The following is a 234,830-nucleotide window of genomic DNA, read 5'->3' on the forward strand; positions in this document are numbered from 1 at the left end:
AAAAACACTTGAAAATGAAACTTCCACGAATGTAACGAAATCAAGAGTGACAGAAAAGAAACGACGACGCCAGCTTGAAGATAGCTAGATGAAATGGAACACAGTTCAAGCACCTAACGTGTAATCGAGAGTTTTGGATGAGGACATATAATAGATACAATTGTATTCTTCGCTCTATTGGGATTGCTCTCTAGGATAGACACCTAGCACAATTGTATCTATATATACCATGTATTTATCACACACTGTTCACTTTTTCTATTAAGTGCAAGATATTAGGCAAAATTTTCCCCATGAAAGATCATGCAAAATATTAGGCATGATTTTCCCCATGCAAGATCATTCAAAATATGAGGCAAAATTTTACTCATGCAAGATCTTGCAAAATATTGAGGCAAAATTTTACTCATTCAACATCTTGCAATGTGTTCGGCAAGATTTTATTCATGCAAGATCTTGACAAGATCTAGCGTAATATTTTCAAAAATCTTGCATGAGTACAATCTAGCAAGATGTTGACATAATCTTCCATAATATATTGCAAGTACTTGCATGGAAAAAATCTCTGCAAGATGTTGACAAGATCTTGCCTGATATATTGCAAGATTATGCATGGGTAAAACAATTGTAAGATTTTCACAATATTTAGATTAATTTAGAATGATTTTATGGTGTTGCATGTGCTTGGGACTTAGGAAAAAGAGGGCTCACTTTAGTTCTCAAATTAACTTTTTATTACATACATTGTTTAAATAGACGGTCAAAAATTGCTTGCCGGCATTCCTTTACCGTTGAAGACCTTCGTATAATTTCACTGCCTGTTACCCTCCTAAGCCCACAGATGCATAAAATGTTGTTAGCTACGTAGATGCAAGCACAAAAGCTCTTCGCGCATTGGAAATATTATGCACCAATGAGGTTAGCGTTGTGATCGCGCTTTAAAATTTTACGATAGTGTAATTGCCAAAAGTCATTTTTTATATACACCCTGTCGAAAGCTAATTAAAAGAAATCAAGGCTAGACTGCAGTTTAGCAGACACGAGAAGCGCTTGTATGCGGAGAGCTGGCTCGTTTTTAGTTTGGATTATAGCGTTTGGATTTAGGATTATATATTAATACTTTAGGATTTAAAATTATATATTGGATCAGCATCCAATGTGTCCGCTAAACTGCAAAATCAAAGTGTTAACGTTGGTTAATAAATACAGTAAGAAAATGATGTGTAATGGACAACCTAGAGGGTTTATCAAATCATTTTTGATCTGGGTCAACATTTAGAATTTGCATGGTTCAGCTGTGGTTGTTCCCCAAGGAAACGTAAATGTTTTGGATTTGCTGTTTGCTGTGCTGAAATATACGTATTTATTTAAATTGTATACAATTGTATCTACCGCTCTATGGGGATTAATTACTTCTAAGTGATGAATCATGCAAATTCTAAATTCAGCTGATTTCAAAGATGAGCAGTTTTTTGAGGCACTTTGTATGGCCACAATGCACAATTGAAGACACACGTAGTAACTGACCAATCAAAACGCAACACGTTTACGACACACCTAGTCACTGACCAATCAGGACACAACACGTTTGTGAAACTCGAGCCATATTCTAAGACAACGTAAGAACATGACATTTGAACGTGAACGTGAAAGTCGGTAGACGTACGAAGAATAGTTGGCTGAAGTCGAAATTAGTCGTCGCTGAAATATCTCTTGGAGTGCCTTGAAACCATGTTAAGGTAAATGTGTTGTTTCTTGTTCTGAGTACAAGTGTACCACAAGAGTACGAATTGAATTGAGACGCGCATGTGATGTTTGTTTAGGCAAAAGTTTTCGTCTTTGTAACTTTTGTTTCTTCTCACTTAGTTTTAGACATGAACATTCTTCTGTTTAACGACAAATGATCATGAATAGAGATTAAGAAACAACAAGCAAATGTTGGTGTATTCACTCCGCAATTAAAGAAAATGACTATTGTTCACAGCGGTTGAAGAGAATTGTGGCTGTTGTTGACCATTTTCTCGAGAATGTACAATATACTTTGATGAAGTCCTCTGAACAATGATCAAGAATGTACGATATACTTCAGCGAAGTCCTCTGAACAATGATCGAGAATGAACGATATACTTAAATGAAGTCCTGAACAATGATCAAGAATGAACGATATACTTAAATGAAGTCCTGAACAATGATCAAGAATGAACGATATCCTTCAGCGAAGTCGTCTGAGCAATGATCAAGAATGAATGATATACTTACTTAAATGAAGTCCTGAACAATGATCAAGAATGAATGATATCCTTCAGCGAAGTCGTCTGAACAATGATCAAGAATGAACGATATCCTTCAGCGAAGTCGTCTGAGCAATGATCAAGAATGAATGATATACTTAAATGAAGTCCTGAACAATGATCAAGAATGAACGATATCCTTCAGCGAAGTTGTCTGAGCAATGATCAAGAATGAATGATATACTTACTTAAATGAAGTCCTGAACAATGATCAAGAATGAATGATATCCTTCAGCGACGTCCTCTGAACAATGATCAAGAATGAACGATATATTTCAGCGACGTCCTCTGAACAATGATCAAGAATGAACGATATACTTCAGCGAAGTCCTCTGAACAATGATCAAGAATGAACGATATACTTCAGCGAAGTCCTCTGAACAATGATCAAGAATGAACGATATACTTCAGCGAAGTCCTCTGAACAATGATCAAGAATGAACGATATATTTCAGCGAAGTCCTCTGAACAATGATCAAGAATGAACGATATACTTCAGCGAAGTCCTCTGAACAATGATCAAGAATGAACGATATACTTCAGCGAAGTCCTCTGAACAATGATCAAGAATGAACAATATATTTCAGCGACGTCCTCTGAACAATGATCAAGAATGAACGATATACTTCAGCGAAGTCCTCTGAACAATGATCAAGAATGAACGATATCCTTCAGCGAAGTCCTCTGAACAATGATCAAGAATGAACGATATACTTTGATGAAGTCCTGAACAATGATCAAGAATGAACGATATACTTTGATGAAGTCCTGAACAATGATCAAGAATGAACGATATACTTCAGCGAAGTCCCTCTGAATAATGATCAAGAATGAACGATATCCTTCAGCGAAGTCCTCTGAACAATGATCAAGAATGAACAACATACTTTAATGAGATTGAAAAACACGTGACTTCTATTGTCCTAAAGGCCATCTCTACAAAGAATGCAAACGCTAAACACTATTCTTGAGCAATGCATCCATCAACCTAAAGCCTATTTCCATGGACAAGTCAATATTATGACCTTTTCAAAAACATTTTTCGTGGGCATTATCCTGCTAAGATCACGACTGGTCGATCAATCGCAATGATGAATAAAACCACGCCACTATCGAACGCCCAAATTTCAACATTATTTAATTGAAAATTTTTCGTAATAAAAACATGGAATTTCTTTGAGATGAAAATACAAAACCTAAAAATCCTAATTTTCCGACTGACTGTCGATATTTCCGATTTACTGCCGTAGACGACATGCACAATTGCAAGAAATGGCCAATCTTGCTTCTGTGCTTGCCGTCGTCGACATAAAAGCGGGGATGTTTGTCAGTTAGCCTGAGAATTGGATACGATGGTTTACCATCAATGTTCTGAATTTTTTTAAAAAATTATTTTGGGCTTTTTATGTGGCTGTCCGTGCTCAGCATCCGATCACTTCATCTTCATACTTGGCAAGGGATTCGTCGTTAGTCGTAGTCTGTCGTCAAACTGCCGAGGATTCGTCGAAAACCGTGAGTGTAATAATAATAAACCTTTTACTTAGTTAGGCCTGTTAACAGGTCAAATCTCTGATATAATTCGGGCAGTAGCCACAACAAATCCTGGTGTTCAGTATATTCCACATAAGGCTATTTTTTAATGCAGGTAGGCAAATAAACATATTTAAAGAAATTCACATCTGCATTTTCAAAAATAGTCTTGATTAAGAGGTGATAAAAGTGTTCTTTCGGTTGAAATAATACAATTGTGTTTTTCGGTTATGCTTTAATTACATTCAAAATTTGTATATCAGTAAGCGTGAAGTTGTATTTTAAGTCTGTGGCATGCAATTGTGTTTGTTCTTTATAATTTACCTTCGAAAAACCTCTGTGTGAATATACTGATTTAAGGAGCTACGCATGATCGCAGCGGCTGTTTCCTCGCAGAAGGATAGACAGGACTATAGCTTAGAATCGGAAATGCAAGTGAAGTTTGGCCAAAGGAAGGCAACTTCAACTTGGGGTTAGTGGGTACAAATGGTACCTTAGCGTAGAGGATGCAAATTGCATCTGTAAGAAGACCTTTGAAGACTGGATCAAGCGAGCAAGGCGTATTGAAGACCAAGGGAAGATGATGGTTTTGGTGGAAAGAAAAATATCTCTCCCCTAGTACGGTAAAAGCATGCAGTCGTTGTAGATGGCCGATTTCATGAACGGCTTTCTACAGTGACTATTAAGGCACTCCTGGATCCCCTATAATGCATACGTAGTTCAACCCACCCCTGTTGGACGTCACCCGTAGGTGCAACATGCACTAGGTTAGGTTAAGTTAAGGGCATGATGGGTTATTTCCTTCAAGGGGCATTCTTTTTCAGGGCGGAATTCCGGTGCCATGCGCAGGTAGGAAGTTTAGATAGCATAGACATGCGCTGTAGCTGCGGCGAGCAGTTGCTACGCTCAAATAACAGCGTGGGGTTTGTACCTTTAAAGAATGAACCCCACTGTCAAGAGAAATGAGTGAATTTTAAATGCTTGAAAGAAATCTTTCAATCTTGTCACTCATTCCTAAATCGACAAATAGATACTCAAAAAAGTATTTAATTTGTTAAGACATTTACAGTTTAGGGGCGGCGTGGCGATGACTGTAAATGTGTTAAGGGACATGTTGTTTTCTGTCAAGGAAAACTTCATTCCTGGGAATTTCAATGCTGCAAGCCACAGCGAAAGTGAGCATAAAAATAAATTAGTACACCAGGTCTAAGTATGCGGAATGCCTTCATAATAACGTAAAAGAAAACACGGTTTTAATTAAAGTACATTGTTTTGCTTTTTTTTATAATGGTTACTATGAAGACAAACCGCAGACGTTGTCACATATTTAACTAAAAAGTTACACGAAGGTTTCCATGTTCACCAGTCGCGTTTCTATGAAAGTCATGTATGTGATAATTGTCAAACTTTAAAACATAATTTAAATAAAGCGCTGCCGGTTGTTTGGTTAAACTATCACCACTTCATTGGTAACCAAACTTAACGTGTGCTTCTTCAAGAGGTTTAAAAAAAACATTGAATTTCGTTTGACCGTACAAACTATCTTGAAGTACAGTAGTCTAATCCATGTCATACAGCCATCGCTTGCTCCAATTTTAGGCGTTAGTGGCACCGGGCGCGCAAAGCACTGAATTAAACGGTGCAAAATAGGGGCGCTTAAGTGGCGCTAGGTGCGACTGATTTGGTCATGGATTAGATAAGAAAAACACACGTTTTAAGAAATTCCCATCAAATACACAATTTTCTCGTGCAAAGAAGAAAATTGTCCACTTCGGTGATCGGTTTAATTTGGCTTTGTATACGTATATGTCGGTTAAAATGGCGACTTTCTTCCGAAACTATAGTGCACGTTAAAAAATACTATAAAATATGGGACTTGAAGGTGCGCTTTGAAAAAAATGGACGGTCTCTTCTATTTTTTTGGCTTTTTGCTTCGTTTCAAAGGTACGTAAACATTATTAATTATATACATGGGTCCCCAGGTTGCGGAACTTCGGCTAAAACCCCTAGTGGTTTTTTCCTGTTCAGTATTCTCCAAGTTCTTGTGCCTTTGTGTTCGGTCTTGGTTTATACCGTTCAGGTTTTTCCATTAGGGATTTTTTATTTCGGTTAAGTCTTCAAAAAAACAGTGAGTTTGGTGTCGGACTAAACTTGTACTACTTCATGTCATATACAATAAATGCACCTAAAGAAATACAATTTGAAATTATGAACGCTTAGCTAAGCGAAACAAAGATCTTCCAGCTAAAATTTACGGCCATCTTCATGTTTAAGCTAATTCGCTTTTCAAACAGTTTTTGTGATTTTAGTTGAACTATTTTCATATTTATTTACATATCACATGATGTAAATGTGAAAGTTTTATTACCGTTTAATTGGGGGGCTCGAAGTTGCACATTTTAGCATTTCGACATTGAAACGGCAGTATAAAAAGGCTGGTAATTGTTGTTTGTTTGGGACGTTAAATAATAAAGTGTAATGCAAGGAAAGCATCCATGCTTAAAACGACATCATGAAACTATTGACCTTTGTTTTACTATTTCGCTCAAGCAATAACTTACCAGCTTTGAGCTTCAAAAATTCTACAAAGATCAAATTTTGGAACTATAAAATATCCATAATGTGTTCATTGACAAAATTTTCTGCACTATCTAAAAGAAACAGCCAAATTCGAGTATTTTCAAAAAGCGGTACAATTTAGTCTTTGGGTTCGATTCCCAATGCACTGTTATTATACAACAAGGAGTATATGCATAACAATTAGCAATTTCCCATCATAAATGAGGTTGAAAAGTTTTTTTTGTGGAAATAATTACATCTGTATTCTTTTCTATGTTAAAGAGTTGAACGCTCAATATGCACACCAGCGTAATATAGGAAAGCGTATTTAGGGCAATATATATAAAATAATTTCATTTTAAAGATGTAATGTTCTTGACAAATGCACGTGGTCTGATGGGAACACTGATATCTTCGACATTCGTTTACTCAGAAATCTTTCACAAAAAGAAAAATTTGTATTCTTGGCAAATGTCTCATGAATTCTTTACAAATACGATGAAAGTGGCTTTAGTGTATGAAAAGAATTATATCCTATATATTTTTTGTAAATATGACACTAAAAATGCTTCGTTAAACATTTTGCTTTTCAAAGAATCTATAGATATGACTATTGATGCTTGCCTTTAATTTTTGATTATGTTCAAGATACCTATTTGCAGTCCCTTTTTGGATATATACAATCCAGGTTTAGAGCTTCATCAACCCAAGTTGTAATGTACTTCACGTGACGTAAGTATTGACGTCACGTGACGTAAGTATTGCCTTTGAAAACTTACGTATATTAATGTATACTTTTATGTAATTGCTTCCATAAGAAATACATATCCTGAAAATGCCCGTCCTTAACCTTTTTCAATTTCTAATTTTCGTTGAGTTTTGACGCGTTTCTTTGGTGTGGAATTAGCATTAGTGTTCGTACTAATTATTCCAATGTGAACTGCAAATTTTCTTGTTTCAACATGACCAATGTGAAAAATATATCAAATGTCATCAGACAATATAAATCACATAATTTTTGGTAGGATGAATGTCATTCTTTATTGATTTCAGCAAATCTGTACGTATACAGCTGATAGCTTCGTCTCATAAGGTCTTTCCTATTCATATTGTCCTGGTTGTGAATAAAATTGACCAGTTTGCTTTGGTGCGTCGCAACTGATGTAGAAAATTTTAAACTCTTTGCTGATTTGAGAATGTTCAAAAACGCTACTTGATTGAATAGCAAAATATCGAATTTTGATTACAAATTGTGATTGACTACCTTTCAAGCCAAACCGTGATTTGATTAGCAACGGTCTGCTTTACATCTTGAACAGTTTGAATAGGGTGTACTTCACATTGGAATAGGGTTTGGGGTTAGCAATAAGGTTATCAAACTAAAGAGTTGAGTTATTAAATAGTCAGAATAGTGGTTGTGCTCGTGTTAGTGTTAGCATAAGTAATGTGCGTCTTTGTCTCAGTGTTCGTGCTAGTTTTAGTCTTATGATAATGTCTTCATAGTGAAGATGTCTTCATGCTGGTGTTGGTCTAAGTGATAGTAGCAGTTTTAATGCTCATTATTGTTGTTAGTCTTTGTGTATGATGCTCGTGTTAGTTTTTTTCTTGGTGCTGGTATTTCTGTTAGTCTTGGTGAATTTGTCACCGTTTATTAATTTTACAGTTTATTTTGACGACAGTGAATAGAGAAGAGTATGGTGATGATTTTACTGTTTTGTTACAATGACGGGGTGGAGAATATTATATCCAATCCTATCCTTGCCTCTCTTTTCCTTACTTCTGTTGTTGTTGCCTCTTCTCTTCTCGATGTTTGTCAATTTTTATGAACTGTTGTGCATGCCTACCCTCTACTCTGCCTTTTTCTCCTTGATTGTCCTTTATTCTTTTTTCCTCTTGTTTCCTCTCCCCTTTTCTCTATCGTCTCCTCTTCACTCTTCGATAGGTCTTGTTGTATCAAGAAATTTTTGTTCTTATGTTGGAAAACCAGTGTAGCACTGTTTCTTTTATGTAGTAAAATGTAGTTTGATGTGCAAGGATCGTCCTTTGTCGTAGATAAAAAAAATTTATGCATTTGGAGCAAAAAAGTGAAAACATTTGAGCTTGGTTTGGAAGAAAAGAAATGGACTAGAAATTAATTTAAATGGTTAAAAAGAAGCTATCAAAAGTTTATGTATTTATTTAAAAAATGAAAGGGAGGATGAGAGGAGATAAGGAATTTCTAAAAAAACGTAATTTTGCTGCATATATTAACACCGCTTAAGTAGGATATCCATCAATCATTTTTTGATCTTTAGAACTGTAATTAAGAAAAAATATAGATTGTTCGATTTATAGAATTAAGTAAGAAAATAATATATTCTTTATTCTTGTCTATCTTTATGTCCACATCTTTATCCTAACTTTCTGTGAACCTTCAAGTTCACTTGCGTACCTTCAAGCTCACTTGTGTACCCTTCATATTCACCTATGTGTCTACCTCTGTGACTACGTAACTAGTTTGCCTCTATCTGCGTACACCTATTTGTACTTTAGTGCTTTTTACGTCTTTCTTTATGTTTACCTTTGACTTTGGGTATACCTTTTGGTGTACGCTTGTGTCTACCTTTATGTCTACTTTGTGTCAATCTTTATGCCCGCCTATATTTATGTCTACCTTAATTTACGAATGTTCTTGTTGTTGCAAGACATAACACGATATAATGAAATCAGACCATACCTATAGGACCTATAAGACCATACATACGTCGAAGTCACGTGAGAACAATTAGACCATACATACGTAGAAGTCACGTGAGACCTATAAGACTATAAATACGTAGAAGTCACGTGAAACCTATAATACCATACATACGTTGAAGGCATGTAAGACCTATAAGACCATACATACGTCGAAGTAATGTGACAACTATAAGACCATACATACGTGGAAGTCACGTGAGACCTATATAACCATACATACGTAGAAGTCACGTGAGACCTATGACACCATACATACGTTGAAGTTAGGGGAGACCTATAAGACCATACATACGTGGAAGTCACGTGAGATCGTGTGAGTGACAAACATTGCACATGAATCAAGGAATGTATTTAGTATATACATATATAAAATGGGTTCATAAAAAAAACCTAAACAGGTTTCTGGGCTGCTTATAGTATAAGTTTGTTTTCGAAGGAAATGATCAACGAAGGTTAAGGTACAGAAATTTGAGGATTAAACAGAAGGTAGAAAAATTGGTTCATGATTGATGTATAAAGTGGAAGATGAGAGCTAGGAGCAGATGAGATTTGTAAAAATGTAATTGTGCTGTAAATATTAATTTCGTATGAGAAAGAATAATTTCATATGAGAAAAAATTAAAGATCCTTAGTTGATGTTTAGGAAGAACAAGTTAGGGGCAATAGTGATTGCTCAATCAATTTGGTTGATGTGTAAAGAATAAATTTACTTTTTCATTTAATGTAAAGAATGACTATTTTGATATTTTAGACAGAAAAGATAAGGTTAGATTATAGAATGGAAAGATTTAATTATTTGTGTCGTTACAGTTGGATGCAGTGGCTGTTGGAATTGTTAAAAAAGGAGAATGGAATGCAAAGGAAAAAGTTCGCGTTTGTTGAAAGTTTTAAATAGCGTTAAATATTGTAAGAAATGCGAGAAATATAGTCTTTGACATGAAAATTCGTGACATATAGTCTTTGACATAAAAATTGCTTGAGCTACAGGTCTTTGCCGTTAAAATTCGCATCCTATAGCTACTCTTTTGCGTAAAAATGTGTGAACATACACTTTTGCATGAAATTGCATGCAATTGCATGAAATATTGTCTTGCCCATGGAAATGCGTGAACTATATTCCTTTGCATGAAAGTTTGTGAAGTATAGTCTTTGCCACAAATAGGCATAAAATATAGCTGGTCTCTAAAGTGAAAATGCGTGAACTATAGTCATTTACTTGAAAACCAGTAAGCTATAGTCTTTTGCGAAAATATGCGTGAAATATCGTCATTGGCGTAAAAATGAGTAAACTATACTCTTGCGTAAAAATGATTGAATTATATAGTCTTTGTCATGAAATAGCTATAGCTAGTCTTTCGCATAAAAATGCGTGAAATGTAGTCTTTTACTTGAAAATCCTAAGAAGGTTATATACAATGAGAAATTATAGGCGTTCAACTGCTCTTGAGTGGTCAAGTGGTCTAGTATGCAATCTATCAACATGGTGATGCCTGGTTCAAACCCGGGTTGAGTCAGCTAAGGTTTGTAGCGTGAATTTTAACAGGAAGCTATTGGGAAGGAAGCTTTCGTATGCGTCAAATTTTTTCGAGTTTTTTATCACTCGCGACGTTCGGCAAATATTGAACATGTTGAATGATTTTGCCAAAAATAAGAATCTCCGAGCTGAAAATAATAGAGCAAGTTTGGATAACAAAGTAAAGTGCATGAACGTGAGCAATGAAGAGCAAAAACAAAAGTTTTATGGCAGGTCAAAGTGACTTACCAAGCGATGTAATTTTGAAGGACAAGATTCCCGACCTATGGCCCGACTACACCAGCTGGATTACTGTACCTGCTTGAAGGTTCTTGCAAAATTCTTCTCTAATAGTATAAGACAGTGCGAACAGGGAAAACATAAAAGAAAACAGCACTGTTGCGAAACAGATAAATTTAAAACAAACGTTAGCTACGTATAGCTACGTTTCCTATATTCCTTCCGTATATTTATTACTAAACTATGAAATAACAATACACACAATATTTTTACTACACACACTGTTTTATGGATTGCAGTTGCCTTCCTCATAGCTATTCTCTAGATTAAAGGCTGCAAAAGGGAAAATCTTTAACTGTGCAATACTAAATCTGAAATTTTCTGTATTACATGTCTTTCAGCAAAGCGTCTTGTTTGTCGAATTTCCTGAAACTCCGGTGGGTTTCCTTCGTTAAAACGTCGCTATAGTTAACCACAATTTTTCTCTATGTTTCTTTCGCTTTCTGACCATTTAAAGCATTGATTTCATTTAGGCACAGTTTTCCGTCGATGTATGCACTGTGAAAATGCGACCAATTAGTCGACTGTCTTTTCTTAGTTAACTGCTGAAAAAAATTAAAAAATTCCCGTCGAAGTTTTTTATTTGGTTTACAACAATTCCATTAAAGGTTTCTCTCGTACCTGATGATTTGGCATCAATAAAATATTGACTAAAATTTAAATATTATTCCCCGTCGATGCACTGACACGGTGACAATGCGCGCCTTCAGTGTATTGCGAACGTTTGTCCTTTTTTCGAAAGATAATCACTGAAAAAAAATTCAAAAATTGCCGTCGAAGTTTTTTATTCGTTGCGTTATACACAACCACGTTGAAAAAACTGTTTAAGTATCCCAAAACCAGGGATCCAAAATCCACAGCGCGTGGAACATGCGCATTGGAGAACACTTGGATCAACATTATGATCGCAAAAGGGGACCAGCAAATGCCAAAGACGACAATTAACACTATTACTGTTCTTGTCAAACGATTTTTTCTTGACCCCTGTACTTTGTCCATCATTTCAAGAGTTTGTAACGAAGGGCTGTTAGAACGTACCGCCATTTGGCGAACATCTCTGCCACTATCTTCGTGATAACGAAGTATTCTAACATAACAGTAAGTCATTATAGACAACAGACCACATGAACAAGTTGCAATCATAAAGATCGTGTACGATTTACTTGCTGTCCATTCAACAAAACAATAACTCTGTCCTGGATCATAGTCGAATTTCGCCCAACCAAAAAACGGAGGTATAGATAATACTATTGCAATAAACCAGGTAATACAAACATAAAAAGCACATTTACGGCGAGTGTACTTGCTCTCATAACATGTCCAATAAACTATAGCATGGTAGCGATTTATGCTGATCATGGATAAAGCCATACACGATGCTACGAACGTGAGCAATGTTAAAAATCCAGATATTTGACAAAGCGTCTTACCAAGCACCCAATCTTGGGCAATAACAGTTATTATAGTCACAGGGAGATTAATGACCGCGACAAGAAGATCTGCGACAGCCAGGTTTAAGATAAATACATTCGCTTTTGTTTGAAGGTTTCTAGTCGTACCAACGATGTAGAACAGGCTAAGATTGGCACAAAGTGCTGCTATGAATACAATGACCAAAACAATTGTTTCAAGAATCGTCCACGTATTCGCCGCCATTAAAACTAGCGTAACTGCTTTGGTCACTTTTAAAATCGATGCTGTTCTAACAATATGAACACGAGAGGTAGCAGGAGCTGTACATTAAATGAAAATTTCAAATTTGTATAATCGCACAACGTTTATCCTCTTTTAATTTGCGGCTGTTTATTCATCACAACACACGATGATATAATTAAAGTTACCATGAAATACTTACATGCACTTGTCAACTATTAATGAATAATAATGAAATTTCAACATAGTACGAGCTTGCTGATTCGTGCAGGATAATTTAGCAAATACAGCTCATCCAATCAACACCGCCAAGTCATTGTATGAAACATGAATCCAATATGTTAAAGTGCTACTGAAGTGAAATTTTCATATTTCGTTTTTCGATACAAACGTTTTCTCTGTATTTTACTGATCATTTTGAGCTATCGCCCACTGAATTTAGTCGATGGGAACGCATCGAACTTTGCGTTCAAACATGGCATATTTGCTTGTTTTGATGCAAATTTGACTTTGAGTGCGTGACGTCATTTAAAGGACGGAAGTTCAATTTTAAAGCTCTTAGTATATAAAAATTATATACGAACAAGCATATTTCCAACTGGAATTTTACATATTTTATAACTTCTCTTCGCAAAAATTGCGTATATTTAGTGACAAATGAGCAACACGCATAGGTAAGCAACATTTACAATCGATTAGAGTTTTATAAACTTCTTGAATTAACTTATATTTCTCAATAAACTGGGTGTCGCATCCTTGACGTAGTCTGTGGTTTTAAAACCCATGCAATATTATCACAACGCACATAATATAAGGAGAATAATTTTTTATTAAGTTAGTCAAACGTAACGATACACCGCAAGTTTAAATATGGCGAGTAGGCAAAATTCTGCAAAAAATCGTCGAGGAGGACAATATTGTGTTGCTGGTTGGCCCAACGGAAAAAGTTGTACAAACAGTCAACACACAGAGGGTGTCTCAGTACATCGTTTCCCCATGAATGACAAGGAGAGGCTGGGTAAATGGACAAAATTTGTTAGGAGACATAGGCCAAAATTCGTTCCTCAGCAGTACTCTGTGCTATGTTCAATGCATTTCGCAGATTCTGCATTCACCGTTAACGCAACAGTTGCAAAATCGCTAAACATGAGACGACAATTGCGCTCTGACGCTGTTCCAACCATAGACTCTGTAAAAGGCATTTCAATCCAAGGTGATAAGAGCAATCGCGACCACAGAGTTGTAAGTACAAAATTATACAAGTTAAATTACACAAGTTTGTATGCACAACCTGGAAATGCATGTAAATGTGTCTTATTATCTTCAACAGGTGTTGCGTGAAGTAACACGAAGTGTAAAAGATGTTGAACCCGCTTTTAAACATACTGATGATGAAGGGAATTCTGACGAGTGTAACACGACAGAAAGCGTTGATAGTGAACCAGTTAGAGAAAAAGTCCCAGAAGCCTTAAACAAAACGTTCTCGGATCGAATTTCCAAAACTGAGGCAATCCAACGGCAATTGGATAGGAAACAACTATCTTCAACACCATTGTTTCCCACATGTAAGTTGTTCATGCTACCATGTATAATAGGTATGGCCAGTGCATTCTAAAAGTAAACACATTAAATTGTTATTTATAGATCAACAGCAAGATGTACTGCAAGCAAAAGGTTTAGACAAAGAAAAACAAGCTGCTTCAACAGGTCCTTCAGATCCAAAAAAAAAAACGCGCTTATGCAAAAATTGTGGACAGCCAATGAAAGGACATCCAAAAAGTCATTGTCCACAAGAATTACTTGACAAATATTCTTAGCAGGCCAACTTTAAAGTTAGTTATAAAATAATATACGATACTACAAAAAATGTTTCCTACTTCTATCAGTTTCTTTCCTGTGCTGACTTGTAGCCAGCATGTTCTTGGCCTAGGGGATTTCGTAATGGAAATTGTTTTCGGATGTCTGTGTAGATACATGCAGGTAATGGTCTAGAATTTTCCCAACCAAGGCATCCACACAGCCATCGAATGACCCAACGGTATGCAACTGCTCTCAAGTATCTATGAGAAATTCAAAATAGTAATTTCTATTTGATTATTTATTTTGACTTCACATAACAAAATTGTGAAGCATCACAGCACAATAATGAACCACATAAAGGTAAAAAGTAGAGATACATGGCAAGATATTAATCATTCGTTACAAAACAAAATTAGAAATCAAAAATGTACTAACTCATTTTCATGTATTCTACGACCCTTGTATGACCTTCCATCTTGGTCTCTTAGAAGTGAGCCAACATTCTTCAAGACTGTAGCATGTGTCATAATCGTGTATTCTTCGTGAAGAGTAACACAGCTAATTTTTTCAATGCTACCATCGAATACCAGTTTATGTAAAGTAGGCCCAACCTCTTGACAACAACGGTATTCAATGGCATCTGTCAGCAGTTGAGTACGACACAAGCTACATGCACACCTATAAAAAAGTGGTTTGTTATCATATTTATGCACCACGACATAAGGACAAAATAACATGTTTAATTCATGGTTTAATTTCTTCGACCGACACAAAATTCTCTCCGACTGCGTTCGGAAGAGGTTCATTTTCGTAAGGATTTACAACTGAATTAGCCACAACTGTATCCTCATCGCCGGAATTCGAAAGTAAATTTTCATTTGCCATATCTGAGTTTTCAGTATCCGAACTGCGTTCGCTTTCACTGCTTGAAGAACTCATATTTTATTGTGTATATGTGTTAAAAATCTAACAAAATACTAGTAAATCAATGCTCATACTTCGACTTCCGTCCTTTTAATTACGTCACATCCGTATAATATTTCAGTAGTAAAAATTCGCACGCGTAACCCAACTTTGAGCAAAAATTTATTGATGATGCCGTGCTTCAATATGCATAAAAATTATACCAAAGTGATCAGGAAAGATAGAACTATTTGATTATAGAAAAAAATCGATACCCAAAATTTCACTTCAGTAGCACTTTAACAATTAATTACTTTGCTGACATATTCAGTCATGCATTCAATATTGACAATAACATATCCGTACTTACGCAATTGTTCCTTATTTCATCTGGCGCACTGGAAATGCCAAAGTCGACGATATTTGACTAGTCTTCTCTGAATTAACGAACAATAAACTATATCCATATGTACAACGAGACATGAAGTGCGAGAAAATCTTATAGAAATGGATACGTGAAACCTACTAGACCATACATACGTAGAAGTCACGTGAGACCTATAAGACCATACATACGTCGAAATAATGTGAGACCTATAAGACCATACATACGTGGAAGTCACGTGAGACCTATATATAACCATACATATGTAGAAGTCACGTGAGACCTATAAGACCATAAATACGTGGAAGTCACGTGAGACTTATATAACCATAAATACGTGGAAGTCACGTGAAACCTACAAGACCATACATACGTAGAAGTCACGTGAGACCTATAAGACCATACATACGTCGAAAAAATGTGAGAGCTATAAGACCATACATACGTGGAAGTCACGTGAGACCTATATGACCATACATATGTAGAAGTCACGTGAGACCTATAAAACCATACATACGTGAAGTCACGTGAGACCTATATAACCATACAAACGTAGAAGTCACGTGAGACCCAAAGACCATACATACGTGGAAGTCGCGTGAGACCTATATAACATACATACGTCCAAGTCATGTGAGACCTATAAGACCATACATACGTCGAAGTCATGTGAGACTTATAAGACCATACATACGTAGAAGTCACGTGAGACCTATATAACCATACATACGTAGAAGTCACGTGAGACCTATAAGACCATAAATACGTGGAAGTCACGTGAAACCTATAAGACCATACATACGTCGAAGTCATGTGAGACCTATAAGACCATACATACTTGGAAGTCACGTGAGACCTATATAACCATACAAACGTAGAAGTCACGTGAGACCCATAAAACCATACATACGGAAAGTCACGTAAGACCTATAAGACCATACATACGTCGAAGTCATATGAGACCTATAAGACAATACATACGTGGAAGTCATGTGAGACCTATAAGACCATACATACGTGGAAGTCACGTGAGACCTATAAGACCATACATAAGTAGAAGTCACGTGAGACCTATATAACCGCACAAACGTAGAAGTCATGTGAGACCTATAAGACAATACATACGTGGAAGTCACGTGAGACCTATAAGACCATACATACGTAGAAGTCACGTGAGACCTATATAACCGTACAAACGTAGAAGTCCCGTGAGACCTATAAGACCATACATACGTCGAAGTCACGTGAGATCGTGCGAGTGACAAAGATTGCACATGAATCAAGGAATGTATTTAGTATATACATATGTAAAATGGGTTCATAAAAAAAACCTAAACAGGTTTCTGGGCTGCTTATAGTTTAAGTTTGTTTTCGAAGGAAATGATCAACGAAGGTTAAGGTACAGAAATTTGAGGATTAAACAGAAGGTAGGAAAATTGGTTCATGATTGATGATTAAAGTGGAAGATGAGAGCTAGGAGCAGATGAGATTTGTAAAAATGTAATTGTGCTGTAAATATTAATTTCGTATGAGAAAGAATAATTTCATATGAGAAAAAATTAAAGATCCTTGGTTGATGTTTAGAAAGAACAAGTTAGAGGCAACAGGGATTGCTCAATCAATTTGGTTGATGCATGTGTAAAGAATAAATTTACTTTTTCATTTAATGTAAAGAATGACTATTTTGATATTTTAGACAGAAAAGATAAGGTTAGATTATAGAATGGAAAGATTTAATTATTTGTGTCGTTACAGTTGGATGCAGTGGCTGTTGGAATTGTTAAAAAAGGAGAAAGGAATGCAAAGGAAAAGTTCGCGTTTGTTGAAAGTTTTAAATAGCGTTAAATATTGTAAGAAATGCAAGATATATAGTCTTTGACATGAAAATGCGTGACATATAATCTTTGACATGAAAATTGTTTGAGCTACAGGTCTTTTGCATGAAATTGCGTGAAAAATAGTCTTTGCCGTAAAAATGCGTATCCTATAGCTACTCTTTTGCGTAAAAATGTGTGAACATACACTTTTGCATGAAATTGCATGAAATATTGTCTTTCCCATGAAAATGCGTGAACTATAGTCCTTTGCATGAAAGTTTGTGAAGTATAGTCTTTGCCACAAAAAGGCATAACATATAGCTGGTCTTTAAAGTGAAAATGCGTGAACTATAGTCATTTACTTGAAAACCAGTAAGCTATAGTCTTTTGCGAATATATGCGTGAAATATAGTCATTGGCGTAAAAATGAGTAAACTATACTCTTGCGTAAAAATGATTGAATTATATAGTCTTTGTCATGAAATAGCTATAGCTAGTCTTTCGCATGAAAATGCGTGAAATGTAGTCTTTTATTGAAAATCCTAAGAAGGTTATATACAATGAGAAATTGTAGGCGTTCAACTGCTCTTGAGTGGTCAAGTGGTCAAGTATGCAATCTATCAACATGGTGATGCCTGGTTCAAACCCGGGTTGAGTCAGCTAAGGTTTGCAGCGTGAATTTTAACAGTGGATAGTGCGGACTCATTAATTAGGAAAATGACTAAGTACGATTGTAGTTTACTTATTTTCGTAGGAAAGACTTATAGTTCGCGTATTTTCACGCATTTTCATGCGAAAAATATAGCTAAGTTACACATTTTTTTAATATTTTCAACAAAAGGCTACAATTTAGGCATTTTTACATATTTCCACATATAAAATATAAAGTACACATTTTTTGCAAATTTTCACTAGAAGACTATCATTCACGCATTTTTACATATTTTCACAAAAAGACAATATTTCACACATTTTCAAATACTTTCAATCTTTTTCACATAAAGACTATAACTCATGCATTTTCACACTTTTCACATAAAGACTATAACACACATATTTTCACATAAAGACTGTAATTCATGCATTTTCACACTTTTCACATAAAGACTATAACTCATATATTTTCACACAAAGACTATAATTCAAAATTGTAGCGAGAGACTTGCCGAGCGGAAATCGAATTCGTGTGATAAAAATTAATGCCCAATATAAAGTTCTGATTAGAGCCATAGAAATAGACCAAAAAAAAAACGAATTGTAAAGTTAAATTTATTGTGACGTTTCGTCTTTACTCAAGACATCTTCAGACAAATAATTAATAGGATGTTAAGACAAGATATTATATTTACAAAAAGGTGTTAAATTACTACTAAAGGAAGCGGTGTCGAATGGATACATGATAAGGAAGTTAGGAAGTAAAATAAAGAGAAATTAAAAGAGGTTAAGTGGAATGGAGTTTCCTTGCACATTAAGTGAAGGCTTGTATTTATTGATTAGAAGGCTTTCATGAATGGAGAGTTCATAAGTATCGTTGGAAGGTGAGATTATTTTTAAGTCGTCCAGTTGCGTTAATGTGAGCAAGAATGCTTGTTGATGCAGGGTGGGAAACTTGGTTGCCTGTAAGGGGGGATATTCCCAAGTGCTCCGAAAATCTGGTGTGTAGATGACGTGTGGTTTGACCCACATACGAGGCGTTGCAGCTTCGACACTTGAATAAATAGACTACACCAGATCTCAGAGGTTTGGGAATTTTGTCCTTAAAGGGGAAGAAAGAAGAGATACGTTGAGAAGGGCGGAAAACAAATTTAATGGATATATGTGGGAAGGCTGCAGCACAAAGGCTACTGATTTGTGTGCAAATTTGAAGGGAGTGTATGCCGGTGAAAGGAAGACAGAAATAGATGGGCATTTTGTGAGCAGTCAAGACAGGTGGTTTAGGGGCAAAGGTGTTGTTAAGGAAGCCACGTGTGATTTGGTCAATTATGCGTGAAGGAAAACCGTTTTTGGTGAGTGACTTTCTGGTAAATTCGAGTTGTGTATGAAAATTTTCGTAAGTAATTTTCTCCAAAATTGACTTTATACACCTTAAGAATGTCTCCGATCGTGAAAATTCAAGAAAACTAACGCAACATCAACATATCCAAGATCGCAAACTTTTCCGTCTCACATCCAAACATGACAACAACATCCCAATCGACCCTGATAAAGTGGTGTTCAATTTCTCAAACCGCCTCATTACTGACAGAGAGAAAGAAATCCTTTCAAAAGGCTTAAACTTTTCCATCCCACCGAAAAAGTTAAACATTTGCACCTTCTTAACACCCTTTGAAAAACTCTACAACCGTCTCAAACGAGAATCTGTTAATGAATCATCAGGATTTTTTCCAGACTCGATCAAATGCAAATTAAAAGACATTGCCCACTCAGGTTTCCGAAGTTACAGCCCACCACCTTTTCTATATTCACAAGAAGACTTGAACATTTTAAATAATTTAAAAAACGACAGAACTATCCTCATCACTAAACCTGACAAAGGAAATGGCATCGTAATACTTAACAAAGACGACTACACAAAGAAAATGGACACACTCTTATCTGACACTACAAAGTTTCAACCTCTGAATGGAGATCCAGTCAAAGTCACTTTACAACGAGAAAATCAAGTGAAGTCTTTATTAAAAAAGTTGAAAGATGCCAAATCTATCGGCCAAGAAACTTACAAAGAACTTTACCCTACTGGTTCACGAATAGGTATATTATATGGCCTTCCTAAAATACATAAATGTAACATCCCTCTCAGACCCATTCTTTCCTCCATTAATCACTATTCGTATAAACTAGCAAAGTTTTTCATCCCACTCCTAAAACCCTTCACTATAAGCAACCTCATCATCAAAGACTCTTTTTCGTTTGTTGAAGAAATCCTAAACTGCGATATCAACTCCAGTAATGTTGTCCTTGCTAGTTTTGATGTCCTATCCCTATTTACTAACATACCTGTTGACGAAACCATCCACATAATATCCAAAAGCATTTTTAACAACCACCAGTACTTCAACGGACTCACTGCAACAGAATTTGAAAAACTACTCTCTCTAGCTGTTAAGAACTGTCACTTTATCTTTAACGGGAAAATGTATCAGCAAATTGATGGTGTGGCTATGGGCAGTCCATTGGGCCCTCTCTTTGCTGATATATTAATGTCCTTTCACGAAAAAATCCTGGCTCAATAAATGTCCTTCTTCATTCAAACCACTACTTTACCGACGCTACGTTGACAACTGTTTTTTACTTTTTCATTCCTCCGATCACGTCCCTCTCTTTCTTGACTATCTGAACCGACAACAACCTAACATCACATTCACAGCTGAAGTCAAACAAAACAGAAAGCTCTCATTTCTTGACATTGATATCTCTCGTACTAATGGAAAATTCACCACTTCCGTCTACCGCAAACCTACTTTCACTGGCCTTTTCACTAACTTCCACAGCTTCATCCCACTTATCTACAAACTTTCATTAGTCTCCTGCTTACTTCACCGCATCTTCAATCTTTGCTCTACTTACGAAAATTTTCATACACAACTCGAATTTACCAGAAAGTCACTCACCAAAAACGGTTTTCCTTCACGCATAATTGACCAAATCACACGTGGCTTCCTTAACAACACCTTTGCCCCTAAACCACCTGTCTTGACTGCTCACAAAATGCCCATCTATTTCTGTCTTCCTTTCACCGGCATACACTCCCTTCAAATTCGCACACAAATCAGTAGCCTTTGTGCTGCAGCCTTCCCACATATATCCATTAAATTTGATTTCCGCCCTTCTCAACGTATCTCTTCTTTCTTCCCCTTTAAGGACAAAATTCCCAAACCTCTGAGATCTGGTGTAGTCTATTTATTCAAGTGTCGAAGCTGCAACGCCTCGTATGTGGGTCAAACCACACGTCATCTACACACCAGATTTTCGGAGCACTTGGGAATATCCCCCCTTACAGGCAACCAAGTTTCCCACCCTGCATCATCAAGCATTCTTGCTCACATTAACGCAACTGGACGACTTAAAAATAATCTCACCTTCCAACGATACTTATGAACTCTCCATTCATGAAAGCCTTCTAATCAATAAATACAAGCCTTCACTTAATGTGCAAGGAAACTCCATTCCACTTAACCTCTTTTAATTTCTCTTTATTTTACTTCCTAACTTCCTTATCATGTATCCATTCGACACCGCTTCCTTTAGTAGTAATTTAACACCTTTTTGTAAATATAATATCTTGTCTTAACATCCTATTTATTATTTGTCTGAAGATGTCTTGAGTAAAGACGAAACGTCACAATAAATTTAACTTTACAATTCGTTTTTTTTTTGGTCTATTTCTATGGCTCTAATCAGAACTTTATGTTGGACTATAATTCATGCATTTTCACGCTTTTCACATAAAGATTATAATTCACGAGTTTTCGCACATTTTCACAAAAAGACTATAATTCACGAATTTTTACACATTTTCACAAAAAGTCCATTTTTCACGAATTTTTGCGCATTTTCACAAAAAGACTATAATAAAAGACTACGATTTGCTGCCCTCATTTGTGAGCAGCATCGTTGTCGCTACAAGCACAGTATTAATTCTTCGCCGTTTATCAATTCTTTCAAGATGTTCAATTATCAGCCATTTTGTTATGCTAGTTGTGCGCATGCGTAATTTTGTCGTCTAAAGTGTACTTGTTGTTGGCTCAACGCACACAAGAATTTTTTGTCATTCATGACAAAAAATATCAAACACGTTTTGATATTTAGCTCATCCGTCACGAATGACAAATTTTGTTCAAAACTTTCCTGCATTTTTGTCGATCCAACTTGTCGCGAATAAAAAGTACGCTCAACAAGTTTGCCAGTGTGCGGCGGGCTTTATGCTTGCGCTTATATAAAGGACTATTTCACATGCTTCGTTGATTGCCTTTGTTTCATTTTTTTGTCATAGAGTTTGTTTATATTTAGATACTGTTACGCATGTGTGCAAGTTTTTGAGCTTGTCAAGTCTGAGTGTAATGTAGTTTAGAGCATATTGAAGCTAAGGAGTTAAAATACTCCATTGAGCAATGAAAAGGAAGCTATTGGGAAGGAAGCTTTAGTATGCGTTAAATTTTTTCGAGTTTTTTATCACTCGCGACGTTCGGCAAATATTGAACATGTTGAATGATTTTGCCAAAAATAAGAATCTCCGAGCTGAAAATAATAGAGCAAGTTTGGATAACAAAGTAAAGTGCATGAATGTGAGCAATGAAGAGCAAAAACAAAAGTTTTATGGCAGGTCAAAGTGACTTACCAAGCGATGTAATTTTGAAGGACAAGATTCCCGACCTATGGCCCGACTACACCAGCTGGATTACTGCACCTGCTTGAAGGTTCTTGCAAAATTCTTCTCTATTAGTATAAGACAGCGCGAACAGGGAAAACATAAAAGAAAACAGCACTGTTGCGAAACAGATAAATTTAAAACAAACGTTAGCTACGTATAGCTACGTTTCCTATATTCCTTCCGTATATTTATTACTAAACTATGAAATAACAATACACACAACGTTTTTACTACACACATTATTATATGGATTTCAGTTGCCTTCCTAATAGCTATTCTCTAGATTTAAGGCTGCAAAAGGGAAAATCTTTAACTGTGCAATACTAAATCTGAAATTTTCTGTATTACATGTCTTTCAGCAAAGCGTCTTGTTTGTCGAATTTCCTGAAACTCCGGTGGGTTTCCTTCGTTGAAACGTCGCTATAGTTAACCACAATTTTTCTCTATGTTTCTTTCGCTTTTTGATCATTTAAAGCAGGGGTCTCCAAACTACGGCCCGCGGGCCAGATGCGGCCCGTTGGGCCTCTCAATCCGGCCCGCAGAGACACTTAAGAAAGCCAATTTCACCACTCACATTGAAAAAACTGAACAGACTAATTGTGATTTTGTTATGATATTACTCTTCATTGAAATTTAACCTTTAAATTTTGAATAAATATTTTCTTAACTAATGAAGCTTGTGTAATGTACTTCGTTTTATTAAAATATTTGTTCTTTGACCAGCGGTATACGGTTCGTCGGCCCTCAACATGCTTGATAAAGTTCATGTGGCCCTCTGGCTGTAAAATTTGGAGACCCCTGATTTAAAGTATTGATTTATTTTAGGCACAGTTTTCCGTCGATATATGCACTGTGAAAATGCGACCAATTAGTCTACCGTCTTTTCTTAGTTAACTGCTGAAAAAAATTCAAAAATTCACGTCGAAGTTTTTTATTTGGTTTACCACAATTTCATTAAAGGTTTCTCTCGTACCTGATGATTTGGCATCAATAAAATATTGACTAAAATTTAAATATTATTCCCCGTCGATGCACTGACACTGTGACAATGCGCGCCTTCAGTGTATTGCGAACGTTTGTCCTTTTTTCGAAAGATAATCACTGAAAAGAAATTCAAAAATTGCCGTCGAAGTTTTTTATTCGTTGCGTTATACACAACCACGTTGAAAAAACTGTTTAAGTATCCCAAAACCAGGGATCCAAAATCCACAGCGCGTGGAACATGCGCATTGGAGAATACTTGGATCAATATTATGATCGCAAAAGGGGACCAGCAAATGCCAAAGACGACAATTAACACTGTTACTGTTCTTGTCAAACGATTTTTTCTTGACCCCTGTGCTTTGTCCATCATTTCAAGAGTTTGTAACGAAGGGCTGTTAGAACGTAGCGCCATTTGGCGGACATCTCTGCCACTATCTTCGTGATAACGAAGTATTCTAACATAACAGTAAGTCATTATAGATAACGGACCACATGAACAAGCTGCGCTCATAAAGATCGTGTACGATTTACTTGCTGTCCATTCAACAAAACAATAACTCTGTCCTGGATCATACTCGAATTTCGCCCAACCAAAAAACGGAGGTATAGATAATACGATTGTTATAAACCAGGTAATACAAACATAAAAAGCACATTTACGGCGAGTGTACTTGCTCTCATAAGATGTCCAATTAACTATAGCATGGTAGCGATTTATGCTGATCATGGATAAAGCCATACACGATGCTACGAACGTCAGCTGATGAGACGAACTGTCTCATGATCTCTTCATTCAAACCGTTTTTCAAAATAATATCATATAGTTGTTTAATTTAGAATATGCTTAGGGGCTGTTTACATGATCCCGGCTAACCGGGATTCAGTGTGGCGTTAAATGATTTTGAGTGATTGAAAGGGGGCAAAACTTCAAGCGAAAAAATTACTACCGTTTGTTAAGCGCCACGAGTGATTTATGTTGTTATTCTCAAATTAGGCCAAATTTGTTGTTCGATTTTGAATGTTATGCGTATAGTTGTTAAATCAGAATATTGTGAAAGTGCTGAAGAAGATTCATCTGATGGTAAGTATTAAATCTTTTCCATTTGCCAAAATTATTTAACGCTTGGCTGAAACCCTGTAAGGGATCATGTAAGCAGCCCCTTAATCGAGAAAATAATTCTTTTATGACCTCGCCATTTTTTCGTTCAACATAATGCTGACGAGTCTCAACACAAAATTAACTATCGTTAACACAAACAGTGTAATAAATCGTAAATATCTCATATGTAAATGGCAAACACGAAAAACAAATACATCTCATTAATCACGAATAATTTCACTATATTTTTGCAGTTTTTTTTAACATTAAATTGTATTTCTATGCATTTGAAAAACGCGAATGTTTTTAGGGTTTGTGGCAAATATTTTTCAAAACCTATGCTGGGGATACTTATCTAAACATTCGTCATAATTTTGAATGCTCAAACGCAATGCAGATTGGTTAAAATTGTTTTTTCGTACATTCAGATTGGCTACAATTTTTTTGATTGTTTTCAAAAAAATTCCGCCAGTTATTGTTATTTTATAAAAGAAATAAAAGATGATTTTCGTATTTTCACTGGCTTATGCAAACCTCGGAGACGTTTGTGAGAACTCTCGAGCATGTGCAACCCTTCTCCTTCGTGTTTAACGCAATAAACATTTTTTATTTCTTAATGGATACTTCATTTAAGAAGTATCAGATACCAGTGTTTTCAAGGAAAAGAGTTGAAAAACTATATAAGTGTTTTAGTAAATTTTAGTAAATTACCCTGATGTCCTTTCAAGTGTATGTAAGGTGTTAATGCTATCTTAAATGTTCTGTAGATTAGTACTCTCCATTACTTTAGTTGCTTTAGTTGCTCAATGACTTAATCTTTGCAAAATTTCCAACTGGTCACAGCTGCTTATCATCCCCAAACTAATGGCCAAGATGAACATACATATGGTAATATTAAAACGGCATTTGTCTTAGGTTGGCATTTTAATAATTCTATATTAGTATAACTCGACTAGAACTGCATTAACCTTTTGCCCTTTTTTCACATAGGCGGTAAATGAGCAGCAGAACGACTGGGACTTGTATATAGAGCAAGCCAGCTGGGGGTATCCGCTCCTCTTATGAGATAATGCATATTAGGAAGCCAAGATTTCCTTTTGAGGTAGCTGATCACAACAATGATTTATATTCATTATGAATAATGAATATGAATCGAAAATAAAAAAAAATTTTAGAAATGCAACGTTGTGCCACAAAAAATATGCCAATATCCTGAGACTTATATACAAGCAGAGTTTAAGGGTCGTTATTGGCTTAGAGAAAAAATCCAGCACTGTATATCTCGCGGCAAAAGCCTAAGAATATGAATCGCATTCACTGCCAACATATTCTGAACCAAATGTAGTGGCAGAATATGTTTTGGCTAAACAAGAACAACTTCATGAAATAGAATCAAAAGGAAAATCTGTGAAGTATTGCTTGCAAAAGAAAAAAAGACAGGTATACGATGCTGGGTTTTTTTCTCTAAGCCAATAATGGCCCTTAAACTCTACTTGGATATTAGTCTCAGGATATTGGCACAATGTTGCATTTCTAAAATTTTATTTCATTTTTTATTTGTGATCTTATTTGCACATGTGATAATTGTAAAAAATACTCAATTCTTCAGTTAATTGTGTTGTGCTGTTTTTGCAGTTAATAGAGAATAATCTGGCTGCCAAAGAAAAGCAGAAAAAATATTATAAACCTTTTGCCATTTTCGCATCACATAGCGATGAATCACATATACACAGTTTGGGAGCTCATTGACTCACAAGGTATATAGTACCTTCTGAAGATATGTAAAAATAACTACCAGCGTCTTCCCTTTAGGACGAGGAATCTGATTGCGAAAGGGAAGAGGAAGCAATCATCACAAGAGACTTGCAAGAAGATTGTAATTGCACTCTACAAACTTTGTATATACAGATGGAGCATTTTGTGAAGAGTACTCTAAGAAATGTTATTGACGAGGGATATTACATGGACCAACAGAGAATGTGGCCGCTTCTCGGTGAGATTGTAGAAGGATTAGTTCACGTTCATTCACATATAGAAACTTTCAATTATTGTATGTACTAACTGTGTGCTGGTGTTACTAAACATGAAAAAAATGTGAACAATTTTTGTTTAGCTCAATAAACATATATAAAGACTTGTTATTTGCCATTTTTGGATGAATTGAAAAGCTCGTTTTGGACTTCCAAGCTCCTTTTCATTGAATCGCATTGTCATAAAGAAATTTATCCTTGTTGGAATATGTATTTGTCAATATAATTATAGCCATGCTTGAAAAATTCACTCTAAGCTTCAACTTGAAAAAATGAAGATCATGAAGAAAAACAAGCATTACAGTAAGGAAGAATTTATAGCTACTGCCTTTTAATGTCATATACTTTGTATACATGTCTATATCCGGAAAACGGTAACCAATACTTAGCACAGTAGCTTCTTGGACATTCTTTTATCTCTCCAAATCGCATATCTCACGGTTTAAGCAAATGACATCACTTCAGATAAGCTTGATGCTGAAAAATATCAAGGGATAAATCAAAATGGCTGTGATGGTGAACATGAGTATCCTGATTTGATTCCTCTTCCATTTGGCTACGCTACGAGAAAATCAAGAGTTCGGAATGAAATTGAGGTTTTGCAAATGCTTGAAAGGAGGGCTTGCTTCAGTTGTCAAGGTAACTTTTTATTACATACATCGTTTAAATAGACAGTAATTTGGTCGTGTGAAGGAAATTTTGTACGTGAGTTGGAAATGCTTTATATACGCTTAGGTACGTAATAAATTAGACGGCTGTCTCTATGCGTATATGCTGTTTTTCTTCTTAAGCTTGTTTTGACAAATGTATATCACACTCATCAACACTTTGTTACCCCACTCGTCGCATCCGTGACAATGTTAGAGATGTTTTTTTTTTCTCCATATCTTTGTATCTGAATATTTTTTGCGTAAACAATGCTCTAATATTGATGACACATGTTATAAAAAAAAATGTCATATGACACATGTAGAAAAAACACTTGAAAATGAAACTTCCACGAATGTAACGAAATCAAGAGTGACAGAAAAGAAACGACGACGCCAGCTTGAAGACAGCTAGATGAAATGGAACACAGTTCAAGCACCTAACGTGTAATCGAGAGTTTTGGATGAGGACATATAATAGATACAATTGTATTCTTCGCTCTATGGGGATTGCTCTCTAGGATAGACACCTAGCACAATTGTATCTATATATACCATGTATTTATCACACACTATTTACTTTTCCTATTACGTGCAAGATAGTAGGCAAGATTTTCCTCATGCAAGATCATGCAAAATACGAGGCAAAATTTTACTCTAGCAAGATTTTGAAAGATGTAAGGCAAGTTTTTACTCATGCAAGATCTTGCAAGATATTAGGCAAGATTTAATCTGCATGCATGGCATGAAAATGTGTGAAAATGCAAAAACTATAGTCTTTGGCATGAAAATATGTGAAATTGCGAAGACTATAGTCATATACTTTTACATAAAGACTATAACTCATATATTTTCACATAAACACGATACTTCATACATTTTCAGACTTTTCACATAAAGACTATAACTCATATATTTTCACATAAAGACTATAATTCATGCATTTTCACACTTTTTATATAAAGACTATAACTCATATATCTTCACATAAAGACTATAATTCATGCATTTTCGCACTTTTTGCATAAAGACTATAACTCATATATTTTCACATAAAGACGATAATTCATGCATTTCCACACATTTTCACAAAAAGTCTATAATTCACGAGTTTTCGCACATTTTCACAAAAAGACTATAATTCACGAATTTTTACACAATTTTAGAAAAAGTCCACTATTCACGAATTTTCGCACATTTTCACAAGAAGTTTATAATAAAAGACTACGATTTGCTGCCCTCATTTGTGTGCAGCATCGTTGTCGCTACAAGCACAGTAGCAATTCTTCATCGTTTATCAATTCGTTCAAGATGTTCAATATATCAGCCATTTTGTTATGCTAGTTGTGCGCATGCGCATTTTTGTCGTCTAAATTGTACTTGTTGTTGGCTCAACGCACACAAGGATTTTTTGTCATTCATGACAAAAAATATCAAACACGTTTGATATTTAGCTGATACGTCACGAATGACAAATGTTCTTTAAAACTTTCCTGCATTTTTGTCGATCCAACTTGTTGCGAATAACAAGTACGCTTAAGAAGTTCGGCAGTGTGCGGCGGGCTTTATGCTTGCGCTTCTATAAAGGACTATTTCACATGCTTCGTTGGTTGCCTTTGTTTCATTTTTTTGTCATAAAGTTTGTCTTATTTAAATACTGTTACCCATGTGTGCAAGTTTTTGAGCTTGTCAAGTCTGAGTGTAATGTAGTTTAGAGCATATTGAAGCTAAGGAGTTAAAATACTCCATTGCGCAATGAAAAGGAACCTATTGGGAAGGAAGCTTTCGTATGCGTCAAACTTTTTCGAGTTTTTCATCACTCGCGACGTTCGGAAAATATTGAACATGTTGAATGATTTTGCCAAAAATAACAATCTCCGAGCTGAAAATAATAGAGCAAGTTTGGATAACTAAGTAAAGTGCATGAACGTGAGCAATGAAGAGCAAAAAACAAAAGTTTAATGGCAGGTCAAAGTGACTTACCAAGTGATGTAATTTTGAAGGACAATTTTCCCGACCTATGGCCCGACTACTCCAGCTAGACTACTGTACCTGCTTCAAGGTTCTTGCAAAATTCTTCTCTATTAGTATAAGACAGCACGAACGGGGAAAACATAAAAGAAAACAGCACTGTTGCGAAACAGATAAATTTAAAACAAACTTTTAGCACATAGCCATTGCTTCCTATATTCCTTCCGTATATTTTATTACTTAACTATGAAATAACAATACACACAAGTTTTTACTACAAACATTATTATATGGATTGAAGTTGCCTCCTAATAGCCATTCTCTAGATTTAAGGCTGCAAAAGGCAAATCTTTAACTGTGCAATACTAAATCTGTGAGTTCGTATTACATGTCTTTCAGCAAAGCTGTCTTGTTTGTCGAATTTCCTAAAAACATGCGGGTTTCCTTTGTTGAAACGTCGCTATAGAGTTAACCACAATTTTGGCTCTATGTTTCTTTCTGCTTTTTTGATCATTTAAAGCAGGCTCCAAACTACGGCCCGCGGCCAGATATGACCCGTTGGGCCTCTCAATCCGGCCCGCAGAGACACTTAAGAAAGCCAATTTCACTAAATTATTGACAAACTGAACAGACTAATTGTGATTTTGTTATGATATTACTCTTCATTAAAATTTAACCTTTAAATTTTGAATAAATATTTTCAACTAATGAAAGTTGTGTAATGTACTTCGTTTTATTAAAAATATTTGTTCTTTGACCAGCGGTATACGGTCTGTCTGGCCCTTGGGGCTCATGCTTGATGAAAGTTCATGTGGCCCTCTGGCTGTAAAGTTTGGAGACCCCATCATTTAAAGTATTGATTTATTTTGGGCACAGTTTTCCGTCAATATATGCACTGTGAAAATGCGACCAATTAGTCTTCTGTCTTTCTTACTTAACTGCTGAAAAAATTCAAAAATTCCCGTCGAAGTTTTTTATTTGGTTTACTACAATTTCATTAAAGGTTTCTCTCGTACCTGATGATTTGGCATCAATAAAATATTGACTAAAATTTAAATATAATTCTCGTCGATGCACTGACACTGTGACAATGCGCGCCTTCAGTGTATTGCGAACGTTTGTCCTTTTTTCGAAAGATAATCACTGAAAAAAAATTCAAAAATTGCCGTCGAAGTTTTTTATTCGTTGCGTTATACACAACCACGTTGAAAAAACTGTTTAAGTATCCCAAAACCAGGGATCCAAAATCCACAGCGCGTGGAACATGCGTATTGGAGAACACTTGGATCAATATTATGATCGCAAAAGGGGACCAGCAAATGCCAAAGACGACAATTAACACTATTACTGTTCTTGTCAAACGATGTTTTCTTGACCCCTGTGCTTTGTCCATCATTTCAAGAGTTTGTATCGAAGGGCTGTTAGAACGTAGCACCATTTGGCGGAAATCTCTGCCAATATCTTCGTGATAACGAAGTACTCTAACATAACAGTAAGACATTATACACAACGGACCACATAAACAAGTTGCAATCATAAAGATCGTGTACGATTTACTTGCTTTCCATTCAGCAAAACAATAACTCTGTCTTGGATCAAAGTCAAATCTCGCCCAACCAAAAAACGGAGGTATAGATAACATGATTGTTATAAGCCATGTTATGCAAACATAAAGAGCACATTTACGGTGAGTGTACTTGCTCTTGTAAGATGTCCAATAAACTATAGCATGGTAGCGATTTATGCTGATCATAGATAAAGCCATACACGATGCTACGAATGTGAACAATGTTAAAAATCCAGATATTTGACAAAGCGTCTTACCAAGCACCCAATCTTGGGAAATAACAGTGATTATAGTCACAGGTAGATTAATGACGGCGACAAGCGAATCTGCAACAGCCAGGTTTAAGATAAATACATTTGCTTTTGTTTGAAGGTTTCTTGTCGTACCAACAATATAAAACAAGCCAACATTTGCACAAAGTGCTGCTATGAATACAATCACCAATACTACCGTTTCAAGAATCGTCCACGCTGTCGCCGCCATATAGTTGTTTAGAGCAACTGTAGGAAGGAAACTGTAGGTTTTGTCCACTTTAAGACACTACACTGTTAAAACAATGAAGAAACGATTGATATTGGGAGCTGTATACATAATGAGATATTGGATTGGTAAGATTTCCAAACAAATTTTATTCTCCTTTGACTACATGTCGATCCCAACAAAAAGTTCACTATGAAGTACCTATATATACACTATACTGGTGAACTTTATTAAAAAAGTGCACCATGAAGTACCTATATATACACTACACTGGTGAACTATATTAAAAAAGTTCACCATGAAGTACCTATATATTCACTACACTGGTGAACTATATCAAAAAAGTTCACCATAAAGTACCTATATATACACTATACTGGTGAACTATATTAAAAAAGTTCACCATGAAGCTAAGTACCTATATATACACTACACTGGTGAACTACATTAAAAAAGTGCACCATGAAGTATCCATATAAACACTACACTGGGGAACTACATTAAAAAAGTGCACCATGAAGTACCTATGTATACACTACACTGGTGAACTATATTAGTTAACCATATAGCAAAATTTTAACATATTACGATCTTGATAGTCGCGTGTCATTCATACAGGATAATTTGGCTTGATAGATTATGAAATAGACGTATTTTCATTATTAACGCGGTGCATGCGCAGTAGATTGTGATCTAAGTAATCATGCCACTGTAAACATTACAACCTCGTCGTTTTTTAGATGCAGTAAATAAAATTCCGTAAATTCAAAGACCTAAATTCTTTGCCAAGGCTTTCTTATATACAACTCCTAATGTCACTTATTACTTTATTGCTTTAACAGTGTGGTGTATAAGAGTGGGCAAAACCAATTACAACCAATTATAAACGCTGGTTTTCATTCCTTAGAGTTGTTCAATGCAACTATGGCGACAGCAGCGTGGACGATTTTTGAAACAATTGTTTTGGTCATTGTATTCAAGGCAGCAATTTGTGCCAATGTTATAGCCTGTTCTATATTGTTGGCAGCTACGATTGGGAACCATGCTCATCTTAAACCCGACTGTTGCAGATTTACTTGTCGTCACGCCACCTTTAATCTCCCTGTGACTATATAGTCACTGTTTTTGCCCAAGACTGCGTGCTTGGTAAGTCAAAAGAGGTAAAATTTGTTTTTTGAATTATACGAACGCAATATTCGAAAGGACTTAGTCGAACTTATTATAGCAATGAAATTATCATTAGCCATGAAATAAGCACAAACTCAAAGTAATATAACAATAGAAGCGACATACAAAAACTGGCACCTGCTTAATGACAGAAAAGTCTAAACTCTACTGACCTGTTAACTCGTTTTTCACTTTGAAAAACCGTCTGACACAAACAACGTTATCGTCTGACGCAAAAACTTTAAAATGTTTTATGGAAAAAGTCAAAAGTATTCCCAAGATAGTTAAAGTTAATGTCACAACGCATATTGGCCGGCAATTATAATCGACTAACGCCTCATCTTGCAGCCGAGCATTTCATCACGTGACACAAAACTGATTGGTTTCTTGGCATGCATCGCGTGGACTTTTTCTGAAAAGTCCTATATTGCACTCGGCATGAACATAAAACAGTTTTTTTATAATAACTATGCAAAAAAGGACATCAAAGTGTAATCATATTCTCTGACAAAATTTATCAGTTCGGACTTTATCATCGCAGCAATCGTTTGTCTGTCAATCAAAATCATATAATCACACTATTATTATCAGGTGTGCGAAAAGTAGACAATAAGGTTATCCCTGTATAAATTATCTCCCAAAAATAAAGTTGATAAAGTTTTCAACCTAAGTTCGTACTTTTCACTTTATAAAGAGAAATATACAATATTATTTACATGAGCAGCATTTAAAAGTTTAAAATGAAAAAAAAATTGAGTTTTGTGTGAATGAAGATGGTTAGGCTTTTAATTCAGCACCATGTCTAGGAGATCATACCAAAGTTCAAAGGAATCAACATTTTAAATTATATAGCAGCGATTTGTTCTTAGACTACGTTCAAAGAATACCGATACTAAACTCTACCGGTAGATTTTCATAACGTTTTGGACTGTTCACACAATGCCGTTAGAGTGTTGTTCCGTTTTGATGTTGTGTTCACACTGCACCGGATCGACGCCGGCTTTCAATTTATTTGAGTTGTATTTATTTGAAGTCTACCTATAATTGCTTACCATATCAACACGTCATTTTTACCAGAGAAAAAACGTTTCGCTGAACTGTAATGAAACTCTTACGGTTAGGTGTTCACACGTAACGGAAACGGCATAGTTTTATACCGTTTTCAAACTATTACGGTTAGTTTTAGGGTTTCATACTTTTTCATACTGACGTCAGGTGAACATTACCCCAAACCGTAAGTGTTTTCCATCGTTTTCAAACTATTACGGTTAGTTTTAGGGTTTCATACTTTCTCATACCGACGTCGGGTGAACATTACCCCAAACCGTAAGTGTTTTCCATCGTTTTCTAACTATTACGGTTAGTTTTAAGGTTTCATACTTTTTCATACCGACGTCGGGTGAACATTACCCCAAACCGTAAGTGTTTTCCATCGTTTTCAAACTATTACGGTTAGTTTTAGGGTTTCTTACTTTTTCTTACCGACGTCGGGTGAACATTACCCCAAACCGTAAGTGTTTTCCGTCGTTTTCAAAGTCTACCGGTATCGTCTAAACGGGGTCTTAAAAGCCTAAAATGAGTTGCAAATTTGAAAAATGTTGATAGTAATGACTCTAAGCCAATTCTTAAATTGTGCATTGTTTAGTAGCACTCTATTAAAGATAGCACACGTGATAAGTCGTTTTTTCTCCATGCAGTGAGGGCCATTACAGCAAACTTAAACGCCCGTATTTTGTTTAAAGCTCTCACTCGTTCACGCTCATTGAGTAGGGCAGGTACGATTATTCGAAAACGGTATTCTCACACAACTGTAATAGCTTGATTTGAAGTAGTTCAGTGAAAATTTTGCCATTGATGGTGAAATGACTTTGCCATTGACTAGAGAGGAGCTTTTAGGTCATTTTTAGAATACGTGCGTTAATTTTTCGGCATGTGTAGTTCATTGCGTTTTCTTAGGGAATATTTAGAAGCCGTTCTTTGTAGTTTTTCTAATGCAAGAGTACCTTTCTTTAGATGGGGAGACTAAACTGGAGCAAAATATTCAAAAAGAAAACGACAAAACAGCACCTTCTGGCCATCCTGACACTCGCCCATTTCCAAATGGTTCCCTGGTAACCACATGCTGTAATCTCTTCGTCAGAAAATGTTTCAGCCAATTGTCATAAGCAAATTGCGTTCAACATTGCAAAAGCTTTAGACGGGTCCATAAATAAAACATCCAACCTTTTCTATTCCAATTCTCTTTTGCCCAACCGTGAAATGCATTGCAATTGAAAAAGGCAAGACCTTTCTTTCATAAATGAAAGTAGAAAAAATAAAGCCTTTATCAAACGCTGTCTCTTGATCTTTTCAGCGAAGAAATAGCACTCGAACCATTCTTCAAAATAATATTATACAGTTATTTCTTTTCGAGTTTGCGTCTTCCGTTGACTATAGAATGACTTCAACTTTATTCTCAAACTGAAACTTCTTCCGTTGACTATAGAATGACTTCATTTTCCTACTTTATTCTCAAACTGAAATGTTTGCTTCTTCCATTGACTATAGAATGACTTTATTTTCCTACTTTATTCTCAAACTGAAATGTTTGCTTCTTCCGTTGACTATAGAATGACTTCATTTTCCCTACTTTATTCTCAAACTGAAACGTTTGTTTCTTCCATTGACTATAGAATGACTTCATTTTCCTACTTTATTCTCAAAATTGAAACGTTTGCTTCTTCCATTGACTATAGATTGACTTAATTCTCCCTACTTTATTCTCAAACTGAACGTTTGCTTCTTCCATTGACTATAGGATGACTTCATTTTCTACTTCTGAAATTTCCATTGACTATAGAATGACTTCATTTTCCTACTTTATTCTCAAACTGAAATGTTTGTTTCTTCCATTGACTATAGGATGACTTCATTTTCCCTACTTTACTCAAACTGAAATGTTTGTTTTTCCATTGACTATAGAATGACTTCATTTTCCCTACTTTATTCTCAAAACTGAAATTTCCATTGACTATAGGATGACTTCATTTTCCATTTTATTCTCAAACTGAAATGTTTGCTTCTTCCATTGACTATAGAATGACTTCATTTTCCCTACTTTATTCTCAAAACTGAAATGTTTGCTTCTTCCGTTGACTATAGAATGACTTCATTTTCCCTACTTTATTCTCAAAACTGAAACGTTTGCTTCATCCATTGACTATAGATTGACTTCATTTTCCCTACTTTATTCTCAAAACTGAAATGTTTGCTTCATCCATTGACTATAGGATGACTTCATTTTCCCTACTTTATTCTCAAAACTGAAATGTTTGCTTCTTCCATTGACTATAGAATGACTTCATTTTCCCTACTTTATTCTCAAAACTGAAATGTTTGCTTCTTCCATTGACTATAGGATGACTTCATTTTCCTACTTTATTCTCAAAACTGAAATGTTTGCTTCTTCCATTGACTATAGAATGACTTCATTTTCCCTACTTTATTCTCAAAACTGAAATGTTTGCTTCTTCCGTTGACTATAGAATGACTTCATTTTCCTACTTTATTCTCAAAACTGAAACGTTTGCTTCATCCATTGACTATAGATTGACTTCATTTTCCCTACTTTATTCTCAAAACTGAAACGTTTGCTTCTTCCATTGACTATAGAATGACTTAATTTTCCCTACTTTATTCTCAAAACTGAAACGTTTGCTTCTTCCATTGACTATAGAATGACTTCATTTTCCATACTTTAGTCTCAAAACTGAAAATCAACGCTTATGAGGATATGAATACAATACAATGCAAAACGTATCGTTTGTTCTTCTCAGGGAAGACAAAACAATAAAATGAAGATTTTGAAGTCGTGACGCGAAAGTCACGAACTTTTTAATGTTTGGATCAATTCAATAACACAACATCATTTGTTCTAGAAACTTTGTAGTAAATCATTTGTTCTAGAAACTTTGTAGTAAATCATTTGTTCTAGAAACTTTGTAGTAAATCATTTGTTCTAGAAACTTTGTAGTAAATCATTTGTTCTAGAAACTTTGTAGTAAATCATTTGTTCTAGAAACTTTGTAGTAAATCATTTGTTCTAGAAACTTTGTAGTAAATCATTTGTTCTAGAAACTTTGTAGTAAATCATTTGTTCTAGAAACTTTGTAGTAAAAGTTTTTTTTACCTTTTACAGTATTTATAACCGAGCACGAACTAAACAAAGCTTTTTCGTGTTCTTCCAAATTTTTCTTCCATAAAAGTTTTATTAAAATTCATCTTATGCGACCATCTACAGTATAATATTTCTCATACATTATTACGACAACCACGACATATTTCAGTATTAATGTTAGTGTCGTAATTTTTTATAACATAAAACTGAAACTAAAGCACTAAAACCTCAGGTTCTAGCTACTTTGTTTTGAAACAAATTGAATTATATATCTCCTCACAATTTACAGTTCACATTATCGTTTTGTATTTTCTTTAAAGTTTCCAGAACTCTCCCAATTCCTGTAACAGATTAAACAAAGCTCGTTTTAACGAACGGTCTACATTTAACATTACTTTGACCAAGCAATAAACACACATTTAAATCGTGCATAGGATAAAAACCTCCAAAGCGTTATGCTCTGCGTTTTATATGCACTAGTGCAGCCATCCAGCAGGAAAGTTTTGTTGGGTTTTTGTAAATTTCACAATAGCATGATTTATATTTCTTTAAAAATCTACTGTTTCTACATTGAGTGTTGAGTAACAACGAAAAATTTTTATAAAATAAAATAAGCAAAACGCGAGCCCTGATTGGTCGGTGAAAATCCAACTAATAGCTATACTGGCCGAAAATTTTCACATCTTATATGAAATTCAATAGAAAATACTTAATGAAGCTGCAGGAAATTTTAAGATCTTGAATCAAAAAATATAAAAATTCATTTAAAATCCTATCAAGAATAGCTATCTTAAAATAATAATAATCCCACAATAACGCAAAAGAAAATTCAAGATTTGTAAAAATAAGGCCTTATTGAAAGTGCTCTACATACATACGTATGGTCAGTGTCGTCGCCAGCTCGATAAGCGAAGGCGATTTTATTCATATTTGCATAATTTTCTGCACTACGTAATTTTTATGTCACTTGTTTTTTAGAGACTTAAACATGCATATATGAATATTGTCCACCTACATATCAAGCCGGCGACGCCACTGAGTATAGTATCCACTGAGTATAGTATTTTCATGTCACTTGTTTTTTTAGAGACTTAAACATGCATATATGAATATTGTCCACCTACATATCAAGCTGGCGACGCCACTGAGTATAGTATCCTACATGCGAACAACGTATTTCTAATTTAAGATCTTTGCACGCCAAACATAGAAACACTTTTTCATTTCCTTTCTCGAGGTAAATCATGGATACTTAAGTTCAACGTGCGAGTCAAAGTGTTAAACATGTTGCCAGATTGACACGAGTAAATCATGGATACTTAAGTTCAACGTGCGAGTCAAAGTGTTAAACATGTTGCTAGATTGACACGAGTAAATCATGGATACTTAAGTTCAACGTGCGAGTCAAAGTGTTAAACATGTTGCTAGATTGACACGAGTAAATCATGGATACTTAAGTTCAACGTGCGAGTCAAAGTGTTAAACATGTTGCTAGATTGACACACGTATAATTAAACGTGTGTATTTGAGAGTGAAACATTATGTATGATTTAAAAAAAAAACATTTAAATATACTCCACCACTGAAATGAATCGCAAGAGAAGAGATGCATTTAATCTGACCGAGAATGAGTAAAGTGGCGTGTAAGTCTTATTTGCGTTGCTCTTTTGATTATACGCATTATAACACGTACCTTTCCTGATCACGCATTATAACACGTACCCTTCCTGATCACGCATTATAACACGTACCCTTCCTGATCACGAATTATAACACGTACCCCTCCTGATCACGCATTATAACACGGACCTTTCCTGATCACGCATTATAACACGTACCCTTCCTGATCACGCATTATAACACGTACCCTTCCTGATCACGCATTATAACACGCACCTTTCCTGATCACGCATTATAACACGCACCTTTCCTGATCACGCATTATAACACGTACCTTCCTGATCACGCATTATAACACGTACCCTTCCTGATCACGCATTATAACACGTACCTTCCTGATCACGCATTATAACACGTACCTTTCCTGATCACGCATTATAACACGTACCTTTCCTGATCACGCATTATAACACGTACCCTTCCTGATCACGCATTATAACACGTACCTTCCTGATCACGCATTATAACACGTACCTTTCCTGATCACGCATTATAACACGTACCTTTCCTGATCATGCCAAGATCACTAGCAAAACTACCCGAAACCAACCAGGTTCCACATTTGAACAAACTGCCCGCATTTATGTAAACACCATTCTCCATCATCAATTCGGCAACGTATTTCTCCCTTTCGAAAGTCAATGGTTTTAGATATTCACGTAGATCAATCCATATATAGAGACCAGAGCAGCTAGGCAACATAGGTATATTTAGCGTTTTCAACGCCGTTGTGACGACAGCGTGGCATTGTCGAAGTCGCTTTATATTTGTTGGAATTAAGACATTATCCAGCCAATCTAGTTTACGGTAACAAAAACACATGATAGTGAATTACAGAGTCAATTGAACTTAAGTGAGAATAGGATAGCACGAGCATAGAATTACGTTATTTTAAGTTGTTTGGGGGAACATGAGACAACACAACTTAGAAACGAATTACATGAAATTATGATGACAGGAGCTCAGAATAAGGTGAACTTAGGATTATAGCCGAGCTTAGATGAAATTAGGATAATACATGCTAAGAATAAGGTGAACTTAGGATTATAGAGAGTTAGATGGAATTAGGATAATACATGCTAAGAATAAGGTGAACTTAGAATTATAGAGAGTTAGATGGAATTAGGATAATACATGCTAAGAATAAGGTGAACTTAGGATTATAGAGAGTTAGATGGAATTAGGATAATACATGCTAAGAAAAGGTGAACTTAGGATTATAGAGAGTTAGGTGGAATTAGGATAATACATGCTAAGAATAAGGTGAACTTAGAATTATAGCCGAGCTTAGATGAAATTAGGATAATACATGCTAAGAATAAGGTGAACTTTGGATTACAAGAGCTTAGAATTTCATAAACTTAGGACAACACGAGCTTAAAATTATGCGAACTTAGAATTGCACGAGCTCAGAATTAGGTGCACTTAGGATTACACCAGCTTAACATTATGTGAATCTAAGTATACGATTTCACGAGCTTAGAATCGAGCTCAAGATTTAAAGCAGCTTAGGATTAAAGAAGCTTAGAGTTAGGTGAACTTAGAGACTGCAAAACCGTCAAGGACAGTTATTTTGAAGAAAGTACGTAGCTACGTATGTGCAAATGAAGGTGCAAGAAGAATTAAACAGTTACTCACCATAATCTGATATCATATGATTGAGCATTTCCTATCGGAAAAGAATGGGAATAACACGTGAGATCCTTATTAAAATGAAGGATCGTTATTACTACATGGTATCCTAACCTAACACCGATTACCACGTAAAAAACCTGTTCTCAATCATTTTGTATTGGACAATGTGGGTGATTTGTTGACTAATTTTCAAAGTGACAAATATTTTTTTAGTTTGTTGTCAAGAGTACCACGTTAAGAAGAGGTACGCAATGCGTACGTGTGGGTGTACATTTTCAAAAAGTGCAACGGTACAAAACATAAGTACTGTACGTACCTGAATGTAAAGGGGAGTAGAATAAAATATTGCGATATTTGTTAATGATGCCAAAATGTCTTTATTCCGAGAATACATGACAGCAACTCGGATTCCCGAGAGACCAAAGTCCTGAAAACAGAAATACACTCAACATGTTCATATTCAAAAAGTTCATTTGCCTTTCCAGGCTGCATAGCGGATGTACAAAAAAACTTAACTGTTAGGAAAACGTTGCTAAATTCATCAGCGCGCAAGAATTGAAAAATGATTCGTGGGAAAAGGTAAAACGACTTCTAGCGGTCCAGTTTGAGCTTAAATTTATAGCTTAAATTAATGCAAAAATGATTGATTTACGTATAAAAGTTTTAAAGAGTGACATTTAAAAGAAAAAGAAAAAATAATCTGAAATTTGGATGCCAAGCATTCTGCCTTTTCGACTTACGCAATATTCGAGTTAAGCTAACACATGTTTACAGGGGGGACAGAAGGAGCATAAAAGTGGGGAGGGAGCATATTTTAAAAATTATGAGTACCAATCCACAACATGTTCCTAAGTAAACGCCATTTTGAATTTAGCAACGCCCGTCGCCCAATCGTAAATGTAATCAACTAATGAAATGGAAGAATTACAAAAGGTTCCTGCGTGATTCCGTAGAAGTCCGCTCTGCTACATTGTAGAGACATACGTTTTATAGTCAAAACAGAATATCAGCAAACATTCTCTTTCTTTAACATTCTCATTCCCTTTAAAATATTTCTATTTTAGTGCAAAGTGGGTGCACCACCCCCTTCTAAGAAATGTGTGGGGCTTAGCCCATTCCCCCGCTTCCAATACAAAACGTTGTACCTTACTAAATCCCCAAATGATATGCAAACGATGAGGATCAAGAGATCTATAACAAAAATAGCAATAGCAGTTTTATATCAAATAGCACAGTTTTAGAAAAAAATTGAAACTTGTTTTACCGCATAGACGAAATGCAAGTCGAATCGCACCTTAAATACGAGGGAATTTAAGAAAAAAAGGCAATTCGTACTTCGCCGAATACAATAAAAAAGTCTTCCCTCACAAATGCAAAAAATATCGGTCACGTACGTATGAATATTGCATAAAAGCCCGTGATAGCGTTTACAGTAGTTGCTTGTAGTATGATGAACAATGAAAAAATATTTTAATTATGAGTTATTTAGCTCTTCAAGTATTTAGACAGCATGAGTGTTGGTAACCAATATTTTCAGTGTGAGGCATAACATAATACCGAAGTGGTAAATCGTAACTCAATAAATCTTGATAAAAATCAGCTCAAGCATCGAAAAAGTTGATAATTCACAAGGCAATGAATGGCCTACCCTTTTACAGAAACTGCAGACGTCATATTAACACCTTCTTCGAAAATCGACAAACAGTAAAGTTCATCCGAAATAAGATGCAAGGAGTGACTACATAACAAATATAAAATGGTGTTAACATACGTACAGTAAACGAATCACGAAATGGATTGATTCTAAGTTACACAAGACCAAGTACGTACCACATACATTACATTAGCGAGTTTTAGCAGAGCCTACGAGTACGACTACGAGTACGATTTACGTCATTTTGGCGCGAAAACATTGTTGCGACAACAAAAACACGTAGCCGTCATCAATCTGAGTACGATGTTTTGTAAAAAATTCGTAGTCGCGACTACGATGTCTTTTTAAGCAAAGAAAGTAGGTATATTTCTTCATTATGTAAGAAATTATTTTACAGTACTATTTTCGAGCATCCAGGCTTTAATTTAGAACCCTTTTTGAGCGCAGATGTACATTAAAAAGGAAAATATGACCTACAAAACTTTCATGTATTTCGCACGCAAAGTGAAAGGTAAACAAACAATAAAATAGTACAAATATATCGTACATAAAACTTAAAATAGTGAAGATTTTTCAGTCTAAAGAGTCCTATATTCTTGCAACACCAGTATTATCGATTCTTTGATATCATTGTTGACAAATAGAGCCGTAGCTGCTTCGCAAACGTCGGTGTTTTACACAATAAAAAGGCTCGTTCTGTTTTTTACAACTAAAGCAAAATTTTGACGAAGCGACAACGACAACAAACTTCCTCGTGCCATTCCCTTACACGGTCGAATTTCGTACTCGTTCTCGTAGTCGTACTCTTGCTAAAACTCCCTAGTATCACATCGCAGAAACTAAATGCAAGTTACTTAAAAGAATATAGCACTGGGACCGAGTCCATTTAAAACAAGACCACATACATTACATTATCACATTGCAGAAACTAAATGCAAATTACTTAAAAGAACACAGCACTGGGACAGAGTCCATTTAAAACAAGACGACATAAGTAGCTATCACAGACAATAAGACCACAGAATAATGATTATACAGAAGGGTCACTCAGGTGTACAACGTGTCCTCATGTCGGCCATTATTCCAGCCGGATGATTAGGATTTCTCACTTGTTTCCAACCATTAAAATTACACCACGTCGATACTTAATAATGAATTCAAGTATATTTTGAGTTAAGAAATGACTTCGGATCATTTTAAAGGCTTGGAAAAAGTCAAAACCCCTAATCATCTGGCTGGAATAATGGCGGCCACCATGCGCGGGCACGACATGCGCGAGGATAAAAACATCAAAGGTTCCGACACGAGTGACCCTTCTGTATGTTCTTATTCTGTGCTAAGACATGCAAAACTAGAAAATATATCATAAGGACTTAGTCCACGCAAAACAAGAAAAAAAATCAATACAAAAGGAGAAAACAATACAACGTATAAAATAACAATACAATACAACAACAGAGCAATACAAAAAACAATACATGAATAATAATACAACAATAATACAACAAAAACAATAACAATACAACAATAATACAACAAAAACAATAACAATACGACAATAAAACAATAACAATACAGCAATACACAACAACAATACAAATAACAATTCAAAAACACGAAATGAGAAAACATATTACAGTGACTGGGTCCATACAAAACAAGAAAACATATCTTAAAGCTAAGGGAGACGAAGTTTTTGTAGAGTGCCGTTTGTTTTACATTGGGTTGCACGATAGGCTTGAGTTACTCAATACACTACTAATTTCTGTGCACCATTGAAAATCAATAAGAATTTTCTTTACCGCTGTGTAAATTCGAGACAAGCTAGAACTTGTTTTTCTGTGTACACAGTACCCAAAGGATTGTTGGGATTGCAAATGAGAAGTCCACGAACGGTGAGACCCTAAAATCAAAGCAAACGCTTGGTGATCGGTGAAATAATTGCCCCAAAACAATATCTCTTGTCATGATAAACTGACAATAGCATTAACTTTTCAAAAGTAATATGTAGTTTTTAAGTTACTCGTAGTATAAGACTAACTTTTCAAAAGTAGTATGTAGTTTTTAAGTTACTCGTAGTATAAGACTAACTTTTCGAAAGTAATATGTAGTTTTTAAGTTACTCGTAGTATAAGACCAGACCTCTTTACAATATGCACGGCACAGGATGGCAAATTCTTTCATTACGTAAGTTGAACAATTACCTGCTTCTTTGCCTTAGCAAGAGCATTTTCCAAGTCATCCATTGTAAGTTCAAATGGCATTTTAGTCTCAGGATCAGGCTGCAGAAGATAATTGCAAAGATGATTCAAAAACTTTACGTCATAATCATTTCCCCAATATTTGAAGGGCCATGTACATACGAAGTGCATTTCTAAAAGGCCTTTGGGGCACATTGACTACTTTCAAATTCTACAAACTTGAACTGCTACCTTCAATATCCGTAGATGTTCTTAGCTAGAATCTTCATGAAAATTTAATGGAGTGCAATACGATGGGCGTACGGGCCAACATTTTTTTAAGGGCGGTTCGTACATTTTGAATCTTAAATGACCTAATTTACACAACTTTTCTGCAAATAATGCCTGACTGCCTTTGTCTGCGTAAGATTTTGAGGGTGCTGTGACCACCCGCCCCACTCCGCCTCCCCACCTAATACGCCTATGTCCAATAAGTAGGAAGGTTAGGGGTGTTTAGTGACATTTTCAACAAAAAGAGATGAAATAAGATTGAAACAGAAATTGAAATGCAGAAAAACGAATATATATTTGATTTAAATATGTAAGTGAACAAGAAATTCCTGTATTTGACCTCAGTTTTGTCGTTAGGAAACCATAGGCAGTAACATAAGAAGACTTAACAAGGTGTTTATTATACGTATAAATTTGTTACCTCACTTGACAAATAAACAGGAAATAGTACAATTTCATTTTCAAGGCAAACATCTTCATCAAATCCTCCATAGTAAGGCGTAGGAATAAGAATCGCCTCTAAAATGAACAATTATAATACTTTACGTATAACACTGTAATAACTGAAATTCTGTTAGTCACAAACAATACACACTGACAGACTTTATATGACAAATATAAACAAACTAAAGTATTTGCTACGTAATGCCAACCTTTTCGATCGCAAATGGAAGCACAAACAGTTTTAACCAAAGAAGCAGCACCGTTAAAAACAGTTATCTACATAAAGAATACGAAAAATGAATTTCCACAACTCTGTACTTTGCACAGTATGTTAAATGACTGTTTCTTAAAATGGAAGCACAAACAGTTTTAACCAAAGAAGCAGCACCGTTAAAAACTGTTATCTACATAAAGAATACGAAAAATGAATTTCCACAACTCTGTACTTTGCACAGTATGTTAAATGACTGTTTCTTAGAATGGAAGCACAGACAGTTTTAACCAAAGAAGCAGCACCGTTAAAAACTGTTATCTACATAAAGAATACGAAAAATGAATTTCCGCAACTCTGTCCTTTGCACAATATGTTAAATGACTGTTTTTAAAATGGAAGCACAGACAGTTTTAACCAAAGAAGCACAAGAAGCACTTGCTTTTAAAGGACTAGAATCAGTCCAAGACATGAAAAATCAAAGATATTCATCAACAAAACAATAACAGTTAATAGTAATATGCCTACAGGAATTACAGTATAAATTAGCGGGGATACTTTATTAAATGCTAGTTGCAAACCCATACAACAAGTAGCTCAAACAAATTCATAAATTACATGTTTTCCGATGCATGCATAGACGTCAGAAAGCTTGAGGTAACTTTTTAAACATTAAACATTACTGCACATACATAAGCATGACTGCATGAGTATGTCCAGAGGCGACCATCCTCGAAAAAACTGAATGACTTTACATTACGAGACCGACTTTCGTCGTGTCTCTATTTCATAAAGAATCCTAAAATTTTAACACGACCGACTTTCTTCGTGCCCCATCAATTCATTTATGGATCATATTTTGTACATGATTCACAAAAGCTGAGGGTGTCAATAACTCCCATCATGTGCTCCCTGTGCAACCGACCTAAATAGCTATACAGTCATAGCTACAGACATAAGTTTTATTGAACAAAAGTATGGAAAGATTAGGAACACTTTGCAAAAATGCATGTGCATGAAGTCATTCCTGCACGAAAACGGACATGCAAGCTTTGATTTAAAATAGAAAATAACCCAAGTTTACGCATCTAAGTGGCGGATTTTTTCTGGAATTTTTATATTTTGTAAACCAAGACCCAAAAGTTCACCCGATCAAAACAAAATTGAATTTTATTGCTTCATTCCTGCTTGTACGTACAAGCCGTTCAAAATGTGGTTTCTTACTCATGTGATACGAAAACGATACGCGTATGATACGAGAAAGATACGCGTATGATACGAGAACGATATGCGTATGATACGAGAACGATACGCGTATGATACGCGAACGATACGTGTATGATACGAGAACGATACGCGTATGATACGAGAACGATACGCGTATGATACGAGAACGATATGCGTATGATACGAGAACGATACGCGTATGATACGAGAATGATACGCGTATGATACGAGAACGATACGTGTATGATACGAGAACGATACGCGTATGATACGAGAACGATACGCGTATGATACGAGAACGACACGTGTATGATACGAGAACGATACGTGTATGATACGAGAACGATACGCGTATGATACGAGAACGATACGCGTATGATACGAGAACGATACGTGTATGATACGAGAACGATACGCGTATGATAGGAGAACGATACGCGTATGATACGAGAACGATAAGCGTATGATATGAGAACGATACGCTTATGATACGAGAACGATATGCGTATGATACGAGAACGATACGCGTATGATACGCGTATCATACGCAAAATTATGTTAACAAATACGCGAGCGGTACTGTAGCTTCAATTTCTCAACTGTGGCAATTTTCAAAAGTCAGCATGCACTCGCTATACATACATGATTAGGATCAATTTCTCAACTGTGGCAACTTTAAAAAGTCTGCATGCACTCGCTATACATACATGATTAGGATCAATTTCTCAACTGTTGAAATTTTAAAAAGTCTGCATGCACTCGCTATACATACATGATTAGGATCAATTTCTCAACTGTAGCAACTTTAAAAAGTCTGCACGCACTCGCTATACATACATGATTAGGATCAATTTCTCAACTGTGGCAATTTTCAAAAGTCAGCATGCACTCGCTATACATACATGATTAGGATCAATTTCTCAACTGTGGCAACTTTAAAAAGTCGGCTTGCACTCGCTATACATACATGATTAGGATCAATTTCTCAACTGTGATAACTTTAAAAAGTCTGCATGCACTCGCTATACATACATGATTAGGATCAATTTCTCAACTGTTGAAATTTTAAAAGTCTGCATGCACTCGCTATACATACATGATTAGGATCAATTTCTCAACTGTAGCAACTTTAAAAAGTCTGCACGCACTCGCTATACATACATGATTAGGATCAATTTCTCAACTGTAGCAACTTTAAAAAGTCTGCAAGCACTCGCTATACATACATGATTAGGATCAATTTCTCAACTGTGGCATTTTTAAAAAGTCTGCATGCACTCGCTATACATACATGATTAGGATCAATTTCTCAACTGTGGCAACTTTAAAAAGTCTGCATGCACTCGCTATACATACATGATTAGGATCAATTTCTCAACTGTGGCAACTTTATAAGGTCTGCATGCATTCGCTATACATACATGATTAGGATCGATTTCTCAACTGTGGCAACTTTAAAAGGTCTGCATGCATTCGCTATACATACATGATTAGGATCAATTTCTCAACTGTGGCAACTTTAAAGGTCTGCATGCATTCGCTATACATACATGATTAGGATCAATTTCTCAACTGTGGCAACTTTAAAGGTCTGCATGCATTCGCTATACATACATGATTAGGATCAATTTCTCAACTATGGCAACTTTAAAAGTCTGCAGGTACTCGCTATACATACATGATTAGGATCAATTTCTCAACTGTGGCAACTTTAAAAGTCTGCATGCACTCGCTATACATACATGATTAGGATCAATTTCTCAACTGTGGCAACTTTAAAAGGTCTGCATGCATTCGCTATACATACATGATTAGGATCAATTTCTCAACTGTGGCAACTTTAAAAAGTCTGCATGCACTCGCTATACATACATGATTAGGATCAATTTCTCAACTGTGGCATTTTTAAAAAGTCTGCAAGCATTCGCTATACATACATGATTAGGATCAATTTCTCAACTATGGCAACTTTAAAAAGTCTGCAGGTACTCGCTATACATACATGATTAGGATCAATTTCTCAACTGTGGCAACTTTAAAAAGTCTGCATGCACTCGCTATACATACATGATTAGGATCAATTTCTCAACTGTGGCAACTTTAAAAGGTCTGCATGCATTCGCTATACATACATGATTAGGATCAATTTCTCAACTGTGGCAACTTTAAAAAGTCTGCATGCACTCGCTATACATACATGATTAGGATCAATTTCTCAACTGTGGCATTTTTAAAAAGTCTGCAAGCATTCGCTATACATACATGATTAGGATCAATTTCTCAACTGTGGCAACTTTAAAAGTCTGCATGCACTCGCTATACATACATGATTAGGATCAATTTCTCAACTGTGGCAACTTTAAAGGTCTGCAAGCATTCGCTATACATACATGATTAGGATCAATTTCTCAACTGTGGCAACTTTAAAGGTCTGCATGCATTCGCTATACATACATGATTAGGATCAATTTCTCAACTGTGGCAACTTTAAAAGGTCTGCATGCATTCGCTATACATACATGATTAGGATCGATTTCTCAACTGTGGCAACTTTAAAAGGTCTGCATGCATTCGCTATACATACATGATTAGGATCAATTTCTCAACTGTGGCAACTTTAAAAGGTCTGCATGCATTCGCTATACATACATGATTAGGATCAATTTCTCAACTGTGGCAACTTTAAAAGGTCTGCATGCATTCGCTATACATACATGATTAGGATCAATTTCTCAACTATGGCAACTTTAAAAAGTCTGCAGGTACTCGCTATACATACATGATTAGGATCAATTTCTCAACTGTGGCAACTTTAAAAAGTCTGCATGCACTCGCTATACATACATGATTAGGATCAATTTCTCAACTGTGGCAACTTTAAAAGTCTGCATGCACTCGCTATACATACATGATTAGGATCAATTTCTCAACTATGGCAACTTTAAAAGTCTGCATGCACTCGCTATACATACATGATTAGGATCAATTTCTCAACTGTGGCAACTTTAAAAGTCTGCATGCATTCGCTATACATACATGATTAGGATCAATTTCTCAACTGTGGCAATTTTAAAAAGTCTGCATGCACTCGCTATACTTACATGATTAGGATCAATTTCTCAACTGTGGCAACTTTAAAAGTCTGCATGCACTCGCTATACATACATGATTAGGATCAATTTCTCAACTGTGGCAACTTTAAAAAGTCTGCATGCACTCGCTATACATACATGATTAGGATCAATTTCTCAACTATGGCAACTTTAAAAAGTCTGCATGCACTCGCTATACATACATGATTAGGATCAATTTCTCAACTGTGGCAACTTTAAAAAGTCTGCATGCATTCGCTATACATACATGATTAGGATCAATTTCTCAACTGTGGCAATTTTAAAAAGTCTGCATGCATTCGCTATACATACATAATTAGGATCAATTTCTCAACTGTGGCAATTTTAAAAAGTCTGCATGCATTCGCTATACATCCATGATTAGGATCAATTTCTCAACTGTGGCAAAATTTTAAAAGTCTGCATGCATTCGCTATACATACATGATTAGGATCAATTTCTCAACTGTGGCAAAATTTTAAAAGTCTGCATGCATTCGCTATACATACATGATTAGGATCAATTTCTCAACTGTGGCAACTTTATAAGGTCTGCATGCATTCGCTATACATACATGATTAGGATCAATTTCTCAACTGTGGCAACTTTAAAAGGTCTGCATGCACTCGCTATACATACATGATTAAGATCAATTTCTCAACTGTAGCAACTTTAAAAGGTCTGCATGCACTCGCTATACATACATGATTAGGATCAATTTCTCAACTGTGACAACTTTAAAAAGTCTGCATGCACTCGCTATACATACATGATTAGGATCAATTCGTTCCAATGGTTTCATGTAGCGCTCGAAAAATGCCGCCAAACTTGTGCGAAATCTAAAAAAAACATAATTATAATTCTCATAAATTCAAAATTACTTTTACAACAGCATGTCATTGTTATTGCGGCAAATGTTCATGCTTTTGGGTCAACAGGTTTATCTCATTAAATTTAATTTTACTATAATTATGAGCGTGCTGACTAACATTTTTAGGGAGGCAATCTGTGAATTTCCAATCTTAAGTGTGATCTAGCAATAAGTTATTGTACTCAGCAAATAATGCCTGATTAACCTTAGCTGCCGAGCAGTATGGGTGGGGTGTTGGCTATCACACCCCTTGCATACTATGGCGATGATTATAATCAAACATGTACGTATGCCAATGAACATATTTTCAATGAAAAGGCCATTAAACAAAGACATTAAGTTCTTAAGGAGTTCATCAAAAGGAGTTACAACACTTTGCCACACTTTTATATTAACATGAAAGCAAGCCAAACTTGATGGTAGAAAAAGTTTTATGCTTACTGCAGGTTATAAAACAAAGATTAAAATATCTATAGAATAAGTACGTCCTGATGTATTAGGAATCACATTGTCTGACAACTTCCAACCAAATATTAAATAAAGGCAAATACGCGAAGCTCTGCTGAAATCTTCATCATCATTTTAAATGTTTATTCAAGTGCAAACCTTGTGGTGAGAATTTAAATGTACATTCAAGTGCAAACCTTGCGGTGAGAATTTCAATGTTTATTAAAGTGCAAACCTTGTGGTGAGAATTTAAATGTTTATTCAAATGCAAAACTTGTGGTGAGAATTTAAATGTTTATTCAAGTGCAAAACTTGTGGTGGGAATTTAAATGTACATTCAAGTGCAAACCTTGTGGTGAGAATTTCAATGTTTATTCAAGTGCAAACCTTGTGGTGAGAATTTAAATGTTTATTCAAGTGCAAAACTTGTGGTGAGAATTTAAATGTTTATTCAAGTGCAAACCTTGTGGTGAGAATTTAAATGTTTATTCAAGTGCAAACCTTGTGGTGAGAATTTAAATGTTTATTCAAGTGCAAAACTTGTGGTGAGAATTTAAATGTTTATTCAAGTGCAAACCTTGTGGTGAGAATTTAAATGTTTATTCAAGTGCAAACCTTGTGGTGAGAATTTAAATGTTGATTCAAGTGCAAAACTTGTGGTGAGAATTTAAATGTTGATTCAAGTGCAAAACTTGTGGTGAGAATTTAAATGTTTATTCAACTGTAAAACTTGTGGTGAGAATTTAAATGTTGATTCAAGTGCAAAACTTGTGGTGAGAATTTAAATGTTTATTCAAGTGCAAAACTTGTGGTGAGTATTTAAATGTTGATTCAAGTGCAAAACTTGTGGTGAGAAAAGCAATTCAATTTTTTATATAATATGTGAAATTTGATTTAGGATAGAATAGGCCATAAATATATATTCTCTCACTAACTACGCATAAAATTTCCTATCCAAAGTCACCTTTTCATCCCCTTAAAATCACCATAATGTGAATGTTCTTCTTTAAATGTGTTACATTCATTAAGCTAAATTATAAAATAAACACAATTAAATGCATGCACTGATTGGTCAAGAGCTGTGTTTGCAATAGCCTGTGCAAAAGGATCTGAGCTCAACCAATCAAATCAATCAATCAATCAAAGAGAATTTGCATATTAATCATGAATACATTTTAGAAGAATATTAAAACATTTTGTTTGTTTTGCATTATTGATGTTTTATAAAAAGAAATAAAAGATGTTTTTTGTGTTTGCACTGGCTCATGCAAACCTTGGAGACGTTTGTGAGAACTCTCAAGCTGGTGTAGCCCTCAACCTTCGGTCTCGGGCTTGCACTGATCTGCTCTCGAGTTCTTCCAAAGGTCTCCTCGGTTTGCATAAGCCTGTGCAAACACAGTGAACATCTTTTATTTCTAAATAAAGAGAGATATAATTTTATAATTGCATTCAAACAAAAAGAAAAATTAAGATGACATTTTGCTAATTGGCTGTTAGTGCAATGTTTTATTGTAAACAATTTTTAAAGAATTTTATCAAGCAATTCCAAAGCCATCAGCAAACAATCGGAATTCATATTCATGAAGCAATCGCTTTAACTTTCTGAAACATCTTCCTTTCTCATTAAAACATCCCATTAAAACTAATACATTTTTATGTAAGGAATTTGAAATCCAAAATCAAATATAAAAGAACATAATCTAAATTTCACTCTCTATTAGGGCAATGTATGACATGGCTTATACACTTCTGTCAAGGGAAGCCAAACCTGTAGCTCTTAGAACTGCATATAGTGTCTCGTGGAAATCAAAATGATTTAAGAATATGGTTGCTTTTGTGCATATAGATGTAAAACAAACCATTATTGTAGAAATGTGGCACACAAGCTTACTATGTACATATGAGATAGCAAGATATAAAAATTAAATGAAGATATGATCTTCACACTTTAATGGACAATTTAAGCAATTGTCTCATGAATTGACTCAACAGGAAGTCACCAGAATTTTTCAGGTTCATGAGACAATTGCTTCAATTGTCCATTAAAGTGCGAAGATCATATCTTCATTTAATTTCAAACACCGCACTGCATATAACAATCTTTCATAAGGTATAAAAATGTTGATAAATGATCCGATCATGAATACCTTTGCAGATACCAAGTCAGCTATTATCTTGTTTTCACTTGTACCCATGTTGATAATGCCCTGAAATAAACATCATACTTTATTAAAACAAGCACTAGGGAACTTGAACACTTTGAGCAATCTTAAAATAAAAACCATTTTATTAATCTAAGTTTGTGATTTCCACCTTCTATAGTCTGAAAAATTCATATCATACGTACTTCATAACGTACATTGTTCAAATTTGTTCACATACACAGCGTTCAAGCATGGGTTTCATGGAAATCAGCTTTGATTGACAAGGTGTGTACATTTCAAAATAAAAGTAACTTATGTATTCAAAATACACCTCTTGAGAGATGGGTTTTTTCATGTTCTACAACTATAGCAACATAGCATTGTCTTGACCAATGACTGTGCTATGCGGTTATAGGTTTGCAAGCCACGTGCAGTTAAGACCAACTTATACAGCTGGCTTTTTCTTGAAAATGCACTTTTAACTGAGTCAAGCATTTACATTTAGCCATTTCATTTGATTGAAATACCACGAATTGCATTGGTTTCAATCAGACAGAACCATTTTACGTAGATGCAAAATTTGTGTCAAATCACCAACAGAGTACAATGTCGATCAATTAAAAGAGTAATTGGTCAATTGAATACAATTGCATTTTATCTAACAATAACAATAACTTTACTTGAGGATTGTCTTTTTCATCATATTTGTTTCTTATATATCGAATCATGTAATGGAGCAGAAGAAAGTCAACATTTTTGTACGTTAAACATCTTTCAGAGACGTCACATGAAGTGCTCTTACCATCCGCCATTTTGTGAAAGAGCGTTGCTTGTGGCCTTGGTTTGGCACGTGGCCTTGACGGTTTGGCACGTGCCTTAATTTTCTCTCCCTCCCCCATGGAGACTGCAGGCAACGTGGTACCGTGGTACTGGCTTGCACTTGTTGGTAAAATAAAATAGTGACAAATAGATCAAATATAAGAGTGCTTTTATGCCCTGGTTTTATTGATGATTCACCAAAATTATGCAATATTAAAAGTAAAAAAGTCCAAAAAAACCAAGTTAGTAACGACACAAATTTTTTTACGAGGTAAGACGATAAAGGCCGAAGAAATCGACCAAATCAGCCTTGAAAAAGCCAACCTAAAAACAACAACCTTGGTACTGCGGCCAATATATTACATATGACTCCGCCGGGCGTGCATCTTTTTAAAGCATTAAAAGTAGTCAATTAACCCCCCTACAACAATTTGTATAATTATATTTCCTGGACCGTTCAATGATTATGTCTTGGGAAGCGCCAAAAAGAAAATGGGTAATTGGGGCTTTTCACCCGCTTCAAAAGATAGGTAAAGGAAGAATTGGAGTTGCTCTGAAATGGAGGTAAAAATAAAGTAAAGCGTCTTTTAACACATACGTTGCTATTAGCTGTTGCATCAAATAAATACGGTTGTCTGAAGCTATATCAAATATATATAGGGCATAGCTAGTCGGCAAGTTTGTTCATGCTATACAACTATTTTGGTATGTAAAAACTGACTGAAAAAACAATAAATAGTACCAATGTTAAAAATTTTACTTAGCCTCGCCGAACTTGCCTGCAGGCTCCGCCAAAATACGAGTATCCAAAAACAAAAAAAGGTAGCCACAAAGTTTCGGTATGATTTCACAGAAAACTTTAAAAATGTATCATCTGTTTTTATGTGATCGTGAATCAACTCAGTTAATGTTTATGATTAAGTCTCTTAAAATATCCTACCTTCTCGTTGTTATTTCTAGAATACGAATTACTGGAGTATTTCATAAAGAGTTCAACCAAAGCTGAGCCATGATATTTAAATCGCCAACCTCTTTCTGAAAGTGCAGTCAATTTTATTTTTTTGCTTTTAGAGGTCATCGTGAGATATTTTATGAAAGGCAACTATAGCACTACTTATGGCGAACGATATATGTAAAAGAAGGCTATCCACGTTCATTCATTGTGATATAAAAACGTGTGTGTATAGGAACACAAAGAAGGATTAAAATGCAATTTAAACAGCTGTATCTAATCATGTGGAGATATCGCCAAAAATTTGTATTTTTTCTAATTTTTGTTTAATTATACGAGAAGCCTGACTTCATTTCTAAGCTCAAATAGAAAGTAAGAACTTCTTTACAAAAAGCAAACATAATGGAAGCGTTATGAAAAGTGTTAAAACCAGCTGCTTGGCCTGTACCGTTTTCTGTACAATCTTATCAACGATTTGATCAAATCTTGTGGAAATATATGTAAGAAAACAGCACTGAACAGCTATAATACATGGAAGCCTACCTGTAATAGAAAAGCCTGAAAATTTTCTAAAGCCAAATTTGACCGAAATGAAAATTTAAGATACGCTGATATTTATAATGACAAGAAAGATGACGCTCAAAACAGGAATGATAATCATTTAACAGACGTTTACACCTGAGGAGTAGTCTACCGAAATGCGTCGTTTCTTCTAGCAGTAAAATAGTTCTTTTAGTATTGTTGCACTAATGTTCTTGGTATAAACAGTTCTTTTAAGAACTATTAAGAGATCATTTTTGTCATTCATTTGCGATTTTCAAAACAGTTTTTGGAAACATGTGGCTCAATCAAATTTTTGTTTGTGATTTAATTATCCCTCTAGCTTCATAAAATAATATTTGTGTTGACTAGACTACTTTCAATTCGTCAATAACACAAAAGCAAGTATTATAATCTGCACGAGGTTTGTAGCTAATATCCTCATTGATGTGTTCATCCACATGTGTTACAAAGCCCTTAATAACCGAGCGCGAGGTCTTTACGGAGAAATATCGGACCGAAGTTTTTTTGTACAGACCGAGCCCGTAAGGCGAGATTACACAAAATAGGCAAAAAGATCTTCAAAAAAAAAACAGAAGAAGATTGTAGCAGCTGTTCATGCATCTTGACTAGATGCATGATGATTACTGTGTCGAAGATTATATCGATAGTTTTGTATATTATATACAGACCACACACATTACTTTAATTTCCATAGCCACGCGGTGTTGCATAAGTCTATGTGTACAATAGCAAGCAGTCCCTCGAGCATAAAGGAAATAGTATATAATATAAATTACTGAAGTTTGTTCGTAGATTTTCGAATAAAACTTGTCATAATTTTGATTTTCTGAAAAAATTATGAAAGTACGTCGATAGCTACTAACGGCCTGCTGGGCATCATTTTGAAAGCTAAATCGTGTCGCTCGTCTTGAACTGTTCTTCATCTTGAGAGAAATAAAGAATCAAGAACCAATTTTTAGCATCTTCTGAGAACTTGGGATGCAATTAATTCAAATTTAATTAACATACGTTTACACGCAACGATTGGTCTGGCTGACAGTGACGCCATATTGGTTATACGTGTTTGGATTTGGAAAGTTGCCCGACTCGAAAAATCGGATAAAAATTTGTAGAAAATACTTGTCGAAATGTCGTCTGTCGACACGGAAAAAGAAAGTGTCGATGAAAGTGTTGTTGTTTTTATTGAAAAACCAAAAGCTGCAGAGATTCAGAAAAAGAAAAAAGTCAAGAGTATTTTCTGAAAAATAAATAGGGCAAATTTACCTCTATTTGCACTCAACCCACACCGATCTATATTTTATTTTCTTCTTTATTTTTTGAGGCAATAATGCATTGTTTACACACAGCAATTTGTCTTACACGACAAATTTTCCAATCATAGCAAGAATCACGTAGCTAGCTAATATGACGTCAGTGTCGGCCCGATAAAACGTACCTTTAATGACATTTTGTCGGTATAACAGTCGCAATTGAGCAATATCGAGTCAATTGTTTACATTTTTAATCAACCAATATTAATTATTTACATATTAATATTAGTTGGTTCAAAATTTCTGCCATCGTTGTTCTATTATAAGCACCTGCCCAAGAAACTATCGACCGAAAAAAGGCAGTTATTGCATTTACACTTAAACACTTACCCTGTAGACTGACCTAGGACAGTGTCCCAGGGACTATATTCAATGCTAGGCTTGAAAGTTTGATGCCTTGTGGTCCTAGGTCATGAAAACAAGCCCGTTTTGCAAACGTGACCTTAGTGTAAACAGATGGATTTAAATATTTTTTAGAAAAAAATACAATTAACTGAATAACTGTCGGAAGAGACCACTAAATTATTATTTAATTAAATTTAATTAATCAATGTTGTTGATGATCCAATATTTATGATTAAGTATGGGAAAAGCTTTCTTAATTTAAAAATGCCGTCTTGCATTTTAAAAAGCATTACTTGTTATGAAGCTTATTCGTCTTGTTGTCTTTAAACGTAATGGCTATAAAATGAAACTTTTAGTTCTCGAAATCAAAGCAAAACTGCAAAAGAATATTGAAACAGGAATGAACATAACAATATGAGTGATGTATGATCGTTTCTGTGACTAGAAGTTACTCATATTCAATGAAAATTTTGTTCTATTTTTTTGTTACTATGTTTCATGTGAAATGATAAACAGTAAAAAAATGGCTTTCTAAAATGGATTTAATATTAATGCATGCACAGTTTAAAAATTAACGTAAAGAGAGTTTCAAGATATAGTTCACAATTATTAGAAGATTGTCAAGCAACATTTTATACAAGCGACCTTTTTATGGATTTGCAACTGAACTAAAATTAGCCTAAGTTGAAGTCATACTCATATATTCAATAGGGGACAAGGGCACAAGGGTATCTTGTGAACATGTTAGCAGCCAGAAGAGTTGCCATCCTGTAAAGCATAGCCCTGCTATGTAAACTTCAGAACAATAAAATTATTTGCTTCTTTAGAAATCTATCTATTATTTTCACTGAAAGTGAACACAGAAAAATTGACATAGAAGGACTACGTATTCGGCTGGCTATGCCTCCATTGATAGCAGCATCAAGTGGTTTAGTCGTTCTTGTTTCATAATCAATCTGCATGAGGTTAATTTGTTCTTTATTATTAATTTATTGTTTTTAAAGCGATAAATTTTCTCTAGCATTAATTGCGGGCCTCTAATGTCAACGTGACACGCAACGCATGCATGTAGATACAGGTAATTACAATGTGCAACCGAGGAGTTAGGTTGCCCAAAAACAGGCCGTACAAATAATGAGTACATTATTATTATTTTGAAGATCATTGAATGCAAAATTAATTCATCACAGAAAGTAGATAAATTTATGTAAAGTAATTAGAATCATTGACGTACATGTTTTCATAACTGGAATGAAAATATTTAATGAAAATTTTGATCTTTGTGTTTGTAATGTTTCATTGGATGTCACAAACGACAACGTTTCTCACGTGGTCTTATAATTTCAAGGATGTCACAAACGACAACGTTTCTCACGTGGTCTTATAATTTCAAGGATAGTAACAACCGACAACGTTTCTCACGTGGTCTTATAATTTCAAGGATGTCACAAACGACAACGTTTCTCACGTGGTCTTATAATTTCAAGGATGTCACAAACGACAACGTTTCTCACGTGGTCTTATAATTTCAAGGATAGTAACAAACGACAACGTTTCTCACGTGGTCTTATAATTTCAAGGATGTCACAAACGACAACGTTTCTCACGTGGTCTTATAATTTTAAGGATGGTAACAAACGACAACGTTTCTCACGTGGTCTTATAATTTCAAGGATGGTAACTAACGACAACGTTTCTCACGTGGTCTTATAATTTCAAGGATAGTAACTAACGACAACGTTTCTCACGTGGTCTTATAATTTTAAGGATAGTAACTAACGAGAAAGTTTCAAGTTCAAAGAAATCTCTAGTTTTAAACAGATATGAAAAAATTTCAAGCATTGTTTTAAGAAGCAACATTTGCTAAGAGTTTACATAGATTAAAAATTAAACTAAATCAACTTTATTAAATCGCCATGATTAATGTATATTCAAACGTGCGTTGTTCATTTTATATTGAATACATTTATATCAAAATAAACACAGCTGTAGCTACAAGCATAATATATTCTAAGATGCAGTAACTATATTACTGCAGTATTGCAGAATTTCCCAAAGTGCTGTTGTTCTTCATGAAAGATGGTCGCACACCTTTTTGCTTTTTTTCTTACAATTGCTGCCTCCAATGCAACGTATGAGGAATGCAAACGTTCTCAAAGTGTTTTCAGGAAAATAAGAGATAACGGTATGTACACTGTTCAAAAAGAAAATTGATCTTCACGTTCAACGTCGCTACTAAAACCATATGTGCTTAAATTAATGTCTACAAATATTATACTATACATTTGAATGTTTACACGAAAAATGCTTTTCCAAATTGTTTCAAAGCTAGGCTTTAGAGTATCAATTTTTTTGTTTCATACTTGAGAATGTTTATTGTTATTCTGTAATTATATTTTCAAGGTTGTTTTCGAAAGGTTACTTTTAATTGTCTTTCCTACTGTTAATAATGCCAGTACTTGGTATTTTTACTGGTTATTTAAATTTCAAAATACCTCTCTACTGACAAAAAAGTTTCCAGCCCATTTAACCGAAGTACTCAGAGTCTGAGTTTACGTTTATTGTTTATTAGCTAGAGCAAATTAAAATTACAAGAAGATGAAAAAGATGTTGTCGAGAAACTAATTGCAATTTATCTGAATTGAATCACTCATACTGATAATATTTGCGCAGTTGTTTTCTTAACAGTTTGTTTGGAATTTTAATTTAAGTATAGTGTGATCAAAGCAATCAAACTAATTTCATGGCAACATAAATATACAGAGCTTTTATCCAAAACAAAACGCTCTTAAATTGATAAGCTCTTATTAACCAAGCTCAAGTTTCTACCGAGAAATATTAAGCCAGCGAGGTACTTTTGTCCGGTAGGGCAAAGTTTATTTACTAAAAGACAGATGTCCGATATTTCTTGACATTGGTCGTGCAAACTTGGTTGATTAGCTAAAACGTCATTAGCTGTTGGGCATAATTTTGCCTGAAACGAAACATTCTTTATTTTATGTTCATGACTGTCTTGCAAGGGTTGGCATTCATTCCTCTAGTTTATGTAAAAAGACAATGAATCCTTTGAAATTATGTTTTCTGTATATAATAAAACTCACTTCCCGAGTATTTTCCAACTCACATTCGCTAAATATTTTTTTCTTGCGGTGTTGTACAAACCTTTTGCTGTTTGCTTTACAAAATGCGTTTACATTACGTTTCATAGACCACGGCTGGTTACGGAAAATTCCAAATATTTCAGAGTCAGAGTGCACTATTTCACTGAAAGTGACGCTTGCCGTATGTAAATTAGCTACTCTAGTAGCGTTTTGAAGATATTGTGATATGTACTTGCTGAAAACAGCAAAGTTGATATTTTTTGTAAGGTGCTCACAGAATAATATTTTTTTCCAAATATTTTAGCAACATCCTAGACAATTTATGTAACATCACTGTTTATCGAATGAGACAAATTTACAAATCCAAGATCATTTATATGAAAAGGCTGGTCTGTCTCCAGTCTCCATATGTTTTTGTTGAAGCCTGTAAAGGCTGCAGTGCACTCATACCTGAGTAATAATATTTAATGGGTTTGATCGTTTCGATGGGTTTTCTTACTTTTAAAATCAAAGTGTGCTTGCTTGCAAATGCAGTTACAAAATAGACTCATTTTCAATCCTTGTGCATCGCATGATTTCAATGGCTCATTGAGATGTGTTTTTCAGGGATGTATTTTTCTATGTAGTTATATGTACTAACAAAAGGAGCAAACTCGCTGTAAACTGTTAGCTATTATGCGAGAATTATTCATGTAACAAGGGCCATTGGAAAAGGAAGTTTTATTATGGTTATATCCCCTAAATACCATGGTCGACAAATGGAAACTGACAACCAAAAACATGGTGACATCAACAAAGGCATTAAAGCTGCATTATTTACATAAAGATCAATATAAAAATAAAAATAAATTGTAAACCACAGTTATAAAGCCAACCATTTTAAAGATACATACATCTCTATTATTTATTGTAAAGGGGATGTTCTAACACCAAAAGATATGCTTTCAAGTCATGTCGTTCACAGTCGCATCGAGTGTTTATTAAAATGTGTTCAACAAAAGCCATGTGTTGGGTTTAACTATCTTGATGTTGCCAATGAAAATGAGATAAATTGCCAAACTAGTAACACCACATACACCAAAAAAAGTAACACCATGAACACCAAAGGAAAATGGGCATTGTATCACGACCTTCATCCTCCTAAAACGGTAAGAACTTAGCAATTTTGACAATGTTTTTTGATTGCATGCAACTTTCAAAATTCATTTCCACGCTTACTTGCTCGAGACAAGAGTTAGAGAAGAATGAAATCAGCAAAGAAGATGGTTGGAAATTTGATATTTTTCCCAGAACTGAAAAATCTTTACAGTCAAATCTTTATTCTATGCAACTCATTCAACTGAGAGGTACCTTTAATCACTCATGAGGTTTTTTCTTCTGTTTCTGCCCAATAAATTAAGGAAATCTAGTCTTTAAGGTAGTTTTTGTAGTAAACAGATACTTTAATAGTTTAATTTATAGTTATGATTGATAAGAATTGGACAGGTAACAGGAACTATATTTAGGGATGAGAACGAGTGAGATATACATAAAAAAACGATAGCATGTAAGAAGCTTACTATTGATGTTTAGGAGCGAAATTAAAAAGATATGACAGTTTTGCGTGCATTGCTGTTCTGAAACTAAAATTTTTTCCCAAATTTAAAATGGGCATTTCAAAAGTTTCTTTGTTTAAAGAACATAAGACAATGATCTTTAGGTAGAAAAATTATCGAAAAGTTGGACTCTCGTCGCCCGTTTTTCAAACAATGATAGCAAAAAATGGATGCCTGAAAATGGTAAGTTTTGGAATAAAAGACAGAAATCTCGTGGGAAAGTGAACGATCCATCTGACAATTACGATATGATATCTGAAGCATTTTGGAATTTGAAAGGAAACGAATTTAAGATAACAAGAAGCGATGATATTAACAACGTTGCATTACTGCAGACGACATCAAACTGTCTTCAAGGTATCTTAATGTCTATTTAAGTTACATTATTTTTTTTGTTTCAGGCAAAAGTTTTAAATCAAATGTTTTTTTGGCGTTGTAAAGTCAGCAATACATACTTCATCTTGAAAAAAATGTATAGATAAAAACCGCTCGTTTTTGCTAAAAAAATTATTTATAGGCAAGTTAGACTTTTCAAAGGCAAGTTAGACGACTCAAATTTAGATTATTCAAAGTCTAGTTCAACCATTCAAAGGCAAGTTAGATTATTCGTTTTTTGCCAAACAAACTATTGATAGACAAGTTAGACTATTCAAAGGCTAGTTCGACCATTCAAAGACAAGTTATATTATTAGTTTTTTTTCCAAACAAACTGTTGAAAGACAATTTAGATTATTCAAAGGCTCGTTCAACCATTCAAAGGCAAGTTCGATTATTCGTTTTTTTGCCAAACAAACTATTGAAAGACAATTTAGACTATTCAAAGTCAATTACACTATTGAAAGGTTAGTTTAACTATATTCAAAGGCAAGTTGGACTGTCCGCTTTTTTGCCAAACAAACAATCCAAACACAAGTAAAAATCAAAAGCAAGTTAGACCTATCTTTGAAATTCTTTTGAAATTTTGAATTTGGTAACAGTTTGAACTGTTAACTTCAACAATTTTCAATCAACAGCAATTTATTGTAGCTTTTAGTTATAGCATTACCTCCAGTGGTAAAGTCTATACTAGTTTATGTGATCATTATTTAAGAAATAAACAAAGTTTACTGTGTTTTCACGGGCTTATGCAAACCGAGGAGACCTTGGGGAGAACTCGAGAGCTGATCAGTGCAAACCCAAGACCAAAGGTCGAGGGTTGCTCCTGCTCGAGAGCTCTCACAAACGTCTCCGAGGTTTGCATAAGCCAGTACAAACACGAAAAACAACTTTTATTTCTTTTATAAAATAACAAAGATGCAAAAAAGACAAACATTTCAATTTTTCCTCTAAAATGTATTCATGATCGATTTGCAAATTCTCTTTGACTGATTGATTGTTATGATTGATTTGATTGGTTGAGCTCTGATGTGTTTTGCACAGACTAATGCAAATACATCTTTAGACCAATCAGCGCACGCGTTTCATTGCGTTTATTTTATAAATGTTTATGATCTTATAAATTAATTTCTTTTTCAAATAAATCAGTCGGGCACAAAAGAATGCATGAATAAACATCACTCTCCCAATTAACGTTCTAGAGATGACCCTGGCAGTAAAGTTATCTTTAACTCACTTCATGCAGGTCAATCTTTTCCATCGAAAATTTTAAGCTATGGGGATTTGAGAAGTACAACAGTTTGGAACAGAAACAAATGTCTTGGAAGTTGTGCAGTTACTTATGGAGGTCGGTACAAAGATACGGCTGGTTTCGAGATGCACAGCTGTTCAAGTGACCAGACCAATATTCAGAATAGCAGTTATGTAGGATTTTGGTGTGATTGGAGCAGCGGTAAGTACCGTAATGTTGCCGTAATGATGATAGGTGGAGGAGGAGAGAAATGCAATGGAGTGGATCACGGGATTGGGATAGGCAGCAAGACAACAGATGAACAGAAATTTAAAAAAAAATTTGACTTTGGAACGAATGCAAAATCAAAACCTCCTTCAAATTATTCACTCAATTTGTGGGTTCGTTAGTTTATGATTTTTCAATTGCTTTAACAATATAATTAAACACCATTGTATTTGATATATAAAACACATACTGAACGCGGGTAATCATATCTGTGGTAATTTTACTAATTTGTTGCAATGCATTTTTGAACAAGATTGTGCTTTGGAACAATGATGTATAATTTAGTCTTAATGTAAGATTTATATTACATATGCTGACCTTATCAAGCATAATTATAAACTTTTGACATAATATTGTGTTTTCTTTCTCAAATATTCTCAAATTATCTTACAAAATCCTGGAGTTAAGAAGCAACACTGAAAAGTGAGGAGGCAAAAGAAGGTCGCAGAATAAGATTGTTGTTAGCAAAGTTATTTTTTAACAGTTTTGTCAGGAATCGTGCAATATACAAAATTTGGTTGATTTCGTTTGTAAAGTTTATTATAGTGCGTTCAGACTGAGTACCCTGGCACGGTGCTCAGGCACGGGCACCAATATGAACACAACATTTTGATGGTGCCCGTGCATAAGTGCCCAGGTCTGTCACTAGGAAAAGAGGTAGTACGTAAGTACGGTGCTCGGGCAAGGGCACCAATGTGAACGACGACACCTGAGTAACGTGTACAGAGAGGCACGTATTTTGCCAGCACATGGTTTCAAAACTTGTTTACAAAGCAAAACATGAATTATAAATTGACGAAGTTAGTGGATACTACGTAGTGTGAAGGGCCTGGAGATTCCTTCCGAACCAGGATATCGTACTCCAGCAATCAGTCTAAACGTGCTATAATTGATCAATGTAACATCAACTAAAAAATGAATGTGGAACATAAGTGAGACATGAAATACTGTTAAAAATCCATACTTATCAAATGTAAGTATTTGCTAAAGCGGATTTTTATACTTTTACACTTTGCAAAACAAGAGATAAGGAAAAAAGTTGCCCTCCCTTCTCCTCGGCCCCTGTAAGAAAACAAATGCTGTTTGTTGTATTTAATCGCAGTTGCAAAGAACTTATTGTTTGAGGTGAAAATCTTTACGCCAATGCAGCTTGATAATATTCCTTGTTCAAAAGTTATTGGTGTCACATAACTCACATGCTTCGATCGATTGAAAGCCTAAATCTGCATGCGTTGTGCCTTCTCAGTCATAAATTAATACAACTACAACTGCCTGGAAAATATGGACCAGAATAAAATCTGCTAGCGTAGCGGAAGACAATGATATCGCGGGCCCAAAAACACTAATTGGCCAGCGGCAAAAAAATAACTTAATGCTGTCCTGTGAATGATACTCAACTTTACACAAATAGGAAAAATTGCCATTTTGTATGTCAGCGGTTAAAAGATTACACTAACTACTTTGTTGTCATCTCGTAAGCGCAAAGTATAAAAGAATCATACAACGCAGTTATGAAAGACCTTTAGAAACATAAAAGCAGATAATTCAATAAAATGACGTAGTGTTAGCATTGAACAATTCTGTTTTGCAATGAAGATTTTGTCATATATATATGTATTGTTGAATTCAAAAGTCAATAACGACTTTTCGTTGACGAAACAAGCCATGCATTAATTCATTATTTTAATAGTGTACTCTTCTTTGATAAAAAAGCGTGCGACAGCCATGCAGCTGTCATATTAAAATCTTTACTTTTGTGAATGACAAGCATACATTACATTAGTGAGTCAAGTTTTCATAGGGCAATACAATGTTTATTTTAGCTAAAATAAACACAGCTTTATAAAGTGAAAAATGCTGTCCATTACGCCAGCTATATAACACTGAAAACAGACTTTTCTTATATAAAAGATGAATGCACATATTTTTTTCATTTTTTTCGTAATTCCTGCCTGCAATGCATCGACGTTGGCATGTACGCACGCAAAGTGTGTTCAGAAAAATAACTACGAACGGTATGTGCACAATATAAAAGTTTGTGAATTAATGCTGTTGTATTGGTAAAGTAGTCATACGCTTTTTGAAATTTACGACTACGTTCAATGGCGACGTTGAGCTTATAGTTTGCGGTTATTCAAATTAAAATGTCTCGCTCAATTGTCTGTACGCGATTACTTCCATTCTGAACACTTTTTTTGCTTGTGAAATGTTAATTGATCGTTGCTATTCTGAACATTTAAATGTGAAAGTGTTTTTAATGTTAAATTAGCTAGCTACATGAAAAACGTTTACTATAATATAGAAAATATAGAGATTTTTCACAGGGTTTTCGTAATTATACGTCTTCCATTCATTAATCAGAACTCAAACCTTTCCTTGTTGCTTCAACGTTTTCCGGGCTATTAAAAAGTATATATCCAAAACAATTTTATAAGCATGTGGAAACAGATACGTGTGCTCTCACTTAACCGTACGGCCTGGTTTTGGAAGGAAAAATTTCATAGAAATTGACATCTCTTCTGAACACAGCAAACCAGTTGCAAACTGTGTTATTGTTGATTAATATAATAACTGTCGAAAATTAAAGAAGTATAGCTATAGCTATATTTTAATATCGTGACTAAAAATTAGAATTTCCTGTGTTTCCTTTTACATGGAAGGGATAAAAGAGTATCAGAAACAAATAGTTATTTGACGGCTTGGGGTATGAGACTTTTAAAAGCTCTGTTGAATTTGTATGTTTACATTTATATTTTAAATGGTGTGACCTCATGTAAGTTGCCTAAATGATGTCAATTGTGTTTTTTTTCTGTACTTTACTATAAAGGTGATGTTCTAGCAGGTGAGGACGTCATATCAAGTCTTGTCGTTGACAATCGCATCGAATGTTTTATGAAATGCTTTCAACAGTATCCCCAATGTGTTGGCTTTAATTATATGAATGATGCGAAAGAAAATGATATAAATTGCCAAACTAGTAACACAACATTAAATAATGCCTCAAGGAAATTTTCTTCAAAAGGAAATTGGACTTTTTTCCAAACTCTCGCGACGGTAGGAATTAAGATAAACTTACATGACGGTTTTTCATATTGCTCTTATTGCATTTACTACATTCCGCGATTTTCATGTTTGAAAATATCTCTATTCTAACTATTACCGTCGTAGTTTAAACTTAACAAAGAAACTTAACAAACATGTCTTATCATCTCTGACTGATGTAAAAAATGGCTTGATGTTATCATACAGAACAGAAACGAGTCCACGCCATTTCACGCCATTTTATTACAACTTGCACGATATGACGCGTGCGCTAAACTTTTCTGTCATCAATAAACCTGCTACAATGCTACTTGTAACTTTATAATAAAAGTCAGTGACGCGTACGCTAAACTTTTCTGTCATCAATAAACCTACTAAAATGCTACTAGTAACTTTATAATAAAAGTCAGTGACGCGTACGCTAAACTTTTCTGTCATCAATAAACCTGCTACATTGCTACTTGTAACTTTATAATAAAAGTCAGCGACGCGTACGCTAAACTTTTCTGTCATCAATAAACCTGCTACAATGCTACTTGTAACTTTATAATAAAAGTCAGTGACGCGTACGCTAAACTTTTCTGTCATCAATAAACCTGCTACATTGCAACTTGTAACTTTATAATAAAAGTCAGCAACGCGTACGCTAAACTTTTCTGTCATCAATAAACCTGCTACAATGCTACTTGTAACTTTATAATAAAAGTCAGTGACGCGTACGCTAAACTTTTCTGTCATCAATAAACCTACTACAATGCTACTAGTAACTTTATAATAAAAGTCAGTGACGCGTACGCTAAACTTTTCTGTCATCAATAAACCTGCTACAATGCTACTTGTAACTTTATAATAAAAGTCAGCGACGCGTACGCTAAACTTTTCTGTCATCAATAAACCTGCTACATTGCAACTTGTAACTTTAAAATAAAAGTCAGCGACGCGTACGCTAAACTTTTCTGTCATCAATAAACCTGCTACAATGCTACTTGTAACTTTAAAATAAAAGTCAGTGACGCGTACGCTAAACTTTTCTGTCATCAATAAACCTGCTACAATGCTACTTGTAACTTTATAATAAAGTCAGCGACGCGTACGCTAAACTTTTCTGTCATCAATAAACCTGCTACAATGCTACTTGTAACTTTATAATAAAAGTCAGTGACGCGTACGCTAAACTTTTCTGTCATCAATAAACCTGCTACAATGCTACTTGTAACTTTATAATAAAAGTCAGCGACGCGTACGCTAAACTTTTCTGTCATCAATAAACCTGCTACAATGCTACTTGTAACTTTATAATAAAGTCAGCGACGCGTACGCTAAACTTTTCTGTCATCAATAAACCTACTACAATGCTACTAGTAACTTTATAATAAAAGTCAGTGACGCGTACGCTAAACTTTTCTGTCATCAATAAACCTGCTACAATGCTACTTGTAACTTTATAATAAAAGTCAGTGACGCGTACGCTAAACTTTTCTGTCATCAATAAACCTGCTACAATGCTACTTGTAACTTTAAAATAAAAGTCAGTGACGCGTACGCTAAACTTTTCTGTCATCAATAAACCTGCTACAATGCTACTTGTAACTTTATAATAAAAGTCAGTGACGCGTACGCTAAACTTTTCTGTCATCAATAAACCTGCTACAATGCTACTTGTAACTTTATAATAAAGTCAGTGACGCGTACGCTAAACTTTTCTGTCATCAATAAACCTGCTACAATGCTACTTGTAACTTTATAATAAAGTCAGCGACGCGTACGCTAAACTTTTCTGTCATCAATAAACCTGCTACAATGCTACTTGTAACTTTATAATAAAGTCAGTGACGCGTACGCTAAACTTTTCTGTCATCAATAAACCTGCTACAATGCTACTTGTAACTTTATAATAAAAGTCAGCGACGCGTACGCTAAACTTTTCTGTCATCAATAAACCTGCTAGAATGCTACTTGTAACTTTAAAATAAAAGTCAGCGCCGCGTACGCTAAACTTTTCTGTCATCAATAAACCTGCTACAATGCTACTTGTAACTTTATAATAAAAGTCAGCGACGCGTACGCTAAACTTTTCTGTCATCAATAAACCTGCTACAATGCTACTTGTAACTTTAAAATAAAAGTCAGTGACGCGTACGCCAAACTTTTCTGTCATCAATAAACCTGCTACAATGCTACTTGTAACTTTAAAATAAAAGTCAGCGACGCGCACGCTAAACTTTTCTGTCATCAATAAACCTGCTACAATGCTACTTGTAACTTTATAATAAAAGTCAGTGACGCGTACGCTAAACTACGGTGGCCCACAAGTATCACGGCAAATTAAAAACTCGCGGCAAGTTTTATACGTCTTTTAAGTTATACGTCTAACAGTAGATAACGTTTTTTATACGTCTTTTAATTTATACGTCTTTTAAGCTATACGTCTAATAAGTTTTATACGTCTTTTAAGAGTTGCGATGCTCATTTTTACTGAGTGGTTTTTGCTCAATAACTCGATGATTTCGTCGTACTTGAAGCCTTTACTAAAGTATTCTTTGATTAAATTTTCTTCCTCTTGGGCGCCCGCCATTGTGAATTAATACTACTCGTCATTACCACGTGTTTCAACCCACTTTGCCGCGAGTTTTTAATTTGCCGCGAGTTTTTAATTTGCCGTGAGTTTTTAATTTGCCGTGATACTTGTGGGCCACCGTACTAAACTTCTCTGTCATCAATAAACCTGCTACATTGCTACTTGTAACTTTAAAATAAAAGTCAGTGCTTACTAGATAGCAAATGTTGCATTAAAAGCTTCGTTAAAAAAACGAGTATTAGATGAAAGAATGTCGCAATTCTTTTATGGTAATGAAATGGAGTTGTCTATGAGGTATGCCTGTAAATTGAAAGATAGATCAAAAAAGATCAAAAGAAGCATTTTTAAATGTGTCCCCATTCATTCTGCTTGTGCATGCCGACGATCGTCAAAATTATTGAACTAGACCGACTTGCTGTTTTGAGTCTTATATAGAAGAGAGAATTATAGTATTGGTTTTCAAGCATTTTGCTTTGTAAAAGCTTCCGATTGGTTGTTTAATGGATGGATTCAGATAATTGGACGATACAGAATGCACTATGATAATTTATTGTTAACAGGAATTTGGCGTTATTACTATTAGTGGTGTCATTGTAATGATACAGTTTCTTCATCAAACGAATAATCTATTAATATTTTCAAGTAACCATGAAATTTTTATAAGAGAACTACTTTTTGTCTACTAGTTGTAATATCATATTTAAGAAATAAAAGATGTTTACTGAGTTTGCACAGGCTTATGCAAACCGAGGAGACCTTTGGGAGAACTCGAGAGCAGATCAGTGCAAGCCTGAGGCCGAAGGTCGAGGGTTGCCCCTGCCTGTGGTTGAGCTCAGTTGTGTTTTGCACAGGCTAATGCAAACTCAGCTCTACACCAATCAGCGCACGCGTTTCATTGCGTTTATTTTATAGATATAAATGAAAAATGACGATACGAAAACAATATATTTAGTAACATGACCGGCAAATTAGATAATCCTGCTATGTTAATTCAAAACATCATTATGTTCAATTCTTCAGAAATCTACTGTTCTTACAATTGACAAACAAACTAAAATTAACATGGCAGGACAAATAAGGGATACTAGAGCTACGTAACATTAATAGAAAACAGCAAAAAAAATACAATAGTATTTAGCATTGCATGCTGGTAATGTACTAAACTTATTTTTACAATAATTCTAAGTGAAAGCGTAATTCCCTGGAACGAACATGAGAAAAATTTTTTTGATAACAAAACTCAAAGCATTGTTTCGTAAATGCAGGTGGGCAAGTCATTGAAATCCTGGACTCTCGTCGCTCGTTTTTCAAACAACGATTCCAAAAACTGGATGATGAGCAACGGATGGTTTTGGTATGATAAAATGACACCTCAGGGGAAAGTGAACGATCCATCTGACAATTACGATATGATATCTGAAGCATTTTGGAATTTGAAAGGAAACGAATTTAAGATAACAAGAGCGATGATATTAACAACGTTGCATTACTGCAAACAACATCAAACTGCCTTCAAGGTATCTCAATGTCCATTTACAATATACCACTTTTGTTTCTGTAAGGCAAAAATTGGCAATAAAATGTATTGAATTTTTTGTGAGAAATATCAGCAGCGAATTTTCTTTAAGAATAGATTTCAACAAACAGTAAAGTAAGAGCTAGTCAATTAATTAAAACTAGATCAATTATAATTTAAAATTTTGAATAGTTGGTAAAGTTATTATCGTAAGCGAAGTTCTGCCCCCCCCTTGCCAGCAAGAAATTGCTACTTGCTAAAACTACTATTGTGTATTACATGCACATTGGTTGTTTCTACTGGTGTGACTGAAATAATAAGGAATGGAGAAAAACAAAACACAGCGTTTTTTATGTCATCTGCTCATTAACACACGATAAAGGCAATTTTATACTCAGTTATCTAAACGTATGAAAAATCAGAAGCTCATCTATGATTTTTGATATCTGGTTAGACATTGAGTAATGTCAAAAATTCCTCCTAATCCCATGTCCTTCTTTCCATCGTTTGTGTATGTAATCAACAGTAAATTGGTCAGGCTTTGAATACTCATGCTAAAATGTAATGAAAACTAATTAGATTATTTTGCAATCAACACCAGCTTTATTTGTTGGATCTTTTTACTTCGTGATTTTACAGACAACTTCAATAAAGAATGAATTGTCAACAGGCTATTGTTTTTAAAAAAATTTGAATGCCATTTATTGTTGATAGCTCTTAATTATCAGTCCTTTTTACGCCATTTATAATTGGACACAATGACTTGTTATGTGGTGTTGAATCATTACAAAAAATGAAGAGTGTCATGGGCAAGTTTTTACGTTTGCAGTTATAAACATTATTATACGCTCTGCTCACACGTAGGAAAGTCTTTCTTGCTGTTTTTCAACAATTATGACAATTCATGGATACGTTGATTGCAAAAATACAACTCTTAAACATTTTTTGAAATTTATCTGTTTTACATGTGTTGCTTTTTGTATGAGATAACAAATTTTTTTTATTATTTGTCCATTGAGACGTTTTTGAGACTCTTGAGCACGCGCAACTCTCAACTTTCGCTATCGGGCATACACTGATCTGCTCTTGAATTCTCTCAAAGGTTTCCTCGGTTTGCACATGCCTGTACAAACACAGCAACATATTATATTTCTTAGTATGCTAATAAGAACGTTTCTACAAGCAACAATTTGCCACGTATTATTCTTATGAAAAATCACCACTAGTTGCTTTTGAATTGGTTACATCTGCATATAAATTTACATTTAATTCCATTCAGGTCAATCTTTTCGATCTAAAATTACAAGTTACGGTAATTGGAGAAATGGAAAAGTTTGGAACAGTGATGCTTGTCGTGGAAGGTGTCCAGTTGTTTATGGAGGTCAGTACAAAACCACAGCCGGATTTGAACAGAACAGTTGCAGCAGCAACATTCAAAATAGCAGTTATGTTGGATTTTGGTGTGATTGGGATTCAGGTGATGGTGCTGTCTTGATGATTGGTGGTGGAGGTTCAAGCTGTAGCAGAGCTGATCATGGAATTGGGATCACTGAGGAGAATTCAGCAAGATTTGGGGGAACATTACCCTATTATGATTTTGGAAAACATGCAGATTACATTCCTCCTTCAGATTACTCTCTTAATCTGTGGGTACGATAGTGAATACAGCCCGAATTCATCAATTCAGCATTAATTCAACATCGTATCAATCTTTAGCTGACATTTTTCAAAACTTTGTTGAACTAAGAAAATAGTGGGAAATTATTACTTAATTAACAAGATTTGTATTTGCCAAAAAATGCATACTTAAAATTTAGATATATCTCGAACGTTTATACAATAATATAAAGCATGATAAATTATAAAATAAAAACAATAATGTGTAATTCGACGTGTGCTCAAACAAATTAAATCAATTAAAGAGAATCTGCAAAGCAATCATTAAAACATTCTATTTATTTGTTTTGCATTATCGTTATTTCATGAAAGGAATGAAAGATGTTTTTCGTTTTTGCACTGGCTTGCTGACTTAAGCAGGTGCTAACGCTAAACATTTGGTCTCGTCTCGCGCATGCACTAACTGATCTTCTTTCGTGTTCCTTCAAAGATGTCATCTGTTTGCATGTAGGCATGAGCATAAAGTTTCTACCTTTTTGTCGATTCTGTGAACAATGTAGCTTTTGTATTACTTAAAATTTAATAGATTGCCGAAGAAGAGCGTGAAATAGGAAGGTCTAATTTATAGATCTCCTATAATCTTAAAAAGTGGATTGGATCATTGATTATTCCATTCAATCTTTTTGCGAATAAGAGGTTTTTCCAAGTTTTGATCTTCGTCTTCATGATTCCTTGGAAGGAACTATCTTAGGTGGTGTTCGTAGTGTTCGTTCGTGGATGGTTTCTTCAAGTATTAGGTTGTTTTTTTAATCTTTTATTATTTTCTGTTTTAATTTGTCGTTTCATGTTTCTTATTCTTTCTACGCGATTAAGGTTTCCAAATTTTCTTTCTTTTCTCAATCATCCAGGTTGTAGCTGTGTTAAACGTCTTGATGCAAATGATTCAAATTTAAAATTTGAAATAAGTATTGTGTGTTTTCACAATTTTGCGCAAATATGACCTCTTGACCTCGAAGACGTTCTGTTTCTATTTTGGTTGTGATCCCGTATTCTGAAATCTAAATTTTACATGATAATATTAATACTAGCATGTATTATAAACATCAAAGTTGTGAAATACTTAAAAAAATATTTTTCAATTAAAAAAGTAACTGAAAGTTAAAGATGATGTTATGGTTTCAATTGTAATATCTGTAATTAATCCCAATTAGTACCAGCTTGTATCAGACACAAACATTTAAGGGAACAAATCATGAGATAGATAGATATGCGTAAATGAAATATAGATTTCAATGATAATTAGAAGTAAAATGTTAAGAAAACATTCAAAATATTATTATTAATACACATATACCTAATAAAATGAAAAATATAAGTCGCAATGGATTATTATTATCATAGTTTACTATAACATCTGGATTTAATCCAAATTAGGAGCAGATTGTACCCAGCACAAATGCCCAACCACAACAAATATTGAAGTTGAAATTCTAAAGCCACTTATGAGTTATCTTGCTCATTTCATTGTAAATTTATGGTTTTCATGAAGTAAAAGTTCGACATTTTTACATAGTTTGCTCAACTTGGTATTCAACATTATCTAGCTTACCTAAATTTTCAATATAATTTTCGTTGTTGAAATTCGATTATTCTCCAGAGATTTCGTTGTCATTCCAATTTGGATTTGTACTTTGTAGTGGGTGATCAATTCTGTTTTTTCTTTGACTTTTTTAAATGCGTCGTATCTTTTCTGTTTCTAAAATCTTTTAAATGTAATAAAAAATAATAAGAATCCATTGTTGAATCAAAGATCGCTATTTTTTTTGGTTTGTAAAATTCATTGCATGTTGTCAACAATACTATAATTTTTTCCATTTATTTCCATTTATGGTTGTTTATTGTCTATGCTTGATACAACCTGAGACTTTGAGCAAAAAAAACGTTCATTTTTTTGACAAAAAAATTCATTTTTTTAGACGAAAAATTCTTTTTTTTGATAAAAATTCATTTTTTAACAAAAATTCATTTTTTTTTGACAAAAAGTCATTTTTTTTCAAATATGACCTTGAACGTTCATATCTACATCTTGTTTGACGTCATTAAAAATTTGTAATTTCCATTTATGGTAATATATCGCAGCGAGCAGTGAGCAAGGACGACAAAGAACGATGAACAATCATTTGCAGTCCATCCATTACCTATGTACGTAATTTCTTCATGGGTTTTTATTTTACTAAAATAAAGAAACTGCTTTTAACAGAAACTTCTTGCTCAAGTCATTTGATAACAACTTTTTTCCTCGGAAATTTCGACACTCCACAAACTTTTTCAGAGATTTGTGTAAGCAAGCTGCTTGAAACATTTGCTGGACCGGAATGGACTTTATGGTTGGCATAAGTAAGATTGATTTTTTTTATTTCAGAGTTGTTGTGGCAAGTTTTTTTCAGTAAACGATCTGTTTACATTTGATAAAGTTTATTTAAAAAGTTTAACGTCTTTCGTTTGCTTTTGAAATCTCTACTGGCATAATGGCATTAGAGAGCTTTAGCAAAGACTACGAGTACAACTACGAGTACGAATTACGTCATTTTGGCGCGTAATCGTTGCGACAACAAAAACGCGTAGCCGTCATCAATCTGAGTACGATGTTTTTTAAAAAATTCGTAGTCGCGACTACGATGTCTTTTTAAGCAAAGAAAGTAGATATATTTTTTTATTGTGTAAGAAATTAGTTTACAGCACTATTTTTGAGCATACAGACTTTACTTTAGAACCTTTTTTGAGCGCATATGTACATTTAAAAGGAAAATATGACCTTGAAAACTTTCATGTATTTCGTACGCAAAGTGAACGGTAAACAAACAATAAAATAGTATAAATATATCGTACATAATATTTAAAATAGTAAAGATTTTTCACTCTGAAGAGGCCTATGTTCTCGCAAAATCAGTATTACCGATTTGTTGATATCATTATTGACAAATGGAGCCGTAGCTGCTTCGCAAACGTCAGTGTTTTTCACAATAAAAAGGCTCGTTCTGTTGTTTATTGCTAAAAATAAATTTTGACGAAGCGACAACGACAACAAACTTCCTCGTGCCATTCCCTTACACGGTCAAACTTCGTACTCGTTGTCGTAGTCGTACTCTTCAGAGCCCTCTATTAGTAAGAGTTGGGACAAACGGTCTGGGGCGAGCGCGGAGCCGCCATTTTGGTTCCTACTTGCAAAGTGAAACTATAATAATACTATTGGAAATTGGGTTTATATGCAAAAGAAGAAAGCAATTTAAGCTTATTCCATGGTAGTATCAAATATATTAGGAATAATAGCATGTTCTTTGCGTTTTTTTAACGATTTGCGGCAGACCTGATTTAATTTCATTGGTTTGAGCTTCGTGTGCGGTTTACTAGTTCGTGCTTCAAATTGATCGTGACCCGTTGTAAGAAGTATTTTTCGTACGTGAACGTGTTTTCTCGGCTTATGTTCCGACTCTGTAACAAGTTTTCAAGATCTTTAAGCTTGGTGGCAAGCGGCAATGTTATCCTGGCATCAGTGTTATCAAATAGTAGGACAAGACTTTGTTCGAAACTTCGAATCATAGTAATCATGCAGTTTTGGTCAGGAAAGATTTGTGTTCAAGATTTATAACAATTTGATGGCAGTGAGTGGTTTATGCCCCCCAATTTATTCCAAGCATGACATTTTTTATTCTGAAAGATCACAAAATTTTCTTGCTCAGCAGAAAATGACAGACTTTTTTACTTTTTAGTTATTGAATGATTATGCAATGATTTGACCAAGATGCATTTGGCCTTAAACGTTTTATTCCTTTATATGAAGTTATTTCGCCTTTATCACTTTATAAAGTATTAAAGTTTATTTCTAATAAAGTTTGTTAGGGATTCTGCTGAAAATTTTGGTGAAGCATTTCTTTAAAATGAATATATTATTTCTATAATATGAAACATTTCTGTTGTTGAAGAACAGTCTGTTTGCTATAAATGCTACTGTTTGTAGTCTTTTATACAGCATATGAGTCTGATCCAATCTTTAATTTAGCAAAGAGTTAAATTTATTGGTTGAGGAATGACAGAACTTCTGTATGTGTTTATTGATTAAACAGGGGTGTGTTGGAGGGGGCTCAGCCCCGTTTGTTCAAATTCTATGCCTTGTATTGCCAGTGAAATATATATATCAAAAAGCTAGCAGCACCTAAATACATATCAGAAAGCCAGCAATATTTTAATATATATGAGAAAGGTAGCAACAGTTGTAATATACATTAAAAAGCCCAAATAGCTGAAATTATGGAGATATGCCTCTGTGATCTTATAAACCAAAACCTACAATTAAAATATCATTGACAAGTCTAGAAGAGAAGTAATGTTCTACTTTGAGCTACAGAAGTAGGGTACATTTGTACAATTCATTACCAAAAATATATTGTACTCAGCTGTTTCAGTGAATATCCTAATTATAATTACTTCATTTTTAAATTATGAACTAAAAATACAAAATACAACATGGAAAATCATAAGAGTTTCTGTGATTTGGTGTAGTTGTTTGTTTTAGTGTGGAAGTGGCTGAGAATTGAGAGGTTTGTAGATTGACCAATTTCAGAACATAATGATAAATCATCTTCGATTAAAAAACAAGCTTTGGAGTAAGGAAACTATTGAAACTGCATCAGCACGAACTTTGCAATGTTATTTGGCCCAAAAATGTTTCTCTACTTGAGTCAGTTAATTGAACCTTATATCAAAAGCAGTTCAGCACAACAATCACCATACGCAATCAAATTTCGTAAGTTCGACGTAAAGGCATTTCTTTCATTTTTTTCGTAATCCTCGATTCTTGCGATATGTAATGACATTTATTAGCCGTCAACAATCAGTTATTACAAACTTATCCATAAAAAAACGCAATATTATCTCAAAATACTGTATTACTAGCAGCAATTGCTATATAAACACTAGCTCAAATTTGAAAACTAGGAACCAAAATGGCGGAAATTGATCAGGTGATCAATATTGCCCAATCAACGTAAGCTAAACGGATAACAATAGATGTCCCAACTCTTACTAATAGAGGGCTCTGGTACTCTTGCTAAAGCACCCTAATTAATACATGAGAAGGAATTTGGAAAGTGTTACATGATTGGAAACTACCAAGACCAGTAAAAATTGTGTATCAACTGAGATTGTACCTTGTTAGAACTGCTACACATTACGAAGTGCACCCGAAACTAGAAAATCTGTGGAGCTGTCCGTAACTTTGACATAAACAAGGATGGAAGTTATTTTTATTATAATTTGGTTTAGCATATATGAATACATAGTATAGCATAGCTGTGCACTTCTAATTTCATTGCTAATGTATTTTGTACGGGTGTTGTCATCAAGCTAGGCTTTTATCTTGCATTTGGGTTGCAATCCTATTTTTGTTGTAAGCAAACTATAAATTTTAAGCTTAATTGAAGCATATCTTTATTCAATGAATTATATAGTCTATTTTATATTGTTTTGACGGCTAACTTAATCTTGCGCTTGGAATAATTTCCTGGCGCATTGTCTCACAAAGTGGCAATGTGCGCAATTTTTAAAACTGATGCTTTAATTGCGCATTGTGAAACATTTTACTTGGCCAAAAGCGCATTAGTATTTAATAATCTTGATGAAATAGATGAAGCATGGCTTTGGTATATAAGTGCACATATTTTTGAGTCAGAACAATATTCCGTGAGCTGTTTGTAAAGTTACCTGTCTCTGTATTAAGAAATGAGAATTCACCATTTGCTTTCATTGTAGTAACGTGTTGTAATTGTATTTAATCACTTGCCTAGATTACACACTATCTATCCACTTCTATAATATGCCTCGTTCTTTAAACTTCGATCTATATATTGACCACTAAATGAATGATACTAAATAAATAATGATTTAAAGCTAAATAATACTTTAGTTTAACTTTTCTATTATGTTTTACTATGGATGGGGTATCCTCGAATTTGTCAGGGTGCCTTTAAAAATGGACGGGTATTCTATAATCGTTCATTATTTATATGCGTTCAAAAGATTTTCATTTTAAAGCTCAACCAGGTGTGTTTTCCTTAAACCTTCCAACTTGAACGATCAAAATTATAATATCATACCTGGAGCATTATCGCATCTGGCATATATTCTCATTCGCTATTCACGTCAAACTATGGTAGAAGCCGAATATTTTTTAATAAATTTACACTAATGGCTCCTTCACCAGGAGCTTCTGAGAGTCAACGTGAATTAATCACGCTGTTGAAAAATAAAACAGTATCAACATGCCACAAAACTTGATTCTCCTTTAACAATGCTTTATCCAATGCACAAAATTCTCTTTCAAACGAATTTCTTCGGACAACTTAATACTTTAATATTTAAAAATTCGATAAATCTTCCTTTGGAGTTGATCACGCTGTTATCTTTTCTATCGAGCAATGCAGCTACTTTATTCCTCTCCAACGAAGTTCATCAATTGAATATATTCTCGTAGTAGAGGCATGAAATTGGTAGGTTCGATATATAGAACTCATACAATCTTAATGAGTAGATTTGACTATTGATTATTCTACCCAATCTTTTTGCGAAGAAGAGGTTTTCACCATTTGGTGGTATTGTAATTAATGTTGGCCTTTCTTCGTGGATGGATTCTTCAACTTTCAATTATTGGCTGTTTTTTTTTAATCTTTTAATGATTACTGTTCTTATTTGCTCGTTTCTTTGTTTGTTATTCTTTCTACTCGATTTTCAATTCAAAATTTTTTTTCTTTTGACAATTAACCATATTGTAGTTGTAGCTAGCTTATAAAATTTTTTTTCAAATTGAAATAAGTACTGTAGCTATTTTCAAACACAATGTTGCGCAAATATGACCTCTTAACCTTAAAGAAGTTCTGTTTTTATTTTGGCAGTGAACCCATGGCTTTAAACTTAAATTTCGCACAATAATATTAATCGCAAAAAATGTTATGTTCATGGAAGATTTTTTAAATAATATTTTTTAATTGAAAAATTAACAGAAAGTTAAAAATGGTTTCTGGATGTTGTCTATGATATCTCATCGCAACATCTGGAATCAATCCAAATTAATACCATAGCTTGTATCAGACACAAACATTCAAGGGAATTAATCAAGAGATAGACATAAACGAAATATAGATTTCGATGTGAGTTAGTAGCTATTAGAAATAGAATGTAAAGGAAATATTCAAAAATCCAAATTAATACCATAGCTTGTAACAGACACAAACATTCAAGGGAATTAATCAAGAGATAGACATAAACGAAATATAGATTTCGATGTGAGTTAGTAGCTGTTAGAAATAGAATGTAAAGGAAATATTCAAAATACTATTTAATACCCAGAAACGAGTGAATAATAACTGTCGCGGGTCGCGGGTAAAATGTCGCGTGTCGTGGGTAAAACGTCGAGGGTAAAGTTGCGGCCTTCAAAACTAATCTTAACTCCTCTTATTAGCAACGCATCGTTTTGTATATTTGGATAGTTATAACCAACACAAATCTTAAATATCCAAAGCACCGGTGACATATATAAATGTTGACAGCAGAGAACGTTGATTCATAGAGCACATCCAAGTGGGCATACATAGAAATAAGGAATTCCTGAGAATTTAAGATCGACTTCTTTCAAACCTTCCATGCATAAAAAGTGTTTTTTACACCCACGACTTTTTACCCGCGACCCGCGATAGTTAGATAGTCTCCCCAGAAATCTAATCAAATAAAAAATGGGTTGCTAAGGATTATTATTATCATAGTTTACTATAACATCTGGATTTAATTTAAATCAGGAGCAGATTGTGCCCAGCACAAATGCTCGACTGTAATAAACACTAAAGTTGAAATTCTAATGGACTACAGTTATTCATTTCATTGTAAATTGATAGTTTTTTTCGGGGGTTTGAAGTTGACGTCCAACATTTTTCATTGTATAATTTGATAAGTTCAACATAATCTGCTATCTTAATTTTTAACATAAGTTTCGTTGTTGAAATTTGATTATTCTCCCGAGATTCCACTATTTCAACTTGTAGTGCTAGTGGTCGGTAATTCAGCTTCTTTCTTAATATTTTTTTAAATGCATCATGTCTTTTTCTGTTTCTAAATCTTTTGATAATAATAATAATAATAATAATAATGATCCATTATTGAATCCATTTTTTGATAAGAAATTTTCAAAGATCACTGTTTGTATGGTTTGTAAAATTTAATGCATTTTGTAAACCACTTAGTAATTTTTCATTTTCATCTATGGTTCTTGAATGTCTGTTGAAGCAAGCTGGCATTAATTTGAGTTAAATTTAGATAATGTGACCTTGAACGCTCATAGCTACATCTTGTTTGACGTCAATGAACATTTGTTATTTCCATTTATGGTAAATATTTACGACTTAAGAATGTTTGTGCTTGGTACAGTCTGATACTACCTTAAAATATGACAGCTATCAATTTGGAATACATTCAGATGCAGTATGACCTTGAACGCTCATTTCTTTCCAAAAAATATATTTTTGCCATAAAAATGCAAAAAAATAAATAAATTCAGTATTTTTGGTGAAAAATCATCAATTGATGGAGTATAAAAGAGAGTTTGTGTTTATTGTATGCATTAGTTGGTATAAGAATAGAGTCCAACAGATCAAATTCTGAAACTTAAAATTCAAGCAATACAATAATTGAATAAATCAATAAAAATGGAAGAATCGACCTGCAGTAAGAACTGTGAATTATTGACGCCAAGAAGACTGAAAGAACTAGAGATAGGACAGAGAAATTTGCAAGAAGAAAATCAAAATTTAACCAACAAGATGAAAGAATTAGAAGGAAAAACTAATAAACTGATAAAACTAAATTTTCGCATGCATAAAGCTTTACAAGACGAGTACACGTCTGACGAAAGAAAATGTGCTGGCGGCGGCGACAAATAGAACTGAAAATAAGAAATGGAAATGACAAAATTGATAAACATTCATTTAAATGGTTTATCGACATAGATTGACATTGTTAATATATCTATTCAACTCATCAGAATGTAATAGAAAACAACAGACAAGTACAGGAGATTTATTTCTTTAAATAGAATACAAATGCATTCCGCTTCTGACTTTTATATTATACATGTAGACACAGTAGAAAGGTTTATTTCTTCAAGACAGCATCGAAGCGGTCGGTGTCATTAGTGCCGCAGTCAACTTTCAGATTTGCCCCTAAATTTGATTGTAAACAATCCACATATTTCGTATATTATGAAATTCGAGCATGATCCATTTATAAATGTAGTATTTTGCAAGTCTGTTGCAAGCACTGATCTGATAATAGACCTATCTGAAAATAGACTGAACTGATGATAGGTCTATTATCAGATCAGTGGTTGCAAGCCGCTCGACAAGAAGGCCAACGAGAAATCACTCCTGTGGTTTCAGATGATTGCAGATCCTATGTCCTAAATTATTAGAGCTATCAACGGTAATGATGTTTAGCTTCGAAAGAGCTCGACGAGAACTTTAAGATGATCTAAGAATTTTAAAGCTTTCGTCGAGCTCTTTCGAAGCTAAACATCATTACCGCAGATAGCCCTAATAGTTCAAGAAATAGGATGTGCGCACGCACTGTATTTTTTGCGCATTCGCAGATCCTATCTTCTAAAGTATTGGAGCAAAATCATTTATCTTTAGCTCATCTTAAAGCTCTCGTCGAGCTCTTTCGAATGACCTAAAGTTCATTGCCGTAAATAACAACACATTTCATCAATAATCAAAATTTAACAGGAATCAAAAAGAAAATTTTGGCAGCATCAAAAAAAGTGGTTGCAAATTATTGTCAGATTGGGCCCAATCAATTTCCAACCATGTATACTGGTGTGCTGCATCCAGCAATGGTGATGAAGAACTTGTCAAGGTAAAGTGTTTGTCAGTTTTCAACCATATGTGCATAGCGATATATTCCCAAAATGTCAACATGATATGTTAGAGCCTAGAATGCGGATAAAAAAGGTATTGTAAGCGAATAAATTTCAAAGTAACATCAACATTCTTTTTTTTTGTTAACTAACTTTTGATCTTAGGTTCAAAAGCTTATGTTGAGCTGTCTTCGATTGTTGAGTCCAAGTATCTCATGAAAGATATTGGAAAACTCAGTTATCAGAAGACTTCATCCATCGAAGGTTTCCACCGAGTGGTAATTTATTTTGCATCAAAACATATTCATTTTTTCTACAGATCAATGGAAGCAAGGTAATATAATTACGACTTGTGTATGATTACTTAAAAAAGTCATCATTTTAAAAGCAATAAGTTGCAATAGTTGTAAACATAAACTTAACATTCATTTGTAGATTGTTTATTGCCACTGGATTGTTTATTCAGTTCAATGAGAAGAAAAATAAAGCTCAGAAAACGAAGAATGGTGAGCAAACAGAAGAGGAATTGATTTGGAGAGTGGCTTATTCAAAGTCAAAAGAAAGACAAGGGGTTATCAAACCAGTGAAAGTTGACAGCACTTATGGTTAGCACAGAAAAATAAACTTACCTTTTCTCAAAGTGCAATGCAAAGCGAACATAAATAATGATTTGCTTTTCAGGATATGTTTAAGGACTTGAAAGAATTTTTGTACTGCAGACGCATTAATTCAACACTGTCCAAAGCTCTTGATGTCGCTGGAGTGAAAGAAATACCTGTCCCATTCACTCGCCACAAATCAAAAATCAGCAAAGATGAAGCCATTAAGAAACATAAATCTCACTTTTATAAATAAAAAGAAAATAGAAATAACGTTCCACATGAAATAAACATAACTACAAATGAACAGACTTTGTCATACGCCATAAGCCCTACCATTTAGTAGTGTTGAGCATATTCAAATCCTTTGTATTCTCCAGAAGGCGAAGGAAATGCTTTCCGGATTTTGTCCACATAACAAGAAGGTATGGGTAGTCGGTACTTTTTTCCCAACCTGCCATGCACCCAAGCCGTCCACTGTCGGTACGCCGAGTAGCGTAATGTTCTTTGAAAGATACAAAATTTTGTCTAAGATACTTATCGGCATTATACACTTGTCGACATACACGTAATTATGCTTATAAGGTGATATTTACTCGTTTTCTTCACTCTCAGGCATAGGTCCAATGTCATGTGTGTACACGACCATAGCTGTTTTTACGACAGCTTCGTTTGTACACACTGCGGCAAACTCTTCCTCTTGTGTGATGCAAATATGATCGCCATGTATCAGAGGATCAGTATTGTTTACCTCTTGGCAACATATACTTTCCCGTCCTGTACTCATGACCACACAAAAGCCACACTCGCACCTAAAAGATAAAAACAACCTTTTTACTTTGGGAAAACAATGAAGCATCAATAAAATGCAACTAACCATTCAACATTTCCAATTCTGTGAATGCATTCATCTTCGCTTTCCGATGACGAAGAATTGTCATCATTATGACCACCTTGCGCGTCGGCCAAAGGCTCAAACATGTAAGATTGTACCTCATTGTTATTGATGACAATATCATAATCGGCTTCTTCTTGAGAAGAACCATTAATTTTTGATAAATAAAAAACAGTAATAGCAAACTACCGAAAGCCGTGCAAACACTGCGTGCAAGTCGTAGAACGATATAAGAACAATGCTTGTTTCTGTCAACTAATACGTCATTCTTTCCCAGTTCCCAGACTTAAACAATCTCACGGCGATTTAGCAATGGTCATCGAATATCGTGTTTTTACCGATTATAACCCTAAATATCTTTTGAAATATTTTGCGGACGACTTTGAAACTTGGTGCGTTTTATTTTCACGCTATAGGCATTAGAATAAAATAAAGTTGTCTTCTAGCTTGCACGAGTCCTTTAAGGAGATAGAATCTGCGCATGCGCTGTGCGCTGATCCTTTCTCCTTAAGTATTTACCCTACTATCCACAATGGATACTTATTTACCACACTATGCACGTTCGTTGCAGCGCATTTTTATCGCCAAGTCCATAATTTGAATCTCTGCACGAATTATTTTTATTAAGAATAACAAAAAACAAGATTTATAGAAAAGAATGCCATAATATTAAAAACATTTAATAATATACAATGCTGTATATATAAGCACTATTTCTTTAAACAAGCAACTGAGTGGCATAATCTTGACCTTCGTAAGGATAAGTGGCAACTGGAGCAAAAACATCACCTCTTGGTAATCTAAAGAAACAAATATGATCATTGCTAAGGATTTTATATTAGTAGCTAGAATTAGATTTTTCTTTGCAATATTGTCAACAACAATCTCTGTTGCGCGAGGAGTTTATAAATTTGTCAATTTTGTCAACATTCTCAACTATGAAACCATAACATTATAAGGTTACTGCGTGAAGGGTTTATAATTTTCCTAATTTTTTCTAAACAACTGTATAATATTGCAAAGTTACTTTGTGAAGGCTGTTCAACTTGCTCAATTGTTCAAACTATACAACTGTACAATACTACACCACATGCACTTGTTTTGTGAAGGCTGTACAATACTGCACACTTGCTTTGTGAAGGCTGTACAATATTGCACACTTGCTTTGTGAAGGCTGTACAATACTGCACACTTGCTTTGTGAAGGCTGTGCAATACTGCACACTTGTTGTGTGAAGGTTGTACAATACTGCACACTTGCTTTGTGAAGGCTGTACAATACTGCACACTTGTTGTGTGAAGGTTGTACAATACTGCACACTTGCTTTGTGAAGGCTGTACAATACTGCACACTTGCTTTGTGAAGGCTGTACAATACTGCACACTTCTTTTGTGAAGGCTGTACAATACTGCACACTTGTTGTGTGAAGGTTGTACAATACTGCACACTTGTTTTGTGAAGGTTGTACAATACTGCACACTTGTTTTGTGAAGGCTGTACAATATTGCACACTTGTTTTGTGAAGGCTGTACAATATTGCACACTTGTTGTGTGAAGGCTATACAACACTGCACACTTGTTTTGTGAAGGCTGTACAATACTCCACCCTTGTTGTGTGAAGGTTGTACAATACTGCACACTTGTTTTGTAAAGGCTGTACATTATTGCACACTTGTTTTGTGAAGGCTGTACAATACTGCACGCTTGCTTTGTGACGGCTGAAAAACTTGCCCAGTTTCTCTAAACGATACAACTGTACAATACTACAACACATGCACTTGTTTTGTGAAGGCTGTACAGCTTGTCAATTTTGTATAAACCATACAACTGTAACACTGCAAGGCTGCTTTGTGAAGGCTTAACAAACCAGCTCAATTTTGTCTTAATTACACAACTGTAACACTGCAAGCTTGTTCTGTGAAGAGAAAACAACTTGCGCAATTTATCTGTAGCTTTTATGCAAATGCAATGTGGCAAACAAACCAATTAAACACAACTTGAAACGATTAATTCAATTTCATGTTTCTCATTAAAAAACCACTTTCAATGGTCGTATTTTTAACTGTAGCACACAGTTTAATCATTGTAGAATGCTATAATTATTTTACAACAACATACAAGACTTTTGCAACAAATTCGTTGCAAGAACAGCGAAAGAATTTCACGGTTGGTGGAAATATTTATGGACACTAGAGTACGAAAGTATATTCTTACAATCCCATTTACCAAAAATCGTTTTTTGTTAACGTTAGATGGGATAGCTAGCAGTAAAATGAGTACAATCAGTAGACCTGTGAGTAGTAGTGTCTCATCATATCTAGCTTACAAATCACTAAGTTTGTTTGCCACAGATTGAACTAATACTTAACAAAAAACTTTTTGATAGGCAACTCTGTTACATTTTTTATCATACTTGTCATTATCGCCTGCCCCAGAGAAAAGGAACTCTTGCTATAGTGTGGGATATGCAACAGAATTAGTATAACGAACATTATACAGATGTGAACATTAGTATAATATCGAAAACATAGTTCAAAATACCAATAAATGCGGCGTTGTAGAATGCAGGCGCCTTCGAGTTCAACGATTTTAATGGTTTAATTGCCATGTATAATGTGCTAAAGTAAATGGTTTGAACCCAGGAGTATCGTTACATGTTTGTAAATGTAGATCGTCCAGGTTGGTATAGTCCTGAGAAGGACTGTTTTTGTTGTTGTTGACTGACGTTTCGACAACCTTAGCGGTAGTCATCTTCAGAGTGAAATGTATAATGTGCATTGACAAAAGCTTACATGAAGACTTTAACCTGTATAGCCGCAAAGTCACCATGGTGGGTTAATAAATAAAGTGCATAGGTTATGAATAAAAGTTGTTTACAAAGGGTGTTTCGAAGGTTAAAATGTTCTAATCATGGGCGTAGGAAGATCGATAATTGGGGGGAAGGCTCATATTCATATATTCTCATGATATAACTTAACTCCCAGAGCGTAAGGCACTGAAATCCATTGTTTTCAAAGGATTATGACATGAATACATAAATATGAGCCCCCCCCAAATTATCAATTTTCCTACGTCCATGGTTGTAATTAAAACCTACACAAGATCATTTTCGTCCGAGTCGAGTTCGTCCAAAGTAACATTCGAGGAAACGTCCAGTAATGCAGTGATACTTGCACTGTTTCCTAATTTTACTAATCCAGCACAGAAACATCGACCCATTTCCTCGAGTTCTTTCGTTCCAAGATGCATACCCTACCAAAAAAATACACAAGTGTTAAAGTAATCTGATCAAATGAGAGTAATTTTAAGGAGAAAAAGAATCCTTGAGATCGTAATAGGAAAAGTAAATAACGTTCTCAAGAAATTTCACTTTCACTAGTAACACAAAATCAATTTTATAGAAATAGTTGTTTTCAGAGAACAAATATTTTATCATTTGCAAGTTTTTCGTGAAAATCGGTGTCGAAACGTCTGTAGTCTTAAACAACGAATTATCTGAAACTGAAATCGACTTTATTATGAACGTTTGCATGTTTGTTTTTGCTTACTTCTTGTGGTGGTCTGTCGCTCATTTACATGTGTTAAAACCATGTTATAAATTTGCTTGTGCTTCAACTTAAATTTTTAATTATATGTTGAAATATAGCAAGTAAGTTGAACATTTTCAAGAATCAATACAAACAAAGAACACGATTATTAGGAAAGTACAGACCATTAATTCCTCAATTTACATAGAAGCTATAGGTTCTGTAACTCCAGAAATAATACGACGAAACTATATTTGATTACAGTGTTAGATTTTTTTAATGAAAAATTTTTTCACTCTTTTAAGGCACTTTAAGAGCTAAACCTCTGAGAAACGGAACGCAGCCATACCTTGTATGGTCCTTGATCAGCTCCACAGTAAGTACTTTCCATAGTGTAACTTCTAGAAATATCAAACTCACGCCACACGACAACTCTGGCCGTAGTCTCTTTTGAAGTCGCAACATCAAAATTGCAATTTTGATAAGTGAATGATGGTGCAATGGAGTGAAGAATTCTCGGTAACGTCTGAACGCAGAACAAACGTTGATCAACACAGTCAAATAAATTGTTTTGTTATGCAGATCAACGAAATAAACACACAGTCAAACAAATTGTTTTGTTATGCATATCAACGAAATAAACACACAGTCGAACAAATTGTTTTGTTATGCATATCAACGAAATAAACACACAGTCGAACAAATTGTTTTGTTATGCATATCAACGAAATAAACACACAGTCGAACAAATTGTTTTGTTATGCATATCAACGAAATAAACACACAGTCAAACAAATTGTTTTGTTATGCAGATCAACGAAATAAACACACAGTCAAACAAATTGTTTTGTTATGCATATCAACGAAATAAACACACAGTCGAACAAATTATTTTGTCATGCAGATCAACGAAATAAACACACAGTCAAACAAATTGTTTTGTTATGCATATCAACGAAATAAACACACAGTCAAACAAATTGTTTTGTTATGCATATCAACGAAATAAACACACAGTCGAACAAATTGTTTTGTTATGCATATCAACGAAATAAACACACAGTCGAACAAATTGTTTTGTTATGCATATCAACGAAATAAACACACAGTCAAACAAATTGTTTTGTTATGCATATCAACGAAATAAACACACAGTCAAACAAATTGTTTTGTTATGCATATCAACGAAATAAACACACAGTCAAACAAATTATTTTGTCATGCAGATCAACGAAATAAATATGTTTGTCAATATAGTTGTTGCATTTCCATTTTCACGAGAGAAATAAAAAAGATTTGGACTAATTGATAACATTGTTGCTCATAAATAAATACAAATATCTATCACACATGCGCAGTAAGGCTAATGATGACTTTTCGCCAATTGCACTGCCATTTCTTGGAGTGAAATTTCTATTATTTCATTACCAAAAGTAGAAACGCTGATGGATGACTTGACGTAAATGGTAAAAAATAGGTTTGAGTGCTCGAAACCTGTTGTAATAATTGCTTTTTGTATCATATTATAGGTATCTCTATGTATGCATGCATCAATCGAGTACCTCTCTATCACTCTTTACATCTTATATATGATCACTATATTTAAGTATGTATTCATTGACCTAAAGGTATGGCCTAGCTAGCCTTGATAATTTGAGGGTTTTTCATATATGCATGTTATAATCCGCAGGAAACATTTGATTTCAAAACAACTTCACGAATATTTCCCCCCCCCCGACTTATAATTTGAGACAACCGTAAAATATTTATAAATTGATTACATGTCTGCACTAACTGTCATCGCTTTTGATTGATGCATCGCGAGGTAAACATCCATCGACTTCATGGCAGATAAAAACAGTTTCAATAAAACTTATCACAAGCTATAATCAGTATAACGGTTATACTGGGGGTCTCCAAACTACGGCCCGCGGGCCAGATGCGGCCCGTTGTGCCTCTCAATCCGGCCCGCAGAGGCACTTAAGAAAAAATAATATTATTATTAAACAAAATAAACTTTGTGCAGAAAGTTCACGTTATGTCGCAAGCCAACTAGCAAGAGTGGCTTACGTCAATTTTTCTCCCAACTTCCTACTTTCGTTTCAAGCACATTGCGAAATTTAAAAAGCTGAAGGATAACGTGGAAATTTTTTATATTCCTCGGCCCTCAACATGCTGGATGAAAGTTCATGTGGCCCTCTGGCTGTAAAGTTTGGAGACCCCTGGTATAACCAGTTGATGTCTTGTTATCTATGGTTTATGTGTAAGCTATTTTCTTTTTGTCCAGGATGTAATGCCTGTAGTTGAGTTATTGCTTCTTTGCTTTTATGCATGATGGTATAACCAGTTGATGTTTTGTTATCTATGGTTTATGTGTAAGCTATTTTCTTTTTGTCCAGGATGTAATGCCTGTAGTTGAGTTATTGCTTCTTTGCTTTTATGCATGATGGATCACGCCTGGCAGAAAACTGTCATTGAGGTAAAGAGTTTGAAAATGTATGTATGTATAATTGTAAAAATGTATGTATAATTATGCATGATGGATCACGCCTGGCAGAAAACTGTCATTGAGGTAAAGAGTTTGAAAATGTATGTATGTATAATTGTAAAAATGTATGTATAATTATGCATGATGGATCACGCCTGGCAGAAAACTGTCATTGAGGTAAAGAGTTTGAAAATGTATTTCGCATTTGTTGAAACAAGCTGAAGACGGACAACATGCCAATAGTATAAGACTGAACTGATGCGCAGTCCACTTGACCAACTAATGGATGCATACCCATCAACAGGATATGCCTGCACTGCATTGAGAGAACTAATTCGCTCGATCACAACTTATTAGAAAAATGATCTAAGCATGCGCAGTCCACTCGACCAACTAATGGATGCATACCCATCAACAGGATATGCCTACACTGCATTGAGAGAACTAATTCGCTCGATCACAACTTATTAGAAAAATCATCTAAGCATGCGCAGTCCACTCGATCAACTAATGGATGCATACCCATGAACAGGATATGCCTACACTGCATTGAGAGAACTAATTCGCTCGATCACAACTTATTAGAAAAATCATCTAAGCATGCGCAGTCCTCTTGACCAAATGTTACAGTTCATGTTACAGTTCATAGTTGTGGCAGCAACCAGCTGGATCTACTTGTACCAATTTTGGACTTAGTAGCTGGGTCAGAAATAATTAGAGAAATCGTCTAAGCTCATTTGCTATAATAGATAAAATACTTACCCTAAAACTTGCTTCTTGTGTTTTTGCTTCTTCGACATTAGATGAATCGGATTCTGAGCCCGAAGTAACTATAGTAACCGGCAGGTCAGCGGTTGAATTACGACAACCGTACATGAAAATGTTCTTTTTTCGGGAATGACCATGGAAATCACAAAACACCTAAAAGTGTGAGCGAAAAAAACATGAATTTCTCACCTTTTGAAAAACTGACTGGAAGAGCATATTTAATAAACGAAAAATAATTCAATCTACCTTTCCGACGGTAAACACACGTATCAAAAATACGATATCAAAGTACAAAATTCGGACAGCACATAGTGTTGTTTTTGTAGAATAGTGACAATAAAGTAGAAATAAGATGCTCTTGGGGAATCGGACAGTACATAGTGTTGTTTATGTAGAATAGTGACAATAAAGTAGAAAGAAGATGCTCTTGGGGCATTTGTATATCTTCTTTTAGAAATACAGAACGATTTATAAAGGCAAAAGGTGCAAGAGAGAATAAAAACCATTTCCCGTCAAATCAAAGGAGAGCTTGAATATGACATGCAATATGCAGATACGAGAAAGTTATAGAGAAACATAAGAAACATCTCTAACGTTGTCACGGATTTTACGAGTGCCGTAACAAAGTATTGGTGAGTTTCTCAAAACAAGCTTAAGAAGACAAAGAGCATGCCAAAAATATATAATTGAAAACTTGCTCAGCGCATCTACAAGCACCAATTTCAGAGCACGCTCTGTCACAAATGAATTGAGAATGAACATGAGCATGCTGGTCAACTCTACAAACTCTCCAAGTTCATGGTAATGGAAACGACCATAGGGATACACTAGTAGCCATTATGGAGTAAATAGGTCGCTCAGTCACAAATTTTTCGATAAATCATCTGCGCATGCGCGGTTTGCTTGAATATGCGCAGTCAAATTGACCAGCTGCCCAAATTCATTGTCATGTCAACGACTAACTTCATCTACTAGAACCAATTTTGAATTAAACAGCATACTTAGTTGTATGATGATTGCGCAGTCCGCTCGACTAATTGTTCATAGTTATGGCAACGACTAACTATATGTACTTGCTCTACATTTGTGGCAATTAGCTCACATAGTGGCAAATTATCAAAGAAATAAGCTGGGCATGCGCAGTAGTGACATTAATTATACCACAATTTTCGTAAGCCTTTGAATTTTGGTATATAAATATAAAGCCAATACTAGGTATAGTAGATGTCAACTAGCAGTGGAAGCTGGGTGCGATATAGTATGCAGTGGCTTAGGGGCCCACACTTCGGTGGCGACCGCACTCTCCCTGCGTACCCCGAGCAAAGCCTATCGCAGGTGATCTCGGGGTCTGATGGGCGGAAGCTTGCTATTGCATCTCCCAAGTAGGATAGCGTGGAGGGGCCGAAATCTCCTACCGAAACGTTAACATGCGGCGTTCTAGTGCCTTACGCTTAAGAAGGTATCGGGAAGCATGGACCGAAAACGGGGTTTTTTGCTTTCGAATTTTATCTTTTCGTTCTTCTCATAAAGATTTCTTGTCATAGAAGAAACTAGAACATCCAAAGATACAGCAAAGATTCAAACAACTTTTGCCTTTATGACTTGAAATTTAAACCAACTCTAAACATGTTTACACGTTTTTACTTGTTACCTTTTTACAATGTAACTTTTTTATAACTCTTTCGTGATGAACGAGAGCCTCCTTATACAATATCACCCTCTCATCATGAAAGCAATCATCCATGGGCTTCATGAAAAAAAGGTATTATCTACTTTTTTATAATAGTTTTTACAAAGATAACATTTAATAAGCGAAGCCATTTGTATCGTCTAAATTGAACCCTAATGTCATAAAAATTTTAATTCATTTTGGATGATAAATTTCTTTGTATCTTACATTACTTTCATGATTAAATCTAGAAAGTAACTTCACTTTTCGAGAAATTTTGCGATTAAACAGAACACTTTTCGGATTCAAAGGACTTCTTTCTGATCACATAAAGAAAGCCGTCCAATTTATTACGTACATGCATGTAGCATGTATTTTGTTGGCAGAAACTCCCCCTATCAAAGAATATCCAGACCCGATTTTAGCTCGAAGCCAAGCTCGTACAAACGAGCCAACCACGAAGAAATCTTTCTATCATGCGATTATTGAAATTTATAGATTATAGTGAAATTTTCGCCGAAGATATAGAACAATTTCAAACGCTTCAAGACAATCACTTAATTTGCATAAAAATTTCTTACGAAGGAACTAGGTTCGTTGTTTACGTTTTTTTTCCTTTTGAAGGAATTGTAATAAACTTGCTTAGATATTTATTAAGTTGCTTGACGGGAATATTGTCCACGCTTTAAAAGCCATGTTTCGACGATGAACAAAAAATTACCGAAGAAATACAATGTCCTGCTGTTTGTATCATTTTCCTTACATTTATATTGAATTCGCTCGTGGAGAGTGTCTTCATAAATTGCAAAGCCATTGATAAATGAAATAAAAAAAGATTGTTTTTGTTTTCTTTAATTTTCATACTGTTCACAGTTCGTGATAAAACTTGATATGCATTTTGTCACTAGTGAAAAAAAATGATATATCCAATCAGAATGCAGATACGACGTTTTTCACTAGTGAAGAAAATGATATATCCAATCAGAATGCAGATACGACGTTTTTCACTAGTGAAAAAAATGATATATCCAATCAGAATGCAGATACGACGTTTTTCACTAGTGAAGAAAATGATATGTCCAATCAGGTGCTCGGAAATTATAGGCATATGATTTTTAAATCACCGTTTTGTTGCGCATAAATTTCAATACTCGTATGATAAGATTGTATCACAGCCATTGATCACAACTAATGCAATAACTAAATAAATAATAGTTAATTAATCCAACAAATCAACTAGAATCCAATAACCGAAAAGGTGCCGTACCATCCAAAATCATACAACTCGCAAATGGACGGAAGTTTTGCTTCTACGTCACAAGTGATTTAAGGTCAATGCTGTCATCCATTATAAATTCAGGTAAAACAGAATTTGTCCATCATAAAATAGTGAATTTTAAGGGTAATGATGATAATGCTTTGTTAATGTCACACATGCTTCAGGGAAAATCATATAATTATCAATGTGTTGCATAAACATACCAGAGGTTTCCGGTGCATGGTCTGTAAATACAACAATAATCCTTTAGCATGATAGATAGTAGGGTACAAAGTAGGATCAGGGTCCATCCACTGTCTGTTGAGATCAGATCCAGAGAGAGAGCAACGATGGCTACGGAAAAGCGCGATAAACAATACATACAAGCATGACATTCATTATTAAGTTACATATTTATGAGTGACTAGATTAAAGTAAATGGTTTGAACCCGGGAGTATCGTTACATGTTTGTAGATGTAGATCGTCCAGGTTAGTATTGTCCTGAGAAGGACTGTTTTTGTTCATTTTGACACTGAAGATGACTACCGCTAAGGTTGTCGAAATGTCTGTCAACAACAACAAAAACAGTCCTTCTCAGGACTATACCAACCTGGACGATCTACATCTACAAACATGTAGTGACTAGATTGTTTGATCAATTTTTTAGAGAAATTATCTTAGCATTTGCAGTGGAAGCTTGGTGCCTATTCGATCGTCACAGCGACTTAGGAGTGCGTGACTCTAGGCGTACCACCTCAGTGATCTGATGGGTTGAATTTTGTAAGGTGAACATACCCACGCGGATAGTATCTCCCACCAAAACGTAACATGCGACGCTGTAGAGCTCAAATCTCAAATATTTGGAAGCATGGTTCAATTCTCATTTCATCGCAAAAATAAAATACGAATACTGCAAGATTTCAACCAATTTCTGCATTTTTGACTTATAATTTAAGTCAACCATGTTTACAAATATTCCGCGAACTGTAAACATTTTTACAGTTTAACTTTCTCGTTTACTGTTTCGTGTATCACGAGAAGGGCCGCCACAGGCTTTATGGCATGATTTATCTGCATGCTTTCCATGTTTCATTTCATGTTGAAAGGATTGAGTCCAATGGACTTTAAAGTTTTCGCGATGATAACATTTAATAGGCCAAGAAATTGGTAAAATGATTGAGTCAAATAGACTTTAAAGTTTTCACAATGATAACATTTAATAAGCCAAGAAATTGGTAAAATGATTGAGTCCAATAGACTTTAAAGTTTTCACAATGATTACATTTAATAGGCCAAGATATTGGTAAAATGATTGAGTCCAATGGACTTTAAAGTTTTCACAATGATAACATTTAATAAGCCAAGAAATTGGTAAAATGATTGAGTCCAATGGACTTTAAAGTTTTCACAATTATAATATTTAATAGGCCAAGAAATTGGTAAAATGATTGAGTCCAATAGACTTTAAAGTTTTCACAATGATTACATTTAATAGGCCAAGATATTGGTAAAAGGATTGAGTCCAATGGACTTTAAAGTTTTCACAATGATAACATTTAATAAGCCAAGAAATTGGTAAAATGATTGAGTCCAATAGACTTAAAAGTTTTCACAATGATTACATTTAATAGGCTAAGAAATTGATAAATATTATGTTAAGTTTTCAAAGGTTCATATAACTAAACCATCACTTACCAGCCATTGATTACACCATCCGGGTTAAGCATCGGAATGATTTTAAAAATGTACATTTCCCTGAGCATTTTCGCCGTTATTTTGTTACTCAGCAGAAAATCAAACACGCCTACATAACAAGATGCATAAAGGTCTGAGAGAATTATTTAGATCCATTCAGACGAGGTTAAAGTTTCAAAGACCTAAGACCATGTTGGATTCTTTTTACGAACTTTTAATTCCAGATGGAAAATAAAATGAACTCGCAACGTTTTTTGTTACAAGACTCAGAGACTCTAGAACATATAAATCATCCGCGCATGCGCAGTCTCCTTGAGCATGCGCAGACGAATTGACCAGCTGCCCAAATTCATGGCAACGACCATTGAGCTCTATTAAATTACCTGGAGGGGAAAAGGGGTCTGGACACGGGTGTCAAAAACATGGATGCCACAAGGAAATTTTGGGTGAAAAACTTCCACTTAAAAAATTATTTTTATCATTCACTCCCCCCTGTGGCTGAACTTAAATTGAGTACTAGACAACTGACTAAGTATTGTATGTAAACTGTAAGACAATTTTTTTTGGGTTTGGTGATCAAGTTCTTTTTATTTCGAAACGCGGGTGTGAAGTACTTGTTATGTTTAACGAATCTGTGCAAAATTGCGGAGTTGAAGGACGCGTATTCTTACGACGAAAAATGTAATGACTCTTTTGACTTTTGATGATTTTTGACTTGGTTTGCCGAATCCCGATTGCTCATTACATGACAGTCCTGTCATCTACTTTCTTGTTCAGCAATCTAGATTCTATGGTCAACTTTCTTTACTATTGCTGAGAATTGTTGCACCTAAATAATAACTAGCAGGATATTTTCCCATTATATTATTATGCAGTTTTTTACTATACCTGAAGTAAAAGTAGTGGCGATATGTTTATAACTCTTGTGTTATATAAATTGTCGACAAACCATAAAAATTGAAAATAAAGGATTTATTACACGATTCATTGAGTTTTCGTTTTGTAGTTTTTCTTTGATACAGGACTACACATTTTACTAATTTAATCAACCTCAACACAAATTGTGTTGTTTTGATCGTCATGTTAATTTGTTATCAAACAAAATGAGCTTCTGCTACTTTTTAGCCTGCTAAAGAAAGTTTTGAAATAAAGAAGAGAGGATGTGAAAATCATTGACAAAACACCAAGTACAAACCATCGAATATAAGCATCAACTGTAATGATAAAAGATAAATTAAAATGAAAAAAGTATTAAAGAAAATGAAGCGAAAAAAGCGATTGCAAAAAAGCGAAAAAGCAACTGTAAAAAAGCGACGGCATTAAATTGTAAAAGCAATACGTAAATTCGTAAAAATTATATTCTTTCTTTCCTACAGGTGCATTGAAAACTTTTCATTTGCTGTACTATTTTGGCACGCAGGTACCGCACAATATTTTGGCATTTTAGAAAGAAAGTTTTGAAATATAAGACTTGTTGTTACGACGGCGCAGTAAAAATATGAAATTTAAATATATTCCGGGGGAGTGCAAAACTTTTCATTGAAAGAGGCCACGTCATTTCCCCCCAAAATTTCCCATATTTGGTATGACGGCATCCATGTTTTTGATACCCGGCCGCGCGTTAATAAAATATAGTAATTTGGGTGTGGATTTCCCGTCCAAGTAATTACTATACAGGTCAGTGGCAACGACTAACTTCATCTACTAGAATCAATTTTGAAGTCAAAAGCATACTAAGTAGCATGATCTGCGCATGTGCTAGACCGTGTGCAATCCATTCGACTAATGCTTCATAGTCATGGCAACGACTAATTATATAATGATTAATAGATTCTGATGGTGTTGACCATACACTCATTGAAGCAGCAATCACGCATTGACTTTTTCAACCAACCTTTCATTACCCAGCTTGCATTGCTTTCCCCAGGATGGACTCGCGAGGTGAGGAAAATGTATGAACGAGTGTCTGGAAAGTAAAGTAATAAAAGAATTCAATACAAAACACCAAAAGACGAGATTTTCGTAGCGTAGAGTTCAACTCGAACTTCGGTAAGACAAAGAGTTAGATAAATTTCACGCCTATAGGGAACTGGGACAATTTGAATTACGTAATCATATAGTTAATGAATGTTTTTATGCAGTGCGGTAATTGAAATTAAATGAAGATCATATCTTCATATAGTTAATCACGTGTAGATTTGAATTACGTAATCATATAGTTAATCATTCGTAGTGTACAATCACGTGAGTAAGGGGTATTTAGAGACTATATTCGAGAGGGATGGGTAGTAATTTCGAGAGTTTAGTCGAGTACACATATCTGTAGGTAAAAAGGTGATTAATAAAATAAATCAAACTTGTGAGTGTGTTGGCCATCAACTTAGCTTCTATAGCGTTCCCAACAACGCCATTAATAACAACATTTCACATTTGTATTCAAATGAAACAGTTGTAGTGTATACGTATCTTTAGAAGATGGCAAAAAACATAGGTTGTTCATCATAAAATGAGAAGCAGAAACACGTCACATGTCACAGAAACACGTCGCATGTCACAGAAACACGTCACATGTGATATTTAACAATTTGTTTGATTTCTCAATACGTGAAACAAGTCGATTGATTAATAAATGTTTTATCATAAAAAAATCGGAAATTGCTTTTACGCGAATAATAAATTCCGTTTACCTTCCTTTAAGGTTGGAGAAGTAATTGTCACTACGTAACGTTTACCTTCCTTTAAGGTTGGAGAAGTAATTGTCACTACGTAACGTTTACCTTCCTTTAAGGTTGGAGAAGTAATCGTCACTACGTAACGTTTACCTTCCTTTAAGGTTGGAGAAGTAATCGTCACTACGTAACGTTTACCTTCCTTTAAGGTTGGAGAAGTAATTGTCACTACGTAACGTTTACCTTCCTTTAAGGTTGGAGAAGTAATCGTCACTACGTAATGTTTACCTTCCTTTAAGGTTGGAGAAGTAATCGTCACTACGTAACACGGATTTCCGGAAAGCGAATCACATAAAACTTGCCGCTCATAGAAAATTTTTCTGGAATCCAGTCGATTTTCATGTCTTTCCAAGTGGTTCTGAACAAAAAAATTATGTGGTCATCTTCAATCTTTTCACCATTCAATCAACTTAAAGATGGAGAGGGCAGTACTAAACAAAGATTATACTTTTTACTCTTGTCGAATGAAATTTAAAATAAAGAAATTTCAGCCTTCCAAGTGCAGCAAACCATTTAAAAACGAATTTAGATAATTACGTGATACAGCACTGAATAATAAATTTTCCCTACGTAAATTGTACCATAATTTACAACAAAGAAGCGACAGCAAGAAGGGCCTAAAGGGGCCTAAAGAACATTAATTGTCCCAAAAAGTATTCTTAAAACAGATACGCTGCTGTTGTAATCAATATATATCCTGAAAATCACCAAGACCAACAGGCGTGTACACAAATAAGTCAAAGTGCAGAACGAGCTTCCCTTCAGGGTGTATCAAGAAAAGTTAATCAATTTAAAAATGTCTAGAAAACTATTATTTCAGCGGTGAAAGTTTTAACTTTCTGTACCTTAAGTTGAACATAAGGTTTTCTAGAAAACTATTATTTCAGCGGTGAAAGCTTCAACTGTCTATACCTTAAGTTGAACATAAAGTTTACTGTGAAACCTGTCAAAATTGGACGTTTGTGTCTTTCACTCCATTTTCATGTAACTTTTTCTTATTTAACACTGAATACATGCATGAGTGATTGCTTGAATGAACTAACTACCAATGAAAAATTAACTTTGAATAGACAACAAATTTGGCGAGAATGCATGGAGAAACGTCAAAAACGTCCAATTTACGCACGATACGCGTTTAACTTAATGTTTATCAAATTTCCTAAAATTTTAGCACAAACCACAACAGAGTTCAAAATTTCATCTCAATGAATTAAATTAAATTTTAAACATTTCATTTTCTTTGCGCAAGCGGTTAAAATCGAGGCTTTTTACAAACTGCTCCACCGGTTTTCCTGGAGATTAATTTTTTTGATCGTTTTTACTTTTAGATAAACCAGACGATGCCAAAATACATCGGCGTCGACAAATTTTTTGCGAACTTTTGCTGCAATTGTAGTTTCCTGGACATTTTAAAAGTGTCTAACAAATTTTTTGCGAACTTTTGCTGCAATGATAGTTTCCTGGACATTTTAAAAGTGTCTAAATAATAACTTTGATACACCATTTTGTAGCTAGCTAATTGTTAACCCAGCGGTCTTATTTCTTACCTGGAGAAGTGAAAAGGAGTAAGGATAATGGTAAGCAAGGTAACAACTGTCATCAGCATGCGTGAAATTTATAGTAAACGTTAATGTATAGTAGTATCCTTCTTTTTCGGCATTACGACCTGGGCAAGATCGTTTGTAACGATTCTTATAGTAGCAAATATCTGTTCCAGTTCGTATCCATCCTGGATCACCATCTTCTGCATCTTTACATGAATACAGGACAGGTTGCATACCTTAAGATGGTAAAACATGAAGTGGCATTATATAATAAAAATAATAAAGGCCGTGTTCGCATTAGCCAGTGCCACGATTCATAAACTCACCAAAGTTGAATTGGCTATTTACTTTTTCACAGTTGATAATGTTGAACTTGTAAGGTACATCTTTCTCCATATTTCTCACCTAGAATAATAATTCGTAATCCACTGAAGGTATCTTCATTGAAACATAAACACAGTCAACTTTCGTTCAAGCAGACCGTGATGTAGTGTTCGTAATGGCGGGAGATTCCATATAATATCCCAGGTTAGGTTGTAGCTATATTGTTTTAACACTTTGAATCGCACTTCTAAAATATTTAGTTTATTTTAACTTTATAAGTCACATTTACTGTAAAATTATGTTTCTTTCCATTAACTTCACCATTCTTTGACTATAATATAGTGCTCAATGAAAAATAAATCCTGCATGGATGGGTGTCCGTTGTAAAAGAAGAAGAGCAATGAAGTTGTTTGTTCTGTTTTACAGAAGAGCAATGACGATGTTTGTTGTGTTTTAAAGAAGAGCAATGACGATGTTTGTTGTATTTTAAAGAAGAGCAATGAAGATGTTTGTTGTGTTTTAAAGAAGAGCAATGAAGATGTTTGTTGTATTTTAAAGAAGAGCAATGACGATGTTTGTTGTGTTTTAAAGAAGAGCAATGAAGATGTTTGTTGTGTTTTAAAGAAGAGCAATGAAGATGTTAGTTGTGTTTTAAAGAAGAGCAATGACGATGTTAGTTGTGTTTTAAAGAAGAGCAATGAAGATGTTTGTTGTGTTTTAAAGAAGAGCAATGACGATGTTTGTTGTGTTTTAAAGAAGAGCAATGAAGATGTTTGTTGTGTTTTAAAAAAAGCAATGAAGATGTTTGTTGTGTTTTAAAGAAGAGCAATGAAGATGTTTGTTGTGTTTTAAAAAAAGCAATGAAGATGTTTGTTGTGTTTTAAAGAAGAGCAATGAAGATGTTTGTTGTGTTTTAAAGAAGAGCAATGAAGATGTTAGTTGTGTTTTAAAGAAGAGCAATGACGATGTTAGTTGTGTTTTAAAGAAGAGCAATGAAGATGTTTGTTGTGTTTTAAAGAAGAGCAATGACGAAGTTTGTTGTGTTTTAAAAAGAGCAATGACGATGTTTGTTGTGTGTTTAAAAAAAAGCAATGACGATGTTTGTTGCGTTTTAAAGAAGAGCAATGACGAAGTTTGTTGTGTTTTAAAAAAGAGCAATGACGATGTTTGTTGTGTTTTAAAAAAGAGCAATGAAGATGTTTGTTGTGTTTTAAAGAAGAGCAATGACGATGTTTGTTGCGTTTTAAAGAAGAGCAATGAAGATGTTTGTTGTGTTTTAAAGAAGAGCAATGACGAAGTTTGTTGTGTTTTAAAAAAGAGCAATGACGATGTTTGTTGTGTGTTTAAAAAAAAGCAATGACGATGTTTGTTGTGTTTTAAAGAAGAGCAATGAAGATGTTTGTTGTGTTTTAAAAAGAGCAATGACGATGTTTGTTGTGTTTTAAAAAAGAGCAATGAAGATGTTTGTTGTGTTTTAAAGAAGAGCAATGAAGATGTTTGTTGTGTTTTAAAGAAGAGCAATGAAGATGTTTGTTGCGTTTTAAAGAAGAGCAATGACGAAGTTTGTTGTGTTCTAAAGAAGAGCAATGACGATGTTTGTTGTGTTTTAAAGAAGAGCAATGACGATGTTAGTTGTGTTTTAAAAAAGAGTAATGACGATGTTTGTTGTGTTTTAAAAAAAGCAATGAAGATGTTTGTTGTGTTTTAAAGAAGAGCAATGAAGATGTTTGTTGCGTTTTAAAGAAGAGCAATGACGAAGTTTGTTGTGTTTTAAAGAAGAGCAATGACGAAGTTTGTTGTGTTTTAAAGAAGAGCAATGACGAAGTTTGTTGTGTTCTAAAGAAGAGCAATGACGATGTTTGTTGTGTTTTAAAAAAAGCAATGAAGATGTTTGTTGTGTTTTAAAGAAGAGCAATGAAGATGTTTGTTGTGTTTTAAAGAAGAGCAATGACGAAGTTTGTTGTGTTTTAAAGAAGAGCAATGACGAAGTTTGTTGTGTTTTAAAGAAGAGCAATGACGATGTTTGTTGTGTTTTAAAGAAGAGCAATGACGAAGTTTGTTGTGTTCTAAAGAAGAGCAATGACGATGTTTGTTGTGTTTTAAAGAAGAGCAATGACGATGTTAGTTGTGTTTTAAAAAAGAGTAATGACGATGTTTGTTGTGTTTTAAAAAAAGCAATGAAGATGTTTGTTGTGTTTTAAAGAAGAGCAATGAAGATGTTTGTTGTGTTTTAAAGAAGAGCAATGAAGATGTTTGTTGTGTTTTAAAGAAGAGCAATGAAGATGTTTGTTGTGTTTTAAAAAAGAGCAATGACGATGTTTGTTGTGTTTTAAAGAAGAGCAATGAAGATGTTTGTTGTGTTTTAAAGAAGAGCAATGACGATGTTTGTTGTGTTTTAAAAAAGCAATGAAGATGTTTGCTGTGTTTTAAAGAAGAGCAATGAAGATGTTTGTTGTGTTTTATTTTAGTTAGATGTTAGTTAATCACATTCTTACTTCAAAGTAGAACCATTGATGATGAATTTTGCAGTTGATATCTGAATTTAAAATGAGATCGTATTCTCGTTCATTTATCTAAACAAAATATAACCATGCACTCACAGTGATCGATATGTACATAGCATTTACATATAAAGTTATATGGATATTATGATCTAATATGATGATAAGTTCCTTCTATTTAATAATTATCAATGACCTAGAACCCAGTCTACTAGATATATGACTCCGTCAAAATTCTTTGGTTGCAAGTGAGGCAAGCCGCCATATTGAAAGGCGGCAAAACTGAAGACATTTACGACAAAATCTGCTTTTCCTGAGTTGATGTACTGCTGCAAAGTGGGTAGATAGTCTGGGTTCGATTTTTAAAAAGTTTGATAGGATTGGTTTTAAAACTTTCTTTTGACTTATTTTTCATTTCGAGTTTTGCTTTATGCCGCCTCTTAAGATGGCATTTTTGCCTCATCTTCAGACGGTAGCTTTAGACGTGGGTTCCAAATCATTGGTTATTACTGTACACTAGCACACAGTTTTTATAACTTACAACTCGTATTATAGTTTGATTGTAGATTATAAAATAAACACAATGAAACGCGTGCGCTGATTGGTCTAGAGCTGTGTTTGCATTAACCTGTGCAAAACACATCTGAGCTAAACCAACCAACTCAATCAAAACAATCAATCAGTCAAAGAGAATTTACAAATCGATCATGAGTACATTTTAGAGGAAAAATTAAAATGTTTGTCTTTTTTCGCATTATTGTGAACCTCGGAGATGTTTGTGAGAACTCTCGAGCATGTGCAACACTTGACCTTCGGTCTCGGGCTTGCACTGATCTGCTCACGAGTTCTCCCAAAGGTCTCCTCGGTTTGCATAAGCCTGTTCAAACACAGCAAACATCTTTTATTTCTTAATTGAAAGTTACCTGCAGGCGAGAAAATATGAAATATCACCGACATAATGAATATATTACCTGAATGGCCTTGCGCAGATTTCCACATTCAAACCTGGATTCAAAGGATAACACTGGACTTTTATTTTGACATACTTTTGACGAGCATCTACACAAACACGAAAAATGCAACGGGAAGAGATCTGTTTAATTTAGACATTTTGACATACTTTTGACGAGCATCTACACAAAGACGAAAAATGCAACGGGAAGAGATCTGTTTAATTTAGACATTTTGACATACTTTTGACAAGCATCTACACAAAGACGAAAAATGCAACGGGAAGAGATCTGTTTAATTTAGACATTTTGACATACTTTTGACAAGCATCTACACAAAGACGAAAAATGCAACGGGAAGAGATCTGTTTAATTTAGACATTTTGACATACTTTGACAAGCATCTACACAAAGACGAAAAATGCAACGGGAAGAGATCTGTTTAATTTAGACATTTTGACATACTTTGACAAGCATCTACACAAAGACAAAATGCAACGGGAAGAGATCTGTTTAATTTAGACATTTTGACATACTTTTGACAAGCATCTACACAAAGACAAAAATGCAACGGGAAGAGATCTGTTTAATTTAGACATTTTGACATACTTTTGACAAGCATCTACACAAAGACAAAATGCAACGGGAAGAGATCTGTTTAATTTAGACATTTTGACATACTTTTGACAAGCATCTACACAAAGACGAAAAATGCAACGGGAAGAGATCTGTTTAATTTAGACATTTTGACATACTTTTGACAAGAATCTACACAAAGACAAAAATGCAACGGGAAGAGATCTGTTTAATTTAGTGCAACTTTATTTTTTCAAGTATTTCTGTAAAAATAATCTCGTTCCAATTCCGATGGCTATATTGTCTAAATTCCCAATTCTGTCTCACAAAAATTTTAGGTAACTGTGATAAAAATAATGAAATTACGATAGAAACGCGAGATAACCTTATTTTCTGAAGGAAATACATACAGAGCGTAAAAGTTCAAATCAAGTTTCTCAACACAAAACAAGAAAGAAAGTAAACAATTCATAGAACAAACAATGAACTGCTAGGGTCAAGAGCATACTTTGGTATATCTGAGGACTGGCACGAGACATTGAACGATGATACAGACATAAACTGCTAAGGTCAAGAGCATACTTTGGTATATCTGAGGACTGGCACGAGACATTGAACGATGATACAGACATAAACTGCTAAGGTCAAGAGCATACTTTGGTATATCTGAGGACTGGCACGAGACATTGAACAATGATACAGACATAAACTGCTAAGGTCAAGAGCATACTTTGGTATATCTGAGGACTGGCACGAGACATTGAACGATGATACAGACATAAACTGCTAAGGTCAAGAGCATACTTTGGTATATCTGAGGACTGACACGAGACATTGAACGATGATACAGACATAAACTGCTAAGGTCAAGAGCATACTTTGGTATATCTGAGGACTGGCACGAGACATTGAACGATGATACAGACATAAACTGCTAGGGTCAAGAGCATGCTTTGGTATATCTGAGGACTGGCACAAGACATTGAACGATGATACAGACATAAACTGCTAAGGTCAAGAGCATACTTTGGTATATCTGAGGACTGGCACGAGACATTGAACGATGATACAGACATAAACTGCTAAGGTCAAGAGCATACTTTGGTATATCTGAGGACTGGCACGAGACATTGAACGATGATACAGACATAAACTGCTAGGGTCAAGAGCATGCTTTGGTATATCTGAGGACTGGCACGAGACATTGAACGATGATACAGACATAAACTGCTAAGGTCAAGAGCATACTTTTGTATATCTGAGGACTGGCACGAGACATTGAACGATGATACAGACATAAACTGCTAAGGTCAAGAGCATACTTTTGTATATCTGAGGACTGGCACGAGACATTGAACGATGATACAGACATAAACTGCTAAGGTCAAGAGCATGCTTTGGTATATCTGAGGACTGGCACAAAACATTGAACGATAATAAAGACATAAGCTGCTAGGGTCAAGAGCATACTTTGGTATATCTGAGGACTGGCACGAGACATTGAACGATGATACAGACGCACCAGTACAATTCCTTAAACTATCCAAGTCATAAACAACTCTATCTGAAAACGTCGGACGATTAAGCACCCGTTCAAAGTCCTTCAGTAACATCGACCTAGGTGGAAAAGAAAATCACAAATAACTCATATCCGAGGCTGCCTATGATATAGCGGACAGCATAACTGAGGCTATCATATGTACCGGTCAATAGGTCCCAGAAAATTTTTCTTGTCGGCAAGAAAAAAATTCAGTTGTAAAAAGTTAGAATCACTCAAAGAAAAAAACTGGATTGACATAGAAAGGAAAAATAGAAAGAAAGAAGTTATTTTACACAGAAAATACAAAAACAGCTTTCCATTCAGTGTAAACCTTCGCGCGATCGACCTTTTGCGATCACTCTATTTTGAACTGTGTGCTGCAGTGTGGAATTGTTTCGCTCAAGAACTTAGAATCGAAAAGAAAATAATCTCCAAGGGAGTTTTTAAATGATCCCGATAAACCAGTATTCAGCAAGACGAGAAATGATTTCGAGTCATTGGAAGGAGTCAAAACTTCAAGCGTAAACTTACAGCCTTTTCTCAAGCGTCGTATGTCTTTTTAGTGTAATTTTCAAATCAGGCTAAATTATTTGTTTTCCTTTTAAAGATTGTACAAAGTCAGAGCATTGTGAAATTGCTCGAAAACGTTTTTCGGTTATGAAGGATTCAATCTTTTCGATAGGCCAAAACCATTAAAGCTTCGCTGAGTCCCGGCTACCGGGGCTCAAGCAATCACTGAATAGAAATCAGCGATAACAGTTTTAGGAGAACGTTCACTAAAGACAAGAAAAATTTTCTTGTCCTAGGGGCTGTTCACATGAGCCACGTAACCTGGATTCAGCGAGGCGTGAAAAGATTTTGAGTCATTGAAAGAGTCAAAACTTCAAGCGTAAAACTCACAACCTTTTCTTCAGCGTCATAAGTCTTTTTAGTGTAATTTTCTAATGAAGCTAAATTATTCGTTCTCATTTTAAAGATTTTGCAATTGTACAAAAACGGAGCATTGCGAAATTACTCAAAAAAGTTTTTTTGTTCTGAAGGATTCAATCTTTTCCATTTGCCAAAACTATTTAACGCTTCGCTGAATCCAGGCAAACGGGGCTCATGCAATCATCCCCAAAAGTCGATCGCCCGACAATGTGCACTGAATAGAAATCGGCCATAACAGTTCTGAGAGAAATTTCACTAAAGACAAGAAAAAATCTCTTGTCCTAGACAGAGGCGTAACTAGAACGTTAAATGGGGTGTGTATATTCATATATTCAGTTGTGCCCTACTGATTTCTTTTGAAATTCAATTTACTTTCATAGAGACTTGAATAAAAACAATTCATAGGGCAATCATAGACCAACATAATACTGTCACAGAATAAAAATCATACAGAAGGGCCACTCAAGAGTGCACCGCGTCCTCACGTCTGCCATCATTCCAACAAGATACTTAAGGTTTTCCACATGTTTCCATCTACTGCAATTACATGACGTCATTTCTTCACAATGAAATAGAAAATATTTCACTATAAGAAATGACGTCGTCTCATTTCAGTGGTTGGGAACAAGTGAAAATCCCTAAATATCTTGCTTGTATAATGGCTGCCGAAATGCGCGACACAACATGCGCGAGGACTAAACCATCAAAAGCTCCGACAAGAGTGACCCTTCTCTATATTCCATCTTCTGTGATACTATTAACCGAAGTCGCTTTAAGTAAGATGATACCTTGATATTCCAGGTTTTTTGGAGTATAAAGGCTCAGGATTTAGTGGGGGCATATGCCCATAGATGTCTGGAAACGCTTTCTGGACGAAGTCAGCAAAACTTCTACACTTCCAACGGTCAAAATTTTCAGTAACGGTGTCCTCGGCAAGAGTTCTCGACGTTTCAAGTAGCAGAGACGTTGATGAGGAAACTTCTCTTCGTTCGCTAAAAAATAATACAGTAAGTGTACTTACAGCTGTTAAACGAAGCCCTAAACAAAAAACATATTCATGTTTAAAAGTTTAAAGTTTTCGGCAAAACATCCAGTATCGGAGATGTTCAATAAAGAGTGTGGTGATCATGAAGCAATCCAGTGTACGCAAAGTTTTTGAGATCATCTGAATCATTGACCACGTGATTAAAAGTAAAAATACACTTACTGGGAGCTCAGGGAACCTGAATTATAATTTACAAACAATAAAATTTTCAGCGAATTTGACGTCGAAAGGAATGATTTTTACTTCAGTTATGGTAAGAAACTGTTCAAGAGAAATTCTGTTTATAAAATTGTGTTTTCTAAAAAGTTTTATGTCTTATGTCAAAATGATAATCATTGTAGTGTACCATAGATAGCTTTGAAGTTTCCACCTTGCAAGGACGTCATGTAAGTATCGAGTAAAACTTTAGTAACTAAAAACATTCAACGTGCTCACCTTAAATAGCCGGCCGAAATTTCGTCAGAGGTATCACTACATTTATTGTTACAGTATAACTGTGAGAGATCAGTGCTAGCCGTAGGAATGACTATTGAAGGATAGAGCGAAGTGGAAGCATCATCTTCACTTCCATTTTCAGTCGATTTTTCCTGTGAAAATATACGAATTTAGCCTCTTACTGGTAACAATATGAGATAGCGAATCAAAAGAAAATCATAAAGATATTACGTAAAAAATAGTTTATATGTACACCTGACTTCAATTACATCACAACCATAAATTCGGTCTACACAAAACACAACAATCATCAAACATCGTCATGTGACTATAAAGAGTGCAATCCACGATATGAAACGTACAGTAGGAAATGATCAAAACCAAACGCTTATAAAACACGAGTATAAACAAACGGTTACAATGCATGAGCAAAACCGCACGGTTACATTATATGATTCCAGTCACACGGTTACGAAGTCTGAACATACGGTAATCACACGGTTACAATGCATGAACATACGGTAATCACACGGTAACAATGCATGAACATACGGTAATCACGCGGTTACAATGCATGAACATACGTAATCACGCGGTTACAATGCATGAACATACGGTAATCACGCGGTTACAATGCATGAACATACGGCAATCACACGGTTAGAATGCACGAACATACGGTAATCACACGGTTACATTGCATGAACATACGGTAATCACGCGGTTACAATGCATGAACATACGTAATCACGCGGTTACAATGCATGAACATACGGTAATCACGCGGTTACAATGCATGAACATACGGTAATCACGCGGTTACATTGCATGAACATACGGTAATCACGCGGTTACATTGCATGAACATACGGTAATCACACGGTTACAATGCATGAACATACGGTAATCACACGGTTACAATGCATGAACATACGGTAATCACGCGGTTACAATGCATGAACATACGGTAATCACACGGTAACAATGCATGAACATACGGTAATCACACGGTTAGAATGCATGAACATACGGTAATCACACGGTTACAATGCATGAACATACGGTAATCACACGGTTAGAATGCATGAACATACGGTAATCACACGGTTAGAATGCATGAACATACGGTAATCACACGGTTACATTGCATGAACATACGGTAATCACACGGTTACAATGCATGAACATACGGTAATCACACGGTAACAATGCATGAACATACGGTAATCACACGGTTAGAATGCATGAACATACGGTAATCACACGGTAACAATGCATGAACATACGGTAATCACACGGTTAGAATGCATGAACATACGGTAATCACACGGTTACAAAGCAACAACATACGGTAATCACACGGTTGCAAAGCATCAATATGATATCGCATTTTGCGAGATTGATGGTGTAAAAGTGGCGATGACTGTATTTCAATAACCGTTAGTTTTATGGTCACGACATTAAATATCTAAGATAATTTAAAACGCGTTCATCAACTAATTTATTTTTTAGCGAAGAAACAGTTTTTGCTTTCCAAATTAAAATTTCACAATGCAAACAATCAAAAAATAAAATTCACAACAAAAAACGTTCATCATGAACTGGAAATTGAAGAATTATTCTGTCATAGTTGCTAAGTTTGTGCAAAAACCGACATATGAAGATGTCATTATTTTTAAAACCCCAAATCTTAATGGAATTTGAAGTGACTACAACTGCTGATAATTTAGTAAGGCGCAATAACGTCGAACCAAGTTCGACTATTTCAGATGAGCACCCGGGTTTACAAACTAGTTGAGAACAGCTGTTAAAGACATATTTAAAAAACAATTACAAACATCCTGCACTGCTCGAACAGTTTACCTTTAAAAGACCCATTTCTGGAAAGAAATGTTCATACATGGTGATAAGATCGGATCTTGTTCTCTTTGTTGGCGACTCCTTATTAAAAGAAATTTCTTCTTGTTTCACGAGCCCCTCTGAATCGTCTTGACTTTCAGCAAGAGAAAAGTTATCTTCCTCAGAAAACAATGGCGACGAGTCTTCTGTACGAACGAAATCGATATATGAGCAAAAATAAAATAAATACACGTCACATAAATCCATGGTAACAAATATTTTTTCCTGTACTACATCTAAATGACAACATCATGTTTTTAGTAATGAAACACACAAATTATGTTTTTCTTTTCTCAACTTAACAAGCATATCATATAAATCAATATCTGTAAACCTTCCACTCACTGTCCTAATGCAATTCTGTAAACATTTTTTATTTGATATTATATGCACGTGTGTAGGTTTGTGAAAACTTTTCACTTGGTACAGACAAATGATTTACCTTCATCACTACCATTATCAGTCGAGTCTGATACTGGATCCTGGTCGTCGGCAGAAATGGGACGATCGTCTTTTGTAGGAAGATCAAATCTCACCACTAAATTTTTATCCGTCAATGGAAGATTATTGTCCGGCATGCATAGTCGCAGAATCTGGACAATGACACTGTTTAGACCGAATTCTTTTTCTAATAAAATCAAAACGAAATATTAGTGAGAGAGTCTAAATTCTATGACATGCAAGTTTCAAATGATATAAAGAATAATATTTTCAAAAAATGAAGATTTTTTCGAGAGCAAACATGTTTCGACATAAAACAAGGTGATGAGACGAGTGATCATATTATTTTTTGATAAAGCCATCTAAACACTTGAAAAGTATTAAATAATTGTTTTATAAAATAACAACAGGATGGTAGTGTTGTAAGCTTTAACTCCATAAACAAGAACACGACAGATAAATTCTTCCAAATCGCAATGCTAAATTCTCTCAGGCGAACGAAGCGGTGAAATGTACATTAAACAACGAAGTCAAAAACACTACAACCAATTATTTAGTAGAATTTGAACGAGGTTAGTTGTAGATATGTTATTTTACAATATACAATTGAGAATTGCGTCGCGGCAGGAAGTACACTGACCACAAGCTTCTTTTATCCGCCTGAGCGAGTGACTCGCGGCAGGAAGTACACTGAGTACAAGCTTCTTTTATCCGCCTGAGCGAGTGACTCGCGGCAGGAAGTACACTGAGTACAAGCTTCTTTTATCCGCCTGAGCGAGTGACTCGCGGCAGGAAGTACACTGAGCACAAGCTTCTTTTATCCGCATGAGCGAGTGACACGCGGCAGGAAGTACACTGAGTACAAGCTTCTTTTATCCGCCTGAGCGAGTGACACGCGGCAGGAAGTACACTGAGTACAAGCTTTTTTATCCGCATGAGCGAGTGACACGCGGCAGGAAGTACACTGAGTACAAGCTTCTTTATCCGCCTGAGCGAGTGACACGCGGCAGGAAGTACACTGAGCACAAGCTTTTTATCCGCCTGAGCGAGTGACTCGCGGCAGGAAGTACACTGAGTACAAGCTTCTTTATCCGCCTGAGCGAGTGACACGCGGCAGGAAGTACACTGAGTACAAGCTTCTTTATCCGCATGAGCGAGTGACACGCGGCAGGAAGTACACTGAGTACAAGCTTTTTATCCGCCTGAGCGAGTGACTCGCGGCAGGAAGTACACTGAGTACAAGCTTCTTTATCCGCCTGAGCGAGTGACTCGCGGCAGGAAGTACACTGAGTACAAGCTTCTTTATCCGCCTGAGCGAGTGACTCGCGGCAGGAAGTACACTGAGTACAAGCTTCTTTATCCGCATGAGCGAGTGACTCGCGGCAGGAAGTACACTGAGTACAAGCTTCTTTATCCGCCTGAGCGAGTGACACGCGGCAGGAAGTACACTGAGTACAAGCTTCTTTTATCCGCCTGAGCGAGTGACACGCGGCAGGAAGTACACTGAGTACAAGCTTCTTTATCCGCCTGAGCGAGTGACACGCGGCAGGAAGTACACTGAGCACAAGCTTCTTTATCCGCCTGAGCGAGTGACACGCGACAGGAAGTACACTGAGCACAAGCTTCTTTTATCCGCCTGAGCGAGTGACACGCGACAGGAAGTACACTGAGTACAAGCTTTTTATCCGCATGAGCGGGTGACACGCGGCAGGAAGTACACTGAGTACAAGCTTCTTTTATCCGCATGAGCGGGTGACACGCGGCAGGAAGTACACTGAGTACAAGCTTCTTTTATCCGCATGAGCGGGTGACACGCGGCAGGAAGTACACTGAGTACAATAAGAATTGTAACTTACTTTCATTGGTATCAATTGCCGACACATAAAGCGTTTTCATGCCGTCCAATTTTAAAAATGATGATTTTCCGGCCTCTGATAAGAAAATAACAAATTCAACATTATTATTAGCAAATAACACAAAGAAAATTCAAGATTAAAGATTGTAAGCCATTTACTTGAACCAATCTGGTTGAAACATAACGTCATCGAAATTGCTTTAATGTACAAAATAATAGTGAGACATTTGCCGGGCGGGAAACAGACTCGTATTAGAAAGAAAATATGCCCAACATAAAATTCTACAAAATGATCCTCGAATCTTTATTCCCAAAGTAGAACGAAGCAAAACTTTCAGCAAAACTTTCTATTTGCAATATTAAATCTAGATGTGATTTCTGGCACATCAGTGAAAAAAAAAATTAATTTGGACTAATCGTTGCAATCTTACAGTGGTTTATGGTTGCCTTTGAATGGACCTTGTCCGTCGTCGCAGGAAGTCTGGGTCTAGCCAAATTCTGACGTCATCCAAGGTAGTTGGTATGTATATTTTATATTGACGTGTCTCTTGCATGATGTCACAAATAAATCGGTCCAGACTTTTTTGACAAAAGACAAGGTCCGTCAAAAAGTCATTTTTGGCAGCTTTAAAACCACGATAAAAATGGGATGGTTGGACTAAATTAATGACTTTTTTCACCGATGTTTTCAACATCACACCAGGACTTAATATCGCATATAAAATCTTTTGCTAACAGGGGCACTTGAACCAGATTCGACCAAAAGAATTATGTATCAAACAGCTCCACGCAATTGATAACATATTTTAAATTCACCATAATTGGATTTTCACTGTAAAACTTTCCTTAGCGACGAGAAGCATCATGTTATGTTTTTAACATCATTAGAGAGTTTTAGCAAAGACTACGAGTACGATTTACGTCATTTTGGCGCGAAAACATTGTTGCGACAACAAAAACACGTAGCCGCCATCAATCTGAGTACGATGTTTTGTAAAAAATTCGTAGTCGCGACTACGATGTCCTTTTAAGCAAAGAAAGTAGATATATTTCTTCATTCTGTAAGAAATTAGTTTACAGCACTATTTTCGAGCATCAAGGCTTTAATTTAGAACCTTTTTTGAGCGCAGATGTGCATTAAAAAGGAAAATATGACCTGCAAAACTTTCATGTATTTCGTACGCAAAGTGAAAGGTAAACAAACAATAAAGTAGTACAAATGTACCGTACATAAAACTTAAAATAGTGAAGATTGTTCAGTCTATAGAGTCCTATATTCTTGCAAAGTCAGTATTACCGATTTGTTGATATCATTATTGACAAATAGAGCCGTATCTGCTTTGCAAACTTCTGTGTTTTACACAATAAAAAGACTCGTTCTGTTTCTATAGCTAAAACTAAATTTTGACGAAGCGACAACGACAACAAACTTGCTCGTGCCATTCCCTTACAAGGTCAAATTTCGTACTCGTTGTCGTAGTCGTACTCTAGCTAAAGCTCCCTATTCTATGACCGACTACAGTACACAACACACGGATAATCAAACATTCATCTGATTCGCTGATCATTCGTTACAATCACACGTCAAACAATTCAATTATAAAATGTGTGCGCTGATCGCTTTCCAAGCTCATTGAAAAGAGAATTTCGATTTTATGTCACGTGATTATAAACAGCCAATAAAGGATGAGCATATAACAACGTGTTACATAATACTTACTCGTAGATACCAATGCTTTGAGAGAGTTAAGAAGTGCTTTTCGAATAGCAGTTTGTCTATTATGATGATCGGTTCTATGCCAATCAACGAACATTTTGAGAAGAATTTCCACTCCATTTATATTCACAGCTTTTACAGCAGCGCCTTCTAAAATTGATGAAATTCATCAAAAAATTCAATCTTGACCTTTCAGGTTCAGTATCGTGTTCGACCTTCAACCATGCTGGGTTTTATAGTAAGGAATTTTATGCGGGGTTGGGTGGGGGTGGGGAGGGAGGCAAAGAGTTTTTGTAGAGACATTATTTATGCACACCAAGCACTTAGTGAAGGAAACATAATTCAAATCATAAAATCACAGTTAATAGAGCAGTTGTTGAAAGTTCAGCCTTTGGAAAATCCATTCTTATTTCAAAGCAAGGTAAAACATCTGTAAAAAACTCAGCATTTAAATTTCTACAGTGTAATATAAGTACGTATGTATACTAGGTAAAGTTCGGGAAACACACAACTTACTTGATTTCACAGAAACGGCAATGAGATCGAGTACAAGCCTAAATGTTCAGAAAAGGAAACAAGAAAAAAAAACTAGTAAGGAATTTAAAAATAAATTGTCGGGTAAAGGGATGATTAAAATATGGGAAAGTAACGAAGAGATGTAGAATACGTAGCAACACCCACATACAACATTAGTGGCAAATACTAAACAGGGGGGTGGGGAAGATTTAAACCCTGGTGCCAAATCCCTAAAATCACACCCACATAACATAACTGCGATGTTAAATAATAACTATTAGATAGACTTCTGTACTGTTAAAGTACCAGTAGACGCATTAGAGCTTGTGTGCGTAGGATTATGTGTACGTAAAACTTATATTTCCTGAGATCAAAATTTGAAAGTATACCAATAGGCATGCCCTGGAATCTCCCTAGAAATTTCATGCATTGAGGACGAGCCCCTCTCCCTCCATACACACAATAATTTCGAAAGTTTCCGCCACTGCACAATGATTTATATTTTAAAAAATAATTTTAGAGTTAAAAAAAGTATGGTGTCAATAAGATGCAATTTTTACGTACTTCTCCGACCCTGTTAAAGACACTTTAAAAAATAATTTTAGAGTTAAAAAAAAAAGTAAAGTATTGATAAGATGCAGTTCTTACGTGTTTGTAGATGTAGATCGTCCAGGCTAGTATAGTCCAGAGAAGGACTGTTTTTGTTGTTGTTGACTGACGTTTCGACAACCTTAGCGGTAGTCATCTTCAGTGTCAAAATGGAGATGACTACCGCTTTTGACTCTAAAGATGACTACCGCTTTTGACTCTGCAGATGACTGCCGCTTTTGACTCTGAAGATGACTACCGCTTTTGACTCTGAAGATGACTGCCGCTTTTGACTCTGAAGATGACTACCGCTTTTGACTCTGAAGATGACTACCGTTTTTTACTCTGAAGATGACTACCGCTTTTTACTCTGAAGATGACTACCGCTTTTTACTCTGAAGATGACTACCGCTTTTTACTCTGAAGATGACTACCGCTTTGACTCTGAAGATGACTACCGCTTTGACTCTGAAGATGACTGCCGCTTTGACTCTGAAGATGACTACCGCTTTTTACTCTGAAGATGACTACCGCTTTTGAGTCTGAAGATGACTACCGCTTTTGACTCTGAAGATGACTGCCGCTTTTTACTCTGAAGATGACTACCGCTTTTGAGTCTGAAGATGACTACCGCTTTTGAGTCTGAAGATGACTACCGCTTTTGAGTCTGAAGATGACTACCGCTTTTGACTCTGAAGATGACTGCCGCTTTTGACTCTGAAGATGACTACCGCTAAGGTTGTCGAAACGTCAGTCAACAACAACAAAAACAGTCCTTCTCAGGACTATACAAACCTGGACGATCTACATCTACAAACATGTAACGATACTCCCGGATTCAAATCATTCACTTTATGCTGTTCTTACGTAGATACTTACTTCAACGTTGTAATTTTTCTATGTCCACAATTCGACAAAATACGAAACAATATGTTAATGAATCCTGCTTTGTTGAGAACACTGCAATTCACACCTTTAAAAATACAACACACTTAGAAACAAACCAAGTTTTTAAAACCACGTAATTGAAAATACGAAGCCTTACTTACACTATGTAAAAATTGCAATCATTTACCATCTTTGATTATGTATATATGTAGATACTTACTACTTCCACATGCATGGTATATATGTAGATACTTACTACTCCCACATGCATGGTATATACGTAGATACTTACTACTTCCACATGCATGGTATATATGTAGATACTTACTACTTCCACATGCATGGTATATATGTAGATACTTACTACTTCCACATGCATGGTATATATGTAGATACTTACTACTTCCACATGCATGGTATATATGTAGATACTTACTACTTCCACATGCATGGTATATATGTAGATACTTACTACTTCCACATGCATGGTATATATGTAGATACTTACTACTTCCACATGCATGCTATATATGTAGATACTTACTACTCCCACATGCATGCTTCATAACCAAGAGAGACGGATGCAAAACTTTAAAGTTGTTCACATTTTGCTTGATCATTTCAATGGTGATTTGAAGACAGCCGGTCAAACGAAATTTCACAGGAAACTTGCGATCTATACAATCATATAACATACATAATGAAGCATTATACAACATAATGCAGTAACCAAAACGTTTAACCAGAAATAAATCCGGAGTACACATGTACATCTAAGATAAAGTTTATTCCATGCACGCAACTATTTGAAGATACGTAGCTTCATACAATTTACATTCAACGTACAAACAATTTATATACAACGTACAAACACTTTACATACAACGTACAAACACTTTACATACAACGTACAAACACTTTACATACAACGTACAAACACTTTACATACAACGTACAAACACTTTACATACAACGTACAAACACTTTTACATACAACGTACAAACACTTTACATACAACGTACAAACACTTTACATACAACGTACAAACACTTTACTGAACGACGATACAAACACTTTACATACAACGTACAAACACTTTACATACAACGTACAAACACTTTACATACAACGTACAAACACTTTACATACAACGTACAAACACACATACAACTACAAACACTTTACATACAACGTACAAACACTTTACATACAAGTACAACACTTTACATACCCAACACTTTACATACAACGTACAAACACTTTACATACAACGTACAAACAGCTTTACATACAACGTACAAACACTTTACATACAACGTACAAACACACACAACCTACAAACACTTTACATACAACGTATAAACACTTTACATACAACGTATAAACACTTTACATACAACGTAAAAGACTTTACTACGGCGCTGACAATTTACAGCAACGTAGCAAACACTTTACAAACAACCTGGCAAACAATTACATGCAACGTAAAACATTTTACTGACGTTACAAGACCTTTGCATACAACGTACAAACTTTACATACAACGTACAAACAGGCACATTACAACGTACAATTTACATACTGACGTACAAACCTTTACATGCAACGTTAAAACTTTACATACAACGTACAAACACTTTACATACAACGTACAAACAGCAAAACAACCTGCCAAAGCACTTTACATACAACGTACAAACACTTTACATACAAACAAACACTTTACATACAAAGTACAAACATTCTTTACATACAACGTATATGAACACTTTACATACAACGTACAAACACTTTACATACAACGTACAAACACTTTACATACAACGTACAAACACTTTACATACAACGTACAAACACTTTACATACAACGTACAAACACTTTACATACAACGTACAAACACTTTACATACAAAGTACAAACACTTTACATACAACGTACAAACACTTTACATACAACGTATGAACAATATACAAATCATGTACCTAGCAAATAAAGGAGGGCTTAAACTAAATAGGTATAAAAAATTTTACATTTTGTTCTTTAGACTTGGAAAACCATTTGTAATGTGATTATGAACTGCAAAAAACAAGCCTCATTAATAAGAATTGTGTAACACAAAAATCAAAAGGCTTATGCAACTTGTTCTTAGCTGTTTTGTAAAAGAAAGCAATGATCACAAAATCACCTTTGACTGCAATTTTTGCGAGTACTGAATGAATCAATGCAAACATTTCTTCCACATTAGGTGAATCTGATATTTCCAATTTCAACATCTTTAGCAAAACATCCACACAACCATTATTACCAAGTACTGTGAAACTCTTTTTTCCTGAAATTAAACAATGAACAAATTCCCATGAAAATGATGTACATAAGTCGAACCTTTCCCAGGCTTTTTATCTCGTGAAACGACATATTTAAGCCCATTTCAATTAATGCAGTCATTTCAGTTTAGCTTTTTTGCCCATTGAATTTGACAATTGCGTCCTTTCAAACAGCCCAAAAGGCATTGCATTTCCTTACTAAATATACGTATAACAAACATCTTATCAAATTATACATTATACAATTCCAATAGACAATCCAAATGAATTTACGTAGTCTCTTACTCAATAAAAAATATCTCACCAGCATTCAACAATTCTAATAGACAACCCAAGACATTCTGCAGTACTTGAAAATCACTGCAATTCTAGGTAAAACGAAACTTCTTTTTGAATGAAAAAATACACATGAATGTAATTGACACAACCGAACTGAGTATATGTCGGATTTAGCAAACAGAAATTCTAATGGCGAGTGTGAATTTTTTGAGCGCAAACATGTTTTGACATTATCAGAATGCCATCTTCAGTGCAGAATGATTAGTGTTGAGTGATAAGATACATTATATAAGAAGCTGCAATATAAATAAAGTATTTACTATGAATGGTATTATGATTTAATTTCAATTAGGATTATTGAACTATTCACATAAAAAGTCATATTGTAAAGTAGATATAGTGTTGTAGTGGTGAATTTGATCATTTAAATCAAGATTAGTTTTGTTAATGTGAAGAGCTTCTTTGGTTTTGAGAGAGAAAGTTGATTGACCTGTGTCGATGATTTTAAAACAGGAAGATGAAAATTTAGCTTTACATGAAGGAGAGGCATTAACATGTTTCTAGATAGTGAAGTTTTTGTCTGTTTGAGCGAGTTCCTTTATCCTGGTGGATAGTTTGGCGAGAAGTTTCACTAATATAGCGAGAATAGCATCTCGCACGGAAAAATTGACAAACTACTACAGATTTAGAAAGTTCTGAAAGTGGATCTTTAAATGCGAATAGAGATTTTATCTTGAGAGATGAAAAATAAGTTTGGCCTCAATGTCGGAAGAGTAGCGTCTAATGATCTGTGCGAGTTTGTGTTGAGTGTGTCTTGAGTAATCACCTATATACGGTGTGTGAGTTTGTGTTGAGTGTGTGCTGAGTAATCACCTATATACGGTGCGCGAGTTTGTGTTGAGTGTGTCTTGAGTAATCACCTATATACGGTGTGTGAGTTTGTGTTGAGGTGTGTGAGTAATCACCTATATACGGTGTGCGAGTTTGTGTTGAGTGTGTCTTGAGTAATCACCTATATACGGTGTGTGAGTTTGTGTTGAGTGTGTGCTGAGTAATCACCTATATACGGTGTGTGAGTTTGTGTTGAGTGTGTCTTGAGTAATCACCTATATACGATGTGTGAGTTTGTGTTGAGTGTGTCTTGAGTAATAATCTGTATAAGGTAGTTTACAACCTTAGCTGTAGTCATCTTCAGAGTCAAATGAGGAGTAAACGTCAGGTTAGGCGTATTTGTTATCTGGTTCTTACGTCATTGTATTGTGTGTACTGGAAATGTGTGGGTGTCAATTGTGTATTGTCATTGTGAATTAGTGTGAAGTGTAATGTTTTTAGTTAATCGTTTGTTTGTATTGTGAGTAAGTCGTTTGTAAGGTGCCGGTAATTGCTGTGATCTGTTCAGGGGGGTTTGTTCGAAGTTGGTATACCAACTTTCTAATGTAAGCCGTTGTCTATGGTCAGTGCAGTAAGTAATGCATTTTAATGCAACTTGGATAAAAGTCACTACATGAGTAAGTTGAAATTGTATCATTCACAAATATCCTTACCTCCAGAAGATTTAATAATGCTCCAATTTTCTCACATATCTTGACGACACTTTCTTTCTTGCCCTTGTCTAAAACGACAAAATTCTTAATTTAAATAATTACAAGCTTGTGTACAAAACACGGTCTTGAAATTAACCAGCTAACATAAAAAACACAAATAGCAAAAAAATCCACTAATCTTGAACTCTTCATCAATTGATGTTTTCAAAGCAAAATCCCAGCTCGCTTTCCCAAAGTAGGTAATTTTGTGATTGTAAATGCAAATATTTGACCAACTTTCTTTTTATTTAATAGAATTTAGTGTCCACAGTACAGTCATGTAAACTTGCTATTCTTGTAAAATTTTTATTTGTTAATGAGTGCATGCCCTGATGAGGAAAGCAACTCATGTTGACAATGGTTGGTGTGCGGAAATAGATTATTCATTCACTCAGTTGCAGACACTTTCTGAAATACTGGGGGCCCCCTCACCCACCCACCCCCTCACCCCAAGTATCCACCACTCTATTCACTCTTACTCAGCTAGCTTACTCATCAAGCAAGCAACACAACAAGTACACATTATGCCAGGGCCGTTGCAGGAATGTTACATCGGGGAGGGGTGGGTGGGGTGGTGTTTATATATTATGCTCTTTAGAAATGAGTCTGGTACAAGTGAGTATATGAACAAACATTGCCAACAAACATTCTAACATCATTCCTACAGCAAACCAATCATCTTCTTAAGATAAAAATGACAACAATATCTCCATTCCACGTGAACAATCCTGCTCTTTTATACATAACGTATATATGTATGTATCATTAGAAATGCTACTGCTTCTTTTCAGAAACTAATCTAAATACATAGAAGCTATTTATTCAAGCATGTACTAACTCAATTTTTAAAGGAAAACGGGGAATTCGATGGTGATTTAATCATGACTGAAGTCATTATGTCATGTTACTATAGTAGATAGCATCACAGTACACAAATCATTTGTTTAATCATGGGTAAACTCCATTCAAGGTTTAAGGTGTGTAAACTTTTGATGGTGATTTAAACTTAACTAAAACTATACTTCAAACAGTTTCTTGTTTATATGGTGAAAAATTTCATGCAAGAAACAGAAGTATGAAATAAAAACAACCTCTATTGATTCAAATCAATATTTATTAATAAATCATGAAGATAAAACTAACACGGATTTAAGTTAACAGTGATTGAATCTCCTTCGTAATTATTTATCGTAAGTCCAATTACCTGTTGTCTGGAGTAAATGATGCATTTTAAGAGTAACATAGCGAAGTTGCTCTAAGTCCAGCAAACGCTTGTCAACAGCAGCAAGCCTTTCCAGTTGGTCTGATAGCTGGGAAAGTCTGGATACATTGCTAAATTGAAAAAACTTGAGGTTAGAGTAAGAGAAGAACTTACTTGGGTTTACCCGTAACACATTGTTGAGTTCTTACAAACCTTTTACAGGCCAGTTTATTCATTCCGTCCGCACATTCATTCCACCACAAGAAATAATCTTCGCCAAATGCCTTGCTGCAACAACTTCACAACATTATTTTTTACGTACCGGCCAAAAACGAATTCATCGTGGTAACATTGCAGGCAAACTTTAAATAGTATCCCCCTCCATTAATGATGAGATTTAGCATTGAATTTTCATGCAAAAGCTGCCAAATATGTTAGGACATCAATAATAGACATTCAAACGGTAAGCAAAGCAATAACGTTTCATATTTCAAATTTTCTGCCATATTTGATTTGATGTTTATTCGTCACTTAGTTTCTAAAAACAGATGCGCAAGGCGTACATACGGAGGATCGTTTACTTCGTTATTTTCATTTCGACGTGTTTTACAGAAAATGAACATGGTCAAAATATTCAATGAAAGTGTTCAAAATATTCAATAAAAGTGGTCAAAATATTCATTTGCCTTATCAAACATTTTTTTGTAACAAGAAGATACTGAAAACCACTGAAATCATTCCTTGTAAAAGATAACTCGAACGAAAACGTTTGCATGAAGTCCTCTTTGAAGGAAACTAGATCTTCAACCGCGGTAAATGGTTTTTTGTTGGCCGTGTCCAAAAGCGAACTGCATTTTAAATTTAAAAAGAGCTTCTATGTCAGCCACAAAAGTTTAGGACACTCTTCTGTGTTCTTTGAGAGACTTTCTACGTTCTAAGTATTTTGCAGTATTTAAAACACTTTTATTTCAGTTTTGTGTTCATAAACATCTTACAGAAAAAATTTTTAGTCCAGATGACCCGAGAACTTTCAGATCTGTATGCGTGGAATGTAACAAAACTTGATCACAGATGTTAAGAATTTACTGTGGCGGATTATTAAATAAGGGGCCTGTATGCTAAGACGAAGTAGTGAGCATTTAAGCGATGACTTATCCTCCTCCCACTAAGTTCAGTTTTTCTTTACTTTTGCACTTCGTGTTTGAACCCCATAGGGTGAAAATTAGGGAAAAGTTCAGTTTATAGTTCAAACGAAATTTCAAAAATCATTGACATGGTCAGGGAAATAGGAAAAGTTAATACTTCATGAGTTCTGAGCATTGCGCATTTGAAATGTTCAAAAGTAGATAATACGAAAGCCATTTTTCTCTGCATTCAATTGCTCGTCAGGTTTTCAACAGCATACATGATCTAACCTAAGCACATTTAGCTAGACCAGATTAGCAAAAACTTCCAAATCCTAATTATGTCTAAATACAACGGACCTCTCGAAAGCCTGGGCCTGTCGTCTTAAGCCTACTTGGCCTATTGGATAATCAGCCTTTGTTAAGAAGGCCATTGTGGTATCTTTTCGACTCGTCACTTGTAAAGTGTTTCATCCAATCTGTATATACGACCTTTAATTAAGTTGGCTTAAGCCTTTAGCCTGTTGGATAATCCGCCTTTGTTAAGAAGGCCATTGTGGTATCTTTTCGACTCGTCACTTGTAAAGTGTTTCATCCAGTCTGTATATGCGACCTTTAATTAAGTTGGCTTAAGCCTATTTAGCCTATTGGATAATCCTCCTTTGTTAAGAAGGCCATTGTGGTATCTTTTGACTCGTCACTTTTAAAGTGTTTCATCCAATCAAACGACCTTAAGCAAGTTGAAAGGCTACTTAGCCTATTGGATAATCGCCTTTGTTAAGAAGGCCATTGTGGTATCTTTTGACTCGTCATTTTAAGGGTGCATCCAGTCTGTATATGCCTTTAATTAAGATTACCTATTTAGCCTGTTGTTAATCCTCCTTTGTAAGGCCATTGTAATCTTTTGTGTCACTAATTTTCATCCAGTCTGTAAGGCCAAAATTGTATGTTGTACGATTTGACGAAGTAACACGTAAAGTTGTTAAATCAAAGCAATAATGCCTGTTGAAATTGTGCTTGAAAGAACCTTCATCGAAAATTATAGTAGTTAAGCGCCACATTTCTGTTTCCAAATAAGGCCAAATTTGTTCGATTTCGAATCTTGTACGTATGAATTGTTAAATCAAGAATACCGTGATGCTGAAAACCTTCATCACGATGATTTAAATCTTTTCCATTGGCCAAATAACCATGGCGAATCAAGCTACCGGGATGATGCAAAGCCATACGTTCCCATGCGGTACCAATGAGGGTCAAGACGTGGCTAAAATAAGTACGAACCATAGCGCCAAGTACGTTCGGTTTTCATAGCCGTACAGCAAGAGCGTAACTTTAGATTGCTTTTCACAAGAGAAAAACAAGACCATGCAAGAATGCTACATAATAACAATGTAGTCACATTTTATAGTTTGATTTGAAAGAATCAAACTTTTCTTGATGTTCATTGGTTCTTAATCATCATCAACTCATTTTCTTGTGCAATAAATTCCCGCAATTTAAAGTTATAACATTATTATGTTGTATGATTTTAACAACGCAAGGGATTTAATTGTGATTTTATTGAGCTTCTTTTCAGCTATGGTTGAGGTCTTCTTATACAAAAGAATATTTTTTTATCAATGCTTCAGCTGGCGTGGGCAAACAGTATTGTTTTCTAAAACTTAGGAGGTTGATGGTAAGCAAAGAATTTCTCTGAGAAATGCATTAAAAGAAAGAATGATAATGACTTTAAGTCTACAGAACTAACTTCATTAACGACACTCGTAATCGTATGTATTATCAGTGACGTAGCAAACTTGATAACTGTGGGACGGGACGCATATTACTATATGCATGTTCTGCAGTGTATTAAGCTCCTTTGAAATCAATTGTTTTCTACGGATTAAGACTTGGGAAAATGAATTTATGCCTCTCCCATCCCTCATTAAACTACAGTAATCCTAAAGTTGGCAAAAGTAAACAGCCTTCGGACGTCATTTAGGTTACCAGACTTTGAAAGTTAATTTGATTTATGAAAGTACAGTACAGTATGACAGTTAAACTTTAAGCTTAATTGAAAATAAATGTAGTAAATGTGATCTGTAAGGCATAGTATTCCTGGTTTCAAATCTACATCATAGCCGCCATGTTGGATGGTTTAACAATGGTTTTCATTATTTACAATCCAAATTTCATCCAACATGGCCAGCATTCCATTTTTCCCAGGTAGATATTTACACACCACCAATAGAACAAAAAGTAAGCCACCTTTTGTGTAACGCATATTTATTAAGCATGTGATTAATACATTGTGCTCCAAAAAACGGAACCCGCCCAAACAATAATGTTTGCATTAAAATGAAATCTGCATAAGATAATTTAGGCAGGTTCAAACGTCGCATTTTACATGCGCCGAATGCATTTAAAACAAATGAAAATGAGATAAAATTCCTCATTATCTTTTGTCTCAAATGCATTCGGCTCATGTAAAATGCGACGTTTGAAACAGGCCTTAGTCTGCAAAAGCTGTTTGTTCTGCCTGGCTAATTGAGCCACACGTTTGTCTCTGTGTTTGTTGCAACTTATGGAAAATATGATTAAGTTTTTGTGGCCTGTAGAACTCGTCAATGTCGCTTTGATTTTACAAAGCTTTTGCGTAATAAATTTGATTGGAAAACCAATGTATGACAGTGCTTTTAACTTGTCATTTTACTATTACTGTACAAACCTCATGAAATCCCAGATTCAATGAACTTTCAAGTTCATTAAACTGTTGTGAATGGTAATTATTGTACATAATAATTTCTACGAATACATAATTAATGTACGTGAGTTCCGGTTTTTCGGCACCCCCAAATCACTGCCCGTATAATGAGCCATAAAATGCGTTTTCTGACACATAAAAGGACAGATCTAGCAAAGACCGTGATTTCGTTAAATAGCTGTATAAGACACCGAACAGTAAAGCAAAGTGGTGCTGAACTGCGAGCCTTAATTAATCCATTCTTCATTGCCTTGATCTAAGAAAATGTGTTTGTACGTTATTCAAATATGTGTTACTTTCAATCTCGTGATTATGACGCTAGTTTGGATAATGGATTGGTGTATGATCTCGTCGACCGAAACGGCGTTGTTAAAAGACTCAAACGCAAGAAGACGTTTGGGAAAATTTGAGGAAGAGTGTGAGATCATGAGCAGCGAACGTGACGGCGCAACTAATTGTTGCTACGTGATACGTCTGCGCTCAACACACGGTCTTGTCGAATCGAAAGTTCGCCAGAGTTTGCTGCGACTTGCTTTACGGCAACCTATGCTTCGAGCCGTCCTCGCAAGTCTATCATCGCCATATTTGTTAAGAGAAGAAAAAGCCAACTTCTTTGACATAACGGAGCCCGATAAGGTGAAGGACATGATCAGATTGATCAAAGTTGATGTTAGTGCTTCGAGATGGTCGAAATTGTGGCACGCGATTGCTGTTCAGGATTTTAGGACGGAATTGCTGTGGCAAGCAGTTTTATTCCGTGAAGAATATCTTGTGGAGGAAAATATCTATGAAAACACTATTGTGTTCCAAGTAAAACACTGTATCATGGACGGTGTATCGGGCATTAAAATGTGTAAGCAGTTTCTCAGTGAATTAAATTCCTATGGCGCATGGAAGAAATCTCCTCGCACACTGACGTCATCACCTCTGGAAGTTCTCCCTAGTTTCTATCATTTACTTAAAGATCAGTATCAATCTCCATCTTTGTGGAGATATATGAAATCTTCTCTTCCACCATTACAGGATCTCATCAAGTTTATAGTAAGGTTAAGATTTCGATGTTTGCTTATCGCAAATCGAGAAAAGCCTTATGACTTTATTGAAACACAACCATCTCGTAAAACTCGCGATCTTGTGTTCAAAGTTTTTTCACGGAAGCAAACTGATGCCCTACGCAAAGCTTGTAAATCGAAAGGCGTCACGGTTACCGCTGCCCTCATGACAGCAGTCCACATGGCATTTTGCAAACTTGTTGAAAATCAAGGATCAAATTTACCAACTGGAAAACGTTTGTCGCAAGTTCTTGCAATTGACGGGAGAAGAAGATGTCGACCTACACCACCAGAAGACTACCTCAGTACCATGGTGTTGCTTAGTCTGTTTTACACACCTTGTGATAATGAAGACTTTTGGTTGAAAGCTGTGAAAATAAAAGAGCGTATAGATGATGTACTCAGCACAGACGAGTTTGTTCATGTTGAATTGGAACAGCACGATATTTGGCTACCCGAAGAAAGAGTTAAAGAGTTTTTGTCTCCACTGTGCCTGGAGACTAGAATGATACTTTTCACAGAAAATTTCATGTCGAGTGCTGGAACATTTGACTTCGAGGACGATGAGATGACGTCTTACAAATTACACGAATCACTGTTTTACTCCATACCGTATGGATGTTTGACGTTTGCCAATCACTTCAACTCAACAATCAATGGCAAAATGTCCTGGGTCATCATATGTAACGATATCGCGCCTCCTGCCATCGAAAAAGAATTCACAGAACTATGTTTTGCGATTCTCATGAAGGAGACTACTTCAACATAAATAATTCAAATTTCGAAAAATATTGCCATGTATTTGGCATAGCATTTGCTACCTGAATAGTCTCAATTAATGAATGGTATTTATATATATATAGCTATAATTCGATTGCCTCTTGTATAAGAGTTATTTTGAGTGCAATTCTATAGCTATAATCTATTGCATTTTCTACTAATTAAGCAACGAGAATATAAACATCAATAGAAAGTCTGTGAAATTAAAATAACAATAAATAACATCTTCGTCACTTTAATGCTCGTTTTTCTTCATGATCTTCATCTTTTCAAGTGGAAGCTTTGAGTGGAAGTCGAAGATTTAAAGCATGGCTATCATTATATTAACAAATACGTATTTCGAGAAGGACGACTTTTTTACGAAACTGTGATTCGATGAAAAGACACTTATAAGTCCAAAACGAGCTTTTCCATCCATCCAAAGACCAAACTCTTTTACCTTGACATAAGTTGTTTTTTTAAAGAAAACACGTAAAAATTTAACAATAGAAAACCAAAAATGTCGATACGCTTTTACTTGAATCATACCCTATTGGCAAAAATTAGAGAGAAAAATAGCAAATAATAAGTCTTTATTTATATAATTATTGTGCTAAACGAAAATTGCTCAAATGTTTTTCTACCTGTGAATGAACGCGTTAACTAATCCTTCTACAATCTCACGGAGAGGTCGCCACATTCTCTGTTAATTCATGTACTATCCCTCATTATTAACATTCCTTAGAATACTCTTCTCACAATACTCTATCGGTATATACCAAAGGTTTGCAAAGTACACTTTGAGTCTTCTTGCAAATCTCTTGTGGTGATTGCTTCCTCTTCACTTTCCAAATCGGATTCCTCGTCCTAAAGGAAAGACGCTGGTAGTATTTTTACATATCTTCAGAAACATCATGAACAGTTCCCACTACTATATACCACGTGAGCCAACGAGATTCCAAATTGTATAAGCGATTCATCGATATTTCTTTTAAACACATATCTTCAATAGACTCAGTGTTATTAATCGATTGCTTTAGTATTGGAGCCGCGTCCTCGCTAGAGCTTTTATCATTGTCAACATGCTTGGAATCATTCGTGTTTGCATTTGTCAACCCCCATTCAAAACTCACGAGTGTGTACTAGGTTCTTGAACTACGTTTCACTGTTGGAAGTTTCATTTTCAAGTATTTCTTCTACCTCAATCAACGAATTATAATATCCGTCATAAATAATAAGTAATTGTTTATGCACAAAATATGCAGATACAAAGTTATGAAAGAAAAACATCTCTAAAATTGTCACAGATATTACGAGTGGCGTAAAAAAGTGTTCATGAATTTGACATGCTTTGTCAAAACAACTTAAGACGACAAAGAGCATGCCAAAAATACATTATTGAAAATTTGCCAAGCGCATATACAAGCACCAATTTCAGAGCTCGTTCGGTCACAAATTAATTGAGAACGACCACCTGTACGTACTAGTATCGATTGTGAAATAAGTAGCTCGTTCAGTCATATATTTTCAGATAAAGTATCCGCGCATGCGTAGTCTGCTTGAGCATGCGCAGTACAATTGATTAGCTGTCCAAGTTTATGGTCATGGCAACGACCAATTGCATCTATTAGAATTGATTTTGAAGTAAATAGCATGCTTATTAAAAATTTAATAGAGAAATCATCTGCGCATGCGCTCAAACATGCGCAGTCCACTCGACTAATTGTTCATAGTCATGGCAATGACTAACTATATGTACTTGCACTACATTTATAGCAATTAGCTCACTTATTTGCAACTTATCAAAGAAATCAACTGGGCATGCGCAGAGTGACTTTAGTAATACCATAACTTTCGTAAGCCTTCGACTTTATGTATATAAATATAAATCTAAAACTTCATTTAGTAGATGTCAACTAGCAGTGGAAGCTGGGTGCGATATAATATGCAGTGACTTAGGGGCGCACACTCTCCCTGCGTACCCCGAGCAAAGCCTATCGCAGGTGATCTCGGGGTCTGATGGGCGGAAGCTTGCTATTGCATCTCTCAAGTAGGATAGCGTGGAGGGGCCGAAATCTCCAACCGAAACGTTAACATGCGGCGTTCTAGTGCCTTGCGCTTAAGAAGGTATCGGGAAGCATGGACCGAAAACGGGGTTTTTTGCTTTTGATTTTTATTTTTTGAAAATTAAAATAAACCATGCAATGCTTCGATTAGATTCTTCTTAAACTCTCCTTTTTGTGACACTTATAATTAAAGACAGCTTCAATTTTGTTTTTATTCATTAATATCTTTCTGATTTAACTCTTTCATTTAATGTTTCTCATGCATCACGAGCAATCCATCCATCGGCTTCATGGCAAACAAGGATTATCTGGTTCCCTTAATTAACATGCGACACTCAAGTGCTCAACTATTTCGGGGTATCGGGAGACAGGGACCCAAAACGGTATTTTTTGTTTTCAAAATTTGTTCTTTTTCTTTACACGAAGAATTCTTTTTATAAAAGAAACTAGAACATTTAAGGATACTTCAAAAGTTCAAACAACTTCTGCCTTTTTGACTTATAATTCAAAGCAACTCTACGAATTTCTACCTAATGCGCAGATATAAAGAATTTCTAAGTCATGTACCAAATTTCCTTCACAAATCAAAATTACCGTCTATTTAAACGATTTATAAAGTAAAAAGTTACCTTTACAACCGAACCAAACCCTGCTTTTCCAAGCATTTGCATCACCACTAATTCATTCCAAACTCTTGAATTACTCGTAACCGGAAGAGAAAAGTATCAAACAAGAAGGTTCATCTCCATCATAACAGCCATTTTGATTTCTCCCTTGATCTTTTTTAGCGTCCAGGAGACAAGAAGTAAATGTTAATAGTACATCGTTTTGTAACATAAATTCAAATTAACCAATCGCCTACTGGCTTCAACTGTGCGAGAGGAGTTTTCTAAAACTCCTCGGTTGAAGCTGAGAAAACAATATTCACATACGGCAGTAGATGTTTATAACTGATTTCATTTTTCTGTTATCAATTGTCAACAAAAGCCTAAACACAAGAATAGTAAGTTGCACGGTTCGGTATTTAGTCCTTTCTGCAATTTTGCATTACTTCGTGTAAGAGTCGATATTTTGTCAAAAGAGTTAATTGTACAAAATGGACGCCACCAAGCCGACAGAATAAATATTTATAATTTTGGAGCTCCTCAAATCGCTGGAAGAAAATTTTTGGTGCTATCAAATGTCTTGAATCAAAGCAACTAGGCTTTTCAATGATCAAAAGAAAACATGCGTTGATTCATTATTAGTTGAATGTTTTTACTACGATACTGGTATCCTTTAATCCAACATTGAAGTATGCCTCATAATGGAAAAAAAACGAAAAAGATGCCATAAAATTGTTGATTTGAAAAGAAAAGAAACTAAAAGAAAACGTGATGAAATAAATCAGGAGACTGACAACTCGGAGAATATTCAAGAAGAAAATGCATCACCTTCTAAGACCGATGATTTGAGCAAACACCAGTTAAACTCAGCGATTAATGCCTTGGATGTGGAGCAAGGACTAGAAAAAAGTGCTTGCAAAAGCAATCTAAGTGTGTTTAATGTGAAAAGCATCATTCACGTAAGTAAAAGCTTCCACTTCCGCACAGAAAATTACCAAATCATACGTACATAATGTACATTATTACATCAAAAATTCTCAATGATCACATCTGATGTTAAAAGCATCTTGTTTCTTTGCCTCGAGTGAAAAAATTTTTGTGTGTATGTGCAATTAACTTTCTATAGAAAGATTTCATGTGGCCAATTTTCCTTACCTGTCTAAAGCCTCAGTCACACTGTTCAAAGATAACAATAAATGATAATGTTAAACTATAAGGAAATTCAATGGTCACATGATAATGATAAATCATTATCATTATCGCTGCAATGTGACTGCACACAAGAGTTTGAATAACAAGTGATTTTTTTTTGCATCATTATCGGATCGTTATCACATCGTTATAGGGTGCAATGTGACCGAGGCTTAACTGATGAAATACTTGTACTCGTTGCGTGAAATTTGTTAGTATATAGGGGCCTTAAAATTTTGAGTGTTGGGTGTGCTTATTTTAAAAACATATTTATTATTATGCATAAGCAATGAAAATTAATTTTAATAATTGGCATAGTTCTCTCTGTAGAAAATCATGAGTTTTGATTTCTGTTAACATTAATCATGCAAGAACATGGCATGTTTAAGTTACATCAAATTTTTAGATGGCATAGTAAGTGTAAACCTCTTGCAGTTATTGAAAACCTCAAAAAACTTTAAAATTTTATGCCAATTATGGATCCAACAAGGATTTTTTAGGAGTGTGCTTGGCTTAGTGATCAGTTAAAGTTCAGCAATTAGACTCCAATTACATATTTATTATCCTACTCATTGTTAGTTTCTGTTTTGGTCAACAAATTAAATATCATCAACAGTCAATGCACTTCAATGATATTGTGAGTAAAGCTTTTTCCATGAAAAGTACGATAGATGTTAATTTTTTTTTGTAATTTACACCTCTCAATGCACCACTGTCGACCATTTGCTAAAGGGATGAGAAACCCTGTGAACCCCCCCCCCACAATAGTTCAACACCATTGTGCAAAGCAACAAAAATGGCTTGCATTTCTTTTGCATATATTCAAAAGATGAAATGCACCTTGATATGCAATAACATGTATGTATGTATAAAATATGTAACAACAACACAATTTGGTCCGTAGTTGAGGCTGCAAACAGATATGAGCTCAATCAATGAAATTAGTTGAAGAAAATTTTCAAATCAATCATCAATACCCAAAAGAGGAAAAATTAAAGCATTTGTTTTAAATTTATCTTTTTCACATGTTATTTTATGAAAGAAAGAAAAGATGTTTTTTTTGTGTTTGCACAGGCTTATGCAAATATCACAGACTTTGGTGAAAACACTTGAGCAGGTGCAAACCTTTGCATTGAACTGCTCTTGTGTTGTACCGAATATCTCCTCAGTTTACATAAACCTGTACAAACACAGTAAAAATCCTCTATTTTTTAGTTCCTCCATACGTACATCTTATATAGTAATATAAATACTATTTACAATCAACAACAACAACAACAACAACAACAACAACAACAACAAACAACAACAACAAACAACAGAAACAACAACAACAAAAACTACAACGACAACAACAACAACAACAATAACAAGAACAACAACGACAACAACAACAACAACAACAACAACAAACAACAACAACAAACAACAGAAACAACAACGACAAAAACTACAACGACAACAACTACAACAACAAGAACAACTACAACAACAACAACAACAACAACAACAACAACAAACAACAACAACAAAAACAACAACGACAAAAACTACAACGACAACAACAACAACAACAACAACAATAACAAGAACAACAACAACAATGACAACAACTAGAGCGACAACAACAACAACTATAAGAGAAAGAACAAGAAGAAAATTTCCAGATTTATTTGAATATGTTGTCATAGTTCATAGTTGCAAGGTAGTCTAGTTATTCTAAAAGACATCATTGTTAATTTTCAGCATGTATTATCTGATGATCGTGTCGTTGCAATGGCCTGCAGTGCTGCTAATAAACAGCAAAATAAGGAAAAGGACAGCGCATCCAAAGATTGTTTATTTAATGTTATTGTGAGTATAGTTATCTTCTGCGTAATGATTCTAGTTTTGGCATTCAGAAAGAGAATGTCATTTATTGAATTTCTTTGTGTTGTAATGTTCTTTCTATGGTATTATAATTTCTTCAGTTGATCCTATGTCTAGGTATCTCACTTCTTGCATTATTTAAAAAAATAAAAGATGTTTACTGTGTTTGCACTCGCTTGTAGATCAGTGCAAGCCTGAGACCAAAGGTCGAGTTCTCACTAAGTTTCCAAAGTTTCCATATATAAGCCATTGCAAACACAAAAAACGTCTTTTATTTTTTTGTGAGATAAGCAGTGTGCGAATTAACGGTGTGCAATGTGCAATTTGCACATCGTTTTAGCTAGAATGAAAACAATTGCACATCACTTTTTCAAACGATGTGCAAAAATCAGCAGTTTTAACAAAAAACACTGTCGTAAATCATATGAATTTGTTCAAGTTTAAAATATTAATTTAGCAATTAGCGCTGTATAATAATTAACGTAATATCGATTTGATTATGCCTCTAAAGAAACACTTTTGTCAAAAAAATTGCACATCGTTTTTTCTGAACTAATTCGCATACTGGAGATAAGAGTAATGCAGAACAGGTAAATTTAAAACAAACGTTTTAATTTTTTATCGAATTAAACTCAGATCGGTTTGCACAGGCTAATGCAAACTCAGCTGTAGACCAATCATTGCACACACTGTGTTGTGTTTATTTTTTTCTGATTGGTCTACAGCTGAGTCTTCACAGGCTAATGCAAACTCAGCTGTAGACCAATCAGCGGACGCACTGTGTTGTGTTTATTTTTTTCTGATTGGTCTACAGCTGAGTCTGCACAGGCTAATGCAAACTCAGCTATAGACCAATCAGCGCACGCACTGTGTTGTGTTTTTTTTTCTGATTAGTCTACAGCTGAGTCTGCACAGGCTAATGCAAACTCAGCTATAGACCAATTAGCTCGCACTGTGTTGTGTTTTTTTTTCCTGATTAGTCTACAGCTGAGTCTGCACAGGCTAATGCAAACTCAGCTATAGACCAATTAGCTCGCACTGTGTTGTGTTTTTTTTTCTGATTAGTCTACAGCTGAGTCTGCACAGGCTAATGCAAACTCAGCTATAGACCAATTAGCTCGCACTGTGTTGTGTTTTTTCTGATTAGTCTACAGCTGAGTCTGCATAGGCTAATGCAAACTCAGCTATAGACCAATTAGCTCGCACTGTGTTGTGTTTTTTTTTCTGATTAGTCTACAGCTGAGTCTGCACAGGCTAATGCAAACTCAGCTATAGACCAATCAGCGCACGCACTGTGTTGTGTTTTTATTTTCTGATTAGTCTACAGCTGAGTCTGCACAGGCTAATGCAAACTCAGCTGTAGACCAATCAGTGCACACGTTTTATCGTTTTTATTATATATAATTTACCTAGTGTTCAGAAAAATCAAATCTATATAGATTGTACCTACCATATTCCTTAATCTATAAACTTGTGTTTAAGTTGTTATTCATCCAATCAAGGGCACGGATAGTAAATTAATTAGTGCATAAATTAATTACTGCATAAATTAATTACTGAATAAATTAATTACTGAATAAATTAATTACTGAAAAATTAATTACTGATTAAATTAATTACTGAATAAATTAATTACTGAATAGCTATGGTACCATGTTTTCAGCAATGTTCACTTATTTACTCAAGACCGTTGTTGTGTCATCAAATACCATGTGTGACATTGCTAAATTTAGAAAATCATCAAGAATCTTTGATCTAGAAATCTAGTTTATCTTTTTATATTTTACGCAGCTACTTACTATAATATTATGTGTTCAGTTTATTGTAACTAGAACTTTCTATTTTGATCTCTAATTAATGATTTTGAACTCACGTAAAGGAGCCAAAGCTGACAAGATCAAAAGTTCGTGAGGTTGCGGAGACAACTGGAACATCTCTGGATCCTTTGCTTGTTGTGGTACGTACCTATATACATATGTAGGTGTTTACGTACATCACAAGTATTTCACATGTCACATGATATCACCATATAGGGAATATACAGTAGGGCCACTCTCAGTGCAATGTGCTGCTGTATATTTAATTGGATTACTGGCTGCCGTTTGCCAGCACAGCGCACCAATTCTCAGAAAAAGCAATTTAGTGGCTGCCACTATGGTAATCACATGCGTAATAAGATATATATTAATCCTAAGATATATATTAATAAGATAATTGAAATAAAATAAACCACGAATTACTTCATCGAAATTTATTCCCTACAGAACTGTTTCGTATGGCAGTTGTTTAACTTGCCACACTCCTCAGGAGAATACACTTCTCCTGACGAGTGTGGCAAGTTAAACAACTGAAACATACTATGAGGAATAAATGATAATAATCGTGGTTTATTTTATTTCAATATACCGCTCTGCCGTGGCATTGAGCACTCTATCCGTGCGATTTTGTTTGCGATAGTTTCTATCACAAAATCCCATTATATTAATAAGATATATATTAATAAGATATATATTAGGATTAATATATTATATATATTCTCTGATGATGGCTTTGGAATAAAGTCGAAACACGGTGCCATCCAGTAAACTGTTATAGTGGCGAGAATCTCTCGTCCATACGCAGTTTAAAAGAGATTTGACTCGTCTCCAATCCCTGTGGACTTAGTAGCTCAACAGGTAGAGCGGCGGACTAGTATCCCGAAGGTGCGAGCTCAAATCTCCTCCAAGTCACATGTTTCTCACGTGCATATTAAACCGTGTTAGGATTAATATATAATAAGATATACGTGGCGCAAAAAAATTAAATGTAGTGGCTCTACTGTATGTTCTCTATTCTGTGATAACATGAAATAAAAGATGTTTACTGTGTTTGCGCAGGCTTATGCAAACCGAGGAGACCTTTGGGAGAACTCGAGAGCAGATCAGTGCAATCCTGTTGCACCTGCTCTCGAGTTCTCACAAGCGTCTCCGAGGCTTGCAAATACGAAAAATATCTTTTACATGTTATTTTCATAAAATAACATTAATGCAAAACAGTTACGTGCGTACTTTCCAAATTTCTCTCCGTGTAATTCGGTAATATTATTTTGACTTCAGAAAGAAAAAATCATCCAATCTCCTGTTAAGAACATCATCTCACCTAGTAAGAAGAGAAGATTCACACCAGTTAAAGTTAACACTCCAGTTAAACTTGAAGACAAAGGTCCATTCAATGACGAAGTTACAGTACGTAAGAAATAACTAGTGTTTTGCTAAAATTGAAACACACTTAAGTTAGTAGTTGCTGAGCAAAGCTTCATTGTTAATTATACAGGTGTTTACTGTCACTTGATTCATTGAAAGCTCAACAGCCTATTCCATCAAAGGTTTTTATAGATCTTGCGCGCTCATAACTTTAGCGACGTTTTGCTATCTCTTCAGTTTTTTCATACACCCTGTATAAATGGGTTTTTTTTTGCATTCATTGTTTGTTGAGTGCGCCAAATTCCTTCAACACCTTCAGTTTTTTCATACACCCTGTATAAATGGGTTTTGTTTTGCATTCATTGTTTGTTGAGTGCGCCAACCTCCTTCAACACCTTCAGTTTTTTCATACACCCTGTATAAATGGGTTTTGTTTTGCATTCATTGTTTGTTGAGTGCGCCAACCTCCTTCAACACCTTCAGTTTTTCATACACCCTGTATAAATGGGTTTTGTTTTGCATTCATTGTTTCTTGAGTGCGCCAACCTCCTTCAACACCTTCAGTTTTTCATACACCCTGTATAAATGGGTTTTGTTTTGCATTCATTGTTTGTTGAGTGCGCCAACCTCCTTCAACACCATCAGTTTTTTCATACACCCTGTATAAATGGGTTTGTTTTGCATTCATTGTTTGTTGAGTGCGCCAACCTCCTTCAACACCTTCAGTTTTTCATACACCCTGTATAAATGGGTTTTGTTTTGCATTCATTGTTTGTTGAGTGCGCCAACCTCCTTCAACACCTTCAGTTTTTCATACACCCTGTATAAATGGGTTTTGTTTTGCATTCATTGTTTCTTGAGTGCGCCAACCTCCTTCAACACCTTCAGTTTTTTCATACACCCTGTATAAATGGGTTTTGTTTTTGCATTCATTGTTTGTTGAGTGCGCCAACCTCCTTCAACACCATCAGTTTTTTCATACACGCTGTATAAATGGGTTTTGTTTTGCATTCATTGTTTGTTGAGTGCGCCAAATTACTTCAACACCTTCAGTTTTTTCATACACCCTGTATAAATGGGTTTTGTGTTTGCATTCATTGTTTGTTGAGTGCGCCAAATTACTTCAACACCTTCAGTTTTTTCATACACCCTGTATAAATGGGTTTTGTTTTGCATTCATTGTCTGTTGAGTGCCCCAACCTCCTTCAACACCTTCAGTTTTTTCATACACCCTGTATAAATGGGTTTTGCATTCATTGTTTGTTGAGTGCGCCAACCTCCTTCAACACCTTCAGTTTTTCATACACCCTGTATAAATGGGTTTTGTTTTGCATTCATTGTTTGTTGAGTGCGCCAACCTCCTTCAACACCTTCAGTTTTTCTTACACCCTGTATAAATGGGTTTTGTTTTGCATTCATTGTTTGTTGAGTGCGCCAACCTCCTTCAACACCATCAGTTTTTTCATACACCCTATAAATGGGTTTTGTTTTGCATTCATTGTTTGTTGAGTGCGCCAACCTCCTTCAACACCTTCAGTTTTTTCATACACCCTGTATAAATGGGTTTTGTTTTGCATTCATTGTTTGTTGAGTGCGCCAACCCCCTTCAACACACAAAAAAATCATGAATACTGTACATTGCTGTTAACTTTTATATTGTTTGCATGAATACAAAGATCTCTGCTTACGTACATAAGACAACCTACAAGAGCCAAAATCGAGAAGTCAAACTTTAGCTATCGTTACTCGGAGGTTCAAGTGCAAAGCGAAATATCTACATACGTAGTTCCCATTGTGTACTATTTTCATTTAAAGAAATTTATTGTTAAACGTATTTCTCACTGTGTATTATTTTTTCTTATGTTCAAAATATGTTGGTTTTTTTTCAGAGTGTTAAGTTGCCTTTGGCATTTCTTCATTTTCCTGAATGTGAATTGTCCGATGAAGAATATGATCCTCTAAAAGAGAACAATGTGAGTAAATTTTCGTCTTGTTCTTTTTTTTGTAGTTGTTGTTGTTGTTGTAGTTTTTGTCGTTGTTGCTATTGTTGTCGTTGTAGTTGTTGTTGTAGTAGTTTTTGTCGTTGTCGTTGTTGTTGTTGTAGTTTTCGTCGTTGTCGTTGTTGGTGTCGTTGTAGTTTTTGTCGTTGTTGTTGTTGTTGTAGTTTTCGTCGTTGTTGTTGTTGGTGTCGTTGTAGTTTTTGTCGTTGTTGTTGTTGTTGTCGTTGTAGTTTTTGTCGTTATTGTTGTTGTTGTCGTTGTAGTTTTGTCGTTGTCAATGTTGTTGTTGTTTGTGGTTTTTGTGGATTGTTCATTTATTATTATTCTTTAGATTTTATTTCTTTATTTGTTTATTCCGTTCAAGTTTTGTTCATTATTCCATTCATGTTTTCATTCTATTATTCTTCTTGTTATGAATTTTATAAATATTTATTTATTTATTCCATTTGTACTATTTATTTATTTATTTATTCCATTCCATTTATTTATTTAATTTATTGTTATTTAATTTATTTATTTATTCCTTTTGTTTATTTATGTTATTGTTATTTATTTATTTATTTTATTTATTTATTTTTTCATTATTTATTCCTTTCATTTATTCCATGCGTTGTAGTTTTTTGTCGAAATGTTGTCCGTTGTTGTTGTTTGTTGTGGCTTATTCCATTCCATTGGTTCCATGCCATTGTATTCCATTGTTTGCTTCAGATTGTCCATTTAGTTATGAATTATTCCATTGTTTATTCATTCATTTATTCCATTTATTTGTTCATTTGTTTTCCATCCATTCATTCTTTATGTTATTCCATTCCATTTGTCATTCCATTTTGTCCATTATTCCTTGTCCATTCCATCCATTCCATTCATTCTTTATCCGTTATTATTCCATTTATTTGTTTTTATTCCATTTATTTATTCCATTATTTGTCATTCATTTTATCGTTTGTCATTTATTTATTTATTTATGTGTCCATTCATTGTTGTTATAGTAATTTATTTATTTATTTGTTCCATTTGTTTTATTTTCATTCCATTACATTCCATTGTTCTTTATCCATTCCATTTTGTACGTTGTTGTTCCATTCCATTTTTATTCATTTGTTATTCCATTGTTATTCCATTTAATGGTGTTTTTCATTTATTCATTTATTTGTCCATTCATTCTTTATCCATTCATTCCATAGTTCTTCTTTGTCCGTTATTCCATTTAAGTTGTCATTTCCATTCCACTTATTTATTCCGTTAAGGATTTATCCATTGGTTGTCTTCGATTCATTTATTCCAATTCATCCATTATTTATTTATTTATGTTAATTCATTTTATATTCCATTTCTTTATTTTAATTTATTCATTCATTTGTTTAATCATTATTTGTTGTTGTTGTAGTTTTTGTCGTTGTTGTAGTTGTTGTACTTTTTGTCGTTGTTGTTGTCGTTGTTGTTGTTGTTGTTGTTGTCGTTGTTGTTGTAGTTGTTGCTGTTGTTGTTGTTGTTGTTGTTTAAATCATCATTTAATTTTCGCCAGACTTGGAAACACGCACAAAAATGAAAAAGAAATTCCGATTTTCAGTGACAAACTTTTAGGTTAAAGTTATTTAAATCACTTTACACGTCATCTTCAACTGTTTCTATTCGATATACATGTTCAACATGTTTTATCTAGAAGTGACATTGTATAATGCGAACCTACGCATGTGGAAAATTTTCATTGATGTTTTTTATATGCGAACCTACGCATGTGGAAAATTTTCATTGATGATAATGGTTTTATATGCAGACCTACGCGTAATGGAAAATTTCATTGATGGTTTTTATGTCTGAACCACATGTGGAAAATTTTCATTGATTTTTTTATATGCCGAACCTACGCGTAATGGAAACTTTTCATTGATGTTTTTATATGTTTGAACCTACGCATGTGGAAAAAATTTCATTGATTTTTTATATGCGTTCACGTAATGGAAAATTTTCATTGATGTTTTTATATGCGAACCACGCGTAATGCAAAATTTTCATTGATTTTTTTTCATATGTGACAAATAAAATAAACGACAATTTTAGCAACACATACTGGTAAAACATTGTCATTTTACACATACGGGCGTATAGTCCAACTTTTCATAATACGTAGCCAATATAAATGATCCGCACTATGATTTCGGTTTTGTAATTATAACTTACTGAAATGATCTGCAGAATCTTGTCTTATGTCTTTGAATTCATGAACATACAATTTTTTTGATCTAAATTTCCTATTTTAGGTGCAAAGTGACGATGATTCAGAAAGTGGACTATCAGTGCATTGTAATGATCCTGCACTTATTACGTTCCTGATTTTCATTCCTTTGCATTCAAGAAGTCCTGTAGCTCAAAGTTTTCTGGTGCGAAATTTTCTTTGGTAATGTTTATATGTGCCTCATTGTTTTTGTCCATAGTTGGCTTTTTTGGTAATGTTTATATGCACTGTTGCCTCGTTGTTTTGTTCATGTTTAGCTTGTTTGGTAATGTTTATATACTGTTGCCCTCGTTGTTTTGTTCATGATTAGCTTGTTTGGTAATGTTTATATACTGTTGCCTCGTTGTTTTGTTCATGATTATTTTTTGTTTATCTATTATTGTTATTCCATTCCTTTGTAATTTTTATACCCCTCATTGTTTTGTTAATTCTTTTTTAATGTTTATATACTGCCTCGTTGTTTTGTTCATGATTATTTGTTTGTTAATGTTTATATACTGTTGCCTCGTTGTTTTGTTCATGATTAGTTGTTTGGTAATATACTGTTGCCTCTTGTTTTGTTCATGATTAGCTTGTTTGGTAATGTTTATATACTGCTGCCTCGTTGTTTTTTGTTCATGATTAGCTTGTTTGGTAATGTTTATATACTGCTGCCTCGTTGTTTTGTTCATGATTAGGTTGTTTGGTAATGTTTATATACTGTTACTTATGTTGTTTTTGTTCATGATTAGCTTGTTTGGTAATGTTTATATACTGTTGCCTCGTTGTTTTTGTTCATGTTTAGCTTGTTTGGTAATGTTTATATACTGCTGCCTCGTTGTTTTTGTTCATGATTAGGTTGTTTGGTAATGTTTATATACTGCTGCCTCGTTGTTTTTGTTCATGATTAGGTTGTTTGGTAATGTTTATATACTGCTGCCTCGTTGTTTTTGTTCATGATTAGCTTGTTTGGTAATGTTTATATACTGCTGCCTCGTTGTTTTTGTTCATGATTAGGTTGTTTGGTAATGTTTATATACTGTTGCCTCGTTGTTTTTGTTCATGATTAGCTTGTTTGGTAATGTTTATATACTGTTGCCTCGTTGTTTTGTTCATGATTAGCTTGTTTGGTAATGTTTATATACTGCTGCCTCGTTGTTTTGTTCATGATTAGGTTGTTTGTTAATGTTTATATACTGCTGCCTCGTTGTTTTGTTCATGATTAGGTTGTTTGGTAATGTTTATATACTGTTGCGTCGTTGTTTTTGTTCATGATTAGCTTGTTTGTTAATGTTTATATACTGCTGCCTCGTTGTTTTTGTTCATGATTAGGTTGTTTGTTAATGTTTATATACTGTTGCCTCGTTGTTTTTGTCCATGTTTACCTTGTTTGGTAATGTTTATATACTGTTGCCTCGTTGTTTTTGTTCATGTTTAGCTTGTTTGGTAATGTTTATATACTGTTGCCTCGTTGTTTTTGTCCATGTTTATTGTTTTGTAATGTTTATATACTGTTGCCTCGTTGTTTTGTTCATGATTACCTTGTTTGGTAATGTTTATATACTGTTGCCTCGTTGTTTTTGTTCAGTCCATTTTTTTTATGATTTATTATATATTGCTGCCTCTTTGTTTTTGTTCATGGTTAGCTTTGTTTGTAATGTTTATATACTGTTGCCTCGTTGTTTTTGTTCATGTTTACCTTGTTTAGTAATGTTTATATACTGTTGCCTCGTTGTTTTTGTTCATGATTAGCTTGTTTAGTAATGTTTATATACTGTTGCCTCGTTGTTTTTGTTCATGTTTGGCTTGTTTAGTAATGTTTATATACCTCAATTGTTTTCATTCATGATCGTTGTTTAGTTATGTTTATACTATTCCTCATTTTTGATCCATTTTATCTTTGTTTAGTATGTTATACTATTGCCTCGTTGTTTTGTTCATGTTTAGCTTGTTTGGTAATGTTTATATACTATTGCCTCGGTGTGTTTGATTCATGATTAGGTTGTTAGTAATGTTTATATACTGTTGCCTCGTTGTTTTTGTTCATGTTTAGCTTGTTTGGTAATGTTTATATACTGCTTTCGTTGTTTTGTTCATGATTAGGTTGTTTGGTAATGTTTATATACTGTTGCCTCGTTGTTTTTGTCCATGTTTACCTTGTTTGGTAATGTTTATATACTGTTGCCTCGTTGTTTTTGTTCATGTTTAGCTTGTTTGGTAATGTTTATATACTGTTGCCTCGGTGTTTTTGTTCATGATTAGGTTGTTTGGTAATGTTTATATACTGTTGCCTCGTTGTTTTGTTCATGTTTAGCTTGTTTGGTAATGTTTATATACTGTTGCCTCGGTGTTTTTGTTCATGATTAGCTTGTTTGGTAATGTTTATATACTGTTGCCTCGTTGTTTTGTTCATGATTAGGTTGTTTGGTAATGTTTATATACTTTTGCCTCGTTGTTTTTGTTCATGTTTAGCTTGTTTGGTAATGTTTATATACTGTTGCCTCGTTGTTTTTGTTCATGATTAGCTTGTTTGGTAATGTTTATATACTGCTGCCTCGTTGTTTTTGTTCATGATTAGGTTGTTTGTTAATGTTTATATACTGCTGCCTCGTTGTTTTTGTTCATGATTAGGTTGTTTGTTAATGTTTATATCCATGTGTTCATGATTAGGTTGTTTGGTAATGTTTATATACTGTTGCCTCGTTGTTTTTGTTCATGTTTATTGTTTGTAATGTTTATATACTGTTGTCCTGGTGTTTTGTTCATGATTAGCTTGTTTGGTAATGTTTATATACTGTTGCCTCGGTGTTTTTGTTCATGATTAGCTTGTTTGGTAATGTTTATATACTGTTGCCTCGTTGTTTTTGTTCATGATTAGGTTGTTTGTTAATGTTTATATACTGTTGCCTCGTTGTTTTTGTTCATGTTTAGCTTGTTTGGTAATGTTTATATACTGTTGCCTCGGTGTTTTTGTTCATGTTTGGCTTGTTTAGTAATGTTTATATACTTTTGCCTCGTTGTTTTTGTCCATGTTTAGCTTGTTTGGTAATGTTTATATACTGTTGCCTCGTTGTTTTTGTCCATGTTTAGCTTGTCGGTAAACAATAGTGGGGCTAAGCACCGTCCTTCTTATATAACTCACAGGAAATTTTTCCTCAAGTCCGTTATTGTGTTCTATAAAATCCATGATTGGTTTTTGAATATCTGCAGTGGGTTTTCATAAATGAACATTCTCTATTCACGAACTGATATATTTCCACTTTTCCATTATTTGTTATTCAACATGGGAATGGCGTAAACTCCACGATAAATTAATTGTTGGATTTTTTAAAAATTTTCCCGTGACTGCAATAATTCACATCCATATTAATTTCTCAAATTTCATTTGTATGCAGTTTTCCCGAAAATATCTCACTTCCCCTTGTCATTGTTTCATATACGAATAAAAATTATTTAAATGGTTTTGAACTGGAGCCTGTCTTTTAATAATTATGATAAATTACACTGTTGTCTATCTTTTGAAAAATATTAATAAAAATTAGTTATGAAGATTATGTGCATATTCCAGTTAAATTATGCCATTATTGTATAATTTGAACCATTTCAGCAACCTTGCCTCTCCTGCACTTCATCGTTTTACTTCAAGGGCAAAACGCTTGGTCAATGATGACGTAACTCCTAGCCTGTGTCAAGTTGACCAATCTGTTGATGACGAACGGGATGATAAAGTGGAGATTGGTACGTATGTAAGCTTTTAAGCCTGTTTTCCACTAGCCATGTATCGTAACGTATCGTAGCAAAAAGTAACATGGCGCATGCGTGCTTGTGTCCATTGACCATCAACTCATTAGCACGCATGCGCCATGTTACGTTTTCCTACGATACGTTACGATACGTGGCTAGTGGAAAACAGGCTTTACGTCATTCACAAATGTCATTAATGGCTCACTTCAGTGTATATGTTCATTTGAGAAGATCGGCAATTGTTATAGATAGTTTTGAATTGATTTTTTAACTAATAAGGTACGTATTAATGTTTTATGCAGTGCGGTGTTTGAAATTAAATGAAGATATGATCTTCGCACTTTGCTGGACAATTTAAGCAATTGTCTCAAGACCTGAAAAAATCCCGTTGAGTCACCTGATTTTTTCAGGTCCTGAGACGATTGCTTAAATTGTCCAGCAAAGTGCGAAGATCATATCTTCATTTAAATAAGGTACGTATTGTGAACAACGTCGTTTATGTTGTGTGTTGGTCAGTGGCGTAACTGCCATGAGCTCTGAATGGGTAGAGCCACGTGACTGCCATGAGCTCTGAATGGGTAGAACCACGTGCAGCCAAGCTATCAGCTTGAAACTGGGCAGAGCCACTTGACTGCCATGAGCCCTGAATGGGCAGAGCCACGTGCAGCCAAGCTATCAGCTTGAAACTGGGCAGAGCCACGTGCAGCCAAGCAATCAGCTTGAAACTGGGCAGAACCACGTGACTGCCAAGCAATCATCTTGAAACTGGGCACCCTCAACGCTGTTATTTATGAAAATAAAGATAAAAAGTAGGTTTATATTTGGGCAAGTTGAAGCACAGGATATTTCTCATTGAATTCGTGTTCCTTGTAGTAGAAAACTCTATTTGGTTTTTTCTGTTTATAAATTGAAAACCTGTTAATGTTGTGTTCTATTAACAATTATTAACAAAATGTGTATGTTGTCTGATTTTGGTGAGTGTGTGTTTGTGGGGGAGGGGGGCACCCCATTCTTGAAGGATGGTGTTGGCACGTATATCCTGTATCTTTTGGGTTTTTTTAAATTATCTTCTCGGTGAAGGCCATATTGAGCGCTCTCAAATGCAACTAGGATTCTTGAAAATAAGTAAAGTAGCTCTGTACTTGACAGACTTTGCATGCGTGCTTAATTTATCCTTAGTGTCGTATGTATACACTATTCAAGATCAACAACTAACGTTTATTTAAACGTAACATAAAAGCGTAATACACATATTCAATCAATCTATAGCATATGTCCCATTCCCCAATAGTTCCAGTCCTTTTTTCTCAATCACTTGAGCCTGCAATGTTCCGCTATTTACATGAGATAAGTACGTTATATTATCTGGATATTGTTCATGCACTTATCATTTTCTTTGATTTGTGTTTCAGTACACGAGGAAAAATCTTTGTCGCCATTATCGGCTTTGCCACAAACCCCTGAGAAGGTAAACTTTTTACGTTCTTTGAACAACTGAATTTATCTGTCAAGTTTTGTGTAGCTATGTTATGTGGTTGTTAGGCCGACATTTTTTTGTCAAATTTAACGAGTACGTACGTCTGACAAAACAAGTATATCTCTCAATGAGTATGTGCGTTTCAGTGCCATCTAATCGTTTATTTATTCAACGTTAATTTTTTTCATAGATCAATGATGATTTGATTGCAACCCGAACGAGATCGAGGTTGCCCCTAACGGAGACCAGTATTGAAAGTATTGAAGGTACAGCAATTACGTACGTACTAACTCATAATTTGTGGTTTGGATGCATTTTGAACTCATTCGCGTATGATGCTTTTCACCCTAAAAAAACATTAGATAAATTCATTTATTTTGACAGACGTTAGATTTCCAACACTTCTATATAATTTTGCTTGTTACAGTATAAAGCAAATTCCGAAGAAGAAAGACATCTTGAGATTGCAAAATATGCATCAAAACGATTGCATCAGAATGATTGATAGAATGATATTCTGTCTGAGGATGACTTTGAAATAGAGTCGAAAATTTACTGTTCACTTCTCGTCCTGTTTTGATGCATATTTTACAATCTCAAGATGTCTTGCTTCTTCGGAATATGCTTTATACTATATTTCTTTAAATTGTCGGTTTGTCATGGCTTTTGCTTGTTACATATCATGTAAATAATGTGTTAAAGTCGACAGCAAGTTTCCTTGTTGTTTTGTTTCTGTGCTAATCAATTGATCAGGTTTTCATTCACTATAAATACTGTTGTCCTGCTGGTCACGCAATTGTGTCATTCAAATTAAAGGTATGCAAAAATGTTTCTTTCTGCATTAAATTCTACTTTAGCACAATTTGTTCCTCCTGATCTGCCATCGGATCTTTACGATGTTATTACGTTGGAGGATCTCGAAGAAGATGAAATTGATTGGCATAAATGGTTGTATGGTATAAATGCGGAAAAAGGTATGGCATTTCATGTTTCGGTAGGTTTGAAAAGAACTGTTGAAAATCATTTTGTCTCTATTTCATTTACCGTGGTAAATGTTTTCTTTAAGGTTGTATTTAGAATGTTTATGCAGTGAAATTTTCATACACTTTTTTATGGACCTAATGAAGTATTCAGATGTTTGCAAGCAATAAATATATTTATGTCCATTTTACGTTGACTAATTTCAACTCAAAAAGTTGTCCTCTTGTGCGAATTTTGCTGACCGCCATGTTTGCTCATTTGACGTCATAACTTGTACGGAAGTCGCCAAACTAATTTCTATTGCCATGTTGAAACTATGTACTACGTATGACGTCAATTTAGCAAACGTGGCAGACAAAAAAGTTCGCACAAAAAGAACCAAAAACCGCCACTTTTAACGTCTATAAATTCAAACCGAAAAGACAAAATTTAACTCTGTTTCCATAAAATTGATGCTGAGAGCAAGTACTTTCGAATAAGCAAATAAAGCAATGTGGGAAAATTTCACTGCATAAGCACTTTAAGTCCGTTACCAGTACCAGGCCTCTGTTACGTTACGCAAATACAGCGAACTACGTAATTTTTCGTCAGAAGCGGTAATAGAAACGGATGATCCCGAAGACTCCGAGTATAACTTCATGGCCGAGGAACAGAAAGAAGAGAAGGAAGAATACCGTACGGATCGAGCTGTAAAGATATCACGTAAGACTGTAAAAACATAAGAAATATGCCTCGAATTTTCATTAAGAAATTTATATGTAAATAGAGGAATGAGGTTCGTTTTCGTACGTTCATCTTGAAGGCCATATTGTTATAGTGTCGTATTATTCTATGGCTGAAATCAAAGTATCAAAAATATATAGCTGTGTCTTGTGAAGTTAGTACAATTCAACCACAGTATAGTGAATATACAGTAAAGCCACTCCATTGAATTTTTTCGTGCCGCACATGTCTTATTACACATTTGATTACCATAGTGGTAGCCAGTCAATTGCTTTTTTTGACCAATAGGAATGATGAAATGGCTAACGGCAGCCAGTAATGAAATATACAGCAGCCAGTTGTACACGAAGGGGACCTACTGTATTTTCCTTTTACCGTGATTTGACGCAGCTTTCGATCATTTTTATGTCGTGAAAAAACTTGGGATGTTCCGGACACCGGCATCCAATACCCGGTAATATGTGCCTATCCGGCAATATCCGATATCCGGTAAACTTCTGCAAGTTATGTACCGGATGTTGGGGAAACTTTTTTTACCATTTAAAAAATAGAATGCAGAATATTTTTTGTTTTAATATTACTCATTCTCAGCCGTGGGTTGCTAGCAAAGGGATAGAACTGTAAATGTTTGCTAGCTAGCAAAGTTATTTATAAATATAGTTAGAAATATTTTTTATTTTGAGACGATGTTAACCCGTTGTAATATTAACATTTTATATGACACGGGTAAAACTTTGAACGTAAATTCTATACGGCGTATGTTCAGAGCTTTAGCAGGTAATGGGCATAATATCCGGTATCCGGTAGACTGCCACCCGGTACTATTCGGTATAACGGACAAAGTGGTATCCGGCACATTCCTATCAAAAACAAACAGATATCATTACTTAAAAATAAGACATGATTTATTGCCACGTTGTTTTTATCTGCCAATATTGTTTGTACTCATAAATAACTACAAGACATGATTTATTGCCACGTTATTTTGTTTGCCAATATTGTTTGTACTCATAAATAACTACAAGACATGATTTATTGCCACGTTGCTTTTATCTGCCAATATTGTTTGTACTCATAAATAACTGCAAGACATGATTTATTGCCACGTTGTTTTTATCTGCCAATATTGTTTGTACTCATAAATAACTTCAAGACATGATTTATTGCCACGTTGTTTTTATCTGCCAATATTGTTTGTACTCATAAATAACTACAAGACATGATTTATTGCCACGTTGTTTTTATCTGCCAAAATTGTTTGTACTCATAAATAACTACAAGACATGATTTATTGCCACGTTGTTTTTATCTGCCAATGTTGTTTGTACTCATAAATAACTTCAAGACATGATTTATTGCCACGTTTTTATCTGCCAAAATTGTTTGTACTCATAAATAACTACAAGACATGATTTATTGCCACGTTGTTTTATCTGCCAATATTGTTTGTACTCATAAATAACTACAAGACATGATTTATTGCCACGTTGTTTTTATCTGCCAATATTGTTTGTACTCATAAATAACTACAAGACATGATTTATTGCCACGTTGTTTTTATCTGCCAATATTGTTTCTACTCATAAATAACTACAAGACATGATTTATTGCCACGTTGTTTTATCTGCCAATATTGTTTCTACATAAATAACTACAAGACATGATTTATTGCCACGTTGTTTTATCTGCCAATATTGTTTGTACTCATAAATAACTACAAGACATGATTTATTGCCACGTTGTTTTTATCTACCAATGTTGTTTGTACTCATAAATAACTTCAAGACATGATTTATTGCCACGTTGTTTTTATCTGCCAATGTTGTTTGTACTCATAAATAACTTCAAGACATGATTTATTGCCACGTTGTTTTTATCTGCCAATATTGTTTGTACTCATAAATAACTTCGAGACATGATTTATTGCCACCAGATATTGAATGCGTTTGCTTTGCAATCGGGAATCAACGTAGCAAACCGTTCATGTCTTATTACTAGATTACATAGAGCATTTATGCATGCAGCACGTTTGTGAAAGAGACTTTTTGGATGCATGAATGATACATCATCAAGATTTTTCCAGCTTTAGTTTTGTTCATTGTTGGTGGATTTCATGAGAAATAATTGTTACTTTTTTGTTTTCAAATATTAGAGAAAGAACTTACAGATCTTTTGGAGCAATTTTTGAATGAGGTACGTTAACGTAAATATATATATTATGCGTTTTACGTATGTAAAATGTTTGTGAGTAAAATGCGCACGAAACTTTGAAATTGCCTGGTTGTCGACTTAACGATAAAGAGTTGAGGAAGTTCTTTCCCACATAATTCGAAGACTAGAATACAAATTTCCAAAGAAAATTTCATGTCGAGTGCTGGAACATTTTACTTCGAGGACGATAAGATGACGTCTTACAGATTACAGCGCTGGAACATTTGACTTCGAGGACGATGAGATGACGTCTTACAGATTATAGTGCTGGAACATTTGACTTCGAGGACGATAAGATGACGTCTTACAGATTACAGCGCTGGAACATTTGACTTCGAGGACGATGAGATGACGTCTTACAGATTACAGTGCTGGAACATTTGACTTCGAGGACGATAAGATGACGTCTTACAGATTACAGCGCTGGAACATTTGACTTCGAGGACGATAAGATGACGTCTTACAGATTACAGCGCTGGAACATTTGACTTCGAGGACGATAAGATGACGTCTTACAGATTACAGCGCTGGAACATTTGACTTCGAGGACGATAAGATGACGTCTTACAGATTACAGCGCTGGAACATTTGACTTCGAGGACGATAAGATGACGTCTTACAGATTACAGCGCTGGAACATTTGACTTCGAGGACGATGAGATGACGTCTTACAGATTACAGCGCTGGAACATTTGACTTCGAGGACGATGAGATGACGTCTTACAGATTACAGTGCTGGAACATTTGACTTCGAGGACGATAAGATGACGTCTTACAGATTACAGCGCTGAAACATTTGACTTCGAGGACGATAAGATGACGTCTTACAGATTACACGAATCACTGTTTTATTTCATACCGTATGGATATTCGACATTCTCTTGTCACTTTAACTCAACAATCAATGGCAAAATGTCTTGGGTCATCATATGTAACAATTTCGTGCCACCTGCGATTGAGAAAGAATTCACAGAACTATGTTTTGATTCTCATGAAGGAAACTATTTTTAGCTTCAGTAATATGCATTAAAAAATCTTAATTCCGATTGGTTTAGAGCATTACAGTTATATAGTAAATTGTGTTGTGCAGTGGACTTGTTTAATCTCTTGTTCTCTTTCTACTTCCTCGCCATTTTTCTCAAACTGCATTCAATTTATAATTGCGTCTGATTTGATATTAGCACTTTCGTCGTAGAAAAATTTTGCTCATGTCAAGTGGTTTCAAAGAATTTATCGATCGTATATGATATATTCAGAGAAAAGAAATCTAATGCATGCAGTTATTTAAGTTATGAATACGTAATACTTCATGTATACCTCTCATATGAAGCGGTTTCAAAGAATTTATCTATAGATTCCGAGAAGGTCATCAAGGGCACATCGAGCTTTGCAAACCGTTGAAATATATTTGCTTATTGTTATGACATGAAGTTTTTTTGCGTTTAATTTATGATATTTGCATTTAATATTTGACGCTCTTCTTGACCATATCATTTCATTAGGAGAATCATGCTTTTTTTTGTTTTATAGTAGAAATAAACACATTTGCAAATATATTCTGTAGTCTACGTAGAATCATTATTCTAATTATCTTCAGTGTCTGTCGCTACTGTCTGTTCTCGTGCATTCATTAGTATCATATTATTCATATTTATATACCGCACTTATATTCTGTAGTCTACGTAGAATCATTATTCTAATTATCTTCAGTTTCTGTCGCTACTGTCTGTTCTCGTGCATTCATTAGTATCATATTATTCATATTTATATACCGCACTGTTGCAATTACAAAATACAAAACAAAATTCGATCGGTTCCGTGATAACGTATTGTTCAATTCCTGTGCCAACTTCGCAGTGGTTTTTTTAAACCGTTGATTATCGTCTGTTGGTCTTTATCTTTGATGAAAATGTGGCTTGTTGCTGAAACTGAAATATTTATTGCTTTCATGGCTGTATTGCTGGCTTGGGCAGTCATACGTTATATGATTTCATCGACTAAAGGTATGCGTTTAAAAAACGTAAGCTCAAGGAGACGTTTGGGCAAATTTGAGGAGGAGTTTCTTTTAATGAGTGACGAACGTAAAGGTACGAGTAACTCTTGTTTTGTGTTAGTCCTTCGTTCGACGCAAAGTTTAGTGGAATCAAACGTTCGCCACAGTTTGTTGCGAGTGGCTATGAGTCAACCCATGCTTCGAGCTGTTTTGAGAAAGGTATCAAAGTCATTCTTTTTTGGCGAAGAATCCTTTTTTGACATAATTCAGCCTGATAAGGTCGAAGACATGATTCAACTAATAAAATTTGATGTTTGTGCTTATAAATGGTCGAAATCGTGGCATGTTCTTGCTGTTCAGGAATTTAAGACGGAATTGCTGTGGCAAGCAGTTTTATTCCGTGAAGAATATCTTGTGGAGGAAAATATCTATGAAAACACTATTGTGTTCCAAGTAAAACACTGTATCATGGACGGTGTATCGGGCATTAAAATGTGTAAGCAGTTTCTCAGTGAATTAAATTCCTATGGCGCATGGAAGAAATCTCCTCGCACACTGACGTCATCACCTCCGGAAGGTCTGCCTAGTTTTTATCATTTACTAAAAGATCAGTATGAATCTCCGTCCTTGTGGAGATATATGAAATCTTCTTTTCCACCATTACGGTATTTCGTCAAGTTTACAGAAAGGTTAAAATTACGAATTGTGTTGTCGCAGCTCCCAAAGAAACCTTATGACTTTATTGAAACACACACATCTTTTGAAACTCGCGAACTTGTGTTTAAAGTATTTTCACCGGAGCAAACTAATGCCCTACGTAAAGCTTGTAAATCGAAAGGTGTCACTGTTACCGCTGCCCTTATGACAGCAGTTCACATGGCATTTTGCAAACTTATTGAAAATCAAAGTTCGAATTTTCCTGCTGAAAAAAATTTGTCGCAATTACTTGCTATCAACGGTAGAAGAGCATGTCACCTTAGACCACCAGAAGACTATCTTAGTAACATGGTGTTGGTTCGTTTGTTTTGCATTCCTTGTGATAATGAAGACTTTTGGTCAAAAACCGTGAAAATGAAAAAGCGTATGGATGATGTACTCAGCAAAGACGAGTATGTTCATGATGAATTGGAACAGCACGATATTTGGCATCCTAGGGAAAGAGTTGAAGAACTTCTTTCCCCCCTTAATTCGAAGACTAGAATACAAATTTCCAAAGAAAATTTCATGTCGAGTGCTGGAGCATTTGACTTCGAGGACGATGAAAAATCGTCTTACAGATTACACGAATCGCTTTTTTATTCCATAGCGTATGGATATTCGATATTCGCTTCTCACTATAACTCAACAATCAATGGCAAAATGTCCTGGGTCATCATATGTAACAATTTCGTGCCACCTGCGATTGAGAAAGAATTCACAGAACTATGTTTTGCGATTCTTATGAATGAAACTATTTTTTAGCTTCAGTAATATGCATTAAAAAATCTTAATTCCGATTGGTTTAGAGCATTACAGTTATATAGTAAATTGTGTTGTGCAGTGGACTTGTTTCATGTCTTGTTCTCTATCTACTTCCTCGCCATTTTTCTCAAACTGCATTTCAATTTATAACTGCGTCTGATTTTATGTTAGCAATCAAAAAACTTAAGTCATCGAAACAATTTGCTCATGTCAAGAGGTTTCAAAGAATTTATCGATCGTATATGATCTATTCAGAGAAAAGAAATCTAATGCATACAATTATTTCAGTTATGAATACGTAATACTTCATGTATACACCTCTCATTTTTTTCATCTATGCTATCTTACGCATGCGTGTGCAAACTTTGTTTTGTGTATTTCAGGGGTTATTACGTTAGTAACTCTTTATAGTCTGATCACAGCATAATGAATATACAGTAGGGCCACTCCAATGAATGTTACGTGCCACGCATATCTTGTTACGCCCGCGTTTACCATAGTGACAGCCAGTCATTGTTGTTTTTTCGACCAATAGGAATGATGAAATGGCTAACTGCATCCAGTTATCCAATTAAATATACAGCAGCCAGTTGCACACGAAGTGGACCTACTGTATATTCCCTAAACTTTAGTTCTGACATAAATAAACATATCCTTCAAATTATTTCTTTAGTTTAGTGACGAGACTCCAGTACCTCAATTTAATCCATCCAGGTACGTGTTCATTCATCAAATGAAAATTCGTTGCCTGTGCACGTTTTATGGTTTATTGTTGACTGACGTTTCGACAACCTTAGCGGTAGTCATTTTCAGAGTCAAATGAGGAGTAAACTGAAGAGTCAAATGAGGAGTTTTATGGTTTATCTTAAAAACAGTTATAAAAATGATTCATCAAATGAAAATTCGTTGCTTGTACACGTTTCATGGTTTGTTGTTGACTGGCGTTTCGACAACCTTAGCGGTAGTCATTTTCAGAGTCAAATGAGGAGTAAACTGAAGAGTCAAATGAGGAGTTTTATGGTTTATCTTAAAAACAGTTATAAAAATGATTCATCAAATGAAAATTCGTTGCCTGTACACGTTTCATGGTTTGTTGTTGACTGGCGTTTCGACAACCTTAGCGGTAGTCATTTTCAGAGTCAAATGAGGAGTAAACTGAAGAGTCAAATGAGGAGTTTTATGGTTTATCTTAAAAACAGTTATAAAAATGCGTATGGCTTGTACTTTAATATTTTCATATTAAACTTCTTCGAAGAAAACTTGTTGGCAATAGTATAAACGCAAGTAAGGAATAGTATAAACGGAAAAAGCCATGCAGATTAAATTTGACTGAGGACTCTGTTTCAAACCAGCACTTTCGTGAAGTGTGGAAAAAAGCAAACTTCTGGTAACGTTATCTTGCAAACTCGCAATTTTATTTATTAAAATAACCGGATATAAAATTCTAGAAACGTGAAATTAATGAAACGAAAATGTTTGTGATGGCTTAGTGGTACTTTGAAGTTTTCAAATAAAACTTTCTGACACACGCATTCTTTAATATCACAATGCATACTTGTCATTTGGATTATCTGGAACAATTTGTTTTTGAGCAAAGTGTTCACAAATTTAGTCACATGATTTAACGTCCAAGCCTATTCACATTGGCTCCTTTCCAACTTTTGCGACCAGGCCCATTTTAGGGGCCGATTACATGGAGCAATTTTAGCCCGGGCTGAGTTTCAGTAGAACACTGCCTTGTGTAGAATATGTAAATGTGCAATAAAATACCGTTCTGACTTCGCCACTTGTAACAACAAACTTAAATTAATTGTTTTAAATTATTATTTAAATATTGAACTATTGCTATGCTCAATGACGTGTGTTTTTTTAACTGTTAACGTTTTACCTTGCCTTCCATAAACTGCCATGTCTTTCTTTATATCATGGACCTTTTATTTACTTCAAGCTAATACGACCACAGACAGTCATTGTCTTTTAACGTATTTTGTTGTAGGTCAACAAATGACGACGATTGCACAATTTTTTTACGACATCGGCAGTGTTTGGTGGAACAGCTTCAAAAGGTAATTGCGTGATTATCGCAAATCGCTCTTTATGATCACCCCCTTATCGAGCTTCTGCAATATCTGAACAACTGTTCGTGCAGTTTGGTTCGTGGCTATGATTTATGATGTTAGCTAAGCAGCATGTTGCTTAGCAGGTTTTTGCTTGACGACGGAGGTTGTTAGGTAACATGTAGTTCTTTACAAACTACCAAGTACCATTGTAAAAGTATATGTTCTTCAAAAAAGTATTTTTATTTTTTATCCTCCGAGTTCGTTATTACATGCAAGCGTGTTATCCGAGACAGGTATTTATATACAAATGAATTGTTTGTCAACAACAATATTCAACGATATGAACAGATCCATCATACCAGAACAAGTTATCATGTTGATTTACAGACAAGCTATCGTGTTATTTTCATGGCCTTTTGTTGCTCATGTTTTTTTTTGTTTGTCAACAACAATATTCAACGATATGAACAGATCCATCATACCAGAACAAGTTATCATGTTGATTTACAGACAAGCTATCGTGTTATTTTCATCGCCTTTTGTTGCTCATGTTTTTTTTGTTTGCGCAACATTTTTGTGCTCATGTTTGCGCAACATTTTTGTGCTCATGTTTGCGCAACAACTATGGAAAATTTCTTACATTTATGTTGTACTTAATCTATTCCGCTTAAAACTGTTATTTTTCTGCGTTAGAACTCAAATAAATGCCTCTTCCCTCTCAAGAAATGAACAAAATAATCAACTGAAATCTCTGAGTAATTTTGTTAAACTTGTTGAGTTTCGATTTTGTTAGGGTTATAACTCCTTAATCAACTTTAAGTAATTATTCATAACTATTCGATACTTCCGCTTTATCACCATAACATATTATGATGTAAACTTCCTATATTGATTCACTTCGCACTGAAGATGGCATAAAGTATGCCGAAACATGTTTTGCTTAAAAGAAATTTGTCGTTTATGTTAAATGTGTTACATGAAGGTTGATTACATGTTAACTGTGTTTGCGCGGGCTTATGCAAACCGAGGAGACCTTCGGGAGAACTCGAGAGCAGATCAGTACAAGCCCGAGACCGAAGTTCGAGGGTTGCACATGCTCGAGAGTTCTCACAAACGTCTCCGAGGTTTGCATAAATCAGTGCAAACACGAAAAACATGTTTTATTTCTTTTATAAAATAACAATAATGCGAAAAAAGACAAACATTTTAATTTTTCCTCTAAAATGTATTCATGATCGATTTGCAAATTCTCTTTGACTGATTGATTGTTTAGATTGATTTGATTGGTTGCGCTCAGATGTGTTTTGCACTAACTAATGCAAACTCAGCTCTAGACCAATCAGCGCACGCGTTTCATTGTGTTTATATTATAATCTCTTGTTTAGCACACGCAGCTGTTGGTGCAGATATCTCTACTTTCTAAAGAACATCCAGACCTCAGTTATGTGACGTCATCTTGTGAGGAGTTATTTCAAGACATGAGTCGAATGAATGATATGGCCAGTTCTGTATACGTATCTCGTCTTGCTTACAATAAGTATGCCTTACCTCCTGTCTTCTCGTCTGTTCAACTTGATGAGGCTCAAAGGTACGCTATATTGTCTGTATTTGTGTTTCACACAGTTAAAATCTATCTATTAATGAACACTTAATGTATGCTCCCGAGGGAAATGGTGAGTTTTATTTTCCAAGCGTCTCAATGTTTCGAAGTCGAGGGAAACATTGAGACTCGAGGGATCAACGTCTTTTTGGCAAGAATTCGTGGAAGATGCTAAATAGCATACCAAAAGGCAACAGTTTGATATTGTGGATGTATTACTTCACTTTTGACACCAATGTTAGTGGAAGGTGCTAAATAGCATACCAAAAGGCAACAGTTTGATATTGTGGATGTATTACTTCACTTTTGACACTAATGTTAGTGGAAGGTGCTAAATAGCATACCAAAAGGCAACAGTTTGATATTGTGGATGTATTACTTCACTTTTGACACCAATGTTAGTGGAAGATGCTAAATAGCATACCAAAAGACAGCAGTTTGACATCGTTGATGTATGACTTTACTTTTGACACTAATGTTAGTGGAAGATTCTAAATAGCATACCAAAAGGCAACAGTTTGACATCGTGGATGTATGACTTTACTTTTGACACTAATGTTAGTGGAAGATGCTAAATAGCATACCAAAAGGCAGCAGTTTGACATCGTGGATGAATGACTTTACTTTTGACACCAATGTTAGTGGAAGATGCTAAATAGCATATCCCAAGACAAAACAGTTTGATATTATTGATGTTGAATAAATATATGTTTTTTTACCGTTTACGTCAGTCCATATAGGAAAATATCTTCCCGAGGACGCAGATTGAGTATGATTTTAAGAAGGAGGATGTTTTTAAGATCGAGGATGTTTTTAAGATCGAGGATGTTTTTAAGGTCAAAGATGTTTTTAAGATCGAGGGGAAATATTTTTCTATCCTGACTGACCTGAACGGTAAATAACGTATTTATTTTTTCTGAAGGCGACAATGTTTCTAGATTGTGCTGTTTGATTCAACAATGGCGGCAAAGTAAAGAATCGAAACTTTACTGTTCATTTCAATTACTTTGAGGAATTCAAAATTCACTTAAAACGGATAAAGCGACGGACTAGTATCCCAAAGGTGCGAGTTCAAATCTCGTCCAAGTCACATGTTTTCCATGTGCATATTAACCGTGTTAGGATTAATATATTATATATTTTCTCTGATGATGGCTTCGGATTACTACCATCCAAGGTTTTTATAACAAAACAAAACAGAACAAAAACAAGTCTTCACTCAAGGATTGGGCTATAGGATTCTGGACCGCAAAATTCCGCCCTCTACTGCAGTCAATCAGATTGCATGAAAAGGCCGAGTTTCCGTGCACTTCTCAATTTTGAAAAAATAAACAACGTTTCTTGACAATAAAGTTAGCGAAGGATGTTAAATAGCACAAAAGTAGAATATCGTAAAAAACAGCATGTCTCTGAAAACGTCGTCTAGTTCTTAAATTCAACTCTTGAACCGCAAGTGTGCATGCATTGAAAATAGAAATGAACTAGGAAGATATTGAAATGAGATTTTCCACTCAGAAACATAGGAGGTATTTCTATGTTTCCATGTGGCCGCTTCTATTTTATATGATTTAGGAAATAGTGATTCATTCAGGTGAAAAGAGAAAATAATATTTATCGTGTTCTTAAACGTTTTTAGATTGATGAACATCCCTTGGCCATCACCTGTTTCGACGAAGACCACAAAATCAATTAAAAGCACGTCACCTCTTGTTATCCCGGATGAACTGAAAAATATAATGACGTCATCACCTTTCTTTGCATACCCGGATATATTACCACACGTGACTTTTAACGTGAAAAAATCGATACCAAGTCGGGGCGAGAAGTTTCTACAAAGCGAGGATAATCTTCTTGTCTTGGGTCTTGAGAAATGCGGTCGTTCCTGGAGTGACATCAAGAAATGTTTTCTTCCCGTGAAGACGTTGAATCAAATCAAAATAAGGCGGAAGAATATGTGCTCGAAGCGAGCTTACGATAATATCGTCAAGGAATTTGAAAACACGGGCATTGTTCCTTTACTACCTCGCATTCCTGCCATGCCAGGTAAAGCCACGTGCAAACGCGCTCAACATGTTGAATCAACATTGTCCTGCTCTTGTTGTTTGATGTTTAGCAATGTGTGCAAACGCCTTCAACATGTTGACTCAACATTTATTCAACATTGTCCTGCTCTTGTTGTGTGATGTTTAGCGATGTGTGCGAACGCTCTCAACGTGTTGACTCAACATGCACTCAACATTGTTTTGCACTTGTTGTGTGATGTTTAGCGATGTGTGCAAACGCTCTCAACGTGTTCAGCATATGAGATAAAATATTCCACGATGCCTAGCAACGGCAGGAACACACATATTTAGTGACGCCATTTTTACAATAATATACGCCGCACAGCGCGCATACGTAAGCTCAACATTGTTAATTGAGCTGTTCAAACGCACTAAACAATGTTTAGACGCGCATCGATGAGCGTGGAACAAAGAAAATGTTTAGCGTGGTTGAGTGAAAGTTTGAAGAAGTCCAAACTTCTTTCAACAACGCTCAACTCAACACAACTCAACACCACTCAACACAACTCAACACAACTCAACACAACTCAACACAACTCAACGCAACTCAACACAACTCAACACAACTCAACACAACTCAACACAACACAACACAACTCAACGCAACTCAACACCACTCAACACAACTCAACACAACACAACACAACTCAACACAATTCAACACCACTCAACACCACTCAACACAAATCAACACCACTCAACACCACTCAACACAACTCAACACCACTCAACACAACTCAACACAACTCAACACAACTCAACACAACTCAACACAACTCAACACAACTCAACGCAACTCAACTCCACTCAACACAACTCAACACAACACAACACAACACAACACAACTCAACACAATTCAACACCACTCAACACCACTCAACACAAATCAACACCACTCAACACCACTCAACACAACTCAACACCACTCAACACAACTCAACACAACTCAACACAGCTCAACACAACTCAACACAACTCAACACAACTCAACACAACTCAACACCACTCAACACCACTCAACACAACTCAACACCACTCAACACAACTCAACACAACTCAACACAACTCAACACAACTCAACACAACTCAACACAACTCAACACAACTCAACACAACTCAACACAACTCAACACCACTCAACACAACTCAACACCACTCAACACAACTCAACACAACTCAACACAACTCAACACAACTCAACACAACTCAACACAACTCAACACAACTCAACACAACTCAACACAACTCAACACAACTCAACACCACTCAACACCACTCAACACAACTCAACACCACTCAACACCACTCAACACAACTCAACACAACTCAACACAACTCAACACCAGTCAACAGGCTGTGCAAATGTGTTCAACATGTTGAGTGTACAATGTTGAGTGAACATGTTGAGCGCGTTTGCACGTAGCTTAAGACAAGGACATCGGTTACATCAGTCGATTTCAATGCTTTTATATAACATCTGTTGTGATCTTTTTATTTTACGTTGCTATTACTTGTTAGTGGAATCATACTAGTATTCTATTTGAAATGCTTCGATTTGATTGGCTACTCTACCGGCATTCCAATTTTCAAAACATTGCGAGTAACAAGAGTCGTTTGCTTTTTGGTGTAAACGATGTCAACTACAACAAATGGCTAAAACAACGAAATAAGGAAAACTTAAGCAACCCTTTTCTTTATGAATACTAATATGATTCTACTAAAACAATTAGATTTCTCGCTCTCGATTTCCGTGATGCGTGTAGTTGCTTCCAATGATTTAGAACCCAATCCCCTAGATGTCTAACTACATTGTCAAGGTGAAGCAAGGGCGCCATCTTGAAAGGTGGCAAAAAACAAAACTCAAAATGAAAAAAGTTAAAACAAAGTTTAAAAAACCTATCCTATCAAACATTTTAAGAATCAAACCTAGACTATTAACTTTGCGACCCTATATCAACTCAGAAAAAGCAGATATTAGTCGTAAATATAGTCAGGTTTGCCACCTTACAAGATTGCGGCTTGCCTCACTCATTAATATACAATTTTAGCGGAGTCAATTATCTAGTAGATTGTGTTCTAGGCCATTTGTTGATTCGGTCTCGTAATCTAATTGTTAATTCGAAAGCACTCATTTCAGCCACGGAAAACCTGTCGAAAAGTTAATTTAGACAATTTGTTTTACATCAAAAATCGAAACACTAATCATTTTGCTAACTCCAGGGAGATCTACTCGACATTTAAGACGAAATTCAAAATATCATCCACCAACATGCAGAAATAAAACAAGCAGCAATAAACAAACAGAAAGCACTCAACTACGCCAACAAACACGACATGAGAATTAAAATAACGACCAGCAAAAACGGACAACGTAACATCCATCTGATTCAATCTACTATTATAATGCGTATGATATACAAATATGAAACAGAAAGCACTCAACTACGCCAACAAACATGACATAAGAATTAAAATAACGACCAACAAAAACGGACAACGTAACATCCATCTGATTCAATCTACTATTATAATGCGTCTGATATGCAAATATGAAACAGAGAGCACTCAACTACGCCAACAAACATGACATAAGAATTAAAATAACGACCAACAAAAACAGACAACGTAACATCCATCTGATTCAATCTACTATTATAATGCGTCTGATATGCAAATATGAAGTTGATTTAAAAGTTTTATGTTTGTTCTATGAACGCCATTATTTAGCGAATGCAGAGGAAAAAACGAAGAATTCTACACACTATGCTGTGCGCAACAAAGATACCACTCCATCATGGTACAAGAAACTCAACCCAGTTAAAGTACCCACCAAGTCAAAGAAACCATCTCCTATTTCGTGTAAGAAGAAAGACAATAGAAAGAAAAAGACTATAAAACCATCTGAGGGTGATGTAAACAAAATAGACCTTAATTCCGGAAATTCTTCTTCTATTACCCCTCCTTCAGTTATTCTATCCTCATGCCCATCTACTACGTCTCCGTCAATTACCTCTTCTATCACCCCTCCCTCAGTTGCACTAACTTCACTCCCATCAACTACCTCTCAGTCAATTACTTCTTCTATCACCCCTCCCTCAGTTGCACCAACTTCACTCCCATATAATGCTTCTCAGTCACCCAATACTACTATGCCTGCTGTTGCTACACCTTCAAGAACGACGCATGAAATTTCAGAGGTATGTTTCCCCAATTTCGCCTGATTTTTGTGGAGTAGTCCTATATTCGATGAAGCATTTTTGTGATAGATGAGGCTTGGTAAAGATTGAGGGGAAGTGTGGCATATCCCCAGCAAAACAAATGGAAAAAACTTCTATGCCGGCAGTTCAAACAAGCACATCTGGGGAAGCTCCTCAAGGCCTGGATTGCGTTATCCATTGGACAGTGAAATTTTCAAACTTGTAAAAAAAGTGCACATATTTTCGTTAGGACAAAGAAATGTAGTAATTTTACAAGCATTATTTAATTTCAGCGATTGCTCAGTTAAAATCTTATATTTTTCCCTTTTCAAGAGGTTTTTAAACGTTTAAAAAATGGCTATCCAATGGACAACGCTATCCAGTAATTTTTGTAGCCTTTCAACCAATGAAAAGTGTTGCGAATTTAAAATCCCAAATATTTTAACGATTGTTTACTTCCTATGAAGAATGTTTTTATGCAGTGCGGTGTTTGAAATTAAATGTAGATATGATCTTCGCACTTTGTTGGAAAATTTAAGCAATTGTCTCATAAAATTGTCACCTGAATTTTTCAGGTTCATGAGACAATTGCTTAAATTGTCCAGCAAAGTGCGAAGATCATATCTTCATTTAATTTCAAACACCGCACTGCACAAAAACATTCATCTTATGACATTCCTTTCACGAGAAAACATGAGCCCAACAAAATTGACCTGCTCACCACTGTGTGACATCATAGCTCAGTTGGTCAGAGCACTGCACCGGCACCGCAGAGGTCATGGATCCTGTTTACTTCCTGATAACACACTAATTGTACATTGGTTGGAAGTCAATTGGTTAATTGTGTTTGTCGTTTTGATACGACCACTGAATCATCATCTTGAATCTGAATCTGTTGTCTTCTCTTCCTTCACGAAAACAGCTGTGCTAGATTAATTGTGCCTTTACAGATAACTGCATTCGAGCTGAAAGATGTCTCTCAAAGGACAAAAAAAGACTCAGCATTGATGGAATCAACATGCTCTCCGGCTAAAAATACAGATAACTTGAAGGAAACTCTTCTATCCAAAGTTAATGATTCTACAGCTTCTATGATTAGCAAAGACAAAAACGTGTCAACAAGGTATGGAACAATTTTACCTGATTTTTTCTTGTTTGTTTAAGACGTTTTCCTTGTTTGTGTAATGCATTAGTGTTTGTTTTTGACATTAATAAGCCCTTAATAATCGAGCGCGAGGTCTTTACGGAGAAACATCGGACCGAAGTTTTTTTGTACAGATCGAGCCCGTAAGGCCAGGTTAGTAGAAAGAGACAGAGGTCCGATATTTCTCAGTAAAGACCGAGAAAGCGAGGTTATTAAAAGGTTTATTATATGGCATTATTTGATCTGAAACGAAGCTTGCTTTCTTTCTCGTCCTTGCTGTTTTTTACCGGTTGGCTTTCACTTCACTAGTTTTCGTCCATAAAAAATAAATCATTTCAAATTGTATCGTTTGGAAAGTTGAACTGTTTTCGAAGTGTGTTTCCTTCGAATCACCTTCGTAAATGTTTTTTTGTTTCGTTTATTTTGCGTTTTGCTGTTTGCTTTACGAAGTTTGTTTACATTTGACTGTAAAATTAAGCGTTTTGGATCGTGGTCGATTACGGGAAAATAATGGACCGGCAAAAATGTTTCTTGCGTGTGAAGCAAAAAGTGCAAGGGTTTTTTAAATAAAAAATTGTTATATTTTCGCCATTAAAATTTCACGCACAAACCACGCAACCTGCGAGATTTTTGTGAGACTGAAATCTCGTGCATTATTGAGTTGCACGAACAAAGTTTTTTCGAGTATTCGACCAATCAGTGCCCGTGTTTTTTTAATATTATTTTATAATATACATTGCATTTTTGAGATAGACAGCCTGTTTCAGCACAAAGTAAGATGGAAAGTAAGATGAGACCAATATTACCGAATCCGATAAGTTTGCTAAACGAAAAAGAAAAACTTCCGACTTCTACCGCTCAATCCAAGAGCAACGATAGCATTGATCCTGGGAGATGTCGGTCAAATAGCTCCACAACTGAAGCTGGTAATGTTGACACAATGCGGACATCGAATGCCAAGTCAGTGATCTTAAAAAGTTCTGAGAAAGAAAATATACAACCACAATTGGATGAAAAATCTGTTGAAAATAGCAGAGATTGTAATGTTTCCGACTCGACATCATCTGTGGTGGACGATAGCGAGGTAACTGTTTGTCTCTGTAAGTCTATTGTACTTAAATATCCTCTTGTGTTCTCTTATCGTTTGTTTCATTATTGTTCCACTCCATATTGTATCGTCTGGATAGTTTAACTGTTTTCCGAGTGTTTTTCCTTCGACTCACATTCGTACATAAATATCCTCTTGTGTTCTCTTATCGTTTGTTTCATTATTGTTCCACTCCATATTGTATCGTCTGGATAGTTTAACTGTTTTCCGAGTGTTTTTCCTTCGACTCACATTCGTACATAAATATCCTCTTGTGTTCTCTTATCGTTTGTTTCATTATTGTTCCACTCCATATTGTATCGTCTGGATAGTTTAACTGTTTTCCGAGCGCTTTTCCTTCGACTCACATTCGTACATAAATATCCTCTTGTGTTCTCTTATCGTTTGTTTCATTATTGTTCCACTCCATATTGTATCGTCTGGATAGTTTAACTGTTTTCCGAGTGTTTTTCCTTCGACTCACATTCGAAAAAGCGTCACTTCCGGCAAAAATGTTTAAGATCCAATCTAAGCGCGCCATTTTGCCGGAAGTGACGCTCGCCATGTAATAAAAGCAAACAAAATATGAAAGTTTTATTGTTTTTATGTCGATTCTTCGTCAATACATGCTATGATATCTTGACTGTTTTACACAAGTGAAGCCCAACGATAGAATCATAGTGACAATGCAATTGGGAAAGCAAATGGAAGTAAATGTTTCACATGTCCTTAATGTGTCTCAAGCCTCTTTGTAATGAAGATATTCGACTTGTATACAGCTCTTTCATACTTCATGTAATGTTAGTTTAACCGTTTACCAAGAAGACGAAACAATCTCCCGCCTGAATTGATGCACGTTTTTTATAAAATGAGGGAAGGAACTTATCTGTTTTAGCTAACCTGTATCTATCTCCTTGAAGGCATTTTCATTCACATAGAGATGTCCGTACAATGTATATTGTGAAGTGTTATTGTACAACGTATAATTCAATTTGTTTTTTAATTATTGAATCTTTAGGCTCGTGCAATCTCATTTGCTCAGACCTATTTAAATAATGTCAAGGTAGGCCCTTTTATTGGAACCGTTTCATCGCATATTGAAATGAGACAGCCTGATGCAATATGATTTTTTCAATCAGACTGATAGGCATTCGTCTAAATTTTGAATTTCGCTCTTTACTATAACATTTCTTTCATATTCTTTGAATAATATTCGACTCTTCATAGTTCATTTATAAATTTTAGAAATTTGTGAAGGAACATAGTCCATTGTATTTGGAATTTCTTAATATTCTCACTGAGTCAAAATCAAACTCGTGGAAACCAACGAGGGTAAGTACTCAACCATTAAAGTAGTTGTCATTTAGGAGGAAAACTGTTTTCATTTGTAAATTTTTTTACAGTTGTGGTGACTGGCAAAATTCACATCATTCATACATCAGATATCATGGTGTAGAGTTACTGTAGTGTATTACTCCAGTGTATTACTCCACTGTGTTACTCCAGTGTGTTACTCCAGTGTGTTACTCCAGTATGTTACTCCACTCTGTTACTCCAGTGTGTTACTCCAGTGTGTTACTCCAGTATGTTACTCCAGTGTGTTACTCCAGTGTGTTACTCCAGTGTGTTGCTCCAGTATGTTACTCCACTGTGTTACTCCACTATGTTACACCAGTGTGTTACTCCAGTATGTTACTCCAGTGTGTTACTCCAGTATGTTACTCCACTGTGTTACTCCACTGTGTTACTCCAGTGTGTTACTCCAGTGTGTTACTCCAGTGTGTTACTTCAGTGTGTTGTCCTGTGTGTTACATTAGTGTTACACCAGTGTGTTACTCCAATGTGTTATCCAGTGTGTTACTCCAATATATTATTTCAGTGTGTTACATTAGTGTGTTACTCCAGTGTGTTTCTCCATTGTGTTATCCAGTGTGTTACTCCAATATATTATTTCAGTGTGTTACATTAGTGTGTTACTCCAGTGTGTTACTCCAAAGTGTTACATTAGTGTGTTACTCCATTGTGTTATCCAGTGTGTTACTCCAATATATTATTTCAGTGTGTTACATTAGTGTGTTACTACAGTGTGTTACTTCAGTGTGTTTCTCCATTGTGTTATCCAGTGTGTTACTCCAATATATTATTTCAGTGTGTTACATTAGTGTGTTACTCCAGTGTGTTACTCCAATGTGTTACATTAGTGTGTTACTCCATTGTGTTATCCAGTGTGCTACTCCAATATATTATTTCAGTGTGTTACATTAGTGTTTTACTCCAGTGTGTTACTCCAATGTGTTACATTAGTGTGTTACTCCAATGTGTTACATGAGTGTGTTACTCCAGTGTGTTACTCCAATGTGTTACATTAGTGTTTTACTCTAGTGTGTTACTCCAACGTGTTACTGCAGTTATTCTAGATGATCCTTCTTGTTGTTGTTTGACGATAATTTTGTTTATATCGCTTCTTCAAAAAGTGATGAAGCTATGTTTACATTATAGTTCCTTACATCAATACTTGCAGGTTTCATTTTAGCATTAGCCAATGCATTTAACACAATGTTTTTAAGCTAATACATTGAATTCAATGTTATTTAAATGAATAAGCAGTTTTAAACTTATGGTTTACCGTAATGCACCACCAGAATGCAATTATCCTAACTCATAAAGCGCTGTTGTGTTTTTGAATTTAGTTGTACAAAAAAATAGCTGATATTTTCAGTGAATTTCCTGAATTGGTTCGCGACTTTGTTGGATTTCTTGAACCACATGAAGCTTTAGAGGCCAATGTTGTAAGAAATATTATTGTTGAAAGTGATTCTAAGTAATGAAGTATTTTCTTGCAATTTTCTTTATTCAATACAACGCAGTGATAACTTGGTTTCATTTCCCTGCTGACCTCTCACATCTTGTCATCTTACTTTACCCACAGTATGGTGAACATACAGTAGATCCACTTCCTGCGCAACCGGCTGCTGTTCATTTAATTAGATTGCTGGCTGCCGTAAGCCATTTCATCATTCCTATTGTTCAAAAAAGGCAATTGCTGCCACTATGATAATCACATGCGTAATAAGATATGCGTGGCATGTTTGTAAATGTAGATCGTCCAGGTTGGTATAGTCCTGAGAAGGACTGTTTTTGTTGTTGTTGACTGACGTTTCGACAACCTTAGCGGTAGTCATCTTCAGAGTCAAACGACTTATTCACAGTACAAACGATCAACTAAAAACATTGCACTTCACACTAATTCACAATGACAATACACAATTGACACCCACACATTACAACTAAAAACATCACACCTAAATCACACATCACAACTAAAAATAAAAATATTTCACTTCACACTAATTCAAAATGACAATACACATTTCCTAAACACACAATACAATGACGTAAGAACCAGATAACAAATACGGCTAACCTGACGTTTACTCCTCATTTGACTCTGAAGATGACTACCGCTAAGGTTGTCGAAACGTCAGTCAACAACAACAAAAACAGTCCTTCTCAGGTCTATACCAACCTGGACGATCTACATTTACAAACATGTAACGATACTCCCGGGTTCAAACCATTTACTTTAAGATATGCGTGGCACAAAAACATCCAATAAAGTTGCTCTGCTGTATATTCACTATACTGTGCTTTAACACTACATTCTAAGTTGCAAGAAATTATTTCATGGTGTTATGTTATGGCTGTTTATTCATGTCCTTCATCGTCGCCCAACTTTTTTTTGTATTTTTGCAGTTCATGCAACACAAAGATATCGTAAAAGCGAGAAACTTTTTTGAATGCTTGCAGGTGTGTGAACGCTAATTCTATAAAATGTCAAAATGGCAAATACAATTTTTTGTTGAGCCTAAAATAATTTTGCACCAAAATTTTTAACACTTAACTTGTGTTTAGAGAGCTAGTTGATGTATATGAATGAAACCTTTGTTACTTTTAGAACCATTTTGCCAAAAGCCCATCTCATTTGCAAAAAATACTAAAATGTTTGGCTTCGTTTGATTTCAACAGGTCAAGCGTTAATCAAGTAAGTTATTCTTTCTAACCACATTAGTATTTTCATTAGATCATGGAAATATATATATATGTTATTTACCGACTGTGAGGCCTGGATAGAAAAATATTTTTCTATAAAAGCAAATAGCCAACAGCGATATAATATTGCGCAGTTAGATTCAATTATGGCGGTAAACTAAACAGTGAAAACTTCAGCTACTATACATTTTACCTTAGAAAACTCAAAATTCACATAAATTACATTATTACAATCAAGAATTGACTGATAATTTCCTTTTCAAAACGAAAAAAAAACAAAACAAACTAAAAAAGAACAAGTCTTTGCTCAAGGAGCTATTTGGCTGTGGGATTCTGGACCCCGGTCAGTCATCGTTAAATTCCACCCGCTGCTGCAGCCAATGAGATTGCACGAAAGGCTTGGACTCCACCCGCTGCTACAGCCAATGAGATTGCACGAAAGGCTTGGATTCCACCCGCTGCTAAATTTTTAAAAAACAAAAGGACGTTGTGTTTTTTAAGCAGTTTTCTTTTTTTGTGCTAGTTTCAAATAATAAACCAGGTCCCAGCTTTTGTGTGAAAGTTTCACCCGAAGAAGGTTAATCAGTTTGGGAATTATTATTGCAGCTATTTTCATCACAAATGACATGAAAAACGGAAAACTTATTTGAACATCTTGATTTCTACATCACTTTTGCAATTCTTATAATAATCTTAATTGTTTATGTATGTTTATAAAATGAAAGCAATAAAACGCGTGCGGTGTTTGGTCTATAGCTGTGTTTGCATTAGCCTGTCATATGTTATATATTATTTCCTGATGTCACGACTGCCTTGTAATGGCCGATGTCACGACTGCCTTGTAATGGCCGATGTCACGATTGCCTTGTAATGGCCGATGTCACGATTGCCTTGTAATGGCCGATGTCACGATTGCCTTGTAATGGCAGATGTCACGACTGCCTTGTAATGGCCGATGTCACGACTGCCTTGTAATGGCCAATGTCACGATTGCCTTGTAATGGCCGATGTCACACGATTGCCTTGTAATGGCCGATGTCACGATTGCCTTGTAATGGCCGATGTCACACGATTGCCTTGTAATGGCCGATGTCACGATTGCCTTGTAATGGCCGATGTCACACGATTGCCTTGTAATGGCCGATGTCACGATTGCCTTGTAATGGCCGATGTTACACGATTGCCTTGTAATGGCCGATGTCACGATTGCCTTGTAATGGCCGATGTCACGATTGCCTTGTAATGGCCGATGTCACGACTACCTTCCATAGTTAACAAGAGAATTAAAAGATTTTAACAACACATAAGATTGCAATCTGCAATTATAATCTACAATCAATAAATATAATCCCACCGGTTTTTTATTTGCACTATACAATGCAATGTGCAAATCGGGGTTTTCGCATTAAGCAGCCAAAAAATGTTTTGCTTTTTATTTTAGTTTTACGACGCAATCCTACCACTGTTGAAAGGTCAACACTTCCTAATCGAACAATTCAACTCCCTTTTTGACCATTTAAAGCCGAAACAAAGGTGTGACGTTTGTTTTAATTAAGATTTAACAAAAATAAACTCTCTGTAATCTTTTTTTATTGGTGGGTTGCAACCATCCCCCCGGGAGTAAGAGAACAATGGAATGCTCGCCATGTTAGATGAAATTTGCATTGTAAGGGAAATCCTTTGTTAAAATAATCCAACATGGCGACTATGACGTAACTTGCAACCCAAGAATTGACTAAGGAGCTGTTCACATGAGCCCAGCTAAGCGGGATTCAGCGAGGCGTGAAGTGATTTTGAGATATTGAAAGGAGTAAAAACTTTAAACGCAAATTTTACAATCTTTCTCAGAAGTCATGAGTCATTTTAGTTGTAATTTTCAAATCTGGCCTAATTATTTGCTTTCATTTTAAAGGTTTTGTGAATTTGCAAGCTCAGAACATAGGGAAATTGCTTAAATAACTTTTTTGTTGTGAAGGAATTAATCTTTTCCATTTGCTAAAATGATTAAACGCTTCGCTGAATCCAGGCTACCCGGGTTCATATGAACAGGCCCTAAGTCCTTCGTTGATGTTTGAACTGTTTTATTTCTAATTATGATCGTATCAACGTATCTCATGCGATCTAACTTTTGTCTTTAGTAACGTTGACGACTTCGAAGAAGTTGAATTAGGTAGTGGAAGTGAGATTGAGGTATTTCTTTATAAACAGCCATGCGGCTGCATTGTGTTTGAAATTGTATATGTAATGTATAGCGTTAACAAGCAATCTCATAAAATAAATACAATAAAATATGAGCGCTGATTGGTCTATTGCTGCGTTTACATTAGCTTGTGCAAACTGATCTGAGCTTAACCAAACAAATCAACCACTCAATCAATGAGAATTTGCAAATCAATCATGAATACAATTTAAAAGAAAAATTAAAACGTTTGTTTTAAATTTGTCCGTTTTGCGTTGATTTTTTTTAAAAGAAGTGAAAGATGTTTTTCGTGTTTGCACTAGCTTGTGCAAACCACGAGATGACGTTCATGAGAACTCTCGAGCATGCGCAACTGCTGCAACCCTCGACCTTCAAACCACGATGACGTTCGTGAGAACTGTCGAGCATGCGCAACTGCTGCAACCCTCGACCTTCTGTCTCGGGCTTGCAGCTCACGAGTTCTTCCAAAGGTATCCTTGTTTTTTATAACCTTGAGAAAACGTATGCAGTAAGCATCTTTTATTTCTTAAATAATTATGAAAATAATTATGGTTCAGATTTTCACGTTTTTGATAGATATATTTGTTTAGCTTGATTGAAAAACGGCTTATATTAATTTCTTTGTGTATTGCATGCATATGCTATTTTCAGCCCGATAAATTCCTCATTTGAAATAATAGACCATTTTTAGGGTAAAATGAAACAATTTTAACACACCAGAGACACGTGCACGCCTCTCAGCAACTTCAACTTATTCCACAGAGTCGTAATGTATGGTGTGTTTATGATGTAAAACTTTATTCCAATATATATCTGTTCGATCCTTTAGGCAGATGACTTTGAAGACGTTATCATTCCTGATATAAAGAGAAGCTTGGCTAAGGTTTCTCAGGCTTGCAAACCAGTAGCCAAAGGGACAGGTGGACCGTTGTCAAGGCGATTCTCTAAACCCAGAAAAGATGAAACCGGCGAGAGAAAGGATGGGAACCGTGAGAGAAAAGAAGGGGATGATGAGAGAATTGATGGGTATGATGAGAGAAATGATGGATACGATGAGAGAAATGATGGGTACAATGAGAGGAATGATGGATACGATGAGAGAAATGATGGGTACGATGAGAGAAATGATGGGTACGATGAGAGGAATGATGGGTACGATGAGAGGAATGATGGATACGATGAGAGAAATGATGGATACGATGAGAGGAATGATGGGTACAATGAGAGGAATGATGGAGAAGATGAGACAAAAGATGGCGACGTTGAGAGAAGCGATGGATACGATGAGAGAAATGATGAAAATGTCGATGTTTCAGAGAAGTACGTTGATGTCACGGAAGAATCGATTGAACTTTCTGTGAATAACAATGATGAAATTCCCCCGATGATCTGATGATGACGTAGAACTTGATGACGACATGCTAGACCAGGAAAACAACGAGAACGAAGGCGTTTATAATCAAAGTAATCATAGCAGTCCAAGTAGTGAATGCCGGTCAGTGTACGAAGCTTTTGAGGATTACATGCAGTCACATGAAACCATTCACAAAAATCCGTTGACTTCAAAGTCAGAAGTCGTCAATGTCAGTGAGTCATTGGACATAAAAAATGATGCTGTTGAAACGCCGTCCCTGATTGGTGGTTCACGTGCTGATATTGATCATTGTGAGAACGGTGTTTTTTCGAGTTTTGAAAATTGGAATGTTCGTAAAGATGAGCGTTCTTGCTCGAATCAAGTTGACGACGAAATGTCGAATTCGTATGAAAAGAAAACTCGAGATATTTTAGATGTTGCCGAAAATAGTCACACGAAAGTAGAAAAAGTAGCAAACAAAGTGCAAATCGACACTAACGCATCGACAAATATCCAGAGAAAAATATCTGCGCAAAATCTTCAAGTTGATGAAGATGGAAAGTCGATCATTTGGACGAGGTAGAAAAATTGCTGCATGAAAGTACTGGAAGTAACAATAATTTAAAACACCGAACAGTAGACTCTCGCCTTCTTGATAATTCATATTTTTTGTTTTTCCAAATAGAGAGGAGGACAAAATAATATTACAGTTTTGTCAGATGCGTGGCGTGCATGAAAATACATTCGAAGATATCGCGAGAGAACTCGGCGAAAAGACTGCTAAGCAGGTTATCATTTTTGCTAGTTTATCGTGTTTGATTAAGGCCACAACGCACACGTCGAAAATACACAATATTTGATTGGTCTATTTTGTTTATGTGTCTTTCCCCACCCCTTATTTCTTGACTTCTCTCCGTACTTTCCGTTTCACGTTAAGGGTATAGTCTATTTTGTTTATGTGTCTTTCCCCACCCCCTTATTTCTTGACTTCTCTCCGTATTTTCCGTTTCACGTTAAAGGGTATAGTCTATTTTGTTTATGTGTCTTTCCCCACCCCCTTATTTCTTGACTTCTCTCCGTATTTTCCGTTTCACGTTGAGAGGTATGGTCTATTTTGTTTATGTCTTTCCCCATTATTTCTTGACTTCTCCGTACTTTCCGTTTCACGTTGATGGTCTATTTTGTTTATGTCTTTCCCCACCCCTTATTTCTTGACTTCTCTCCGTATTTTCCGTTTCACGTTGAGAGGTATGGTCTATTTTGTTTATGTGTCTTTCCCCACCCCTTATTTCTTGACTTCTCTCCGTATTTTCCGTTTCACGTTGAGGTATGGTCTATTTTGTTTATGTGTCTTTCCCCACCCCTTATTTCTTGACTTCTCTCCGTATTTTCCGTTTCACGTTGAGGGATATGGTCTATTTTGTTTATGTGTCTTTCTCCACCCCTCTATTTCTTGACTTCTCTCCGTATTTCCGTTTCACGTTAAGGGATATGGTCTATTTTGTTTATGTGTCTTTCTCCACCCCCCTCTATTTCTCGACTTCTCTCCGTATTTTCTGTTTCACGTTGAGAGGTTTAGTGCTGTATGGATTGTAGCCCTAGGATGTACTGTATACGCTTTAGTTTGCTATTTCAAACCGAATCACGATGTAGTCGCGTTTTTCAAAACGAACAAAGTTATTCCTGACATAATGAACTCTCAGTTTTACTTTAAAGCAGTGATGTAGCCATCCTTTTTTTGGCACATGTACTCTGTTCTCTCACTCCGAAATCTATAAATTATGGTAATGTTCTGAAAGTTAAATTGCTCTATTAAAACTTGTAGATTAGCAAAACCACTGCTTTAGAGTAAACCTTTTGGAAGTCAGGTTTCGATTTCTGTTGTTCGGGCAATTTTGCGCAAGTACACCTTTCATTTAATGAAAACTTTTATCTCCAATGTTTGTTTACCTTGTTTTTTTGTATCGTTTCTTTCTTGTTGTTGCCCATAACAGAATCAGTTTGTAGGAAGGAATTTTTTAAAAAGTTTGTTTCGTTTATGATAGGTCAAAAGCCGATTTCGTATTTTGATGAGCTTATTATCACGTGATGAAAACGATAGCCAATCGGAGAGTGAAGATGACAGTTGTCATGACGACGAATAAATGTAAATTTAAAGCAAGATATTTGACCAATAAGGTGAACAATGACTGAATTATTCAATTATTTATACAGATATAATCTTCGATGATTTACTTTCCTGTGTAATTTTATATAGTCCGACATTCTTTTGTGATCTTATATCAACTCTGATCTCCTGGATGTTTAACATAACTTACGTATCGTGATGATTTTAATGAAGAAAATGGGTGCATCAACTCTTATCTCCTGGATGTTTAACATAACTTACGTATCGTGATGATTTCAATGAAGAAAACGGGTGCATCAACTCTGATTTCCTGGATGTTTAACATAACTTACGTATCGTGATGATTTCAATGAAGAAAACGGGTGCATCAACTCTGATTTCCTGGATGTTTAACATAACTTACGTATCGTGATGATTTCAATGAAGAAAACGGGTGCATCAACTCTGATTTCCTGGATGTTTAACATAACTTACGTATCGTGATGATTTCAATAAAGAAAACGGGTGCATCAACTCTGATCTCCTGTATGTTTAACATAACTTACGTATCGTGATGATTTCAATGAAGAAAACGGGTGTTTCAAACCTCAAAAATAGTTCAAAATGCTTTACTTTTTGTGGGTCGCCACGCGCGCATGCGTGGCTAACCACTATTGTAAGCTTATTTCCATTCAGTACAAATTGTCGTGCGATCGACTTTTTGCGATGACTTTCTTTTGAATTGTATGCAGCCGTGTGAAACTGCTCCGGTCGAGAGCTTACAATTGAAAAGAAAGTGATCTCAAAAAGTCGCTCGCGCGACAATTTGCACTGAATGGAAATCAGCCTTTATTCTGCAAAAAGTAGAACGGCCGACCGATTTCCAAATCATTGACCTCTATGACTGAACTGGATGTAGCATAAACAATATAATTTTATGAATTCGTTTCGTTTGCGCTATAATGGTGTAGTCCTGGCCCTTGTTCTCACTTGTGATTATGTCGCTAGTGAAAACTATTCTTAATGGGCTGGCATAGTGTCTTGCATTGAAATTTCACAATAGGTTAATGATTTGGTATCTCCAGGACTCTTTGAATACACCCTGCACATATTTTGCTACGCGTTATTCAGCTAGTCTGAATTTCACTCATTTATGTACATACTGTAGTTAAAAAATGCTCATCTTTGAAATTCACCGACTTGTAGAATTTGAATGATTCGGGATAAATTAATCCCCAAGGAGCCGCAAACGCGACTGAAATGAATTTCGTGCTCGAAATTTGCAATGTACAATAGCTGCAATACGTAAGTATTGTGGTTTTTAGTTGTGTCTGTACAGGTCTTCGATTACAACTGAGTTACTGCATTCGGAATTCATAAAAAGGAAACCTCTTACAACAAGACAAATTACGTCAAGTTACAGGTTGATGTTTTTACCAGGGTGAATGAGTTTGTTGTGGAAAGTAGACACAGAATAAGAATTCTTGACTTGCAACGATTCTCTTGAGATTTACCAAACAATGTTGTTCGCCCACGTCGGCTTGTGCCAGCAATAACACTGATAAAATATCACCAATATGGCTGAATTGCAAGTCAAGAATATACAAAAGAGCCACTCGTGCCGGAACCTTTGATGTTTTTGTCCTCGCGCATGTCGTGCCGCGCATGGTGGCCGCCATTATTCCAGCCAGATGATTAAGGTTTTTGACTTTTTCCAAACCTTTAAATTGATCCGAAGTCATCTCTTGTGTCAAAATATACTTGAATTCATTATTAATTATTGACTTCATGTATTTTTAATGGTTGGAAACAAGTGAGAAATCGTAATCATCTGGCTGGAATAATGGCCGCCATGAGGACGCGTTGTACACCTGAGTGACTCTTCTGTATAATCATTATTCTATGGTGCAAAGTAAATATAAAAATTATTACGATTTAATTATATACGTCCATACGTCACATGTATGTTGTGAGATTTTATTTGCACAATAATTCTTAGCCAGTAGGAGCACAGAAACATAATTTCATTTTTTATGTTACAAAATTTGCTTTCTATGACCACCAAAAATATATTCACCATAAAGTTTGAAAAACTACTTATTTAAATTATAGAATAATGTTCTAAACGAAGTTGGAATTTGTAAACTTATGTATCTTGCGAACTATCCGTCAATGATTTTCAATGAGCAGCATTTTCTAGCCTAATGAATCCCAAAAATTTCACTTGAAGAGCATTGAACAATATAAGGAAGTTTTTACTGCAATAACAGTCCTTTAGGTAGCTACAATTTGCGAGCAAATGACGGAAATCAAGGTGAAGAATCCTCGTGGATCAGAGCAAATTTCTTATAAATTCCGTCGGCAAAATGTTGGCAATTGTAAGTACGCCACGTGTAAGGTTTAAGTAACTCCGTATCATTACATAGATAGCTAACTAACTCGAACATAGTCCCTCGACCATTAGCAGAGCGCAATTCTGTAATATCACCTGGACGTTTATTTTTCTTAAAGCTATCTTTCACAAATTCGCGATTGCTGCTGTTTTGAATTGTTATTCCCTCGTTATTCTTTTCGATCGACCACCAACGCTGGGATGTTTTGATTACGACGAATTGATGATTGATTATGGATTCGGTCAGCTGTGGCTGCCAGTACTTTAGCGGATGCTTATAGATGACGATGTTTTCAATCGTTTCCTTCTCATCGATGATACTTTTCATGTCATAACATACACCTTTATGATCAATAACCATCACTCCTACAGATGAATCAGGTTTGAGATAAAAGCATACCCGTCCTGACCAGTCTGGTGCTCCAGCGGAACTGCTAGCGCTGCTGCCCATTACTGCACTTTTTTCCTTTGATAAAAGCAAGATTTTACATTGTTAGGAAGAGTTAGGAAGAAACACGTATCTAAGGCTGTAGAGTCGAACGAATTCGACACACGAGACGGGAGATTCAACAAATATGGCGGCTAAGTTTTTCATGTGGTCACAAGGCGTGTTTACAGTGGCGTCCCCAGGGAGGGAACTGAGGGGGATTTGTCTCTCCCCCCATCCAGTTATTTCAATGATCAATTTTGAGATTAAAGAAGGAAATGAAATAGCGTTTTAGAGAACATGAAGTCAAACATATCTCTATGGAAGCATGCCTCTGAATCGCCATTGAAGTCACACACATTTGACGGTTAGATTGTCCTCCCTTGTCTGAACAACCTGGCGACGCCACTGCGTGTTTCCATCGTCGTTGTCACAATCGTGTGTTCTATTATTATTAAAAGTCATTTATATCGGGTCATATTATCAATCATTATTATAGTTTTATTATTGTTTTGTTATTGTTTTATTGTTATTGTTTTATTATTATTGTTTTATTGTTTTATTCTTGTTGTTTCATTATTGTTTTATTATTGTTTTATTGTTATTCTTTTATTATTATTGTTTTATTATTGTTTTATTTTTATTATTCTTTCATTTATTCATTATTCATTTATTTATTTATTTATTTGTTTCATTTATTGTTTTTTTTATTTTGTTTTATATCGGGTCATATTATCAATCATTGCTGCTCGATGTGTTACAAGTCTACGATTATGGGGCCTCACCTAACTCATTCTGCTCAAATAAGCGAATAACTAAGATGTTAGTTGATGAAACAGGGATTTCTAGTTAAAATAACCAATACATTGAGTCCGTCCCGTAAGGAATATTATTTTGTTATAGTTCATTCCAAAGTTCAACGGAATTTTGCAATTTGATCTCTCATTCCTTTATGCGGCTGCCGCTGTCATAAATCAAGGATAAATTTATCGATAAAGTAGTAAGATGATTTGATTTCAATTTTAATTTGCGAACCGAACTTATTGTGCATTAATTTTATAATAAACATTTTGCAAGGAATAAGCCTTCGTGACTGTACAAAAATACAATTTGTAGTTGTTGAGTTTATAGGCTATATGTACTTACGTCTTGAGCGTTCAAAGTTCACCGCAACAGCTCGAAGGAAGTGAATAAATACATCAAAATTATTTCCTATAAACGCAGTGACTAGCCTGTAAATTGCTCAAATTTACCGGGAACTGCTCTGGACCTAATCATCTAGCGATAAATATTTTCTCTGTGAATACATGAAAATGAAAATTTCACTGGGTTTTGTGCTTAATTTCTTTGAAATTGTCGTGATCTGGGCGTTCATTTCTTATGCATACATGAATGTTTAGATTATATGCAAGCGCTTGTAATGTATAAATACAGTAATAAAACGGCAGCATACTTGCGTGTTGAACTCCCTCAGGATTAACGACGGGAATGAGACAATAAATGTAAATTAATTTTACTCAAGAAATACATATATCTATCAAACTGCGCGTGCAGAGTTCATACAGATATACAAAAATCACTTACTCGCGACAAGCAATGGCTCAATAATCAATGTCCACTGGCTATAAAATTTCATCAATCAAACAGCGTCGAAGGTATTTTAGAAGTAAAAGTAAGCTGTTAGAACTTTATTTGACATTTAGAGATCTGCAACTGGCTTTGAGCAGGCATTACGAATCCGTTTTATTTGCTCCATTGTTGAATATTGACAGTCAATATTTTACATCCTTACCTGCCTGTAACTTTAAGAACTGAAATTTAAAAACAATTCCAAATGAAAGTTTGGTCTGCACTGTTTGCTGCTTGACAGGGCGCAAATGTCAGGTGAACAAAATCGTCTTGCATTAAAATTCCTTTTCTATAGGAATAATTAAAAATTCCTTAATATTTTAACAACTCATTTGTTTTATAATTCTAGTATCTTAAATAAACGAAGGAAAATTTTACAAGATGTAGTCACGAAGTAGCAAGAGCATTTTAAGGTTCAATCAACCAATTGTTAAAGTAACAGAAGTATGGATAGAAGGACCGAGATATCACTAATTTAGTAGCAAGAGCGTTTTAAGGTTCAATTAACCAATTGTTAAAGTAACAGAAGTATGGATAGAAGGACTGAGATATCACTAATTTAGTAGCAAGAGCATTTTAAGGTTCAATTAACCAATTGATAAAGTAACAGAAGTATGGATAGAAGGACTGAGATATCACTAATTTAGTAGCAAGAGCATTTTAAGGTTCAATTAACCATTTGATAAAGTAACAGAAGCATGGATAGAAGGACTGAGATATCACTAATTTAGTAGCAAGAGCATTGGAAGACTTGAGCATTTGCACTGCCTGTATTTACACAAAAAGATCTGATGAAGTAAAGAAATTTGGTTTGAGGAACTGAGATTTAACAAAACTAAATATGCATGTTAATTTTGACTTTAAATACTGACCAATGTAGCCATACATTACGGACAAACTAAAAAACAGCACGATACTCATACTTACCAGTGTAGCCATACATAACGGACAAAGTAAAAGACAGCACGATACTCATACTTACCAGTGTAGCCATACATAACGGACAAAGTAAAAGACAGCACGATACTCATACTTACCAGTGTAGCCATACATTACGGACAAAGTAAAAGACAGCACGATACTCATACTTACCAGTGTAGCCATACATTATGGACAAATTAAAAGGCAGCAAGAGACTCATACTTACCAGTGTAGCCATACATTACGGACAAATTAAAAGACAGCAAGAGACACATCATACTTACCAGTGTAGCCATATATTACGGACAAATTATGAGACAGCACGATACTCAACTTGTTATTCATATACAGTTTTGGCAAGAACATGAGATTATTACAATGATACAATCACTGTAAAATATATGAATAGCGTAGCGCTAGAGATGAAAATCCAATCAATTAATTTATAAACATTCATGACACAAGAATGAGGAGCTGTTTGACTTCCTATATCACCCTCAAGAAAATAATCTATTCAGATAGAGTTGACCATTTTAAGAACATTTGAAATATATTTTTTAAGACAAAAATTTGATCTTCCTTGACTTTTTGCCCCTCAAAGTTGGATTTTTTCGTGTTTGAACGTGAGGTGCTGTGACTGGGTCTAGTTCACCGACCTCTGACGTACATTGGAGAACATGCTGCTTTTTAACATTTACAAAACGGGAAAATGGTCGTCACAGTATGCGTTGACAGACTAAAAAAATTCAGTGAAAAAGTTTGTAGTTGAATAAATTAAACAGTTATACGCAAATGGCTCGTAAAGGATTGATCGCTTCATGTATGACTGAAAGATCACAATAAAAAGTCAAAGATATTGTGTAAAGTTTTAGTACATAAACATTATCTTATCAAAGATTGTTCACATAAACACGCTTATTATATGCGTTTGCCCAATTTTGTACAAACCGGAGCAACCTTTGATTAGATTAGTGCAAGATCAGTACAAGCTTAAGACCGAAGGTCGTGCAAGGGTTTGCACCTGTGTGAGAGTTCTCAAATTCGACTACAAGGCTTGCATTACAAAGTGCAAACACAAAAAACATCTTTTGATTCCTTTTTAAAACAACAATAGTGTAAGTCAGATATAAATATAAAACAAATCTTTTAATTTTCCTTCCAACATTTATGAATTATGATTAATTCGCAAATTCTCTTTGATCGAGTTGAATTGTTTGAGCTTAGATCGGTTTGCACAGATTAATGCAAACTCAGCTATAGACCAGTCAGCGCATGCGTTTTATTGTTTTGCAAGTAATGTGGACCCTTCACGTTTACATAGAAAACTCAGAAAATTATATGTTTTCTGCTGTTAAACAAAAAACTTCCATTTCAAAGCACGTCAAGTACGAGTAGTTACTATAGCTGTTAATAAGCTCTGATCAACGCTTGTGAACAGTCGCGGGCGGATGACGCATATTAATAATGAACTAAAGCTAGCGACGTTTTTGTCAACATGAGCGTCATGAGTCACGTTGGGGAACTGGATCCAAGACGGCGGCTTTGATGTAAAGATATTCATTAAGCTGACTAAAAATATAAGGCTTTCTTTTGCCTTTAATTAAACGAGGCAATTTTATTTTAATAATATGTGAACAAAACACATTTTAGGGGGAAAAATAAAAAAAATACGTTTACCTGTCACGTTTCTGTTAAAAAACAAGAACGCCAAAACAAAATTATGTCATCAAAATCGTTGGTAAATTTTACTTCCGCTTGACGTTACAGATTTCAAAACATCGCTAGTTTAAGCTCTCTAATTTACAGAACACATGTGATGCAAAATGTTGCCTCTGTGGGAGAGTACAACTTTGAATCATAATGTGACAATCTGATAGATTTGCAATAATTTTATAATACGCGGAAATGAAGCTTCTCGCGAGTAACAACTAATTATCTCACATTATTTATAGAGAAGTATTTTATATTTAGTAATAATTACATTCAATTTTAGATTCGATAAACCGTCATGTATATTGTGAGAGTTGACATGATTCAATTGCGTTTTAAAATATCAAGTATTGCGCATAATATCCGCAAAAAGATTTTAATATGTATTGCGAACATTTTCAAAGCAAATAGTAGCTAATAGTTATAAGCCAAAAAATATTGTGAAGAGGTCTTCGAGTTCTCTCAATTTCGCTCACAATCGCTTATTCGTGTCTTTGTTTTGTGCAATTGTATATTTTGTAAAATACGCAGGGGTTCAAAGTTTGTCTATTTTCCTAGAATTGATGTTCCTGGCTTGTTAATCTGTAGTTTGAAAATTTTTTTCTGCTATTCTAGTTTTTTGCTAATCTGTTTGTCGATGAAGAAATGCTTCTACTCTATCAATGTTGACGGTCCCAGAGATAGGAAACAGTACAAGCTGTTGAAACCATTGTTGAAACTAGAAAATACGCTCTATGTTTTGATAAATATAGATGACCATCAGGGCATGGACATAGTAAACTGACGAAAGTCTTAAATATTAGGAATAGTTACTGATGCGCAGTATGAATGACAGCTTATTTAGCCGGCAATGCGTACATACTACATGGAGAGCGAGTTTCACGAGTTAGAGGATATAAGTCTGGCTGAAGTGCCTTGAGAGTCCTTCTAGGTGTTACATTAGTTCTGTGCAATTATATAACTGGCTCAATACTTTGTAATTGATTTCTATGAGATTTCTATGACGGGTATATTTGATGAGGGAGAAGCCCGTAAGAAAGAGTTGTTGTAGTTTTCTTTAATTTCTTGCATTTCTGTGTGAATTTTTATTTTACCTGTGAATATGTGCTTAGTGACAACTTAAGTCTTCTCTGGAATTGTTTTATGAAGTAAACAAGCAAGTTTATCGTCAGAAACATGATTAAAACGTAAAACAACGGCAAGGTAGGCAGCCATGTTTTTTTCGCTTCTTGCTATCTATTAAATAATGATGGGCGATTACCGATTACTTGGTATCGATACCGCCCGATACCGAGCCTAATCCGGAAGTAGTCGATACTGCGTTGTATCGAAAAAGGACTTCGATTACTTTTAAAATTTCACTATTATGTAAGTTTGTCTTCCTTTTCATTATTGGTTTTGACAAACATGTTGGGGTTTTTTTCTGTTTTATTATTTTAATATTTTATTCACTTTTACTAATCAATACACTTCGAGATCTCGCCTTCAGAATAATATGCAACCAATTTTTTCAATTCGCATTTATACAGCTTCTGAAAATTTATCGTTACTCCTAATAATGTAACGATAAAAATGACAGTGTAATTTAAGACAAGAAAAATAAAAATTTCGTCGTATTTTTGAAGTATATAAGGCCACACTTTAGCAATTCCATTATCAGATCTTTCTCAAGTGACTCAGACGTTTATTTTCGAAATTGGAGAAAGTAATCGCTTTAGTAATCGATACCTCGATACTTTTAAGAAAAAGTAAGCGGTATCGTATCAAATCGATACAAGCGGTATCGCCCATCACTCCTATTGAAAAACAGATAGCTAGTAGAGTAGCCAATCAATATAAAGTATTTGCAATGGAATGCTAGTATCATTCTTCCAAATTCAGATCGAACTACAGAGCATAATTTGTTAAGAATGACATTTTGTGTTTGATTTGCGCGAGGAAAGACGATGTTATAAGGAAAATTCCAAATGAGATCGAAAAGAACAAAATGAGAATTAAGGCTGTTCTTGTCGAAAGTGCGAAATCACCATCCCTAACAAAATCTAAATTACGTTAATTTTTGGCTACAAAAATTTTTATTATGCTTTCATCGCACCCTTTTTGAACAAAGTTGTGAACTCCGTTCGTTCATTGACAGATCTAGTTTGGCATACTCTCTGATATTTATCTGGTAAGGCTGTAAACTTGGGCACTTTTTCTTTCCAAGATACTTTTGTGTTGCACTTTCTTATAATGCTTGAATTTTCTTTGGGAAGATTTGTAAACTCATTCGCAAGAGTCTGAGAGGACAAAATTGCAGATACAGTGTCCTTGCTCGTAAACCACGCTCGTATGTTGGAAGTTGAGATTGGTCGACGTTTGGCTGTTGAAGCTCGTCTTTGATACGTTTTACTCTCTAAAATCATAACAAATTGTTTGATTTTCGTTTTATGTTGCTAAATTTTGAATTTCTGCTCTTGTTTAACGGTGTATTTAAATGTTTTAGAAATCAATATTGTACAGAGTCATGTCATATATTGTTCATCAATCACCCTTTCAATCACCTTGTTTTAGCTCCTTTTCATATGTTCTTCGCGACAAGATGAGCAAGTTTCTGTTCTTTTATTGGAGTTTAGCCATAGTGATTCACTTTTTGAAGACTGAAAAATCAAATTTTTATCAAGTACAATGTTTTGGGGCTGTTTACTTGTGGGGCTGGAATTGGCATTTGAAATAGTGGTAAAATGGCCTCTTAGTGTGATCAGAATGTAATAAATAAACAATAGTCCCAATACGCCTGTTCAACTTGTTGCTGATCAGCGTTCCAATTGGTCAGAAAATACAATTGTCTGGCCACCATTGTGCTACTCATGTGTTTAGTATGAATTTTGGTGCAATACTGCTCTCCTCCATCGTAATGACGTCACGTGAAAAGTTTTCTAAGAAATGCGAATGTCTCTATTCTTTCCACAAAAACAGCATCTCATTTTTTGTGCAACATTTCCGGAAGAAAGCAAGAACAAATTTAAAAAACTACGTCGATAAAAATGTACCTTAAAAAATATTTAGCAAATAACGTTTCCCGAACTTTGTCAAATAATCGTTACATTCAGTTTTCTGTTTTACGAAACTACTTTTGCTTTAAGTATAGCTATATTGCAATTTTCAATTTTGTGGAATCTGGCATGTAGCTATTTTTCAGAATTTACATCACCACGTAAAATTGAATCAGCAACTTGCGATTCTTTCAAGGCAGGTCAAGGTTAAAATTATATAATTACGTAGATTAACAGTTGGAAAAAAGATACACGAAAAAAATGTCTTGAACAATTTCAAAAAACGAACTATTAGCACCAGCCGATGCAAATGTTTCAGTATTGTGATGTGAAGTCAAAAGTATTTACGAAATAAACCGGCTGCCTACGACACTAACGACTTCAGTTATTTATTCACATTATATTGCAATTGCGTCCTCTTTTATACTTTATAGAAATTTCCCAAGATAGTCCTCATACTGCACGCGTAATCAAACTATAGCGTTAACATGACTTACAGTTTCATTCTGCGACAAGCTCTTACTTCTTTTCAAGATATCCTTGCAAAAATCCTCAATTTTACAAGATTTCTCGACAAGATCTGTTTGTTTATCAAGCTTTGCTTGCGTAAAGATATTGCTGACTTCACTCAAAACAAAGGATATTGGGATTTCAAACGTTTGACCATTGAGATGTTCAATTCTGGTATCGCCTTTTCTAGAATTCAAATTTTTGTTTTTTGATGATGATGCCCTTGAACGAACGGCATTTTTTGCATGACTAGCATACTTTGGAACACTCATTTTATGCTGTTTCTGTCACATTTTAAATCTACAACTTCATTACCGTATTTAAGCTCGCGCATTTCAGTTCACGATGTCATAAAATTTGAGCATGCGCATTACAATTAAAAAACTTGAAAAAACTTGATTATGATGATGATGATTCCATTTTGCTACGTTTTATCAAAAATTTTGTTTCAAGAGTTGTTTTAAAAAACTTAATGGGGTCAATCAAGCTGGAAAAATAACGATGCCGCTTACGAAAGTCATCAATCACCATACATACTGGGCTGTCTCCATGGTGTACAGACTGTCCCAAAAAAAACGGAAATGACATAAATTAATTGTTTATTCCCAACAGTTTTATGCTGAACTTGACAGTTCTGCGCCCCTTGGATTTCATTGGGTTTGTAAAACATTAGTAGAACCAAAACAAAGTACCGCATACACTGTATTTCTTCTCAAATTTCCAACGCAAAAGCTTTGTAAAAGCAAAAAGACGTTGACTGACTTACAGCAGCCACAAAAACGTAATCATATTGATCATATTGATCATATTGATCATAAGATTAAGTTGCAACAAACATGGACAAAATAGCGTGTAACTAAATTAATCATGCGGAACAAATTGTCTCTCTCCAGTTACACAAGCTAAATGAAATACACGATTTTCCAGCTTTTCAATGAAAAGCAAATTTATTGCATCGTAGCCAGAATTTCACCTTTTTGAGCGACGAAAATGGGCATTTGATGTAATTTTTGCTTGCAATAGGCCAGGCTGAAAGGCTTTTTTATTTTATTGTCAGTAAGCTTCATCAGCAAAACAAAATAAAATCAAACATTTAAAAAAGAAATCCACCTGCCGCTGAACAGTCTCGATCAATTCCGTTAAATTTTATTATAATTATAATCAATTTACACAATTATAGCAAATACATTTACATAATTAGCAACGAAAGTTTCTAACCATTCCCATAGGAAGCGAATGCTCTTTTGCTTTAAGGCGTAGTGCTTTTGATCCGGGACTCTTTCTGTCCATTTCAGAGTTTCCTTCTAATGGATGATTGTGTATTGAGCCAGACATCATTGCGGCATGTCCTCCGTTCAGTATAGTTCCACCAGGTCCGTGAGAAAGAGGCTGAGATGTGTTTATAGGTTGTGAATGCATATTCTTGTTTGCCGCCATTTCGTGAGGCAACATGGAGGCCGCAATATTGTTGTGAACCATACCTGGATGGTGACCTGTTTGGCTCGATATTACACCGCGATTTGACGGGAGATATTGTGGCATTTGGGAGGACATTGTAATGACATGCGCAACAGGATTACCGTGCATGTTTGCTCCCGTGTAACTTTGGGGCGAATTTGACGTCGGCGATCTTATCACTCCTCGGTTTGCTATTAGACCTGAGGACATTTGGGGACTGTAAGGAGATATTGGTGACTTTGGTGGAGGTCTTGCCATTGCTGCAGTGGAAGACCAATGTGGTGGAGCAGAATTTGTGTAGGAAGGGGATTCGCGGTACAAATGGGGTGAGTTTGGAAGACATGGTGGCCGAACAGGAATCTGAGGAAATCTTTCCCGTTTTCGCCATTTCGCTCGTCTATTTTGAAACCAAACCTGAAAGTAAAACGTACTAGTTAGGTTTCTTCTTGAAATACAGGCACTTCAGAGTGAAGGAGATAGAGCTAAGGGGCTATAGCAATGATTTGAAGCAATAAGCAAAAACCAATCCTATCAAACATTTCAAAACCCAAACCTAGAGTATCAACTATATGCAAATGAATATCAACTCAGGAAAATCAGATATCAGTCATAAATATTATCGGTTTTTCCACCTTCAAGGATAGCGACTTGCCTCACTTTTAACTATAGAGTTTCGACGCTGTCAGATATCTAGTAGCTACGTTGGGTTCTAGGTCATTGGGCTGTAGCTCATCCCAATAAAAATATGCTAGGCGGTCCATGAATCAGACAAGTTGAATACCATGAGTGTTTTTGTTCACATAATAGTTTCATTCGAATTCGTATCAAGATAATCAACTTTGCATAAAAAAAGTGCTACTTAGAAATGCACTTGCCACTCGACAAGCTTTAGTTATTTTAATTAAAAGATGATTGGTTGAAATTTCAAGCCGTAGAAGTTAAATACCGTTTTATTGCTTCATTGCTTAGGCTGATCGATTTGAAGATAAATAAACATCAAAATTGTAATAAAGGTTCAAGCACATCTTAAAAACACATCGTCAAATACAAAATGTAAAGGGATATCGTTATTGAGCATAAATTTTATTTGCTGTTGATGTGCGATATGGCAACATTTATTTGCGTATGAAATATTTTGCATTTATGAAACGCACACAGAACGTCAGAAAGTCAAAAAATTCACTTTAATATCCTGTGTAGACGAATGCACTTGAGAAATATCTTAAACATATAAGTCTTTTTCACAAGGGCTGGACCCCTGTGAGATAATCTCTCGTTATCTTTCATTGAATGATTGAAAAATATGTACAGACATTGATATGTGCTGCCGAATATTGTGCATGACACAAAGCGCTACAATAATAGCATTTTGAAAAGCGTATGACAAGTATGTTTGTTGAGACAACGAAACAACAAGAAAATTTCTTTTTGTGCGTGCAATTCAGAGTGTCTGGCGCGCGTGGGGGGGAGAAGCATCAATGTTTGATTTTTTCAAACATCCGAACTAATTCAATCATGCAATTAACTTTTTTTCTATTTGATTTCTTTTTATTTCATGACTCTTGAAAGCACGTGATGTTAGCCATGTGTGTTTCGTGTGTCATTCATATTTATTGCATGACTGCCGGCTGGGCGGGAGAAATATAACTGAAAATCAATTTCCTGTACTCTCATCGCCATGACAAATCAACGCTAAAGAAAAGTAAAAGTTTCTTACTTCGAGAACAAATGCAGGCGGTAGTTTGTGCTACCTCAACTGAACGTCACCGATATAAGCATTTCAATGTTTCCTTCGTATAGTTCAATGGCATTGACTGAATTTTTACACACCATCACAATTGCAGTTGTAATTCGCAAAATACATGCATTGTATCCATGATTTTGTAGAAGCACTTTTGCTCATGCGCATTTAATATACACGACGAGTTTTTTTAAAATAGAAAAAATTGAAGACATTAACAAAACTAACCCTGACCTCAGTGTTCGAGTTTCTAAATTCAATACAATATTTAGTTTATAATACGCTTGGACGCTCCCCATTAATTTATCTTATTTCCTTATAATTGTTGTAATTTATGTATCATATTACTTTTATTAATAATATTACTATTATTTATTATTTCACTTATACTGAAGATGGCATCATGAGATGTCGAAACATGTCTATTTTAAAAAAATTTGTCGTGTATATTAAATGCGCATATGCATTGTAGCTAACAGGCCATATTGAAAATGATCGAAATATTTTCCAACAAAATATTCATCACATTTCATTTCTCAATTCTAAAAGCGTTTCAAAGAATAGACCTTAAAGAATCAATGTCCAGGCATCGAAAACTTGAAATGCCACTATGCATATGTGAACTAAAATATTTGAAGTGGTTGGTTCAGTTTTACAGAAACGAGAAAAAATAACTTAAAATTAAGTCATTCATTGTTTTTCCAATAGAATACAAAAGTAGCTACTTGCATTGTGTGCGTAAAAAACGAGCTTGTTTTGCTTCTGGAAGGAGAGCCTGATATGCGCGCACGTGTTTGAGCTAATAAAATGCCTGACCGATTACTGCTGCCATGTTGTAGGCTGTTAACCAAGACAAATCTATTTTAGGCTATTTTAGCTTCACAACAAACTTTGCCTAAAATGTGGAGCACAAAAATATCAAGTGATTAGTATACGTTAAAAATCTATTTGTTCATAAAGGGCTTGTTACAATTGTGCTAAATAATGTGAATTATTGCTCAATAAAATTACATTGATCCAAGTTACTATGCATGCAAGCAGTATTTTCCTGATTAGCTATTGAACTGTGAATCATGGATTAAGACATAAAATATAACACGAGAGGAAAACACAAAAATGTTGCATAAGCTGATCAATCTGAGAGAAAAAATATTTATTGAAACATTTAAGTCTGCGATGCAGTCCATAACTCAGATGACTATTTTCATGTTTGTTTAACTATTTATTATTGATTTTGTTGCTAATTGATAAAATGCCTCAACGCTTGTGTTGTAATAATCGTGAAAACATTTAATGTTTGCTAGCTAGTATTTGGAAAGCTCAACTCTTTACAAGACACACTAAAATATTTGAGGTATTTTAACGTGAAAGTTAACAAATCAATCTAAAAATTTAAATTAGAAAATTAGCACGCAAACATTTGACGATTGATAAAGCGAATACCAAGCATCTATAAAATACAAGCTCAAACTAAAAATACATGAGCTGGACGAATAAAAACAATGAAGAATTAGCCAAGAAATTCCAACTTATTCTTGTCGTAATTAATTTAACTAAATAAAGGAAAGATTTTGTGGTTTTAATACGAGTTAGTTAAGTGTCATTGAATCATGACCGGATCTATTTTTCCTTGCTGTATATCTTAAAATAGTAATGTTTTCATTATTTTGATCTTCCACTGAATTCTTCTTAAATTTCACTATAGTAATTATGCATGTTTTCGAAGAAGAACAGCTTAAGTAAATAATTTCTTTGATCGGCGAAAAGATATGCAAAAGGCTGTCAAGCGACAGTTTTAACAATGCTGAATTAAACATATGCTTAGCTCGTGCGTAGTTGAGTGTGGCATTGTGAGCAATTGTCGACGCTAAGGGTGTTGACAGATTATAACACCAATGAATAGTCGGGTCTCTTTAAAGAGAAAGATTACCATGCCCCTAAGTACTTAAACGTCACGCAATGAGCAAATACTCACGACAGCCGCTTTCAGATTTGAATTTATTTCCCATATTTTACATTGGGTAAATTATTTTAACGATGAAATTGCTCTTGGTTTTGTGAGAAAAAATTAATTCCTGTTGTGAAAAAGTAAATTTTCAGTCGACCGTGTAAGTCAGACATCATCTCTATAACCAGTCACTTTAGTAGAAGTAAACGCATTTCATGTAAGATACATCATTTTCACTCACGAACATCCACACTTTGGGTACTGTAGTGCAATAAATTCTAATTGAGGAAGGCCACACTTTACAACCAACCATCAACCTTTAATAAGTTTCAAGTTTCAATAAAAGTTGAGTTTACATATCCATAAGAATTTCATTCAAACGTAAACTTTAATTATGTTACGTAGCAAATCGAACTTTTTTCACTTAATCCTCTTTTCCGACTCACAAATACTTATTACAAAGTGTTGAAGTGACGCAAGCGACTCGCGTTGATAACTGTTCATTCATAGCTGCATTGATGCAACGGGTCAGTCCAACTGGTTCAACAACTTAGCAAACTATGTCCATTCTATACTTGAATATCGAACTGTTTAAAAATGAATTTTCATTTCCAAAGTCGTGTTCAGAAAACGTGCTCAGATTTACAACGAATATGTTCAATTATTCTGTCCAAGGGTAGCGCTAAGATTTACAAAATGCTTCTTTTAATGCAATCATTGTCATTCAAAAATGAAAATTACGAATTACACTTACATTTATTCTGTAATATTTAAGGAAGCATGATAAGCGAGTTGTAAAATTTAACATTAAAATGTTAAATATTTGTAAAAATATTTATAAATGTTTAACATTGTTTAACATGTAAAAATAAATGTGTAACAGTAAAAATATTTGCTTATTGCACTACAACTTAGATTCAATGATCATAGTTTAAACGATTGAGTCCATAACTGTGTGATTCTCTGGGATTGTTTTGATTGCTTTTCACTTGTAAAAATATTGCATTTTGCATTGATCCGTGTAAAGTTTATGAATATAATATATATTGTATCCTGTAAAGAGTTTTGTCAGATGATACCTTGATATGTTGAATTTAGTTTCATGTAGATTTTGTGTGGGAGATGTGATTATATAGAACCATTTGAACAAAACAGCAAGAATAAAGACTTACGCGCTTTGATATCACAATTACTGACCACAACTTTCTTATAGCAATAATAAAATTAAAGTTTTTGTAGCAAGGTATGCATTATATTGAATGTATAATTTAGCTTTTGAGTTAGAAATTGATCTACCTGTTTAGAAGTTGTTTGGTAAACTTACACATTGATGGTTGGTGATTTACTTAAATGACACATGAACTTAAAGAAGCTCTATGTTGCTGTCGTCTAAATATATACATAAATGTTTCTACTAAAATGAGTCGTCTTTCATATTTTGTTGGTCTAAATATATACATAAATGAATTTACATACAAATTATGTGACACGACTAAAAATGCAACCTAGTAACAGCAGTAAAATCGAGTTGTATAACAGTGTTTTTCTAAATATTTCAAATTCAATGTCATTTCAATTTTTGAGCAAATATGAAAGATTTGAAATGAACCCAAAACATCAATGCTGTAAAGTTGTCATGTCTTGTCTTTCAAGCCCTTTCAAATATTGAAATATGTTCTAATCAAAGAAGCTATGTTTTATTTTCGACTCATTGCTTATATCAGCTGGTAAACGATATCGGTGACTTTTGTGTAATCAAGATGATGCAATCTTTGTAGTAAATTACATCCCATTCAGCTCGCCAGCAAAATCAAAGAAAGGTCATTTCAGACAGTTTGACAGCACGAAACAAATTTGACACAACCTGCACTATTTTAATAGTCTATTCAACCATATGTAGTCATTTGGGTACTTATAGTTTACTTCGATGCTTTATTTGTTGTCAATATTTACATGTTAGTTCTTGCAATAATGAAAATAGTCAAGGTCGGACAGGTTTTTATTGAGGTCTAAAACGTATTCTTCATGTGGTCTGAAAGACTTAATCAAATTAATGTAATGTAGATCACGAATTTCTGTGACAAGTTAAATCTATACAAAATGTAACTTTCTCTCTTACATATTACGCGATTTCTTTTTCTTGCTTTACTAATGGCGAGTGTTGTTGTTCGTATTGTGCAAGGCAAGCTAAAACTGATACGATTACTTTTGCTACATTAGCTAGTTGATACATTAAACTTGATAGGGAAAATAGCGCATTAGAAACAGTTAAATAAAACCTGAAATTGCTTTGATAAGCAGTTATTTTTTTACTGTGGCAGGATGATATCTTAGACTCTTAGGCGCGAGCTTAACAAAATATACGAGAATTGATCAGCTATAAAAGTTGTCAGAAAATTAGCTGTGATTTCAAACAGTTCCTCTGAATTTATGCTTCCAAGTTGTAATAAAAATACATAGCTAATTCAGGAAGATGTTACTTCATATTTTTGTTGCTATTCGCTATAACTACTATCTTGCTTCGTTTTTGCACGATGCCATATAGATTCCACAATACCTTATAGATTCCTAAAATATATACAGAATGCAATCGCATTTTTGCTTTTGCTTCTGGCCTCTTGTAGGAGCACAAAAATCATACAAAACTCAAAAATTCATGCTTTTCGCATAAATTGCAGCTAACTATGTCGACGTTTATTTCTCACGTATAAAAACAAATTTTTAACGATGAGTATGTCCTTCTGGACGACAGATGGTGAAACACTTAATTCAGATGTTCATTTCTTAAATTTCCTTTTAAATCTGACATGAATGATTCAAAATTATGAATAAGATCGGAGCCCGTTTTGCTTGTGTAGTAATATTTGTCAGCTTTCGTTGGTTCGCGTACAGTTTGCGATCGTATATGTAGTTAAATTATTAATATCAAGTAAATATAAATATATTGTAGCTAAGGTTTTGTGTTCGTGTCCATTCATAGATAAATTTAATTTTTCTTTCGTTGACTCATGCACAGTTTGTGATCGTAAATGTGGCTAAATTATCAATATCGAATAGACATACAATATTGTAAGGTTTCGTGTCCATATTCAATAATTGACAAATTTTGTAAATCTTTCAATTAGTGTTTAAAAAATTTGCAGTAAAAAACTTAGGTAATATAAGTCATGGCAGATCTTATACCAATCTCAGCTCTAAAATCATCAGTTTTTACTTCAAATCTGTTCGTAAAGTAGCAAAATATACAAAGTGAACAATGATTTCATAAACACATTTATAAAAGTCAAGTCTTTGCATGCTGGTCCTGGTCATAAAGCTTCTATTGTCCACATTTACTCGCTCTGCTTGAATATTAGTTGGAAACTAATAAAATCGTGGAGAAATGCATTGAGCAGACAGTTTATTAACCCCAGGAAACTACTCGTGCTATTAAAGAATGAGTGACGGGGCCATTTAGATACAGATCGAGCAATTCGTTTTTTGGACAAATGAATTTCATTCAAAGCATTTCCTCGAATGAATCTTCGTGATTTTTACTCCAGATATCAAGCCATAACAGCAGTACCGAAAACACGTCCGAAAAGTATAACGATGTATTTTCCAATCAATAGAAACATCTGTTTTCATATATAGTGGATGGCTGAGCTGTATATACACTTTGTATTTTGCCGACAATGCCGAATCGTCTGGACAATGGAACGCACATGTTGTATTTGGAATTTTATAGATTTGCGTGACTCTGCTATTTAGTTAACCTATAAAATTACTCCTGATATGCGTTTTAAGTTTACTGTAAATCGCTAAACGTCAATTGCTATCGAAAAACATGAACAAGCATTTTATGTAAACTAGCTATTATCTTTGCTTCGTAATTCATGCTTTGTTACAAAATGTATTCAATTAAATTACGTTGATGAAAAAATTTGTTTAAGGGTAATTGAAACAGTAGTCCTTCAAAATCTTAGAAAAGTAAACCGTTGTATAGTTTGTGGGTACGTCGTTTAAGATGCAGCTCGTTCATTGGAGCGTGCTAATAATGTTTAATAAGAAGATAATGAAATAACAAGGTGAAATTGCCAGTTAGTGCTTTCACAGAGTGTTTGATGTTTGTTGACCTGTTGAAATAATCGAAGTCACTATCACGAGCGCAATCAATTACTAAATGTGTTTGTAAACAGTATGTGTAGAAAAATGAAACTGTTGATGATCGCCGTTCTTGAGCGACTATTTTCCCTCGCGCCCAATTTAGCTTGCATATTGAAATGCTTTTTTGATTTCTTAAAAAATACGCTTCATCTTAAACGTTTCTACCTCATAATAGTTGTGGGATTACGGACTTTGCAAGTTCTTTTGCGCACTAAGTTCTCTGTTAAGAGGAACTTCTCATGCCGTGATAGCAAATGCCATAAATGTCAAAGTACCTTTTTCTACAATGGTGTTTTATGACCAAAGATAGCTAATAATTCAAATTAAAGAGGCAAAGCAAAATTTAGCTAACAGAAAAATATCCTTTAGCGGATACACTATATATAGCTTACACTGAAGTAGGGGTATATCATCATACTGTGTTAGTATTCCACAAACGAATAATGAGACTTGGTTGGGGTCTTTGTATCGATTTTTATAAAATTATAAGCAAAATAAGCAGAGCTTTAGAAGTCAGCTACACAATAACACATGCAGGTAGAATCGAGCTCTTGTTGCTTATAAAGTAGCTATGCTTAGAATTTAATAATTTCTTATGGTTGTGAGTTTTAGTTAAAAGCATTCACATAAAATTTTTCAAGCTATGGCTACTCGTCACTTACGCTTCTATAATAACTACTGAAATGTTCTAATTAAAATGTATATTGATTGCCCTGTGTATTTATGATCTATAGCACTCAATTAATTTACGCAAATTGACTCATTCATCTTGCTGTAATAAAGTTACGTGGCTTGTGAGCGCCTTTTGTGATAATTTATGTTCAAAAAATTTTTAAGAAAATCCTACATCGTGCTGAATAAAAAATAGTGACTGAAAACAAAGCGAAATTTGTGATGAATGCTTTTGTTGTAGGTACTTAGATCAATATACAAATACCTGAATATAGGTAACACCAGACAAAACCATCTTTTCCCTTGCGTGTAGCTAATATATGAAGCTAAGTGAGATATTTTACCGCACAAAAAATCAAACATTTTGATCTTTGTGAAAATAATGGTTTGTAAAGTTAACGTGTAGACAAGACCAATTTCGCGTTGTGGACAATAAATTCTACATTTATATAAATCAATAAAAGTGCAACACCTTCATTAGATATGATAAATCCTACATTGGTTGTTCTCGCTTCACATGTAAAATTATGATCGTTGAGCCTTAGTATGAAGAAATGACATAAAACATAAACGCAGACATATTTCTTACTTGTACGCGAGCTTCTGTTAAATCTGTCCTCAGTGCCAATTGTTCCCTAGTATAAACATCGGGATAATGGGTCTTTTGAAATACACCTTCCATTTCCTCGAGTTGATATGATGTAAATGTTGTTCGATTCCGTCTCTTTTTACGCTTTGGTGAGTTTTCGTGCGCTGCTGTCGTGTCCATGATCGGTGAATGAGAAGCTGGATTGTTTGGGTTTTCGCCGTGTACTTGAACCATTGATGGTGTTCGCGCCTGTTCTCGTTTCACCGTTAATTTCTCCTTCCCTATTTTCAATACGAATTACCTTTATTGCATCGTTAACGCACCATGCTCGCGAAGTGGCGTGCGTTATAAAATCACTTCACTGATTAAAACAAATTGAATTATGAAGAGCGCGAGTTTTTAAGTTGGTCAGAGTGCAGCGACCTAATTTCCGGGTAGGTGTTAGAGGCCTTGTTTGATAAACATATTCAACCTGCTTTACATGGCTTTTTGAGTGTGCTTTTATTTACCTGTTTCCACTTGCTGCGGAAGCTCCATAGCCGAGTCTCCCGACAATAATGGTGGTGAACGGCTACTGGAACTTCTATTTTGAATTTGTGGATGACTCAATGGAACGTTTCCCATTTGGCAAGACTGTGTAACTGCGTTCATGGCGCGATGCATCATCTCAGCTCTTTTACCTATATTTCCAACTGAGTAGTTCTGCATTGCTTACAAAAGAAAGTGAACGAAAAACAAATTTTGCTATCAGGTTATACACTTGAAGCTTAGCAGATCGTATCTTGTCGTGTGGTAAACGGCAAGTTCACATGCAATATGTTACAAAACGTTCACAGAATTGACAAGCGGATCCGATCTCATCCAATTGTCAATCGCTAAGAAATAATTAGTCCTTTTACATCTCTTAATTAGGATCTGAACACGTCACTCGAGTAGTTGTAACGACGAACGAGTGGCATTGCTGAAATGAGCTGTCGGTATTGTGATAAAATATGCGCCAAAGAACTAACTCGCCTGCCTACCAGACTAGACACTTCTGTTTTGCAATCAATCGAATTCCATTTTTTCGCCCTGACAGATAAAAGTGTATGCAGCCCTGTCAGTGCATGAACGGGTGCGCTGAGCCGGAGAGTGGATGTTAAACCAGCAAGGAAATTACTAAGAAGAATGCATGCACCGCCTTGCAGGGGGACCACAATTGGAAAGACTATTTCATTCAAAGGCTGCCGACAGTTCGTTCAACATCCGAAGTGTCAGACAATCACGGTAGGACTCGAGTAAAAAACAACACCAAACACTCGTATTGGACACCATACAGACAAATGATTACAACACTAGAAGACTACTGACAAAACACAAGCTTATATAAAAACACGCGGGAAAGCGGCAAATGTACACTTGTGTTGGGTCAGGATTTCACTGGATGACAGATTTCATGTCGGTCAGTAGCCGTTTGTCAAGAAGATTAGGAAATATTTAATATAAAAGATTTCCCGCTTTATATATTTCCCACGGCTGTAGATGATTTTATTTTAATTGTCCGTCGCACGACTTGTGCGTGCTCGTACAAGTAAACAACTGGACAGCTTGTTTTTGTTTGTCATCTTGAGAAGAGCACGTTATGTTGACACAAAAACGTGTTTATGATTTCGTGAATTCGGTCGTACCTGTCGTTCGGGCATATGCGCAATTTGTGTACGGCTCCCACTGTTTGTTTGCTCGGGAACGATGCACAAAGATAAGATGTTAAAACATTTCGGATATGAAACTGCGATAAGAATCATGTCAAATATATCCTGCTGATCTTGATGACAGTTTAGATCACTCATGTTCCTTTATCCAATTGCCATACGACATTCATTGACACTGGATAACCAATTCTTACTTTTCAATATTTGCAATAGACTGCATTGTGGACTTTTTACCCCAGACGAAGTCCTACAGACCAGCTGTTTATTTACATTGGACATCATTCATTCACTTGGCTTCCTTTCAATAATTTATTAGCTACCACATATTGAAGCACTCACGAGGCTGTCAATATTTGACTGTGAGAGAAGCCGACTTAAATATCATGACACGTATTTAAGTTTATTAGTTTATATTTAGAACGTGTCCGCTCGACGATTATTTACGCGCTGCCAAATGCCTTGATTCAAAGTTTACATTACAACACTTTCCAATACGGTTAATTAGCATAATATGCGCATAACGAAAATCGAACGAACGTAGTGTACTAGCAAAACAAAAAATCTAAAAGGCCTTTTTGTCTGTCTTCTGCAAGCAAGCGGATTCATCTGGCATTTGTCTTATCTTTATGAATTCTTTCCCAAGTTTAGTAACTCTATTATATTTATATCCTGATACATGAGCTCTTAAATAAACAAAGTTAGACTAATTAAAGATTTATATGCCTCATATAAGTGTTGCATGCGGGCGGGAAAATGAGTCAACGACCAAATTGTGTGTCCACGTGACAATTTCAAGTCCCTTATTGCATCAACAGCAGATAAAAAATATTTTAATGATTACGACAAACGATAGTCTGAGAGAGGAATTTTTTTATAAATCAACCGTCTGAGATGTTTCTAATTCAATGATACGACATCAGTGTTGTTTCTATGTGCTGCTCAGTTTAAAAGAAATGACGTATTATAATTTATTGATATTTATGAAATTAGTGCGTTAAAACAGCTATGACGGCTACCAGTTTCGTAGGTATTCTGTATGACTGCTGCCTACATTCAAGTTTATATACCTACAAAAATACACTTAGTAATTCTTGGATTGCAACCAGTCAACACGAAATTATCAAAAAAATGTAGCTCGCCCACAACGGCTGGTGCCCACAATAGCATTGATAAAATATTCTTTTGTATTTGACCACAAATATGGCGACAATGATGTAAATGCAAACCACCTATGTATATATACACTTATTTTCTTTTAAAATACGTGTGTGAAATCAGGAAAATAAACACATAAGGAAGATATACTAAACGATAAAATGTTGATATCAATATAAATGCAAAGCTAATCCATATATAAAGCATACAAAGGTAATTTTCAACAAAGTTAGTATTTACTTCTTTAGAAAATTAATTTCATTTGTTGTTTTTCAAATATTCGACATAAAGAATATTTGCATTGTAGAGAATTAGAAGAGGCTGACTAAGTCTTTGCTACTGTTTCTGTGTATGAACCTTTTTCTTATGGTTTTGATTATTTTACTTGCGGTAAAGCACCGATTCGTTTTTGGCTGGTGGAATTGTAGCTTTGTTTTAGCAATTGAATTATTTGTTTTAATAATTAATGAGCCATTAATTACCAAAGTCTTCGCGAAGTTTTCGCAGAGAGATATCAGACCGAAAAAGTAACGTCATTAACTTTTAATTTACTATTTGAATAATTTATAAAATTATGTAAATGGTTCACTTACATAAGTGCATGTATACAAAATAAATAACCAGTTGACAAAGCTTCAAAGGCCTATCAGTCCTTTCTTAACATCTCATATCAGCATCCTATACCTCATTACAAAAATTCAATACTAATAAATTTTTTTTTTACTATATCTTTCTTAATTATCATCTTTCTCTTCATTATTACTTTTCTGGTTAACTAATGCCATTTTTCCATCTTCCTTTCATAACTTTATTACGCTCCTTTTCTCTAGTAACAATTCCCTTATCCAATCCTCAGTCACAGTAGCTCAGTCAGTCGTAGCTCAGTCAGTAGTAGCTCAGTCATAGTCAAGTTGTATAAAATTTGTGAGCAACACTGCATGAAATTATAACCCCTTCCCAGTTTGATCGTATAAGCAAATTTTTACCAGATCCCTTTGGATAAGCTCCATCATTCCCCCCTGTTTTGAACTTTGCAACTGTATGAAGCTAGTGAAAGACTAGTGGCGTAGCCAGCCGACAAGTTTTGGTCCTGCTATGTAAATTTTAGAACATTAGCATCATTCATTTCTTTAGAAATCGGTTGTTTTTACACTGAGTTAAAGAAGAAAAATTAACATAGCAGGGCCAAATTTGTGGGCTGGCTACACCAGTGTCTTAACGCATCAAACCAAATCTTCTAAAATTTTTTTCATTTATGGCCACTCGCCTGTATGAAACACTACTACTTCCTCAGTTCCTCTTCCCGTCCTTCATTCTAAACAAGCTGGGAGTTTGGCAGGTATACACCACCTGCATTAGTTAACCCGCTAAGCAAAAGCCAAATGTTATAAGTGTGAATGTACGTGCGATGACATATAAAAATAAAAAAAATATTGTTGTGCAACTTCAATTTTGAAAGAGTGTCTTCATGCGATCTTAATCCCTTTTACTAACTTTGTTGATATAACTTTGGGGGGTGGCTCGATGCCAGATATTTTAAATATCTTCAAAATTACATCTGCTCTAAAAAAATTTGATCCTGAAAATTTGAACAGTATAATTTCAATCTCAAATTTACACTTTCTTGCAAAGACTATTGAATTTGTTGCACCTCTTCAACTTTTTCATTTTCTTTGAAAGCAAAATCTTAAATTCACTCTATAAAGATCTATGAAACATCTCTTTTAAATGTTCAAAACGACTTCTTGACATTTGTAGTCAAGCTCTTCACCGTTAGGTGGATCTTTAATGATTTCCAGACCATAAAATTGTTTTTGATTGTCTGAAAACTGTTTCAGAATATGTACAACTTTTCCACATTCTGACATGCTTTAATGACAGAAGGAAGTTGAATGAAAATTAGCATTAGCCTAGAATCTATTCCATATGAAAAAGTAAAAACGTAAACGTCGTTTAGCTAGTAATTTGTTTCTCAATGTGTTGAAGTAAGTGCAGTCAAACACAAGAATAGTCAAATGAATGTAAATTAAAATGAATGTATGTCGAAACAAAGCCAGCCTGCACATTTACTCCGACAAAGCCAGCCTGTACATTTACACCCACGAAGCCAGCCTGCACATTTACTCGCACTTTATAAACATTTAGGATTACTGTTATTCTTTTCTTTAGAAGTTTATTCTTCTCGCGGTTAATGAACACAAAATTTGAAAGATTGTTGTATGAAGTGCGGTGTTTGAAATTAAATGAAGATATGATCTTCGCACTTTGTTGGACAATTTAATGAGACAATTGCTTAAATTGTCCAACAAAGTGCGAAGATCATATCTTCATTCGAACACAAAATTATTAGTTTGAGTAAATGTCGAGTCGGCTACGCTAATGCTTTCTAATTAGACATCGTTAATTCTTGTCTGTTGTCAATCTTGTTTATTTAGATTTCGGTCATAACTGATAAACCTAACTGGCATATTGTTTTCAGAGGCGTAACTAGAACGTTAATGGTGTATATTCATATATTCAGTTGTATCCTACTGATTTCTTTTCAAATTCGATTCGCTTTCATAAGAAATCAGTAGGGCACAACGGATTATATGAATATGCACCCAAGTTACGCCTCTGATTGTTTTACAAGACACCATTCAAAAGTTGTATTGAAGATTGGCGTTATTGTCATTCATTTGGCATTTATTGCACTAAGCACATCCAATTCTTACCTTCAACAAACTCTGCCTTAACAAGTGTTCTTGAACAACTTACATAAGTTCAGAATGTAAGTCTCTACAGGTAAACGTACAGTCAGGTCTGGTTATAGTAAACTGCCACTCCAAGAGAAGTTAGAATACATAAAAAGTCTTGCATGGTTGTTTGTCATAACATGCTTGTTTGTTTGTTACGGCCAAAACTATTTTGGGTCAAAGAGAATTTGTCAATGCACTGTTTCTATTCATGAAAAGGTCGTTCATTGGCGACAAAATATTATTGAGGTTCATTTTTAGCATATGATAGATTTACAGTTATGCGAATAGGACTGTGTCGTGTAACATTATGTATGATATTTTTATGTCCATATTTCATGCCGAACTTTCTCTACTTAAACATTCGTCTCCCAGCATTGCCACATGGCAACATGAAGGACACCATCCAAAACTCAAACGACAGAAAAACTTGAGAATTAAAGCCTGGTTCTCATTAAGTCGCTTGAGTGTTCCGAGTCGTTCCGAGTCCTTCCTAGTTTTTTCGTTGTTTTTCAAAACGACTGGGAGGACTTAAGCTATATAATTCTCATATATTCGTACAAGTACTGCCGAAAGACTGCTCAATTAATTTTTGCGCGAAACATTTAAAAATGGCGGCTGTTGCTTATCAAAGACGAAGTCTTTTGATATTAGAGATACCTTAAAATATTAGGTTCCTCCCCTCCCCTCTCAGGTTCTAGAACAACTTTTCATTCATATTTTAGAACAACTGGGGTGTTGCATTTGCGCACACGTCCATAATGTACTCCCCCCTGAATGTTTGTTGTGTGAAGCCAAGTCGTGAGAAGATTCAACAAATCACAATTCGCAATATATAGAGTAGTTGCAATTCTTACGTATTACTGTTTTGAACTGCGTTTACCATATTTTTGGGAATCAATTACTGTTGAATCATGCAAAGTCTAAACGTGTGCGAATTTTAAAGATGCATGTTCAGTTTCTGGAGGCACCCTGTAATCAGTAAAGCGTCGGCTTCAATCCAACGTGAGTCATATTCATATATTCTATTATGTCAGGCTAATTTCTTTGCAAAACAATTTTACTTTCAAAAGAAATCAGCCTGCGCATATGGTCCCCTCAATTAATATTGGACTGACACCTAGACTGCACAGAACAATTTCTACATATTCTTGAATTTTAACCATTTTCTTGGGATTTAGTAAACACGCCGGCTGGAGCCATTACACAAGGGGGGGGGTGAAAAAGGACATTTATCTATTGCTGAAAAGAAGAATAAACATTAGGTTATTGTCAAATGGTTAGCACTATTTTCCACCCAGCAAACCGCCCTTTACTTTACACAATCGTTAATAAATTAAAGATGGCGGCTAATGGGAAAGAACCAAAAGCTAAAAGGAAACCATGCATGCACTGGTGCTAGGTCGTTTTGAGATGGCGAGTAATTTTATATTTTATAATACAGTTTTAATATCAACATATGAAAATATTTACAGATAAATGTTGCAGTATAAATTTTCATGCAACCACCTTAAGTCATAAACTTATAATCCAGGCTGGAAAATATGTCGTTTTCGACGATTGTGTAAAATATTATATAAAATATTATATTGTGTAAAATATTGGATTGTGTAAAATATTATATTGTGTAAAATATTATATTTCAAATAAAGGGCGGTTTGCTGGGTGGAAAATAGTGCTAACCTTGTCAAATTTCAATGCCTTATTGCTATGCAAATCCCACTGGGGCATTGCATACTGCGCATGTTTTGCTGTAAGAGGATTTCTCATGTAAATTCCCTTGAGCAGAAACTCTTTTCTGCGAGTTACAAAGATATTTACTATATGCACATAGCTGTCAATACTTTAGGCACCCGTAACCTTAGCACAGTGATAACATAGAAATTATAACAATACATGTCAATGTCTAAATATGTATTTTTCTATTTATGCATGCGAAGTGATATTTTCTTTTTTTTGGAATCTGATTGGCTGCAGAAGCGAGCTTGGGATATCTTGATCGAGGTCCAAAAGTGTGAATTTTTCGAACGTATTTGTTTACAAAAAGAAATTTCAGTTTTTAAAATTGATTTACAAACCATGTAAATTGTTCAAGGAGAAAGCTAAATGTATTCAGATGGTAGTTATCATAGTGAAAGTGAATTTTACTATCCAAACGAAGTGAATTTTGTAGAAAACAATTCAATTTTAATGTCAACAAACCACATCGGCTAACGGAAATTGCTTCGTTTTAAAAACAAAGAAACGTAAACGTTATTGACCTTAGGTCCGTCCATACTGAAAAATATTTTTTTAGTACGGTAAACGTTATTGACCTTAGGTCCGTCCATACTGAAAAATATTTTTTAGTACGGTAAACCTTATTGACCTTAGGTCCGTCCATACTGAAAAATATTTTTTAGTACGGTAAACGTTATTGACCTTAGGTCCGTCCATACTGAAAAATATTTTTTTAGTACGGACCTTCCAGCCGGTAAGTAACATGTGTGTAAGATCTCCTACGTGGCACTGACGTAAAAAAATCAAGAATTCAGGACAATTGTATTCTTGGAAGTTTTCAAGTATATTCTACATAAGATCAAAACGAGTACCTTCGTAGTCAACACATACGCCCCGTGTGTCATACAAACAGCGCATTTAATTACATAAATGTAATGTATATTGTATATTATATATTTAAGAGATAATTATGCTAGCCGAGGACACCTTTGGGAGTACTCGAAAGTAGATCAGTGCAACAGGCAGATCAGTTGCAAAGGCTTATACAAACACAGCTCTAGACCAATTAACGAATGCGTTTCATTGTGTTTGTTTCATATTTAAGAAATAAAAGATTTTTACTGTGTTTGCACGGGCTTATGCAATCCGAGGACACCTTTAGGAGAGCTCGAAAGTAGATCAGTGCAAGCCCTAGACCGGAAGTCGAAGCACTGTTCTGAGCTCTTCACAACTACGAATCATTTCATTAAAGTTGTTGTTTGTAGCAATATTCAATGCTTTGTCCCAGCTACCCAACGATAACTTCAAATCAAAATTCGGCAAATTGTGCTGAAACTTACGAAAGTGTAGAGCTGAGAGCGCCAATAGGTACTGAATGTTACGCATAGGAGTCAATTCAAGTCCATTCTTTTCAAGTTTGTTAACCTCATGTAAACATTTCTCTGCACAGGAAATATCCTCGATCGAAACACATGTCAAAGGAGCAAGTGAACCACTGATGGACAAACCAAGATACAAGTAACTTAAATGAATGTATATTTTTAAACGGAGATCAGAGACTGCAGTTTTAAATTCCTCAGAAGGTTTGACGAAATTTAAATACTGCAATGCACATCCAAAAGAGCGTTTTGCTTTGTTAATATATATTTCTCGGTCATGTTTCTCTTTATTCGCCAGAGCATTTGCAATCATAGCAAAGTTAGTGAAGCACCAAGCTTGAATAAGACCTGGTGCAATCCCTTCAGCACATTGCAAACTTGCTTCCGCTAAAACGAATGCTTTTTTGTATTCTTCTTTTGTACTTTCATTTGCAGATCTTATATATAATCCCATACAGCTGGGAATAAGCAAATTTTCTTCGCATTGCGAAGTCTTACTCTCATATTCAGTGATTAGTTTGTCAGCTTGTGAAAACTCACCTTTGCGGAAAGCACACGTAACTTCTTGTGTTAAGGTTGTAAGAAGCACATGGCAAGTTTTGTATTTTTGATTTACAAAGTTGACAAGCTTTTTGAATTGAATTTCATTCCCCTTATTACGAGTATCCATTAACTCCTGCATTATTTTGTAGTAGATATTTTCAGTTCGGGTCGTTGTGAAAGTGCCTTTGGCTATTGTATGAATTGCAGATGCAGTCTGGAAAATACGACTTTTCCAAATTTCAAATGGAATTCTCTCAACTTTCCCTTGAACATATTGATAGCTTTCTGGCTCCATGGTAAAAACACCTCCACTACATCGTGATATAAATAGGACGATAACAAACGTTTTCTTTTTTCTTTCCCGATTGACGTATACCGGTTCGAAAAATATATTCCAATATTTGCAATGCAAATTTTCATCGACATTGTTGTCATTTGTTGGCCATATTATTTTCGCCATTGCATTCCTCACTTTTTCTCGTATTTCGTTTTCATCCTCCACTTCTTGCCCTTCAATAATACCTTCGTCATTAACTCCATAATAAATATGTCCACCATGATGATTTCCAAAGGCTGATACATAACATGAAAATTTGTTAGACTTATTTATAATTCGTTCTCCAAGTGTTGTTGACTTCAATAACTTAAATTGTCTCGTTTCATTTTCTCTGTCGAAAGAATTGCCGGTGAGATATTTCCCATATATCATGGGCGAAAACGTTTTGTAATCCTTGGCTTGAATCATCTCGTCCAGTTCGATTATTTTTCTTTCTTGTAAGACTTCTTTTATATCTGTCGCATTCTTCAACTCAAGAACTTGTTCGTCTGTAGGAAGGTACATGTTGGAATGGAATGTACATAGAGAAGACAAATTTTTCACTTTGAAAGCGAGTTCATCAGATGAGAGCGAGATGCGTTTAATAGTATGAAAAGCGTTTGCTTTTCCAAGAATTTCATCAAATCTTTGACGAATATTTCTTTCCAATTTCTTTGCAAACTCTCCGTTGTTATCATTCTTTAGTTTCAATACAACTATTCCGTCTTTGCTGTTGATCAAAGCACAAATTGATGAATAAATCTCTAGTTGCTTCGCTTTAATGTTACTGTTTGGAAAATCGATGGAAACTGTTATAACTGTATTTTGAGAAGAGTCTTCTTCATTAAATCCTGAGGAATCTAAGCTTGCCATGTTCAATATATGATAGTTAATTTTTCAGACGTAACCTGTGGGGAATTCCCCTTCATGCACTAGGTAAATTATTTTCCCAATTGACAATGTCGACAGAAAAAAATTGTCAATTCACAATAAACATAGAGTTCGATCAATTAGAAAAGAATGCCACAGCACAGCAAGTTATACGACATATATGCGCACTTCTTAATTCGGAAGGCGGTAGGCTATACATAGTTTGTTCAAAATCTTTTGACATTCCAAAATTTACTAGGCGTATTGAGCAACGTTGTGAAATCATAATCGGAGTATATGCCACAAAGAGAACATTCAACATGAACGTATGAGGCATCAGCAGATTGCTTTCATCGTAAAACCTATGAAGGAAAGTTTGTGTACTTTACGTTATCATCTGTTTATACCCAGCTTACCAAACGCGAAGGAGATTGAAGCACGTAGCGAGTCCATTACGTGGATTGAAAAATTTGCGGAAGGCGTAGAGCGAGTTGGCTATTGCTTGGGAAACCATTGCGAAGAACTTAAAAAATATGACAAGTTTTCGTCGGTAGAAAACATCACATTTAAATCCATAACAGAAGAAATGACTACTAGGTTTCTTGAGCATGCATCGGCACTTGCAAATGACGTAGGCGGGCATATTTACTTCGGAATAACAGAAAGTCAAATCACTGGAATTCGTGTTAAGCAAGGTCAAATTCAAAGCATCACGGAAAAATTTGAGAAGGAACTAAAAAAACTAGTTTGGGGTGGAAATAAATCTGCAGGAGAGAAAGGACAAGATTCGCAAGTGGAAGAAAGGCATGCACCAATGAAAGAAAGGAATACACCAATGGAAGAAAGGAAGGCACCAGTGAAAGGAAAGAAGGCAGAAACAGTGAATAGAAAATATGCAACAGTGGAAGGAAAAGATGCATCAGCTGGAAGTAAGAAATGCACGAGTGAAATGAAGGAATGTACCAGTGAAAGGCATGCACCAATGAAAGAAAGGAATACACCAAAGAAGGAAAGGAATGCACCGTTGAAAGGAAGGAGTGGAAATTTCATTCATACCTGTGAAACAAAAAAATGACGAAATTATTGAAGATACATTTGTCATTGTAATATCTATAGCTCCTTACAAAGGGGGAGTTTTTTTAAAAAACCCATTATGTTGCTATGTTGTTAACGACAGGGTTGAAGAAATGAAATTTAATGAGTGGAAAAAAGAATTACTTCGCAGAAGAGACATGCGTCAAAGTAAGATGGTCGATGAGCATGTTAAGTCTCTTCCCTCCCCTACTTAAATTCACATTGTTTCATTCACGCCAGAGTAGTAAGATGAAAGGCAACAAGACAATCCAAATAATTGAGACAAGATACTGACTTTAAAGGTTTTAGCAAAATTCAGTTGTCGAGGCTTTACCTAAAGGTGGTGTTTATAAATGCGATGACTGATAAGTAATATTTAAAGACTCAGTATATTTTACCACATTCACTAATACCATATCGTTGTTGATAATTGATGACTTTTCGAATCTAGACACGAACAAATTTTCCTTGTCGATTGTTTAAGTGTAAACAACTGATAAATAATACAAGCTGTAAATCAATCAATAGGTTCTGAATTTTAAATTGTATTGCCATATTTTATTACTTGCAAAACTTGACTACATTAGCTAGTTTAAATGATTACATTGCTAAAATCTCTCGCGTATACCACATTTTTGTTTTTCTCATTTGATTGACAAGTTTTGTAGTGTAATGCGCATGCCCTAACATAAGTACATTATGCATGTAATTACGTCATAAAGTGAAATACGTGATTTATCAATCGAGGCGCCTATGTCGAATTTAGTTCGCAATTAACATGGTTTGCTATATTTATAATGCAAATTGCAATAATATGGATAAAAACCGCGGAAGACGAAGGAAGTAGCCGGTATCTCAATGCTTCATAATTTGTTTAGCTTTAAAACAGCTCTTTTCATCACTATTACGTTATTTTGTACATTCATGATGTCATTTGCGGCCAGTTTAAAATCATTTTTTGATTTTTCATCACGACAAAGTCTCAATTGTCAATACTTATAGAAACAGTTGGTTTTTGAATACATAATGAACTCAAACATTACTTAAATATTTTGATGAAGTCTTAATGACTATCTACTAGTTTCTTGGAAACAAAAACCTATCGAGTTGCAGTGCTTACATCAAATCTGGGAATCAATTCAATCATGAACTAACACCGATTTTAAATATTAAAATGGTTATGGATATAAATAAATGCCATTGCATCTATATTTAAAGTACATGTGTAAAATTGTATATTAGTTTTAATTTACACACATGTGTCCAATGTGTCAGCTGTCAAATTACAATGATCATGAGATACATAAATTGAATAAAGTTTTTTGGAGTGGGTTAACTAGATCTGCCTCGTTGAAATTGATATAACTAGAAGATTTATGCTAAAACTCGATGATCAGAGAAAATTAAATTAAATTGTCATGCCAGCTCTCTGAAGCAATTTAACTAAGTGGCCATTGACGAGGGAGTGAGTAATCTGGATAAATTTATGTTTAAATTGGGAAAGTAAACAGGATTCACAAGATTCTAATCTAATATATTATATTAGCAATGCTGAGTGTTGATGTATTGCGTCTTGATAATTTTAATCATCCGTAGATTAAACATGTAAGCATGTGACCTGAAAAAGACATTCTTTGTTCAAAAGATGCTGTTTCCCATTTAATTAAATGGTGTTTGCACTTAGTTGCTATGGCAACTTTGACCAAGGCCTAAGCGTCATGTTGCTAGAGATGAACTGGAGATAAACGCCACAATTCAAAAAGTTATTAAAATTTATGTAATACATCAGCGTCTTCAAAGTTCAAAAAAAGAACTCATTTTCACGAGTATTTTAAGTGAAGAAAATAATTAGTTATTGAAAATAGTTTTTGTTTTCCATGAAACCAATAGATGCATGGTCTCCATAAATACGTTAAGAGCTATAAATTAGAACCAAACATCGGTAATTTAAGACAATATTCTATAATACATCAAAGAATAATAAAAGGTACACAGAGACATTATGATTAAATAAAACATTGTTTGTTCTTAGCAAGTTTTCTGGTAAAAGAGTACACAAATGTAATTTGTTGACAACAACGGATCCCGAGTTAGGCGAAATAAATTATAATTGCTAATTTTAATTTCAAAACAGAATTTCGACAATGCTATTGGAATTTTCAAAGAATGAAATTTAACCAACCAATGGGCTGTGGTAGCCTACTTTTCTATTACCTAGATACGATCTTGTTTGTTGACAACAAGAAATGACATTTATTTTCTATCAAGTAAATAAGTGCTAAACGTTCCATGTAACGGTCTTAATTTATATTAATTCATTTGAAGAAGAGCTAAGCCTTCTAACTTTTGAATAACTATAAGTTTGTAATCGAGTGTTTTACATATTTTTATTGCATTCAAACAGGAATGCCCAGTCATCATTATGCATAAAAGTACATGTTTCAATTAAGTCATTAAGTTTAAGCATCTAGTTTTTTCAAACTGGTTTTTCTTAGATGCATCAGAGCTGACTAATCTTGATCTTGCCAAAGTTGTAAATTCATTATCGACTTCGTCAGTGCTAGATGATGTTTCTGGGAAACGATGAATACCCGTGTCTTCATGAGATGCACCGTCAAGAGAACTCCTGACATTTAACTGAGTTTGAGAACTAGAATCCACTTTTTTCAAGCTCAAGTTTTCGAAAGCATTAGTAAAGACTTTGAAAAGCTTTTTTGCGTCCTTGACACTACAGCATGACAAAAGATAAGCTTTACAAATTGAGGAGGCAGTATTTATCAGCAAGATAATGTGTTTGGAGTATTGTTTAACATTGCCACAGTAAATAATATCGCTAATACTGCGAAATTCCATGAAAAGCACAACAATCCCATCTGTCGTTTGAATAAATGCGCAAGACTTGTCAATATCGATTAGTAAATAAACTTTTCGTTTTGCCTTTTGCGTGAAAAATCTCCTCTGTCTCTTGTTTGTTGTTAACAATTGTCATGATGTCATCAACTGTGGTAAATTCTTCTCGCCAATCAGTTTCGCCTATGTAGTACACCAAGAAATACTTTTGCTTGTCGCATTTTCCATCATTAAACTTCACCTGATCTTCAAAAAAACTTTGGGCGAAAGATATTTTTTGAAATTTCGAAGACATTATTCCTAAAATGAATAGAACAGTGTACATTTTCGATAGAGTACTAATTGCATTTGGGCATAAAAGCCTTTTGAAGTGAAAATTACACTAAAGTCTGCCGGAATAGTTTTGGAGTGAAAACTATAGTAAAAGTCTGCAGTAACAGTTTTTGGAGTAAAAACAACACTAAAATTCTACACTAACAGTTTTTGGATTGAAAACTACATTAAAAGTCAGCAGTAACAGTTTTTGGAGTGAAAACTACACTAAAAGTCTACAGCAGCAGTTGTTGGACTGAAAACCAAACAAAAAGTCTGCAGTAGCAGTTTTTGGAGTGGAAATCACACTAAAAGTCTACAGTAACAGTTTTTGGAGTAAAAACCACACTGGGAGTCCGCAGTAACAGTTGTTGAAAAGAATGCAATGTTCAACAGACGTTTAAAGTTGAAGATTTATCTCATTTTTTTTACACGGAAACGACAATTGAAATCCATCATGTTGAAATTGAAATGAAATTGAAATAGTCAACGAGTATAACGATCTTATAAAGTCATATAATATTTATTCCTGTTAAAAAGCAATGTTGTATCCTTGCTGTTTTTTCGAAGATATTTTGAAGCCAAACTCAGGGTTGTAGTATACTTTCGATAAGTATAGAGGCTGCTTAGATGATCCCGGCTAACAGAGATTCAGAGGCGTAAATTTCGATACATTACACTGAGTCAAAACGGCAAGCCAAAAAATTAAAAACTATTTGTTAAGCGCCACAAATCCAGTCGTGATTCTCAAATTATGCCAAATTAATTGTTTTCATTTTAAACGGTTTCGGTGATAATAAATTCACAATATTGTTAAAATACTCAAAAAGATTAATCTGATCATCAGTATTTAATCTTTCCCATTTCTCAAAATCATTTTAATGCTTTTGCTGAATCCCGCTACCTGGCTCATGTAATCAGCCCCTTATGAAGGGCTTCTTTTATACATGCATGTTAATATAATCTGTCAAAATAATAGATAATATTGCAAAGGAACTTAATACGTTATAATATGCATGTATAAATATAAGACATTCTGCTAAATATTGCATAGTACTACAACACTGGCTAAGCTACACCACCCTTCGATTCATCTAATTTCGATTTTAAATTTAATTCGATATTTCAGGGTCTTAAAAATTATCAACCAATCATTTCATTTGCTTACTCAAATTTTGATACAATTTTCCAGTGAAAACACAGTGTTAAACGTAATAATTAAAATTATAGTGTAATGTTCTTAGTATTCAGCTGTGCGATCCTGTTTAGCCTCGACAAAATAAGGAGCTTAAGTCAATATGAAAAACCCATTTCAGGTATTTGTATACAATAAACGATTCTTAGATTAAATACAGTTAGGCCACGAATAAAATTTATTGAGTGTAACGTAAATCAATATTAGTATATGTACAGATAATTATATAAATGGCCTTAATCTAGATCCAATTTTTTTTTCTTACGTACACATGCTCTCGCCTATGTTACTCACGTGTTTACAGTAACACGATTTATGGAAACATTATATAGTTTAATGCGCATTCGATGTAAACAAGACAAGTTTTTATGGGTTTTCAACACAACTCACGTGTTTCCACACCTCATGATGCCATTTTCAGTTTAAGTGATGATAGCAAGCGCAATACACATGATACAGCTTTTGATAGCATACACAAATATGGATAAAACGAAAAAATTACGTGATTTGTATATGAGGTACTCAAATAAAAAAAAAACGAAGAATCTTGAGATCTGGGCTATTTTTGTCAGTGAAATGCTTCGTTCTTTTGTAGGAGATTCAAGAGTGTTGTGTCTGCCGTGAACTAAATCTAGATTGTGAATAATTGGCTTTTAAAGCAAGTGAAAAGTGAAATCTCGTTAACAACTGCAATAAAAACATACTTGTTACGACATGCATGTAAACTTTTCGACTCTACTTAAGTTACAAAGACAAGACTCCAAGATAGTCTAAGAAATCCTCTAGTCGCAATTTATACATGAAGTTCACTAACCTTGTTTATATATTCAAAGAAATAAAGCAGAATCCAGATGTGTTTTGACGCCGATATCAGAAATTAATTGACAATATAAGCTTAGCGATTATTCATTGAGTTTTATAGCATTTCAAATGACAATCGTTTAAATTATTCATTACTACACTTAAGGAACAAAGAACTGAAACCGTTTTGAATATTAGGCACATTATTATTAGGCAATTTATGCGTTGCTTAGGACTTGAGCATTTTAAAAGCTTATGAAGTAACATTTCCGAGTTTTTGGTTCGGTTTGTTTGCATAATTTTGTGTGTATTGCCATAGTGAATTGATTGAAGTCTTTTTTATTGATCGCTAGATTTAATTATTGGTTAGACAAGCAACTTTTATGTGACAAATTTTAACATGGCAACTTTTGTATTTGCTCGTGTGAACGGGAGAAATTTTACATTTTTTATTCAACAATCACTGAAATACATGTGTTACTATGTCTATGTGAACGAAAAAATGCCACGATACAAATGCAGCGATTTGTAATGACAACGTGTGTTTCTAGGTTAGTTCAACAAGTACAATACATTGCCCACTTCATTGTGAAAATGAATAATTGTGTTGCCATAGTTTTGTAGTATTTGGAGTTAAATATATAATTAGGATGTGTCGCGTGATTGTGACATCACTTGTGAGACTAGAGAGGTCTCCAATTAAAATTTTTAAAGCACCTAACGTAACCTCTAACACCACTATATTCTATAATTAACTTAATTCACCATTTATACTGACAATGTCAAATTTACTAGTTGCCTCACTTAACTTGTTTACGGTATTTTGTCAATTTCCCGCTGCGACACACAAGAATCAAATACGGGAAATATTTTGTTGAGATATAAAAGCTTGAAGGCTTTAAGAATTATAATTACAGCGTGAAATCCATCCAATGTATCTATGATTTAAGATTATGTAAAATGTTACTTTCTCTGTATATCATCACTCAAAAAAACAACATCTCCATTCTAAGCTGACTGATCCTATGATTTGATATTATGTAAAATGTTCATTTGTCCCTCCATGCATATCATCTCCTAAACAACTATTATACACGCTATTAGTTGCGTGCTGTTGATAATTAGGAGGGATGGCGGCGCAGAAATGAATTTTTTCGCTTTCAATTTTGAATATGGATTGAAAAACCCCCTTTTAAAATCATACAGTAAGTACTATTTCGTTCGTCAAAATCAAGGGAATGGCACTTTAGAGCACTTCAGGGCAGTTTTTCAGTGGAAAGTGACTGCCACCTAATGAAATTTTTGCCATCACACCATTGCAGTGTCAGGCCCCGTCCACGCGTATAATCTTGCTGAAACAAAGGCAGATCTTTTGTTATCTGACAGGAAGCGTGCAAATTTAATTATGTGTTCTTTAGTTCTAGCCTATAATATTACAATAGCCTACAAAAAGTGCGTCACTTTGATTTTTAAAATGTCAAATCCCAAAAATCTACCGATGTGCAACAAATTAACTGGCAGCCATGATTTAGACAGGGTAACAAGAACTTATTTGTTTTTCAATATGTTATAGCATTGATTTAATGCAAACTATACATTCTACTATTTTTTAATCAAAATTGAAAATACCACCCAAGCAATACTACATTGAATAATTTATTTAATGGCTTTTCACAATCCTCTCATTTTGAGTTTTCCTTAAATGGCAAGCTATATTTTTCAAATTCCGACAATGTTAGATCAACATTGTTGCTTCCGTTTTTGTCAAAATCGTTCAAGATGTGTTTGTTGATATGGCCCAACGAGTATTACGCCAAATGTGAAATGTGAAACCACTTTCTGTCAAAATGGAATTTTGGTTGGCTATAGAATCTTGCTTTTGTCTTTATCCATTGTGACATCTTGTATTACCAAATCGATGTGTCTGGCAGCGTTTGGCCGCAACACAATTCATTTAAACTGCAATTGAATCCATATTGATACAAAGCTGGAACAAACAAACGAATAAATCACCTTAACGTTTTGATTTGTGTACAAAAATACTCAAATATCTGATAAAAGATGCTGGCAATAAAAGCTTCGCGAAAATCCCTACGTCTGAAGTCTGTTGAAGAAGACAATCTACTGGTAGGAATGGACTTTCAAATTACTTATCTTGGGCGAAGGGAAATCGGACTTCACAATGCTAGCATTGACAACGTAGTCGATGGTATATATTCGCAATATAAAAACAATGACGAGATAAACAAATCTGCAAACTTAACAATAACGGTTGACAGTTGCCAACTCATATTTCGCGATCTTGTCTCTCATCGCATTGATTTCATTATACCCCTGACGAGCGTCAAGTCAGTTTACGGTTCGAACAAGAAAACAAAATACCCAAACGCGGTAATTCTCGTTTGTTCTTTGCCATCCGAAAAATCAGCCAATGTTCACGTATTACATTGTCTAAATAAAAATTTGGCAAGAGAATTCTATAATGCAGTAAATCGAGCTTTTGATAACCACAGGAATGACACTTTGTTAATGCAAGCTGAATCAGTAACAAAACCAAACAATCCTGAAGAATATAGCGAGACAAATAATATGACGACGACCAAAGTTGAAGCTCCTCTTATAAATGCTACTTGTAATAGTAAAATTTTTTTCGACAACAACGAAATCAACGAAACACAATAGGGATTCAAAAAAAGGTGGAATTGGATTGTTCAAAGGAGAAAGCATTGGTTTGTTGCAACAAGATGAAATTCCTCGGACTGTGAAACACGAGAAAATCATCACTCCACAAGAAAAACACGTGGTTGATGCAAAGCCACGATTGCGGGGAAAATCCAGTCAACAGATAAAAGAAGTCGAAGGCATAAGCTTGTTAGATACTGCTGACTCAGATGACGGTTTGGATGACGAATTTTTGAGCTTGGCAAAAAAACGGTCGTTTTCAAATAACATTAAAGCTAAATTTGGACTGTAGATTTTTTAAACACTATTAGCTGGTGTTATTTTAAAAGTAATGCGGTGTGATATTTTGGATATTTTATTTCGCAACTACATTTACAGGCTTGAAATTGTTAAATAATAAATTTTTTTAGAACTGAAGGACCATAATCTTTTATCAGAACATGGAACTATTCATTTTTTATGCATATTCGGGCCTTTTAATATTTTTTTTGTTTTTTTTTTATGTAAAAAACTTTACATAATAAATATATTATACTTTAAATGAACACGCATGAACCTATTACAAAAATTGGCACTTTGAATTGATGATTAAAACGCCCGGTTTTATGAAGCTAAATAAATTAGAAAGCTTTTTACAAATAATACAAGAGGTGCTGTGTAAAAAACATGCTTTACCATTGCAAAAAAAAACATGAACTGGCATACGTCTGTCGTTGAAACAACATTTAAGTTTGTCATGTTGACAAAGAGTTATCTGGTTTCACATGTTTTATCTTGGAAAAAAATAGTAAAATATATGACTAACTTAAAATAGGTACGCGATCGGTGCACGTGCATAGCTTAGAAAATTGATGACGTATTGGTCATAGCAGAGTTTCGAGAGCAGTAACGGATAAAAATGTACGAGTAAGTTTTTAAAGTTTTTAAAGACTGCAGCAAAACTATACTATTACTTAAACGGATAGCTGATCTGCTGGCACAAAAGAGAAAGCTGCAATATGGCATCACGCTAGCGTGGATGCGTTGTAAACTGTCTTTCGCACTGTTAGGTCAGCAATTACCGCGATACGAGGAAGTCGATCTGCCTCAACTCGCGAACACACTTTAAATATTGACCTATATATTACTCTAAAAACATCCTGGTTAAAAAATCCTGGTTGAACGAATTTCAATCCCAAATATGTTAACTCAGATTTTGGTTAAAATCCTGGTTAATTTTAGTTCAACACTGAACTACCAGGATCCAGGTTAAGAAAAATCCCAAATGGCGGCTCACTAATTTTCGGGACGAAATAATCAAAATTGTTTATAATTTGCGCCATTAATGCTTTTACAGAAAGAAAAAAAATAAAACAAACTTTTTCGGGTGCCGATATACATATTTAGAAAATTTGAGAAGATGCCAATCGTTGGAAAACGCTATTTAAATGCTGTCATTTGTTTAAGGAGTGGGGAAAACAACTAGTATATTGCATGCAGCTCATGACAACCTCCGAGTGATAAAAGCGAAGCACTAGTCTGGACAAACACCATTGATCTTAAATAATTAGTTGAGAATACGTACGTTTCTTTTGATCGTTTCATCATAGCAAACGAAACAACCCTGTGCGAATTCCGGGGTTGCACCGCCATCTGCGATAAATAATGAAGAAAACCCTGTCGTCTGAGACTGAGAGCAACTGCTTTGTTAAGCTTTTATGAAATGGGGAAAGAAAAATGGCTGATCGAGAAGTACGAGAACCGCTCGACACTTTGAACTTAGGCAATAAATGTTCAGTGAAAAAGTCATATTTTCATCTAATAAAGATTTAGATCAAAACCAGTGATGAGAATTCTAAAGTACAAGTATGTTTCCATCAGAGTTAATAACATTAGTAGCTGCATTCATCAACGATACAGCTTTGTTGGTGTTGAAATTTAAAAGTTAGCAAACAACCATGTGTTAGCTACAATATTTAAAAATAATCAGTGTAATTCTAATCAGTGTATTTCCGAACAATTATGATTGTTGTAAGTGTTTTAAGTTATTGCACCAAATACCAGTTGCAATCTCCTCAAGCACTCCATTTTGTACCTGACAGTTATAAATTTACTCATGGAAATCTAAACTACAATTTTGGAATGATTGACCCTCTGAAAAATTGACAATTTTGGGAGACTTGTCACGCAGCAAGAGCTAAATAATCGTTTCGAGTCTATGCTAAAGCCTTTATAAACTGTGATGGCAGACCTAAAAGATTTGTCGTCAAACTAACATTACCCATAAGAGCCTGGTCTTGATAGAGGTCTGAGAAGCTAAGAGAAGAACAGTTAAATAGACAGACACTTGACTATAAAACACAATAATATATTAAATATAGTTTCACAAAATATAATTTCATCTCAATTCTAAAGTACACTGTCTTCATGGTAAGTAGTGTTTGTCTTAATACTAGGTACAATCTCCAAAAGCACAACACTTTGTCTCGAGCTATAAATATTCATGACAATTTATATGAGTTTTGAAATGCACGACAACTTTAATAATTTACTATCTTTGTAGACAAGTCACACAGGAAGAGCTGAATGATAGAGTCACACTACATGCTTGATAAAGTATAAACTGTGATTACAGTAAGGGCAACAGAGGATTGATAACTGGGATGCCAAAATTCATATATTTTTGTTATGTAATCTCTAATGGCAATTGATTTCAATAGAAACTAACACAGTAAAACAGGCATTTATAAATATTTGTTCCATCTTACTAGTTATTATCAATCCTCGGCCACCCTTGTATTCGAGACTTGTGAGGTACTTGGCCTGAAACTAGCTTCACCAGGCATCAGAACCTGATCATTATAAAGATCAGTGAAGCTAGTAGAACAGTTAACTACAAACATTGAAATTTAGGAAAACAGCCTTCTGAATTAAATATACTTTCAACTCATACAATAAAGAATTTCCATGATTATAACTGATTATAACACCGTCAATTATTATCTTCAAACACTTTGTACTGACAAAAAGCAGCTTAGCTTATTCAAAGAATGCCATTTGGTCCACGAAATTCAGTTGATGAGAAAATTATTGCCTGACTGTCGCCACAAATCAAAATACGACATTGTTTACATCATCGATTGTCACCAACCATTTCACAGTATTATAGACTTGAATATAACTGTAATACCAAAATCTTCTCTGGAAGAATATGAAAAGCCAGAAGCTTCGAATTACAAGCAGGTAAATACAAAGTTACACATAGTAATACCACGAACGACAATAATCAACCGAACGATAATCGACGATCATGCTCAATGAATAGTCACGTGACACTAGCGAGCACCCTACGGTATTTGACGATAGGTAACGATTGTCAAATTTCGATTTGCAGTTTTCCGCCTTTTACTCTTTCTCGTGTGAACTGTACCAACAAGTGCTACTACAAAGTTTCAGCCGCATCAAAAAAGATTATGGACAATTGGGTTAGAGAAAACTTGAAGAGTGGAATCTTTCCTGCTTGAAAGATGTTTTGAAGGTAAATAAATGCAGTGTCTATATTATTTAGTACTTAGCTTTAGCTGTATTCTTTTGTTTTTTAGCTTTTTGTTCTTGAAACGGATGTTTTTCGAATTGCATTTTTTTAGAAAATATGGTTGACGAGGAGGCCTTTCTCATTTTAAACGAAGAAACTTGAAGGAGATGAGGATTCCTATTGGACCACGAATCAAACTATTGAAAAAAATCAAATTTCAGGTATACCAATGCTATCTTAATTCTGAATTTGGACAGTTGAATCGGTACACGAAAAGCCTACCTAGCAACGCCATAGCAACCGTAATTTCAAAGAGAGAACAAACATCTAAAAGCAGTTTTTTATAGTTTCATTCACATATTGTTGTTTCAATGCCGATTTTCAAAGTGTTGATAAGTTTGTACGTACAAAGAAACATGAGATATTATTGGCTTTAGGTGTTTTTACCACCTTTTACGAGATTCAAAACTACAAATTGCCTTGAGTAACATAATTTGAACAGTTAACAAACATAGTTTAAACTCAAACCAACTCAATATTTTTTTTCTTTGCCCGATAACATTACGACGAAAACTTTAAACAATCGTACGCCAAAATTCTCGAAATGACATCAGTGAAGGTATATATGACTGATGACAACCAACAAATTTAATATCAATAAACAAAAAGAAAGCACCAGGGACATAAAAATGAAAAAAACTCGCAAGCTTTAGACAAAAATAGGCTAATTATCACAAAAACATAAATAAAAGTTTCAGAGTTAAGGCTCATTAACAAATGTACCGAATAGTTTTTATAACTCAGTTTTTTGCAAGGCGGAATTAAGAACAAAAAAGTATTTTGTGTACAGCTGTGAATATACCATGTTACAAGCAGAGAAAAGACAGTTGCTGGATTACATGGCTACTAACTATGATGACTCAAAGAAATATTTTCCAATAATAAAAAAGTCCATCACTGTTATCTTCTACAAATATGTGTGACTTATGTCTGTACAAACACATTTCTTTAGCTGCTGTTATAAAGAGAAACAAAACGACCTTTTTCTTTGTTACCCTCAACTACACTTTTCAGAGTGCATTTACACATTTTCACTGTACAATTACACTTATTAAAATTAAACACTAAATTACATTGAACAATATAAACATTCTATTGATGCTATTTATTTTATCCAATATAGGCATCTTCAAGTCCCGAGTTCACTTGTCAGCCAAACGAAAACGAGGCAAAGCGTTCAGTAGCAGCAAATCAGTCTATATTTGAGAGCTTTGGGGGCTCAAACTTTTTAATCGAGAAAGAAACCCAGGAATGATTTTGTAAGCATTAACACGTGTAGAGCAATTAAACATCAAACACACTTTTTTATCTTTTTCTTTTTTAAAGAATATCAAATCGATTTTAGAAGAGTCCGAAGTTGGTGTTCAAGTGATTTGCGAACTGGATACGGATAAATTTAGCAGAAAAAGCAGAATCAAGATGGTTCAGATTACATAATTATTCAGTTTGGAGAAAGGTTTGTGAAAATATGAAAGACTAAATTCACCACTTCTACTGCAAAATGTAAGTCTACCTATGATGTCATCGTAACAGTAAAAAATCGTAAAAATAGAAAATCAAAGAGTTGTACAAATTAACACAATAGTAAAATGAGATTTTAGCAATGAAGCATCGTGTTCGAAAAAAAGGTAAATGTTTATACTTTTTAGAAAAAGGTAAATTTTTTAGAGGAAGTAAGCAAAATGTTTCTATGAAATTATCATAATGTGAGATTGAAAATCCGAAATTTGACATTGCTTACATTTACAATGACGTCATAAGTACACATGAACGCTACCGTAAAAGTTCTGAATTGTTCAACATCCAAGTTAAAATTTTAATAATTCTAAAATACAGGCCTCGTGCAGACATCAAAATCCAAATGGCAAAGGCAGTGGTAGAGCAGTTTCCTTTCCTTAAAGACGAAGAGGGTCAAGGATATGTACGTGTTTCTCATTACGTTTAACTTTTGATTTGGAATCAAATGATTTATTTTACAAATGTTTGTTTCTTTCTTGTACGTGATCACTTTTTCAATTTTTAGGAAGCTTGGTACACGCCAGGAAAGGGAATTCATTCTGCTACAGGGTGGTTGGAAGAACGGCTTAGAAATGTTAGGAGAAAGAGCATAAAACACCGTCAGACTGAACAAGACTTTGGCTCAACTTCAACTTCTCTAAAACACTTGACAAGATCTCTACCAGGTTAAATTCATCAATTAAATAGATATTAGAAGTTATTTGATGGTGCTTGTAGAAAATTTGCTTTTTTTTCTTAAAAAGAGCCAGTCTTAAATGAATCTGACCATGCTGGAATGAAGCAGGGGATGAAAGACAACTGGGAGCCTATCTCAACCCTAAAAAGTTATATGCAGAAGACCGTCTTAAATCGATCAGAATGGATTAGAAAAACGCCACAACTTACAATACGAGAGGTTATGAAAGAATACCCTCGTCTTCTTGATGTCCCTGGCACGGTAAAGAAAATTCTTAGACGTTCTTTCGTTATACATCATCTTGTACGGCTAACCAAATGTTTTCAAAATTTATTCAGGTTGAAATAGACTATGCAACATTGTATCCAGATGTCGCAGATAATCTTTTCCGCGATTTACACAAGAAACAGTGGAGAAAATAATTTGTTACGCAGATACACAAACAAAAAAAATGGACAAAATACTTGAATATTGCAACAAGAAACCTGAATTCCGGTAAAAATTGCAAAAATGGTTACATGATGCATGAAACATATGCGATACATGAAATACTTTCTTCATCTAAACTCCAAAAACACTGACTTTTATTTATAAACTACTTTATAGATGAAGAGAAAAGAAATGCTGCGATCGGTCTCCTTCCATGCGTTTTTCCTACTGGAAGAAAGAATAAAAAGAGGTGTACAACTGATGAAGCATTATGTGCTTTTATCGATTGCCAACCGTTATCCATTAAAAATCTTTTCATAACTTATTCACAGTACCTAATAATACAAATTTCTCAAAAAAGCACGGGCGTCAATCCATTTTTAATTGAAGGGGACCATATTCTTATATTCTGTCATGCCAGCCTGATTTCTTTTGCAAGGGAAATTGTTTTGAAAAGAAATTAGACTGGTGTATGAGTATATGAATATGTTTGTCCCCCCGCATTAAAGCAAGATTGCTGCCATTGCAAAAAAAAGACATAACAAAACCATGCATTATTGATTTTTGGCACTTTATAGCATTGTCTCGTGCTGTTGTCAGTAAAATGTTTGAAAATATGAGCATTTTTTTCCCTGAGAAAGTTTTCCTTAAGTCCTATGAAACAGTGACAAAATCAATTATTTACAAAAGACGAAAGTCAATATATGCATGGACTGTTTTGCACAAAATGCTAGATCATCACCATTGTCAAAAATTTCGGTACCAGCCCTGCTAGAGAACAATAAAGTAGCAAAATCACTAAAAATTTGGCTTAGTTTTTTATTTTATTTTTCTGATCATTTCTTCCAACAGTAGCTATATATTGACACTTTTAGATACACCATATAAGTAGACGCATAATCAAACTCGTGTATTTGATGTAAAGTCTCAAGTCCACTGTTTAATTATTTTTAGGTCGGTACAAACATAACTAAATATTTAGAAACAGCCTCAAGATGGCCGTTTGTTTTAGCAATTGGTAGTCAATGCAACCCAACGCAAGTGTTCGTTATAATCGAAAGCCAGGGCTTGGAGCAGCCTAATCTTGTGAGGGCAATTGATGTTTGCTTTAAACTATTTTACGTACTTGATGTTAATTACTCATGGCAGAGCTGTTCGTCGTGGGAGTTTATACAAAAGGTTTTGTATGGCATTGAGGACCATAGAAAACAGAAGACTACACCTGCTGTTGTTGCAATGAGAGCAGCATTAAAGTAATCAGACCATTGACGCTAAAAATATATTGATATAAATCTAAACTTCTCCAGCTATTGCATGTACCTGTTGTTAATACACATGATACTTGTCTATCTTCTGTTTGTAGTTTTTACTAAATGTGAGTTGTGTCTGTGCAATGTTTTTTTTAAATAAATGTACTTTTTGAGCATAAATATACTCTCTCAATGAATCACTAAGAATCGCACAGGAATTTAACAAGGCAACTAGTTAATTTTAACTGGGACAAGAGTCAAAATTTTAACATTAGGTCGTGGTTGAATTCAACCAGAATAAGGGTTAATTAATTTAACCCAGATTCCTTGTTAAAATAACCAGGATTGCGTTGGTCCCATTTGGAATACTTTCCTGGTTAAGATTTAACCCCATCCTGGTTATTTTAACCAGGATGTTTTAGAGTATAGGTTATTGGGAAAGTTGTCTTTACACCTGACTGTCCCTTTTTTCTTTCTTTTCTTTTCAAGCTAGTAGTTTGAAAAATATCATGGATATTTTAAACATTGTTATTATACTATTACTTAATAATAATATACTTTTAAATATTTGACGATACATTCTAATTCGGTCTCATTTCATTGCTCTCTATTCTTGACTTGCAATTCAGCTATGTTGGTGATGTGATACAAAACAATATTTTATCAGTGTTTTTGTTTGCACCAGCCGACGTGAACGAGCAACATTGTTTGGTAGATCTCAAGAGAATGGTTTCAAACCATGAATGGCTCAGAAAAGCCTCGTTACGGGTCTAACAGTTCACCCAAAAACAGTGCTTGCTATTTTGTTTTTAATCTTTGCTTTCTTTTAAATTCTTGAATTTCAAGCGATTGCAACTGCAGAAATATGTTTTACTTACAACTGCCGAAGAATTTTTTCGCATGATTCAGCCGTAATTAAGTGATCTTCTTTGAGGATTTAATGTTAAGGAATTTTCAATTTGCAGTGGCCTCAGCGACATAAGGATAAAGACAAAAAAGACAAAAGACTTTCTTTTATTTCCTCCAATCTCTTGAGAATATGCTTTGCTTTGTTTTATCGTTTGTGCTTATGTCAATAGTGAAAACTAGGCTTTAGTGTATTCAATTGCATTTACGGCTCTTTTGGGATAAATTACTGCAGAATCATACCAATTCTAAATGCCGGCTGGTTTCAAAGCTTAGCAGCTTTTTAGAGATACCCTGTATAGTAAGTAAAATAACATACTTTCGGGACAATAGATGTGAGCAACCAATATCTGCATAGCCAACATGCAGATTCACTCCTGCTTTAGAAGAGTTAAATTGTATTACGTCTTTTTGCATGCAGATTTAACCCAAGAGAGGTTAAGCATTGTTGTTGTTGTTGTCTAAAAGCACTCGAGAAAAACAGCCTTCCAAACACAAACAATCTAATTCATTTATATATGTAAATTCTAAAAGATTCTATTATCATTTTGTTAGAAATCTATCGTTCTCATGGTCAGTAAACACGAAAATATTTGCATAGCGAGTGTAAAAACTATAAAAGTCTAGTTGAGTACGCTACCAGCCATCAAAGTAGTCAGTGGTTAAAATAAATATCACAAAGTCTTCCTTGCTCCCGAGAACTCCTAAAGAAGACGACTTCAGGGTAGATCAATGAGCTTTCGAATTACTTATATTGGGCAACAGGAGATTGAAATTTCCACCGTAAACATTGACGACATACTCGAAGATGCATACTCAAAATATAAGAAAGATGTTGAGATTGCTGACTTTCTAGCAATTGTTGGTTATGATGATCTCCATTTTCGCAATCTCGTAAATTATGATATCGATATTGCCATACCTCTGGCAAGCATCCAATCAGTTTGCGATACATACAAGCATGTAAAATATCCACAGGCTGTAATTGTCGTGTGTACTTCGCCAACCGAAAACTCAGCTATTGCTCACGTACTACACTGTGAAAGTAAAATTGGTGCAATAGAACTTTCCTGTGATATTGCTCGTGGGACGAAAGGTGCAAAAGAAAAAGAAGTGGATGAGGCGAAGCCACTACTTCAAGGAAAATCCACTGCAAAATCCTGTCCACCTGAAGATACTAAATGCTTATTAGATAGAGGTGACTCAGAAGATATCTCGGAGGATGAGTCTTCGAGCTCGGCAAATAAACAGTCATGTAGCAAAATTAAATGGACATTTAAACGGAAAACTAAATAAATGGGCATTTAAACGGAAAACTTCTTGAGTACTAACTCTTTATTTTTCTAATTTATAATAAATATGATTTAGCATGTTGAATGTACAATTCCACCACTACTTTACAAAGTACATTCCAATACTACAAAGTATATAGGTTATAATTTGCTGTTTGTAAGAGTAACATGAATTAATGAGAAGTGAAGGACCATAATCTCTAATCAGGGCATGTAATTTTTCATTTTTGTTGCACTCTCGTGCGCCCCCTCTAATATCTATTTTTTTGTGTGTACAATAAATTTGTTATATTTTCATAGTAATCCATAATCTTTTGCTAGTTTTCAATTATGAGTTGATGATTTAAATGCCAAGCGTATCAAGCAGGGAGCTCGAAAGCTTTTATCAGGTTGTGTAGCAACCAAGGTTAATATCGGAGGAATAAGCTGGGATCTGGGACTGAATTACGTAAGAAGGTATGTAAGTGACCGTGTGTAAATGAGCTGGTCATTTTTCGATGCATTCGTTAGTAGGAGCTTCTGCATTTTTTCCCATCCATATGTCTTCTAACATTTCCATGGAAATGTATTCGATGTGGTATGGTGCAAGGATGTGGTAGTCAGGTCGAGAATGTGAGTTACTCTATTCAAACGATGGCACTTGCTTTAGTCTTTTTGTAAAACAGCATCTTAGAGTTGTTGTGTTGACAGTAGAGTTATCTGATTTCATAATAAGGCAGTGAAGTGTCTAGAAAATGAGTTTCGTAGTCGCAACTGAAAATGATTCTGTGTTCATATTATAAGTAAATGTGTAAACTTTAATAGTAATAAAATTTGTTGCCTAGTGATTGACACAAACAAAGTAAAGGACTTTAATGAAAGATGACATCATCTTAAGGTTTGAGTCAATAGATTTTAATAAAAAATGACATCATCAAAAGGCTTGAGTTAAAGGACTTTAATGAAAGATGACATCATCTTAAGGTTCGAGAGACAAAATTTTTACAATTTCTCAAAAACAGCGTAATAATGTACAATACAGAGATAAACTATATAATCTCAATCACCTTCGGTAAACTCGGTATGTTGCTATCAAGGAAAAAATAAATAAATGTAAAGTGCTGAATCAGCACTACTTTTCATTCCATCTGACTGCCTTTACTAAGAGCAAGGGAATTATTAAAATTTTTCGTGCATTTCAAAAGCCATGAACATTAATTTTACTGTACGTTTATGGCAAAGATACGCTTTCAGAGAAGGCAACAGATCAATAATTGGGGGGGGGAGTAATATTTATACATGCCTGTTCTACTTTATTGGTCTTTATTGAAATCAATTCTGACAAAGGGTTGTAAGCAATTAATAATTGAATCTGTGTCATAAGTGAATCATTGCTGAGGGGTAAATATTCATATATAAATTATTTCCGTAATTTGCTGGAAGTTATTTGCTACAAGAAAAATGTGATTTTTAATGGCTGCAAACTAAATAAGCACAAACATTACCATTACTGAAGTAAATTTAATGTGTCAAAACATAATACTTTAAACAGAATATTGTAATGCTAATTTCATTCGTCTTGGTGACATGTGCACAAAATGTTGAAGTCGATTTCTATGTCTGTAACCCTTCCATTATTTCAGATTTGACTGACATAAACATAAGACTTTAAAGCTATTCTTGGTTAGGACATTAGGACGTAAATAAAGTCGTTAGAACGTTAGGACGTGAATAAATTCCCAAACCAAAGTGTCAAAGTGCGCTTAGTAGCCACTGTAGGTAATATTCTCTGCTGTTAGACTTTAAAAAAAGTTGTAAACAAGTTTTGGATTAAACCAGTTGAAATTACATGGTAGTAGTATAAGTAGACAACTAGGTATCACCCCTTCCGTCTTAATTTCTATCCTGATTTCTCCCATTTGCGAAGGCATTGCCTCTGTTCATCGGGGGGTGAGCCCCTTCTTTCTTCACTATCTATGCCACTGCTTTTTCGCATCTAATTGATGGGCGACTGTTATCATCAAACTGAAATCAATTGATGAGCGACTGTTATCATCAAACGAGCGTCTATCGTGCGACCCAAAGTTTGAAAAAACTGTCGCAAGACCTATAAGCAAGAGTGACCAAAATCTTCCGCCATTACTTCAGTATGCGGTAATTAAAGAAATTTTAATTTCATTTAAAAAATAAAGTATGTTTACAGTGCTTGTGCCACTTTTGCACAAGCTTAGGCAAACCGAGGAGAACTTTGGGAGAATTTAAGAGCTGATCAGTGTAACCCCCTGAACAGTTAACATATATAGATCGTATAGATCAATCAGTGCACACGTTTTATTAGATTGTATAGATCATATTTTAGATCACATAGATCATATAGATCACATAGATCATATAGATCACGTTTTATTTGATTGTATAGATTATATAGATTGTATAGATAAATAAGTGCACACATTTTATTATTTTTATTTTAGAAATTTACATATTTAAGACTACTATTCTGATAATCAACAAATTTTAAATATAAAAAGCGGTGTACTTTTATTGCTTGGCACTAAAATCATGCATTAAAGAATGTGTGTCAACCGTGGTGGCGGCCATTTTTTGAGTCGAGAAAATGGCGGATTTTGTTATTGTTGTCCATTAAACTTAGACATACCATATGAAATAATGTGAAATGGAGTTTTTAATCAGTGTTTTTTCTAACTTTTCAGATAAATTAGACAACATAGTGAATGACAAAATTTAATTCAGTGTGCCACAAACACAAAAAGTAACGATATACGTATGTAAACATAAACAAAAGTGTGCAATGCATCTTGGTTGAAAACATTCTTTAATTTACATTATTCATCATTTTCAACAATTGTCTCCAATTCAATTTTATTATCATCATCTTCTTCATCAACAGCAATTTTTTCGTATTTTTCAGACTCTTCAGACTCAGAGCAATACTTGACATACAACAGAAATATGATCGACATGATTAAAGTGGACACAGCAATGGCAAGGAGCGTTTTTTGTTTGCCGATTGAGTGAAACAGAAGGCCCAGGAGTGACGCTCCACTATCGAGTCCGAACATAAAGCACATTTCTTCGATCCCTACGATTGAGAAAGCATTTTCGAAATTTCTCCAAGAAACGTATAATTTTACAGGTTGCATATGCGCTAAGTAGAGCAAGATATGTTGTCAAATTTTTCGGTGGAAAAAATTGATTGCTTATTGAAGTAGAAATTTTTCAACTTTGTGCATTTCGTCCATTAAAAGCACGTGCGACCTGGAAAATTATATATTCCGTGGAGATTTTCTTAAGTGGAAACGATAACCCTAACACTAACCCTGTCCTTAACCCCGTTTGGAAGACTAAAACTAAATTTAATAGCTCCTTATGTGCTTCTAACGATCTAAATGTGTTTCTTGCCAAAATAACTAGACGAGCCTGCGCTCTCCATGCAAGTACCTCTTGTATCCGCTAAACTGAAGTTTAGCTAAATACTAATTGGTAATGAAGTGCAGGTCAATCAAGAGTGAATATCTAAATGAATTCAATTGTGAAAATATTTACCTAGCAGTAATCCAATATTAGCATTAGATCCAATCTTGGATAAGCGAATAGTTAACGCATTGTAAGCTAATCCAAATCCAACACTATGTAAAATATCGATTGCAAGAACATACCAATACACACGAACAAATGATAAAGCCAGGAATGCAGCAGTAAAGAGAAAGAATCCAATGGAGACTGTCGGTAATTCACCTAATTTTTGCATGACCTTGCACGACTTAAATATACACACTGCCAACAGTGGTCGACGAACTAAGCCTGCTCCTACCATGACTAGAGGACTTGCTTCTAATCCATCCAAATACCAAAACTCCCAGAAAGATTGGAAAGAAACGCATACCCCAATATAAAATACCAAAATGAATATATAAACATTATGGCCATTTGAAAAAACATTAGATACACCGCTCCAGTTGACTTTGCGGTCAGTGTCATCGTACTTAAACACAAAGTGAGCCAAAGAGAATTTCGATAAGACAATGAAAAATGCAGATATGATAAAAACAGTAAAATAACCGTAACTTTCACGGTCACAAATTTTTATTCTTACGATCCATGACGTAACACCACTCAAAACCAACAGCGTACTTGCACCAATATGTTTCCAGGCGAAATATAGACCATAACTATTTCTGTTTTCAGCAAGATATGATAAAGTTGCAGCACTTATTAATGGAAACAGGATGCCTTCCAACAATGTTAGGGACGATCTATATGCAGTCATCACTACGTATATATTACTGAGCCATGGAACGCGGTTGTTATGAACTGAAGAGTTTGTTCCATTTACTACAATAAAAACAATGAAACATTCACAGTCTTGGGTTTCAGAGAGAGGGGTGTATTAATATATTATTGTTATATATCAAAAGAAAACAATGGATTTCAAAATTTCAAGGGAACCTAATACAACATAACATGTGCATATATGAATGCAAGCCTTCACAATTATCGATCTTTCTAGAACATTTTTACCAGGCCCCACTGATTTCGTGTTATGTCTTTAGGTAAAACGTTCATTGTTTAATCAAATGTTCTGTTGTGCTTGACTGATTACTATTGAGAAGGTGAATTGGTTTTCAAAAGATATCAGTCGGGCACAACTAAATACATGCACAACCTTCCTCGCGAAATCTACGTTCTAACGCCGAACTTAATGGCCCTAAAGCATTCCTTATTTTTGCAGGAAATTTGCATTGCTCTTAGGGCCTGTTCATATGAGCCCGGGTAGCCGGGATTCAGCGAAGCGTTTAATCATTTTAGCAAATGGAAAAGATTAATTCCTTCACAACAAAAAAGTTATTTAAGCAATTTCCCTATGTTCTGAATTTGTAAATTCACAAAACCTTTAAAATGAAAACAAATAATTAGGCCAGATTTGAAAATTACAATTAAAATGACTCATGACTTATAAGAAAGATTGTAAGTTTTGCGTTTCAAGTTTTTACTCCTTTCAATACCTCAAAATCATTTCACGCCTCACTGAATCCCGGTTTAGCTGGGCTTATGTGAACAGCCCCTTAGAATCATGCTAATACGAAAATACACTGCGTATTATGTCAGGACTGGAGTTCTTTTGACGTCGAAAGTGAGCGTTCTAACGGCCTCTTCTCAATGTCTATGCTCAATTAAACAGCTTGTAAATTTGTTGCACTGTATCAATTTCTCTTTACCAGTAATACACACCCTCTCAATTTGCAGGAATGCTTTTTATACACAGCACTATTATCCTTATAAAGTAAATGGTTTGAACCCGGAGTATCGTTATATGTTTGTAAATGATGATCGTCCAGGTTAATAAAGTCCTGAGAAGGACTGTTTTTGTTGTTGTTGACTGACGTTTCGACAACCTTAGCGGTAGTCATCTTCAGAGTCAAAAGTATCTTACCTCCATCCATTTCACTTTGCAACGTACCATAACATGTAGGCAGAGAATAAGCAAGCGGGAGTAGTGGTAGCAAACAGCTTGCAACAGCAGCAAATGACGCAATCCACATGGTCAAGATCCTCACTTGATATCGATCGGCAATATGAAGTACCAAAGGTATGAACAAATGTTGAACACCAAACAAATTAGAAAAACCAATTTGTTTCGAATTGAAATGAAATTGTTTCATATACACGTAAAAGAACTCGTTGTTTATACTAAAACTACTCGAGGCGAAGAAATACCATTTAATCGCTATTGATTTTACGTTGAAATTCGACTTCATACTAACTTCACAAACGTTCGCGAATGGAACATAAACAGATGGTATGTGGGAAGATTAAATGCTAAATTATATTTAAGTGACTAACCATGCACGACAAATCAGTGAAGTATAACTCTACTCGCATTTGATCACATAAATAATTTGAGTAGATTTTAACATTGAACGAGGAACGAAACTCTCACACCTGAAAATGATGGGGTTAAAACGTGGACTTTGGTTTTAAACTTGTTCTATTCAGAATGCCATGTCTAGTCTGGTCAATCCTGCAACTATATATTATGATCGAGTGTCAATGTTGTCTTACATCATAACATATATCATAATATATAATGGGATTTTGAGATGCTATTTTAAAGTGAAACTATTTTCAATACTGCTATTTCAAATGACCCATACGTACACCATTTATTTTATCACGCAAATACGCTTGCTTTTATCTACAGAGGCAATTGGATCAACTTCATAATGATTTATAAGACTATAGCATTTACAAATAAATGACATTTATGGACCCTTACAAAACTCCCAATACGAATTCCTATTAAAATTTCCTATAGGATCCTATTGGAAGTTGGCCCATGAGCCTATTGGAACAACCTACAGGATTCCGTAGGAAGATATAGGAATTCCTATAAGAATTCTTACAAAGAATTCCTTTAGAAATTCTACAAGCATTCCTATAGGAATTCTTACAAGATGAAATCCTACAAGAATTCATACAAGAATTCCTACAACAATTGCTATAAGACATAGAGCAAGAATTTCTCGAAGAATTTCTACTCGAACTCCTATAAAAATTCTAGAAAAACTCGCATAAGAATTTCTACAAAGGCTAAAGGAGTTCTTACAAAATACAGCAAAACATAATAGGATTTTTAATAAGATCCCACACAGTACATTTCGGTGGACAACAATTACCCTACTAGTAAGGATAAACAAAGTTTTACAAAACAACCCATTTTTCGAAGTAAATTCTAATATGGGGTGAAAATTATCTGAGTTGCGTACATATTTTATATTTTACGAATCTGAACCTACTACTTAAATTATAGTTTCATTTATCATAACTTTGAAAATGACAGTGTATTTTCTAAAACAGTTTGTGAATATCTCTTGTCATGCTCGAAATATTGAAGTTTTTGTAATGTCCGATCTATACAACTTTCTACGTCATTTTGCATAATGAGTCTCTGGAAAGTTTTCAACATCTTTTATATTCAAGTCAACTTTTGGTTGAAATGATCATGCAAGTTTTTTACTATCAACTCTACACAATTAAGGGAACTCTGTTCTGTTGAGGTAATATATTGGCAAGTATACACGCTATTTCAAATTCTATTATGCAAAATGGCGTCTCGACATGTGCAACCCTCGTCTTGCACTGATCTGCTCTAGAGTTCTCCCAAAGGTCTGTTCGGTTTGCATAAGCCCGTGCAAACACAGTAAACATCTTTTATTTCTTATAATTACAAACAAACACAATGAAACGCGTGCGCTCATTGGTCTAGAGCTCTGTTTGCATAAGCTTGTGCAACTGATTGCACTGTTGCACTGATCTGCTCTCGAGTTTTCCCAAAGGTATCCTCGGTTTGCATAAGCCCATGCAAACACAATAAACATCTTTTATTTCTTAAATCACAGCACGGTTTTTCGTGCATTCGACCAATCAGCGCCCATGTTTTTAAAAGGCTATTTTATAATTTAGCATATAACACAAATCAAGAACACAACACAAACTACTTATTTTTAGCAAAACATAGTAATGAGAGGGAAAATTCACAAAGCTCAAACATTTTTTAAAAAAACCTGTTAATATTTATTGCTGGGTTGCACTTCTTTTAAGGTGACTGAAAACAACGTACGTGGCTCGCCACGTCAGCATACAGGGAAAATTCACAAGGCTCATACATTTTAAAAACCTTTATTATTTATTGCTGGGTTGCACTCATCTTAAGGTGACTGAAAACAACGTACGTGGCTCGCCCACGTCAGCATACAGGAGATGCAAATAGCATAGATAAAATATTCTTTTGTATCAGACCACCAACATGGCTAACATAAAAATTAAGAATGACCGAGACGATTTCGGTTTGCTTTCGTTATCAGTTTGCAAAACCGTTCCTTCTTAATACACGACGAAATGTTGTTAGGATCAATACAATATTGGGGTGAAATTGGTGGACGATGAAGGAGGGCTAGTAGTAGATATTGTTGTTTTTAGATTTGACATAATTCATTGGGCTCACAGGTTTTGAATTTATTGTCGAAAACTATATACTCGTGCAAAGGAAAGTTAATTGAAATTGCTAGACTTGCTGTCAAGGACCATATATACTCGTGCAAAAATAGTTTAGTTGACTTGTCTTGAAGAACGATACTGGTGCAAAATTAATTTACTTTAAAGTATATGCTGAGTTATTGTATCTTCAAGTGAAATACATGAATAAGCTTCTTCAACAATATACGTCCATATGACCATTCCAATATTGTATACCTTTTTTATGTGAAAAGGTTTTAGTTTGAAATTTAAGTTACCATTTGATGATATTTGTCTTTTCTATTTACTAAATGAGCTACGCGAACGAGCAAGCTCGGTAAAACTGTCATCTAAATCAGGCTCAATTATTGACATTTTACTGACCAAATTAGTAAACATTCTAGGTGTTGTTCCATTATTTCGCACATTTTGTTGCGATGAAACTTGCTGTCGAAGGTTAGGCAATCGACCATCGACTGATACAGAATGACGTTTGATGTTTGCGTTGTCCGTGTGAGTTGATCTTGTGGTCTTTAAAATATTTTCTTTCCCAGTCTCTCGACGTTTTTTCTCTTCAGCAGATAATCCAAACAACTTTTCAAATGTTTCATACAGCAGTTTTGCTTTTTGCTTATCTTCACAAAGCAATATATGAGCCTTGACATTCAGTTCGTTTTGCTCGCGAGCAATCATGATGAAGTACCGAGCGAACTCCTCTCTTGTTGTAGAATATACGATATCACGGATATTTGAGATCCGGAAACTTTTTAAAACTTGACCTTCTTTGTTATACAGCACTGCACCACATAAATCGATCACCATTCTAAGCTTACTGCCGTTCTCGCTGGAGAAAAGCAGCATTAAGTCGGAATATATCTTAGTGAAATTCCTGTCTGTAATGGAAGAGGCGTTATCAGACTCTTTATCAATACTTGTGGAACCGATAACTTTTACAACAAATTGAGAACCTGCCGCAACCGAATCACTTTCGTAGTTTTCTTGCAAACTCATGAATCGGCGTCGTCGCCAAGATGCCATTTGTCAAAAAGGATTCTACAAGTGTAAATAATCGAGTTCCGTTAGTAGAATGTAAAGCAATTAAATAAGTAATCGTACAAAAATAAACCCTCTTTGTACGTCAAGGAAGTAGTAGAAGCAGGTTGTTCGAACTTTGATGCACAATAATTTGTAGACTTAGTACTATAACTACCTTCTATATACACATTGAACAATATGTCAAGTACAGAACTTCTTAATTGTATTACCACTTGAAATTTGACTACAGCAAGGACTGGCTTGTTCCTACCAGGAAAATGACAAAGCTTCTTTATAATGCAAGAAAATTTGGATTATTTTGACGCTATGTTGCTACACGCAGAGCAAAATCACTAAGCGTTCAGCAACAGCTAAATTACATACATGACACCTCCACTTTGTCCATGCATTTTTTGTTTTGACTATTATCTATTTATGTATGCAAATTTTGGTGTCAGAGTAATATAACAGATGTTTACTCGAAAATGACAAAAAGTTTTCATCGGTGAAAATTTTAAGAATACTTTTACGATGCACATACAATATACGTTTGACACCTTAGTAGAGGCACAGTATAGACAAAAACAGTAGCCCCGCTCTATAGCATTTTTTTGTTTTATTACGCATGTGATTAGCATATTGTAGCCAGTCAATTGCTTTTCGTGGCTAGTAGGAAGGCAGAGATGGCTAGCTGCAGCCAGTAATCTAATCAAATAAACAGCACCAAGTTGCACAGTGGAGTACCACTGCTGTATGTTTCTATACTGTGGTAGCGGCGTAAGAAATTTGAAAATTGAGGGAGAGGGGAAATCATTTATGATTTCAAAGAACTTGTACAACGGAACATGCATGTATTAATGAGCTCCCCACCTCAAGTTACTGAGTTTGGTATGCTACAGTACTATAGTATCTATTTAATCAACTTTTACATATACAATGGTAGACGTAGTAAAATTCTTATATTTTAATTATATTTATTGTTTTCTTTTACAATCTTTCTGTCATCAAATCATTCGAACGTTCAATCAATCGATTATTGCTTTGCTTTTTCTACAATTTTTCATTCCACCCACGCAAAGCAGATGTTAATTTCTCCCCCCCCCCCGGTCAAATTTGTTAGCTTGACAGCGATCCCCCTCTCCAGCTGCATTACTCTGGTGCTGTTATTGATTGCAGTAATATATGAAATAGTAGAAGAAATTCTAGAAGCATCTGTTCATTTTAGGTATCACACTTATCAGTCCAGGGATACTCAGTGAGTAAATTGTATTTCGTTGAAAGGAAATTAGCGATTTGTGTATGTAATACTGTGTATATAAATCAACATTTGATATGGAACGTTGCTATGGCGATGACTTATAAAAACAAATCACATGAAACGAAGGATGGAGCACAATGACAATAATGAAGGTCTCAAAATTTGCGAGTGAAGGGATTTTGCCAACGTGTGTTGACTGTATTTAATGACACATTAACGTAGTGCGGGCGGTTTGAAATCACTATATCAAGTTGATAACAGGGAATAAATTCTCTTCGTCTTTAACCGTTTGGGAGAAATTAGAAAAGCTGGGCTATTTGTCATAGAAAGTACTTTTGTTGAATTCAAATTCAAAGCGCGAAAATAAAATCACGTGCAGTTTATTGAATGCTACGATTCTCGTCAGTTTTTTCCGTTTTTTAAAATTTCAATCCAGGATGAATTACTGCATGAGCTATGCCTTTCATCCAAAACGCGTATTCAATGACACTGAAAGTTGACTATAGTCAATTGTCCATTCTCGGCGATAATCAGCGCCTCTTTGTTAGCGGAGAAAAGAACCACGAATATAGGTCTTTGTTAAAGAACCACGAATATAGGAAAAAACCAAAGATAGTAATCAAAATTTCTATTTTGTTTATTGGAGAAAAAAAATCACCTGTACTATAAACAAGCTGATTTAAGTCATTTAAATGCAGTTGCACTGAACGCTGATAATTAAAATGTCGACAGCTTTTATGCAAAACAGTCAATATGAAGTCATTAGCTTGGCGTAAGAAAGATTTTCAAAACATGATAAGAAAATGATTAGTCAAAACAAAGGAGAAATAAATTGCATCCATGTTTGTTCATCTGTTGTCTTTCAGGATTTTTTGTGTCGAGCGTATAATGTTTCAAAACAGTTAGTGGAACACCGACAAAATATTGTCATTGAAATTCTCGTTCTATACTTTAGACGTTGTCACATGTCGGCTGAAAGTTAAAAAAGAAGGTCAACATTCTGTATTGCGTTAGTTTGGTTGTAAACTATCGCCGAGCTTCTCTCTGATATACCACTCAAATCCAATTACTGTGTTTAGAAACCATGGTATGTAAGTTTATATTATCATGAGTAAACTTTTTCTTTCGTATTGGAATCAACATATTTGAAGTTGGGCCTAAACTCGAGAAATTATTGTCAGTTGAATAAAGTCGATATTATA

General features: G+C 35.0%; 16 protein-coding genes and 4 long non-coding RNA genes across 23 annotated transcripts in view; 8 read left to right on the plus strand and 12 right to left on the minus strand.

The window, feature by feature from the left end:
* Window positions 1–11,087: 11,087 nt before the first annotated feature.
* LOC124454518 (melatonin receptor type 1C-like) lies at window positions 11,088–15,795 on the minus strand. Of its 3 annotated transcripts, none has more exons than XM_047005311.1 (3): window positions 15,660–15,795; window positions 11,555–12,666; window positions 11,088–11,475 (listed from the first exon to the last, which is right to left on the minus strand). In XM_047005311.1, the coding sequence occupies exon 2, from the start codon at window positions 12,587–12,589 to the stop codon at window positions 11,591–11,593; it is 999 nt and encodes a 332-aa protein (XP_046861267.1). In that variant the 5' UTR covers window positions 12,590–12,666; window positions 15,660–15,795; the 3' UTR covers window positions 11,088–11,475; window positions 11,555–11,590. The 3 variants fall into 3 exon arrangements, with proteins under 3 accessions (XP_046861267.1, XP_046861266.1, XP_046861265.1); XM_047005310.1 differs by having other exon boundaries at window positions 11,088–11,478; XM_047005309.1 differs by having other exon boundaries at window positions 11,088–12,666.
* Window positions 13,265–14,820, plus strand: LOC124454519 (THAP domain-containing protein 5-like). Its single transcript, XM_047005312.1, has 3 exons — window positions 13,265–13,828; window positions 13,917–14,151; window positions 14,231–14,820. The coding sequence occupies exons 1-3, from the start codon at window positions 13,457–13,459 to the stop codon at window positions 14,401–14,403; spliced, it is 780 nt and encodes a 259-aa protein (XP_046861268.1). The 5' UTR covers window positions 13,265–13,456; the 3' UTR covers window positions 14,404–14,820.
* Window positions 14,469–15,142, minus strand: LOC124454520. Its single transcript, XM_047005314.1, has 2 exons — window positions 14,822–15,142; window positions 14,469–14,646 (listed from the first exon to the last, which is right to left on the minus strand). Exons 1-2 carry the CDS (start codon window positions 15,121–15,123, stop codon window positions 14,469–14,471), a joined length of 480 nt encoding a protein of 159 aa, XP_046861270.1. The 5' UTR covers window positions 15,124–15,142.
* Window positions 15,796–18,051: 2,256 nt separating the features above from the next.
* On the plus strand, window positions 18,052–20,724 carry LOC124454192. Its single transcript, XM_047004998.1, has 2 exons — window positions 18,052–18,099; window positions 19,582–20,724. The coding sequence occupies exons 1-2, from the start codon at window positions 18,052–18,054 to the stop codon at window positions 20,722–20,724; spliced, it is 1,191 nt and encodes a 396-aa protein (XP_046860954.1).
* Window positions 20,725–23,781: 3,057 nt separating this feature from the next.
* Window positions 23,782–25,043, minus strand: LOC124454193 (melatonin receptor type 1C-like). The gene is made up of 2 exons (XM_047004999.1): window positions 25,036–25,043; window positions 23,782–24,619 (listed from the first exon to the last, which is right to left on the minus strand). The coding sequence occupies exons 1-2, from the start codon at window positions 25,041–25,043 to the stop codon at window positions 23,872–23,874; spliced, it is 756 nt and encodes a 251-aa protein (XP_046860955.1). The 3' UTR covers window positions 23,782–23,871.
* Window positions 25,044–30,638: 5,595 nt separating this feature from the next.
* On the minus strand, window positions 30,639–31,643 carry LOC124454194 (melatonin receptor type 1C-like). Its single transcript, XM_047005000.1, has one exon. The coding sequence runs from the start codon at window positions 31,641–31,643 to the stop codon at window positions 30,639–30,641; it is 1,005 nt and encodes a 334-aa protein (XP_046860956.1).
* Window positions 31,644–37,034: 5,391 nt separating this feature from the next.
* LOC124454625 (1-aminocyclopropane-1-carboxylate synthase-like protein 1) lies at window positions 37,035–53,796 on the minus strand. Its single transcript, XM_047005404.1, is given in 15 exon segments — window positions 37,035–37,304; window positions 39,147–39,201; window positions 39,203–39,440; window positions 40,282–40,312; window positions 40,595–40,705; window positions 41,424–41,469; window positions 41,927–42,016; window positions 43,735–43,835; window positions 44,137–44,214; window positions 44,825–44,922; window positions 45,057–45,123; window positions 50,168–50,237; window positions 51,681–51,745; window positions 52,864–52,923; window positions 53,541–53,796. Coding segments are annotated over 14 exon segments (1,320 nt in total). The 5' UTR covers window positions 53,760–53,796; the 3' UTR covers window positions 37,035–37,304; window positions 39,147–39,155.
* A 4,584-nt stretch (window positions 53,797–58,380) lies between these two features.
* Window positions 58,381–63,791, plus strand: LOC124454380. The gene is made up of 4 exons (XM_047005190.1): window positions 58,381–59,035; window positions 60,867–61,099; window positions 61,651–61,903; window positions 63,168–63,791. The coding sequence occupies exons 1-4, from the start codon at window positions 58,930–58,932 to the stop codon at window positions 63,560–63,562; spliced, it is 987 nt and encodes a 328-aa protein (XP_046861146.1). The 5' UTR covers window positions 58,381–58,929; the 3' UTR covers window positions 63,563–63,791.
* Window positions 63,792–66,298: 2,507 nt separating this feature from the next.
* LOC124454716 lies at window positions 66,299–72,523 on the plus strand. Its single transcript, XM_047005493.1, is given in 4 exon segments — window positions 66,299–66,494; window positions 70,326–70,521; window positions 70,524–70,577; window positions 71,856–72,523. Coding segments are annotated over 4 exon segments (792 nt in total). The 5' UTR covers window positions 66,299–66,332; the 3' UTR covers window positions 72,236–72,523.
* On the minus strand, window positions 72,515–74,013 carry LOC124454717. Its single transcript, XR_006951576.1, has 2 exons — window positions 73,803–74,013; window positions 72,515–73,251 (listed from the first exon to the last, which is right to left on the minus strand). It is a non-coding gene; the product is annotated as an uncharacterized LOC124454717 (long non-coding RNA).
* A 356-nt stretch (window positions 74,014–74,369) lies between these two features.
* LOC124454741 lies at window positions 74,370–78,000 on the plus strand. The gene is made up of 2 exons (XR_006951592.1): window positions 74,370–74,590; window positions 77,409–78,000. It is a non-coding gene; the product is annotated as an uncharacterized LOC124454741 (long non-coding RNA).
* A 3,282-nt stretch (window positions 78,001–81,282) lies between these two features.
* LOC124454678 (P2X purinoceptor 7-like) lies at window positions 81,283–83,827 on the minus strand. Its single transcript, XM_047005449.1, has 4 exons — window positions 83,625–83,827; window positions 83,344–83,559; window positions 83,084–83,252; window positions 81,283–82,990 (listed from the first exon to the last, which is right to left on the minus strand). The coding sequence occupies exons 1-3, from the start codon at window positions 83,726–83,728 to the stop codon at window positions 83,087–83,089; spliced, it is 486 nt and encodes a 161-aa protein (XP_046861405.1). The 5' UTR covers window positions 83,729–83,827; the 3' UTR covers window positions 81,283–82,990; window positions 83,084–83,086.
* A 460-nt stretch (window positions 83,828–84,287) lies between these two features.
* LOC124454618 (cytosolic carboxypeptidase 1-like) lies at window positions 84,288–121,417 on the minus strand. The gene is made up of 28 exons (XM_047005399.1): window positions 121,279–121,417; window positions 121,129–121,203; window positions 120,919–121,046; window positions 119,676–119,743; window positions 118,157–118,220; window positions 117,714–117,857; window positions 116,071–116,202; window positions 115,518–115,611; window positions 114,051–114,088; window positions 113,538–113,684; window positions 111,819–111,893; window positions 109,964–110,149; window positions 109,486–109,667; window positions 107,623–107,774; window positions 106,931–107,134; window positions 105,143–105,289; window positions 103,118–103,205; window positions 102,141–102,218; window positions 99,648–99,726; window positions 99,325–99,557; window positions 98,006–98,135; window positions 96,943–97,014; window positions 95,049–95,157; window positions 93,577–93,706; window positions 90,420–90,578; window positions 87,519–87,695; window positions 86,740–86,894; window positions 84,288–84,442 (listed from the first exon to the last, which is right to left on the minus strand). Exons 1-28 carry the CDS (start codon window positions 121,317–121,319, stop codon window positions 84,361–84,363), a joined length of 3,369 nt encoding a protein of 1,122 aa, XP_046861355.1. The 5' UTR covers window positions 121,320–121,417; the 3' UTR covers window positions 84,288–84,360.
* An 8,245-nt stretch (window positions 121,418–129,662) lies between these two features.
* LOC124454195 (GON-4-like protein) lies at window positions 129,663–171,106 on the plus strand. Its single transcript, XM_047005001.1, has 27 exons — window positions 129,663–130,223; window positions 132,202–132,309; window positions 134,204–134,281; window positions 135,420–135,548; window positions 137,396–137,479; window positions 139,768–139,904; window positions 143,329–143,459; window positions 144,878–144,933; window positions 145,133–145,208; window positions 145,800–145,916; window positions 146,515–146,625; window positions 148,799–148,839; window positions 152,985–153,025; window positions 154,308–154,377; window positions 155,757–155,959; window positions 157,608–158,014; window positions 160,763–161,232; window positions 162,183–162,355; window positions 163,130–163,460; window positions 164,482–164,526; window positions 164,709–164,795; window positions 166,154–166,252; window positions 167,217–167,270; window positions 167,419–167,505; window positions 168,955–169,046; window positions 169,652–169,703; window positions 170,543–171,106. Exons 1-27 carry the CDS (start codon window positions 129,966–129,968, stop codon window positions 171,104–171,106), a joined length of 4,101 nt encoding a protein of 1,366 aa, XP_046860957.1. The 5' UTR covers window positions 129,663–129,965.
* Window positions 171,107–171,109: 3 nt separating this feature from the next.
* Window positions 171,110–173,735, plus strand: LOC124454374 (GON-4-like protein). Its single transcript, XM_047005185.1, has 4 exons — window positions 171,110–171,646; window positions 171,753–171,855; window positions 173,113–173,245; window positions 173,325–173,735. The coding sequence occupies exons 1-3, from the start codon at window positions 171,132–171,134 to the stop codon at window positions 173,209–173,211; spliced, it is 717 nt and encodes a 238-aa protein (XP_046861141.1). The 5' UTR covers window positions 171,110–171,131; the 3' UTR covers window positions 173,212–173,245; window positions 173,325–173,735.
* A 1,402-nt stretch (window positions 173,736–175,137) lies between these two features.
* LOC124454368 lies at window positions 175,138–177,866 on the minus strand. Of its 2 annotated transcripts, none has more exons than XM_047005179.1 (2): window positions 177,786–177,866; window positions 175,138–176,032 (listed from the first exon to the last, which is right to left on the minus strand). In XM_047005179.1, the coding sequence occupies exon 2, from the start codon at window positions 176,015–176,017 to the stop codon at window positions 175,484–175,486; it is 534 nt and encodes a 177-aa protein (XP_046861135.1). In that variant the 5' UTR covers window positions 176,018–176,032; window positions 177,786–177,866; the 3' UTR covers window positions 175,138–175,483. The 2 variants fall into 2 exon arrangements, with proteins under 2 accessions (XP_046861135.1, XP_046861136.1); XM_047005180.1 differs by having other exon boundaries at window positions 177,578–177,866.
* Window positions 177,867–184,926: 7,060 nt separating this feature from the next.
* LOC124454444 (homeobox protein aristaless-like 4) lies at window positions 184,927–195,509 on the minus strand. Its single transcript, XM_047005255.1, has 3 exons — window positions 194,862–195,509; window positions 194,353–194,633; window positions 184,927–185,670 (listed from the first exon to the last, which is right to left on the minus strand). Exons 1-3 carry the CDS (start codon window positions 195,058–195,060, stop codon window positions 184,996–184,998), a joined length of 1,155 nt encoding a protein of 384 aa, XP_046861211.1. The 5' UTR covers window positions 195,061–195,509; the 3' UTR covers window positions 184,927–184,995.
* Window positions 195,510–219,088: 23,579 nt separating this feature from the next.
* On the plus strand, window positions 219,089–219,864 carry LOC124454196. The gene is made up of 4 exons (XM_047005002.1): window positions 219,089–219,169; window positions 219,272–219,431; window positions 219,510–219,703; window positions 219,781–219,864. The coding sequence occupies exons 1-4, from the start codon at window positions 219,110–219,112 to the stop codon at window positions 219,862–219,864; spliced, it is 498 nt and encodes a 165-aa protein (XP_046860958.1). The 5' UTR covers window positions 219,089–219,109.
* An 11,143-nt stretch (window positions 219,865–231,007) lies between these two features.
* Window positions 231,008–234,830, minus strand: part of LOC124454306 — an 18,253-nt gene continuing 14,430 nt past the window's right edge. Inside the window, exon 3 of the long non-coding RNA XR_006951393.1 lies at window positions 231,008–231,199. This is a non-coding gene — a long non-coding RNA (uncharacterized LOC124454306). The remainder of the gene's footprint in view (window positions 231,200–234,830) is intronic.
* LOC124454305 lies at window positions 231,315–232,751 on the minus strand. Its single transcript, XR_006951392.1, has 2 exons — window positions 232,546–232,751; window positions 231,315–232,388 (listed from the first exon to the last, which is right to left on the minus strand). It is a non-coding gene; the product is annotated as an uncharacterized LOC124454305 (long non-coding RNA).

Source organism: Xenia sp. Carnegie-2017, unplaced genomic scaffold (assembly GCF_021976095.1).
Source record: "Xenia sp. Carnegie-2017 unplaced genomic scaffold, XeniaSp_v1 HiC_scaffold_3, whole genome shotgun sequence".
Lineage (NCBI taxonomy): Eukaryota > Metazoa > Cnidaria > Anthozoa > Malacalcyonacea > Xeniidae > Xenia > Xenia sp. Carnegie-2017.

Coding starts and splice junctions, on each gene's coding strand:
- LOC124454196 (XM_047005002.1), top strand. CDS start 219,110: ATGGCAAAGGCAGTGGTAGAGCAGTTTCCTTTCCTTAAAGACGAAGAG. Junction 219,170..219,271: donor ACGAAGAGGGTCAAGGATAT/GTACGTGTTTCT, acceptor TTCAATTTTTAG/GAAGCTTGGTACACGCCAGG. Junction 219,704..219,780: donor TTCTTGATGTCCCTGGCACG/GTAAAGAAAATT, acceptor AAATTTATTCAG/GTTGAAATAGACTATGCAAC.
- LOC124454519 (XM_047005312.1), top strand. CDS start 13,457: ATGGCGAGTAGGCAAAATTCTGCAAAAAATCGTCGAGGAGGACAATAT. Junction 13,829..13,916: donor GCAATCGCGACCACAGAGTT/GTAAGTACAAAA, acceptor TATCTTCAACAG/GTGTTGCGTGAAGTAACACG. Junction 14,152..14,230: donor AACACCATTGTTTCCCACAT/GTAAGTTGTTCA, acceptor TGTTATTTATAG/ATCAACAGCAAGATGTACTG.
- LOC124454192 (XM_047004998.1), top strand. CDS start 18,052: ATGAGAAATTGTAGGCGTTCAACTGCTCTTGAGTGGTCAAGTGGTCAA. Junction 18,100..19,581: donor TTGAGTGGTCAAGTGGTCAA/GTATGCAATCTA, acceptor ATACACCTTAAG/AATGTCTCCGATCGTGAAAA.
- LOC124454678 (XM_047005449.1), bottom strand. CDS start 83,728: ATGTTTGAGCCTTTGGCCGACGCGCAAGGTGGTCATAATGATGACAAT. Junction 83,560..83,624: donor AGAATTGGAAATGTTGAATG/GTTAGTTGCATT, acceptor TTTATCTTTTAG/GTGCGAGTGTGGCTTTTGTG. Junction 83,253..83,343: donor CCTGAGAGTGAAGAAAACGA/GTAAATATCACC, acceptor TATCTTTCAAAG/AACATTACGCTACTCGGCGT.
- LOC124454520 (XM_047005314.1), bottom strand. CDS start 15,123: ATGTTATTTTGTCCTTATGTCGTGGTGCATAAATATGATAACAAACCA. Junction 14,647..14,821: donor CGTAGAATACATGAAAATGA/GTTAGTACATTT, acceptor AATTTCTCATAG/ATACTTGAGAGCAGTTGCAT.
- LOC124454380 (XM_047005190.1), top strand. CDS start 58,930: ATGGTCGCACACCTTTTTGCTTTTTTTCTTACAATTGCTGCCTCCAAT. Junction 59,036..60,866: donor CAGGAAAATAAGAGATAACG/GTATGTACACTG, acceptor TTTATTGTAAAG/GGGATGTTCTAACACCAAAA. Junction 61,904..63,167: donor GACATCAAACTGTCTTCAAG/GTATCTTAATGT, acceptor CACTTCATGCAG/GTCAATCTTTTCCATCGAAA.
- LOC124454518 (XM_047005311.1), bottom strand. CDS start 12,589: ATGGCGGCGAATACGTGGACGATTCTTGAAACAATTGTTTTGGTCATT.
- LOC124454368 (XM_047005179.1), bottom strand. CDS start 176,017: ATGGGCAGCAGCGCTAGCAGTTCCGCTGGAGCACCAGACTGGTCAGGA.
- LOC124454618 (XM_047005399.1), bottom strand. CDS start 121,319: ATGCTAAATCTCATCATTAATGGAGGGGGATACTATTTAAA. Junction 117,858..118,156: donor ATTAGAATTGTTGAATGCTG/GTGAGATATTTT, acceptor GTTTAATTTCAG/GAAAAAAGAGTTTCACAGTA. Junction 97,015..98,005: donor TTCTCCAACCTTAAAGGAAG/GTAAACATTACG, acceptor TTTACTTTCCAG/ACACTCGTTCATACATTTTC.
- LOC124454444 (XM_047005255.1), bottom strand. CDS start 195,060: ATGCAGAACTACTCAGTTGGAAATATAGGTAAAAGAGCTGAGATGATG. Junction 194,634..194,861: donor TCCGCAGCAAGTGGAAACAG/GTAAATAAAAGC, acceptor TATTGAAAATAG/GGAAGGAGAAATTAACGGTG. Junction 185,671..194,352: donor TAACAGAAGCTCGCGTACAA/GTAAGAAATATG, acceptor TTTTACTTTCAG/GTTTGGTTTCAAAATAGACG.
- LOC124454374 (XM_047005185.1), top strand. CDS start 171,132: ATGCTAGACCAGGAAAACAACGAGAACGAAGGCGTTTATAATCAAAGT. Junction 171,647..171,752: donor AAGTCGATCATTTGGACGAG/GTAGAAAAATTG, acceptor TTTTCCAAATAG/AGAGGAGGACAAAATAATAT. Junction 171,856..173,112: donor GCGAAAAGACTGCTAAGCAG/GTTATCATTTTT, acceptor CGTTTATGATAG/GTCAAAAGCCGATTTCGTAT.
- LOC124454194 (XM_047005000.1), bottom strand. CDS start 31,643: ATGGCGGCGACAGCGTGGACGATTCTTGAAACGGTAGTATTGGTGATT.
- LOC124454195 (XM_047005001.1), top strand. CDS start 129,966: ATGGAAAAAAAACGAAAAAGATGCCATAAAATTGTTGATTTGAAAAGA. Junction 145,209..145,799: donor CAGTATTGAAAGTATTGAAG/GTACAGCAATTA, acceptor ATTCTACTTTAG/CACAATTTGTTCCTCCTGAT. Junction 145,917..146,514: donor TGGTATAAATGCGGAAAAAG/GTATGGCATTTC, acceptor ATTTTTCGTCAG/AAGCGGTAATAGAAACGGAT.